A 224,844-nucleotide genomic window follows, 5' to 3' on the forward strand; every position below is an offset into this window, starting at 1 on the left:
CCCTTCGGAGCAGCGAGGGCTGAGCTGGGAGGCAGCCCGGCCGGTCAGAGGGCTCTGGGCAGGGCATTCCCGGGCCGGTCAGAGGGCTCTGGGCAGGGCATTCCCGGACTGAGAGCCGAGGGACCCTGCGCTGGGCTGAGTTGGGAGGCAGCCCGGGCCGGTCAGAGGGCTCTGGGCAGGGCATTCCCGGACCGAGAGCCGAGGGACCCCGCGCTGGCCGGGGCGCTGCTGGAGGAGCAGAGGGGTCCCTGGCACAGGGCAGACAGAGCCTTGTGGCGGTGCCCGGGGGCTGCGGTGAGTGCGCTGCAGCCCCGGGGGTGGCAGAGGCTGCTCTGGAGAGCCCTCCCAGCACCTGCACCCAGCTCGGTGTGAGCGGCTGCCGGCCCGGGGCCGTCCCGTCGCCCCGGGAGAGCTGTGTGTCCTGGGCGGGGCAGGCCGGGCCGGTGGTGCCGGGCCCCGCCGGGCCCCGGGCCTGCCCTGCCCTGCCCTGCCCTGCCCGCAGCCGCCCGGCCCCACAGCCCCGGCAGGAGCCGGGCGCTGCAGGGCTCGGAGCTCAGCCCGTGCCACATTGCACGAAGTTTTGTTGAGTCGGGTTTTTCCCCAGAAGGCTTGGTTCTTTTGAGAACGCTCTGTAAAAAGAAAGAAAGAAAGAAACAAACAACCCCAACCCCCCAAAACCCGCAGTTCATCGTGCATCGAGACCTCGGAACAGACCTCTGTACATTTCAGCAGTTCAAAAGGAGGAGGAGGTAAAAATATAAATTCCTTTCTTTCCTTTCGTATTCTTAATTTTTAAGTCTATCTCGTGATTTGTAGGAAGGGGAAGCAGTGAGGAGGAGAGGCAATTTGCTTTGGTTTTGTTTTCTGTCAGCAGTCCTGATATAAAGACTTTGTCCCATTTAAATTTCCTGGATTTTTTCCCCATTATTTCAATAGGGCTAACTACAAAACCTTTGTACGTGGGTATCTTTGCTTTACCTTTTAAGCATGTATTTAATCAACTCAAATGTTTCCTTAGGCATAGAGATACTATAAAGATTTCTTAGCTAGTACTAATTAAAAGAATCTAAAATAATCAGAAGTTAAAAAAGAATATCTCAGGACATGGTCTCGTATATTTCTGTATCTGAACAGCAATAGAAGAGAATGTCCCCAGGTTCCTAGTCTTTAGTACCAAGGGTTGATTTTGTAAAACGGTTTTTTAAATGGGTTAGAATTTGCTTCTTTAACAAAGTAAATGCATTGTTTCTGTTTGTCATTTTGAAGTGCCATATGGTGGCAGATACTAATCCACAATATGTTGCCACAGTTCTCTCTGATCTCTCTTGAAAAAAACGTAATTACACAAATGGAGACTTGACCTTTTATTCGGATTTAATGGGCTGTTTTCTGGGCACATTTCTAACAAAGAGAATTGCATGAAATGTTATTTTTTAAGTTGGCTATATACATGTTGTCTGGGAAGGGAAAAATCTTCAGGCCAGAATCGGGTTGTTCACAAACTCCCCATTCAGCACGCAGAATAATGACATCTTGATTCTCACAAGGGGGCTCTAGAAATAACTTTGATGTTAAGCAAAACAAAGATTTGAAATGTAAAAACTGTGTTGATATCCCTCTCCTCTGGGCAATGATGCATAAGCAAAGATAGCCCATCTTTGACATGCTCTTCATCCTATGGGAATATCCCCACACAATATTAATAGAGTGGAATGTACCAGATGAAGCTTGGATCTGCATTTTGGTGTTCTTTTCCCTTAAATTTTGTAAGACTTGAAATCTTAGATACTACTGTGACTGCATCCACAAGCTGAGAGCTCATGATTTGCACTCACATCCCCAAACTGCCTGGGCCTCCATCATGATGCATCTCCTGATCAAGAATTATGTTTCAGTCTCTCAGTGACTTAATGTAGTTCTGGTTTTAATATATCAAAATAATCTAAGCTCCTGGTGGGATATATGGGGCAAGTCTAGGTGGACTTCCTGTACATGTCTCATTTTTATTTACTAGAAATGGAAAGGGTTTGTGCCACAGCAGGTTTGTGCAGGCACAAGGTCAGTTGTTTCCTAGAGGAGGTATGTGACCATTGATGTGCCTGCAGCTGGTGCTGATGGGCTGTCACAGGCTGGGGTACACAAAGGTACCACAAAGGACAGCTGCAACACTGCCCATTCCTCTTGACTGGGAACAGGTTCTTTTCCTGCTTGGGAGGAGGGTTTGTAGCCCTGCTTAAAGGTTTTTTGTTCCTGTTTTGGTCACCAAAATGGTTGATAATGTTGACAATGTGTGAACAATAGAACTTAAGGTTCATTATTTTGCATAGTTTCTTTTTGATACGTGCATTACGCTTTTGGTCTGGAGTTTGATAGCCCCCAAAACAGTTTTCTATCTGGAACACAGGATTGCTATCTTAGGATATTTCTGAGATATTTGTTGCTGAAAGTGTGTGTTCCTTGCTACCATTTTGATAAGGCAGGAAAGCAATAGAAGTCCTATCTTTAAAACTTGTCTCATTGGGAAATCTTGAGTTTGTGAGTATGGTGACTGATTATATGCATCACAAAACAAAAATGCATAATTGAACAGCAGCAACTGTCTGAAAATAATCTACTATTTCAAACAGTTGAAGGCTTCAATGTGACAAGTCACCAAGTATTTAAACTCTCTTCCCATCATCAGTCTACATGCTAGCTTGATAAAAGCTGTTAGCTATGAATGCATGAAAGAATCCTTTTTATTACTCCCATGCCCTGCCTTTAAGTATGCCTATAGTCATGTTTGATGGGACACAACAGGCACTAGATCAGATATCATCAGGCCCCCATATAGCTGTTTGATTTATTTTTTTTTTTCCTTGGTATTAAAGGTTTGAAACTTCTGGGAACAAAAAGAAGATTCAGGGTACATTAGGCTTGTCTTTTGACTTTGGTGACTCAAATTTACTTGCATAATTTAACTCAATAATGTTTTGCTTGATAATGTATGTGAACTGGGAAATGAACAAGTAAGAAATCTATATTTTTTTCTGAATTTTATTCCAAATTTACTTATTTCTGTTGAACAAATCTGTCAGTTGTATATCATATATGGGGAAACCCATATATGATGTTTGCTTTGGATTTTACAAAGCAGCGCTCCTCACATCCGAGTTATGAAAAATTAGTACATTCATAATCTGTAATGTATAAGGAATAGTAAGCATCCAACTTGCTGGCTATAGGAATAAAGCCTGGGGGCATATTTAATTGACTCAGAGTCAGACATATTTCTCCTGTGGGCAGAGCGGTAACTTTTCTGAGACACAGAAGTCTCTCTCATTTGTATCTTGTGCCAAGGATCTTTAAGCCTCATGAAAACCTTCCTCTCTGGAGCATTCTTCCTTCCACTACTGTATTTCCTCTTAACAAGGTATTGCTCTTCTGCTGTTAATGTTAATGAGAGTACTAAACTCTCTTCATAAGAAAATGTTTGAATTAATAAAGACAGTGCCTTTGCTATTCAGGATCAGCCTGATTCCTTGTGCAGAGATTTCTATGGACAGTTTTACAGATGCCTGTATTTGGCCTGGCCAGGGGCTCTCTGGAAACTCTACAGTTTCAGGGAGCAGCATAAATACTCTAGTCGGGCTATCTGGGAAAATAACACAGTAAAATTTTTTTCCAGTATATTATCTCAATCTAAAAATGTTGACACCTGAACAGAACAAGTGCTGCTACATTCATTTATAATGAATTAACTAGGCTTGCCTGAGCTTTTGAAGGTTATGTGACTGCATTTATTGATCTCATTTCACTGGTATCAATAAGAGCTGAAGTTTCTTGTTACCCCATAAGGCCATTCATGCCATTGTCTCCCAGATTCATTTGAAGCTTTTTCTTTGATCTAGAAAGCTAAAAAATCTGCATGAGTCCTTAGAAGAAGCTCTGTCTGATATGATTGCTCTGTTTATTGTCAGTGAAGGGACACAAGCCATAGCCCTATTACTAGCTCTGGGAGAAATGAAGTCTGGTTAGCAGTGGATTTGTCCTTAACAGTCTGCATTTCTCCATTGATTTTGCTCCACATTCCCCATGCCCCTTAAAAATCTTCATACACTGTGTCCTCCCTGTGTCCTCCATCTTTTTCCACACTCCCCCCTGCCTCTCTTGCCTATCCCATGTATATTTCCAGAGAGATTTTCTGTTGTGGTAACTGAAGTTAAGGTGGCTTCAGAGCTTCTTCACATACTCTCTACCACCTTTTTTCCTGCCCGGTGGTCCAAAGAAAAGATACTTTGGCTGGTTTAAAGTTATGTGTAGACTTCTGGTCCAGTTAATAAATATGTACCCACTCACTGTTTGCTGCTTCCTCCCTCTGAGCAAACTGAACAAAAAGAGACAATTTAAACTGCTGCTGCCTTTCCTTCATTTAAAGTTCTAGAATGGGCTCTCTCCTATTATCTGGCTGTTGAGCTCCATGAAACTCATGCCTGTATTTGAGACCTTTGTTTTTCTGTGAAATTAGTTTCAAATTACCCAGTGAAATCCCAAGTTACTTAATGAAAGTAGACAGGCATGCAAACAAGCAGTGTGTCTGTGATAACATGAGCTTTGTTTGCATTGGGACATTAGGCTTACGCAAAAATAAGTGGGAAGATGGAGGCAATAATTTATTATTCCAGTGGACACCTTTTCTAACTTTCAGGATCAGTTATAAGGCAGATTGCTGGTTTCCCCTTTGGTCACAGACATGGATGGGCTGAGGGGAGGCAGCAGTGAAGCCGTTGGAGGTTTTATCACATTTTGTGGCTTTTTTTCTCTGTTTGATCGTATGACAGGTGTCAGTCATTTGTTTTTTAAGAGGTTGTCTTGGCACCTGGCGAACTGGAGGTGCCTGTGTTTTATGTATTAGTACTAGAAAAATAAATCAGAGGTAAGAACAGAAGCAAAGTATGCAGGGAGACATTGTGTGGCAGAAAACTATGGGAAGAGATTTGGAGAGGTCTGGATTGCCAGCAGATGGGGAGGAGAGGAAAGAAAAGAGCAGCCTGACCTTTCTGTGGTGCCCTTCTAAGAGGTCAGAGGAATGAAACAATAATGGCAGCCTTCTGTATCAAAAAGGGCAGCAGGAAGAGAAGGGCAGCAGCAGAACTCAGCTACTGCTGTATAGTCGATTAACATTTGCTGCTCACAATCCCATAATTTTTCACTGAGTAGGAGCCAGGATAAAAGCCATCCTCCTCAGTGTCCGTTTCCCAAAGTGAAATCTAATTAGTTAAATGCTTAAAAGTTAATGAAGAATACTCAATGTCAGAAAATATGTTCTAGTGTAAGTGCAGCCCTCTCATGCAAGTGCTGGTGCTGTTGTGAGCTCAGATGATGTAAATAACACCTCAGTGCCAGGGCTGTAACAGGCCATGGAGATGGCCCTTGGCAAAGGGCCAGGACGATGCTATGCAAAAACATCCAGTGATCTCTTTAGGGGCTCAGCTCCAGTGTTAATGAAGGCTCCCCATAGACACATACGTGAAAGGGTCTTGTGGAGTTTGTGTGTCATCCCCATCTGTACTGCAGAATGCTGGACAATAAACCTGAGAAGGTGTTTTATCTGGGCATGTGGGATGCATGCATGCCCTGCTTTGCTTTAGGACTGCTGCTCATACATAGGTGCAATCTAGCTTGAAATACTTCCCCAAGAAATCAAGGGGAAAAAAACCTGAGAATTGTCTGATGAGTTTCAGATATCACTGGAGTTCCTGAGTTGTCCAGCTGCAAGTGCATTTATTTGACAGGTAAATACTTGATGCTTGAATACAGAAGTTGGAATATTACATTTTGAGCGCTCTAATATCTCCAGATGAAAATTTCTGCTGCAGGACTAAAATTCAATATTATGTAATATAATATTTTGCCCCTACATGGTGAAATTTCAGCACATTCATCTCTGGAAGAGTTTCCAGGAATTATTATGCTTCTCCAGGAGATGCATCAGAAAAAAAAAAAAAAAAAGTCTTTGAATCAGACAAAGGAAAACCTGTTAAAAAGAAGTATTGGGTGCAATAGTACCACAGAGAACAAGGCCAGATTGTGTGTGGGAGTACATCAGCATTGCTCCATAGAAGACAAATTGATGATCTGGACTGAATGTTGAGTCCTACAGGGATCTCAGGTAATTTCTTTCTGAGCCTCTGTTCTTCTGTCTGAAAGCTGGTCGATTGCACCTTAACAGAATCTAAGTATTGTAATTTCAAATATGTCCTCTTCTTACAATAAATACTCATGAAAATTAATTTCAAGCTCTGTTTTGTCAAGATCTAAATACAAGTAATATCCAGCTAGGATACAGGCAAAGCACAAAGCCTTTTCTCATTATAGTTATCAGAAACACTCTAAAAAACTACAGTAGGAAAGACATTTTTTGCTATTTTGATCTGTGAGTAATTATATAAAATAGAAGGGTTTATTTTAGAGGAAGCTACAGAATAATAATTCTGTGATTTGAAGAGAAAGGAACAAAAGGTTGTAGTTGGAAAAATGATATTTTTTCTTGAAGAAAAAATGTGAAAGAAAAATCAGCTTCCAGCAAAGGAGCTAGATGTGATTAGAAAAAAGATGTAAAAGTGATCCCTAAAGAGTGAAAAGTAGAAACTGTTCTAAGAGGTGGCTGAAATGTAGTGAAAGAATCAACTACCAGGCCTCTCTGGAGGAGTTAGTCATAGCAAAGTGCTGAGGAAAAATGAGTATACTAGAGACTTGATGTGTAGTAAGTATTCAGGCTCAGATAAATAGTCACATTTCACAGCCTTTGCAAGAGTAGCTCCTGTGAATATTTTAACATTAACCTGGTGGTCACCTGTAAAAGCTGTCACTGTATTTCCTATTCTCTGTACTGGGTTGTTTCGGTTTTTTATTGGCAGCTGTGGTTAGTGTGAATTAATTAGGAATACTTCCTACTTCAAATATGCTTGAGTGGATTTGCCACTATGAGAGAATCATAGGACTGATTTTGATTCAAATTTCATACCTTTTTACTTAAGTAGTGCATGGGAATCAGATCATCTGCTGTGAGGAGGAGTCCAGGAAGGGTTCAATGAGATAACAAAATTCAGATGTTTGCATTTCCCACCAGTCCTTCACCCCAGTGCCAGCTCCTGTATCTCTGAAAGGCTTCCACAGCCATGTTTTGCCAAAAGAAGTGGTCCTGGTGCTGGGCCAGCAGTGAGCAGGGACTGGGGCACATTGTGGAAACTTAAAGCAGCACAGAAGGACCTCCTGCTGCTCTGAGGTGGACTAAATAGGAGCAGGATTAAACCAGGTATGTGGGGTGGCTGCAGATGCTCCTTCATGTCTGATCACCTAGCAATTTTTAGAAGGTACCTGAGGATCAGTAATGCTAGGTCTGTGATTTTGGATGGAAAACCAGTTTGAAAGCTTTCAGAAACCATTGACCAGTTAAAAGATAGGAGATTCCCATTCTCCCTTTTGTGGGTTCTGGAGAAGTATGTAAGTACTGCAGCTGCCTTATGTTAGACTGGTTTTGCTAAGAAAACAAAATTTCTGAACCCATTTCTAGTTTTAAAGATTTTGTCAGGTGTGGTTTTTTTTGTTTTGTTTTTTTTTGTGTGTATGTCTTAATGGCACAGTTTACAAAGACTGGTAGAACACTAGTTACAATCACCTGAAGTTGACAGCATTTCTTCTGCTGTACAGAGAAACTCTGTGGACTTCATTTGGGACTTTTGTCTTGGCCAGTCAAATATTTTGAACAGTTTTTATCATTTGGATGAGATATGAAATTAGGAAAGGAGCAAGTCATTGGCTCAATGTGGCCACTTTTAATTCTTGAAACCAGGTCACTCCCATAAATCAGGTAAATATATTTTATTAGTACCTTTGTTGTTAAGATATTGATATTTCTGTGGCTTGCTCGTGGATTTTTTAGTGAGTATTTAATGTTTGAATGGTGTGAATGGATGTCTAATCACATGGTATTATTCCTGTTCCTTGAGTGGATGCCCACAATGCTTTTAATCAGAAAATGAGTTTTGGTAGAGCCTGTTAGGCAATTACTGCCTAAAAAAAAGAGGAGAGATGGCTCAGCGAAGGGGAAGGGCACAATATTCTGTTTGTGTTCCTGAATATTGCACATGAAATAGCAAGGACTGCCTGCCTACCTCACTGTTAGCTTTTAGTAGCTGTATTTAAGTTATCTTTAGCTTTTTTTCTCTTTGGTGCCCTTCCATGCTCCTCTTAGCCCTACTCTTTACAGGGAATTTCAGAGATGAAGCCATAAATTTTCTGACATGAGGTCTATTTGTGTGTGAATAGACTTAGAGAGGGTCCATGAACATTGAAATGGTCTTCAGAAGGTGAAAGCAAAAAGCCATTTTCCCTTATCCTCACTCTCTGAGGCAGATGAGCACACTCAGAACAGCCATAACAAGGGTATTTCTAAAGTTTTTTAAGAACAGTTGATTAATTCATGAGAGCAGATTCTCAGTTGGTGTAAACTACATATTTCATTCATTAATCTTGCTATGCTGATTTTCACTGAGAACCATCTCCATAATTTTCAGAATATCATCCTACATGTTTCTTGCCCAGAGTGCTGTCTCACAGGATGGTCAGATATTATGACAATGGATGTGGTATAAATAGGCAGAGACAGATCTCTGAAGGGATCATTTTGAAAGAGCCAGATGGCAACAACCACGTTTATTTTTTCCCAGTGTCACAAATATGCTTTGCAGTAGGGTTGTGCTTTTTCATTCCAAATGAACCCAACCAAAACCCCATGTATCTTTTTCCATGTATATTTCAGTTCCTCGGGGAGACATCTATGGGCACAATTATACAAAGTCCAAGCCTCATTTTACTGATTTACCATCCAGGAAATGCAGTGACATAACCAGATTGCTTATAATTGTGGTTTTTTAATTGGCTTCCTGAAACATTAAAAAAGAAACAGTGAAAAGCACAGTTGCTGATATAGGGTCCCATGCATACCACTGCTTTGCATGAATAAGCCTCTGATTAATTCTGAGATCCCTTAAAACACATCTTAGTCATCCTAAAATCTAAACAACTTTTCTGTGTTCAAATTAACATCCACATCACTCACTCAGTACTTTGCTCTTGATATTTCTTCCACTTCTCTGCCATTTTTTTTCCTCTTCTGTCAGGTGGTAGAAGTTCATACCTTCTCCTTGATAATTCTGTGCGTAGGAGACAATAGCTTCCAGATAAATAAAATGAGTTTCTCTTCCCTACCATGTCTATAGCCAGCTGAAAACTTTTCTGTCTGTAGAGGAGGTAACACTATGCTATCCAGAGCAGGTGTTCTTTTGGTACTAAGCAGCACGCTTAAGTCAAAAGACTCATTAACTGAGGTGTGAGCACGCTGTATAAAATTCTGGATTTTTAATCTTCATACCAGACATGGGACCATGTGTGTGCCTTTTCTGCTTTTGCCAAGTTTTTACTAATGATCATTAGGAAGTACAGTTAGATCCAGCATTTTTCAGCCTCAGTCTTCACTGTCTTGTTGAGCATTTTTTACATAACAAGAATTGCTATTTATAATGTTATAATGCAGAAGGGGAGAATTTCCAGAGGGCAGGTTCCCGCTGAAGCATAGCTCCTTTTCAGAGGAGGGAGGAGAAACCCAGGTTCCTTTCACCTGTCCGCCCTTGGTGGTTATTTGCATTGACCCTAAGGTGAGGCTACCCAGCTCACATGCAGGAAGGGCTTTGCTCTCACCCAGTGTCTGCTGTGGGAAATGCCTCTCCCCAATCTGTAAAGTGTTTTGGAGACTGGGATCCTGTGTGGGGTGTTTGCTTCTCCCTTCTCGCTGTGAGTTCACATTCCCCTTTCACGAGGAGCTGCGTGGGCAGCAGAGAGATGCTCAAGCAGCGAGGAAGGTGGCAGAGGAGCCAGAGGGCTCACGGCTGGCAAGGGCAGCCTCAGCCCTCCTGTTCTCAGCCTCAGCCTGAGCTGTGCCCAAGGCACACGACCTGAGCTGGGTGGGAAATGCAGGCTCTAGAGCTGTCTTTGTGCCAGCTCTGTCAGGTGATCACACTACGAGCTACCTGATCTTTCAATGTGTGATACTGGCCTGAATGTGGCAGGCAGTGAACTGGGAAAACACAGGGAAATACATTTTTTATTTTCATACTGTTGTCTGAATGGGGAGACAAGTGATTTGGGGATTTTTTGTGTATTTTTATTTCTGCTCAGGGGAGGTTTAGGGCCATTTTTGATCTGTCTTATGTTTGGGGACAGTAAAATAAAGGAAGCAATAAGCCTCTGTAAATACAATTTTCTGGAGTACAGTGGCAATGATACTGATTAGTGATAAGTGCACTATTGTTCCTTGATATCTCTATGAAGTGGAGGCACAAGTATTTTGCTCCCTGGTGATCACTCACTTGAGGATAACTTTTCGTAGGAATTTATGCTCAGCTGCATTCTGCCCTATTTCCTGGTATTTTTGGTAAATCAAACTAGTGCCTTCAGCACGCTTGCCTTTGTACTTTGAATGGATTATCATTGTAGAGATGACAAATCCTTTATACAAATTTGAAGGATAAAAACTCTGTATGGCTTTTATATTCAAATTTGTTTACAGAATGATATTTGCAGGTAACTCTTTAAGTCACTCTCTTTTTTTCTTTTTATTCTTTTTTAGGTGATGGTGTAGTCAGTAGCTTGTTCTGTGCTTGGAGGTGTATTTATTTTATTATGTCCATTATTCATGATGGTTCTGTACTCATGCTGTGGGAATCTGCTGCATTCATTAAATACCATTTCATAAAATTGATGGACTGTAGCTGGCACAAGTTTATCTATAATATTTTCAAAGAGACTATATCATTTAACCAGCTTGTAAGATAAGTTTATAAGTTTTAAAACATACACAGATTTATTATGCATTTTCTGTTTGCATTGCTCTGTCACCTCCATGATCAAGTCCAAATGCCTCTTGGAGGTAGAATTTCATTCTATTTTGCTGCTGACATGCAGCAAGCCCTCTTTAGGATTTCCTCTGCTGTGTGACATTAAACATTCTTCTGGAAAAATACAAAGCTTCCTATTCTTGTAACTATTGCATTCTAACTTAACTCCTTCTTCTAGTTCTAACAAGAGAAACTTCATTTTCTCTATCAAATACTTGTGATGCAGTTTCAATGCTGCACACTCATGTCTGTATGCAGGCATTGTTTATGGTGTAAAGGTGAATAAACACTACAACACAGAGAAAAGTTACAAAGAATTTTGAGAAGCCTCAGGGTTTCAGTTTTGTATGCACATAAAGGGGAAAATTACTGTTGTTGTTATGATGGTCTAAGAATACAGATAAGGCAAGGTTTTCAGGGAAAAGTAATATATATTATTGTAACAGCTATTACAATTTTTGAGGGGGGAAACCACCCCTTACTTGGCCTTGTGCACCCAAAGCTGGGCTCTTTGTCCTTACTTTGTTCACTTGTATAATAAAGGATATGCCTCTCCATAATGTGTCAAATTCACATTTTTCATAAAAGCTGACCTTGCTTTTGTATTCAGCAAGTACAATTTTCTCATAGCCACCAGCATTTTTTCTTTTTCTGTTGGAAAATGTGCATTATAATAATGAAGTAAAAGGTACATAGCAAGGAGATTGTTATTATAGTGGACAACACAAACATGATGGCTTCTGCACTCAGCGCTGTAAAAGTAAATTGCAGATGGTGGGAAGTGCTGTGGTCTGATTACTTTAATGAGGTAATACATTAGCTTAAAGTATTGAAGGTCAGGAAGTGTAACAGAAACCAGCAACAAGTATCATAATTGATAATCATTAAGAAATTAATTTAGCCAAAGAGAACTATTTCTAAACAAAAGTGAAGAGCAGAGGGCTGTAGACCTGTATGCAATTTTGCAACGACCTTGTCTCTAGGAATGTTTTATTTGCATGTGCCACTCCTCCTACAGACACAGTTACCATTGTTTCTCCTTATGCACATTGGTCACAGAAGTCTGTCCATTAAGAATCAGAAATACAGCAAATGCAGGATCAAAGTAGATTCTTGAACACTGATGGTTAGTAATTTAGTAGTTTGTAAGAATTCTCATTTCATCCAGATTATTTTGTTGGTCAGACTTTTAGATCTAGAAATATGCTCTCGATTCTGTGAGTATACAAATCTACTTGACATTTCACAAATGCTGGAATCTGCTAGGCTGTTCTTTGTTGGGTATGAATTGGTTTTGTTATGCTTTTCATTAAGAGATGTAGGAATATATAAAGCAAAGTACAAGACAATTATAATAGTTTGCTTTGCCCTGATGCACTGGAAGACATGACAGAACCAGAAAGCCTAGCAACTTCAGCTTGTTCCTGGGCTGGTACTGAGGTAATAATCACAAACCATGTTTGGCAAGGCATTTTTTAATCCTTGGGACATTTTTTGCTCAAAGACTTTAGAGCACTAAAAATCTGAAGACAAGAAAATTCTTTTTGATCGATCTTGCTTCACCTTTGATTCTCATTCTGCTTAGCAACCTTGGTCCAAATAGATCCCTCCTGCCTTTTCTTCTTCCAGTTAGTTCTGCTTCCTAGTTGCAATAAAATGGATCTCACTTTTCAGACAGTGAAAACTCAGAGTTTAGGTAGACAAACTGCAGCTTTCAGAGTAAACCACAGGAGAATATCACTTCTTTCCTGTGCAGGTTGCTTTCTGAAGTCTGCTCAAAGACTTTACTGCTTGGAAACTCTCTTTCATTGAGGATGAGACACACAGCTGAGATCCCACAATGACTCTCAAGTTTGTAGTGCTTTACATGGTTTCTCTCTCCTGTCACTGTACGGATGGTTTAGTCCTAAATGGAGCTTGTAATGCAACAAGCCAATGACAAAGCATTTGCCTTTAGCTTTCAGTACACAGCTATCATCTTTCAAAATGGACAAGTCAGAAATACTGATCTCAATGGCAGAGCACTCCTGAATGCTTCCCACAGTAAGCAATGCTTCTACTGAATTTCATTATTTTACTTTAGTGACCCAGCAATAAAGAGAGCTTTAATTACTTCCATTGTAACCTGAAATATGATTTGCCTGTCAACCAGCCTACAGGATTGATGAGTTTATGACAGGTGAAGAGTTTTGCACTGTAAATACTCCACAGTGCTTTCCCATGATTTACAGCTATGTCGTATGTGTATCATATGGTGCTGTTAATTTCTGAACTGATCCTGAGCTGAACTGGAGAAGCTGAGCTTCCATCTCATTAGCCTCTTTTTTTTTTCCTTTTTTATTTCTTATAGCAGTCAAAATAGCAGCACATACAAAACACTGATAAGAAACATTTCAGAAATGCAATGTAGTTATATAGTCAGTTTCCAAAACAGTGTTTTTGAAGACTATATACCTGTTTTTCTTTCCATTTCTTGTCTTCAGTCAAAAGGATGGTGTATTACTGGTTATTTAGTGCATTACTTTTTGTGGTATAATGCTGCTTAGAAAGATCTGCAAGCAGCCTAAATTTGATGGGAATATGCAAATGTCATGCAATACAATAGGCTGTGCTAGGAAGAACACAGACAGTGGATCTCAGTTTTATAACAAGGTAGTTTGTTGTTTTTAATGAGGCCACTGGGCAGAATAAAAAGGGTGTGACTTTTTTTTTTTTCACTCATTGCAAATACATCTCTCTGATCTCCCTTATTCTCTTATCTTTGGATGAGCTAGATTATAATAGGACCCCTCAGAATCCTTTGTATTTTTTGAGCCTTTCATATCTCCTATCTGAGAAATCATCTTTTTTCTTTTATAACAGACTTTCTAACGTAGCTTTCTAGCTGGTCTGTTAAACAGCTTTTTCAGATCTATTCTGTTTGTCCAGTAACTGACAGAACCTGGTCTGTCACATTTCCCAGTAACTCTCCTACAGACTGAAAAGCATCCTGCCTCAGAACTGCACTCATAACTCAGTGTGCAGACATTACCACCTGCTTCCCTATTTCATCACTCGTTGGCAATTACATGACTCATGCATTCAAATCAGGGAGAAACAATTCTCATGAAATTTGAGTTTACCCAAACTTTCCAAACATTTTCTGATGTTTGCAGATGTACTTTAAGTTTGTGAAACTTTGGGAGGCGTGATTTGTTTTTTCTTTTAAACAACAACATCATGGTGCCAGTCCAGTTCTAAAGCACAGATGAATGCAAGTAATGCCCTTGTCTTATAAATAATATAGTCCAGTTGCACTCTCAAAAAATGCAGCCATGCATAGAATTCCCTTTTACTGTCTGGAAAAAAATACAGACAATCATAAAAAATATGTGAGCTAATTATTCATAATTATTTCCCCAAAGTAGTGAGAATTCAGAGGTTTATAATTTATTTCAATTAGGAGTTTGATGCTGTATTCTGGTGACAGGAAATGCTTAACTTCTGATGGACCAAACCTGAGAGAGTCTGTTACATCAGCCATTTGATCTGATGTTTCCCACTCATCATACTGAGTAGCTAATGGCAGGAATATTGTGGATATTCTGCTCAGCCCATTTAAAGCCTTTCTTCACTACCCACTGTGCTTTTCACAGACACACCTTTGGATGTATTTTTAGTCATCTTGACAGAAGTATCTTGCCTTGTATAGTTTCTGTCTTCCAATTTAGTAACACCTACATAGGTGTGCACAAAGCAGCTTGGATCCAAAACACCCCCTTAGTGTCACAGCAGGGATTCACATTTGACCAACCCTGTCCTGCTTCCAGATCTGAGCTGGGATGTCTGTGTGGTGCTGGGCCAGCCTTGGATTGCACTGATTCACACAACTGTATTTCAGTGCACAGTTGCCCCAGCGCAGTAAGTGGAATTCCTTCTGTTTTTTTTTTTTTTAAGAGAATGTTTCTTTGCAAAGAACCTCTTGGGAAAACAGGGCAAATCCTTGGTTAGCAAGCTCTCATACTCTGGTAACATTTAATTTAAAGGTTTTCTGTAGAAAGAGGATACTTGTAGACAGTCTACCACGTAATGAGACCATATTTGGAGCAGACAGATGGAGCTAAATGAACCAGGAAAACCTACAGCTCATTTAAAAAGGTTTGCTGTATCTGGAGAATTTAAAAAAAAAAAAAAGGAAGAAAAGAAAAGGGAAGCTTTATAGCGTCCCTAATGTATTGACTACCCGAATGACAATTTTTAGAATTCAGGAATCAATTATATTAGCACATTCAAGAAGATTAAAAATTACCCAGTCTTGTTTTATCCATTGCTGTAGTCCTTGTATTTTTTAACAGTGACTTTCTGTACTATTTGAAAGATAATCATGCTAGAAAAAGCACACATTGTAAGAAGTTTCAGAAGGTATAAGAGCAAGGGCTTTCTCTCTGAAGGATAATGAGCAGAGGGGCACCCAGATGAATATGTACAGCTTGTAAAGAAAAAAAGCACAAACTCCTCTCAGCAATTTCTGAGGAAAAAGGAAGTTAGCAAGAACGAGAAAATTGATATAAACATACTGTCTGACTCATACAAATGCTGAATACCAGCAATTAAAACATTTAAAAGATGGCACTGCATGTTAATGCTTCTTCAAAGACAGTGTCTATTCTTCTCTAGTCTTGTGTAATATGCATCATCTCTGAGAAGCTGAAAAGTTTGTAGGGAGGTCTTCAAAATACTGTACCTCCTTCTGAATGAATCATTCCTCCCAGAGATAGTTAACTATTGCCATCTCTTTGCCATAAACCAAATGATAGCCTAAACTCAATTGTAATAGCAATGTGGTTTTCTCTAGCATCATTTCAGAGCAGGGAACCTGAGGATATGTTTATTTATTGCTTGGTGAGCAAATATATTCTCAGCAGATGACAACTGAGGATAACATCCTGCTTTAATGGCATTTTTTCATGGTATGTTTTTTTCCACTTTCCTTCATATTCACCTTCTTGTATTTTCTATTTACTGGTTTCTGATGTGCAGATCAACACTAATCAAACAGGCTATGCTTTTAAAGCTCATTCTTAGTCATGCCTGGGTTGAATGTGTGAAAACACCACCTTCCCAGCCAGAGACACCACGGATACACTGCAGTCTAAGGAGAAATCTCATGTTTGAGGTACTAACAAAACAGCCACTCACACACTGCAGGATGTAACTATAATTTGCATGCTGATGCAATGCACTGCCAGTGTAAGTATGGTCTGAAACCTGTAGAGCAGTATCTTGGGGAAGATGAAGGAAACAAGGAAGAAGGGTATGTGGGGAAAGCGACATAATTTATAGCATCACAACATTTTGTCTGGCAGGCATGCTTTAGAAGTGGTGGTGTGAGTACCACTAACTTCAGGGTACGCTTACAGGTAAATATAGTTTCTCTTTCAGGGTGATTATCATACTGTATTTTCTCACTATATCATTCACAAGTCATCTATTAATATAGATATCTATATATTTTAGGAATAAATAAACAGCCTGCATTTCAGAAGTAAATGAGTTCTGACTCTGGACAAGAAATACAGGGTTATGTTTACCTTAGAGCTCCTTAGTGGTCTTTGCTATCTCTAGAACATGTTTCTCCATAGCCTATGTGGTCCCCACTCCTGTTCAGCAACTGACACTTCCTGAGGAAAGTTTGCAGGGAATATGTGTATATGGAACCAGTTCTATGGAGTAACCAAAGCTTGTAACAAAAGTGCCACAGCACAAGGGGGACATTTGGTACACATTAAAAATAGCTTGATTTTCATTTCATGTTGCTTTTAGACAGACATCTATTTAAGTCAGTAGGTCAATCTCCAATTCACCCTTTCATTCTCAAAATTAATTCCCATGCTAGGAAACTAAGCCAAAGCTCAAAGCCACTTTTCCATACCCATGTTCACACACTGGCCTTGGGCCTAATTACCTACTGAGTGATCACTTAGAGCAAACAGGAACATTTTTATGGTCCCTCATAGCAGTTTTTCCACTGCTTTGAGCAGCCATAGCTACATAAAACAGGCAAAGTTAGTCCCAGAACCTGAACCAAATACACACAGATTGCTAATTGTCATGCTGTTTAAGCCAAGATTTTCCCCATTTTTTGTACATATTCATTTCCATGATCTTAGGAAGGTCAGGGCAAAGCCCGTGACAAGAATTTTGTTAGTGCGTAAGGTTTTGATTATTTTGTTCCTGACCTTAAAAAGACATTCATAAGGCATTATGATTTGTGGTTTTTAACTCTATTCCTCAATCAGTTGATCCTATTTACTTTGCCTTTTAAAGTCAAATCTTGGTTTCTTTCTAACCATCTGCACCAAATGACAAAATGTGAGCCCTGACGTCCTTTCTTTGGTTGCACTCTCTGCCATTCCAATTTAAATCCATATTTAAGTTTTGGGCCTTTCTGTGGGAATGGCTGAGAGCTGGTGTGTTTAATAAATCTGTCATGGCACATTAAATGAAGTAGAAAGCTGATCAACACATACTGATTATTAGTTGAGCTTAGGATGTGTGTTTTAAAAACAATTCCATGACCTGGTATGGAGCATTTTACTTCCACAATACTTAACACAGTCACCAGTTAAATCATTGGCCTGGGCAAGGTTGAAATGGCTGTCCTCTGAATTTCTGTCAGATCACTTAATATGTGGACAAATGACACATCCTGTATCTTGTACCAAAACTTTCACCAACTTCCCACCCTTAATTGTTGCCTCTGGCTGTCTAAATGAAGCTGCTTGTAAAAAATGATACACTGCTTCAATCAAACATTTCCCTTCCATACAAGACAATTGAGGCTTTCCTCTACAGTCTTCCTTGTTTCACCTGGAGCACTCCTTACTCCTTTCCATTCCCTTGCACCCTCACTTGGATGTATACAGCTGAAAATTAAGTTAGCCAAATAAATTTTATCTGAATCCCAATGTGGGAATTTTGTAAGGTCTCTAATGGGTCTGGCACCTAATCTGTCTTGGTAAGAGACAACTAATATTTAATATTTCCATTCATGAACAGTAGCTACTTAGACTGCTTAGAGGGTACCTTAAATTTTTGCATGCTATTTATTTTTCATTTCTGCATATTCTTAAACATCTTGCTCTGTCTGTTTGTTGACTGATAAATCTAGCTGTTATAGTCTTGTGTAGACATCATTTATACCTAGAAAAGCATATCTGAAAATACATTACCTTTAAATAGCAGGATCCATCACATCTGAGCTCCCATGTCTGATAGCCAAAAAGCTCCATTTCATTTCAGAAGAAAAATTGCTTCTGTCAAGGTAAACAGAATGCATTATCCCCCCTTAATAACCATTTTTAAGCATGCTTCTGTATTACTTTTTTCACAGCTGTATTGCAATAAGCCTTAGAGTAATTGCCAGTTCTTCTGTCTAATAGGTTCATTATTCTTTTGCCATAATTGCAGCCATTAAACGTCCAATTGTTAAATTTCCACTCCTACATTTACTTAGTGTTACTTTTTATAATGGGCTATGTCATTACAGCACCCCAGTGGCTACAGCTGTTGTTCAAAATGTTTCTAGAAGTCAATGAGACCTGAGATATGTCTGTATTCTTGATTTTTCACAGATTCTCTCCACTGCACTTTGTCATCTTTTTTTAGCTTTTATAAAGATAGCTGCATTTAGATACCCTTTACTGAAAGTTTAAGAACCTGACCTATTCAAGAAGCCATAAAACTATGACTTTAATATTTCTAAAGCACCATTTTTTCACTTTTATGAAATGATTCATATATAACAAGGTGATGGAGCAAAGATTTAACTAAGGGAAATTAACACTTATGGCTTAATAGCTTTTCAAGAGCACTGATTTATCTTTTGTCATGTTAAATTTGTTGGGCTTTTTCTTTGTTGTAAAAGAAGCCTAGCTCCTAGTGTTAGCCACAGTTGTGGTAATAAAACAACCTTTCCAATGCCCCTTGCTTCATTACTTGGCATTTCTAGGCATGTTAATAAGTATGTTAGGGTTTATTTGTTATTTGTGTGAGAGGGACTTCTTGATTTGAAATGTTGCATTTAGACCTAATAACAAAGTTTTATTATAAAAAATAAGTAAAAACCATTAGGAATCCTTTTTTTTTTTTTTTTTGTAAGACACTGTCATCTATCTGGTTTTTGTGTGATATCTGGTCACAATTTGCTTTTTTAAAATAACACTGAAAAATGGCTTTAAGACACCTATATTAACACTTGCATTAGTTTTTGTTGCTGACAAGCATGGAGAAGCTGTCCTGTAAATTGCTGGTAACAACCACTGTCAACCCCAATCAGTTTCCTGGCAAAGCTGATACATGATACCCAATAAGTATTTGTGAGGTTATTCAGCCTCTTTTTAGGATACAACTTCATGTCACTTTAAAACTTTCATAAGCAGTATGTCATTTTTATTACTTAGATTTCATCCTCCTCCATAAGGGGTTGATTAAAACTGCATTTGAAATGTATATCACATAAGGTTTTTTTATAGACCACATTTTCATTCTTAACCTCATTACCAAGCTGTAATTTTTTTCAGTGATTAACCTAAAATTGCAGCATTTCCTATCAGTATATGCAGTATCTCCTATCTTCTCCCTCACACATTATAATAAAAATAATATGATACGGAGTATGATTGATTTATAGAAAAAAATAGATTTTTATATAAATACTTTTAAAGAGAAAGGTTTTTACCATCCAAATTCCTTCCCATATTGTAGAGCATACACTGAAGACAAAAACAGAAAGAAAAGAGGTCACAAGGAAAATCAGCTTGTTATTTTCTGTGTGGAGGTAGACTTTCCACAGAGGAAGGCAAAGAAAAACCTTCTGATTCCTACTTCTAAATTGCAGCTCAAATCTACATCATTATCAAAGGAGAAAGTTGTTACCACATCATGTCTGTGTACATGACATTTATCTGCTTGTTATCATCATGTTTCCAGTGCTGAGGTAGCGGGTAATTAATTCTTTCAGTGCCTGGCACCAGATTGCAGTTATACTAGATATGCCAAGGTGTTGAAGATGCCATTCAGTTGTTCTGTTCTCTTCTGGAGGGGTTCTTTTTGAGCAAAGTAGATGTAGCAAATTTCTACTGCAATTGTCAGCTTTGCAGCTACAGAACAGGCTTTGCTTTCCAGGATCCCTGGATTATAAAATTCAAGGAGATAGAAAGGATGAGAGAAAAAACCCACCAGCTAGTATTTTGGGGAAAAAAATATGATGGGATTAATGTTAATATAAGCAAATAGGTAGTAGAAAATATGTAATTATTTTTTCCCCAGTTTTAGCTCTTTGGGGCACTGGGTAGAAGAAAAACATATTCTTGATTTGAAATCCAAGAGTATCACAGTCAGCAGATTATCAGATTGTGAATTTCAGATGTTTTAACCAGATGTACAATTCACAAGTAAATCACAAGCCATTCTGCAAGCCATAACACTTAGTTAATAAATAGAGCTTGTAATTCACACAGGCTAGAAATAATTCCCATTTACATTTTTCATTAGAGTTGTTAAAAGTATCATCATCTTCTCTCTTTTACCCACCAACCATTATGGCTATAACAGCACAATTGTGCAGAAGTCATCAATTCAACTCAGCAGTGCTATCAAGAGGAGGCTGCAAATGCTGAAACTCTTCCTGGCTGGCTGTGCCGCCTAAAACCTGCCCATGAGCCTTAGGCAATTCCTGTCACCCTGTAGGAGCTGTGGGTAGGCCTGTGAGGCTGGGGGAATAGTCTGCAGCAAAATCTGAAAAGAATGGCAAGGCTTTTGCACAGTTTTTTTCATACATGAGTAAAGTTCAAGTTGTTTAAGGCTCAAGTTCATAGGTGAAATTTTACTGAAAGAGTTAGGATCATCCATAAACTGAATGTGAAGGCAAAGTGCTTCCCAAGGGGAGGAACAGAATGCTGTGTCACTGTTCTGCAGCTTGAGTGCTGGATGGGGACTTGGAATATATCATGATCTCTAAAATGTGCTAGAAGTAATGTCAGGGCTAGGCTGTATTCTGGCCAAGCTCTGTGAAAGTAGGGGGCTGCTCCTCAACTTTCTGGAAAAGGTAAATGGTTTTTTCTTACCAGACAGTGCTGAAGTCAGTGCTGAAAGGCAGAGTTGAGCCTGCTTTTATGGGGGCAAATAAAAGTACACATAGCAGGGATCTGGGAACGTGCTTCTGTGGCATTGATGGATGCCCAACAACATTTTTAAGGCTTAAGGAGCCAAAGAACCTTGAAAAGGTTCCCACTCCCACGGATGCTGCATGGGAGTGGGAGAGAAGTGCATGTGTACAAAGGTGTTGTAATTTGAACGGTAAATTCTATAACAACTCGTGCTTGTTCATCCAACTGAAGTATCTGTGCAGTAAACAGGACCTTTTTTCTGCCTGTTCTGCATGAACTACCATCAACTACATTCCAGATGTAAAAAGTAGTAGTGGAAACAGAAAATATGGAAGAAATGTAGTTTAACTTTCTGTTCCCAAATTGCGGCTCTCGTTCACATTGTATTAATTGCAAACGAGGCCGATCCTTGCATCTTCTAGACTATTAGCTGGGAAGAAAACTTCCTGTGGCTTGGGAGTAGAATGACTTTGATACGGTATCACTGATGTTGACTGTAATCCCCAGTGGATCTGCCCTTTTTTTGTATTGGAGTAATCCCAAAGTCATTATTACAGTGACTTTTTCTGACTGACTCTGCTTTTACTCCTGCTATTGTATTCTTTTCTTTTCTCCCAACAGTACACCAGCATATCAGCTTGAGCTTGAAATAATAATAACATTTTAGATAGTTTATGACACAGCCTTAACCTTCTTTAACAGCAGTTTTATGTATTCAATATTCTGCTGCTCTAGTCGGCTTGCAGGCTTTCAGAAGCGCTGGTCACTAAATAAAATAAAGTTCATATTTATTGCTGTGTGTCATCTAAAAGCAATCACTCAAAACAAGAATTATAATATCTTCTACAGATGAAAATGTTTTTGTGATGGAACTTGGCAAGGCCAATCTGTTATCATGAGGCATGGAGAAGAAAGGCCAATGTTCTTGACTGTTTAGTGAATGCACTTATTTTCTTTCTGCAATTTTCATTATGGCAAATTGTTTGACCTAGCAGAGAGACACCTTCTCAAGGCTGGGATCATATTGTTTTGCTAGCATAATTCCATCACAGTCAACAATGGATATAAATGGAAAAATGAGGCAGAAAGGTACAACGGTATAGAATGATATGTTTTCAGATCAGTAATCAGTGTCTATTTAAAATAAAATAGAAATATATTAAATGATGTGCTTTGACTCTGTTTTATTAAGGTGAAGTGAAGTTTTATTGCTAGTCTCATGATCAAATGAAGGAAAATAGGGGTAGTGAGAGCTATGCACAGGAGAATAAAGCCAAGTAGCTAAAAATCTGCTTTATTAACCTAACAGTTTTTGACATTCTGTAAAGTCATTGAAATGCAATTTTTCATCCAGAGCTAAAAAGTTTCTATGACAGTATTAGTTAAATAAAAGAAGTCCTGGATATTGTGTGCATCTCCATTGCAGGAGACACATATGTTTGATTTTTTAGGACAGTGTAAAGGAATAAAAATGCTAATTTTCCCCATCTAAATTCTAGAGAATAAATAGAAAAATAATAGCTAAAATAGTGAAAATTACTTGCAAAATAGTAACTTCTACAAACAAACGCACTGGTTTTTCCATTACCTTGCCAAGTCAATACAGTGGCATTAAATTGTTCATATTCTTTCTTTGTAAAATGGATTTGTTTCTTTTTTGTTAGATTTTTCAATGTAATGGAAATATCAAGCCTAAGGTCATTCTTTCTTCAATTTTTATTTAGCAAATATTATTTTACAGTATAAACCAGTATGTGAAGGATCATCAGTCCTTAATTTATGCTTTTGCAGCCCAGCACTCACGTGTAGTTACACTGGACCAAATTTAACAATACTGAAGGAGAAAAACAGACATAGGTTGATCTTATGAACTTTTAAAGACGTGAGGTGCTTGCTCATGTCTGTGGTTCCACAGAAGTTAAATTGAATTATGCAAATAAGACCACATGTGTACACGCTGTCAGGTTCCAGTTAATAAATGGTCTTACTCCTCTGTTATTTTCATGAACTATACAAAAAAGATGCTTATGTAGACACTTCCTCAAAAAATATGAATAAAATTTTCTATGAGATGAGCAAAATAACACCATTTAATCTGGCTGTGAATGAAACTGCAAATACAGTGTTTCACTTTCTGAATTTCTGAACTGTTTTAATTACATTATGAATTTATCTCCATATGGTTGCTGAAATGCACTGGAAGTGTAGTTATTAGCCATTTGAATTTATGTTGTGCTGGTTTTTGGTGGGGCCTGATTCTTATGATTATATGAAGTGTCTGACACCTGTTGAGCAATGGAGAGGAGTGTTTAAAAAGATCTGCTGAGATTTGCTCCCTATTTACAGCCTCATAACATGGCCAAAAGCAGGTACAGTTACCTTAGTGCAAATTATCATCAGACCCAGTACTTTCATGCACCTTTATTTTAAATCCTGGCATTGCAGGTATAAGTATGTACCCATGTCATAAGAGAGTGGACGATTCCTAGAAACTTGTGTAATATATGGCAGTGATCTCTGGAGGGAAGAGATCACACACACTCACAAACACCCCCAGGACTGTCTGCAAGCAGCAGTGCCTTTCAGAGCTTAACCAGCAGAGATGCACAAGGCTTATGATAATCTTCAGCAGCTTTTGCCAGCTCTTGCAATACTCCTCAAGCATGTGACTCAAACACACTCACAAACACCCCGGCATCGTGCCCTGCCTCACGTGGCCTTTTGGTCACCGGTGGTTTGGCTTCCTGAGAGGGAGGTGAATCTATTCTTTAGTCTGAGTTTCCTCTGGTGTGCAAGATATGATAAAAAGAGGTCTGCCTTGCCATGTATTAGGTCACGTTCAGACTTAGTTGTAGTTCAGACTACTGCAAGCCAGCTCAGAGAAGTGGGAGGAAATATTGCTGTGCCCGTTCTCTCACATCCTTGCATCAATTTGTTTTTGACTACTCCTGCACTCAGAGGTGGTGGAACATAGAGTGGAAGTTGCAGCCTTGAAGTAGTGAAGACTTAATAAAATAAGGTTATTTTATTTTGTCACTGCTTACCAAGATATTTCTTACAAACCCAAAATTATTATTTTCATTTTACTGATGCTTTTTAGAATGAGGTGAAGGTTTTTTAGTTTGAGACCATGACAAATTCAACTGTTTAACAATCTGTTTTTATAACAGTTTTTCTGGCTGAGCTATGAGTTACAAATCAACTCAATCTTTCTTATTCTCTATTTCATTTTTGAGCTTTATTGATAGTGATGAGTCATATGAAAAAGACTTCACATATGTTAGTCGTTACTGAAATTGTTCATACAGTCAGCAATGACTTGCCATAGCAGTGGATAAAATTTTTTTATGGAAAAATCTCTGAATGGAAGCTCATTGTTGACATACATTACCAAGTGTCTGGCCATGTTTGTCCCCTCTTTTCTTCCAAAATTTTGAGAAGGCTGCTATATCTAATTTACAAAACACTTAACATGGTTGTAAAACTTATATTTAAAAAAGGAAGGGGTTTTATCCATTTTCTGAACACTCCAAATTTAACTAGCTGATATCTGAGATTTACTAAAAAAACCCCCATTTGAGCTACAAGAAGAAAATACTTGTTCGTGTTTTCACTTTGGTTACTTCAACTCTGTTAATTTCAATGGAGTTAACCAACACAAAGATGCTGGTCCTGAAGACATACATAGCCATGGTCTCATGTCATTAGTTCATTACTGATCAGACTACCTGAAGTCCAGATGTTGTCTGTGTGGTTCCTTCTGCATCCTGTTGCTTTAAGACTGGGTAAACAAATAACAAACTGCAGGCTCAACTCAAACAGAGCCCTTACATCAAAGGTGTTTCTCACTTACCTGTTCAAACCATGTCCTCTCCAAGTACACTGCTTAATTGAAGTCGCAGTGAGAACAATCAAGCTGACTGGGTGGTTTTTTCAGTGTTTATTAGGCTTCAAATACTATTAAAATGCCTTTTCCCAAATGTTAGTGAGGGCTCCCTGTCATGTGCAACAGGCATAGCCCAGGTGAGTGCACTGTCTGCTTGCTAACTTGCCATTATAAATTCTACTCTAAAAGCAGTCAGGGTTAGGGAACACTTGACTTATTTTAAACCAGCGTAAACCATCAGTTATTGATAATATTTATGATGTATTTTAAGAGAAAAATTATTATCAAATGGGTTAATTAATTGTGGCACCTCCATATCTTACTTTTTTTGCAGAAATGTATTTATTTTAAGAATCCTAACTAAATTTAAATTGCTGCATACTTCTGACATTCCCAATCCTACACTTTCCAAAATCGGGTTCAATTTTATCTTCTTTATAGGCCTTGAGAATATTTTAGGTGCTGTTTTACCATGCTATGTTATCTTCATGAGGCCTTTTTGCATCATCTAAAATTCTTCAAGACTGAATAGAAACTGTTTTTACAATAGTTTTGTTTCGGGTATATTGACAATTGTGACAGCAAGTGCTTGTGACTGTACAGCACTGGATGATAAAAGGCTTTCTCTGGAAGTTACCATTGGGAGCAGATGAACTGTCAGAGCTTGAGGAGACAGAAGTCACGTCCACACTACTGGTTGCCAATTAGCCAACTTTGAACATGGTCCATTTGTCAGATTTTAGCGAGTGAGCGTTGCTGGTAGCTGGAAGCAAGAGACAGGGAAAGCTATTACTGGAATAACACATGGAAATATTCAGTTGTTCTCTACAAGCTGTAACTTTTGTTTCATCAGCAAGTATGGAAGCAAACCTGGCCAGGCTTCCTGACTAGAAATTGTAGCACAGCTTTCTTTCATCAGATTTTGATAACTTCATCAGAGACAGGTGGCAATCTCTGGATTTTGACATTGTCAATTTTTTATAACTTGATAAAATCTCTGAAAGAGATTAAAAATCTCTGCTGAAATCCTTTTAAAATTTTCTTGGTGCTTTGTGTGAGTATCCTGGGGCACAATATGAATATTAATAATAATATCTAAAGTAATGCTGATCTGTCTGCCAAAACAAAAAAAAAAATTCCATTCTTTATCTCTGGTTTTTTCCACTATTTTCTCTATCAGTGGTAGTTATTGAAGTACAGAAGGAGTCATGTACCTAATATTTGTCTGTGTAAATTTTTTGGGAAAATGTCTGTCAATAAATTGTGTGAGCTTCTACAGAAGTATAACTGAAGCTACTTATTTAAAAATAAATCACAGGATAGTTTTTTTTTTAAAAGTCAATAAATATATATGGACTGCAGTTAAACATACACCATAGGCTGATTTAGGTGTTGAAACTAGATATGAACAGTGTTTTTGAAAAAACACATTGTGGTAGAAACAATGGAAATACTAAGAAGTGACTTCTTTCATAGAAAAAGTGGGTTTATTTGTAGTAGTTGAAAGACTATTACTTTTCTCTTGTTTAACCAATTTTAGACATTCTCTGAGCTTCCTATTTAAGTAAGTCCTACATCAATTACTGAAATCATTGCTTCTTTCACCTAAGGCCAAATCTTGAAGGCAATAAACACTTGCAAATGTTTTACTTTTGGTGAGAGTGGCCCAAGAGGCTGCAACCTGTTAGCCAGGCTAAAATAAAAGTGTTACACATATATTGGCCACAGACTTAGGAAGTTCCTTCTAATATTCTGGTTATGTTTGGTTTTTTGCCTTCATTTTGTAATTTATTATTGCAATCCATTTTATAACTGAAAAACTTCACTTCTTCCTTGCCAAATGTAGATGTTTGTAGATGTTATAATATTCCCTATAGCCTTTCTTTAGCAAATCTTAACAGTTCTTTTAATCCTTCTTCAAATGCATCCTCTCTAATCCACACACACACCCTCAGGTTTTTTTCTGAATTATGGCTAGGTCACTGGCACTTTTGCAGTATTAGAGTGCCAAAATCTGTGTACAGAATTCCATGTGCAGTGTCACCAAAGCCATGGGGAGAAAGATTATCACCTCATTGGGCTGTGATACAATATTTCTATAATACAGAGCCAGTTACTGTTTCAGCTTCTTAGATCTCCACTGTAAGGTTTAATTTACCATGCTTGGCTCTCTCTTTAGACTTTCCAGTGCGTCCTTTCTATGCAATTGCAGTGCATAACAAAGCGTGACATGGATTTTTGGAGGAAGGATTGAATTCTTAATATTTTTACTCATATTTCTAATATTTAAGAGGGTTTTTTTGTATGATTACTCTTTGACTAAAATATAAAACTGGCAAATTGAGTATGAAATTATATGCTGATATATGAAATATATGAAATATTTATTTTCTACTTCCTTTAAATTGTCACTGTTAAAGCATTCTGGCCCCTTGCTTGTGGCAATTTTTGCTTGCTGTTGCTGAAACAGTGGTGACATCTGAAATAATTTCAATACATTTTTAATAAGATTGTGTGAGGGATATTTTGTAAAGTCTGTTGATACATCGAACTCTAATGACAAAATAAGTGCAAACCCAGAAGGATCTTTCCCGTGTCTGGTTTTATGAGCATTTTGCTATTGATTGAGATTGTGAAACAGAGGATAAAAAAAGATATTCAATGTAGATCAGACCAAAAGGTTGGGAGGGTCTGTGAGGGGGAGATTAAAACTGAAAATGGTGATGGAAAAACATTGCCAAATGTTGGATAAACATTCTGAAATCAGTAAGGTGACATCCAATAGAGGCAGATCTCTAGATGGAAACACCAACACACTGTGAATTGATTAACTGTGCAAAATCACTGCAGATAATTATCTGGCCATAAACTGAATAGGAATCATTCCACAAATGTGATGCTGGATGAAAAAGAAAGCAAATGCTGCCATGAAGTGTGGAACAGGAGTGTGATCTAATTACGCCATGATATTTAGTACTGCTGGGGCTCTCCAGGACCACTGTTCTCCACTTGTAATCTCACACTTCAGCGTGTGGACAGTTTGGAGAAAGCTGAAAGAATGCCAGCAAGAACACAAGGCTTAGAAATGAAAGGCTGATAGAATTGATTGCTAAAGAAGCAGCTGAATGTAATAATCACCTGCAAGAAATGTTGTCATGGAAAAGACAATGATATGGGGGTTTATTTCCCTGTTTCTACTGACAATAAAAAGAAAGAAATTGATCTCTTTGAAACACATGTTGTTGTTCTGATGTTAGGAAATCTTTCTGATTTATAAGAAAAGAGTTGGGAACAGACTACATCTGGAAGTTTAGCAAGCTTTTGCAGAGGATTTTGGGAAAAGGAAATTGGCCAACTATTACCTATTCTGTCTCAGAATAAGAACTCCTCTTAAGGCCTTGTCTAGCTCCCTATAGTCATATATTTCTATGCATAATTCTGTTCCTACCTCTTGGAATTAAAGCAATATAAACTGAGTCAGAGAGGACTCACTTAATACAAACTCCTTCTTTTGCAGCTCAGCCAGCCTCAAGATCCCTCTTGCAAATGTTAGTCTAGCTATTTGTAGAAATAAATACCCTGAAGTCAAGTTTCATTGATAACAATAGTTTGTTGAAACTTTCTGGGTTCAGCAAACTTTCCCTGAAGTGAAGGTAAAGATCTGGGGAAAATGTGCCTGTCTCTAGATGAGTCTGCCCTAGGGAAGGGTGGTAAAACTTTGAGCTCCTGAGCCAGGCATAGAGAAATAACAGATTTTCTTTGCTTCTTTCTTTGCTATCCACACCACCTTTCCTTATTTCTCTTTTTTACAGACCAAACTTGAAACGTAAAAGAAAAAAAAAACCCAAACCCACAGTGTGGGCAGCTCAGCTGTGTTTTTGAATTTTAGTAAGGTAATCCTCCTGATTGTTTATTACCTGGTCTAATTTCTCATTAGTGTACTTTTTCTTTTTGATATCTTCAAATATTCTTTTACTCACGGTTTCTTCTTTAACTAAAATTACGTCAATGCATATTCACTTGCTCTTATCTTTGTCCAGCTCTGTTCATTTATATATAATTCTTTCAATTTCCATAACATTCTTGCTGCCCTCCATTCTTTGAGTAGACATTTGAGAAGCTGTACTGGCTGCTTGGCACTTTCCTTCCTTTATCAGCAGAATTATATTGTATGCTGATGCCTTTCAGGAGTCTCAGCATCCTTGAACTTCAATATCTACCACTCTAGGAATCCATTCTTTAGCATGCACCAAAGGATTAATGGGCTCTACCAGGGAGCATCCCTACTATTTTGAATCAGCTTATAGCTTGAAAAATTACAGTAATGAAGGTTAGATCCATATTGAACAGTCTTTGTCTAGAATTTTTACTTTTATGACTCATGAAATTTTCTCTTGTATATCTTAATTTTCAGATTTAAACTCCATTATTTTGCCACCTTGCAAATACAAAGGAGCTATATTCAGGCTTTATACAGCCTTCTATATATATTCAGGAACTATGAACAGTCCTAGAAATTATTACCTGTATATAGAGGTCAGGAGAGAGATACTCCAAAACCACCCTGGAGCTCATTTTAGTTATCACTGTTTTGTTGATATGGGTAATAGGATGCAAGTAAAAGTAGTATGAAGAATTACTCCTTTGGCAACTGCCAAACAGGGAAACTGAACCTCTCTTTGCATTTTCCACACTGTTTCTAAAAGGAAGAGAAACCAGAAAACCAAATGGAGAACCAAGGCTGGTTGTTAATTCACACTGGCCTTCCAAAAGTGTTCAGCCAGCTTGAAGTGTTTCTATAGCTTGAAGAGTTACTATAACCCTCACTGGATCACTCCATTAGTGTTACAGATTTTACCTGAATTCTTCTGTGGCCACCTCTCAACAGTTCTGGAATGTCTCACAGCCATTAAATTTGTGTATCCACACACCATTCCCGCAAAGCCACTGCTATTTCTGCTTTCTTCATAGGAGAAGTTAGTGCCAGGTAAAAGTCATGTTTAAAGTCATAAAGGCTTGCAGCAAATCCCAGGTCTATAGGAACCCTAACATTATATGTTAGCTCAGGTTATTGAGAGAAGAAATACCTGAAGAGTGAATGAAATGAAATAACCTATAAATTATAATTTAAAATATCATAATTGGCCGTGGCCACTACGCATCCTACCTTTCTAGGAGCAGCAAGTGACTTCTGCTAAGTGTAATGAAACTGGAAAATAAAGTTTGACAAAATCAACAGATTCTGAATGTCCTCCTCAAAACACCACCTTTTTAGTACCTGCAGGCCCTTTAATCAAACAATGCCAGTCTGTTCTGCAGAAAACAGGGCATAGCAGTCCCAGCTAATAAAACCTGGGATTTGTTGGTAGCGTAGATGTAGCAGTTTATTACTGAGTCATTTAAAGAGTAAAGTTTTTATTTGTGTGGACAGTTAGGAGAAAGCTAGGGATCTATGAAAGACAGGCAGCAAAAAAGGTGAACCCGTAAGATGCAGAGGTATATGTCATCGGATACTGATGCAGTCACAGGTTGATGCAGGTAAATGGAACTCCTCTACTTTTAATTTAGAATGATTTGATAATATTTCTTATTGGATCTGTGTTTACCATTTTACCATTGTCTGCAAAATTAACACATGTAGTACTTCTGGAAATTGGGATTTTACAGCTATTGCAGCCTTTGCTTGTAAAACTGTAGCCAGAGTTTGAACTTGAAATATGCCCCTTCAACCTTTTAATTTATGGAATATATTAAGCTGTAGAAATGTAAATAGGTGTACAAGGGGAAACCTATTAACTAGATTACATTCTTGATTTGCAAAAGCAAAGGAAGACTGATAAACAGCACAGATATTGCCTGTGCATTGTCTTATGGGAAGATCCATGTGTGTTGGATAAGGGAAGTAATACCCCATCATCCACTCTTTAACCAGCCCTTGAGGAACACGTTCCAGATAACAGAGCCAGAAAAAGCTCTGTAGATGAAAGCAGGAGATACTGGGCACAAACAAAGTCAGTCCATGAGCCATGGCATGCAGTGTTCAGAGAACAAAGCAGAGATTTGAAAATGCAATACAGAAATAAATAAAAAAAGCATATTAAATAGCTGCATGGAGTGAAGTGGACTTGCAATAATAAAAAAAAATTTTGATGTCCTATAAAGCTTCTCTTTCTTCAGATTATCAATTTTGCTCTATTGATAACTATGTAGAAAGAAAAAAGAGCAAGTACTGTCTTTATTGTATACTCTTGGTACGACAGTATGGAAATCTCAGGTGTAGAATTTAAATGAAATATTTAATTAATTTTCTGTGCACTGTAGTGATTCTTGGACCACTCAGGCAAGCCAGACATGAGTGGGTAGTGGGAGTTGCAGATCTGCATTTGCTCTTACATGTTTTACTTGTTCAGTCACCTTTAGTTTTCTTCCTGGGGCCTGATGGGAGCTCCCAGATTTGGGCTCAGGCCACAGAATTACCATGAAAGTGGGCTCATAACAAAGTACTGCAGTTGACTGCTTAGTTACCAGGTGAAGTTGGGATTGATTTGTAGGAAATTTGAACTGTGTCCTACTACAGGAATAAGCAAAGTAAATTACTCATTCCTGTATTGAAGCAGGTAACAACTGTGTAGATTGATACCTTTATTTTCCAAATCTCTTGAGTGAACCCTAAGTCAATCCTACTAAACAGACAGCAAATATTTTAAGATCTGATTAGTGTGTAAGCTGATGGCTTTATAACCTTAAAACCTTTATGACCCATCTCTGCAGGCAGAGAGGGTATGTTTTGGTTTTGTCCTGGATTACAGTCTACACTTGTTAGAGAATGACTGACAGCTTAGAAAATCAAACCAGCTTTTTTTTTTTGGTAGACATATATGTGTGTCTCTGTATATATTTCTATCCACAAAGCCTTAGAATTTTCAAAAGCAACTTGAGCACCATGTGGGTTGGGTCATAAGCAGATTATATTTCAGCAAAATTCTTATTCAGTTTGGCAGAATTAGAAAAGGATGGTGAAGACCTCTCCTTAATCATGAGAATGGTATTTTTCTGTAGCAATTTATGTCCCTGGCTGGTCCACATACAAAATTCTTAGATATATATCCTTTATCTTTCTGCCAGTATCTGAGTCCAGAAAACATCATGGTTGGCACATGAGTAGAACTGAAAGTAATTTTCAAATGCTTTGTTTTAAACTAATTTATCAATATTTAGGAGGCAAAAGTAGCTTCAGCCTGTTAGTGCAGATCGAGGTCTGCTGAAGACTTTCATCGGGCTTGACTCTTAGGCACATCAGTCATCCTTTAGATATAAACACGTCTGCTAAATTGCAGCAAGTAAAATACGTGTATTTGTCCTTGCAGGATAAGGGCTTTGAACTACGGGTGAAACTTTCCAAATTGTTTTGTCACCAAAGACTTTCAAAACTTTACTTCAAGTACCAGAAGTGAATTAATTGACAGCGTATGTTAATTGCAGGAAACTTTGCTCTTTACATAGACCTCAAAAACATCTTAAGTCAATGGGGTAAACAGTGTAGAAGGGATACAAAAATATTGCAGCTGTATGCCATTCTTTAGTCATTTTTAAGCTCATTATTATTGCTTATTTCTAAGTCTCTAGAAATAGGTGTATCCAGTACATCTGCTGATATATCCTGAACCAGAGTCACACAAGGGGCAGGTTGTAATTAGACAGGGGGTGGGGGAATGAGTCTGATGTTCTGCCAGAGCTCATTAAAACAGGTTGTGCACTCCAGTGCTCAGAACTGGTAACAGAACATACTACTGACAGCATAGGGAGGAGAACATGAAATTATTTTTCTAAAAAAATTAGAAAAAAAAATGGAGAAGAAAGGGGAAGTAAAGAAGAGTGAGTCTTCTTTTCAAGGACTGAGATAGTGCTGTTGTGACCATATGTTGGTAAACCAAAATGCAGTTGTATTTTACCATTTATTACCAGGGCAAAGGTTTATTGCTCAAAGGTGCCAGGGCCAGAGTCAGTGTCTGTACTGCCCAGTCTGACTGGCATTTATTTGGCAAGGTGCACAAATTTTTTTGGCAGATCTGGTGGTTGCACTTGCCAATCATGTCCTATACATTCCTGTGCATTTATGTTTGACAGTATAAAAAGATGTGTGTAGTACTGTGAGCTGCCATTTCTTGTTAAAGCTGATGCAGTTCTAGAAAGCATTTCATTTGGGGACAACTTTTATGCATTCTTACTCATCCTTGCTTTCTAATGGCCAGGTTTTGACCCTGAAGGATGCTTTTAATATGTAGATAACAGAGATCACCACTTGTCCCAGCAAGGTCAAACAAAATATGAATTGCTATCTGGCAGCCTTGGCTTTGCTGCGTTTACTTTGGCCAGACAGAATGGACACCCTGCATGGGGTAGCAGAAGAGGGGCGGGGGGGGGAAATGCTGTTGAATGCAGTAATGGACTCATGAAGCTTATTTTGCAAACAAATGTTCTGTAGTTCACAGAAAAGTAAAAAGCAGTGAAGCAGGAGCGTGTACAGCAAAATAGCCTTAGGTGCATTGGTAGCCATTTAAAAAAAAAGGGAAAAGAAAATAAATACTATATAAAATACTAAGATATGGTAAAAATGAGAGCAGATGTAGTCTTGAAATGAAGATTTAGGGTAAGCTGTTTAGTAACCAATTAACAAAATTAATGTAATGAAGCTTTCTTAACTTAATGTAAAAATGCAAGAATATTTCCCTTCTGTTGATTCCCACATAAGAGGAAGCTTTGGCAAGTCTGAAGGTTATTTCAGTCAGAGCATGTCAGGAGGCCAAAGTTCAGCACCTCTTCTGCACAGATCTTGAGAGAGAACATAGGTCCTCAAAGGTCTAACATCATCTGTTAAATACTTCTTTCATAAACTTCTTCTTAGTATAAGATATTATTATTCTGTAAATCCTGTACCAGGTAAAATAGCATTCTCATTTATATAGGGCAGGTGAGAGGATTTATCCCCAGTTTAGCTAGACTGAAGAATTGAACAGAAATTTTGTTACTAAATGGTATCTCCCAGTAAACTAGATTTGTGATTCTTGTTTGAATGCTATTCCAATATCCTATGGAGATATTGTGTCCATACTATATGAACAGTATTACCCCTGTTCATTTCTTATTGATCAGAGATACTAAAGCTCCCTGGATCCAGGCCTGATTTCAGCTGTAATCCTATAAATCTAATGGAAAAGCAAAGCTGATAACTTTTCCTCTGTAGAAATGGGTGAATCCAGACTGAATACCTGCCAACCATTCCTAATCCAAATCATGAACAAATGACCACATATTAACATATCAGTGTAATAATACACAGGATGAGGCAAGGTACTGGCAGAAATGCTAATGAACAATAACCCTTCTTTATTCTGGGAAGAGCAAATAGCAGAATCAGCTCCAAGGCTTGCTTTGGCACCTGCTCTGGACTTGGTGGCCCTAGGTAGATTGACATTTGCTGAGAATCTGGGCTAGAGATGCTCTCCTCTCCACAGTAATTTGGGACTGGACCTTACACACCAAGACAACCATGGAAATCATGTCTTTTTGGAAAGGAAAGTTTTCAGTGCTTCTGCTTCTACTGCTCTAGTGTGTTCTCAGCTGCAGTTATAACTGGTTTTGATCCATATCAATGGTTGGACAAGCTTGGCAAATGCATAGAAAAGTTTTCATTTCAAAATCCAGGGAATAGCAGAGAAAGGTCCTGGAAAAGGAGAATTTTGTGGCTCTGTGGCACATTATAACTGGTGAAATGGAGCAGTCAGCTGTGCTATCAACAGCTCTGGACTATGAGATTTTTGGGATGTATATCAAGACCAAGCTGATAACTTGCTTAAGCCATCATGCAAATTCATAACCTAGAATAACCAAAACCTACAATTATTCTTAATACTAAACATAGAAATTATTGGAAAAGGCTGGGAATATGTTAAGGCCTTTACAATACTTCCTATATTTGCTGCTTTCTTTATGTAGAGTTTCTCTTTGTAGATGTATGAACAGGTGTTAAGATGAACCAGTAAAGAGGTTACAAGAATATTAATTGCTGCTTTGAAGTGTTATCTTTAGGGAAAGTAAATTAAAACATAAACAAAGCAAGTAATAAGTATGCTCCTGAGGCAACAGATAAGACTCACTCAGAGAAGTTTCAACACCAAATGACCAGCATTTTCCTGCCTCTGAGGGAGCAGAAAGGCTCTCCTCTATCACAAGAGACCATTCCTGAAGTCAGGGAGGTATTTAAAGTGGATACCAATTTCTTGTTCTTCTGAAGTGAGAAGTTCAGAGCTTTTACACCAGTTCTTCACCAGAGGACTATCCTTTAATTAGCTGAATCCGCACATGTCTGGCTAAATGGATGCTCTGGCTGTTTTGTACAGTGTATCTGGAGGCCTGGGACACTCTTTGTGTGATAAACTTGTCCAACTGGGTATTTGAGTTTTTTTTACCTGAGTAAACTCCTAGGATGCTTGGTTGCAACTCTGTACCACCTGGAATAGCACTTGCAACCTTGAAGTTTACATGACAGGTGAATGAAGTCTGGATAAAGACAAGAAAATTAATCTTTCTTTGACAAGAATAATTTTGCCACCAAATTCAATGGTACAGAAAAGATTTTTATCCAGTATATACAAATCTGACTCTTTTCTTTTGATCACAGGGCTGTCTTGATATTAGTTGTATGGCGTGACCCATTTGGAATCAAAGTGCTTTTGGGTGTCAGTTATTGTAATTAATTCCCAAGATATATTCCAAGCTCTGGATTGCTTGCTAGGTTTTGGTCCTATTCAGTCATTTTTGTTTCAGTTCTGGGATTTGACATTTCATATTAATAAATGGTGTTTGTGAGACAGTGGGCATTAATATCTGAGTGGACAGGAGCTTTACTGACCCTGACATTTGATGAAGAGCTCATCTGCCTACATAAATCAGCTTGGTTACTGGAAGACTGTGATGTGTTTATTTCTGAACAATAACATAAGGCAAACAGATAGATCAGTAAAGGGAAAGAAAGAACATATCAACAGGAGTCTGAACGGAGACCAAATAGTGATGAGAATGAAACCTTATCTCAGGATGCAGGAGTTGGCATTCCCTGCTGCCAACAGCTTTCACGAGCCAAATAAGAGAGAGAAGTGTTTTATAAAAATTATAAAGAAGTTGGGGGAACCCCTTAGATAACTACCCACCTACATGTAGCTGTCCCTGAAAAACCAAACAGCAGGAATGAAATCCAATAAATGCTTGTTCTTCAGTACAGCCAAATGTCAGCTGTGGGGCTTCAGTGAAATGAACAAGCTCTGTCCTGAGTAAATATATATATGAATAGCTTGGAGCTGCACTATCAAAGAAAAACAGCTGAACAGCGGAACAACAAAACAAAGAAGCTCTGAGGCCTTCCACTGCCTACAGCAATATGCAGTTCAAGATGAATACTCTGCTCATTTCCATTCTAAAACTAAACTCTATCTTCAATGCCATCAATATTATCAGTGTCACTATTGCAACTGCAGCATGAGTCTAATGCAATAGCTATTAATTAGACCATTTTGCCCTCCTCCAACAACAACCCTAGTGCATCAGTTCCTAATGGAGTTTATCTTATTGTATTTTGATTTTTCTCAGAGCAGCCTTTCTGAATTTTAAGTTACTGTGCAGTAATTCAAAGTACAGCAAAGGTTATAGAATACCCTTCATACTTTACCAGCTCATCTGCTTCACAACATTACACACCAGCAGCATAAACAGCCAACTCAATAATGAAGAATGCTGACATAAAAAATAGCACCCTACAATCACACACTCCAACTCTTTTCACGCCTCTCTTGGTGGTCAGCAAGGTGAACAAAATTAGGAATGTCAAAGAGAGAGGGCAAACCAGTTAAAACTTCACTTTCAGAGGTAAGAAGTTCTCATCCTTAAAACATCATCAGCTGTTGCATTTGTTTTGCACCACAGTGGTTATCCTGTATAGTTTCAATACTTCTGGATTAGTGTAAATCTCATTGTTTCTTTTGTCAGCCTATATTTACCATGTTATCTAACTTGCTGGTTGGAGTCTGTCCATTGGTAGATGAAAGAGCAGTAAGTTAATTTGCTTTGTGGGAGCACAGGTTGCTTCCACCTCAGTGCACAGGCAGTGCTGCACATCTGCCTGTAGTGACATCACTGTGCTCCCACCTCCTTTAGTTATTGAGTAGAGATAGGACATGGAATACACACCTTTTCTTACCTACCTCTGTCTCCTCTGGTCCTCTGTGTTTTCACAGTCCCCATCACAAACGGAGCTCAGCTGCTCAGCTTCAGCAAAATCAAAAAATAAAAACTCAGGATACCTTGTGAAAACCCAGCTCCTTCAGGCTGTTGCAGAAATTAGCCACAAAATGTTGTAAAGATTTCCTAACATTTCAACAAACAATCAGCTCCCTTGCCTAATCAGTGGAGATGACAGTTGTTTTGCAGCAATTCATGAAAATGTAAAATATTTGCCTATAATTTTGGAAGGGGACTGTGGGTCTTATTGATCATTGATATTGTAATCCTTGCTGCTGTGGGTGAATTTCTGCTTTCTCTCTCAAGCAAATTATCTAAAGTTTAAGACCTAACCTATCAACCAAGGAAGTTTTGAGATCTATAATCACATATATATACATAGATATACACACATATGTTAGTGTGTATGTTAGAATCATCTGTTCCATGAAATTGCTATTTCCTGACTTTGGATTGGGGTATATTTTGAAGGAAAGCACATTCTGGTCAAATTTCATTTCAGTAATTAGTGAGATATGTGGGCTTGGTTTTTTTTTTTTGGTCTTTTGTTTGGTTTTTTGTTTGTTTGTGGGTTTTTTGTTTTTGTTGGTTTTTTTGGGTTTTTTTTTGTTTGTTTGTTTGTTTTAATGGAAAAGAAACTAAAATGGAACCTAATTTTTTGAAATTACAAAATGCTTTAACTCATATTTGGTTCCAGTTTCTGCTTTTCAGGTTTAACATAACCTGTAAGCCAACATGGAACTAGATTGCAGGCATCTGATCCAGCAGCTTCTATGCAAGCAAACCCCCCACTGACTCCTGCTGACTTAAGGGAAGCATCTTATTGCGACTGATGATGAGTTTGAGTCCTTACAAGTGTGAAGCTTTAGGTCCAAATGTGCTGAGAGGCTTAAAATATCCATGAACAGAAATACAGATATTCAGTGTTGCTGAAATGTCAGAGAAGTTACTCAAAAGTGTCATGATGCAGTTTCCTTATCACTGGCAAGGAAAGAGAACTATAGGGTCTTCCATAATCTTTTTATAAGATCATTGTGGCCTCATCCCTTTAGAACACTTGATACTCTTGGCTCCCTGGAGTGGAACAGGAATGAAGTGAGCATGAGGGACAGTTAGTCCTGAAATCTTTGAATTTGAGATTCAGTGCAAGTTCTGCCTGAGTGATTTATGAGGTAGATGTTAGGGAGGAGACTTTGAGATTTAGCCCTATATGTCTCTCTGGTTCAGACTCACAAGTATTTAAAACTCCATTATTGTTTTAGTAAAGCTGTTTAAGAATTTGCTGAAAACACTGTCTCCCTTGATTCTTAATGTCTACAGGATATTTCTTATGATAAATATTAATAATTTTCAAGGACATGGATGAATGCATTTTTATAATTATCAAAACCCAGACATACTGGTTTAGTGTTTAAAATTAATTATAGTATGGAAACCAGCATTCCATAAGGGAATTATATTAACTCATCAGAATGAGTTCATTTTGCCTTTCAATTTACATTTGTTGAATTTTATTTACTGATTTTGTATTTAACTTCTAAGGACTTACTGAAAACTCAGTTTTTGTAACTAGAGGGCCTTATCCTAAATGTTTGACTTGATGTGTATTTAATTTAGATGACCATGTATTTGAGCTTGCAACAAGTACATAAATACAAAGAACTTCAGAGAACAAGAGTAACTAATTTTCAAAAAGTGCCTTCAGTTGCAACATTCTTTATGGTATGAGAATGGAAGATTAGTATTTAAGCATTTTAGATTGGTTTTCCTTCAGGATTCCTCAGTTTACTATGTTACTGAAAGGCAAAGGTGAGCAAGCACAAATGGCAGTTAGCCAGTGCTCATTTCAGGGCCCACTCTGTTTTAGAGTCTTTAAAGGGTTACTGATGTATAACAAAATGGGACACCATTTTAAGGGCAGTTAAAATGCCTCTCAGCTCTAATGCAATCTACTTTAGAGTTGCCACCCAATCTCCCCAATATTTTGAAGACTGGTTTGCTTCTCTTAGCAAAAATAGCACTGAAAGTGGGCACCCTTGACTAGTCTCCCTCGAAAGTCAGAATTGAGATAGTATTGTGACATTAGTATGCATCCTTGCTCAGAACAGTGTAACTGATGCAATACATTTACAGCAAATTTTAAAATTTCCATCATAGTAAAGAGAAACTGTCATTCAATCTAGTGAAATGCTTTCTCAGCGTCAAAAGATGCTATTACCACAGGACTGGTATCATTTTTCATCTTAAAGAGGATATTAAACAAGCACAGCAAATTCGTGCAGGTGAGCCTACTGTACTAAACATAAAATAAAAGCACGCATTGTTCAGGATTAATTATTTTAATGCTTATACACTTGAGTCAATTGGCCAATAACTTTGCCAATTTGTTAATACCTGTATTTAGGAATAAAATGGATCAATGTAACCTATATTGGTATGTTTCAGTCTGTTTCAATGTTGCCAGAATCAGCACCCTGCAGTCAGGGAAGTATCTGCTGGTCAGCACCTGGTTTGCATAATGTAGTGTTACAAAGATGAAAAAAACAGCCAACATCAGCGGGCAAAAAAAAAAAAGTTCCCCTTTTGAAATGTGAAGGCTAACCTTGTCTAATGATTACAAGATTTATGAACAATTCAATAGCAATAGACTATAAAAGTGATAGGTCAGGCCACGTGTACACAAAGACTAAGCAGCTTTGGGTGAGATAAAAGATAAGGCAAAGATCCAGCTTAGATCCAGAGCTGTATTTTCAAGACAGCCCAGCATGCTGAGCAGTAACATCTTTATACAGAAATACTTAGGTTTGAGTTTAGGAATTTATTTTAATCACACAGATTTGAATAAATAGCCTCTCTTTTCATGGATCTTGTGCTCCAGGCAGAGGGAAGTAAAGATGTTATTTCCCTTTACACCACTTCTTTATTAAGATTCAGAAATGTTATTTCAGTTACATTAGGTATGATCAGGGAGCATCCATTGCATACCATACTTTCTGTGTACCATCTTCAACTTCTAAGTCCTGATTAGCTGGCTTGAAGTGTCAGCAGCTATGGGCAGCTTTAGACCCCATAGATTTCTTTTCTGCTTGTGTGAGGGAAACTGTGCAGATCAGACTTACAATTTTCATAACATTTTGATTGACTTCTGGACTGTCTGTGTTGCCAAGATATTGTTTATCCCTGACACACCCTTCAAGGTACTTCTCACCTTGCGCTGTTTCTGTATTTCCTGCATATACTCTTCCACCCTCCTCTAATCTCTTCCCCTTCCTCTCTCACCCTTCAACTATGTAAAGCTGTGAAGAGAGCAATCTTTCTTCTGAATGTTAGTTAATAATATCCAGACTGTGAAACTAAAACTTACAGTACTGCATTTCTAATTAACCAGAAAGACATGCTGTAATAATATAGCTACAGACAAGGAGCTCTGCTAGCAATCACCCAGTGCTCTGTTGAAAGCAGTTTGCCAAGCAGACCAATCATTAGCCAATTACATCATGAAGCTCTCTATGGAATGGATTTGGTACATACATGGTGGAGCAGATGGTGGGGAAGAGTAGCCAGGGGGAACCTAGTCCAGCTGCTCAATGGCTGGACAAAGAAAAGTTGGAAAAAAAAGAGGGAAAGAAAAGAGCACAAGTGGTTTTAGTTGAAGATGAGGATGGGGGATTTGAGAACGGTTTCTCTTGGGTGTTAGTTGTAGGGGTAATATGTTGGAACAATTAGTACAGGTAATTTGAAAGCACTGCAGTGATCATGGCTCCTGGTTCATGGTTTCTGGTTCAGGTCTGCACAGTTTCTTGTAGGTCCTTGTGCCTTGCTGTCTAGAGAGGCGATACAAAGCAAAAAGGGCTGAGGAAAGGGAACTGCAAACCAGAGTTGGACCATATGCTTAAAACATTTGCTAATAGAGGCTGGCTCAGCTTCTCATGAAATGAGCCTGTGCATAGCCTGTCTTTGTCTTCTGGTGAGAGTGAGGAAAACAGGTTTTTTTTCCAATGCGCATTAGTCTCCCATGTGTCTTGCCAGCTTTTGATAACTGCTAATTGTAATTCAGGAAAGACTGTGGGGCTTCATAACTCTTGGTAGCTAAAAAAGTGCAGGATCAGAGTCAAGTACTGTTCTAAGCCAGTATTTGTGTGAGGTCACTTCCCACCCCATTCTGTTTGAAACTTCTTTCAAGCTGAGATGGGAGAGGTTGCTATTGCAGCAATTCTCGGGTGATGCTGAGAAATAAGAATTCTTGGGTTTGAGAAGTCAAGAAGGTTCAAGTTTCCAAAACAGCCTTCTAATTTTCAGTGCCCAACTTTAGGCTTTGTGGATTTCAATACCTAAGATACTGAATATTCACAGTTAAGAGGTGGCAGCTCGGAGTTGAGTGAGCAACATTCCTTACCTTCGCTACACAACAGTCTTCTGGAAATAGGGATGAAGCCACATATATTTTGTGACGACTAGTTAGTGTGTAGACAACCCTTGAATATGAATAGTGCTTAGGAAAAAAATTTTGATGATCCAAAGAAATCTATGAAGTCAGTTTGATTAAAATGATTGAGCCATCTCTACAAACAACACTGGTACATAATTCCTTCTCTCCTCACTTAGGAAGAAACACTGTCAATGTTTGCTTACTAGCAGGATATTAAAATATATACAAAAAAAAAGAAATTCCAAAAGCACTGACCAAACAAACACAGAAGCATTCCATTAATTCATACTAATATATCATGCTCATTTATTCACTTTTCTACTAAGCTTTGGTTCTTCTTTCCTGTTTGCAAGTTCTTGAACCACATCCCACAGTCCTTCAACGCAGCAGACTGCTCGTGAGCTGGAGCTGATGTGCAGATGGACCCGAGCTCCTCTGCACAGGCTCCAGTCTGGGTGATGTGAGCCAGCTTCATCCCAGAAGGGTTTAGTCAGTGATGTGGTTCTGTGCCTGAGTTAATGTGCCAGAAGAGACGTGCTTTCACATTCCAAGCTCCACATTTTCCAGGCTGATATTGCTTAGAAGCAGAGAAGCTCTCATTTATCAATGGACAGAAACGGAGCCCGCCAAAGTGGAGGAGTCACTGCTGGAGAGTGACTCAGGATTGTGACAGAGATGAAGCGGTAGGAGACTGAGCAGAGGAAGCTCGTACAATGAGCAAGAACAGCTTGTGTCACGTTGCCACCTGTTCCTTTGACATCAGAATTTATGGTCTAAACCATAAATGGCCTAAGGCCTCATTTATTTGAAGTCAGGATAGACTCTACAGAGCTCAGCTTCACATTTCAAGTACCAAGCACATGCAAAACTGAACAAACCTTATGGAATTTGAGGGCTTTTGGTAACAAATAAAATTAGATACCATGCAAAACTATTGTAAATGGAAAGATGTCAAAGTAATCCCATCTAAACTAAAATAAACCATAAAAAAGGGAAAAATTAAGTAAATAGATAAATATGAATGTTTGAGGCCAAATGCCTCAAACTCACCAAGGGTTTCCTTGTTCCCACCAAGGAAATAATCAGATTGCAGTAAAAGTACTGGGGCAAAACTCCAGTTAGTATGTTCCTGGCCCTGTAGTTTATGGGAGAGGACACAAAGATAATCATTGCCTTGAATAAAATATATGTCATGATTGGGAAAAGTACATGATTTTTTGAAGTCCTGTCACTTGAATAAAAACCATGAGGTGGGTAGGGATGACAAAGGCTAGAGAATGTGATAACGTATTATTAGCAATTCAAAGAAAGAAGGGTACAGCTGCTGCAGGAAATGTTGGATCCAGCTCTGCAGCTGAGCTGCATTTGGTCCTCTGCCCTGAAGTGTTAGAAAGAAAAATGAGTGTATGTAGTCATGGATTTGCTCTAATCCATGATTTGAGGATGCCAGTAGACACCCAAGATATCTATCATGGAACAGAGAAGGCTTGTTTTCTGTATTTGTTTAAGAGTGACAAATATCAATAATATGGCAGAAATGTTTAAACAAGGACACAGCACATTGTAAAGGAAAACAATCCATCTGTTTCAGCAGCTGGTTTCAAGCAACCAGTTAGGTATCTCTTGCAGTGAAGAAACTCTCCCAGGTTAGTTCCTACAATACACATTTATCCTGGCTAGAAGAGTTGTCTAGGGTGGTTTGCCTAGGGTGGTTTGCCTAGGGTGATTTGGACACAGGAAATTATTTTATAACTGCTGTACTCTGTACTCTTGGGTAGGTTTAGATTCCATGTCCAATTGCAGTTAACCAAGGAAGCTGCATAAACATGGTCACTGTCTCCATACCTTTCAAATGACTGCACCCCCAGCCGAGATCTCTGGTGTCTGGTAGCAGAGGTCTGTCCCCATCTCGTTCTGCAAACAGCCAGAACCAACAGGCAGCTCACCTGAATGCAGAGATCCTCCTTCCATCTCTGTCAGATTCTTGGGAAACATGAGCACTCAGGACCTCTCAGCACTATGGTGAGCCTCCCAAGACTTTATTTATATATCTGTCTCCGGAGTATGCTGGGTAAACAGAAGACATTTGTACATTGCAAAGGTGGCCACTACATAATTTCAGGAGCGCACACGACTCAAGCATGAAATTGCTGAGCTATGACAGAAGTCACTGACAGCTACTCTCACACGGTACATTAATATTATTGCTCTGAATTAACACATATGCATATATAGTGATATACTATGTGAATAGTAAAGTTGATTCTTCTGAACCTCTAGATAAGAACAGTAGCTATTACCAACATAAGATCTCTATAGCTTGGTCACTGAAGGACTTGACTTGATTCTATGATTGTATCTTTTCAGTTGGATGCCAGTGGATCCCCTTGTTGCCACAGTTTTTGCTCAGCCTGTCATCATAAGCAATGTTTGTGTTTGTGTTAGAAATAGCAGGAGACCTTTCTATTGACTTTCTAATAATACATAAAGAATTGCAAACCAATCCATAATGAGCACTTATTCTTCTTTGCTTCCTTTTTTGCTCTGATGCTTCATGTCTGATATTTGCTTGTTGAGGATTTTTTTTAAGTTTAGAAATTCTGTTGTGTTTAACACTTTGACTTCCTTTTGATGTAGTTTTTCTCTCCAAAGGAACAAACATACGTAGACTGAAAACTGAGCCCTTCAGGATCCTCCTAAGATCTCATATATTACAGCAAAGATACCCCACATTTAAATTTATCCAATCTCTCACCAAATCATAGTAATGATATCTTCAGTTGCTTGGGTCCATGTGTTAAATCTGTGCTTTGTTTATACACAGGATATATGACTTCCTTTTCTTATTTTGGTAGTGAATGGTAAAACAAAATGCCATGAAGGAGCTCCAGGTCATGCCTGTTTTGCTTCCACAACTGGCATTGGGTAAACTCCATCTCAAGCCTCCTGTGCTAATTTCTTAATCTTCAAAGTTTCTGACTTTAGATGAGTAATTCTGAGTGCACTGTATATTCCAGGATATGTCTTGTTTAACTTCTCCAAAAAAGTGATTAGAATGAAGCACAGTGTTTCATGTGTGGTTTTAAAGCAGATGAGTCAGTTCAGTTGAGCTAGACATTGTTTCTGAAACATCCAGCACCTTTATTTAGACTGGGGGGAAACTAAGAAATAAGAAGGAAAAAACCAGCAGATTCAGCAGATCTTATCTCACTATTTCCCCCTCCTGTTTTCATTTGCACTTCCATTTCCATGCAATATTTCATTTCTTTATGCATCTATCACTGTTTGCTTCTGTCAGAAGTTCAAAGGCAGCCTGCTTTCATAAAGGAGAGGCAGTATTGACTGATCTATAATATTGTTTCTACCTTTTTTGACCAATTCTCAATGCATATTTTGAGTTTTGAGAAGCATTTCATGAGTCACTGGGCAGTTTGAAAAATCTATAGTGTAGGCTCATTACTTTGCTGGCTGCTGAATGTTTTCCATTGGTTGTGTTGCAAGGCAAAAATGCAGCACTTTTTCTCAGGAAAAAGAGGTTAAAATTTCATATATGCATAAATAATAAAACAACACATGGAGGTGATATCAGTGTGATGTATTTCATTTTATATATACTTTTGACTGCCCTGCTGTCCATTACTCCACAAAAACTCCCATCATATTCCAACCTCCTTAGCACCTTTAGTCTTGCTTTTCTAGGTAGTCAGTCAAAAAAAGTCTCCCTTCTTTCCTCTGAAATGTGGCACTCCCAGCCATTCTCCCAAATGTCACTGGCTGCAGGCCCAGGACAAACACTGTTCTGTTCTATGCTAGTGATCATGGTTTAAGCTCCAGCCTCATGAGGCTGCAGAAGTGGGAGCTTTACACTTCCAAGTGAGCTCCTTGCCCCAGCAAGCAGAGATGGATAAAATGGCTGTAGGAGTTTATTTCAGTAGAGCCAAGAGGTCCAGCTCCTGGAGACAGATCCAGGGCTTCACAGACCACAGAATATAATGGAAATGACAAAATGATGCAACTTACCAGGAGTCACTTTTAGATTAATTTAAATATTTAGCAAATATTTTGTCGTGTTTCCTACCTATCAAATCTTAGTAACTCATTCTGCATTTCAAAGGCATAAGGATATCAAAGTTGTCCCGATACAGTTAACCTCACCCCTCCAATCTATTTTAAGCACTTCTATCACCAGTATTTTTCTGAAAAACACCTTCATACAGATAGTGTGATGGGAATGTATTTAAGTGCTTTCAGCACTCCTGCAGAGTGACATGCAGAACTCACCTAGAGTTTAACTACTTATATCACACCAGATCCCTTTTCTTCTCACTCTTTTGTGAAGGGTAGTAGATAAACAAAAACTCCCTTTGTCTTATTCTCTTTAAAATTAGGCACAGATCTAAATCAGTTCTCTAAAATATTTTTTCCAGCAAAAGAACCACACTGCCATCAATGAGTCGCAAAATAATTAAACATTTAAGACTGTCTGGGCTTTTGTTCTGAGGAGGTGACAAGGCTGAAGGGTAGCTGCAGCTTCCAGTTTAGAGGCATTCTGTGTACTGACTGCATGTGTAAACACTCTGCCTCTGGCCATGGTGGAAAGGAGACAGGCACAGCAAGATCACACAGGCGGTAGACAATGCACTTAGGGAAAACAACATCTGGATCATCCACAGAAACACCAACCATTGCCCTCATCCCAAATTCCACTGAATATTTCCCCTACCAGTTGCTGAGGTGCACTGGCATGGAGGCTCCTCCACTCGAGTACTCATTGCAGGCCAACCATCATGTGGAAAGTACGTTTATAACTGTGCATTATAGTAAGGTGTAAATGATGCTATATAATCTCTATAGGAACTTCATGAGAAATCAGCCATAGCTTGAAAGGGTTATTTTATATCTATTTAAGGAAATCTCTGAAAGACCAACTGGGCAAAAATGCATTACAAAAAGGTAGTTATTTCATACATCCAGACATCTCAGGGGAAGTTGCTGTTTGAGCGGTTTTATTTAGGAATCAGTGAAAGAACTCTGTTGCTCCAAGTCCATTGTCAGTTTTGAGAGATTTCTCTCTCTGCACCACTACTTCTTTCACAGATATCTCACTCTGCATGGATTTTTATGTTGTCATTAGCATCTTAGGTCCTCCTGAAGCTGCCACAAGCAGATTTTTATTCCATATGGCTATTTTGTCAGCCTGTAGCTTCAAGAAAGATGAAAATGGGAAGGGCAGGTTTGAAGAGGAGACAACCCAGACCATTCCATGTAGACGAAAAGCTCTCCTCAGTCAGATTTGGTTGAAAAGCCCTACTACCACTCTGCCACTTTTTCTCCTGGGCTAGGGAAAACAGCTGTTTATGTTTTAATCTGTCTTTACCCCCAGCTCTAAGGAGGAACAGAAATGCATGGATCGTTCATTATCCCTTGCATATAGAAAATAAATTGGTTGAAGCAGAAAGTCAAATGGACTTCAAGAAGTTTTCTGTATTGACTCATTTCCAAGTTGATTAAATGCTCTTAAGTGCAGCCTATGCTCTTCTCCTTGCAAATCTAGCTATTGGGTATACAGATTCATATTTACATGTATGCAGATTCCAATAGTGTTAAAACCCCCAAACCTCCAGATAGCTAGAACTATTAGTTCATAGGAATTTAAAATTAAATTAAATAGCTGGGCTGTTTTCCAGATGATTTTTAAAGTCCCTGTGCTTACACAAAAACCTCTATAGGATTTACGTTACACTACTGTATTTGTTTCAGTGAGCATTTGACTGCCAAGAATACGGTCTATGACCAAAATGGCAATCTAATTAAATATTTGACAAGCAGAAAGCTGGACATTATTCAAGTCAAGCATTAAATTAGAAAATTTAGTTTGTCTCCTTTATCAGTAGATTTTTAAATCAGCCTATTGTACCAAAACCCGTAAATTTAATGAATTTGGTCAGACATACTGTGTAACAGATGTCTAACATACAGCCAGGAGCCTAAATCATAAAAATGATGCTTCACTTTGGCACTGCAAAATATATATGAAAGACTCAGAAAGGTCAGTCACCAGCAACCTGCTTGCTGGTAGTTGAGAAACAGCACTGTAAAATGTATGAGCTGCCTTCTGTAGTCTCTTATAGGAAGCCTTGGAAAGCCACAGATAACTTGCTTTAATGATTCATCAAGTTGGTCCTTTGTTTCACTAATTTGAGTGTCAAGTGCAACCACATAATAAAGAATTACCAAGACCCGATAAGATTCTTCTTACATTGCTCTGTTTGTCTGAACAACTGGTACTGTTGAAACCAGACCTGCAAACCGCATAAACAGTGAGTGTGTAACTGGTGGCTTCCGTGGAGTGATAAAGCGTGTTTACTGCGTTATCCGCTGGTGAACCACACCTTCATGTTTCTTTTTCCTTTCTTAAAAGGCACTAATTGCAGCATGCTGTGCCCATGCTAGAGATGGCATTTGTTTCACTGTTAGTCCTCCAATGAATTAACAAAGATAAAAAATTGATTTCTATGACAATTCCAGCCTTGAGAAACGTGCTATTGTGACCGTGGTTGAGTTACCCTGTTGATAGTTTTCTCCTTAATATAATTTTTAATACCACATAGCTGTGGGTTACATGTGAAGCCATATATTAGAGCTACTATTTCGATGAGTGGTTTCAAGTGAAATAACTTCATGATTAGGAGATAGATTTTTTTAATGCTGTCAGTCTAGTAACTTCGTAAGAGATCAACCCTAAAAATGGCTTGTGTAGAAGAGGCACATTTATAAACGTGGAATTCCCACAGCAAAAGATATTTGTATCTGGGGTCTGATAAACTTTTCACAACTGAACTGTACACTATTAACACAAAGAAAGAATAAAAAACTTTACAAGGCTGCTTGTAAGAGTGGGAAAATGTCTGCCTTCAGAAACCAGAGAGATGGCATGGGGAGCAAGTCTGTGAGATTTCATTTTTAGGTGAAGAAAGCTTCTGTCAAAAGGGTCTGAAACCGGTTGTTAGAGCTTAGGCAAGATTGTGTGAGGGGATATTGTCAGCACCGCACAAGGAGGTGAGGGCGTCGATTTTTTTACTAACGTGAATTTAAAGTATTGCCTGATCGCTGCCAGCTCCAGGAAAGCCAGGTAGCGGTGGGAGAACGGGAAATTTTCCGCTAGGGAAAAATACAAATAATGTAATGTGAAGGTCGTGCCCCGGTACCACAAGCAGGACAGAGGCCTGGGCAGAGGGAGGGAGGGAAGGAAGGAGCTCCTGCCCCTGCTCCTGCTCGCTCGGGGCCGGAGGGGCGCCGCCCGCCCGGTGCCCGCCCGGTGCCCGCGGCGATCCCGCCGCTGCCGCCCCCCCGCGCCGCGGGCTCGCCAGCGGAGCAGCGCCCGAGCGGAGGCAGAAGTTAAACTTCCACCTGCCCTGAAGTCGCCGCTGCGCCGGCAGCAGGAGGCGGAGGCGGAGGCGGAGGCAGGCGGGGCAGCCGAGGACCCGGCTCTGGCAGGCTCCGAGGGTCCGGCCGAGTGTAATTCCCCCCTAATCCCCGCCACGGCGGCGCTTCCCTGGCCGAGCCATGTCTGCGGCTTCCCCGCCATGCCGAGCCTAGCGGGGAGCGGGAGGACTGGCGGCCGGGAGGCGCACAAAATGAAGACCCTGATGGTAAGTGCATTGTTGGCACGGCTCATCCCGGCTCCGGCGGCGGGGAGGAGAGCAGGGGAGCGGCGCGGAGCGGAGCTGCCCCGGGCACCCTGCACACGCTCCAGCCTTCGTCGGGCTGCATCCCCGCGGCTCTCCGGCATCGCGCGAAGGCGACCGAACCTTCGTGGCGGCGGCCAAGAACTTTCCGCCTGCTTTCTTTTATTCGTGTTGCTCGTGGTTTGGGGGTTTTGTGTGTGTGTGCGTTTTAAGGAGCGTACGGAAAACCGATCTGCCTAAAGGACGAGGCTGGAGGTATCTGGGCGGGGGGAAGCGCTACAGTCCCCAACACTCGTTAAAATGCACGGATGAGATGCCCAAAGGGGGACAGCGGCACGGGAATGAGAGGCGCCGGGTAGCCGGGCGCACGGAGGGGAGAAGAGGCGAGGAAGCAGGGCTGGGGGAGAAGGAGGGAGCCACGGGAGCGGGCTGGCGAGGCGGCAGGAGGAGAACGGAGGGGCTTCCCCAGTTCTCTCCTCGCACTTCTGCAGGGTGTCTGGCGGGTGAAACTTGCGGGTGCGCCGGCGGGGAAGCGGCGCGCCCCGCCGGGCCCCGCGGCGGGGGGAGCCCGCTGAGCCGGCTCTCTCTCTGCCCCCCGCAGCGCCACGGGCTGGCCGTCTGCCTGGCGCTCACCACCATGTGCACCAGCTTGTTGCTCATGTACGGCGGCATCGGCATCGGCGGGGGCCACCCGGAGCCGCGGCGGCGGCAGCAGCAGGTGGCGGCAGTGCCCAGCCGCCCGCCGGAACGCGGCCAGCGCCACCCGGCTCTGCCCGTCGGGGCCGGCCTCCTGGAGGGCTACATCAGCGTCCTGGAGCACAAGGTGAGCCGCCGGCCGCGGGACCGCCCCTCCTTCCCGGCCCCCTCGGGGGGCACCGAGCCCGGAGCTGCCGAGCTCTCCCTCCTGCCCCCGTGAGGTGCCCGGTTCCTCTCGGCAGGGTCGACGTGCCCTGCCTGCCTCGCTGTCGGGGTTGGCTTAAGCGGCCTCCGGGTGCCGTCGCGCCTGGCCCAAGAGCAGGAATTACCGGGGTCGGGAGTCGGGCTTCAGCCTGCGGTTGGGTACTTATGCAGTGCTGCTTCTCTTCTCCCTTGCACAGTAGAAAGGGGGAGGGAAAGATGAAGTGTTTCTAATGATGTATGCTGTAGGTACAGTACAAATGTATGTTTAAGATTGTATTAGTAAGGGTTAAAGGATGAGGTTTATTTACTGGAGGGCAAAGTCAATAGGTAGGTGTTTATTCTTAGCTCATTTTGTCATAGGAGAAAAGAAAAAGGTCTCCTGCACAAATGACCTTTTCATCCCCCCTTCTGGGAAGCAGAAGTTGTCACCCATAGTTTCCATTCTAGAAATTTGGGGCACTTCTTTAATGGTGAGCAAAATGATGTCCCTCCCCTTGACAGAGGAATTACCAGACTGTATTGTCAGACTATAATACTTGTTTACCAGAGATAGGCAGACTAAGCTTTGTTGGCTCACAGGACAGATGTAGTGGCATAAAGTGAACAAGGTGGCACATCTATGCCGAAGAGATACTCAAGCTTCAGTAGTTTTCTTAGGAGGCAGATTCCTCTGCTTTTTGTTTGGTGTTTGGTTTGTTGCTTTCAGTTGGAAATTTCAAGGTCTTCCTCTTCCAAAACCCCAGATATTGTTTAGTGCACACACATCTTGCAGTAAAAATTTACTTAAAAAAATAAACAAAAGGGGTGAGGATTCACAACTTTCTTATGTTTTCACATCAAGACGGACAGCCTTCTGAAAGATATGTTGTCAGACAACTTACTGGGCTCAGTTTGGAGGTACTGTGTGAAGGTACTAGTGACTTTGATATACAGAGGTTTTTATTGTTCCTTCTGGCACAACTTTCTATGCAAGAGTTATCTGTAGGGCTCTTAGCACAGAAAAATAGCACATGATGGTGCCTTGTAGGCTTTATTTGCTTTCTTACATGGTTCTCCTGGAAATTCTCAGATGTAATGCCTATAGAAAAAGCAAGTTTGGCCATGGGCTTCCTACTGTCTGACGTGTACTGTTGTAATTCTTTTGTTCTTCTTGAACATGACTGTATGATAGGTGTAGATAGATGTACACATGGTTGTTTTATCCAGCAGTAATTGAAAAGACATCTGTGGGCTTTTTGGGATGCATGTGTGAGTAGCCTTCTGATTCTGATAATACCTCACACTGGTTTCTCCAGACTCACAAACACCCCTCATTAACAGGCCATACTTAAAATCACTGTTCTGTTATTTTCCAGTGTTTTGTTGTATTTTGGAGAAAGATGATCCTTTGGTTTTTTAATATATTGTAATATGGCCCAAACCCCACAGATACTCTATTTCTGAATTTCATTTCACACAGCTTATGCCTCACAGTAATAATCTCCTAAAGGTTTAATAACTTTTCCACCTAACTTCTGTGGGTCAGAAAGAATACTGTGCTATCCCTGCTGTGTTCCCTGCTTGCTTTGTCTGAATTTAATGCACAAGAGATCATGCAGAGAGCTGTGCCACTGTGGTATACAGAGCAGTGAGGACACTGCATTACCATAAGGGGGCTGAGGAGAAAAGGGTTTTGTCTGTTAATAATGTATTTATTTTTGTAATTTTATTTGATAGTCCATGTACTTGTCACGGATTTACAATCCCAGAATAGACAGGTTTCACCTGTAATAAAAATGGAGAATGCAAAAAATCACAGAAATTCATGGTTTGAAAAAAGAAGGATGCAGGATTTGGGATGGTGAGAGAATGGGGAGAGAGCAAGAACTGAGGAATGGTGAGATGTATTCAGAGAACCTGTGGTTTGAGTGGGACATTGGAAACTGCAGAGAAGACAGCTTGAATAGCAAGTGAAATGAGGGAATTGGGGAAGTTTTAAGGATTGTGAAGAGAGCTGCAGGAAGAGAGCAAGGTGAAATTCTGTAGCTGTGAAAAGGACATGATATTTGAAGAGATGGGGCGATCTGGAAGGAGATGAGAAGTATCTGTTGTTTGAGGACAACAGGCTTGCAAAGGTAAGGCAGGAATGAATTCAGCAATGGTGCATGTTATTTTGATAGCACAGAGGTGATGGTGTGAAATGACAATGAATGGTAGATTTTTCACAGTATGGCTTCCTTAATTTCTATAGAATCTTGGAATTATCTGTCAGGTTGAATGACCTGAAGCTGAATGACCATTATACAAAAATCATCCTTGGTATGTGTTCATGCATGAATGACAGGTAGCAGTAGACTGAATGTCTGGATCATTCTTGTGCTTGTTTCTGGATCCCATAATTTGCTTTAACAGGAAAATCTCCTTTCATGTTCATGGTGTTGTACCCATTCTGGTGCATTTCATGAGAGTAAGTATGCACATATATGTAGGAGCTGTCTGCCAGCTACTGAAGTTAGCGATCCATAATCACAGTGTGAGTATTGACACATGAGCTGTGTAAGTATGTGGTAGTAAAGATGTTTCTCTTCAGGGATAAAATTTAACAATTGTCCTCATTGTAAAATATCATGTATTACAAATGTCTGTCACTACTAGCAATACAGCTCATTTAGTAGTGCCAGATGATCATGTATGGAGACTATTTGCCGGAAAATCTGGGCACTTAGTACTAAGTAACAATGATTTTGAAATATAGCCTGCAATATTATAATTACCAATTATTTTTCTCCTTTTATTTTATATTCAGTAAGAATTGTAGTTCCTCATCCATACTGTCAAGATAAGCAGGCAGTCTCTGAGGATACAGTAAAATATGTCTTTTTTTTTTACTAGGTTGAAGAGGTTTTTTGCATGAGTTTCTAGTCTTTGCTTTCATAGTTCCTGCAAGCCCATTTTTCCATGAGTCAAGCATCAGAGATCAGAACCCCTGTACTTAGCTTTAGTAGCCTTTCACAGTTTATCAGTGCATACTTAATTTTTGTTGAGCTGAATTCTTGGAACAAAAAAAATCAGAAATGCTTTGGATTCAGAGATGCAAGTGGATCCTTGTCATTTCGCCTCTCCATGTCCCAGAGTAACGGCAGTTGACAGACATTGTTGATGGATGTTTGAAATGAATAAATAGTATCTCTTTTTGTTCCCAATAGCTAGATGTTATATCCTAAAAAATGTCACATTTTGAACAGAAAATATGGTTTGCTGGTGGTTGTTATTGAGAGGTCAAGGACTAAAACGAAGGGAAGAAGTGGTGGCTTCTAGTTCAGGGAGCTATTGGCTCCTACAGAGGCACTTTGAGTGTAGCACTGCTTAGCTGCTGCATCTGCTCTGCAGTTAGAAAGGACGAGAGTCCTACACTGTCAAAGTGACATCTTTCATGAATTCTGTGGGTGTTATCCTGAAATTAAAGAGGTTTTGTGACTGGCATTGAGGGAAGCAGAATTATGCTCTTCTGTGGGGAGGCATGGGGATAAGCCTTTCTGTTGATTTATCATAGTGCTAGCAAGAAATTACAATGCTAATATTTTTTAAGCTATTACTGCATACAAATAAGAGAATGTTAATGAAAGTAGGAAACCTAGCACTATTCCAGAACTTGCAAGAAATAAATATTTAACCATTATATTACGATTCTGAAATGAATGTGAGAACATGTCTCTGGATAGTTAAAAGGCTTTTTACGCAGTATTGACTCAACAGTTGGTGCTGCAAATAAAATATGAGTTTGTCATGTATGTAATTGAATAATATTTCAAGCCATCAAGGATTTTGTTTCTTAGAAAATAAAAAAAAAATTAAAATCAATCCTGCAGTCAAAATGTATGATTTATTAGAAATACTTTTAAGTACTTAAAAGCAAATTGAGATCAGCATGATAATTTAAGTGATCACAATGATTTCTTAATTTATGATAATGTGAATTATCATATGCAAAGAAATCTTGATGATCCCTCTAAATTAATGCAGATCAGAGAATAGTGTAGTTAATGAAGTGTTTGAGGAAGAGTCATTCTGCAAATAGTGCTGCTATAGCTCCTTAATCTCTGAGTTGCAAGAAGTTGCTCTTAGGTGAAACTGCTTTTTTTTGGGATAGTAAACTTTGTGCACTTAAAATCAGGTGGGAATCTTGCCATGTTTTACATTATTTTTAGTAATTATTAAGTCAAATGAGTTTGGAATTTTAATTTTTACCTCACTAAACCATTGACAGTTTGGGGCTTGATGGTTTTGGGGGGCTTCACTAAATCAGCCTTCATAACTGAACATAGAGATGAGAAGGAATCAAATTATTTTGAAGGTTTTATTGTTTTTTTAATGAATTTATCACAGAACCATAATGTATCTTACAGCAAAACAGCTTGTCTTGCCTGAGGTGGGATCAAGCCCACAGAGTTAGGTAAACCACGTACTATGATTTTGTTACATGTTCCTATTTGCCCCTGAAATTCTCACCTGCAAAGGAAGGAACACAAACTTCATTATACAATTAAGGATATGATGGAGTTTTTATTATGTAAGAGATCCACAAGGGGGAGACTTTATTCTAGAATAACCTTGTTGGGGCCACTTCCCTCTGTCAGAGACCTGGGCAAGGTGGGAGTCCAAAATGCCCTTTGCTCAGTGCTCTCTTGGCTTCCTGGCTTTTTGTATTTTTAGGACCATAGTTACCTACCACTGATAAACTGTAGGTTTATTTAAATCCTTATAAAGTTGTCATCTTAAAAAAAAATACCATGACAGTCAGGAAATATAACTGAATAACACACAGGGAGCAGAGACAATTGTTTTTCCAGATTTACACAGCTTTTAAATAATGACTGTCCTGTGCTTTACAATTTCTTACTTTTGACTTACTACAGTAGTGTGCTTTTTCAGGCTTACCTTCATTTTGATGATCTTTGTCTAAAATTTTTAGTAGTTTCTGTGTGCACTAGCTGCTCACACAGGGCAATATAGAGCCCAAAGCAATGACAGCAAATTATGGTACATTTTCCTGTTTTCCATGTTGCTTGGCATCTCTGCAAGGAACCAGTAGTTCTAGCATGGCACTGCTTCTACTTAGAATATCTTGAAATATTTTTAAATGTTTACATGTAGGTCTCAGGTGCTGTATTTATTATATGAAAAAGGCTGTGTTCTGTATTTGGACACATCTTTTGTAGAATTCTGACTCCACTGTGTGCTTGAGAGAGAAATGTTAGCTAGGATCATAAGAAAGTAATGTTTTACAGTTAACACTATTGCCTAATTCTTTCTAAAACAAGTGCTGTTAAAGATAAAATCTAAATAGCAGGGGTAGTGTCCAGGCAGAGGTCAGCATCTGTTGCTTAAAAAAATCATCTCAAAAGAGCACAGATACTATTAAATATTGAAATGTCCCTGAAAACTGGAGGATGCTTGGTATGCATCTAGTGCATGATGTTGTAAATGTTCATTTATGTAGCGTGATGGATAAAAACCTACCCAACCACAAACTAGCCGTGTTCTGATAATTTCCTCGTGATTGGGAAGATAAAGGAGTGGCAATCATTGTTGTAATGCTGAAAACAAGAGAAGGTTTTGGAGTTTATACTGGGTGAAGATCTTGCCCTATGTAATTTATGACATTATGTGGTATGGCCTCATTCTTTCATAGAAACTGAAGGAAAAAGTTTATTTCAGAGACTGTTTCACAAGATATTGATGATTTATTTCAGTAAAAACATAAATAATAGGTAGTCAGGTTGACAGTTGATGGAGAATTGTGTTTTAATTTTCTCACATTTTAAAAAAGTCACATCTCACCGCAATATCTGATACCATATATTGGTCATGCTGTGTTATCTTATTGCACTTCTTTTTTTTTTTGACTGATTCTGGATTATATGAATTTTTCAGAAATTATCCTGATTTATGAAAGAAGAGTACATGAAGTTTATGAAGAATGAGTAAATACACTCCTTTTGGTTTTATGAATATCATACACATAATATTTTAATATGTGGGTGCTGTCTGTTTCCCTATCTGCTTACCTGTCTTCTTTTGTGAACATACAAAATTCTTAATTCAGTGGATATGCAGAATACTTTCAGGCAGGGAATTGGTGATACTTTGTCTGCTGGTGAAATTTGTTCAGCTCTCATGCAAAACCCCATAATTTTTTTTTCTCTTCACTTTCAGCATTAATTTCAATGACCACATTTGTATTTTTAGTATGTGTTGAAGTATATTATGTTTGATAACCATTTAAAGTTGCTATATTGTGAACTTCTTTTTCACATGATCTTTCACTGTGAGCATTCTAGGCTATTTTCATCTTCCTGTGAAGACAAAGTGTTCTTTTGAAGGTTCTTAATCCTTGGTGGAAGAAAGTCTGAACTAAATGAGATTTTCAATGACAGGAAATGTAATTTTTGCTCACAGCTGATGGATATCTCTCAATAGAGTTCCTTAAATTCTCCCTTTCTGCTTGTCCTGGGGCATAAGTGGATATTGAGTGGCATCCTAACTATGTGATATCCTCAAAGCAGTAGATTGCAGGTAGTTTCCTTTTCCCAGTGACCTTCCTTAGGACTGTAGCCTGCATTGCTCAGTAACGCTGTGTGCGCTGTCCTTGGTGCTGAGGTGGCACTGATAGGAAGAACCCGGTGCATTAATTGAACTTCTAATTAGGGCAATTATGATCAAATCAGCAGTCGTTTGGTGCTGATATAAGCAGATGTGACAGCACAAAAGCTACTTTGAAGGTGAGGTGAAGCATCATGGTATTTAACCTCACTCTGTTTCACCTCATCCCCACGCAATCTTCATTAGTCATCGCTCTTTCTCTAAGAGTTAAAACCTGAAGTACTAAGACCAGGTTAACCACTAAGGTTTTCTGTCAGCTGGAAAAGCAAGTATTTTCAGTTCAAAAACTGCTGTTAATTGTTCTGTATTGTCAATCCAAAAATAACCAAATGCAGTTAAAAATAGGAGTCACATAGGAAGTGAGGGAACTAGTCAAGGCTGAAGCTTTCTGCCTTCAGAGCATTTGTTTGCAACAGAAGTGCAAAATACAGCTGGGAAGTGGAGCTCTGAGGTGTCCCTTGATAGTCCATATGAAAGACAGAGCTGGGCACTGAGGAACACGTACACATTGCTATAGAGAATCCAGCACATTTGAACTGGGTTAGGCAAATCTGGCAAAACTTTGTGTCTGGGCTGTGTTCAGAGGAAGGAAGAGAAGCACACTGTGTTTATTACTTGCAGTAGTGAATACTGAATCCTTACTGAAACCTTGTGTGACAACTTCAGAAGAAGATTGGGTTATTTTAAAACACAGAGAGGGAAAACTGATACATTTAATAGATTAGTATTTTTTCAGAATGACAGTGTAGTATAAAGTGTTCATTGTTCAAGATAAGGGAACAGTAATGGGTTTATATGGTATACAGGCAGCATAGATCAGGTTTTCTTAATTCAGATTTAATAATATGGACTGTTGTAAGTAACACAGAACAAGAATGTATAAGTGTGTGTCTTGTTGAATACAGCATGTTAGGAATTCTGCAAAAAATTTCCATTACAGAATGGATGGCTTAGTTAGAAATAACCTGGAAGAGGAAAATGTTACCTAATAAACATTCAGTATATTTGGAATATGCATTTTTGTTTAGCAAATAATATATTTTGAATTTAGTATGTTATTAGCATCCTCAGGTGTTGGCATGATGTTAATATTGCAGAAACAAAATTTACTCTGTAAATTTTGTACTGTTAAAATATACGTTGCCCACAGCTATAGCAGGTCATGAAAGTAGATGTAATAACAGCAGAGTATCAGTCTAAGAGCTAGCTCTAAAGAAAAGAAAAATTCTACAGTGCAAATTTGTGCAAATGTACATCTGTACCAAGACTTGTGCCCAGGTATGTTAAAGGAACTCTTGTTATGTTTAAGAAATGGCTGGCTGAGAAACAGGGTACTTGAGACTGCATTCATCACTGTGTATGGGCTGCTTACCAGTTTGCCTGCATGAAGTTAAAACCTTTTCTCCCAGCTTGAGATACCAGGCTGTTTTGCAGGCAGTGACATGAGTTACAGCCAGGCTCATTCTCTTCTAAACTTTCTTGCCTGCATTACTGTTCTCTGTGGATAGACACTTTTGTTCCATTTCAATGAGCTTCACGCTTGTGGCTTGTACAAAACAGCATGTGAGAAAGCACATAACTACAGAATCCTAGAACCCTACCATGGTTTGGCTTGGAAGGGACCTTAGAGATTATTTTGTTTCACTCCTCACCTCACAATGGGCAGGGTCGCTTCCCACTAGACCAGGTTGTTCCGAGCCTTGTAGCACCCGGCCTTGAACACTTCCAGGGATGGGGCAACCACAGCTTCTCTGGGCAGCCTGTGCCAGGGTCTCACCACACTTACAGTGAAGAAGTTTCTCCTATTATCCAGACAACACCTATTCTCTTTCAGTTCAATCCCTTTTGTCATAGGATACAATGTTTTCTGCTTCAGCTCTACTATATTTCATGTATAGTACTCACCAAATGTAATAAAGTGAGGGATGTAATAATCTAAGAGTATGTTTTAAACAACCACAGTTGACACAGCAGACAGGAAGGTAGCACGTGGCTGTGGGCTGATGAAATGATGCAGATTCAAAGTCCGGCAGTGGCTGGATCAGTAAGTCTGCCTGGTGTAGTTTGAGACAGCCTTGTTAGCTTGAAACCAGAATAGTCACGCTGTATCTGAGCAAGTAAATCCTGGTCTTTGGCAGCCACATTTCTTCTGGAGCTGGGCTGGCTCTGCACTGTGCTTTCTGTAGCATTTGGGGTCAAGATAGGTGGAAGCTACATGTGGTGCCTGGGGAATAGTGGTAAAGACACGCCAACAACACATCTGGGCAGTTCTCAAGTGCAGTGCCAAGGACTGAAATTGCATTTACTATTCTACCTGTTCTTTAACTTCTGCCATTCAAATTATGTACACCTTGTATTTGGAGAGACTGAACCTTTGGCCACAGCAAAGGCATGGTTACAAAACGTGGTTTCCAAGACTTGTACATGGTCCTTATGAGAAAGCTTTTGGCCGAGTATATGGAAGCAGTGCTGTCCCAGCTTTATCATCAGTCTTAGTGCAGAGCTCAGAGGCTCACAGAGTATGTGCTGCTGTACAACCTGTGCTATCCCTTCCCTGCTTTCTTAGAGCTCTCAGTGTGACATCTTTGGGTCAGTCCTTCTGACACTTGGCCTCATTTCATCCATGGAGATTAAAATAATGTCACGTGTGCTCCTAAATTTGATTGCTGTCCATTTTAGTCCTAATGCTACTGGAAAAGGGTTAGTTTTACACATCTCAGCGTATTGGTTGACTCTAAAATAGAAACATAAAACCTCAAAATACAGCCAGTGTTCTGAATGCAGCTGCTGAAGCATTGCAGAGTTAGCACTGCCTGTCCTTGCTCAGCTCATCTGCCTGTGCCTGGATAATTGCAGGTGAACTCCTGTTAAAAAAAAAATGATAAAACATTAAATGTTGTATTTAGGTAATTTCTTTCTTAGAGTTTATATTCCATAAAATGGTCATTGTTGATATTATTGCTAACTATCTTAAATACATTTTACAAACAAAATGCCTATAACAAAGTCACTGATATTTCAGTTTTTTCACCCCCTTACGTATTCTCTTTGTAACACTGCTCCAGATTTCTTTCTGTTTTTAATAGTGATTCATGAGCCTGAGGAAGAATGAGACACTTTGTTATAATACTGCTCACATTATCCCTGAGAACTCCCTCGGCCGTGAATGGGACTGTACATAATACCCAGCCCTTCAGTGAGGGTTTGCCCAGTGCCAGCTGACATGATGTCTAAGCATATGTCAGGATGGGATTTTGCCAGCAGACAGGAGCACACTCTGCCCTCCCTTTGAGCTGGTTGGAGATGCACAGGCTCTGCTCTGGCAGCAGAGCCACTGCAGTTTGCCTGTTGCTAAGCCAGAACTAATAAGCTTGACTGAAAGGCAGGGTTTATTGTCCTGGGCTCAGCATACTGGTTGGTGTGGCTTTGTAGGTCTCACATGGAGTTTCTGTGAGTGCTGCACTCAACTCCTGGGCAGTGCTGGAGTGTGGTTGGCTGTGTGGAGCATGCTCAGTATTTGCCTGCATCTCCCAGAAAAAAACTGCTGGTCCATGTCCTGATGGCTTCCCAACTCTCCTTGTTTTCAGCCTCTGCCACACTGCCAGGAATTTTTTGCCTTATATGACTGGAGAATATAACTGAGAGTACTCTTGTCACTTAAGTTCTGGTCATTAGTTTGCCACATGTTTAGTACACTTAACAAAAAAGTACTATTTTTCGTAATTATTTTCTTGTACTGCAGCCTAATATGATAGATGATGTTGTGGATCAGGTTTTCAAAGTTTGAAATGAGACACTAAATTTGGTTCACAGAGCATCTGAGTCACCGCTTAGAACAAAATCTTCTGTTTTCACTGGGCAGATACTTGCTGAAGAAAAGATTTTAATTTCTTTGCTTTACAAAATCATGTTTGAGCATGAAGCTATGTGGTTTTTCTTGCTTGTAACATGCCTATTTCTGTATGTACAGGTTATTTAATTTGTAATGTTTGTGTTTTCCTTTGTCTTTTCTGATATTCTTACCATGTATATATTGCTTTGGAAATATTGACAACTGTATCTTAATTTTGGCCAGTGAAGAATTGTTGCTGATAGGATATTTAGTAATGTCTTCACTAACAAGAGACTGGTTTGCCTTTGAGCCCTAATGTTATTCTTTCCATGTGTAATTATCATATTAATGGATTTCATTTTGATTTAATTTTTATGAATAGCCAAAAGCTCTGGTTTTTACAAGTAGAATCAAAACTAGAGCTGCATTTTTGACTTTTGCTGTATCTGCTTTATGTCTCAGTAGCAGTGCAAAGAAGCAATGAACCTAGTTACAGATATGCTGAATATTCTTTCTCAGGGGTAGTGTTGATGTGTCCCTGATGGTTTAAGGGCATAATTGAGGTACTTTGTGCAGCTGGTACATGTGGAGGAGGGATATCAGGGCCAGGAGGGTATCTTTGCTGTTAATGTGTCTGATTTCTTCCAGCACAGTGAACCCTTTTGATCTGTAGCAGTTTATGTAATACAAAACAGCTTTCAGGGATCTTTAATTATGCCTGTGGACATTTTGAGATGGAAAGTGAAATGAGGCTTTAGAATCACCTTTCACTCCCAGCTGTGCTGATTTGAAACTGGCACAGCTTGTTACCCACCTGTAAGTGTAGGGATCATGCTCCTGCTCTCACGAGAGACCCTGGGTGTGCAGCATCCTGGGCTGCAGTAGAAGGTGTGGGTGGCTCTCAGCCTTTCAGTGCTGTCAGTGCTGCCAGGATGGAAGAGCAATATATCCCATACACAGACATCATATAAACTGTGACAGCATGTATCTTCAGATCAAATTGAGATTTGAGGCACCTCACAGGACCTGCAGACCTGTCTTTGAGGTTTTGTATTGCTAAGGAGCACAGTGAGGCAGCTGCACTAGGAGCACCTGGAATTAGAGTGTATGCTAAACAGAGACTGAGCCACTGTTCTTTGATCAGTGCTCTCAGACAGACTCGTACAGAACAAATTGAGTGATGATATGATGCATCACCTTTATTAGTAGTTCTCAGAAATGGTATTTTTTAATTATGCCACTTTCTAGGTACATTTTTCAGCATGTTATGAAGATGACATAGCATATTTGTAGTGCATAATGTGAAAAAAATGGTTTTAACATGAAAATTAATGTCCTAACATTTGAACTTTTGGGTATGTTGGTTAATTTTCATGGTCTGTAGCAAATAAGAAAAGAAGATTAATTCTTTTTGAAGGTGCAAGAGGTGATCTCATCCATGTTATACTAACTCCAAGGACCTAATAGTTATTTAAGTTCTCAAAACTTCTTAAAATTGAGTGCATTGTTCACAGCAAGTGGATGAAAACCTTGTGACTGAGATCAGAGGTAAAACGAGCTGTAACAGACCAGTGTGTAAGCCAGTTTAGCTGAAATTGAGTCCCTCATGATTGTGAATGATGAGGTTGCATCTGCTTGTCTCTTTTTCTCTTTTTTTTTTAAATGCTTTTTTGTATACCCTTGCAAAGCACTGAGACTGAAATTCAAAACAGAATTAATCTCTAAAAAATAGTTACCCTTGGAAAACAAATAGATCTGTCAAATTATTTTTTGCTTCATATCCCATACTTGACATCAGTAAAACTACTGAAAATTACATTACACTGTGTTTATTAAAGTTGTGCTCCTATGCAGTAATACACATAAGACATCTTATACTGCCTTAAGGATTAAGTTAAGCTCCTTTGTCAAGCCTGTTGGTCTGGCAGGACTGTTAATCTTTAACTGTCAGACTGGTTAGATCCTTCTTTAGACTGAGGCCATGGCTAAGTGCAAAGAAATTAAAACGAATCAACTCCTAGTATTTATGCTTTCATGTTTTTGCACAGAGCAATCAATAAAATGGGAAGCTGGTTTAGACATACATATTTCTATAAGAAGATTGTATTTCAAGCTCTTACTTAGCAGCATCATATTTGCTTTATGTTTATGAAATATTGTGAAATATGAAGACAAAGTTGGCAGTGTTCAAAATATTAAATTCATGAAAGTAAGATATGCACAGGGTGACAGCTCACTGAAAGGAGGACAGAGGATAATTTTGAGAACCTACATTTCCTAGTTAAAACCCCTGAATTATCTACAGTATGTCCATGCTTTATTGTTACCTCAGTAATTATTCTTACATTACAAATTACAACATTAAGTCCCAAAATAGGAAATGTCCTATAATAGCTGCATATTTAGACTTGACAACACTTGAAACAAAACTGTATGAAAAAGAGGGTGAAGCTGGGAGGCAAAGTTAAATTTATTGTGAAAGATTGACATTAACATTTTAGCCCTAAAAGGGTACAAAACTGGTTGTAAGGAATCATAATATTGTGCTATAGGCATCAGAGGTTTGTGTTTCACTGTGAATGTCTATACCACTTAATTAATATTGTTCTTGCTAAAATTTGTGAAGAGGAATTTTTAAATAATTGTATGATAATAGCCAACCAGTGCAATTTGTGCAAATATTCATCAATGAAGTGACACAGATTGTATGTTGAAGCAGTAGGTAAAATATACTGCAAAGCAGCTTTTGAGTGTGATAGGTGCCTAAATTGTGCTTTTCTAATCAGGCTGTATTTTTTTTTAGCAATAGGAAAAGAAGCCCCCAAGACATACAATTTTTTAGGTACTCCTTCAAGTATAGTTTCAAGTGGCTGTTTTTGCATTTTATGGACATATAACCTTCCCATTTTTCTGAAACAAGGGATTTTTTCCATCAAATTATTAAACAATAATGCTTTTTGCTTACATATCACCTTGCTTCTGAGGATCTCCAAGTGCCATTAGAAGCATTACATGGAGACTTCTGCCATCAAGTACAGGAGTATTAATTCCTTATGACATAGGAGGATATTGGAACGAAGAAGTTCAAACCATAGTTTTGATCTTGAGTGTCCGTAGAGGAATTTAATGTATGAGTTTGGGAAGCTCTGGAGTATTTAAAACTGAGGGGATTAAGCCTTGGGACAGGCACACAAGCAATCCCTTTGAGATACCTGACTTTCATGCATGGCTTGCAGGTTAAATTTCAGACCTCATTCTGTGTAGCACTGAAGTTGTATGCAATGGATTGGGAGAGTGGTGCACCTGAAATGGATTTGAGATACCTGCTCTGCTGTCCAGAGCCACCCATCAGGAAACCACTAAAGTGTGCTTTCAGTCCAGCCCTTCTGCTTTTACAGAGCCATGGTGGAGGATGGTTCAGTCCAGGTAACAGGTAAAAAAAGACAGCACAAATTGTGGATTTCAGTTGCAGATCTTGGAAATGGTGTGTAGAGCATTTGAGTTCCTTCTCCAGGAGCTGTTAAAGCGCATCTTTTGAGTTGGAGCTCACAACTCTTTGGAGATTTCCAAAGAACTTTCTGATCTGTTTTATTAATCTGGTTAACTGCTCCAGCTTCATCATAGGTGGCAGCGCTGGATTTCCTGCGAGGTTGCCAGATTTACCTGGCAGACACACAGAAAGAGCAGCTCCTTAAATGCAGATTTGGGTGGTGGCTGACGCAGGCTTTTGTAGACCACACTTCAGGTTTTGGCTTTCATCTTTGGTCAAAGTGTCATCAGCTGTGTCTGACACACTGACATCTCATTCTAAATTAGTACTTGGGCACTTAGAGTAATGCCTTGATTTTTAAAGTGTATTGAGCCACATACACTTGGTGTTCCACTCTGCAGCAGCTCTGGTGGCTTAGGGCTGGTTAACTCTTTAGGCATAAGAGTTGATGTGCAAAGCAAGGCTGCACATCAGTGTTTTGGGCTCTAATAAACTTCAATGAGGCATGCACACACAGGCATTGAGCAGCATAAAATAGGCACCCTCAGGTCTTAGGGAAACACTCTGTTCATCATGCTGGCACCAACTCCTTATTTTACATTAATTTATTATGCTTTGAAATATTTGATGTGTATTTTATGTGCTACTGTATCATGCATTTGGTATTTATTATATGACATTTTATCAAAAATATATTATGTTTAAAAATAAAATATGTGAATTTCATTGATGGGGGAAAGAATCATGATAACACATTTCAGACTTCTTTTTGCATATTCAAATAGTTCCATCTCATTTTAGTTTAAAGCAAAAATAAAATCCTTTCCTGGCTCCAGAAGATGACCAACAAATAGGATGATTTAAAAGATACTTGAATATAAATGTAGCCAGTAATTGACTGATAGTTTTGGCGTATGAAGTCTGTCACACTATGAAACAAGAGTAGTTTGGGAAGAGGAGGAAAGAATCCTGCCATTTACCTGTTAAGATCATCTTTAAGCACAAAGATAGAAGTAGTGTTTAAACTGCCAACTGAGTCCTTAACCTCTCCAGGAGTGCTGATCCAGAGTTTCCTTGGACACTGAGTTGTGGCAGAATCACTTGGGTTGTGACTGTGTCTGATCTAGTAAATTAAAACAGTGGGTCTCTTTAAATTCTGTAGACAGTAAGGGCATCCCCTGTATGCTTGGTCTTTAGATAGTCCTCAGTTTTCTTTACCTAAAATTTGCAAAGTCTGCAGAACAGGTACAGAAATTATAAATACAAGAGTGCAGTTACAAAAGGTTTCAATTATTTTATATATAGCAGTAGTGAGATATGAGCAACTGGGTACAGAAATACAGGATTTGTAAAGTATGACCTTTGAAAAAAATTCAGGTCTTCTTTCAGGCTTAACATTATGCAGCTAAAGATTAAATGACCTCAGTTTTCTTTGCTTTCTATGGATTAGGAATAAATATTTTTCTCTTCCCTTCCAAAGCATGAAAATAAAGATAACACAGTTCTATTCTTCTCATTTAAACTAGGAAAGTTTGAGAAGAGAACTGCGAGTAGTGAATCATGTTACCATGGATAACAAACCTGCAATAAAACCTGCTGTACACCCTTTTCAGAGTGAGATTGTTCAGACCAGGCCATTCTGATTAGACACTGAGATACACAGTGTTCCACAGTGTTATAGCTTAAGGTGAATACATTACTCACAAATGGTGAACCCTGGCAAATCATCCATCAAGTGATGTTGAGACTCTGTCAGGCAAAGCAGACTCAAATAACTTTTTTTAATCTTTTTTATAATCCATCACTTCTTGTTGTGTATCTCCTAACACTCTTATTTTGACAGACGTTCTTGCAACTTTTTTCCCCTTTGTATTTCTTGGGAGAACAAAAGCCTAACCCTGGGTAACTGGGGCCATTCCCCCATGCTCTTTGCAGAGCTGGTGAGAGACACACAAGGTCAGGAAATGCTATGAATGAAATATCATCATTCAAAGAACCCAGCCTTGCTTCTGCTAAACCTCTGTGGAATTCTCCCCTGGAAATCAGTGGAAGCAGGATTAGTGCCCAGGTCTGCAGCCCAATCAATTGTTATTAGCAGAGGCTGCTGGTGCTGTGGGTACAGACTGCAGGATGTTGAGCATGAGCTGCTGATCACCTCTCCCATGCTGGTACAAAGGCATTTTCTGATTCTGCTGTGAACTGTTGCAGTCTATAGATCAATAAATCTGAAGACAGGAAGGGCAAGGGTCAGGCCAACTCTGTCAGGTTCTTACAGATTAGGAAAAAGAGTGTGAGGCTGCAGTCTAGGGCAGCTGAGGGAGCTGAGTTGTTAATTCTGGAGAAAAGGAGGCTCAGTGGACACTACTGCTTCTGAAAGAAGGTTGTAGGCAGGTGAAAGTCGGTCTCTTCTTCCAAGTAATAAATTTCTTTGCTGAAAGGATGGTCAAGCATTGGAATAAACTGCCTGGGGAAGTGGTGGAGTCACCATCCCTGGAAGTGTTCAAAACGCGTGTAAATGTGCTGCTCAGGGACATGGTTCAGCATTGAAGATGACAGTGCTGAGTTAATGGTTGGACCCTTATTGGTCTTTTCCAACCTTAACAATTCTGTGGTTCTGTGATGAGCGACACTGAATCTTTGTCTTCCCTTCTCGAAACTAGCACTGAGCTCAAGTCCCAGCAGTTCCCTGAAAGGCAGGACTTCTTGCATAAACCACGGAGCTTTCTTGATTTATCTTTGTGAACCGGTGCTGTCTTTCAGTTAATGGAACTTTGTAATCAGTGAGCTAAGAGAGATAAAATAAAATGACATAGTTTGCTGCTGGTTAGATGTTAATGTGAGTCCTGAAGGCCTTTTAAATATGTTGTTCTAAGTCTGAGGAAATGAAGAAAAGCTCTTGTATGTATTAAAAAGCCTAGGAAGACAAACAAAATAACATTTAGCTGATGAGATTGAAGGATTTGTCACATGACTTGAAACTGGAGATATGGGTACAGAAACTGTTTATAAGTACAAAACTACAGTGCTTTTGTACACTTTCGTATGCTTTTTTTTTACAAGATTTACTATTTTAAATATGAATCCTGTTTGTAAATATTACTACATTGTAAATGACTTTGGGTTTTGTCCTGTAACTGAGACTGAAAGAGAAATTCAAATAGCAAAGTATTTCTGGAACTGGGCCGTTACTTTGTTCCTTATTGAGAGTTAGAGCAGCTCCATGCCATCTCTAAATTTATTCTCTCCTTTTGGTAATATCATTTGCAATGGTGAACAAAGTGGTTCAATTCTGTACTGTTTCCTGCTGTCTGTACTAATGGCTCAGGAAGAGGTTAGTTTGAAGCCATTTTTTGACACTTCACAATATCTGCCCACTTGAACACTAGTATATAATATTTTTCAAGTATGAAACGTGCTTAGTGTAAAATAGAACCAGGCTAGCTAGTCCTATTTTGGAATCTTTAGATTAAAACCCCAGCCCTTCAAGTGAATCTCTCTGTGTCTGGATGTGCCTCAGATTTCAGAGTGGATGTCCCCAGCCAAGAAAATTCAGGCTCCGCATGATGAAGTGTTAGTTCTTGTGCCACTGGGGAAGAGGAGGTAGAGAAAATCCTGAATAAAGTTAACCTGGGAAGCAGGGATGAGTGAGGGTGTTTTAAGATTTAGCTTTATTTCCCATTATCCTGCTCTGATTTGATTGACAGCAAATTAAGCTAATTTCCCCAAGTCAAGTCCTTTTTGCCCGAGAAGGTAATTGGTGCTCAATCTCTCCCTGTCTTTACCTCAGCCCAGGAGCCTTTTGTTCTATTTTCTCTTCCCTTTTCTGCAGAGGAGGGAAATGATGGAGCAGCTTTGGTGTGCACTTGGTGTGCAGCCAGAGTCAACCCACCACAGATGTTTCCACTTCCAAGTTAAACAATTGTCCTACAAAGTTGCATAACTAAACTGTTTAGGTCTGGCACCAGGTGAAGCATCATAATCCTTGGAAAACTGTTCACAGGGCATCACAACCTGTATTTTCCAAGCAGCTGACTTGTACTTTTTTGTGGAATGATTCAGTGATGTTAATCTTTATTTTACCTTGTGCAGCATATTTAACTGTGAAAGTAGCATGCATTCTTTGGTATTTTATCCAGTGACATCCATGAAATCACCACTTTTGAAGATAGGAGCAAGGGGACACCAGATTCAATATTCTCTCATGGGTAAGGCTTGTGGAAAGATGCATCAGTTGTGCCAGTCCAGATCTGTCTTTGAGAATGGTCCATCTTCTTATTTGCAGTAAAACTGCGTGAGTGGATGGAGTGGGATACACATGGGATTTGTAATTCACCTGTAGTGAAATTGTGATAGATGGTGGATTTGGTTTAACGAAAGGAATGGTTTGTGCTTTGAAGCCCAATGATGGCAATATAAATCAGCTTTTAGTTACATTGTAGCTGTGTTTACCTCAAAGTAATTTTGAGACACCAGTGCTAAAGTGGAACATAGTGTAACATTTGTTGTAAAGTCAGAGAAACTTGCTCCTTGGTCTTCTTTCAGTAAAGGTTAAATCCTGTATTGGAGAACAGTACTTTCAAAATTCCCAATTATACTTCATACATCATCTCAGTGTGATTTTTTTTTAAAAGTTCTTTTTCCTGTGTGTTGTTTTCTCACCTCAATGCAGTTTGTTGCTGTACATTCAAATGAAATACACTGTTAAGATGTATAATACTTGAAACCCTCTGCTCTGAAGTCCAGTGAGACACATTTTCACTTTTACTGGTAGATAGTGATAATGTAAATCTCTAATCTCATTAGTTTATAAAAAACACCCCATAGCACTTGTGTGCTTTAAAAAAGCAGGAGGTAGAAGATACATAATGTAGTTTTTAAGAATTGTAAGGAAAATGTTTCCTTTGCAGTAAAAATACACTTATATGAGTTCAGTATTAATATTTTGGAAGACAAGGGAGTCTTTGATTCTGAAGTTAATATGCTCATGGCCTGCATGAAAAAACTTAGTATTTACATTAGTATGTTTGTGAAGAACTACAGAATGGTCTGTTGATGTATTTTACTATTTGTAATTTACCTTTCTGTCAATATTCTTTTTCTTGTTTTTCTTAACACCCTGAATGAGACAAGCTAGCAACTTTGGTTTTGTTTATGATTATTCTCAGGTGTGTTTTGTTATTCTTGGCAATTACAGAATCTTCATAGACATGTTTATTAAGTAGTGTTATTATTTTATTCATGCCTTTAAATTTGACTGAAATTAATTTATTTGATATTTTGATATAATTGTGTCGTTTGTGTTAGAAGATTAAGCATATGCTATAGAATCTAAATTCCAGTTTCTGGTAAGAAAATTGCTGATGATTTCAGTGTTTGATTTAGATAAAAAAGTTTGATAGGAGACAGACAAGAAGCAAGTGGTAAGAAAATAGTCATGAGATGAACTTCCATGTATTTGTCATTCACCTGAGGAATTTTCTCCTTGTTTGTAGGTCCATCCTATGCTTCTGCATGTCACAAGTCCTTTGTGCTATTCTTAAATGTAATTATCAACTTAAATTTGGTTCTCAGGCTGTTTTGTTGAAAACATGGAAAAAGGCTAAAAGGTCAATCATATTTATCTTAATGCAAATTATTTTCAGTAATTGTATTTTCACTCCTCATTGATTCTAATGGGACGTAAGTGCTCTAAAATCAATATAAAATACAAAGTACTATTTATAGCATTATGAGTTAAAGAGAAATGGCCATTAATATTCATGTGATTTTTGTATGTATTTTACTAGCTGTGCAGTATAATTTATCAGATATGGTACACTGAATCCCATTGAAATCAGTAAGAAATAGATATGTGACTATTCACTGTGCTCACTTACTATAATGTTTTGGTTATTTAGAGCTGCTCAGTGTTTATTGCCAATATTCTGGCCTTTTTTTCCACCTCCTGGGAGGGGATTCTCTGAAATTCAGTGCTTTTTCAAACTATCCACTCAAACACATCCTTCAGTAGTGCATCCTTGGCTGTGTCTTTTGGAATCTTAATGACTAGTACTTCCTTAGGGTTATCTTGGTTTTCATCCTGAATGTCAGGTAGCCTGATGTGGTGAACACAACATTAGGCATTCCAAGTATGTAGCCAGAACTTTGATCTTGTACTTGATTAGAATTTATTAAATGAAAATGTCTTGCATTAGATGCTGATGTCCTGGAGTCAGTACTAAATTCATCACTGACTTCTGTGGGGTGTTTTAAGTAATAAACACTGAAATATATTCTGTCATTCTATTGTTATTCAGGGAAAAAATATTCTTTACTTGGAGACACACAGTCTATTGTCTCAAGGAAGCTGGGAGATACATTTCCTTTTGCTTTGTTTCCCAGGTACTTCCAGTTCTGTAGAATTGAAAGCCATAGTCCTGCTAGCATATAGGCTGTTGAGCTGGTGGTGTAGTTGTAATTGTATCAGTGTTTTGTGTAGTAGTGTATGTGATGGACATGAGAGGTTGTACTGTAGCTCTGCAGTCCTAAAACCAAAGGGTGCTAAAGGACTGAGTTGCTCTAGCTTGAGCTGTAATGGACTGGTACCTGTGGTAGAATTATACCATTATACTCTCCATTTATACTGCAGAGGTATATGCAGGGTGATAGAATTGTAGAATAATTTAGGTTGGAAAATTCCTCTAAGATCTTCAAGTCCCATTGTTAACCCAGCACTGCCAAGTCAGTATACATGTGTGTGTGTGTATATATATATATATACATGTACACACATACATTTAGATATATGTAATGAGATAATATAATTGATTATTGTAATGTGCACACTGGAAACTCTTTTCGTTCCTGGAATATGAGAAGAACTGAAATACAGAGGAACTTATGTCATGAATCTTAACTCTTCAATTGAAAACTTGACTTGTTCATGCACCATCTACTTGCACCTTTTAAGCTGAAATGATTAAACACCTGTCTCCCATCCTATATATTGATTAGCACAAACTCTAGCTTTTTGAAATAATAAAAAAGTGTTTTGTGTTTTGTAGCTTTCCTTCTTTTTGGAGTAAAATTCTATGGGTATTTTAAAAATTATTTTTAAGATTCCAGTTTAAGTTCAACTGCTGTGAGCATGATGTAGTATCATTCATTCTTTGGAACACTTTGCACTGTTGGTCAAATGATTCCTACTGTCTGCTTGAGGCTGGAACTAACACAGTTCATATGCTTTCCTCTGTAAGTCAGATCTTTCACTTTGGGTGTAAGAAAAGTCCTTTTCCGTGTTCTTTTGTGTTCTCTGCAGGATTTCATTGGTGTTTTGCAAGTGTGTCTGAAAAGTTGGTGTGTCTCTGTGTTAACACAGTTCTTGCTAACACAGTTCTCTGTGTTAATATAGTTCTTCTATTTTAAGACAGAAGTGTGATACAGGGTCTGGTTCTTTGCACAGATCTGGGGAACAGTATAATTCAAGCGCTTTTTAATCAACAAGTGTAGTTTCATTACCTCTAATAGCTCATTTACCTACTGTTGGTTTTGTGTTGTAGAAGACCGTGATTGAATTTCTTCCCTGGAGAAGTAGTTTGAAAGTCAGAGCAGCAGCAGTGGCAGCAGCCACAGCCCTCTGTGCTTTTCATCCTGCCAGGTGCTTGTCTGCAGTTCACGCTGTAGTCATCCTGTGTGGGGCTCATCCTGTTTGGGGTTTGTCCTCAGTAGAGTTCATCCTGTGTGGAGTTCGTGCTCCAGCCCCCTCCCTCGGGTGGTTTTCCTCCTGTAAGCACCTCGTGCTGTGTTATCTGGTTTGGTTGTCTGGTAGGTGGAATGAGCTTTTGATCACTGTCCTTTTTTAGCCAGGTTTTGATGTCCGGAAGAAAGCTGATGAATGCTTTTTTTTTCTGATCCTCTCTGAGGAGGTATGTTTAAAGGACCGTGAACTCTGTTCCCACTTACTGAAGAAATTCTCTTTAAAAATTATCTCATGTCAGTATCCATTATATTTTCTAGTACTCTCTTTGAGACTTCTGGATTTTGTCTACTCTATGAACACTACTCTTCATGAAATTTAACATTTTCTTGCCTTTAGCCTTGTCTTTTTTTTTTTTCTACTTTGTACTTCCTGCTTGCTTAGGTAATCTTGTTTCATGTTTTGTTTTACTTCTGCCTTTCAGTTTTCCCAGCCTTCAGTTGTATCTTTGTGCTAAGTACACCTTGGAGGCTTGTGGCACTAATCGGGGCTTATGATGCTTGTTTGCCTATTACATGTAATAAGAATCAATACCTCAGCTTGATTCCACCTAAGACTTCTGTGTCTTTAAACAGGAATTAGGTTTGAGCCCCATAGCTCTGGCTAATGCCAGACATCACATCTGTATTCCAGCTCCTGAGGACAGCTTTCCTGTCCAGGCACAGATGGAGATTTGGAGGACTGTAGCTCCTCCGTGACCACAGTCAAATTACCCGAAACTCAGAGCTCAAAAAAGCCAGGCCTCCCTGGAGTAAATCTAGTCAGGCATCCAGCCTGGAGCTGGGCAGAATTTCTCAATCCTATTTAATTACACAGATCTGTCTTTAAATTGTGTTTCTGCAGGTGCATTTATTTTGTCATAGAAACTCTTAATCCTAAAAAGGAAGGGGTTTAAATTTAAGCATTGAACAAATCTATTTTTAATTACAAACGACACTGTAATACAAATAAAGCTAAATTTGATGCCATGTGCCCAAATCTTCATATTAGTTGCTTATTTAAAGCTAAACTATATGGTCAGTTAATATTTACAGTCAGCTGTAAATATTCTTGGTTATTATGTATCAGTAACTTTTCTGGATAGCTTGTTTGACTACAGTGGTAGATATGCTTTGACAATTATAAACATTTGTTTTTCCTTTGTAGGTGATTGCTGAGAGAACAAAATTTGCCTTTTAAGATCCTAATGAAGTGTCAGGAATAGTCCAGAATACAACAAATTATATAGGAATAGTATAGGAAGTAAAGGAATCCTACAACATATAGGATTTGTTATACTATATAACAAATATAGTATATTTGTTGTATTTTGGACTATAGGAATAGTCCAGAATATAAGAAATTATTTTATCTATTTAATGGATAAATTAATAGCCTGCACTTCTGCAGTTTTTTAATGGACATTCTTAAATAACCTATGGGAGAGACGTAATCCCTTTGAGCATTGCGGTGAGTTGTCCTAAAATGAGGCTGAGGTTTGTTGACTCTAGTTTGTGGAGAAATTATTGATATTGAGTGTACAAAATTACTTTAATATGCAGTAGATTTCCATGTTTGGAGGATCAAAGAAAGCACAAACATGAAAACAAATAGGATTTATTTACTTGTTTTGCTCTAAGATAAGTGGAATCCCAAGTGAAATTAAATTTATTTTAATTATTGATTTAATGTCAAATAACTTGCATGGCAGGAATGTTTCTTCAGTTGTTTTTTAGTGAGTGGAATTGATCTGAATGTGTTGCATATGGTTTATACACTTTGTGTTTACCTGTGAGCCATGTTATAATAATAGTGGGAGGATGATTTTCTTTCATAATTCTCCCATACTGTTCTGTATATAAAGGGATCAGCCTTAAAACTGACTTTGATATCAGTATATCTGGCTTCTTGTAGGGGTGACCTACAAGAAAGCAAAAGCATTTTAAAAGCATTTCAAGGGTTTTTCTGTGGGTTTTTAAAATTTTTTTGATATTTCAAAACCAGATTTTATATTTCATAGGGCATATTTTTTATATTTGTAATTTTTCTTTAACAAAAATCATTTTAGGAAAACCAAGTAACCCTGGTATTGAGAGGAAAATTCCCAGGAAGCTTAGGTTTTGCTTGTTTTTTTAAATGAACAATTTTCAAAACAGAAGTGTTTTTGGAGTATTTTCTGTGAAGAGAATCTGTATTCAAAATGTGACCATCATCAGTATTTTGCTTTTCTTCAAGAGGAATTGGTTAGCAATGATTGTGGTGGGGTATTAGTTTGAGAGGTACAGATGTGTCATTAAGAATTCATTGTGCAAATCATTCATTGCCTTTCACAGTTGTGTTACAATGTTTTAAGTTTGACCATTAAATATATGTAACTGAATATTTACCTACATCTGTAAATATTTCAAGGCCAGGACTCACCTAGCTCCTTCCAAACAGTTCTCCTTGACTCCTAGTGCCTTCACTGTATAATTTCAGATTCTTAAATAAAAATAAACTCCTGAAAATCCAAAACTTATTTTGTAGCCTGTAATGTTCTGTTATGAGCAAGCATCTGATGCAGTAATTCAAGTTCAGTGTTACAGTATGTCAGGTCTTCAGTGAATAATCAGGGCAAGTCACATTTCTCTGTACTAACAAATTGGGTGTTTTCAAATGTTCCATATTTTCAACTTGATAAATGTTTAATGATGACAGCATTTAATTATGTGTTCAAATTCCAAAGATTGTGTTTATCATGAATTATTTACTAGGGTGAAGATTTTATTCAATTTTTTTTTGTTCAGTATGGATTACTTCAGGAAAAAGGACTTAAGAATTGATTTAATGCCTGTTTAATACCTAACTGACTATGACTTTCTGATGCTTCATAAACCCTTTGATGGGGTGGGGGGAGCAGGAGGGAGGGAATGTTTAGTCAAATATTTAATCTTTATTTCCAGATCACAGGATATTCTGAGTTGGAAGGAACCCAAAAGGATCATCAAGTCCAGCTCTTAAGTGCATGGCCCACACAAAAGTTGAACCCTCACCCCATTTTCAGTTTCATGTTGTACCCTGGGATATAAAAATGCATGAGTTTTTGTGCAGTTATGGGAAAAGTGTTTTTGAGAAGGATCAGAATAAAGGACAGTGGTTTTTGGAACAGAGGTCAATTGATACTTTGTGTAAATCAGCATACACTCCATGAATCCTTCAAAGTACAGATTATAGAATGATTTTTTTTTCCCAAGGATGGTTAAATTCTACTTATTACATCTGGTCACATGGGTCAAGCTGGGCTGAACTGCCCTTTCTGTAGTTGTAGATTGCTGTGAGTGGAACAAATTAGTGTTACTTTGGCCAGAGCTGGAAAGAAGTGAGTACTGGGATATTGGTGCGGCAGGGTCCCTGGGGAATTGCAGTGGAGAACCTCTTCTGTTACTGTGTATTTATTTTAAGGCACAAGTGGGGAACCAAGCCTCCATGTGCTGAGAAATTTATAAACATGTAATAAATAGATCAATTGCCAGACCTAAAGAATTTGAGGGCTAAGTCAGATGAAAGACGACAGTAGGTAAGGCAAGAAGTTGCAAGGTAAAGCATAAATTGTTACAGTATATTTGTGTCTGAATTCTGAGAAATTTTTGTGATAAAAGTATTGTAGGAACTGATTATCTCATATTGATACAGTTACATGGTAACTTAAATTATGTAACTGTATCAAAAACTAGGAGGGAAAATGTGAAAAAGAAAGCATCAGAAGATGAAATAAGTAACTGAACTACCTACAAATGTCTACGCTGATTGTTTGTGCCTCTGCAGTGGAAGGTTCCTTCAGTATTGCAGAATGTCCTGAAGGCTCTGAACTCCTGTAACCCAGAGGGATTTGTTTTGGTAGTAGAACACAGGTTCTCAGTATGCGTGTGAGGAGGCATGCCTGTGTGTGTCACTTCTGATTAGGCTGGGTGGGGTAGATAGAATAAAATGTTCTACAGTGTATAAAAATATACTAGATGAGATTATGAACTGCTTACTAGGCTGCAGAGGAAGGTTGAAATACTTCTTTAGAGCACGGATATCAAAGCAACTGTCTGATGCATGTGAAACATCTACTGTGGGGATTACCTCATATATCAGGTGCCTTTTTCAGTTAATGTCTCTATGCCTGTTGCTTTCTCAGATCAGCCATCTTGTGTCCTTGTATTTGGTTGTGATCCATTAAGAACACAAAAGGCCATATTTTTCATACTACTTCAGCATCTGTAGAGGTATCACTTCAGGCACACAGTGAGAGAAGGAGTTTTTGGAGTATGCATTTTAGTGGCATATAAATATTAAAGAATTTTGGGATGATACATCAAATTCTTGAAGTATGTTCTGAAGGAGAAGTTTAATATGTAAAATAAGTTTTGAAAGAGAGATTCAGCCTCATTTGGGTTTGCTGTTGTGACACTGCTCATCAGCTGTGCAACACTGAGGTACTTCAGTGTCTGTCAGACTTGTAATCTGATGAGCTATACTTGGAATAAACCTGAGTTGATGAAACAATCACTGAGCCTTTGGCTCTCTCAGAACTGATTAGTGAAAATCTAGCAGGTCTTTGCTCACGTGACACATAACAGTGCTCTGTGTACCAAGGCTGAACCATGGAGATTTTGCACCGTGCCCGACCATTACTTAATGCTAATAGCTGCTAAGGGCATGGTCGCCTCATTAGAGAGAGCCTACATCCTTGCAAACATTAGAATTGTGATTATGTAAATACTTCAGTATTTGCTGACAGGCTGGGGAGTTTCTTATTGATATTCCAGACAGCTCTGGTCATTTTTCCATAGATATCAGTAGTGCAGTGACTGCTAAATGCAGAGGAATGATTGATTCAAATTTATGCATGTTAATTTTCAAACTTCTGTCTAGACTCCATAAAATTAACCAGTCATCCACAGAGATACAACTGAATTTCAAGGTATTGCTTGCCACAGTCTGACACTGTGCTCACCTGACAGCCACACAAAAAGCAGCGATTGCGTGCTGGTGTACATACCATACCCTGTGTGGAATATACTGTTCATGCATTTGGTGTGTAGAAAATGCACTCAACGTGGTTCAGGGAAACCTTCTATTGGAGAAGGATTTGTACAAACCAATTGATGTGATTACTCACATATATCAGATTATGGGATTGGTCCTGAAGTCTGTGGGTTTATTTGAAAGTCAAGGTTTGTGGCTTTCATTTGCAAACAAGCAAGAATACTACAAAATAAACTGAGGTAGTGTTATACTGAGTGACTTGATCCAAAATCTGTCTAATAATAATTCAGTGAAATTCCAGAATGTCTTTGGCACTCTGCATTAGTATCAAGTAATTATCTCCAGCTAAGATAAAATGAGGGTCAAGACTGGTTCTGGCTCTTAGAGCTGAAGTGTTGCTTGTGTTACTGAACATGTAAATTTAAAACTGCATTAGGAAGAGATGAAAAAAAAATCCTCCAAAATGAATTATGTAGTGTCTTTTTTGAAAGACTGGTCTTGAGTTGTTTTCAGAAGTAAAGGAGGGTTACTGGCAATTAAATCTATATTAGTTGGACAGACACAAACTGCCATAAATTGCTGTTAGTGGAATACTTCTTGTGTTGAGCTCGGTATCTCAAGTTTAAGCCTCTTAACTGGAAAGATCTCATTTCTTATAAAATGATTACACTAGATTTATAATTTGGCATTTTGTGAAAATCATCAAAATTATACATATGGGAGAAAGATCACAGCCTGCTGTCTTATCCTGACATACTTTAGCCTAGTAAAATAGTAAATGATGCCACTTGGTTAGTGTGGCTTGGTGTAGCCCTGCCATCATGGGATCATTGTACTGAGGTCTGACAGGCAATGCCATCTAAATGTTTGGCTGGTACCTCTAAATATTGCAAATACTGTTTGACCTATGTGTCCTTTATCTGATGCCTAATTTCAGATCATTGGATATGAAACTGGTGTTGCTGTGGGTCATGCTGCAGCACAAACAGTTTCAAGGGCTTTCCTGCCCAGCCTTTCCTTCATGACAGGACCTTTCCCCACACATTGTCTTCTTCATGCGTGTTCTCCTCAAAACCTGCAGACACTTTTTGCAGGGGTCACACAGCAGTTCTGCTTTTGCTTTGGAGGAGGGTGTGAACAGCTGTTCCCAGCACTCCTGTGGCCCAGGAGCCCCATTTGAGCCCAGCCTGAGGCCCAGTGACGGTGACACCAACCCTGCAGTAGTGCCAGCCTTCAGCTGTGTCCCAGCCCTGCTCAGCCAGGCCCAGCCTCAGGGTGACGTCCTGGCCTGGCCTCAGCACATCCCTGTCCCCAGGGAGCTGTCCGTGCCCAGGGCTGGGGCTGCCCCAGCTGTTCCATTCCCTGGCTGGAAAGCTGGGGCTGAGCCCTGCCAGCTCCATGGAGAGCCCCCTCCTTCTGCATCCCAGGGTGCCGTTGGACCTCACTGGCGCACGGGTGCCACGGTAGCGTGGTAGGATCAGCACCTTCTAGTTTTAACAGAATTCACTATTTCATGGGTTTAGGACCTTGATTTTACAGTGATATCAGCATATTAGCAGCACTATGGGAAGGGATCAAGCTGTGCAGAACAATATTAATTCTTGAAACAGTTTGAAAATGTACAAAATTCTAATATGAGATTATTTTCTTCACTGAGGAGGGTGCAGCAAGTCTCAGCTGATAGATTGTGTGACTGAGCCAATTTCTTTCCTATGTGAATACATTAACTGTGATGATAACACCCTGAGAAATCCAGAGGGTCACTTCTTCAGAAGTAGTTTGATGAAAATTTGCATTTATTTCTAACAGATTTCTGTGTCTATCTGTTTTAAAGATCTAGGTGTAAATATTTTAAAATCCACATCATGAAATAGGAATAATGGAATTTAACATTTATTGACTGTGACTCTGTGTTAGGTGAATGTATTGGTTGGCTGTCAATCACTACTGTGATTCTCACCTAACTCTATAAATCAGTATTTTTGTGGAGGTTTGTTGGAGTTAATCACTCTTTTATAATGACCCCTGTAAATCCAAATATAAAAATATATTCTCAGTTGTTTATATTCATTTCTTCTAGCACAAGAGAAGTGCTTTAGAGTATGAATTTGCATCAGAATAATTCATAAAGCAGTTTGTTTCAGGGCTGTTTATTCCCTTCCAAGCCCTCTCACAAAGCAGCCACAGTAGAATTATGAATATTGAGGTATTTTTTTGAATCACTTGTACAGTTGTCCCATGGGAGCAACTTGATCCTGGGTAGGGATTTAATAGATCGTGGGTGCAAGTTAGGATTGCAGGAGGCATTGCCAAAGAATGCAGCTGGAGGTAAGAGTGCTCAGTGCTAGGGACAAACAACACAAACTATGACGTGAGTTTCCATGCCACACAGAGTTGGTGAGGACATCCAGGCAAAGTACGACATTATGTATGTTCAACCCAGCACACCAAGCTAAGAGGAGAAAAACCTCATGGAATAGAGTTGGTGCCACAGCAAAACGTTACAAGCAGGTTGGTGCCTGGAATTTATGTGTACTGTATCTACATCTAACCCCAGTAGGGGAAAGTGTAGTATTTTCACAATAAAAATAGCTTTGGTTGTACTCATGAGTTGTGTTGGTATTTCAGAGGAACATGTGTGGTTAGCAGGTAGGATGGTTCTGTCAGTGTGAGTCATTTCAGTTTTTCCAACAGATACTCCTGTCTGAGCAGCTGTCCTGCAGAGGTCTGTTGCTTTGCTTCTCAGACAGCTTTGCCTTGTAAACATTTTGGTTCTTATCAGCCCTGTCGGGAAGCAGACAGTCTGCTGCTCTGTCTATACATTAAATTATATTCTGAAAATGGAAATATTTGGAACACAGATGCTTTGAATAAATATTCAAAGCGGCACAGTGATACAATACAGCAAAAATAATGAAAATGCTAGGCTCAGTGTTGCAAAGTGATAACTCCATTGAAAGCACCTTGTGGAGGTGGGTGTATTTCTGTTTGCTACAATTACACAATGTGGAGAACTGTTAATGGAAAGCCTGTTTGTGGAAACTCTGAGGAGGACATCACTGAGATGCAGAGTTCCCTTTGTGTTCATGATGGCATGCCTTTGATGTACAAACAAAAGACAACTGCTTTTGTCAAATGCATTTTTAATCAAGAACCCCATTTTGTCCTTTTCTGTCAAAGTGTGCTCTCTTTTGTTGGGACTGGTCTACATGCACTTTTCATTCCATTATGTTCACATGCCTAATGGAAATAGTTGTCTTCTGCCATGGGCATAGATGTATAGTGTCAAGATATCTTATCCCAGAGATGTCCTTTATTCTTGCTTTTAAGACTTGCTTATCATGAAACAAACACCTTTCTACCTCTAAGTCTCCATCCACATTAGGACAATTGTACCACTTTAATTACACTTTTATATTTAAATGATATGACTTCTGCACATGCACTGTATTTCATTGAGCACATTGCTTTTGAAGTGTTTTTTTAAGATATCCATCTTATTCCTAACATGTTTGTGTATAATCCTACGTCTCAGTACCAGTAGGCTATTATGTGTATCTAGGTCCCTGATGGTGCATTGTATCCTCAAGTAATTTAGCCCTTTCTCTGTTCATAGTGACATGACTGACCCCTTTGAGGCAATTCCTTAAAAGAAGATAACAGTTTTTTCCCCTGACCTTGACCACCAGGCTGACGTGTTAGCTCTCCTGAGGACACTGTTCTGTTTCCCTCAGGAATGTGAAAAAGTAATTTCCCCAGATAACAGCCAAAAACCCAATTAAGCTTAGATTAAAGAAAAAGAGGATTTATTGGCATTTTATGGAATAGAGAGAGAAAGAAAATAAAAGATAGGAGATATTAAATTGCCCGAAGTAGAGTCACAGACTGTCCAGTTTCTAGCATTACTCTTCAGTTTACTGAAAAATTGGTGGAATTTTAGCTGTTTTTAACCACATAACAGTCCAACATTGTCTCAGTCACAGCCCAAAGCCATGTCTGTCTTTTTCTGTCAGAGCTGGAAAGCCTGTGACACGCTGTCTTTGAAACTCTGTGTGAGGCTGGAAAACCCCCTCAGTGACTTGGTCTCTGAATTTGATGTGAAGGTGTCAGTAGTTACAAAACATGTTTATTTTCCCTGTGGGATGCTAAAAGGGATGCAGATTGAACCAGTACACAAGATTTTAATTTCCGTTTTCCTGGTATGTTGTATTTCAACACATGATTTTTAACACCTTTTGTACAATGTGTTTCACATCTCATTGTGATCTTCCAGAGGATGTATTGTCTTCTCATTATCTATTTGAATGGGACACTAGGTACCTCCTAGTTTGAAACACAAGAACATGAACTATTTGCATATTTTTAATTAACCCTCTCTTTGTATAGATTAAGATTGCCTTTAGTAACTGTCAGATTTCTTGGCCAGTTGAATAAACACCTTCTTGCATGCATTTCAATTACTGCACTATTATATTGCTAATGAGTCTAAGCAACAGTTTCTTGGAGGCAATCTTAATTTAGCAATTTCATTCACATTTTTATACAGGTACGGTGTTCCAGCTATGTAATTAATGGTGCCATCTCAGCTTTAGAGGTAGGTAGAGAATTAAAAATCAGCATGACAAATACATCAGGTATAATTCAAATTGAGAAGCCATGTTATAACTTATTTTCATGCCACAGAGTCCCAAACTGTTCTGTGGTGTACGCACAGAATGTGCATTGTACAGACCATTCTGTCCTCAGAAGGCAGCAGCCAAATGTGCAGTGTTTGACTTGGGAAGGTTTAGTCATGGCCAGAACATGACTGTTGTGAACCAGACATACCATCTTCATCTCTGGGAGCAGATAGGCTTTTAGGACTTTTATGGTCTTGTTGGGAGGGTTTCCTCATGACAAATGGAGTGAGCCTTGCAAGGTGAAAGGTCGAGCTTACCAGTGTTACCAGTATAGACAAATTCTTACCAAAACCAATGTTTATGTGTACAGTTGCAAATTTTGAAGTTTCAGCAGCATACAGAACGTTCTGCAAAGCTGTTTGCTGATGGACAGCTGCAAAAGCAGTGGGATAAGCAGCAGCAGGATGATTTGTAAATCAACCTTAAGTCTTTTGTAGCTGGAGAGAGGAAACGTGATTAGAAACAATTCTCACTATGCTATTAAAACCAGGGCTCAGCTTTTTGGCCAGAGAGTTCAAAGTCAATTTTGGAGCTACTGTATTAGGAAAGCAACCAAAGAAATTCTAGGGTCAAATGTAAAACAGCACCAGGAAGGTCAGAGAGATACATTTGCAAGTCAAAAAGACATTGAAGGGGATCTAATTATAGGCTTAATTGCTGTAGGTAATGACAATTCAAGCTACTATATTTAACATGGCCTGGTAGTATGACTGAGGTCATCCAACAGATGAATCAACAAATCCAAGGCAGATTTTCAGAAAACATTTAGAATAAAAGGGGAAGTCCTAGACCCACTGAAGCCAAGAAGGCTGTTATCAGTGAGCCAGGTTTTCCAGCAGAGCTCAGGTTTCACCCTTAATACAGAAAAGGCTGTGGCTTTGCTTCAATGTGATTATTCATAAATTTCTAGTAATGTATCTGCTTATAATTTTACTGGAGCAATGCCCATGATACTCTGTGGGGTTTAGCGCTGGAAGTTGATCCAGGGAACTGTGATCCCATTACAGACCCATTTCTGGCTTGCGTGGTGACTTTGGCTGAGGAATGTGAGAATTTTTTATGATTATTTGCTCCTTAGTCTCTTCACATCTAAACTGCCAATCTGTCTTCATAAAAGCTTAAACATTTATGAGGAACAGTCCTATTTAAGTGCAGGAACTTTATGCTCAAGGAGGAGACAAACAAGGCCCAGTGAAGACTTGGTGAAGTTAGATGGGTGAAGTTAGTTGCATTTACTGCATTCCTGCTTGTTCATATTTGTAGTTCACAAAAGTGGAAACAATGGGATATTAGTTCATGGTCTATAAAACAAAATCACATTTTTAGTCTTGCATTTCAGTTGGTCTCATTTTTATGAACGTTGCAGTTGTGTTTCACTTGGGATGTATTTGGCTGCTTGACAAAGTGGCTGGAGATTTATAATTCCTTATTAGTAACTCAGGGCTCTAGAGGGAATAGCAGAGTACTTATTTACTTTTCTAGGTCAGACTCATGATGTAGGAGTTTAATGAACTTCTGCTAAACAGGAATTGAAGCAGAATTAGAATCTCAGAGTGCATCTGTCCAATAAGGTCTTATTTTCTATAGGTTTGATATTTTTTACTTGCACAGGGTGGTTTAGGCTTGATTTTCTAAGTAATCAGCCAAGAATATGAGACTGTCATACAGAACTTGGTATTAGGTCAATGCACTGATGTGATTTTGCTCTGAAATTGCATTATGTCAAATAACTGTATTTATGTATCAGTGTTTAGGGCAGTAAGATCCCAGTTCACTTGTGCTGAAAAAGTGTTTGTGATTCGCATTAGCAGCCTGACTATTACTGCAACTTTGATGCCTCTCAGATGTTGTTTGTATCAATAAGGAGGGCACTTTTCTGTAAAGAATGCATTAAAATCTGTCTTCAGGAAGAAAGGTATAGTGTTTCTGCTTCCCTGTTAGTGTGAAGGCAATACAGTGTTTCATATTCTTACAGGAGATAAACACTGGGATTTATGTGGTGGTACAAAATTAATGATGAAGATAAAGATGCACAAAAGGAAGACAAAAGCATATTACATAAGTAGAGTCATGCTTTGCACTGGACTTGTATTGCAGGAAATAACATCTCCTCCTACAACACTCAGAAAAGTCTGTGAAAGTGGGTAAAACAGTAATATATTTGAAGTATTTAAACTGATACTGTCTAAGCCTTAGAGGTGTAACTGTGTATGGACATAAAATACGAAATCTGCTTAGTTTATGTAGTATTAAGTAGATACATGTACATTAGTGTAGGTATAAAAGAGAATATAGTTATCTGGGGGGAAAAAACCCCAAAAAACTTAAATACAAACCAAGAGATGATAGAAAACAATATCTATCTTTATGCTTATTCATAGCTCTGAGGAAACACCTTCCTTCACACTGTCCTAATGCTGATCCTGAAATAAGTTCCTCTGCCCTTTTTTCAAAAATTGATGTTCAAGGTAAACTTTGCAAAAATCCTCTGAGCCCTCAGTTAAACAAGAAGGTCCTCTGTTCTGCCATGGAGAGTGGCCTGCTGGTTAGTGTGCTTACCTACAGTGCAGGAGGCAAACCCTTCATTCTTCCTTGGTCAGATGTGATTTACAATTCTTTCTCAAGGATGCAACCCAAATCTTTAAGCTACAAACTCATGTAGGGGTCAGGCTGCTCTGTACTTCTGGTTGAAGCTGTGCCTGTAGGCACAGAGACCTGAGCAAGGGGGAATGTGAGCTGAGTGCTGGGAAGAGCTGGGTTCAGCCACTCCTCTGTCTGCCTCTTCACCAATGACCATCTCACAGAGAGCTCCTGAAAGCCCTCAGGTGTTGATGAGCTTCTTGAGCCATCAGGCAAGCATGTTGTGCAATCTCTGTTCACCATCTCTTCTCCTTATTCACTCTTTGGCTTATTTCTGCATTAAGTAATGGAAAGGAGTATTGAACTTAAGATGCATTTTCTGCCTTACTCCTCATCAACCAAGTGGCCAACTGGCAGAGAGTTTCAAATCCTGATTACACTCTACAATGTAAGAGAGAAAGCACCTGGCATCCAAATATTGAGTTAGGCTCTAAGAGATATGGGGAAAAACTAGGCTGTAAGAGATACAGCCATTTCATTAAATGAATCTGATGTGGAAGAGAGGGGAAGGGGGGATTTTTTTTTTCCTGAGAATTTCTTGGCTCAAAAGCAATAAACTACCATTATTCTTGTAAAAACCACTTAAGCAGAACTTCAGATAGTAAGATGAAGTTCTTATTTAGTAGTAATCGAGCGAGGCTGTTCTCATGTGACAGCTAAGCAGAGAAGAGGACATAGGAAGCTTTCAAAGCATTATTGGTCAGCCTGATTTTGTAGTTGGTCAGTGGAAGGACTGGTTGTAGTTGCTTGTTTACCACAAAGAAAGGCTAAAGCAGTTGGAAATTCTAGAGCTTTTGAGGGCAGTGCCTTGTCCAAATGGCAGTGGAGGTTGTTGCCTTCTGTAGGATGTCAATAATGGGAATAACAATTTCTGTGCTACTGTTGATGGTGATGGGAGGACATCAGACCCCAGACCTATGGTCAGGAGCCAGGTAGATGCTGAGAGAGGAGAAAAGATGTGATCACAGCCAGGCACAGTTGTTTTAGAGGAGACTGTAATGTAGAATGATTTGTAATGTAAATCTGGCAGAATTTGGCATGATTGAGGGGGTGATGCAGCTTGCTTTGTAAAAAGCATTTCCTTTACTGTATAGCTGAATCTCTGCTAAGATTGCTTTTTCCAAACCTAATATACTTGTTTTGCTGTAACAATGACATATCTCTAGAATAAAAATTGCCTAAGAATGGGAAGGGCTGACTACCGAGGAAGGTTCTCTCTCTTTGGGAGGGGTCAGTAGAGACAATATTATGTGTTAATAGCATTCCTATCCTTTTCATTGATATGGATTTTTTTTTCCCACTAAGATATATGAACTGCCTTGAAAACTGGGTCAGCCTAAATGCTGTCACAAGTGCTCATCACCAAGCATATATTGCTGCATACCTGTCACACTTGGCAGCTGGAACAGATTTCATGAAGAAACCAGGGTAAAAGCTGAAGCTCAGCAGGATTACTGGCTGTGAAGGAATCACCCCTTTGCAGTTTTTCTGGTACAAAACAAAGAAAATGGGTGAAATTATACTTAATAGTGATAAATACAAATAGTATCTGACTTTTTGTATTTAAACTGATATTTTTGTTAGTCAAATTTATTTGCATACATATGGTAAATGCAGTGTAATTCCCATGGTGGATTATTCTTGCTGCTTAAGAGGCTGAATTTATTGACATATCTAGACATGGAAATTTACTGGGAATTGCTTGAAACCCTTTAGGGGTTGAAAGTTCTTTAAATTGAGTCAGTTTCAGTGTAATAATGGGCCTGTTGATAATAAATTAAAATATTGTATATTTTCTGCTCACCAGGGAAGAGCTTTTTAGAAGATGCTCTTTTTTTAATGCCAAAGTGAAGTTACGTGGATGAAATCCATGGTGTCTGCTCATGGCATATCTTTGCTCCAGCAACTCATGATCATGGTTCATCATAGCTTAGGATTTGAGCTGGAGAACACCAGGATCTCATCCTAGAGGGACTGTCCAGCAGTATCAAAGATACTACAAAAATCATCAAAGACTACAATATGCAGCAGTTCTTCTCAGTTGGTGATGCCTGAGTCAAGAAAAGCCTGGTGTAGTTGCTAGAAGGAAGGTTGTGTGCCAAGGTCCAGAAGCGCTGTAATTGCTAGGTTTAAGTCATATAGCAAGTACAAAAGAAATAGAAAAAATTATTTAAGCCATTACAGAAAGCACAGTTGATTTCTATTACATCTTAAAATTCACGTTCATGTTGTCAGTTTTTCATCTGCTTCCTTCATATTTCAAAATTAATTTCAGAATGTTTCAAATGCATTCTTAATTTAACGTCTTCATTTTAGTTGTATCACTGCAATGGCATGTGCATGGCATAGAGATTTTAGCCTAGGAAAAAACCAGTGTATTGGGGAGTGAGCAACTGTGAAAGAAAGAAAAAACACAGAAAAAATAGTGAGTAGGGAAGCTGGGTGCAAAGAAAGTGGCCTGGATTGGAAAGAGATTTCGTTGGTGCCAGCCTGCCTTTGAAAGCTTGCCAAAGTGCATTAGAGAGTTGGAAACAGAGTTTTAAAGGAGAAATTTAATCTCCTTCCTAGAAGACAGCAGAATTTAACTGATGCTGGATAAAGGGGAACCTCCTGTGATGCTGGATGGCTAATTTTCACAGAGAATGTTTAATTCTCTCAGATATTGCGAGATAGCATTTACCACTTTACTAAATAGAAACTGCTGCTTGTGAAAATCTGTTTAGTAAATGTTGTTTTGTAGGGCGTGTTGGCATGTTAGGCAGTCCTGAGGCTTCTTTATCCATTTTGACCTGACCTGCTAAACGACTGCATATTTTCCTTCTTAAGTGAGTCTTAGCTGAATAAAAAACCCTGCCAATACTCAGTAAAAGAATCAGATAAGAAGAGGCATGGTATTAAGATGAATGGTTAACATGGGAAATATTTTTCAATATAGAAGTATTCTACTTCAGTTCTGTTCATTTTATCCGTGCATGTATAGTGCAAAATTATGGTATGAAGGATTCCATACACCCATGTGCAGCAGACTGCATGGTAGCTACCAAATCTTTACTCTGTAAATAATTCACATTTATTGCCAGGTGGAATCAGAATTTTCCAGTCTTGGAGGAGAGTAAAGTCTTGTCAGTCCATCATACTGTCATTATCACTGATGCCTACTAACCAATTCCACAAATGTGAAAGTCTAGATATCCTACCTCTTCTTGGATAAGCTGTTTGATTCCTGGAGCTAATTTGCTCAAGTTGCATCTGTCTTTCTCAGACTTCATGTAGGATTTGCTCTGGGTGAGAAGAACAAAGAGAATACTGGTATTAGTTTGTGCTTTGGGCTAATTTGGAAAGAGTAGAATATTTTATGTTTTTATCCCACATGCTGCTAGTCTTGCTAGTAGGGAGAAAGGAGAGGCATTTTTTTTCTGTGGTACTCACGGTGCTTAATTACTACTCACCAGAGCTAAGCCCTGTAAAAAAAACACAGATAATGTTTTTTTTATTTATTATTTTATTTTGAGTTTGGGGTTTTTTTGTGAGTTTTTTTGTAGTAGATTTTGTTTTGTTGTTGGGTGTTGCTTTTTTTTCATGAAAAGAGGCTGGCCAACTGCCATGAGTAATACAGGAAGGATGCAGTTATTTCTGATGAAGTTTGTCTGTTAAGATTTTGTCTGCCTGTGGGCTTGGGGTTGGTCATTCCAGTCTTTTATTCAGGAGGGATGAACACGTTGTTAAATATTGTGAGATAATATTGGATAATGGGTCTTCAAATAGAATTAAAAGGCATCATTCAGAACATACAAGGGAGGTGTTTCGACATGTGAAATGCACAGAACCAGGTTGCCTCAGACTATATTAATCAGCAAATAGTAAATACATCTGTACATTTCCACAGTAAGAGTTGCCTGCACAGCACTTGCATAGCCTGTACTTCTTAGGTGGTCACTGTTGAAGCAATTCAGGGTGATCAGTCAGACAAACTGCCAGCCCTAGGATGGCACTGGGTATGAGATTTTCTGCCAATTGAAAAACAAAGACCTAGGACAGGGTGCAGAGGAAGCCTTTTGTTGGTACCAAGTTATGGCATTATGCTCTTAACCTGCTGTCAGCCCAGAAGGAAAGGTGAATCTGCTTTCTTTGGGTTGAGATGCCACTACCTGTCAAACCAAAATGTCTTCTGTTTATGCACATTAAAGTGAGCACTGAGCAGCAGCGCGTGTCTTTATTGGGACTTTGCTGTTCTTAAATAGCAAGGGCTAGGATTTGTTACAACATAGCATGGAAAGGAATTAGTCATCCATGAGGTGGAGTAAGATAGGTCTTATCCAGCCTAACTGATTTTGTAATTCTGTGATTTTCCCTTTCACATGGTTTCTTCATTCCTGCCTTGTAAGCCACTAGCCCTTTCCTTCATTTTAGGTGATGCGTTTGCAATTTCAGTTTGTACATTTCCCTATCTGGTTTTGCTCTTCATTGGTATGTAGGAGGGGAATAAATATGAGAATTAGGGGGAAAAGTGGTGGGCACACTCAAAGCCTCAACAAAATGGTTTTGGGAGAAGTGGTGTCTTTATATACGGCTATGAGATCTGGATACTTGGGAATTACATCCATGTGTGTGAACTAAAGTTAGAAATGCCAAAATACTTATAAAGGGTCCAATTTACAAGTCATGTATCATTTTTGCACTGAATAACTGATTTGTGTTTGAAGTTAACACCATTTATGTCTGAAATAGAACAGTAAGTGCAGTGTCCCTGTTTGCTAGCACTTCAGGCTTGGGACTGTAATGTAAAGTATAATGTCAGGCAGTGCCTTGCTGAGCCTAATTTATGGCTTTGGAACAGCTTGTTACACACCCGGTGTGGGACTGGGTGATGGGAGTAAAGAAACCTTTCCATGTGCCCTAACAGCAGATTGCCAGGTCTGCAGAGCTCTGCTGCATCAAAAGTAGATTAAATCTTTATTTAAGAAGCACAAGATGGTGATAGTGCTCTTAAACAGTAGCTGCTATTAAAATGTCAGCGTTGCTGTCAGTCACCACCCAGCACCTGAGTTAACGCTTCTTGCCCTGGTATGAGAGTGGAAAATAGGTTGCTACTTACAGTGAACTGTTGTAAATAGGAGCACAGATCTAATCCTTTTTGGTATGGCTTATTATTCATCTGTAAGATTAAAAATGTATGTTGTATTCCTTCAGGGGTTACAATGACCTCTAGATTTCATGCTCCTGGATTCTAATACTTCTCATGTACTGTTACGTTTTTATTCCGTATTTTGGCAATATCAAGGCTTAGTCACAAATGTGAAAGAAAATGTAAAGTTACAGATAATGTGGTGATTGTCCATTTTCTGAGAACTTAAGGGTTTTGTCTTGTGAGCATTGTGCAAAATGGCAGATATTGATATCTTAGCTAATTATTCAATCAAAGAGTTGGCAGGTCAGTCAGTGGGAACAATGTACAGTGGACTGGAATTGATCACACTTCATTTCCCATCAATTGGCAGAGCAAATGGTAGTTTGGATGATAAGTTAGGATCATTGCCAGTCATTTCTTGGACTCATGCCTTCCATTATTTTTTTTCCTCCAGATGAGACCCCCCCAGACTATTAGATGAAAGTGAATGCCCTCTGATGCTGGTGAATAAAGCAACGCAGAGTTTTTGTAGCCTCTGAGGGACATGAAACTATTTCTGGCTCCATAACTGATGCTGCTGCATAGTCCTATAATCACCTAACCTTATTGAATTTGTCCCCATGTGAAGATTTGATTTCAAATTTTGTAATCATTATACATCATTTATTTTCACATAGATTACAGGTTCATCTGTAAAGTGACACAATTTCACCCAGAGCTCTTTGAATATTCAGCTTTTCACTTTAACTCTTTTTGGATATGGTTCTGACACTTCCAACTTTGGTGATTTACTAGTAATTAGCAGGGTTCCATGACAGATGTATTGTAGCCTTCCAAGGAGTGATGAATCAGATATGTGGCTATGCAGAAATGGTTCCCTAAGACTTTTATTTAATACGGAAACCCAGAGATAGATCCTGTGAATAGCTTTGGTGTGTAAAGCAGGACTTAACCCAGTTAAAACTCTACTTCTAAACCTAAATGTAAAGTTTCAGTTAAAAAAAAATCTTTGCTTAGTTGCTGACTAACCCTGAAAGCACATAAATGAGCTTTGCTGTTCCTCATTTGAATTTCAAGTGAACTGGATGCCTACATTTGTTTTTTTGTATCTGCCAAAATCTTTGCCTGATTCCCATGTAAGGCTGCTCAGGAGCTGAAAATGAGAATTTCTTTCTCCCAAATGCTCTGCCAGGTTTGGCAGGCCCAGCCTGCATTCCCACAGCCACCAATGCCCTTCCACAGCTGGAAGGGACAATGCCATCTACCAGCAGGAGTTGTTTCTTCAGATCGCTCCGGGCTGGAGGGTAGCTCACGCTTGGTGTGGGGATTCTGCACGTGTTCCAGTTTCTGGGGTTGTGTTACTTTGTTCGTGTCACAAAGGTAACATCCTGTTTAGCTTCTGGGATAGAGATTGATTCCTTTGGAAAAGGTGAATGGTCAAAAATAATCTAGTTGTGACAGGCGAAATGTTTTTGCATTAACAAGCTTTCTTTTGAAAATACATTGGTTTTAGTTGCTCTCCCAGGTGTCTGTTGACGCCTAATTGAAAAAAAAAAATCTTATTTCTGATTTGAAACCATCCACATGCTAAATAAATATACAATGAACCAAAGTAAACTGTTTTAATAACTTATTTTTTAATTAAATGCAAATGTAGCATCCTTTGCAGTCTGTTAAAGCAAACATAACCCCCAGCACATTTAGCATGTTAAAAAGAAGATTTTTGCTGTGTTCACAATATTACATTGTAATTAAAAAGGAAACCAGCTAAGCCTTTGGAACCTGTCCCCTTCTCTAAAATGTAATTAATTTCTGTTTAATTATAATAGTAGGGCTGTAGCGTGATTATTATTTTTGAGGGGTAGAAATCCTGCACTGTTAGTTTTTTCTGAGTGAGTGTTTCTGGAAGCAGAACACAGGACAGAAAGGGAAGGATTTGAACCTCACTCCAGCTGTAATTAAGTGCTGACACATCAGTGGAGTTTGGCTGCATTTCTTCCAATGTGGGTTTCCAGGACAGAGGCTCCTCCCGGCTGTGCGGTGCTGTGCTGACAGGAGCGGGGCTTTCTCCTGGGAGGATGCTGTTTTTCTCCTCAGTTGTGCAAATCTGGGCAATGGGCAGGGCTGACACAGTGCAGGCACTGCCGTGCCCAAGGTGAAATACCCCCTTTGTCCACCCTGGTTTTCAGGATGTCAGGTTGCCCTCAGTGGCTGTCCCTTGTCAGTGCTTTGGGCTCTCCTGGGCTCCCGGTGCCTGTGGCTGAGCCAGGATTATGCTCTCGTGCCATCTCCTGGCAGATTGTCCCCCTGTGCCCTGTCCTGTGCAGATGTGTTGGTCACAGTGTGTCAGCCCTGTTTGTCCCTGTGTGCCAGCTGGGTGAGATCAGTGTCAGGGCTGGGGTGGCCTCCAGTAGGTTCTGGGGGCTCGGTGGTGCCAGTGCAGGCACAGGGACACTGCCCAGAGCCCTGCTGAGGCTGCTCCAGGCTGGGGGCTGGCACCTTCACCTGTACAGGGCGTGCACAGCAAGGTGGGCACAACTCAGGGCTCTGAGGGAGTGCCAGGAGTGAGAAGCACCAGGACTGTGGGATGTGGGCAGCAGATTCCCATACAAAAAACTATGGACACTCCAGTGTTTGTCCCTTACAAGAAGACAATATCCTGCCCTCTGTTCTGACAGTTGAAATTGTGGCTCTAGAGAAGGTCTGAGTTTGTAAAAATGTGATGTTCAGATGGGTGAGCATTGTTTGGGACATAGGAAGATGAACTTTCATGTCCAGTGCAGAAAAACTGCTTTAGAATATGCCTATTGCTCTGAGGAAACTGACAGAAGTTCCTTCACCTGAAAGAAGAATCCTGGGCTGCAGCCAGGTGTGGTACAGAGCCCTGAAAAGCAAACATTGGTTACAGAATTTAAAACTTCCTGCTGACAGGTTATCAGTTAGATGTCAAGGCATCAGTAATGGTGACTTTTAAACAATGAAAGACTGAGAGGTACTTTGTAAAAGTATCTGCAATGTAGAACTTCTTGGTTGTGCTGCCGTGTTCTCCTTGTCATTCTTCTATCACCACTACCACTGTTACCCATCTTATCGTAGCAATGTGGGCTGAATTTTATGAGCATTCAGTGTTACTAAAGACAGCAGTGCTGGGTATGTGCATCCACCTATCTTTTCTTTTTGTTCCTGCCTTCTTTTGACTTCTCTTTGCCTCCTGTTCTGATTGTGAAATGGATCCAGGGAGTGATCCTGTGAAATACATTCCATTCCCCAACCCAGGAAGAACTGAGGAGGAATTGTTCAATGCCACTGTCAGGTAAAATGCACTTAAATGACACACACATCACATCCAAGGAGTACAATTTAGGACTAATAATGTAAAATAAAAAGCAGATAAAGTGTATAAAGCACTCAGAAATCCCCTGTGACTCTGGGACTCCACATTGCACCTCTTTGGAGGAAGGTATTGTTTCTGCTGCTGTTCACTAAGAGGTGATTCCTTTTTTCTTGATTTCTGTAGTATCTGTTTTAAACCAACCTCCTGCATTCTCTCTGGCACACCTTCCTACACTTCATATTCCTTGACCAAATGCATCAGGTAGCTGTGATTTTAAGTTTTGTCATTTTGGCAGTTTCAGATCAGTTACACCTTTCAGCAAGGACTATTACTGAAGAGTGTTAACTAAGTGCTTGGGAATCATGCTTGGGGTAAAGCATAAATAAAAGCAGTTGTGTGCCGCAGCCACAAGCCAGTGCCCTAAACATCTGTGAAATACACAGATCCGAAATAGACTTTACTTCTAGCAAGATCAGCCCCTGCTCTTGCCCTGTAATTAGCTGGCTTGCTATCAGCTCTTCCCTGGCTCTGTTTTTTAAGGGCTCCCTCGTCTCATTTGCTCTGCAGCCCAGGGTACCTTTCTCTGGGGAGACCTTCCTTTCTCTCCAGCCAGCCTTTTTCAGTGATTCCTCCAGAGATTCCAGTTAACCTCATCCTTTTCACCCACACAGAACATTCTGTTGTAAACTGAAGAGCGCCTCTTTGGAGCAGCAATGCCATGTTGGCAGACTCTTGTCTGCCAGCTCTTGTCCTTGATTGTCTAATTAACCCTCACTGGCAGGTTCACTTCAGTGCTAAATATTTCCATCTACAAAGTATTTAATTTCACATTAACCTGCATGCAGACAAATAAACTCAATACAAACATCCTGATTGGATAAATGTGTTTATTTTTATCGCCTGGTCAGGACTGTGGTAATAGTGAACAGTTGGAGAGACATATTTTGAATGCTTGAAAACCCCCCAAAACTGAAAGAACTGACCCCTCATTTAAAATGTTTATTTTTCAAATGCAGTTGTCCAAAATCAGTTAAAACTGTAGTGATACATAGTTGCAGATACACAAATGTTTATATGCCTGTCTTCAAGATGTTTTCTTTGCATCTGGTTTTTGTACAAAACGAAATATACAAATACTTTAGCACAAACTTTCTCTCTTCTTCTTTTTACATATGTGCATGGGAGAAATTTGCAGTGTGTTTCTTCAACCTGTCACTCCCAAGTTAAATGGATGTTTTGGCCACTTCAGCTGCCAGTACGTGTTTCCAGCATCTGTCTTTGGTGTCAATATGCCAGTGATTGTGGAGGCTGCCTTGGGATCCTGCTGTGGAGGTGGTACAACTTTGTGTATTGTAGAATCTGATACATCCTCAGAAGAACATTTTAAATTCAGATTCAGTATCTTCTGTGGGGGGAAGAGCTATAAATCTGCTTTCTTTAATTCTGTTTCCTAGTTTCTGGTGTGCTGTTAAGTCAGAGGGACAGAAGTAAGAGGATATAGAGCAGCCTGGTTTACATAAAACAAGCTGATGAAGATTACATGGAGCTACCACATGAGAATGAAAAGACCACGAGGCTGAACATTTTTGACAGATTTTGAAGGAAAGACATTTGAATAAAATTTTTGAACAAAGCCCTTTCAAAAGAATAAGGAGCATTATTTTTTATTTCACTCTACTTCAACCAGGTAGAGAAATACAAGACAAAATACATTTTAGAAAAATTCTCTGTGGGGGCAGTGACTTTCTAATAAGAGATTTGGTCTTATATTTCATTGGCCTGTTCTAGGGACTCTGCATGCTGTGCTGAGTTCTGTTAAAACTGGATACCATTGGAAAGGCTTGCTTTGTCCTTGCAATGCCCATCACATTATTGCCTTGTAGAGATAATACTTGTAGTGAGAGTTGAGATGCATTTGGATGAAACAGATAGTGCCACAGAAAGAGAAAGTGCTTGAATTTGAAAACTTAGGCACAAACTTTAAAGATCAGTGATGCTTGGCTTTAAAGCTGGGTTAGATTAAAAAAGGGACCCTGTGAAGCTTGAAGCTCAAAAAATATTCTGCATCATAGCCATGACAGGTGCAGAGAGAGCATATGAGGGTATACTCACATGAAGTATTTAAACTGGAAAGAACTGCCAAAACATACCAAAGCAAAGCAGAGAAGTTGATGTGAAAACATTCTGAAGCAAAAATCCAAACTGTCCAATATTTTTCCCAAAGATCGTTATAATTTCTGTTTTTCTGACACTTCAGTGATAACAATTTGCATAGTTAAGACACCATGCCTGTGGCTCTGTTTCATTACAGTGCAAGTACTTTAGCTGCAGAACAAAAGTAAAGCAGTTTGATGTAATATGGATGTCTATTTGCACTCCTTTTAAGATAAACATTAGGCAATAACCATTTCTTTAGAGCCTGTGTATTGTTCATATGATACTCTCTCTTGTATAACAGTTCATGTTCATCAACATGATACATTCTTGCCTGATTTTCCAGTTCTGCCTTTCACTGAGGATATTCTTTTCTTTCTCTGATTGCTTTTTCTTCTGAGACCATTACTCTAGTTGATAGCTTCAGGTTATCATTGTATCCTATCTCCCTCTCCAATAAGCCTATGATTGATACTAATCTTCCTCATGGGACACATTTATAGGTTTCAGGATGGAAACTACTCTCTAAATCTTAGCTTTATATGTGCTGACAATTTGCAAGGTTGCACCTGATATTCACTTCAGGTGGCTTAGGGGAAAACATCAGCACCTGGTAATCATGCTTCTAAAATAAGAAGAGAAATGTGCCCCATATACCAAAAGTAACCCCGTTGTTCATCTGTGCTGCTGCTCCTGCTCGTGGATTTCATGTAACTAGAAAGGGCTCAGTTCCTGTAGGTGGTCAATGTCCTGTAACCAAACTCATGCCTTTTCTTTCCAGTGAGAGAAGCCATATTTTAATTACTCTAATGGAAGCTTTGACTAGCAGGCAGTCCCTGAAAAGGAGTTAATGTGCCGGAAAACACTTCACACAAGCAGAAGACTCTTCATTGACTAATGGGCTTAACGGGACTTTTTCTAAGGAAATTGCTCCACTGAAAGCTTTGTGGAGTGCATTTGTTGGGTTTTTTCCCTCTTCATAATATAGCTGCATGTTCTGAAATTTAATTAGATTTAAGGACCGTTTCAAAATAGGATTATTATATTTTTCCTACAGGTTTTGCAGATGCCCCTTAGTAGGGTATCATGGAAAAAAAAGAATTATCAATTCCCTGGCAGAATACAACATAAGGTGCTGTGATCCCTAGTGTGAGGAGTGCATGTGCTAGAGTTTGGCTATTTCAGTGTCTTATCCAGTATCTGAAGGCAGAGTCCAGTTATATAACTATCTCAGAGGAGTCAATGGGAAATGACAATGCTAATGTTTCCACAATATTTGCATATTCAAGCTCCACAGCCCAAGAAACAAAGAGAAGTAATAAGAAATTCAATTGTTTTATCTTTTATCTTTTTATACAGACATGCATTTATCTCTATGAGCAGACTTGCCAGACCTTTTTTGAATTGCAAAGTTGCACTGCAAATGCTTGTTATTCGGATTTGCATAATGATTAGCAATGTTGGGCAAGAGGTATCTCCTAACCCTTTCTGTTTATTTGTGTGATATCAGTCACTGGGATATAGTTTTGAAGGCAGTCAGTGCTTTTAGTTCAGTGGATAATGCAGTTTGTTTTCATGGTAAATTCTCTAATGTTGCAAAAGTGTACTTCAGCAATAATTATAAATGTATTTGCTCAGAGGATTTTTCCCCTCTTTGACATCATTCTGTACCCACATAAGATGCTCTTATCTATCATAATGGCTAAAGAATCAAAATTTATGAAACTTGAGGGGTTAGTCTGAGCTGGCATGCAGAGTGTAGAAATCAAGGTGCACTCCCTCTATGAATACACATGTGAAAATGTCATAGTCCAAGCAAAATAATCTTTTAGATTCAAACTTGGCACCACAAAATCAAAACACAGAGACTTTAAAAGGGCATTTACCTCAGCAAGTTGAACTTGAAAACTCTTCTCATGCTTTTGGTGTTTAAGTTTGGGTTTTTTACTCCAGCTTTTTATAAACAGAAGTGTTACCTACAATATTCCAATATGCATCTGAGTGACTTCTACTGTTCAGAGAAGACTGGCTTGATAGCATCATTTCATAGATGGCACTTGAAAAATAGCAAACTCTTTCAGCTTGTATGTGGTTGGGTTTATTTTGTTGGGTTTTTTGTTTGCTTGTTTTTTTAGTTTGTTTTATTTTGGTTTTTTGTTTATTGTTTGTCTGCTTTTTAATTTTTTATTCCTTTCATAGTATTATGAAAGTACTGTTCCATCAAGATATTACAAACCAAAAATAATCAGGGAACCTGCATTATTTTCACAGGATCATGTCTCCCAGGGTCCTTGCATTGTGGAAATCACTTCTGAAGTGCACAGCTGTGCTTCAGTAATGAGACAGCTTGAGCCCCACAGCTTGCTGCATTGGCTTACAGAACACAAGTTACTTGGCAAATGTGAAGCCTCAGGGTTTCTATTCTACTTTAAGGCAGTTGTTGGGAATCTCTCAAAGAAAAAGAGATTTGGCCTTAGAGTTTGCAGTCTTATAGGGAAAATACTAAAGAAGGAGGCACACTGATAGAAACAATACATGTAGCTTGTCATGGGGGATGACATAATGGCATGAGCAGCTTTACAGTCGAGGCAGTGCAGAATGTCAGGGGCTCACCAGAGCTGGAGCATTCAGCTGTTTGTGACGTGCCAGCAGTGGGCTGGCCGTGGCTGGAGCTCCTGCAGAGCTTGGGATATAGCTGTGACAGGACATTGTCCTCCAAGTCTCAGGAGAGGAGCACTGGGAAGGAGCAGCCAGCCTGGTAGAGCAGTGGTTCCAAGCCCTCAGCTTGTGAGAAACCAAAGAGCTGCTCAAAGCTACAAGAAAGTAAAAAAAATTGAAGCTGCCAGGACAAAATATTGTATCTCTGGCAAAGCCTTAAATATTTAGTGGTTTTGCTGGTGGCTGATGGTGCTGCAATCAAGAGCAAGCCATAAGTAACAAATGGCATTGAACATGGTGTGAACTCAGGGTTCATTAGTATCACGTAGGAAATGTTGATTAAGTTGTGTGCACAAGGCAAGGAACATATAATGCAAATATTGAGGTAACATGAAACTCCTCCCAAAGAAATACCTGTTTTGTAACAAAAAGAGAAAGCAAGGCTGCTCTGGAATAAGGTTGCTTTCTCCTGAACCAGTAAGACAGGCTCTTACAGGGTTATGTGGGCTTTTTCAACCATCAGCATACTGAATTCAACTGAATTAATTCAGTTGAATATGGGAACAGATTTGCTTTCCTGTACATTGGTCTTCTTTGTACCAGTGCTTTTACTTGTGCAGTCAGTTTGGGAGCTGTTGCAGAGAGGCTGTTGGTTCAGTAGTGCAGTTCAGTGGCTGGTTCCTACAGAGAGGAGCAGCTCTGTAGCCCCCAATCCCAGCTCTGGCATGAGAGAGCTGGCCGACAATAGAGGTGTTGCAGTGCGAGAGAAACATTTTGCACTTTGTCTCAAGTGCCTAGTTAAAGATCATCCATCCAAAACAATTTTGGAGATTCTTTAACCTTTAATGGTATCTTTTTTCTCCCAATACACTTTGAAGTCATCTGATATTTCCACATGTATCCATGAGGAATACAGGTGTTCATGAACTGACAGGTGGTCTTTTTCTGCTGAACTCACTAGTGAGCACTGAGTTGTTTGCTGGTTGTTTCTTGTTGTTTTGGTTTGGGTTTATGTGGGGAGGTGGGTCTGCTTGTTTGGTTTGATTTGGTTTTGTTGTTGTTGTGGCCAAGTCATCATTGCCAAGATAAAATACTCTGGCTTTTATTTATAGAACAGAAATTTTTACGCTATTGACAATGGAGCGATTTGAACCCAGGGGTCTTGAAAGTAGGTCATTAAGTACTAAGTATAAGAAAAAGTGTGTTTTACAGTGTCCGTGATTTTACTGGAGAGAGTTGTCTTCTTATCTAAATCTTGGCTTTAAAATCAAGAGACTTCTATAAGCAAAAAATTTTAATTGATTTCATCACAAAGAAAATAATTATATCTGAGAATAACTTATTTTGTATCAGGAAGAACATTTTTCAATTTATTCTTCTTGAGCATTTGAGCATTAAAGTGTCTGAAAATAACATTTTTCGATCATTGGACAATGTAGATTTTAAAGTCAATAACAGAGCAAATTGCCTCAAATTGGAAAATACAGAAACAACCATGGCTTTGTTTTTTGTTTCATTAACCAAATCAGGCATTTGTGATAGAGCAGCAGCACTTCTGGGCTAATCTCTGGGAGTGGGAGTTGCCAGGAGTCAGTTTGGCCTGTGGGAATACTTGTAGCTGTGCTTCCTCAGGGGAACAAAGGTGCTGTTGCAGGGTTTATCCTATGACAGAGTTCCCCTGCTGCCTTCATTCCCTTGGGATAGCCCATCTCTCCTTGAAAAGCACCAGCTGATTCGCCATCTCCTGGGGCTCTACACTGAACTTGTACTGTAACCTCTGTTCTCCCTCTCTCCATGTGTGTCTTGAGATGACGGGAACTGAGAGGTGATTTGGGCAATTTTTTGGACAGTACTTGGCTCATGTGGTGCCCAAGTGCCTGACCTGTGTTGTAGCAGTAGCCATGTGCTCTGCCCTGTCGCAGAGGTGCTGTCCATGGAGTTCAGGTACACATGAACTGTGGCTGCTTATTACGTTTATTATTGGGTATGTTCAATGTCAGCAGCTTTTACATGCATGATATGTTACACTTCAGAGTAATTAACAGGATGCTATAAAACTCGCCTACCTCTCACCCTCTCCCTTTTGAAGCAAGGCTCCTGAAATATAACTCATATTTCATGGGGTTTGCTTTCTTTTCACTTTGCCTTTTTTTTTCCCAAAATATCACTGTAATAATTACTGTAACAGCGTTTTCTGTGGAGTTAATGTTCTTCTGGCTTAATGGCCCCTGGTTATTCTCAGGCCATCAACTTTTTCCAGCTGGTCATCAATCCCAAAGAACTGCCTTGTGCTTCCATTATTATTGCTTAAGTAGATGACATTTCTGGTGCCACTGCTGCCTCCCAGTGAGATGATATTACAGCCAATGGCATTTTCCCCCTCCTTGCTCTCACTGTTGTCAAAGCATTATAAACAGCTGGTGTGAGAATGTTGTGGCTGTTCCCTGTGAATTCCTCTGATAATTTTTAGGTGAGAGTTTTGTAGACTTCAGCTGAAGGAATCTGAGTGAGGCAACTGAAAATGACTTGCCTAGAGCAGCTACAAGGGCTCAGCCCCCATGCATCATTCAGGAAGTGGCTGGGCAATACCTGACTGTACCAGTCTAAAGACTTTTTCCCAGAAGGAACATATTTCAAACAAGATCTGGGACAGATGTTCTGGGGGATGTTAGTGTTCATTAGGTCGCCTCAGACCCCTCCCCAAGTTTCCACAGCTCTGCTCCCTTGTTTCCGTACAATTGATGGATTCTGTGGCAGGCTTTTTTAAAAGAAGCAAGGAAGTTGTAGCTCAGTAGGCCACAAACCAGCAGAGATTGTTTAGGTGAAAATGCCTTGCTATGTGGATATTCAGACATGTGTGAGTTAACATTGGTGCTGACTACATTTCCTTTAACCTCATTAGCACCTTGTCTTGCTTTCCCAAGCATGGTGGTGGAGCAGCTAGTTCACCTTAGAGCCTTTCACTAGGCAATTCATCAAAGTGGCAGATGAAACTTAAAAGGAAAATGCATGTAAATACTACATTAGGAACCTTGGCTTACAAAGGCATGAACATTTTCACCCATACCATTACCTCTGGATTATAGTCCACAGATGTGAAAGGGACTTTGTTTATTGGGGGAGATGGAAATACAAGGCTTACTGGTAGAATCACTGTGCAGATTGTATACTTTTTCTTATTTTTGCTTTAATTAAAAAGCATTAAGCGTTCATGAGCTAGTCTCACAGAAAAAAAGAATCTCAGATTGTAACTGTAACCACTTAATACCTTGAAAATAAAAACTGAGTTATTACAGTAAAACACTCTCATCAAGTACTCAGGGCCAAAGCATTTTCAAACAGGGGCCTGAGATTGTGTCAAACCTACATCATACATCCTTTTCAGCTTTAGAGTTTTAAGCTGTGCCTCACTGCAGACTGATGTAGTCATTGGATTCCTGTATATGAGTAGATCAGAATGATCAAGCAACTGCAGTTCAGTCTCTGTGCCAGGGGTTTATCTGATGTCTTTGTTTTTTGTTAGGCTGGTTTGGGTTTTTTTTCAGGGCGTGGGTGGGCATTGTTGTTTGTTTGCTTTGTTGTCATTGTTTGTTGTTTTTCAAAGACACTAAGATGCACACCAAGTGCGAGATACTATTTCCTGGAGGGGTACCAAGGCACACCCTCAAACAGTCTTGATTTACCTCACAGTTTATTGCATTCTTGTTAGAAAGGAGCACTTTGGGAATACTGTTAACCCTTGCACCTTTTAGTTCTCATGCTGAGCAGTAGATCGTGACATACTCCTCTATAATTGATACCTGTGGTGGTGGCATACTTCAGGAACATGATTTATCATGCATTTTCATTTTCATGAAAGCTCGTTTTACTCTTCTGCTTCCATTAGGTCAGCACTCACTGAACAGGCACCTCCCATTCCATTTTACTGAGTAACTTTCAAACATGACCTGACAAGGTAGCAAAAGTTCAGTGCACTAACTCACTGTCATGTAGAATACTCACAGACATTACTGACCAGTTCTGACTGTTGAACCATAAAGGAGGTACGAGAGCACCACAGTTGTTGTGGCACAACTTGCAAATAGCAAGGAAGCATTGGGCCAGGGTATCAATCTCTTCCTGTAGCAAAATGTCCTGACCCCAGGGTTGAACAGCTACTCATATATGAACTTACGAAGACTTAGAATTTATTATTTCCTGAAAAAAAAATACTGTAATTATAGCTGTTATAGCAAGTGTATGAAGTACAATCCTAAGCAGTTGGGAAGAGTAGAGAGGCTGTTGTTACTTGTGTTTATGAAGCAGCAGTGGAAAGGAGGATTTACACAATGGGCTTAGCTCCACAGAGGAACTCTAAGGGCTGTACATCTACCCCGTATTCCCCCCAAACACGGACAGGTAACGGGTCCCCAGCTACTTGGGGCAGACTGCAGGGAGAGATTTCTGCACATTGCTCTGAGGTTTTTGCTGTGAAATACGGCATGAACGTGTAAAGCACAGCTGTGTAGGGACAGGGAAGATGTCTGCAGCTGACTGTGTGTCTTTGCAGCCGCTGAAGATGCACTGCAGGAGCTGCGCGCTGGTCACCAGCTCCGGGCAGCTCCTGGGGAGCCGGCAGGGCCGCAGGATCGACGAGAGCGAGTGCGTGATCCGCATGAACGACGCGCCCACGCGCGGCTACGGCAACGACGTGGGCAACAAAACCAGCCTGCGAGTCATCGCGCACTCCAGCATCCAGAGGATCCTCCGCAACCGCAACGAACTCTTAAACATGAGCCACGGGGCTGTGTTCATCTTCTGGGGCCCGAGCAGCTACATGAGGAGGGATGGCAAAGGCTTGGTGTACAATAACCTGCAGCTGATGAACCAGATACTGCCTCAGTTAAAAGTGTATATGATTTCTCGCCACAAGATGCTTCAGTTTGATGACCTTTTTAAACGGGAGACTGGAAAAGACAGGTGAGAACTTACATGGGTACATCTAGGGGATGTCACAGAGTAGTAAAATAATGCAGTTTATATATACCAATTTCAGATCTGCTCAGAGGGACAATCCTGCCCATTAAATCCTCTGCCTCGTGAGTTGTAATGTGGCATGACATGCCAAATAACATCACTGATAACATAAGTAAAAAATACGCATCAAAATTATTTGTATGCACTGCCTCATCAGCCTAGAATACCAGAGTCTGCATGTAATGTTTATGGAGTCAAGGAGGCAGGAACTGTTTACATCTCACTTTGGGGTAATATACATTAAAGTTTTTTTCACTGACTCTGAAAAATTAGAATGGATAGGTTATGTTTTCTTATAGAGGAAATGCCACCATTCAGTGAATTATAATAGCTGTTTATTGAATTTAAGCATTTTTGGAACATTGCAGCTGTAAAGCTTCTTGTAAAACAAATAAACATTAGTCATACATTAGGTGCTTCAGAACAGTTCATCTTACATTTGCAACTGGAAAATGGAAAGTTATTATGATAGTTACATCTTTATGAGACTGCTTATGAGACTTGTAGGCTGATCTTCAAATCAAATTTGTAGTAAGTGACCCACTGCAGTACTTGAGTATTTTCACATATAATATTGAAAATGGGCATTCAAACTAAAGACTTCCCAGAACGAAAGACATTTATTTTTAATGAAGTTCTGGTTTTTTACTTATTAAATATGCTGCTGTAAAAAATGGCACAGGGTCCCCACTTAGATACAAATGAAGAGGTAGGTTTATTGTGCAGTAACTCACAGTCAGATGTTCTACCTTACAAATGCAAAACACTCACACCAAAGCTTGAACAGGGATCGATCCTGTCATGGACTCGAGCACAGATCTCATTTTCTGGGCTACATGAGAAAGGCAGAACCAGTGTAAGAGGAAACTGTTGTACCCTCTTAGCTGAAGGCAATGTTTGCTTGGCATTTGCTGCCTTTATCACACCCCACATGGTTTGCTCGCAGAACTCTGTTCAGTTATAGTGATCTGAGTTTGTGGCTGACTCGGGCTCAAACCAGAGCACAGAGTAACTTGGTCAGTTTTGTAACATTAAAGGTTCTTCTCTTCATCTTCCAACTGGTGTATTTAGGTCTCTGCCAGAACAAGAAGGAAGGATAACAAGGGGAGATAGCCTGCCAGTTGTGATGTGTTTGTCTTTTCCAGAGGAAAGCAAAGTGAGAGGTGAATTAAGCATTTGAGCCCTTCAAGAAATGTGCAGAGGGTTATCTGTGTGCTCAGTATTTACAAAGGCATGAAAGTCAACAAAGCTGTAACTGCACTGTAACCTGGCCACCATGAGCCCCAGGGGGAGGCCCTGGACACAAGGAATGCGCACTGCCACCTCCTTTCCTATGGACTATGCTTTTGGTGATCACATGCTGTTCCCAGTTCTGAGGAACAGCTTCCCTTCCTGCTTCACTCTCAGAACTTCTGTTCTGCCATGGGGAGCCAGGGTCCCCTTCCTTCCCTGACACTGCCAGGATCCTGTTCTTTTTTTGACACATGCTGTGCAATTTCAGGCAAGCTGCTCTTTCTGGTTCTGCATCACCCATCCAGAGCCAGAGGCCTGTAGTGAATGTGATGAAAGCATTTCTTTTTCTGCACAGGCACCAGGCTCACGTCCTGAAATATTCTCAAGGCATTTGAGCCATTAATGACATTGTAACAAGTTTAGAGTGAACTCAGTCATGGGCACCCGGAACTCTCAGAGTGAATCAAGGGCACTCAGATGCCAACAAAAGTCAGCCTGAGGAACAGGCCCTGTTGATTCTAATAAACTGCAGGCTCTGCTCTGAATGAACCACTCCTTTAGAGGGCACAGACAGCATACTTGAAGGGCTAAGAAGATTAAAACAGGAGATGAAAATAAATGAATAAGCTGCACAGAAGAAAGGGAAAATGAAAAGAAACATGGATAGGAAATAATTTGTAAGGGAAAAACTTCAGGTACCTGTGGGGGCAGGAGCAGAACATTGTATAGCCCAGAATGCTGCTGTTCCCCATGGGATTTCTGCTGAGCTCTTGACATTAGTGCCTACAAAAAAATAAAGGAGGGAGAGAGAAGCATGACTGCAAGGTTGCAAGAATCAGACTATTAATTTCCATCTTGAAAATGATGAGAAGAAAGGTAATTGGATGATTGTGCTTTTTGGAAAAAATTATTTTGAAATTAAGAAAAACCTTCAGAAAACGTTGCCAGTTAAATAGCATGGTGAAAGACAAAGGCTGCAGAGCAATATATTTGGCATTATAAAGTAACTGTACTTGAAAATAACTTTATAATTGAATAAGGGTACATTAAGAAAATACGATTCAGAACCAATATTATAGTAATTAGATAAAAGCAGCATAAATTAAATAACTGCAGGAAGAGTATTTCCAAAGAGATTATAAATGAGATTCTGGTGGAGCAGAAAGGCCTTTAATTGTAATTTAGTGTGCACTACAGAATTATCAGCACAGTGTTTTAGTTCATCATATAAAAGAATATCTGATAATTTCCCCTAATAAGCACATGACAGTTCTTCATATTCTCTCATTACTGCTGATTAGTTATAAAAATAGTATTCTTTTGTTGGACTCTTGCTCAGATCTTTTAGGAAATGCAAGACACTGTAACCCTGTTTCTGTGTTGCTGTCCTACAGACATGGTATTTAAAGAGGGCAGAGTGGTACTTGAAGGAATTTTTGAATCTTTATTTGAATTTTCAGCTTCTAAGCCAGTTTAGTTATATTCAGTTGTTTTCCTGTTTTTGGAGAACACTAAATGACAGCCTAAGTGTGTGTAAGCAGAAAGAAAGCTAACCTAGAAAATAAAGCAGAGAGCCTAGCTGGGTGTCCTGCCCTGTGCAAAGCTTTGGTCGTGTCTGGCTGCAACTGCTCCCTTGGTTTTGGAATGTAAGTGTTGGGCACCTGGAACAGTGGACTTGTGCAAGCTCCAAAGCACTCTTAGCCTGAACATATTCCTGAATTATCTAGTGATTCAGAGCTCAGAAACTCTCAGGTGGCAGAGAAGCAAAATTTTAGGCTTTTCCCTACCATTCTTTTTCCTAATAATTTTGAGCCAAAAATTCTCACTGTTTTATATTTTTGCTGTGCCTGAAGGCCTCCACTGAGCTTATGACCCAGCTCTGACATTGTGACAAACTGCACCACCCCCTCCAAGCTTCAGTGCACAGTCAGAAAATAACTAAGGCCCCATAATTAGAAATAATGAGATGCTTATAACGTGTCATTCTCCAAATGCTAGCTTAGCTTGAAAGTCTGTGTGTCAGGAGCAGTAAAAACGTGTGTTTTGGGAGTTTAAAAGTTACCAGGTGATCCACTAAGGACAGGACAAATTACCTGGGCTCCTCAGCATCCTCCAGGCATATTTAGTCAAAGAATTCCCTTATGTTTGGAAGTGTCTTTTAAGCAGCTGGCACACACACCACCGCTTTTTTTTCCCCTTGTAGTAGTCTGATTCCCTGAGGAAATGGGAAACCTTGGTACAAGGCATTCCTCAATCTGACAGTGCTCAAAACATCTCCTCCTACTGCCCTGTAGGTGACCTACTTGGAACCAGCTTGTTTAGCATTTGCTTGGAAGCTGTGTGGTGGCTCCTGTCAGCTGAATTAGATGTTAGTGATTGTTGGCACTTGCTTGCAGTGGCTTTCGTGGCCTCAGGTCCCTGCTTCCAAGAGTGTTCCACATCCTGCTATCACTGGGTAAACTGTAAAACATGGCCTTGGAACTTGGGCCAGGTCCTGGGATTCCCTGGTGACTTCTCTGAAGAGAACCTCATGTTTTCTGCTGTGCTTTTTTGGGGGGCTGTGACTTTCACAGGTATCTGACAGATACAGGTGTGGGGGAATGGGATTAATGTAGGTCCTACATTAATATATTCAGGTAGAGTGCCCAGGCCTTCCCAGAGCCTGCACTTGCTCCCCTGGTGCCTCAGCTTTAGTAGGAGATGAAGGGAGAGCCTGTCACTGTGACAGGCTGTCAGCAGGGATCTGAGGACTCTTTAGGCTGCAGATAACACAAGCCTCAACTTCTTCCTGTGGGACTTTCCTAGCTGGGTGAGGAGCCATTAGCGAGAATTCCTGTCTTATTCTTTAATAGCATTTGAAAGGACACCTTTGAGTGAACCTTTGCAGATAAGAACCTGTGATACAGCAAAATTTAAACACAACTTTTAAATCCCTTACATCAGTGAGTAGTTACAGGCTGGTGTCTCCTACTTTGCCTAATTAATACTGGGATCAGTTGAGCTTCTTTTAAAGCCATGTCCCAGCCTGCAGTGAAGGCAGGAGAGGTGCTGCCTTAAGGGCTCCCTGCCAGCGCTGTCATTCCCATTGTCAGGCTCCCCTCGGGCAGGGATGGCATCTGGGGTGGTTCCTAGGATGAAGAGTTCCCAGGCTGGGAGCTTCTAGAAACCAAGTCAAAAGATCAGCTAAATATTAATGTTGCTGTGCCTAAAATTATTTACAGCAAGGAAAGTTCCTGCCCAGATTACTCCACTGACAGGAGGCACCAGAAAAATCATTAAAAGATGGATGAGCAAAGGAGTCTTGGTTGCCCAGTTTTCAAAGCCTTTTACAAGAATGAAGAAAATGCCGAGAAATGGCTTCAGAATGAATGAATGAATAAATAAATAAATAAATAAATCTCGAGAATTATTTGCCAGCTTAGAACTTAATTATGTTTTTGCTTTCAGGAAGATATCCAACACTTGGCTTAGCACGGGCTGGTTCACAATGACTATCGCATTAGAGCTCTGTGACAGGATAAATGTTTATGGCATGGTGCCACCGGATTTCTGCAGGTAGGATTTATTTTAGAACCATTATTAACCAACAAAGTTAATGTTACAGATAAATATCTGAATCTTTTAATCTTTTTCCTCTGAAACAAGTCTTCAGTCCTCTTAAAGCAATTAATGAGATGTCCCATGATCTCATTCTGAAAACAACAAACAGCATTTAATTATGTTATATAAAATATTTTAAAAATTTGTTTGTACTGTGGGAGAATTAATCCATCTTGTTGCTTTCTTTTAGTCTCTGAATATTTATCAGCTAAAAGTAATGCAATAATTGGCATGAAATTAATCTGAAGAAAGAAGTACGGGAAAACATTACTTTTAATTTGTTTTTTGAGTTCCCCCCAAATTAATAGAGGAACAGTGTTTTCTCAGTGACTAGTTTCTAAATTGAACTTTCTGTGCAACTCAAATTAACATTATTGTACCTCTGTCACATGAATGCCATTCCTGCAGCTTCCTAAATGGTGCCCAGGAAACCTGTCCCGTGAATTTGGCCCCAGAGAATCAGTCCTGTGATCCTGTTTTGGGCGTGGCAGGGGCAGGTCACAGGAGGCAGAGGCAGCACAACTGTGCCACTGGAAGCTGCTGTACAAAAAACAGCCTGTGCCCTTTTCCAGCTCCCTTCTGCCTCCAGCCATGCTCAGGACCCAGACTGCAGCTCGTGGTTAAGCTTTTCCCACTGTGGATCAGTGACACAGGGAGAGGCTTCAGAACTTCCAGTGCTAGACCAAAATTACATTAGCCACAAGATACCAGTATGAACACAGACAAATTTGCGTTACATCAGCAATCTTGATGCTGACATGTCTCACCTGCCCACCCAGCAGTAGCCCAGCACTGAGTGGTTCCTGCCCACAGCTGGTGCTGATCCCATTTGTCCTGCTGGGTAACCCAGGAAGAGCTGGAGCCAGTCTGGAACGAGGCCTCAGTGCAGCATTTCATCACCTGCTCACAAACCCCTCTCACCAAGAAGTACTTGCTTCAATTTTCCATTGCAAATGTCATGATCTGTCTCAAGTCTGGTTCATTGGGTAATTCCAGATGCCTTTCAGGGGCAGGGAGGGCAAGGCTGCAGTGCTGGGTCAGTCTCCAAGAATGGGACTGCTTTGACTTTCCTCTGAGCACTTACAAGGATTGTTCAGGAATCTGCATTTGTCTTGGGCACATTGTAGAAATCCCTGAAGAAATCACAACATAAAATGTCAACACTAAACTCCACTTTGTGAGAATTTCTACAAATTATAACAAAATACTGATGATAAATGCTGTGATGTACTGCCAGACTTCATCATGAATTCTCCAAGGAAAATTGCAAACTAGATCAGATATGCCAGACAACAACTACCTTCCCCAGCACAGCATCTCGTTCCTCTGTCATCTCAGTTGGCCAACACATACTACTTCAGTTTCTGTAAGTGGCTTTCTGTCTTACTCCAGAAGTGGCTGTATTCCCATGGCACATGGAAATAATTCTTAAACTGATTATCTAAAAATACAGAAGACAGCATTTTACTGCAAAATAATATGTAATCCTGACTTTTCAGACAAAGTCAGAATAGTTTAGATACATATTTGTAAAAGCCAGCTAAACCCAAACAAACTGTTTTGAGAGAAACTAAAAATGTCACTGAGAGCATATGAAAAGCTTTCATAGAATCAATACACTGAAATCAAGTGGACTTAAATTATAACACAAGAAAGGCTGTAGAGCAGTCCTGTCAGTGAAAGATGTAATTGTTCTTACAGCCTGCATAAAAAACTCTTAACGTAAAGGTACACACACCTGGTTGTAAAAAGGGAAAAGGTCATTTCTTAATCAAAGTAATATGAAATGTCTACTTCAGCTTGATCCCCCAGGGGATGAAGGGGAAAACTCTAGTTGCCATGCCTGGAAGAAGCTGTCCATGAAGATCTGTGAAAGGAGTTTCTTGCCATAAATATAGTTAACTTTCTTAGCTGGCTCTTCACCGAGAAGTTAAACCAGTGCTTTCTTTCAAAGATATAAGACAACAGAACAGAATAGCAGAAAGAAATATTCTGTAATTGTAAGCCATATTTCCTGGTTTTCAGTCAGGCAGAATAAGAATCTACTATTAAAATAAAAAAAATCAAAACAAAAAGTCCCAACAAAACAACTGAAATGTGTGTGTGTGGGTATCCTACTTGCTGTGCAACTAATCATTAAGATTGAAAAAAACCACCAAGAAATCTTATTTCTGTTCAGAATTAGTATCACCAAATTTATAACTTCAGCAGATAGATACCCATTCATTTTTAAGTATTAATTTGTGGAATAAGTAATGAGTGTGGTGATCACTGTCATGGAACTAAATTAGTGTCACATTTGTAACGTGAAGGACACCTCAAAGGTACCAAGAATCTCATGCTGTTGATTCTGCTACAAATTATTAGCTTAAGATCATTAACCAGATTGCTTTGCACGCGTGCAGGAAAAATAGTTAGTGAAGGAGTCTGGAGCAGAGACTAAAAGATTTGTCCCTATTACTTGCAACAAGGTGTTTTAGATTCATTTCTATTTACTTTCACTGGACACTGAGTTTCATAGCCGAACTGGACTTGGTATCCTAATTATTATAAATTTCTAGTACTTTACAGCACAGCTATAAGTTATTTCAAGCCCCTTTGCTTGCTACAGATTTATGCTGTAGTAAGGGTTGATGGCTTGATATTGCTCTCATGCTGTCTTGTGCATTCTGTAATAAGATGAAAGCTTGTGCTTCCATGCACATTGCAAACATTTCTGAATGTTGCAGTGTGCACACCCCTCACTCTTTTGTCCCAAGACAGACAAGCCATCTTGCTGTATTTTTTCCAGTGCCCAGGGATCCAGTCCAAGCCTTTCCAGATGGGAAGCACTTCCCTCTCAGAACTCCCTTTGGCAGCCCTGCATGCACAGCACTCACTCCTCAACTGGGACATGCTGGATTCTCCTCTTGCCTCCCTTCAGCAGCAGCCTGCAAGTGGTGCCCAGATACCACAACAGTTCCTGAAGGCACTGCAGGGCTGCTGCTTCCCTTTGTGGGTGCTCAGCAGCTGGGCTGGGAAGGACAAAACAAGCCTTAGTGAGTTTGTAAGAATTCCAGCCCCGTCTGTGGCATTATGGACAGCAGGGACAGAAAGGCTGGTTCCCTGCAGGTCTCAGGGTACTCCTGTACATAAGGAAAACTCAGGAGGTTAGTGAGATGAACCCTCTTTAACTCTTCTCCTCTTCATGGGCCTTATGGAACTCCCAGAAACTTCAAACTTAATTCTGAGCCTTATTTTAACTAATATGAATAATTTTCGTTCCAGTTATTGAACCAGATAATTTTCCTGTAAGAATCCTCATTTGACTGCCAGGTCATTTTTCACGATAATTCACCTGAAAATTGGTATTTGAAATACTTTAGTGTTTTCTTACCTCTCTCTCTCTCTCCACTTTCAGTTCTTTTAAATCAAATGCAAAGCAGCAGTTGTTGCTGGTTACATTTCCTGGAGCTTATGAGAAGCTGTAAGCTGTATGTGAGCTACTCCTGCTCTTTGGTCCATATGTCTCATCTCATTAGCTTAATAACAAAATGCATACATGGTTTGGAAGACAGGACTAATTATGGAGGTCAGGGAAAGGAGATCCTGGGAATAGAAGGCAAAAGATTATCTAGAAATCTTCATGGTCCTGGCACACCACCTTGCTCATCACTCAACATATAAATGACACTTTACTCACACATCAAAATATGAATTATTTTACTAAGTGTGTCAGTACCTATAGTTTTAGAGGGTTGATTTAGTATGGCTCTTCATTTCTAAGGAAAGAGGCTGACCAGAATGTGGTATGGGGTGGCCTGGTTTCCCTTCCTTTTTTCTTTTGTGTTGTACCTCCAGCTTTTGCTGTAGGTGGATACCATATGTGGGAAAATGTGCACTCAAGTGGCAAACAGTAGCTGACTGAGAGGGGTACAGGCACTTCCACGGGTGCTGTGCTGGCAGGAAGCACAGGATATCTTAGAGAGGAACTTCCAGAGATTCCTCCCAGCTGTGCTATTAATATGCATGCAGAGTCTGACAAAATACTGATTAATGTCCAGTATCAGTCAGTGATAAAACAGCATCTGTTTTAATGTTAATAAATGAGGTGGCAAGCAATTTCCTTATAGAAATTACTCATGCATTTCATTTGCTGATGACACAAGCTAATTGCAGAGTTAGAAGATAACACGGCACAGTTAATTTGGGTTATGGTGTACTCAAGCCAGAATTCAAATCCAAAGCTTACCAGCATGCAATCTGGGGGAATCCAGAACTCCCATAAAATGAGAAGGTCCTCTATTATGTAAATTCCCCTCAGAGTTCCAAATCTAAAAGACAGCTTTTGGAATTCAGCTTTAAAACCTCAGTCAGCTGCAGAATAGTCCTAGAGAGGTCTGTAGCCAGCAGCCCCCATTCCTGCCCTGATCTCAGCCCCAGCTCAGCCAGCAGAGCTGCACACAAGGCCTGAGCCCCACAGGCTGCCTGCACTGAGCTCCTGCCTCACTCACCTGCCCGGCCCTGTGCACCAGGTTGTTCCTGGTGGCATGGTGCACAGGATGCAGTGACCTGGTACAGCCTGCCAGGAGCTAAGGACATCCACTTAGGACACACTGGTGTGCAATGTGGAATCCCTGGCTTCAAAACCACCTTGCCTGGAGGGACCTGCAGCATGAGAGGTCACTTTGCCCGTTAACTGGGGCTGCATTTTTCCCAAGTCTGTTGGACATATGATGTCAACTTTACTAATCCTGACTTTAAAGCAGTAAATTTATACCAAGCAATTCAGGTTGAGGACCTAAGAATAAAATCCAGCTTTAGTGCAAGAAGGAGGAGCAGTCTGAATGAGAGGCAGAGGCCTATTTGTTTAGTAGTTCTTAACAAAAACACATCACATGACAATGTATCCTATTAGATTTATAGTAACCATACAAATTATTCATTTAAGCAACAATAAGAGGTCCAATGTATCAAAAAAGTGAAAAATTAATTTAAGATTGAGTTCTAATAGTTGTAGTTTAGAAATAATAAATTTCTACATGAAGGGCAGCTTTAGATTACAAATACATTTTCTGTAGGTGAGGTGATGAAGGATTTTGTTTCACTCTTATGTATTCCAGTGAGAATATATTTAATAAGTTTAGAATCCATCTTATTCTAGAAATGTAATTTTATTGTTGTTCTGGTCTTGTAAGATTGATCACCATGTTGTGTTACAAGGAAGGCAGACTGATCGAATTAAAACGTTAATCTGAGGCACAAATGGAAAGCAGCAGCAATATCATACATTACTCTGCATATACAATATGGATAATGGCAAAATAAGAAAAATTAGAAAATTGCGTAGGTGACAGAATTACACAGTAAAAATAATGACCAGCACAGACTACTGACAGATTGTGGATGCATTCAATTGAAAGTGACCTTAAATATTAGCTCTTCAAAATGAAAATAATCAACTGTATATTAGAGCTGACAGCCCTGAGTCTGTATCAGATTTCTTGCTCTGTGCTGGGGTCCTGTTCAGCTCAGACTATAACACAGAGCAGCTCCAAGGCTTCACTAAATGCTGATATTGGAAAATTTTCTGCCCCAGCAAAACAGCTGGTAGCAATCAGGGAGAGAGGAATACAATTGGGTAATTCTGTCTGGGACAGCTTGCTCTCTTAGTATTTATGACACAGAGAGAGTGAGTTCCTGTCAGTGCAAAATGCCTGTGCCCTAAGTAAAAAGCCATCATGGGTACAGGTAGAGATTAAAACAAAAGGAGAATGAATTGCTCTGGCTTATTATAATGCAGATGTGCCATTTACAGAATGTTACATGGAAACACTGAGGTCAGAACTGCTAAAATGAACTTTATCCTAAGTATCTAATTGGTGTTTGGCATATCCAGTGTGTCACCACGAGTCACTCATCTCCCACTGGGAAATGTGAATGGGTTCACAAGGTCAGATGGATACTATGTGTGAACTGGTTTAATTTTTAGCTTAGATACATGAAAGCTGCTGTTGTAAAATAAAGAACTCATTCGTGCATCAGATGTTTGATTAAAATGCCAGCACCAGCAGCCTGTAGCACTGACCTGGCGTGCAGACGCTCGCTGAAGCTGTGCTCTCAGAACCTCGCGCAGCATGCTGGGAACGCTCAGCTGAGCTGACGTGACACAGATAACCACCTCCGTCTGTCATCTTCTCTTTCTTCCCAGTTCAGGAAATACCTCTGTGAGACCTTTAACAAATCACAATCTAGATTTAAATCTCTTTTAAGCAGTTTACTTCAAATTTCGTAGTAGTAACACAGCCCTGCAGCACTCTCCCTTGTTTCTGAGCTACTGCTGTCCTTCATTTAGCTGAGAGGAAGAGGATTAAAGGAGAGCAAAAGAAAAAGCAAAGAAAACACCTTTGCCCCATTCTGATGTATTAGATATGCAAGAAAAAACAGCTACATAGTTTAACTGGGAGAAAAAATGGATTTGAGCCCATCAGTTCATTAAAGATAGCATCTTTTCAATCAACAAGAAAGAACATCTTGGGCTTCCATCTATTTTCTTTTTTCCACAGGGATCCTAATCATCTTTCAGTACCTTATCACTACTACGAGCCTCTGGGCCCAGACGAGTGCACAATGTACATTTCCCACGAGCGGGGCCGCAAGGGCAGCCACCACCGCTTCCTCACCGAGAAGCGCGTCTTCGAGAACTGGGCTCGGACATTCGACATCCACTTCTTCCAGCCCGACTGGGAGCCACAGCCGCTCCCTGGAGCCCAGCCCGAGGCCAGCCCGCTGGCCTGAGGCACGGACACACGGACACACAAACCCAGCCACGGCACCTCCCGCAGCAGCAGCCTCTGGGGCTTTGGGCCAGCACAGCAGCCTGAGGAGAAGGGTCCCAGGGTGTGCAGCTGGCACCCGCAGCAGCAGGCAGGAACGGCATGGAGGAGCAGCACACACCCCCAGTACTTGCTGTTAAACTGTATGAACCCAGTCTGTCACCTTTTGGGGCCATCTGACGTCCTGTGTGTGTTTGTGATTCGTGAAACACAACCTGAGTGTCATTAAGGGACTGTTAACTCATTATGGCTTTTTTAAGTACGATGCCACTGAATTTTCATAGTGAAAACTTTCCGTATTTATTTAATGGAGGTTTTTATGCAACCTAGGCCAGTATTTTTCTAATTCACAGTTATGTGGTTATCTTTCATAATCTTTTAAATCCAAAATTAATATTGCTGATGGTTTGAAAGGCCTAGCTTTTTATTTATAAAACTTGTTTGAAATATATAATTCTATATGGCATGTAATTAATATTTGATCAAGAAATGTTGGATTTCTTCTAAGAATTTTGGGCTCTGTTCCAGCCTAAAGCCTTTAACAGCAAGAGTGGTCCCATGTGCAGATCCAGCTCACTTTACATTCTAACATCTTATGTTAATACGAAAATGGTAGTGAAAATTCTGTTTGATATTAATGTGCATTTGCTGCTGTGCTATCGAGCTGCTGTTTTTTAAATAGGGGTGGGAGGAAGGAGGGCAAACAAAATTTATCCACAAAAAACCAAACCCCTCACTGGCCATGGCAGCAGCTTCTCAGCGAAGACAAGCTAAGGCTGGAGGGGTTGTGTTCTATTTTGCCTCTTGTACTCCTGCAAGAGGCTGCCAACCCTCCTGAGGCAACAGACTACGAACCAGGCCACAGCTGCTCAGCACAATGTGACCAAATTTCTGGAATGAAGAAGGTAAACTACCAGTATTACAATACCAGTCATAGGAGCCAGAGAGATCACAGCACTGCACCTGCAAAAATCTCTGCTTTCCACTCTCCCAGGATCATCACTGATCTCAGAGATTCTGGATCACACTGAAGCTGGGATGTGAAAAGTGTTCCATGAGTACAAAATTGTCCTCCTGAGAGGAGCAAAGTTAAACTCTGCTTTTTTTTTCCATGAAGTCCCTGTATGTGCATGGTGAGTCCCTGCAAGACAAAGGGGAAGGACAATGCTCATGCTGTGTATGGAACCTCACAGTGGGAATTACTGGGTTACATGTGGCTTGTGAATAAAGAAGATTTCAGTTACAGTATTACTTTTCCTTTTGCTTCACAAATATCAAATCTCAAATTTTTTTGAAGTAATCAGTAACTATTGCATGAAACATATCTCAGGTGATGAAAGGTGTCTCTCATTAGACAAGTGCAAAAGCTAGAACAAAGATACTACCTTTAAACACCTAAATCCAAGAAGGTGAACCTCAGAGGCGAGACACAGAACTGGACCAAACACTCTCATTTAAACCCCCTTATAACCCCACGGTCTTCCTCTTTCCAAAACTGGATAGCAATAGCTGCAGCTGCCCCACAGATACCCTGATTCTCTGGGGACAAAGTGAACTGTCCTGCAGGGGCCAACTGGTGTCACCTCTGTAACACTGCCTGAACCTGAAGCGCAAGTCTCCAAGAGCCACTGTCCTGCTGCAGTCCTGCCCACTATCAAAAAGTAAGAATCTATAATGTATTTTGCCTTAAAAGCTTTATTTTGGTGTTCTTCCTGGTACACACCACTCAGCTTAAAAACTGAATGCCAAGTGCATGTTACCTTTCTCTTGACAGCTGGTGTTTACCTCTCCTTCTTTCACTGATGGTGTTTTATTCCTTCCACTTGATTTCACAGCATTCTATAAAAAACAGAATGGGTTTTGAACTAATGGCAGTTTGAACATCCCTTTCAACATGTGTACTGGGTGTGTATGCAGCATATATTGCCCCAATTGATGAAACCTGTCAAACTGATTTACAGATTGTTTCTAATGTGACTGCAAGACATGGTACAGATCACAGTAGGTCCTCTGATGCTTCTGTCCCTGTTTTATTACTGATACAATAATAAAAAGCATCTTTTCATTTTAAACTAGAGCTCTTAGTTTTTCCATCAGTCAATGGCTGCAGAATGTGTATGCTATATGTTTAGCTATGTTATTGTTAAAATCAGATAATTTAGAGTACACTGGTCTACTTCTAGTATTCTGTAGAAACACAGAGCATTGCCAGACTGTCTCCAATACTGCTCAGTGTCAAGTAGATATGGGGAAGCATTAACAATATGAAGAAACATGGAATAAACTGTAAGGACACTAAATCTCCTAAGAGAGCCAAGCTAAGCATTGTAACTCATTCCTTGTTCAGTTTCTGTTAATAGCTCTGTGTTCTTTCTACCCTCATACACATATTTTAAACAAAACAAACCCAAACTCACTTTAGTCTCATCAACCTCCTGTGAAGTTTCAGCAAGGTCCCCCATCTAATTACAAAAATTACGAAGGAGTATTTTCTAAGTCACACCTGTATATATAAAAAGGAATTTGATGAAGCCAAGGAGACAGCAAGTTTTAAATAGATCACACAGATTTACAAGGAACATAAATTGAGTCCAAAAAGCACAAGTTATAAGAATGCAGAAGAAATGAAAATAACTGTTAAAGCACTGCAATTTTAATTAACAAATCACTGATGTATTTATAAATGCAAAATTTTTGAACTACAGAATCCTGCTGCATTTCAGCCTGATGTAAGGTTTTATGGCCTAGTTATAAACCAAACAGATTTATGACAGAAAATTCTGTCAGCCTAGGGATAAGTAGTACAAACTAGGCATTGGCTGCCATTCTCTGCTTTACGCTGTCATCTCACACTCTTCACTATAATTTGATTGATTCATGATCTGCAGCGCATCATTTCACATATTAAAAGCTGTTGCAAAACAGTGTTTACAGATAGCAGCAATTCCAAGATCTATGTTAGTTTAGTTCTGAACTCCTTACATACCTTTAGGCTTTTACACTTGCCTTTGTCAGGAGGTATTTTTCATCTTGAAGAACTGTAGCTCTTACACCATGATATGTGCAACTGGAATTGAGAATGATAAAACATCTCTGCAACCAAGAACAAAAATTACCACAGCTGCTTTGTGTTCTGTTGGCTCAATGCTGACAGCACCATGGTACAAAGCAAAACTGTGACGTACATGGAGAAACCTTCCACCCAAAGTGCTACAGACCTCACAAAGTTAAGACTTTATTCTTCATAAGGAAACTGAGGTTAAGAAATTAAGACCAAGTTACAGCCTTGGAACAAGATTTGGGAGAGATTGGGGGCTGCTGACTGGCAATCCTGGTTCCATCCAGCAGAACACACAGTGGTACTGCCATGTGCATTCACACAGGGCAGGAAACTAATAAAATCCTTCTGGAGCTGCTTCCCTGCTGCATTTTCCAGGCAGATTTCAAAGGAAACTAAGTGATTTTTACCCAAAATACCTCTAAGGCTGCAAGGTAACAGTAAGATAAAAATAGCTGGAAAAGCACTGGGCAATGGGGTGAGGGGAATCTAAACAGTAAGGAGTGAAATGTGCCTTGTGCCATCTAGATTTATTCCCCTGGAATATGAAGATCAAACTCAGGCTGGAGCTGACAGAGAGGAATGTCCTGGCTCAATAGCAGTGGCTGTCATGCACAGATTTCTTTGTAGTATTCTGTAAGCTGAACATAAGTGCCACAAAAACTCTTCAAAAAATGCTGATAATAATTTCTGTAATGAAAGTTAATTATTTAATCTGATGCAAGGAGACACAATTTCTAATTCAATTTAAAACATAGCTTAGAGGTTAAAAAAAAAACCAGTTGAACAAAGAGTACTTGTAAGGCAGCAAAAGGTACGGCAAAACAAAAGGAAGTACAGAAACCTTAGAGGTACCAATACTTCTGTCTTCCCTGGACTACCAGTTCATACTGAGCCCTTTGAACTTCCAGCTGCCTGCTGCAAAGACACATCTTGCATATAAAAAACATACAATTTTGTAAGAAAAAAAAATTAAGGACAATGTTGTTTAATAAAAAACTAGGAAATATTCTTTTAAAAAACTCTAGGAAATAGGAAAGGGCAAATGTCTAAGGTGGTGTGAAATTTCTCTGTGCTGAAGCAGAACAATATAAAATTCAAAGACTCTTTTATAAAATCAGTGTCAAATGGCACTGCTTATGTTAAATACCCTTAAAACCACTAGACTGTTAAATGTTTTTCATACTGAAAATTACACCAAAACATGAAATGTCAAATGATACCCTTTGACCACCATGTGGGTGGAGATTCAGCGTCACAGCAGAAGCAAAGCTGGAGATTTCACCTGGGCCAGCTGTGGAAGAGACTCCAGGGCAAAGGCAGAGTGGAACCAGGCCCTGAACCAGAATCCCCTGGGTGCTGAGCCCCCTCCAGGGGGCCAGTGGAGAGCACAGGGCTGCACTGCACTGCCAGGAGGAGGGGACACTCCCTTTGTCCTGCCTGGCATTGAAGGCCAGGCCACACCAGAGAAGCTGCACAGAGATCACAGTGTCCCTATCTGCTATGGAGTGCTCTGACCAGGAGTTGTCAGGAAAACAAAACAGACAGGAAAATTACAGACAACCCCAGCAATCCAGACAAACAGATGGAAACCTGTGAGAACAAAATCAGGAGTCATAAAGAAGACAGACTGGCTAGGATGTAATGCAGCTTTTGTAAGCAAACCCCTGCCTTGCAAATCTGTTCAGTGTTCTTCAAGGTTCCCTGAAGCAAGGGGACAAAGAGATCCAAGTGATGGATCAACTTGGAATTCGACAACTAGGTTTGCAAAAGACTTCCAAAGAAGTTACAGTAAACACAGAAAAAAAAAAAGAAAAATCCTCACCCTATGGAATCTTTCTGAACATAGGAAAATAAGGCTAAGAGGATACAGCATCATCTTAAGGGTACAAGCAGACTTCCACAGGAAAAATGTCACAATATATTCTCCTCTATTTTTCTGTGCTATTTCCGTGGTAGCTACCATAGGCCATTCCTAGATGCAGGGCACAGGAGCTAGACTGCATTTAAATAAATAGATAGATAAAAAATATGCAAAAATGTATCCAGTGCACATCACCTTGTACACTAAAGCCCAGTTCCAGCCTTGCCATACTCTCCATGGGAGATCGAACATAGGAACTAAATTCTCATTTTACTGACAGCAATGCCAAAGCATCCAGCGCAGATGGAGAGCAAGACTGCACCCTTTTTAGCAGACACAGAAAGTCATCTTAGTAATTTTATTTCTGAGAACAGGTTTGTCTTCTTTAGGACATCTCTAGTGCTATTTAAATCTGCCAGTTTCTTTATACAACCCAGACAGGTGTTAAGATGACATGAGTAACTTTTAGGACACTGGCTGCTTCCTGAAGTACAGGGAAGATAAATGGAGTAATTCATATGTGGCAAGGTATAAAGTTTTAGGACTTTGCTGAGTTAACTTTGGCTGTCAGGTCAGTTGGAGCCTATTATGATCCAAACATAGAGCATGGTAAGTGTCTGTTCATAGCAAAACAAAGGAAATTCTGAAGGGAACCATTTGGTGTGGCTTTGTTTAAGGGAAGATCTTAGATTAGGTTTATATTTTAACACAAGGGCAAAAGAAGTGAACAGATTTATAGCCTATGAGGATATGCTTCCCCATTGCATCCTGGCTGCACACAAGGCCAAAACTGAAAGTGGTTACTGATATTCAGAGGGACTGCCCATTTGTGTTGGAGAAAATTGGAACATCCCCACAACACCATTATTATTTTTTTACTGGCTGTACATGTGTAGATGTGTATTACATGAAACACTGAAAAGCTCTTCCTCATCCCTCCACTGCAAATGATGCTGCAGAGAAGGAGCAGACTGAAGAAATCAGCAACAACAGCAAGTGTAGAAAGCCTTCTATAGATATAAAAAAATATAAATACAGGGACCACTCCAGAAAAGGGCATGTAAAGGAACTGCACAAAATATAAATATACATTGCAATGATACACTGATGACCCCAGAGATCCTATCTGCCATTCCATGTGCATTATAAAGACCAAGGGAGGTAAGGGGACCCTAAAATCATCACAATTTGAGCCACAATATTTTCAGCTACAAACTTAACCTGAACAGGAAAACTAGTACAGAAAAAGTAACTTAATGAAAATCAAACATGATCTAATTTTTAGTGACACTCTTTGCTAGTAAATGTCAAAGCACTTAACAAAGGAAATAAGTACCATTATATTGAGGCTGGATATCAAGGACTGAGCCTCAAATACTCAACAGCATGCAGAGCCAGTGGGCCTAGTCAGATATTTAATATAAAAGCATTATTCCAGTAAGTCACACCAAGAAAGGAAATCTGTTTGCTATTCCAGATTAATCAGTTTTGTCACAGGGACTGGTATGACATGCCATGAATCTCCTAAATAAACCACAGCCTGGTGGCCTGGTCTCTGCTGAGCTGTCACCAAAGCCATGTCAACAGCAATGTGAAAAATGCTGTTACACTGTCCAAACAGTTTGCTTCTTGTGGGGCTTGTTTTGTTCAAGGGATTGTTATAAACAACATCACCAAAATAATTTAGGCAAGTACAATTTGCATATCTATTAAGCCTGTTGGCCAAAGCAACCAAACCAGCTCAGTACTGGCCAAGGCTTCGGTGTTATTCTCACATAGACCTGAAAAGAAAGAAAGGCAAAAAAGTTAAATCTATAATCTGCATGGGGAAGAAAACATGGCACAATCAAACATTAATAGATATACATCATTGAATGGAAACATTATATATTATCAATTTAATCACTAAATCAGGCAGAAATCCTCATTAGGAGAGAAAAAGTAACTCAGTCTTAACTTGCAAATGAAATGAGTTCTAAGAAATGCTTATTTCAGACTATGTTATGCAGCCTATGCAAGTTTTCATTACAAAACACAGACACTTTCAAGATACATTTCCTGAAAGCTTTTTATTTTTAAAAGTTCACAGAAAGAGGGAAAGCAGAAATAAATTCAAGTCATATAATCTTCTATGAGAAACTTTCTCCAGTTTTTTTAATTCGCCTTTCACCACTTAAGAAATGCAAAAAACTATTACACTCATTATGGTACAGAAGTGCTGAAGTGATAGTTAAAAAGAATTTTTGTGGCATGTGTGATTCATTTGTGGAATACTGAGCAGAAACTTCTGCAGGACAACTATTGGTACTGAGCCCCAACTTTCCTCTTGGCTGCAGCCTGAATTTGATCTTCACATGGTTGAGAAGACACTTTCATTATATACACTGCTTTTTTCTGCAGTTCATAACTTTATGGATAAATTAGTCTCTTGGGTGAAATATCTTATGCTTGTCTCAATCCAAAGGTTAATTAGTCTGGAAGCATGATAAAATTCTACCAGGTCACACAGAGCTCTGTAACAGAGCTGAAGATCTGTACATGAGGACACTGATCTTTCTTGTCCCCACCCTCGTCGCACACTGCACCATAAACAGAGGCTGTCTTCTCTCCAGATACCACAGACTCTCTGAAATGCACCATTCTCACTTTGTGGATTGCCTTCCACTTCATCTGGTTTATCAAGTCCAAATAATCCTGACCACATAAAAGCTTTTGACTTCACAATACAAAGATGGATGAAATCTTCACTATTTACCAGAAAGTAGCAGCATCTCACTTCCTCAGCTATACTGAAAGGATAATTAGGGAAGCTTTCAGATCAGAAACTTCCTTTTTATTCTTTCCTTCTCAGAATCCATCAGAGAAGAGAAAGCAGTGGTTCTGTAACATGGAAAAACCCCTTAGTGACATGCTGACAGGATTGCCAGATTGCCGACTTCTGCCCTGCCTCAGCTGGTCTTCCAGTCCCTCTCACAGGACTACAGTGCAAGACCTCTCTGTCCTTATCACTGCACAAATCCTCTCCACCCAGGATAAATTCACAGCTGAACCTGGCCTTGGCCCCTTTGCAAATCACTGATTTATTGCAACTCAGCCCTGCTCCAGCATGCAATGATGCCCCTCTGAGAGCAGACTGGACCACAAATTCCATTTACTTCCGTGGATGTGGTAGCTGAGAATAAAAATCCCTGACTCTGAAACAAGACTGAAATGGGCTCAGTGTGCAGGCACTCAGCAAGAGAATTAGACCCAGACTGCATTTGCTTTTCTGTAATCAATAACAGATACCAGCTTTCAGGAGAAAAAACCAACCGAAAGAAAAAACCCGTGCACTCTCTAGAAGAGACACAGCATCACTAATGATGTTTGTAAGGATACCTGTGAACAGTCTCTGGTATTGGCTTATGCCAAGAGAACAGCATTTCATCAGAACAGTCATTAAACATGAAAATACTCTGCTGGCATAGACCAAGAAATGCTGATTATGTTCCACCCCCCAGGTTTCTTTCTCCACTCATTTTTTGTAGGAACCTCACTTTTCAGTCTGTAAGAGAAGCACAGCTTGGTCACACATTGTGTCAGCCTTTGGGCCTGGTCACAGGCACTCCAAGGGACAGGAGAGCACCTGGATGTGAGTACAACCCTACTGGGGACCTACTTTTTCTTCATTCAGTAATAATGATGCATTTTATGATGTGATCCTGAAAGAGAGCTGAAAAACTGAAATGACCAATGTCTATTTTTACGAGTGTTCTAAACAATATCTTAAAACCCCATTGCAGGACCTGCCAGTGCAGTTCCACAGCACAGGGTGCAGACAGGAATACGCTGAGTTTTGCAGGCATGGGCATGCTTAGTTCACAGACCTATCCATGCAGAGTCACACAATGCTGAAATTCAATTCTGCTCAAAAGGTTCCCATGCAAAGAAGCATCAGGAAACTGCCACCTGGTTTGTCTACTGGATTCCATCAGAAAGATCACCTGTGCACCTTGGAGGAAGCATCCATACTGCAAAGCACACTTGGCCTGCAGAACACAAATGGTTTGTGACTGAAGGTGACATGGCTGGCTCCCAGAGGCCACATTCCAAACAGAGCTTGAAGGCCTCCAGGGGAAAATGAAAAGGTTACTAACTTTAAATAAAAAATAAATATACAACACACATTTACAGACAATTCTGTGACATTCTTGTACTTGCTTTCAGACTGCAACTGTTCAAGGAACAAAAGCTATCACAGTATAGAAAATTCTGTCTCATAGTAGCATAGGCAACTTTATGGTGTCTCAGAATGATCCATTTCAACTCCTCACTTCTGTGCATACAAAAATGTTAAAAATGCCTGAAGCAGAGTTTGCTGCATTCCAGTCAAACTGTTGTTCTCACTTCAATTTAATCACCTTCACATGCATACTTACTGAGTGCCTCTATTCATAAATTGCATTTTAATAACCCACCTAATTGCCTCCTTTTCCCTAAGCAGGTAAGCTTTTAAAAAGACAGAATCTTTGGTATCTACTGCTACTGGCAAAATTCAGCAGAGTTCTGTAGATGTTTCTACCACTTCCTGCAAAAGGTGGCTGAAAGAGGGAAAGAGAAAAATTGAATAAGGCCTGAGGAGTCCAAATAAGTGTTAGTGCAAATGAAGCAGGGCACAAAGCTCTATCAACTTGACTTTGTATACTTTTTAAAGTGTGGCAAAACTTGCCTATAAAATAAATATTTGATTAAAATATTTACTACAATTGAAAAAGAGTTTGATTAGGAAAGGAAAGCTAAGCAAATCCTCTAAGGAATTCTGCAGGATTCATTTCTATACTTTTCTACATGGTCTGTGCACAGCAGATTTTACTTGACTGTTGTATTAGAAATTGCTCAGGGGAAAAAAAAAAGGTTTTTTGATTTTATGAAAAATCACCATTATATCAGATTTTGGATATGAAGTCATTGTTTTTGAAGGACATTATCCAAAAAAACAACCCCCAAACCCAATACACTGTGAATACAGCCAGACATCCAGCACCAGGAATGCTACTCAGACCCATCCCACAGAGTGTTTCTCTTTCCCTTTAAGTGGCATTGTTGTTAGCAGGGATGATCTGTGCACCAGTTTCATAAAAGTTTCTGATCAGCACGCTGAGAAGACAAGTCCAGTATTATCTACTCCACTTTAGGAATGCTTTAGGTTTAATCCCTACTCCTAGGCCTTAAGCCCCTGCTACTGAAAACAATCCCAGCTCTTCATCAAGAAGTGCCACAAAGAGGTGGGGTAGGCAAATGTTTACCTTCCCATAATGGATCATTTTGTACCTTCAACATCTCCAAGCCTAGAAAATCTTTGGAAATAAAAAACCAAGGCTTTAGTTCTTGAGCTGCACCACACTGCTGTTTTCTCTGTTCTCTGCAAGCCTCAGTGGCTTCTCCACACCCTCCCAGGCTCACACAGCTCTGACAGTTCATCTCCTCTCACCCGAGGCTGGGATGCCACAATCAAGCTGGAAGAGAAAAAAAAGGACAGAAATGTTTATGCACTCAGATTTGTATGTGCTATGCAATAGGAAATGCTCAGAACCATAGTCTAAGAAAAATATACCAACTCTGATACTGTGTGTGATTATAGATAATTCCTAATAACTTTAGAGATATGTGTCTAGTACTTACACCATGACTGCATCAGGTAAGCTTTATTTCGGTTAAGGTAGAGAACAAGTTCCAAAAGCACGGGGCAAAAGCTTCTCCTCACTGACTGATGCGTTTCTACACATGCACAGATTTGCTCTTCTCTTCACAAATATCACTGTATTATACAGACAAAACCCTTCTAGCATACATTCATCAGTAAATGTCCAGGAAGAACAAATCAATATGCCAAACCAGAATTTACAAAACACAGGCAACAAAGCACATTTTCTAGGGGCTCAGAAACTACAGAATACAATGGTACACTTTATAATGTTCTTCATCCCGATGTCAGAGCTGATTTTCTTCGGTGCAAAATCCAGTGCACTGAAAATTCTGAAAGCATCCAAGTCCATATTATATGCAGTGAAAATACAACACCTGTGAAGGGTTTCTAATGGACATGGTGAAGTCCTTTCATGATTTTTTGGCCTTCTTTTTAAGTAGATTCAGCAAGGTCATAATTTTTGTTTCACTTTCACCAACTCATAGAATTCTAGACTCAAAACTGCCTAAGGTGAAGGGACTGATCTAAGCGTCTTATTTAACAGGGGAAAAAAGTAATTTTAAAAAATGAATATATTCCAGAGTATTTTTATTTTTGTGAAGAAATCTTTCAATATGCCATGCCAAAGTCTGCAAAGTGGGTTAAGTTTTTATTGACAGAATGACATCTTAAATAATCTTCTCCACAATGTCCAGTTCTTTAGTAAGAGGTGACTTCTTCTAAGATTTACTTCAAACTATGGTGTAAAGAATTTGCCCATTTACAATCCAGAAGCAACCACAGAAATCCTGTTACTGGGTTTAGGTCCTGCCCTTTTTTAAGTTTAACCAAAAAGAAAATATGCTCAGAAAAGCATTAAAATATGTTTAAATCAAGACAAAGTGAAATAACAGTAACACTAAAACCACTTTTTAGAATCTTTTCAGAGAAGAGATGGCTTCAAAAGAGCCTTTAGAAGCGAGATGTCAACACAGTGTTTCAACACAACCATAATCCACATGCAGAGAACACAGGAGATACCCAGGAACACAAAGTATCTTGTTTGCTCCAGTTCAGAAGACATGTTTCATGTGCTTGATTCCATATGTTTTGAAGAAAACCATGATGATCAATGCCCAGAGTCCTAAAATAAATCCTCCAGGTGGATGCCAGTCCTTTTGTTTTGGTTTCTGGAAAAAAAAAAGAAAAAACATAAAGAAAAAAAAATTTGTACTTACTTCTCACAATGAGAAGTGCACTGTGTTTATCAACTGCAAAAATATAATCCTTGCAGTAGAACAATACCAATAAGCTGTATTTCTTCCTGAAGTAGAAGCATCTTTGTGATGGATGGGGAGGCTAATGGGAGGCAAGTTGCCACTCAAGCAGGGAGGGTAAGTACCACAAAAAGGCCACTGGAACTGTGCCTGAGACACCACTTTGCCTGCGTGTATTGGTGTTGTGGGACATGTTCCAACTCATTTGTTTTGACAGATTTTCTTGTATTTGGTCTCAGGTTAATACAAGAGAAGAATTCTTTAAGTATGAAAAACAGTTCCTGCAAGTGAAAATGTGAAAGAGAAAAGAGAGTGGTTTTTTTCCACTACCTGTTTTCTACAGCTGCTTTTGTACTCAGAATTATGTGAATAAACAGGTATCTGACCACATAACAAGTGAAGACTCATCATTACAGCAATATCATAAAACAAAATAGGATTGTTTACAATGTCAATCACATTTCCCAGGGGCCTCATTGAGTCTAACTGCCTTTCCCTAATGTAGAAATACATTCTGCAATTCAAACTTTTGTCCCCCTTCAATAGATTTTTCATCTTCAGTAAAAGCCATACACTGCAATCGAAGGCCTTTTCTGTCTCACATGTAGCAGCTAGACAAGGTAAATTTGCCTGTCTTCTTCCTTCCCTTACAAAACCAAAAATTCAGATACTCCACAGCCAGAGAATAGAGCAATGGATTGTAGAAGGTAAGAGCTGCCATGTACCCCAAGATCTGTCTCTGGGGCTAAAAATAAGGTGACTATATGAATGCAGAATTTTAGTTAAGACTATCATGACAAAAATACCAGAATTATAGTATTTAGAAGTGTAACAGTCTCTCAGGGTTGTGCCTGCTCTTGCCCTCAGCAGGTATGTTTTACAGATCTCCCAGGCAGACAGGGATGATTTACTATTACGATAATAAATACTGAAGCTCTTCCTGAGATTTTTATTCCTGCCTTGCTGAAAGATTTGCACCATTTTGTCCTTGTGCAGAATGGGACACAAGGGGCACAGACCATTTTGGTTTTGTTGCATTTAAGTCAAATTTAAAATTCTCTTTCTGCCAAGTGAATAACTGTTACAAAAGATGTTGCTGTTTTAATTTCAGCATCAATCCACTCAGAGAAGCTTGCTGTTCTCTGCTAAATGTACCAGGGAGGCTGGTGAACTTTAATGAAAGAAGAAACGGTTTGCAGTGTCTGTTCTTTCAAAACAGCTTTCCTATCAACACAAAAACAATGTTTGTTGACTGCTCAGCTCCCACTTTATAAACCACACATTCTTAGCTTTAGGATTTTTCTGTAAGTGCTGCGATTTCTGCTGTGCCTGCAATTAAAAAGTAGAACAAATAGTTATATCACCTGAGACACCCAAAGAACTCGGCAGTCTGAAATATTAATGATTTTACTCTGATACAGGAATCACAGAACCAGCATTATAATTTACATCAACCACAACAAAGCCAAAGATGTGAGCAGAGCAGGTGTCTCTGTATGCAAAGCACTGAACTCCCTGAGCAGCTGCAGCGTGTGCTGTTGGTGATCTGCCACCTCGCTGGTATTCACAACTCCACATCTCCACACAAACATCTCTGAAAATCAACTCTGCCTGCTCAAAAGGCTGCCAGCACACACCTCGCTTCTGACACTAACAGCACATGACACTTCTCCACACAAAGGGACTTTCTTGTTTAAATCTTCCTAATTAACCTGTAACTTCGTATGCATATTGCAGTGCCTGTTCCATCAATCTCTTTGTACTATCAATCTTTCCCTTCTTGGATCTCAGACAAGTATCTTACCACAAAGTGGCACCTGACCCTTCAAGACAAATGACTTCAATTTGCAGCCAGTGACACTAAAAGCCTCTCTTTCCTATTTTGTATAGAACACGTAATTTAATTTCTTTAAAGAATTTATATGAATAAATATTTATAAGGTGATCTATGAGTATGGTTTTACATTTTGTCATGTCTTGTACTGAAATCTCCATGGAATTGTGCAAGGGAAGAGAGGCCAGTGCAGCAGTGGCTCCGCACTGGGAAATCAAGGACATATATATAGTCACTTTAAAGTCAGGAGATGCAATGTTAAAATGTAAAGCATTAAAACCATGAAGGCATGATGAAAATTATATGAGGCTGTACAAGAGCTACATACTCAGTAATCTTAAAAATAAATTATCCTAATAAGAAAGATTTACAGACCCAGAAAATTAAATATACACGTAAATATTATACCACAATAAAAGGGCAAAAATATTCAACTGTGTTGAATATCTGTAAGTCAATATCTCTAAATGGTTAATTGAGCACAAAATCATACTGAAATAGGCCAATATTTTCCATGAGGACACCAAAACCTTATGAATATCTAAAATAGGATTAAACAGATTCACATTTAAATCCACAAAGTATACCTGCAAGAGCTGAAATACCTAATTTCGTTTAAATTAGCTTGCTCATAGATTCCCAAGAGAGTTCACCACTAAATTAAAATATAATTAGTTGTCAAACTAACAAGTTCATCTTTCTAAAATCCTAACAAATACAACACAGAAAGCATCAATAACAAAACTCTGCCTAGGTGGGCACGTCAGCTCAGCAGCAAGGAGTGCTGGAGTTCCCTTACAAAAAGCTGCTTTTGGCACCTCTGCATGGCCCCATCTGCATGGGACAGGGAGCCACTGCTCCCATGCCCTGTGCCAGCCAGCTGTGCTCGTCACATGAGTTATGGGGTATGGAATATGGGTTATGGGATATGGGGTATGGAGTATGGGATATGGGGTACAGGATGGGATGAATGCTCTCCCAGAAACACACGAGTGCCTCACCCATACTGCTGCAGAAGCTGCTGTGGCTGTTTTGTGTAGGCAAAAGGGGAAGAGTCACAGAGATTTCTCTTAATGGGAAAGACTATTATAGTAAGAAAGAATTCACTTTAACAGCAAACGAAAATCCCTTTTAGAACCACATAGTGGAAAAAGTTTAGAAAAGCCAGAATTTCTTTCTATGCTTATACCAGTTCTGTGGCCACAAGCCTAGATAAACTATCTCTTTATATCAATTTTAGGATTCATCAGGTAGCATTAATGTAAGTAAATTTTTTCACAGATTACAAAAAAAAGTCAGTAGTTCTCCTATGACAATTGCCTAGTTCAGAGTCTTATTTCAGCAGATTTCTGTGAGATTCAGGCAATTTTTACAGGTTAGGCATTTTCTTACTTGCAAGAAAATGCTAAGTGGACCAAAACCATGTTAAATGTCATAGTATTTTGATCTGCAATTTATTATCTATCACTATTATGTTTCAAACTGATGTGAGAATGTGTACTACAGACTGGTTGCACTACCTACAGATTACACAAAACTTATTCCTATTTGGGACTGCTCTGGAGGAACAGAGGCAACTTTTTGCTCAAGTTATTCTGAATTTCATTGTAGTACCCACCAGTAGGAACTGCCTCTGTAACCGACATATTTAGGTATTGTGATTCACACAACACAATGCCATTCCAAACACCCTCGTTATTCCCACAATAATAGCAGTAATGCATAGGTGAAATTCAGTTCAGAATGGTACAGTCTGTCATGAACAAATACATTTAGCAGCTTAAGGACGAGTCATTATGGAATTGCTGGAGATTCCAAATTAAAAAGACAGGTAGCTAAGCAACAGCAAGCTTCCTCCTGTGAACAGTTTTTTGCTGTACACTCTCTAGTTCTGGTAGACTCATTATCCTGTGGAATTTAAAACCAGTTAACAGAGAGTTGCTCCAAGTACTGTAATTAAGGAGAGGATAAAACAGTGTATTTTCAAACTGGATGGGTCTATAGGGACCTGAATGGAAAGGATCCAAGACTTTCAATGAAGGTGTTTCATAAAACATGCAATACATGTTACTCCAATTAAAATGAACTTTATGAAAAAAATAATTTTAAAAAGCTGAAGTGTTAATTACAGGAAGAATGGTTTAATTTTAAAATGTTACATCACAACAAAAATGAGATTTAAAACATCACATATTAATATTTCACATGGACAACACTGTCTAAAACTTATCTACAAGGATAAATTCAAGTGTTTTCCACACTGGAAGACTGTTGGATTATAATATCCAACAGTCTTCCAACAGAACTCTGTCTTAATGTTCTCAATAAGCCCAAAAATATTGGTACAGTAAATATTGGTACTTTGGGTTAAACTCACAATCCACATCTGAATAGCTGAAGCACAGAAAGCCGAGCAAACAGACGGGAATTAAGTAATTACCAAATGAAACAGGGATACACAAATTCTTCAATCTCCTCCAGTACCTTTTTCCAAACAGAGCTTTAGGAAAGGGTGCAAATGCTTAGAAATTAATGTGCACATCATCCTTGTTGCAGGGGATGTTCTCCCCAACCTGAAGCAGATGGTGTGTGTTTGTAGCAGGAGTGCAAAATACCCTGTGCAACTGCACAAAAAGAACACATCAGAAGCACTAGGTGCCAGCGAGTCCATTAAAGTGGCAGCTATTGGATTTCAAATTAATCCCTGCTTAATTCTCACTGCACTTCCAGCACTGAGTGTCCTAGACCCAGTTTTGGCCTATTTATTGCAGCACATGGGGTATAAAACATCCCAGGGTTCTGGGGCTGCCTGGCAGACAGCAGCAGCTACAGCCAGGAGAGAGGTTCTGCACATCCTCTGAGGGCTTCTCCACCTGCCCTACTCCTGGGGACAGCAAGCAGGGAAGTGAAACACACTTGTTTGTGCAGTGCTTGCACTCATTGGGGTGAATTTCATGTATTTTGGAGGGGTGAATTTCCAAATTTTCTTTTTGGTCATTCTCCATTTAAATGAATGGGTTTTTTTCTTCCACTGCATACCAAAGGTTTTCTTTCTTGTTCATCAAGCTACCAAATTTTATGTGATGCTCTGTTGTAAAGACCAGTATAGAAATCTGAAAAAAAGATCCATGTATCAAAACAGGTCTTTGAAATTTAAGGTGAACCTCAAATCCAAAACTGGAACAATCCACTGGCTTCTCACCTCAGAAAACTGATTTCAAACTGAAGGAAATTCCTTTGAAAAGCTAAATTCTGCTATACAGTGCACTGTGCCAAGAGCACGCTATGTATTTCCTAGAGGCACTCCAACAACTCAGGTTTATTTGCAATTTGGAATTTCAAACTGGGTAATCCTTTCAATTCTTACGATAAAGCACACAACAAAGTTTATTTCTAGAATGAATTTATATGTATCACAAGCAAATCACAGCATAAATTATGTCCTCAAAGCTTTCAGTGAAAGTCTGCACTTCTAATTTGTTGGGTACAGTTTGAATTTTGGGGTCCTCACAGGGGACTGGGGGAAATCAAATAACTCCAGCCACCAAGTAATAGTTTAATCCTTTCTGTGCCCACAGCAGGATTAAAGTCATAAGAGAACTCCAGCATCAACGGTGCCTGTTAATCTGCACAACAATTTAAAATACTTTTGTCTAATCTCTGGGTTTGTATTTATTAACCACACTACCATGATTACTGATATCTCCAATATTAATAAAATAATGAAAGAAGTTCATTCATCAACAACAAAAACTCACAAAGGGTACAGGAAGAAACAGCAGCTAAACTAAATTAACATCAATACCAACAACTGCATTTTAACATTTACTTTGTATAATCATTGTAATAGGAACAATACTGTTATGATAGCTTTACTTTTTCATTTCCTTCTAAAATTCATAATCTAGAAGGGCTTTTTAAAAATGAGCCTCTACTTATTACTGCCTACTTTCAGATTTATCTCAGCATTTCACAGCACTGTAAAGTGCTTTTTAGTGGTTTAACAATTATTCCCTAATCTTCCAACCTGTGATACAATACATAATATACAACTTCTAATCAAAGGGAGCCTTGCCAGCACCTGGGAGCCAGGGCAGTTGAATTCCCAGACAAGTCATTGCTCAGCTGAGTGATGCCCACCCAGCAAACACAACAGGGATTGTGGGGGACACACCAGGGGGACTCCAAACGCAGGTGTGTGGTTTGCTACACCCAGAAAGAACACCCAGAGACCATTCCTACCTGTCCTCAACAGCCTGGCACAGGGCTGAGCTCTCACCTGCTCTGCTGACATTGAGCTGCATACTGGAATTCAAAAATGCTTTAGAGAGGAGATGAGAGAAGTCAGATTAGGTTGTATTTAGGAAAAAAAAAGGTGCAACTGCCTCTGTTTAAGGTATGCTAAGCAAATTGTTCTTTATATTTTAATCAAATTCCTACCCGTATATGAAGCCATGATCATGATTTTCCACAAAAGGCCACCTAAGTCAACAGCAAATATATGAGTTACATTTGCAAACACAAAAGTTCACACCAACTGAAGCATGCAAAAATACCAGATGAGAAGTTTAATTAAGTAGACTTGGTATTCAAAACTCAGTTACCACTACTTAGAAAAGCATGTTCCTTTTTAAATACATTTATATTTAATTAATTTAAACAAGAGGAGGATTATTAGTAAAAACAAGACTAAAGACAAGAAGTCAGTGCTCAGTGTCACGCCACAAATGGAAAGGTAAACTCCTTGAGGTCCTTACAATGGATGGAGTCAGAAAATGACAAAAACACACACTAGTGAGGCAGACCTCAGCAGAGAGAAACCTCCAAAAATCATCAGATATAAAAGCAAGTCCCTGCCACTGAAACTCTGGGTTAAGCAGACGGAGACAGCAGAGAGCCAAGGAGGCAAAGGCTGCTAGAGGGACAAGAATATTTTGTATTCACAGAAATACCCTGGTGTAAATAGGGCCAAGCTATTCCCGGAGTGTAGGAGAACAGATTGAGAACAACCTCGCCCCTGGTGAGCTGCACTGTAACAGCCTTGTCCTAAACAGGTCACAGCTATGTCCAGCCACGATGGGTGTTACAAAGAGTGGGTTGGCTGCTAGGAGGAAGAGTCTGCTGGCTGTGCTGTGAGGAGGAAGGATCAGGCAGTTGTGCAAGGGACAGGAAGGAGTCAAGTGGTCTGTGCCAAGAAACAAGTGAAGTGTCCCATCCCTAACCAGGTCTGCAGCCACATCAGAGCACTGTTCTTCCAAGAGCATGCACTGCTCACCATCCCCTGCGAAAAGATTATCTCTGTCTTCTTCTGTGCAGGCCTTGTTCACACAAATGCAACATTGCACTGCCAGTGGCAGAGCCAACCTCTCAGCTCTGCAGAGCCAAGGCCCCCACACAGGGCACATGCACTCATGGGCTCCCACCTATTTCATCTGGGATCATTATTCCAAGTAGCAGCCTCATCCAGCCCAGCCTTTCTGAGGAGCACAGCCCTCCTACACCCTCCTAGGAACTGTGACTTGGATTTCCCTTAGCATCTCTCTGAACCACAAGGTGAGTCCACTCAAATGCTTTTAAATCAATTTTTCTAAGGAAGGTTTTACTCCTACTCTTATAAAATTAATTGTATGCTTAGAACTTCCATGATGAAGTGTCATTCTGAGTATTCACATTCAATCAAAGTTTTTTTTTTCTGTTTATATAGAGAAACCATGAAGTTAATAAATTATTATGCTGTTTCTTTCAAAGTAGTAGTGATGGTTCCAATCACACTTCTGTGTCTGCACGTCCCATAAGTATCTATTCATTTACTGCCAGGTGACAGGCTGCATTAACAACAGATGTTAGACTGCATTAGTTCTCATACTGAGTATGCCACATTGAGTACAAGATCTAATCAAATACTTCAACAGCTACATTTGAAATCCTTATACACATAGTTTTTAATGTCCATTTCTCAAATCTCTACAGCTATAATTTAAAATGTTCTCCATTACCCTAAGCCCTGTGCTGCATTATATGCATGTGCAGTAAAGCTTCACCTTTTCTAGCTCCAGCTTGCACAACTTGAAACAGCATTACAAAAGGCAGGCATGACAAAATGAATGGAGGGAGAAGCAGGGCTGAGGCAAAAGATGCCTTCACACTTATAAGACCAAGAACAAGAATGGCTGTACTTTTACCGCATTTCATTTTCATTTTCAGGGACAAACCAGTGAGTAACAGCTGGTGACAGGCCGGTTTGTTCCCCACCACCACCCAGCTTTTACAGGTGATTCTGTATTCACTAGTTTTGTACTCATAAGCCAAACAAGTGTTCTTACCCAAGTTTACATTGTATGTACTCTCTTATGGGAAAAGGAGAAAGACTTGCTCTGAAATATCAACCCAATACTTTAGGGTTCCCTAGCTGCTATAGAAAACAAATCATAAAACATGGACATGGCAGTCATACAGGCACTTATTTAGTGGCTGCACATAATTACACCTCCACAAAAAAGCCATTTCTGTTACACTCAGTATGTCAAAGGACAAGGAGTCCCAGAGAGAAGATCCATTCCTGCAGAGTTTTTGTAGGCATTAAGAAAGAACAGCAGATTTATGGTATTATAAATAATCATTGTTCGCACGTGACATTCGCATGACACAGCTCATCAGTCAAATGCTATGTGGGGCTCACAGAGAGCATCTTCCTGGAAGAATGAATGAGTGCAGCTAAGGACATACCCTCCCAACACCCTCACAGACCACCACATGTGACAGGTACAGAATCAACAGCTTCCAAAAGGGTCTTTAAAAAGGATGAAACCACACATGGTTTTATCTAGGGGCAAACCAGTTGCAGCTTTCCTGCCTCCATCTACACTAACCACAGGTTACGGCTCTACTGTCCAGCTGTCATTCAGTCCCCTCTAAGCACCACTCATCACCCATTTGTCAGCCATGTATTTGTAGATGGGCTTTCATGTTAAGCACTCCAGAAAAGAATTAAATCACTGGCTAATTCACAGGAACGCCCACCATGACAGAAGGAATCACTTGCACAAGGCTCAATCACAACCGCATGCAAAGAATTTCCACTGGAACCACAATGCAGGATGCTGTCTTGACTGTCCAACAGTATAAACACAACTGCTCCATTACCAGAGTCTTCATTCATTTACCTCTTCCATTCATTCTTCAAATGGAAATTATTTCATCAAATTTCAACCCTCTGAATTATTTAGGAAAACAATTCTAGACAGAGCACTAGAGAGCAGCCTGCCAATATCTCTGTCTGTGGCCATTCATCAGTCCTGTCAAGAGCTCGTGAGTTACATTTCTGTGCTCCTCACAGCATGCTACTGGAGAGTAAACAAAACATAATTAACTTAACACAAAAAAATCACCAATAACACCTAGGATTACATGGTTAAGTGGGATAAATGTGTGAATATATTTGGAGCTAACAGTGCCTTCCCCTGAGGAAAAGTGTTCAGAAAGGTATTTGCTGTCACAGCACCACAAAATATATCAAGATTAATAACATTTATATTTTTCTTTATCAATGTGAGCTTATTGGTAACACCTACTTTTTATGCTGCATAAGCTCAGAAGAAATACAGTGGATAAAAGAAAAAAAATCTAACAAAAGTCCTACTGCTAATTTTACTACTCACTGGAATACCATTTAAATAAACACTGTCTATCAGGGAAGCTTTCATGTGTAAACAATAAAAAGGTAATGATTAATAAGCACTGTACAAGGTTACGTGAGAAATGAAAATGTTACACAACACTGAACAGACACCAGAAAATGGAATTAAATCTCGCATCTTGGACAATGTATTATAAAATACTTCAGTAATGTGTTTGATACAGGAAGGTCCCCATCCAGCATATATATAGTGATAGGTAACACAAACTGGGTCAAAAATTTAGTCTTACACTCAAATTACACATGTGCCTATACAAACACCAATACTGTGCAACATCAAGCAATGCAGTAAGAATAAAGACCACTAAATACATTTCCCTTTGCCTAAAGACCTTACAGCATTCTCTCCTTTCCTCTACCCAAAACACACCCATGCTCACACTTGGCTGTGTTATTCCTGCCGTTTTATTCCAGGGACACAAATACAACCCATCAGAAAGCAGAGATCTCAGTTAACAGCCACAGTGGCTGCTGAGCCTCCTCTCCAGGCTCATCTCACCAAAACTTTTAGTCAGGTAATTCCCAAACACAGCTTTGGGGAGAGAAGGGCTAAGGAGCAATCAGATCCCTCTAAGGTTCATGAAGAGACATTGCAAGTGGGTTTTGACAGAAGCCATTCAGCAGCACCTGGAAAGTGCTGAAGCAAAATGTGCCTCGCACCTGCAATACAGCAAATCTCTGTCCTTTCACCAGTTTCTACTGCACACAAGGCCAGAAAAAATCTGGCCAAACAAGCTGGGTGTAACTTGGGGGTGCCAAAGGCAGCATCTTCATAGCCCAAACAGGCTTCTGCAGAAAAATCAGCTGCAAGCTAGGAAAGGGGCCCCTTTCTCTGCATATAAAAACCAGTGTCTCACTAACCAATGACCACCATGGAGCATTGCTTACTTTACATCTGCCAGTAAATCTTATTCCAAATGCAAAGCCTGGTCCAAAGACTTCTCCTATGGAACAGCAAAGCTGATCACCAAAATAAAAGTAACTCTGGAACAGTATTTCTGCTGTTAATACTGTATCTAATAAAAGAAAAAGAGATTTGATTTACCATTAAAAGGATTTAATAAATCAGTCTTCTGTTACCTAGAGAAGTCCTAAAATTTATTCTAGGTCAACCATAAATTTTGAATTACTACAGCACAGCAATTTATTGGTTGTTCTGATATAGACAAGATTTATATTTTTTTAATTTAAGAAAGATTAAAAAAATAAATGTAGCAGTAGCTCTTCATTCCACAATATCTTCAGCTTTTACTATACATCAAAAGACAATGAATAAAGTAATTTCTTTTAAACGTAGACTTGTAGTGCTACTGTTCACAATAATAATAATAATAATAGTAATAAACATTATAGTCTCTACAACCCTGTAATTCTACTGCTAGGAATTATGTCTTCTCACTAAGGTTTTTGTGGCTTAATTGTCTTCATGTAATATTGATATCTGGTACTTGGATGTAATTAAGAATAGGGGAACCATTCTTAGAGTACTATTCCAATCCATTAGGTAAATTTTCTCACTATGATATGAAAATTTTCATCTACTTAATTAGCACACCTACTTCTTCCATGCCTAAGTGCACCTAAGCTGTGTTTTGATGGCCCAAGGAAAGGAAAAAGAATCCACAACACATCAATTATGCTTCCACTCAGTTGTACAACTATTTTAAAATGTGTGAACAGTTAAGACAAAATTGAAAAATTACCATAATAGGCTTTTGACACTTCCCTGCTTAAGCAAAAATTAATTCTAACTCCCTGTTTTTATGCAAAGCCTTTATAATTTCTCTAATCTCAAGTTCCCACGAGAGAGAACACAATTCTTTCAACTACAAGTATGTGAGGCTTGGCATCTTCTCTTTTTAGTTACGCAGTTTATTTGATGGAAGTCTAAACTGCTAAGCCTCCCTTTGTGCTTAATATAAGCCATCCTCAGTGGAAATACAAGTTAATTTAAGTAAAATGAAGTTTTAGGAAGGATGCATTCTCTTGTGCAGAAAGCCTCACTAAATCAAAACTTTTTTAAATGCAGCATCTGTTTCCTGAATTGCTCTAGAACCTGTAATAAAATAAACTAAAAAGAAGAAAAAATTTTAAAAGATATTTTTACATATAAAACATCATAAACATAAAATCAGACAAATGAAGCAGCTTACCTCTCATTTTACTGTGTTTTGCAGCCTCACCTTGTATTGTACATGAAGACACTCTTGCAACACAATGAATTAGCATGTTTCAAGCATCATCTGTTTTATTAATGGGTCACTATTATTAAAACCTACTGCTTGTGCATCAGCTGTACTGTATTGCTGGGATACAGTGCCATACACACTAAGCTCTGTAGACCACATCCTAAATTCACAGTTATTCCACAGCCCTGCTTAGCCCTGAAACACACCTGAAGCATTTGTACATCACACACTTTGCTTCAGCAAAAGTCAGGGGTCTATTCTGATGCCTACAAACCTATTAAGGTCACAGATGGCTTGTGCAGTTCTTTAGTCTGTTCCCATGAGAGGCAGAGGTTTATTATTTGCATACCATTATGTACTGAAAAACCTATTCAGTTATCCCCACTGGAGACAACTCACCTCCCTGCCCTAAATAGCATTCACTTTTCCAATATTCGAAGGAACAGCAAGTAAATGGGACCCAGTGCAGACAAATCCAAAAAGGCTCAGAATATCTAAGCATTTCAACTTACAAATAACAAATGTGAATGAATGCAGACCAATATATCACATAAAAATATAATGGAAGCAAGGAATGATGAAAAAAGTGAATTATATGCTTAAGAGAGGACTAAAATGTTGAGAGCGAAAATGGCTGAAGAGATAATTTTAGGAAAAAAGCTGACATTAGCCAAGCTTATTATGACCACAAGAGAGCAAAGAGTCTCAAAGCACAGAACTCACTTAAAAATAGCCTCCCTACATTTGCAGTGACAGCAGCAGTTCTAATATCATCTGCCCCAAACAAAGTGAGACAGCTATTGATGTTTTACCTATAGCAGGGTGCAACAGCTGCCATGTTGTCAGTAACTGAGACCCATGGGACCTGTACATGTTGGTCCTTCAGTACCAGCTGCAGTACTGTGAATATTTGCTGTAATCACAAATATGTTCTTACATGCCCTAATTGTCCTGCTCAGTTTTATTCCCCCCATAATTACGATGTTTTGAATAAACACCTCCCAGCATCTGCTCAAACCCTTTTTCTACTTATCCTTCCTGATGTCAATACAGTCACAAAGAAGGGAGAATATATATAAAGTATTTGTGTGCTTTGTGCAGAAAGTCAGAAGAGATTAACATAATGGTCCTTTACAGCCTTAGTCTGCAAATCAGAACCTCGCTGTTAACCTTGGTTTGCTTTTTGCCAACCTGCTATGTGAAGTTTACTTCAAGCTCTAAGCATTTCTGAACCTGTCTGTTTCTGTAAAGCTCCGAGCACAGATAAAGCACAATAGAAACAGGAACCATCGCCTTGAAATCATGGTTGTGAGCAGATCCTGAAGAACAACAAAAGGGGATCATGGCACAATCAGTCCCATGCCAAAACAAAGACACAGAAACATCAATAGTGCCTATTGAAAGGCTTGTGCACACAGGATCTTCAAACACGTGGCTGCTTCAGCTGACAAGAAGCAAATCAATTTTTTGAATATAAGGAATATAATAATAATTTTTTGAGTCCATGGCTATACCGTTAGTACCAACCCTTGAAATGCAGTTATTTGAAGTTCAGATGAGTAAACCCCAGAGATCTACAGCACTCTATAAAGCCTGTCATGTTACAGTCATTTCCTGAACATCTTCCTTCATTTTACATCTTAAATAGTGCTTATTAAAGAGAAACGGTTACAGGAATTACCTCTTAAAGAAGCTGCAAATCCAGTGCAGCACCTCTAACAATTATAGCTACCATAGAGCCAGGGTATCTTTTCATATATTTTTAATAGTACATCTGACAATTCTATATGCTGGTGGGTATGAAACTGATGTCTCATAATCCACAAAATGGATGAGGCTACAGTCACATATAAAGCCTCATATTAGCAGTATTCTCAAGGGCAAACTGAGCACTCCCATGATATGCACAAAAGCCTCAAATTTATTTCCATTTTAACTTTCCACAGTAACAGCTATTTTTACTCTCATCTGCTCATGAACAATATAAACAAAAACTGTCAGGAATACAAGTACATTTTATCAGTTTTAGGTGATACTACATATCCTAGTTGGCTTTAGAAATTCCGTAGTCACATACCCAGCCAGGATGAAAAATGCCCTTTTTTTTCAAGCAGTGCTTTGCACCATTGCTGTGCTTAATGAGCACAGGACTCCACCAGCACTGGTGAGAGTGAAGTGTGGCCACTTGAGGGGCAGCCCCTTAAATTGCTCCAAGCTGTCTGTCAAACTGATCTCCCATCCTGTGCCAAAGAAGAATGGAGATAAAATGCCAATCTGTACATGTCAGAGTTTCACAGGCTCAGAAAGAGAAAAGAAACATGACCTCTGAAAACTGAGAGATGAGAGTTAAAACTTCTTTGTCCAAACTGCAGGATCTGGACAGCCTAAAACATTTTGAAAACACTGCATCAGTTGCCTGCTACTGCATCTCCCTGAAGAGGAGACTGGTTTTGAGTGAGAGCACGGCCTGGGGGTTGCTGTCACCTTGCTGGGAGCCATTTCTGTGAAGAGGGGATAAAGTCACATTCCAAGATGTGACAGCAGAGACTGGATTCTACTGATGCCCAGAGCTCATAATGTACATACACATCAAAGAGAACATATTGAGAAGTGCTCAATGAACTGTTCTTAATAGTGTGTAAGAGGAAAACAGGCCATTCTTTAAAATACTCTTTGGTTTCATGTTTTAAAAATGCAAGGAAGGACATAAAGTTGCATGTTTTAATGCATAAACAGAGAAGAATGGGTGGAGTATGCATGCAACAGTTCTGGTAAGAAGAAGCTACCAAACACCATCTCAAATGTCTCTGGGATGCTGGAACAGGTAAAATTTCCCCTTCTTGGCTTACAGAAAATGTTCAATGTGGCATTTCTAGTATGAAACAGTTAAAAACAAGAACCACACAACTGACTGTTCAGGTTCCTCATGCAAGATACCTTCCAATGCATTTAGTTATCCAATCCATTGTATTCAGCTATAATTGAAAAAATCTAATACTACATTCAGTTCCCCTGTAATGCTTGGTCAGCAACAAAAAACACTCACGGTTCTTTTCTGGCTCTGCTGAGCAGTGCTGTGTACAGACAAAGGAAGTGCTCCCCATGCATTAATACTTTGGCACTCCAGCCATACAGAAACAAAGGTCCCCATAATTGCTGCTAAATTTTTAAGATTTGGGGGGCAGCATTTGAAAGAAAAATAATTCTCAGATAGTTATCTTTATTCTGTCTTGAAGACTAAGAAGAGATTCTATGTAATATTTCAACAACAAAGAGATAAACCAGCAGAACTTCCCCTGTGGTTGAGAAACAGTAAAATAATGGTCCTGTATAGGCAGAGAGTGATCACCCACAAGAGCCCTTTAATGGGAAGATGGAAGAGAAGAGACTGTTTTACTACATCTCTGTTTCCAAGAAGGAAGATCATGGTCAGATGAAAAACAACAAAACAGAAGCAGCCCTGTCTTGTCAGTAAAAGCAAATGATCGGTAATTAGTGCTAACTCCACATCATGGTATTCTGTGATTGGAAAAAAACTGATGAGAAAAACAACAGCAAATTTTAAAAATTAGGTTGTCTCTATTTTACAAAAATAATTTATGCTGTACTCAGATAAACTGTATTTCAGGAATGTTATGAAGTTTCATGTGGCTAATGAGCTATGTAATTTCTGAAGAAGAAAAGAAGAGAGACAACCTTACTGTTTGTGTTGACTACTGGATTACCTTTGAAGGTCTTGAGTACCTGTCTCTGCAGTAGTTCACTAGATTAAAAAAAAAGCCTGAAAAATCTCTGGTTTAATGATATGCCAGTAAAAGATCTGTACCATTTTAACCAAGTCAAGATTGTGTTTGGTGATTTCTTGCAGTGAGTCAGAGAAACGGGACTGTGCCATTCTTAATATATTACATGACTCATACACATAGCAAGATTCTGCATCTCAACTTTTTGAATCAAACTTAGGATTAGAAGAAATCTTAGGGAGTGAACTTCAAAGCACCTATATGCACCAAGTAGCACAAGGTGTTGGCAGGAATAGGAATACCTCTGCTGCTCTATGACATATTTGGTTTGGTTGGCAAATGCAGTAATAGTTCTTTTTCTTCTGATCCTTTTTAGCACCAAGTTTTCTACTAGATAGCATTCAATTTAAAGAAAGCTCAAAAGATTTAAGGAATTCCTAACTTATGCAGCAGTAACAGAAGTTAAGTCTATATATTGTTTGCAATTTAGGGAAAAAGCAAGTTCCTATGTGCTGGATGACATCCAGTCACGATTCCACTTGAGACCACTTCCATTATAGTTATAAAATGTAGCCAAATCACCTCTGGGTTAAACAATTCACAAACATATGTTTAATACAGAAAAGAAATGGAAAAACCCCAAACATAGCAGACACATTAATTTCTAACTCCAATACATCCCAAGTGCCCTAGATGAAAAAAGGTTCAGCAGAAGGGGTACAGCACACCTGGGTTTAGCTCTGCATAGAATGCCTGAGCCCCAAAAACCACTTCAGGTGAGCTGGTGAGGAAGAGCACACAACACATTTCCATTATGTGCATCAGAAACAGCTTTTCTCACCTGTAGTCTGGACCACACAGGTGAGAGCCCCGGCAGGACAGGCTGCTGCTCTCCACTCACTCCAAAATGGCCACAAGAAGGGGCCATGGCAAGGGGACAACACTTGTCTTCAGCACGTTGCTCAGCACTGCAGAGGCAAAGCCTGACCAGGCAGGTGTCCTAGGGCAGGCTGAGATGTCACAAGGCTTGTTGGTGGGAAGCCAAGCGATGTATTTTGTTAAAATAAAACTGGACTCTGAAGTCAGTGTACTTTTTAATATTTGGTATGAAAAATTCAATTTTCAATCATCCTGACAAAATCCATTTTTGACAAAGAAAAGCATCCCTGCCTAGGCAGACCTGTGTCTGTGCTAGCAGGTGCTGCAGAACCTGGACCTTTTGGTGAAAGGCTGTATTTTATCTCTGACATCCTTCAGCTGAATACCATGACCAGAGTTCTAAAAAGCAAGCTATGCTTCAAAGTTATTTTAAAACACAGCTACATGAATGGTTTTTCAAAGAATGTATAAATAGCTGTGTCTAAAACTTTGCACATCAAACCTGAGACATGAAAGTATTACAAGTTGTTTTTGAACCTCTTAGCCTGTAAAGACACAGTAAAATTCAAGTATCATTTATCAAAGTACTTTAAAATTTTTAATAAATTAATATTCATAAACAAAACCTCCTGTCTGCATGAAAAATAAAAATAAAAATCTGGGTTATTGTTGTGCTATTAAACACCTTGCATACTTAGCCAAAGTACTGAACACTAATGGCTTTATAAAACATTTATAGGAACAAAGACTCCACCATCAGGACAGAAGCAGACTGGGAGTGAGGGGAACTCCCTAACTGTATAAAACACCAAAGAGCAGCTACAAGGCAATGGGCAAGGAGCTGAATTTTAAAGTTGTGTTTCAAGAGTGTCTCACCATGTGATGGGTTCCTTTTCATATTGAATGTTTCACACAGATCGTAAACCACTTTAATGTTTGTGAAAATATTTTAAGTCTGAGAGCTAAAATTGTTGTGTTATAGATAATAAAAAGATACTTCAAAAAAAAAATCCATACAACATAGTGTGTTCTATTTTCTTAAAACTGTTTCACCAATTTCTGGCAAATGCCGCCGAAGAAAACCTCTGTCAATTAAATCAGCATGAAACCAGAATAACAACAAAAAATGCAATAAACTAACCACCCTCTACAACGTGAAAATGAGGCCCTGAGAATCAACAAAAAATTGATCTTCAAAGCAAAAGGATTTTTTCTAGGGGAAGGGTGGGGTGGGTAATGGCTGCGAACTTGTCACAGAAGCACAGAAATGATGGAAACAACGGCCTTCCTGCAAGAATTACTGCAGAACTGCAACCCTGCAGGATCCTTTGATGGCCATCAGGCTGTGCATTTTTAACTCTGGAGATGCCCCTCCCATCATCTTTCATAAATTTCCTGTTTAATTTCCCTATGGTGACTGCAGCCAACACCCTCAGAGCAGTTCCCCCTCACTCCCCGAGGCTGGAGCGAGCCAAGCTCCCGGTGATCCACCAGATCCTGGAACAGAGACATCTCCTCCAAGGGTCAGCACAGCTTCCCAGCAGCTCCTGCAATTCCTGAAGGCATTTGCCACTGAGCCTTCTCATGGACAGGCAACACAAAAACACAGGTTAAAACTTCTACAAACCGAACCAACTTATCTCCAAAAGGATACTCTATCTAATTGAATGGATATTACATGTAACATTCCCCCCATGAAAAAAATACCTAAGGAACTCCTTATTTTTAAGTAAATCTGCAACTGTAAACCATGTCAGATTTCAAGTAAATTGTGCAATTTCCACTATAGGCTGCAAGTCACTTTCCTGAAATATCATCCTGGTTTAACAGCATGTACATTTATCTGCTTAATGGTTTGAAATGGACTAAAATAAGTATGCAAGTTGATTGTGGTCTGAATTTGCTGTTTCATTTTGTTTTCAATTATAATACCATCAGGATATCTGGTGTTTATCTGCTGAAATGTGCCTTTCATCAATAAAACATTCTTCCATCAGTAAGACATCTATAACAATTTAAGTCTCTTCAATATCCTAAATCCTGATTAGGCCAAATATGTTAACACACAGTGACATTCCAAGCACAAGCACTGGCACTGAAGTTAGGTACTTTTATTAAAATGATTTGCTGAACTGCAAGGCCAGCAATGAATATAATTTATGATAAATGGAAACAATCTTCTCAAATGCAGTTTGCCCTGTTCTTCCACCAGACCTGTTTTGACTAAAGACAAGTGCAGAATTAAAATAATTGTTCCTTTTTCTCCTCTTTCTAGTTTGGGTTTTGGTTTGGGGTTTTTTTTTGGCCTTATTCTAAGTAGCACAAACTTACTGTAAGTAGCAGCATTGTATGCATGGCTGTACAGAGAGAATCTCATTAAAAAGGCTGTCTCATGTGGGCATTACTCTGAAAGTTCTACTTTTACAAGTTTATATTAATGACTGCATTCCTTTACCAAACACTAGAGACTTTTTATTTCAGTTAAAAGCACAAGGAGTATTTTAGTAGCATTTAGGAGAATAAATTTATCCAATTTTAAAGTTGGATAGTAGTAGTGGCTATGTTGGCTAAAATGTATAATTAAAATGTACTTTATACATTACATTAATTTAGGATACCTGTCCACCACTGTGAAATTTTAATGCATATTTATGCTATAAGTACACAGTACTGATGCTGTTACGTATGTCTAGAGTTTCTATGTATCCATGTGGATACAGCATCATAAAACACCACAAATACTATTCACTGTTTTTACTCTTGTCACTTTTTGGTTTCTTATAATTTCCTTCTTTATTCTTAGAGCAAAAAAATCCTTTTTCATATAAACAAGGCCCCCGCACAACTTGTCCCAGTTGTGCCAGGTCCCTCAGCAGAAGGGTACAAGGGGTTCTCAGCAGAGCTAATTCAGCACCATGCTGGTGCAGTGATGCTCAGTGGTGGCAGCTCAGCCAGGGCATCGGCCTCACACACACCAGGGCACGGTGCCAAACTCCTGTCCCCACAGCTAAAAAATGTTCCTTTATTTGGCTTCTCTGCATCCAAGACATTCACAGTTCTGCTGGGTCTGTTCTGCTGCCTTGTGCAGACCCCAGCTCTGTACTACTGGCAAGTTCAGCAAACAGATAAGAGCAGATAAACCCAGCTTTTTGCCTTTGCACAGCACAATACTCTATTGCACTGTAACACACAGTGGCCAAATGAACACTCTGTGCTTATTACCCACCTAATGCTGTAAAAATATTGCTATGACATTTGGTCTGCTTGACCATTTTAAAGGTTAATTCTGTTTCCTATTTGAGCTTTTCCTCTAGGTGAGCCATTCCATGCACTTTCTATTTACTGATTCCAAACAACCCCCAAACTGTTTCATTGCTCACTCTCACTGTTAAGAACATATTGACTGGCTGCCTGCTCTGCTGTTTAATTCATTTATGCTGAGAGTCAGGCATGAAGACAGAATTTTAAATGTGACATTTGCAGGCTGTTGGGTCATTTGAAGCTCTGACAACACCAGGGAGTTCCTGACATACAAACTGGTCCTGATTTCCAATCTTCCATGTTCTGAACACATCAGAAATTCTTCCCAAAGGTGCAGATTTCAGCCAAAAGTTTTAAAATCCCTTGTGCTTACAACTTGCAGGAAAGGCTTGTACACTTTAAGGTTTTAAAATAAAGCTTATGTTTCCTTTAAGGTAAAACCAGCACTGCCTGCAGCATGAGACTCAACGCTTTAAAACACTTATTGACAAATGTATATGGGAAGATCTATGATAAAAATTAATACACAAAAAGTTGTTTACCAAATTCTATTAAGGGACTGAGTGGACTTTTATTTGATCCTGTTGATCTTGAAGCATTTAAAAACAGCTGAGTCTCAAACCACAGCTTTATCTAACATTGCCTATCTGACTTAGTGCTACTCTGACCACTACCAACTCCCAGTTTTCAGTCTGGAAATTCTTCTTATCTCAAGGCAGTGAACGGACCGCACCATTTTGCCTCCCAACATGAACTGTCATTATCTTCCCCAAATTTCAGGTCAATTTTTCAGAGCATACTTGATTACCTGGAAGATTCCATACAGCCAAGATACCATTAGGAAAACAGTAATGTGACCTGTTTAGCCCTGACTTAAGAAAACTGTAATTACTTATCCCTGAAGCGGAATTCACATCTATAAAGTTTAACAATTATTTATTTTATTTTGAGAAAATTCCAAATGACTGCAACAGAATAGGTCATTTAGCCTTCCTTTAAGGCATCCCCAAGATGGGGAATGCTAAGTCTCCCCAGTCATGTTTGACACAAGTTTTGTGTCCTGTTTGCCATAAGCTTTTCACACAACAGGCAGAGCTCTCTGTGGCTGACAGCAAAGAATGAGGAGACACCTGAATGCAGACTGGGTACCTGATCTACCCAGCAGGGTGGATGGAAAACCAGGCCTTGAACTCTGAGATAAGAGCAAGAAGGGAATGAATATAGAATCTTCTGCACAGAAAAGATCTCTTCTTCCTCCTTGCCATGAATTGGGGGAGACATGTTACAATAAAAACTTGAATTCCAGCTCGTATGTCCACATCATCCCTCATTTGTTTACTTAAATCAATAGCACAGTATTGCATTTAAATAAAGACAATGTTAGAAGGCACAATCTAGGAAAAATAGAAACCTTTTTTTTTAATTGTGCAAAACAAAAAGCAAACAAAAAAAACCCTGCTCAAAGCAGAAAGTATGATGATACTGCTATAGTTAGAAATAAAATGGTGCTAATTCAGAATTGTATTAGGAGGAAAGATTGTTTTCCCTGCTCAACTCATCATGACAATTATTCCATGATAATGACTCCATACTTTGGCTGCCTTTTCAGGAAGGGGAATATGATTTAGGTCAAGATGCAAATTGAGAGAAATTAATGGATTTTTTTCTTTTCTATCAGCAGACACACAACAATTTTGACAAGGAGCTCTGAAGTGTTAACCATGTCATACAGCAAGCATCTTTTTGTTGCCATGTTCAGAATGAGACTTTTATAATTTAATAGTTGTCATCTGAACAAGAGTATCCTGTTTATACATACTTCCAGCATGAGGACATTAATTCTGTGTGACCTAGAAAAGCAGTTTAAGTATTACAGATGTTCTTTATTTTCAAAGGAATTTTTAAAATAGAAAGACTTACCTGGTGTATTATTTGAGCTACAGGAAGTTGTTCAGCATATTTTAGTGGCTCTGTTGCCAACTCCTCCTCTGGAAACCTAGGAAGAAAGGAAGTTCATGTTTGTCAAAGTTAGTACAATGTTTACCAAATTAAATTAATGAAATTAAGTGTTTCAGGATACTGTTTTGCTTAAGGATGAAGAATATGTGTATTTTGTGACAATAATGGAATGTATTTCTTATGAAGTTGAGTAAACAGAAATGTTCATAACATTGTGCATTTTTTCCCTGACATAAAGCACAAATTTAGCAGCAGAAACCTAAGAAAACCTTTAAATTTCATTTTAGGTGAACAAGGACTGGTGAAACCTGGATTGAAATCCCCATGGAAAAAAGTCTTATGCATTTACAGAGCAGATTCAGCACTGTTAACAATACAAGCTTCTTCACTCAATCCTGCCAACATAATTCAAATATGACCATCTCAAAAGGCAGGAGGGATTATTCACCATTTCCCATTTTTGCTGCAAGTGCACAGCAGTGTTTAGATGTGGTAGTAGTTCAACACCACAAATATTCAGTCATTTGCCAGTACAGTAGTGTGTAGTCCTGGTTATCAAAAAGCCAAAAAGTTAGTGTGGAAAAAAAATAGAGTGAATACTTCCCAAGAATATATATCATAACCCTTTAAACTTCGAATAAACTGTGGTGGCAGCTGAAGAATTGGAATCCATAAGCAGTGTCTTAAAAGAATATTTACATGGTAGTAGATAATATGAAAGCATGTTTTAAACCCTTCAACCATGCTGCTTTCATCTACTGGAGCTGCACAGCATGTGTTACATTTTCAAAGTATCACTCAAGTTTTTCATCAGCCATTCCTCTATTTTTCTGAAGACTTCTGAATATAGGAATTTGAGCACTATGACAAGAAGTGAAGGGAAAAAAGATCCTGAAAAAACAAGGTCCTTCTCTAAGCTGATGTAGAATATTTTCCAACAAAAACTGTGGCCAAGACATTATTTTTCAGGCTCAAACCTTATACCTATTCTAGTCAAAAAGGATCCATACCTGCTGGGTTAATTGACCTGCAGACCAGCTGCCAGGTAAGAGTCAGAAACTCCAGGTTTAGTGTCTGCACTGGGAGTCAACAGGCTGTGGAAAAACAGAGGACAAAGTGCACATCTCTCCCCTTTCCCACTACTGAATTTCTGCTGTGGTTTGAAAGGCTTTAAGCTCAAATAAGAGTCTGAATATCCAGAAATTTGTAATGAACAGAGTATGAAAGTCTTACTGTATAAGAAATTTAAAAGCAGAGAACAAAAGAAACACAGCAATATTTCAAAGATCATAGTGACAGCCTGCCCAGAACCGTTTAATGTGCTTAAGACAAATTAAATAAGCAGGCTCTGAACTGCTGAAGCTGGTCTACAGATAGAGCTCATTTACTGATATGGTTTTTAGAGTTTTGGGATTATTATGACAATGATGAATTAATACTTTTAACATGAAATACACTGCTGTTGTAGTCCAGTGCAACCATCAGAGCTTAGAGGGGGCTCAGCAACTCCACCACAGAGTACAGAAGAAGTCTTTCCACTCAATTCCTCCCTACTTTCTGTCATTGGTCCTGATTAGCAAACACACCACAGTCAGTGTGAATTGGAGATTACTTCTGTTCTGCTGGGAGCCTGTCAGCTGACACAACACCTTGATTTATGGATACCAGCTACCTAAGCCCATCTTTTAGTCATAGTTCTAGATATGAAACAACTGTACACAAAACACAATATTCATCAATATCTTGAATACTTATCTCTACAGTTTTTACAGGGACACTGCAAATATGGGGAAATAAAAAAAAAAAGAGTTTCTCAATTCCCAAAATTAAAACACTTGAAGCTGAAAGTAACAGCTAAAATTACTATAAATGAATTTTATCAGAAATGCAAAAAAAAAAAAAAAAGAGCTTGTCTGTCTGTTGTGTCAAGGACCTTGTACATTTGGCAGTTTTTCTTTGTAGATGAAATCAGCATTCCCTTGCATTGTCAAACACACTCCTTGTCAACTGCAAGAAAAAAAGACTTTCCTTCAAATTACAAAGGATTAAAAAAGATAAAGAAAAACTATCAAGATAATTTTAAGCCTTAGGAAGCTTAACTAAAAAAAAAAAAGAGGAAGGGGAGAGTAGTATAAACATGCATTTTGAAGTAATTAGATTTAAATTGAAATTACGCTGATAGGAGCCTTTCAACATCAAGAAAAGACATTTTATTTTTTTCTAATTTACTTTCTGAAAAAAAAAAACAAGCCACTTGAACTACACTATATTTTATATGTAAATGAATTATAAAATATAGATTAGGTAGGTGGACATTCTAATGTATTTAAATAAACATCTACATTTATATACCCACACTTTAAAATGTTTACACACACACACATGTGTTTTGGAAGAGAAGTTCAGAACTGTTTTCTCAAATTTTTTGCTGTAATGCCATGGACTTTTTGTATATGTGTTTAGTGATGTACTAACTATCAAGTCTACAAAAGACTTTTGGTTCTTCTCTCCTGCAGATAAGCCTAAAATCCCCTGCACGTGGGAACAAAGGGTGTGTTTTAACCAGTCATTTCTGTAAGAACTGAGACAGCTCAGGGCCAGTAAGATCAAACCCCATGATCCAGCTCACAAATGGATGAATTCTCTCCCCCAAAGCAGGGGCTGCATCCCCAACTGGCTGCTCCGGGCAGGTGCTGAACCACTCACAGCCATTCTCCAGCTGGGGAGAGCCACACTGGTGCCAGGGGCCACACTGACAGCGACACTGAGGTGGCTGCAGGACAGGATGCCAGCCGGGCTCACAAGCACAGCTGCAGCCTCACCAGTCTTTGAGGAGGTCAGCTTGGTTACCTTGCTCAGTTGTGCCATGGATCAAAGAAAGCCCATCAGGACGGTCTGTACCCAGCAGAAAGAAACCTGCTGCAAAACTGCTCCTTCATTTCAGCCCTAGGAATAGCAGCCCACCAGCACTCCTAGACTGGCAGAATGACCTGCAAAAGGCAGTCCTCTAAAGAAGAGCATAAGGGATAGAAAGGCCTAGTGGGGAGAAACAGGTCAACACAGAAGAGGATGTTCTACTTCCTCCTCTTTTGCAGGGTGGAGGAGGAGAACACGTCAGGATAAAGATCATCTCCCATACAATTCTTCTGACCTTGCCTCTCTCTTTCACAGAAGGACACAAGCAAATTGGTTACTCCCTCCAGAGATAATTTCCAGATGCCTGGGGATGCATTCCCTTTTGCTCAGAACTAGTTATGTCAGGAAAAAAATCCAAATACAAAAACCATCTCAGCTGATGGAATTTGTGCTCAAATCACATGTGGCAATTTGAGGCTGTAATTCCACTAAATTAGTTGGCCTCACTGTGTTTAGTTCATTCATATTTGACACTTAAACCTTTATAAAATTAAGGACTAATTTGTTGTAATACAGTTTTCTTTGTACGTTTAATTTCTTTCAAAACAATTATATTACAGAAACAAAGGCAGTTTTTCATGAATTAATTTTCCAGTAAGAAACAGTCCTTTCTGTCTCAATTGAGCATGACAGCAGAGTGCTGCCAACAGTGGCAAAGCAAGCTAACACAGTGGTGTACCAGCATATACAGCATCATGCCTGACAGCTGGTAATGCAAAGCATAAGGAGATCTTGATTTTCAGGGAGAAGAGTAGAAAGAATTGTAAAATCAGAAGAGAAGTGGGAAGCAGTAAGAGATAGCAGAAGAGGAGGATCTTGAAAAATTCAATTTAAAAGCTATTTTTATACTGCCACTCTGAGTGCTCTTAGATGAAGGAAAGTGAGCATGAAACAGAAACTGTGGAAAGTGAATCTAAATCCAGTAAAATGTGTCAAGATATTTGGTGAAATATCTTATTTGCTATTTATATTTGTATGCTAGCTCTTAAGGGAGACAGTCAACGTGTGCTAAAGAAAAATAAATTCCGAGCATGAGGAGGTGGCACATTCTCCCACAACTGCAAACACAGCCCATGGTCTTCTACACAGAATAGCTACAGTGGCTTTAGGGCAGAGATGTATTTTATCTTCTGCAAGTATTACAAAAATACAGGGGGGGAAAAGTACAACATGTGATCACTAACTGGTTTGGTCATGGCAGAAATGGGCTGTTAAGACATTTAAGGGACAGAAAAGTCTAGGTAACATAAAACCTGGCTCTCTGGGTTAATATAAACATTCACTAATATAACAAGCAGCACGACCAAGGCTAGTATTTCTTCCTTCTTATATGTTCTCTAGACTTGATGGCTCAGAAAGGTCACAGAATTTCACACCTATGACCCATATACAGGTAATAATGCACCTCCTTTGAAATTCCTGTTCTTTGATGGTAAGTCCTAATAAGGAATCAACTCTTTTGGAAGCTATCCAAACTGGAAGTCAGGGTGTGAACAGGGTACAAAGGGCTATCAGAGACAAAAAATGCATGAGAAGAAGGGGTTTGGGGATCACCATCTTTCTTTTCTGCAGACACAATTTGTACTACTTGAGTGCTGCCTGGCTTGTTTGAGACATGACTTCTGAGTAATGTGAATGAAAATGCTGGAATGGGCTGTGCTCCTTGTAGAAGCAGCTCTGAGCAGAAACATTGCAACTGCTTGGACAGTCAGCACGAGCCCGAGGGATGCAAATAACACAGCAGCGCCTAAACCTGATACCCAAGACTGAAAGGCTGAAATTATTAATCTAAACCTGTGTATAGCACTGATAGCTTTATTGACTGTAAATACAGGAACACACTTGCATCTGGCAATAAAAAGAAAACAAAATACCAGAGCTTTATGCACCACATCAGAAAAAGTTATTAGCTTTCCTATTAAAGAGAGGCTGAAATGGGCTATGTCGGGTTTGAGTGAATAGTTTTTAAAATTGGCCATTGAGAAATTTATCTACCATATCCATAGTACAGAAGATTAAGAATTAGACCTTGGACTGATGCCAGGTACTTGATCTATCTGTTAAATCCTAACTTCATACATATTTAAGAATTGAGTATGTTTAAACAACAGAAGCACTAAGATACATGGAAAACACCAGTGCTTGAAAAGGTGAGATCATGCTTAACTCTGGACTCAAGAGTGCGCTCATCAATGCTTTTCTCATCTTTATAAGAGAATGCCAGATTTATCTACAAGAATGTTTACCACATGGATAGTCACAAAGAAGAGAAGCAAATACTTGAGAGCATCATCATTCCAGGGACCTTCCTCACAACGTCTCCTTCCTGGCACAGTTTTTAAGTTAAAGGGTCGAAACTCAGTGTACATTTTCTTGCTGCAACCTTTGCTCAGGTCAGTGTGGATGTCTCCCTCTAAAGACCTAAAATGCAAACAACTTCCTTCACCCCACCCTAGTCCTGGGCTTTGGAATGCTGGGCAGCTGGAGGCTGGCCTTGGGGGACCTTGTAGGGCTGTCTCACAACAGTAACACTCATCTGTGCCCTTCACTGCTGTGCAGTCTGAACACCTTTGGATGGGAAAACCACTGCTGCACAGCCAAAGATGAGGAGAGGAGGGAGCTGTGGTGGAAATGTACAGGCATTTCACAGGCACAGCCAAGATTCTCTTCCACAAATGCTGTGGCTTCCACTCAGTAATGCTTGCAAATGGCAGACTATCAAAGACAGCTTCAAAGGAAGATTGCACAAAAATGAACAATAGAATATAAAGATAAAGGAAAAAAATAAATTGACAGTGAAAATATCTTTGATGTGATGAAAAACTAAATCAGTGTTAGACAAAATCAGTTTTATAATTTTTTGAAGAAGGATGCTACTGACTTGCATTGTGAAATAAAATTAACCACTTCAGCTTGCTGGCCTTTACAGAGAGACATTCCTGTGGAATAAAGTAGCAAAACATCTTGCAGTTCAGAAATACAAAATACTTTCTGTAATCTGCTCATTTCTTTTTAAATAAATGTGAAAGATTTTGACCCAAACTAGTCACACATACTTATTTCTGGAGTTTAAAAAATACCTGAAGTCTGTGAATACACAGCACTTTCTCTTGGACCTGATCACAAAAAGGTCTGCTGGTGTTCCCAGAGTCTGCCAGACATGAATTCATAAACTGAATAAAAACTGACTGCAACAAATGTTTCCTCTGTCTTTTTGTGATCCACACAATTTCCTATGTGAAGAATTTCAGGTGATTAACCTTTGTCAAGCCACATATTCTTAGCCATATTAAGATCCTAAAAAGAGGCAATAGAAATCTATACTGTGTTTTAACACAGGCTGACCAGTATTGTCTCTCTCCTCTTTTCTAGCCAATGACTTCTGCCAAAAAATGTTGCTGAAGGGATTCTCTGTTCTGCCTGCTCCAGAATTTTTATTCTGAGGCAAGACAGAGGGAAGGAATTAAAAAGAATATTAGCTTAAGTAAGCAGAACTGACTTTCCTGCTACTGGAAACCACATGACCTATAGGGCTTCATTTTGTTATCTCAACTATTCCACATTTTAGGTAAATTAGAAAATCTCTTTTGAATTAATTTAAAACTTCCACACGATGATGCTGCTGAAGCACAAAATGCTAATCAAAAGTTGGAGATAAAAAGACTAAGTCTCTCCTCTATCACTGAAAATCACCATTTGAGTCCACAGCTGAAAGTAGGTGCTCATGGTTTAATGCTAATTCATTCTCACAACAGGCAGGTTTTGTGGGGGGAAAAAAGAATACAAGCATCAAATTTCCCAGTCTTGGGCCATGTTTATAAAGACAAGTCCAGCAATATCAGAGGAGCTTCTACTGATCCTTCAAACCACTCAAAACAGAACACTGCCCACTTCACTGAGCAAATGTTTAACCCAGTTTGAAGTGTGTATGTGTTGTCCTTAAGAACCAGGGCTGCAAATTTGCCCCTTGAATCCACTCCCTCCTAATTGCATGGGGAATGTTTCCAAGAGTGGTTAAAAACCACACAGGTTATTAATTATCGCTCTGTGTCTGGAAACCTATGACTGAATTTCACAGTGATCTCAAAGAACAAAGAACTCTCCCATGCCACCACATCACACATCCAGTTTAAATACTGCTACCAGCACATGTTGGAATTATACTTTCAGCTGGATAAAGCACACTTGTTCATTTTTCACAACTGAAAGTTTATCCACAGTGCCTGATCTTTATGTAGACCAATTCAACACCACCTGCCAGTGCACTGCAAGTCAGGAAAATCAGTAGGAAGATGTTTTTAAATCAAAGAATTAACCTGGGAACAAGCCAGGATAGCAGTTCCATTATTTAGTGGCCCCAATTAGTCTTTATAGCAAAGTTGATTTTGTGTTTAATACTACTGTTCCTTCCTGCACATATTCAAACTAAACAACGTATCTGTATTGGTTTGTATTGTTACACTTTTCAACAATCACCTTCTAAAAACCCCATAATACACGTACTTTAAGTCCCAATATTTCTACACCTACAGAATATATTTATATTTTTCAGTTCAAGAGTCACATAATGTACAATCCAGCTATAATTTCTCATGAGACTGCTTAGTTCAGTACACAAATCCGTCAATGTAGCATTGTTCTCTGCTTCTTCTCTACCCAAAACCATCCTCAGACCTTTTGCCTTACCCCCTTCATTTCAAGCTTCCCATTTTGCTTTTTTGACCCTTTACTCCAGTCCATCGAGGGAGGTAACCACAGAGAATTACAGAAGTTTTGTTTCTAAGGTACTTTCAGAGATCATCCAGTTCAGCCTCCCAACACGAGGTCAGCTCAGCCACAGCTTTGCCCACCTGAATCTTCACAACCTCCACAACCTCTCTCTACTAACTCACCCCTCTTTGCAAACATTTCTGCGCATGCACAACCTGAACCTCCCAAGCCACAACCTACAGCCAAGATCTCTTGCTACACAAGAAGAGTTTACCTTAACCACCTCTGTGACTGCATTCCAAACAGCTGCAGCCTGCTATTACATTTCTGCCTTTAAAGGGCAAGCAAGCCCAAATCCCTCAAGCAGCTCTCTCACTGCATGTGTGCCCTCAGCCCTGACCATCTTGGCAACCTCTCTCAAAATCTTTATTGAAGGGGAAGGCCAAACGCCAAACACAGTTTCAGGTAGGGCTTCAGCAGTATCAAAGAGAAATTATAACAGTATTGCTCAATCTGCTGATCAGACTCCTCGTGGAGCTCAGAAGGCAGCTTGTCCTTTTATTGATGGTGATGGCACTGGTGGCCATCAGCACCTCCAGGTCCTTCACAGCAGGGCTGCTGATCCTCCTGCCAGATCCCAGGCCCTGTGGATAAGACATTACAAGGGAAGGCACCAGCTGTCTGTCTACAAGGGTATAAAGGAGCATACACTGGTACCAGTCATAGAGACAGATTTTCTTAAAACATGCTATACCCTAGGTGCTCAGAAAATTAATCATAAAAATTACAGTTTTGGGCTTTTGAGAAATGGTTTACTGTGCAATCATGTCTCTCCTGAATACTAGATGTTGCTTTTGATCTTTTTTGCTACAACATGATCAGTAACACATTTCCATAATGCACAAAACCAAGATACACCAAGAGCTGCAGAACACTACACTACAAAATTTAATCAACTGTTTTCCCCTTTTTCACCAGTGCTGTTCTTCTCTGTAGCCAACTCTAAGGGTTCTAAGAGTGGCCACAGCAGATAGAATTGAGTAGCACTCCAGTCAGCCAGCAATAAATGCTTTTTTGCTCCTGTCAATGCATGTACCTATGTAACAATATATTGCTAACCACTTTAGAAGGGCTTTGCCTCAAAGAAAGCTGCATAGAATGTATGTAGCTCTTAAGCTTTTTATCAGTCCTTTTTTCATCTCTGGGACCATGATTTTCTTTTATTTATAGATGACTTGTGCCCTACTTTTGTCTGCATTCTGGTTTCTTTGTTCTTGTTAATGGCAGATGAAACCTCCAGTTCACATACAAACACTTAGACATTATATTCTCTGAGGCCAAGGTATTGCAGGTTACTGAATCTGCTGATGTTGAAGAATCTATTGATGTTTGATTCCTTAAAGCAGCCATCCTTTTTCTTCATATTAGTATTTTATGGTCTGCCTTTCTGTCCTCACTTATTTCACAGTATTAGAACCAAAAAAGGACTTGTCTCCTGTCCATCACAGACTGCTGTATACTAACCAGAGTGTTCTATATGAAGTTCAGTACTTTACAAACTTTATAGCCTTTAAGCCCATACAATTTAAGTAATCCCAGGAACAAAAGCAGAAGCAGCAAATCATACTTATCCTGGGTCAAGCACATGGCATGCCACTTGCCAGCCTCCCAAACGGGCACACAAACTTGGGAACTTCCCTGCCTATCCAGGTAAGCCACTAGGTCTGAGGCCTGAGGGACAGAAAGAGGGACTTTATACCCTTGTGTTCAATTCAGTGCTGTACTAACTCCAGTATCTGTCAGCTATATCTACACAAGACACTTATCTGGATTTGCAAGCTATTCCTAGCCGCAAAGCCAAGCAATAGGCTGGAGAAGCCAAACCTCCAATATTCACAGGTCGTTTCTAATCCAAATACTTGACACAAAATCTGGCATCTCAGACACCTGCCAAGTCCAGATTTGTGATTACCTCGCCCCTCTTGCTGGGAAGGGACAGATTCAGTAGATCAGAGCGTGCCACAGGCTATCAGCACCCTTTCTCTCTGCAGTCTCCCAGGGACAAGAAGAGACAAACAGCTCTGAGGGCTACAGGCATGTCCCTCCCATTCCTTTCTTCTCAGTTACCTTAAATTCTCTGTACAGATTTAATTGTCTTACTGCAAGAGTAAAGAGATAAAACCATTTTAGTAGGGAATATTTATTTACAAAGTTTGCTTTTATTTACATATCAATTCTGCAGCATGGTAAATGCCAAGCAATGTTTAAGCAATCATCAAAGACTGTCTTTATAATGCAATAAAGCAAAAGCTACTTCCATGAAATTTAAGTTCCTAAAAAATTAATTAGCACATTTTTCAACAACATCTATATGGGTTGGACCCAGCTGACAGTAAAAATATGTTAGTAGAACTATTACACTAAAAAAATGTCAAATGAAGACTAGTATTAGATATTTTTGAAAATGGGATTTAAACTTTTAAAATTAAACCTTCAGTATTCACTCATGCCCAAACTTAAGCTGACCATGACTTTCTAAGACTGCCTTACAACAGTGGAGTACATACAACAAATGGGTTCACCTGGCTTTACTTTCAAAAATAAAACAAAAAAACCCAGCAAGTTCACTCTTTTGTCAGAGGATTATTCCATGTTGCTTCTTTTTAAACAAATGCAAGGGTTTACACAAAAATTATTTATAACTTCAACTAAGATTGGAGGCCTAGTATTTTTAACCTAATCTCAGTCTTTATCTCATTCTTATAGTCTGTCCTTCCATTATTTATAAGTCATTTTCTGCAAACATTTATAATCTACAGAACATCGCATCGGTAAATCTAAATGTTAAATGTATCTTATCAGTAGATACCAGCACCAAGAGGCTGTGTAAAGCAGAAATGATCACAATGCCAATCTGTCACTCAGTGTTTAGAATTTCAGCCTCTCAGTGCATCTTATGTTATGTAGAAGAACAAACTCTCCAGTGCTTTTGCAAGGTCTTTCACAATCCCAAACATACATATATGTGTGTGTGTGTTGCTGTGTGTGTAGACATGTATACATAAAACGGAACTTTGAAACTAAGACAAAATTAAAAGTTCATTTAGCAGAGATAATGAAGCCAGATTTCTCTTCTGATACCTTCAGATGGAATAAGTAGCAGTTAGAGAAACAATGGAACAACTCCAATTACAAGTAATATGCTTAAAAAAAACCCCTCCAAATTGAGAGAAGTACAAACAGGCCAGAGCCAAAAGATTTCATTCTAAAGAATGTTACATGCTACATTATCAAATATATGAAACCTATTAAAGAGTTTATATTCTGTCTTGCACCTTTTAACTTCATGTTTTACGTGTTTCATGGAGAACAAACTTCCTTTTTAAATCACCCATTTTCTCTCATATTTTCATGAATGTTCAATGTACCTGCCACCAAAACTGTTAGAGTGCTCTGAATGAGAACACCATGGTGTAAGCTGTGCATATGCAGATGTTCATTGCTCAGCTACAGTGGATCCTCACTCACAAGTGGCACTCCCACACGCTACTCCAATATAAGTAACATATAAGCAACCAAAACCATTGGCACTGGATTTTTGTACAGCAGGAATATCAAAGTATTTTAAGAGACATACCACAAGGCCCTTCTACTTGCATCATCATATAGATCAGCTCTGGGTTTGGAGTTAGTAATAGCCAAAAGTGCATGATGGCAATTGAGTACGCTGGTCCTCTGCCCAAGGAAACTAAGGAAAAAAGTATTTTCTTTCTGCATTTTAAGACTGGTATCTCTGTTGCAATTTTTCCATGTGCACACTGTAGAGGCTATACAGTACAACAGAACCTTACTGCAAAAATCATAGAGTATGTTTGTGGTTAGTGCATATATTCTTTATGGCTGCTGGTCAACTGAGATTTCATGGGCATGAGCTTTTTATACTTTAGTGTCTTATTTCCTAGAAAAAGAAACCCAGCAAAAAACCCCTATTAAAACACCAACCCCATACCACGCATTTGTCAACACTGGGATGAATGCGGCAAACACACCCATCCCAGCTGAGGAATACCTAAGTCACTCTGAAATGAAAAATTTCCATTTCAGTAAATACACTACACAGTAATACATTGAACTTTCACTAGAGAGCTGCTCAGTGTCTGCAGCTCTGTCTCATCCCAGAGTCCTGCCCTGCAAGGCCATGATGCGGTACTGAGCGACGCACTGTGCTCCCAGGGCGGGTGCAGGCCGGCACACAGACACCAGGGCAAGTGGCAGCAGGAAAGGGACAGCTCTGCTGGGCTGGTGGCCGAGCAGGAACAGCACTGACTGCCTGCAGCACCTGCAGCACCAACTGCCTGCAGCACCTGCAGCACCCACTGACTGCAGCACTCACTGACCTGCCCTTCCGCACCGCTGCCTTCCCGCAAGAGCTGCAGCCTGCAGTCTACAGGGAAGCCATACAAACTCTGCTAAAACATGATTACTGACTAGAACATGAGAGTGCTGATGGCTCTCCACAGGCAGAAATTCCTGGGGTCTTCCACTTATCTCAAGAAAGTGAGGTTTCTTGTTAGTCAAAAACTTTTGCTACTGATCTTATGGCTATAAAAATATGTTGACCACGTATGGGCCACTGCACCTTCAGTAAAACCACCACTGCACAAAAGGTCTTTTCCATGGAGAGCAGAGGATATTGAAAGATTGTACAGACTGAATTTAAGACAATGGCATAGCCAAGCACAACATGAACTGGTAAGGTTATATTATAGTCACTTCAGGAGTACAATGAAGGTCTGGAATTTAGTTTTGTGGTTTTCTGTTTGTTTTTTTCTAAATAAAACATAACAGAACTACTGATCTCTTTGACATACACATTAACCCTTACAGACTAACCACATACATGATATGTCAAAATTATTTTCTACTGGAACCTTATTCACTCCACTGTAAATTGACAGTACCTTACTGTAACTTACTTTTTGAAATCTTTTCTTTGAACAAACAAATAGTTTGGACTGTATGTACACAGTAGAGCTATAAAGGTAAGCAAACCCAAAGGGAAACAAAGGATAAACTGCATAGGATAAACTGCAACAAGAGAGAACCTGAGGGGGAATACTCTAAGTAGATGCCAAGCTTGGAAATGCCTCAGTCAGCTCGTAGGAAGGCTGTTATGTGGACAAGACCAGGATAAGACAGCATTACAACTACTGTACAAAACCACAAATGAAAAAAACCCAAGTAAACAATCAAATAATATATTTTAGTTTGGTGAAAGACACCCTTTCCCCAAGTTTATTCATCTGGAGAAAAGTATTTTGCAAGGTGGTTTATTTACTTGCACCACCTAGTGGGGTTTAGTTTCATCTACCAAAATAGTCAGAGGTCAGTCAGTTGTGTTCCTACCTCATGATGTTAGTGACAGACTGCATTTTCTCACAATATAATGTTTCAAGCCTCCACAACCCATTAATAGCACTACACTGCTAAGTTCCCACACGTCTGTAAAAACACAGCATAACAAATGCAAGACAACAATACCTATTTTGCTTGTATTAAGTTCTGCAGCAACTTAAAAGAGATGTCACAGAAAACTGTTTCATAAAGTGGTGTTTATGAGTTTCAAACTCAAAGCACATGTCAACAGTACCTTGTCAAAGCATACCATACATTAACTCCAGAGTCTGAACACATTGTTAGGTGGTAACAAGGCCACACACTGAGATTTGGAAGACTTCTGCAGGACTTTTGAATCAAGCCCTTGGAAGAGGCAGGCACACAGTGCAAAGGGTTCTGCCTGCAGGAATGAGGGCTCATCAGACAGCAGCAACCCCTTGTGACATAGCCCAGATGCAGCAGAGCAAGCACCTCCACTGCCTCTGTCCTGGCTCCAGGGTGTTCCACCACACTTTGTGCTCCTTACCTGGCTGCTTTATAATTCTCTGCCCCAGCACAAAACTACTACATGAAGTCCAGCTACACTGGAAAAATTTATAAAGTCAAACCCCAGCCTGATAATAGACAGGAATTAATTAAATATGCCATGTAAGGCTTGTATTGAAACACTAAAATGATCTTGTCCAGAATGCATCCTTTTCCTGATTATTCCTAGGGAAGAACTCACATACTGGAGTGAGAAGTCTGTTGCATTTGATCTGGAGCAGAAGTCATGCTATAAAGTCACTACAGAACATTTTTAGATGAGGAAACTAAACAAGAGATCAGTGCCAAAATGCCTCTAGATCTTTCATGTGAATTTTGCAGAGAAGAGACCTTAAGCATTTACAGAAATTCACACCACCTTTCTTTCTCACAAAATTCATAATTTCATTATTTCAACTTAATCCGTTTCAGTTCTCACTTCCATACAAATGTGTATTTGAAACTCTAACAACAGCAGAGGAGAAAAAAAATGCTGTACCCACTTTACAATACGGAACTTATCACAAATGTTTCATTTGGATGCACAGGAAGACTTTGGGGAACTATGCAAGAATTTTTACCCTTCTATAAACTCCCACATGAGACCAGAGGAGAGTAAAATACTTTTGTTTCACAGTGGTTTATAAAATAACCAAAATCTGTTTGTTCAGAAACAATGCCTTTCTTTCCAAAAGAAACAGATGCCAGTAAGAACTGCTGTGAGTGCACGCAAAGCCCCAGGCTACAGCTCTGTCTAGGACAGTTAAGTACCATCTCCTACTACTCAGAATCATCTTCTAACAATGGGAGAGGATAACTCTGCTGCAGCCAAGCACGCAACAACAGTCCTTTGAAGAGAAGGCAAGAATTGAATCAGACTGTATTATAAAGAAAGGATAAAGTGTTTGTTGTTTTCCTTTTCATTCTCAAATTTCAAGATTGTTTCAAATCCTTATATGAAGGAGTTTTTCAGGACAGAATATTGAAGTGATTTTTTCATAGTTTTCTTATCTGGTCATGGTTCCAACATGGGCCATTTTGCTCTATGAGGACTAAGATCAAATTTAAGACAACAGCTACGTAGTCATTGGGAAAGAAAAGATGCTGGCCATTTTATCCCATGAACATTTGATGCTCACCCATATAAAATCAAATCCTACACAACTATGAAGCAATACGTAGGCAAAACACCAGACTTCTTACTCAATACCACTGCACTGCAGAATGCTGACTCCGTTCAGAAAGACAAAAAAGACAAAAGAAGTATGAAAGCTCAGCCTTTAAGTTAATTACTGCTATCCCCTAAACATATCAATGTAGCTGTTTCCTGAAATATTTGTCCATGAATTTTAAAGCTGCCTTTGCTACTCCTGTCCTGAAGAGCAGTGCTATGTGACCAAGAAGAACTCACACTAGTGTCACTGTGGGACCACATTTATTAGTAGGACTTTTGGTCATGTTTGTACCATAAAGGACATTTTCAGAGCCCACTCTTCTGCACAGATTAAGACTGCAGTTGCTCAGAAAACCATTTGTAAAAAAAAAAAGGTAAGAAAAAAACCCCAACAAACAATAACTCATAAAACTTTCAATCATTTTAAACCAAATTCACAAAAGTATCTCCTTAAGAGGGTCTAATGGGGCTAAACACTAAAACTTTATCAACAGTGGTCCTGTTTTTAAATAAAGACAAGCTGCTGCTTATCAGGGATTTCTAAGATAAAAGCTGAGCAGTAATCATATTTGCCTTAAATTTCGGTTTTATTTTTAATGCTTTATGAAATGGCCCTCATATTTTCTGTTACATTTCTGCTCTTTTTACTCAGCTATTTTCTAATGCACTGGTGGTTGCCATGGTAACTTTGGCTTTTTTCCCCTCAATGTTCATGCAGGTTTTCATCAAACCCAATGACTTTTTTTTTAATCTTATCTGCTCTATAACAATAGTTCTTTGACTAAGGTCCTGGATACTGTACCAGATGAGAATCCTGGTATTTCACAAGAGCAAATGAAAAAATGCTAAGTTTTGCTAAATTCTGAAAACTAGCAATTAAAGTGGGAGTTTTTAGAGGGTTGGTTTGTTTGTTTTTAAATGTCTGAGTACATTTCTTTCTTTCTTTTAATCTGCATATTGTGCAGGTAAAAGAAAAAGCCAATTTTTAAAAATAGGAATGCTTGAGGAACAGAAGACTTTGTGGAAACTTTTTGAAAGAAAAGTAATCACTGCTGTTTCACACAGACTAAGAAGGACACAACTAAACTAAATGAGAACTGTGTCATTTACTGCATTTCCACTATGGATTAACACCAGTCCAAATCTTCCTGTCACAGAAAAAATACTTCTGGCCACTTTAATCCAGTATTTCTTAAGATCAGCACAGAGTCTGTTACCAAGTTAATCTGTAACCTACAGGAAACAAACTGCATATGCCAACAAATAGATGACATATATGCAAAGGTTTGAGCCATTTCCAAACACTCTTCCCTAAGATTCTAGTTTAAATCTATTTTTCCAAGAATATTTAAATTTAGGGATAAATTTTTCAATGTGGATTTGGTCTTAAAGGTTTGCTTTCCCTTGTATTAATGCAAAGGAGATGCATTCTTGGTATTTTCTACAGGACAAGGTTATTTTTTTCTGCTCCAGATAGGAATAACCTTTCAGGAGAATTTACCATTTACTCACCAAAGGTAACACACACAGCCATTCAATCAGACTGAGCTGATTAAACGGCACAAAATTAAATGAACATACAGAACTGAACATTCAAAAAAATAAGTCCACATCAAAGTTTTGGCAACAAAGAGATTAACTACTTCACTCACTAAACAAGGTCCAAAAGTAGCATTACTGGACTAAACTTTTACTCCAAGATAATTACCTGAACCTGGCCCCTGACTTGTAATGTTTACAGGCAGGGCTGTGCTGGAGACAGTTTGATCCAGTTCAGCAGAGTGGGCTATTGAAATAACCCTTGCTGAAATTAATTACCTTTAATGGTGCCATTTTCTTGAGCAGTATCAAAAACACGAGCAAAAAGAAAAAGCTAAGAAAATTACTGCTCCACAGAATTTTGTATTACTTTCTTTGGGGATGGGTTGCGTTCAATATCCATTTACCTTGACAGTTATAATTCACCTTTTGTCTTTTATTATGATTATGCAAATTTACCTTAATTTCAGGTTTTATAATCAGAAGAAAACTATTTTTTAAATTTGAGTATATTAATAACATGCATATTGCTCTTATTTCTGGTTATATTGATTTCCTGATTCCCTCCTTTCCTAGTAACTTTTTTCAATTCTGTATGTAAGAAGCATGCCTAAAAATTACACTTCTATTTTACAAGGACAGGTGAAAATAAATAATCTACAATTTGCTTCACTTCATTTCAGCAATTTTGTTTCTATTCAAATTTCTGGTGAAGTTAACTTTATTACATAATTATTCTTTTTACAATTCTAATTACATTTAACAAAATAATCTGATTACTAGATGAGCACAGTAGGCATAAAAGGCATTAATACATTAATTATTCCCTGTTTCAATTTGCATCACCCTAGTTTTACTGAGACTTGTTTGTTACCATGTGCAGACTGCATATTCATTTGGTACATTAAAGATGGTTGAATTTCCTCAGTAGGTGGGATCTCCTTTCCAATGTATTTGTACCAGCCACAATTTTTACAGCTTTCTCTTATGCTCACAGCAAGATACAGGCAATAGTCACACAGCAATTAGGTCTCTTCCATAGCTGCATTTTATGATATAATTACCAAGATGTAAAATGAGCTTCCCTTCCCCCCACTTTTTCTTTCCAGTATCTCATAATGGACTTCATTTTACATCCAGAGAAAGCAGAAAGAAACAGTTAGAAACCAGTTAGAAACAATTGCCTAGACTATCTAAAAACTCAACTAAATACCTCCTCGGCGATGTACAACCATAAATAAATACCACATCAAACTACTAATCACTATTATTCTAAGACATCTCTTGCATCTATTATTTTCCTCCATAAAACTCACATAAATGTACACAAAATTCAATGCAGTGATAATGATAATATTTTAAGAACTGCACTGTAATTTTAAATGTTTTATATTTACTATTATCTGAACGTAAGAACAGTCATAATACGGCACAGAATTACGAACTGGCTGATGCATACTCTCCCACAGTGTTAAAGAAATAATTATGTTTGCACAAAACCTCAATAGTGCAATATAATAAGAATTTTCTGACTAGAATGGAATCCCTCTGTTTGCAGAATATGTACAGCTACATAGAAAAACTACTTTTTTTTCTCCCACACTCCACCACCACCTGGAAATGAGTCCTCATCCATGACCTTTCCATAGCTTCCAGTGTTGCTGGAAGCATCCCCAAGAATGACAACTGGAGAAGCTGTTTTCATGACAGAGCTGCTCGTTAGTAACTGAACAGACACATCACATCAATACAACCATTATTACTATAAAATATTTAGAGTGACTGATGTAAACCATCTTTGAGTCTATGGCATGAGAAGCCTCCCCGCCACAGCTAGCTAATATTTTCTCTCTGTCCTTCCTAAATTACTTTATAACCCACAGATTAATAAAGAGCCTAATATTTTTCAGTAGTGCCATAAGATTTGCAAACCACATAGAAATATTCTAATTTAAGGACAGTTTTCTATCTAACCACATTTTTTGCGTGCACATAGTTTCCAGTTTTAAAACATTACAGCAGAGTGCAGATTTATCCATTTTAAAGATATGCCATATATTTTTATGGAGACATCCATAAGCATCTAATAAGACAGAAGTCAGCTCAGAATATTTTGTAATAAAGTACCTGTTAGTAAAAACTATATCAGAGGGAAACCACACACAAAGGAAAAAGGAACTAGGGCACTCCATTTGACAGCTGAGGAAGAAACAGAGGTTACGTCCTCTATGGCTGAGATTTAGAGCAGTTTCACTTAGTGGCTGTTCTGCTCCAATTCCCCAGCTAAAATTTAGACCTACAGCAAGAAGTCTTCATTCCTATTTTATTCTAGCAGGAAATCATGGTTCAGACTCTTAAGCAACCAACAGAAAAAAAATACTAGCCAGTGGGGAACTATGAAGCTTAAATATTATGTTACAGTTAAATTGAGATAAACCTAGGAGCAACTACAGGGTTCACTATATTCTCCCAAACTAAAAAGAGTTATATATTGTTAACTATTCACTATTAACTATTGTAACTTTTGTCCTACTATTTCAAACAAAAAAATACTACTGAAATTTTAGAGCATGTCTATGGAAACTTGTCTCACTTGCAGAGAACACAGGACCAAGAATCATCTAGGAACACAAGTAACTCTTTCTGATTTTTAGCTCACTCAAATTATTTAATACAACTATAATATTATATGCATTACCCCACCTGCCAATTTTAAATAACTACTGTGGAACAGGAGGAGAAACATACTCTTATCTATCCTTTCACACAGTTTACACTTAGGTACACTTTCTGATGGCATAGAAGATCTGACCATTCCTATCCTTCAGGGCACTGTGCTGCTTGGGATGAAATTCAGATAGATAATCTGCAAGCCAGATTTGCCCCCAGTTTTGGAAAGCTTCTGCCAGCAGAACAGTGGCCCTGGACAGCAGTTCCAGGAAGGCAGCCATGGGGAGAACATCTTGGCACCCAGCAGCCCCAGCCTCCCGTCCCTCTGAGAGCTCAGGTGGGGTGTGAGCAAACTGCACAGTGAGCGGTGCTGCTCAGCCAGACAGCCCAGCCACAGCCCAGCTCTGCCCCTCTGCCACGGAGTCCTCAGAGAGGAGCACCCAGAGCATCTGCTCTCTCCTTGTAGTGCAGCCCCTTCCCCTCCCAGCAAGGCAGCAGACCTGCCATGACAGCAGAGTGCAAGTGCAAGAGGCGAGCAGAGCGCCCGGGAACCGCCACCATGTCTGGGAGATGCAGTTCAGTGCCTGCTCCGACTGCCACCTCGGCTTTCCCAAGCAGGATAAATGCACCCAGCTTTGGCTTAAGAACATTCAGTGTCCCAGGACAGCAAACCCACTTTCAATAATGGTTAACTTGATGAGGGTACTCAGACTGCTGATGTTAAATATGAATTCAAACGTTTTTCAGAATGAGAGAGAACCCACTTCTACAAAGCACCATCTACATTCTGAATCTGTATGAATCCAAGCATCTGTCATTTATCACTGACTGCTGAAAACCCAACAGTCTGATGAACATTTTTTAAACATTGAGATACAAAACATACAAAGAATGAAAGCATAACATCAATTTAAAGATTATCATCTGTTGAAGATTAATCCGAAAGATTAGCAGAGCTTTTCCTTATCCTTCAATCAGTGTCTAAAATTATACCAATATACCAGTATTATTCAGTCTCTTCCTCTGCATCTGGTCCCTCCAGAATTGATTTTTTGGTATGTTTTTCACATAGCAATTACACAGAGAATTACATAGAAAGTAACACTGTAAAATTAAAATCCAGCAACAGAAGGCAGGAGGAAGGTGCAACATTTTTAATTGTTTCAGTTTCTGATAAACCATTCCCTTAGTAGTGGAGTAAACTGGTATAACAGCTACACTTCAGCAACTTTTTTTAACTAGTAGGAAGAGAAATTTAAATGGCTATTATATAATTCAAGGAATTTATGCTAAAGCGATTTTGAATACCAATGCTCAACAATTATTCTTCCCTTCCCTACAGGAAAGGAGATTCTAGCTTCCATTGTGGTCTTGCCTTCTCTTGGGAACTAGTGGACTGAACTATTTTTGTCTCAACACTTGGCTGGGGTGGGAAGAAGACACATTCTCCCTCTCCAAACTTGCTTCTAAATTCTCATTCCTGCCTGCCACCAAAATGCTACTCAAGTAATGCAGTGCTCTCACTAATTTCATGTCGTATGTACAAAGTGAAAGGGGAATCCCCTAAACAATCTTGTGGTTTCAATCTACATATTTTGGGAGCCCACTGATTTGAACCATTCCTGCATCCATAAGAAACACATATATATTTTGGTTAGATAAAAATATAGTAATTTCAGTTTGCAATAAATACTAGTGCTACATTAGAGAATATGAACACATCTTCACACACACAGAGTAGCAACTCCCAATTCATTTTGTGAAAGAGAAATCCTGCCTGTCTTTATGTTCCAAATTAGCTCTGATCCCTAGACAGATGACTAAGGGGGCTTCAACCTTTTCAGTTCTTTTTCAGTATCATATAAACTTGTGCCCAGTTTAACTGGCAGAGCAGAGGTTGGCTGTCACCATCCAGTAGAAGCTGAGCATCCAGAGTTGCCATGCCAGGAATCTCCAAATAGTAAACTGAGCCAAACGAATTAAGATTACTAGGATTCAAAAGATACAACATATCCAACCCCTGAACAGGTGTTCTCCAGCCCCCTAGGTATCCTGCTTTCATCCTTTCTTTTCTTGTTCCACTTCAGGGGATACAGAAGACTTTATTGTGCTTCATTACTTCTTGTTTGTTTCTCCTGCTATTTACCAACAACAAACTCTTCATGCAATCAGTCTTCTGCCTGCAAAAATGTTGAATAAATCCCATTTTGCAGTAAATTCTTTGTTTACAGTATTACTATTTTATCTTGAAAGATCAATCTCACCTCAAAGTTAATATTTTGCCATCCTACAAATTTTATAAAATAATCTTAACAGTAGCTGGGGCACTTCAGTAGATGTATTCAGCATCTGTTTCTATAGATTTCTGATACTCTTGACCAAACACATAAAACAATCTCATTTTATAAAGTAATACTAAACAGTGCTCAGCAAGCCATCTGTAAATCCAGTGCTTTATGTGATCAGAATTGCCTTTTGTAATCACCTCTAGTTTTCTTTCCATCCTTTGATGCAATTGTGACTTTCTTGCTCCCCTGATATCAGAAATTTGCACTGGTCTATTCAAAGAGTTAGCTGGATGGAAAAGAGATGCCTGGCAATAATACAATGTTGGTTTTTTTTTGGAGTTCAGCTCTTCTTTCACAACTTACATTTCACTCTTTGCTACAGAACTAGGTCTCAGTATGGCCACTGAGCAGCACAACCTCCCAGAGTGTAGCAGGGCCTTCAGAAACAAGCAGGGACACATCTCAATCTTCCAGACCATCGTGCAGCTCACCAAAACCAACAACAGGGCTTCAGGGACTTGCATTTCAGTAATCAGTGTAGGAGCTCCATGATGAGAGCTTTGGTCCAGCCAATGCCTGACTTGAGAGAGGTCCCTCCTACTGAGAGGGCCGGAAGGTGTAAACAAGATCAGTTTATGGTCTTTTAAGCGTTGTTATATAAATATATTGCAAAGGCACTTCCCTCCACAGCCCCTTTCCTTCCACACCTTTGGGCAACACATGAATTTTCAGAGGCAAAAATTTCTGACCATCTAGAAGGTCATCCCTCAGGTGCTCAAAAAAATCAAGGGTAAGCTTTTTGACAATATGAAAACCAGCAAAGACTAAAATCATTTGCATATGGCTTAATACCATATTTTTAAAAAGCAGTAATGCTGCTTGAGCCTTGGAAATTTAATAGTTATGTGCACAGATTAATTTCTAGGGCATAACAAATGTTGATGTGAGCTTGGCCTCTGAATTCAAAGACCTAAGAGTTCCACAGTCACTGCTTCCAGATGCCTGCTTCTCTTCACCCCTGTTTTTTCACTCTGATAGAAGTCACACAAGAAGGGTATCCTAACAAACATCAACAGCAGCTCTGGTACTTCTGACAGGAAGCAAATAATAGTAATACAGTTTTATTGAAATTCCCATGTTATCTCACAGTGCTGAAAACATGCCAAAATTACATGAAAATATTTCCTGGTCAGACTTATGCCAAATATTACAGCTGTTTTCATGGTCTTCTTCAGCAGCAACATAGAGCACACAGCTACACAAATACCACTAGAAACAGACATTAATTTTTATTTAGCACCTGGGCAGCAAAGCAAGAAGATCAAGCCAGGACCTCCATATAAATAGCACTAGAAAGAATAACAAGCACTTCAGGAGACTGCAATTATAAAGCAGCCTGCTCAACTGCAAAAATAATAGCAGGTAAAGATCACACAGGGGGAAGAGATGAAGAATAAATAGTGAAACAAAACAAGAATTTTACACTGGAAAGGTATAAAAAGGAGTGGATAAAGGAAAACAAAATAAAAACCCTACATGAAATATCCTCTGATATTTAGATATTCTCAAGCTGTCTAGATGTTAAAATCTACTAGATATACTTAAGATCTCCCACTAAATCTGCCATGCAACAATTTTAGACTGCCTAACACATGTGCCTAAGTCAACTGGCATATCAAAGTCACTTGTGAAGAATATAAAGGTACTGAAGTTGATTCAAAAGCTGAATCCAATAAAATACTGCCACTGATTTGCATGTGCTTCATGGTACCTCTACAGACCAAGAGGTTTCTTTGCCTATTAAAATTATACCTAGAAATAACTAACCATATATAGGTTCAACAAAGCAGTATTGTACTGAAAATGTGAAATTATAGAAGCACAACAGTTGAATGTTTCTGATAGCAAAAACGGAGGATCACACACAGAACAAAAATTTGGAGGAAGAGGGGAAAAATCACCAAAGTAAGTCTGAGTCAAGAGCTATAGTTTTGAAACAAAACCTTTTTTTTATTACCAAAAAAAAAGCCCAATATCTGTCAAAATGCATGGTCAAAAATCCTTTCAAATGAACAAAAAATAAATTGTTCAAAGCGGCTTTTAAAAATACTTTGCTAAACAGGGACTGTAATTACCAAGCATAGCACTTTAGTGGATTTAAAATCTTCCCAACACAATTTATACTTGCAGTTCCTTTTGATATTGTCAGTCATCCTTATTTATTTTAAACCAACATTATACTAGTGAGATCGTGCCCTCCTATATATTTTTTCCTTCTACAGTCTTCATAATAATTTCATTTGTATTATCTTGAGAAGTTCTTTTACACTAGCAGGTATAGGAGCGTGTGTATATATGTCTATGAATATATTGACTTATCTTTATGCAAGCAAAGAAACCCCAAATATATTTACAAAATACTTTAGGAAATCCAGCAATAATATTTAACAGCAAGTATTGGCTCACCCATCTTCTTTGATTACTTGTAGGCTATTCAAAAGCACATGGATTAAAAAATCCAAACTTACCACTAGAACAGAATAAACCTGTAAGACATTAGAGGAAAATACAGTATGTGTGTAGCTGATTAGTGTTCTTCATGGGAAAAATTGGAAAAATTATGAAACCCATCTGAAGATGTTTGTGGTCTTAGAAATAACAGCTTCTTATTCCCACTGGGAATTCAACTCTGATGTGTAGAGACCTGCTAAATTCTAAGGGTTTTTTACTATTTTTACATTACTCTGAAACTGAAACACGTTACATCTCTATCAGGTTGGGACAGTAGGAAAATAAGATAAAAAGCCTCTCATTATCCCGTTGAATTTTCACCGAACAAGGACTGGTACTCCCCGTTTCCACACCCGCCTGATTCCGAAGGGATCCCGCAGAGCAGGGCGTGGGGCGGGCACGGCGGGGCCCTCCCGGTTACGGTCACTGTCCCGTCCTGGCCCTGGTTACAGTCACTGCCACAGCCATCCAGTCCCGGTCACTGTCACAGCCGCGGTCACTGTCCCAGCCCAGGTCGCGGTGACAGTCACTGTCCCAGTCCCAGCCCCGGTCCTGGTTACGGTCCCGGTCCTGCTCACTGTCCCTGTCCCAGCCTCGCCCGCCGCGCTCCCGCTCCGGCGCGATGGCGCCACCTGCCGGCGCCGGCCGGGAGCGGCCGCGGGTCCGCCCGGCGCTGCCCGCCCCGCGGAGCGCGGGACCCCCGGCAGGAACCGGGACCTGTCCGGCAACGCGAGCGGGCAGAATTAGTCCTAAAAGTGACTTATGAAACGTGAAAGAACTACACATTTGTGTGACGGGGATCTCGGAACAAACCCGACATTCTTATCTTAAGAAAGCCCTCTGAGCTGAGCAGCATATACTTGCCAAATAAACAAATTACCCTATTGGTTCATAAAGAGGATTCCCCAAGGCTTCAGGACCACACAACAACAGCTTTAATTATTAAGCACATCAAATTGAAAATAGGTGGTGGAAAAGAAGAAAGGACAGGAAAGAGACACCAACACACAGAGAAAAAATAGATTGAGAGAACATTAGCTAGTAATATTCTGCAAATGAACCAATTACTCATAATTGGCCTGTTACAAGCATCCCTCCTAACCAAGTGACCAATTTAGTATTTTTAGGAAAACAGTCACTGCCAGTAGTGAAGAATCACAATTCTTCATAACAGAAGCATTAAATACAAAGCTTAATTCTCAAAAGCAATGAAATTAGGATGGTTTTATATGATGCTGTTATTAATTCACTCCTTACTACCCTCAAGGGAAATATTCATCCCAATTTTTGACAACACTTTCTGCTGATACAGGTCTTTTCCTCATGACAAGAACTGAAAAGGAAAAAGCGTTCCAACTGGCTGTAGAGTTACAATCCAAGTTGAAAGACACACTCCTAATTTATTGGATCTTCCAAAACCTGCAAGGCTCCTCCTCCAAAGAAGCAGGATTTCTTCTACTCCTTAATGCTGACTTTTTGCACTTGCATGGGGATTGAGACAAAACATAACCACATCTGAAGCCTCAGAACCCCCTAGACTGTCAGATTTTCTGCTAAAATTGGCAGCTATAGATCCTGTCAGGACTGAGGCAGCTGCAGAACAAGCCCTTTGAAGTGAGCACAGCTTAGACTGAACCAGCTATGAAGAAAGGAAACAGCAGAGGAACCTTCTCTTTATTTTTTAAAGCTTTTACTCGCAAATATTCACCTACCACTACGTGGCTAGAAAGAAAGCCTCTTCTCTGGTTAATTAGTAGTTGTTCTCTGTATGAGTCTCAACCCAAGCCAGAGGAAACTTCAAAGGCCTCACTCATCAAATGTCACGGCACGAGCTCCACGTGAAGCTGCCAGTTCTGATCTGGCTGCACAGCTACGGCTCACGCTGGGCCGGGGAGCGGAGCTGTACAACCAAGTAATTGCTAAGCAATTGTGTAACAAAAGAACAAACTTCCATTGAAAAGATTTGGCAAAGTCACAGCAGTGGGCAAGATGAGAACTTGAACAGTCTGCCAGCAGTACAGTCCTGCTACATGCCTCACATGACAGCATCTTCTTTACCCATAATCTGTGTAATCAGTGGTTTACCTCTTTTGTTCATTTGGCTTTTAATGTCCTTATCTGCACCTGTGACACCTGCAGCTTTAAAACAAACAAATCAGATCTAACACAGACTACTTAAGACTGTGTCAGAGCTGAGGGCCAGATTTCATTTTCTGGTTATGCTCTGTAACACAAATATTCTGTAGCATTCTACTGCCACCAGTATGTAAAAGGAGAAGAAAAAAGGTATCAAGCTAACATTGAGGGGAGAATAAAACACAGGACATTATTCATAAAGGAATGGAGCCTCGAGACTTCATCAAATATTAAACCAATAACATCTTCACACTCAGTAACCAATGTAATATAAATTTTGATGTACTAGTAGTATATATTTCTGATCTATCAGATACCTCTTGGTCAATAAATCTTACAAACTCTTAAGGGCCCAAGTTCAATTCTCTATTACTTTCTTCTGCTTCATCAGGGCTTTTAAAACAGTGTTGGGCATAAACAAGATTAGTGATTAGTCATAACTATTTTGGAAGGATTATTTCACTTTTAATAAGCTTGGTTGAGTTCTCTCCCAATAAAACAAAAAAGAATAAACCAGGCTGTGAGAGCCCCATCCTCCCCCAGCTGTTTTACCTCACAGTGTCAACAGCCACTGCATTCCCAAAAGGCGCAGAACAGTTTAACTGACACTGAAAGGGTTAAGAATAAGCACTCATATTCTTTCATTCAGGAGACATTCTTACATTATTTTGGGACAATTAGTGGTAGCACCTATTCAAAAATCATGTAATTTGTGTTCTGCCTTCTCAACACCCTCAGAAATAGGTGTGTGTAATGTTCAAAACATTCTTTTAAAAAACAGAGTAACTAGTTCTTGTAGATCAAATGTTCCACAACTGCATTTTTAAAAGGCATTAACATTTACATTTAATGAATTCACTTCAAGATGGAATTTGTTGTAATTCTTAAATTTCTTGTAGCTAACCCTAGCTGTCATATCAAGAGGTGCTGACCTCAGAATTCTGCTTAAGGAATTTACTAAGCACTCCAAATCACTGTCTGCTAGAGCTATACAACAATTCTTCAGTACTTTTTTAACCAATTCCATACATTGTCCTTCATTAAAAACATGTTGTTTATAAACTCTTTCCAAATGGTAACAAGACACTGAGAACTTAAGTACTTTTTTAGAAAATTGTATAAAGGAGAACTATTAAACCAGACATTAAACCAGCATGCCCCCAGCCCTTCCAATTTCACAGACCTAAGTGGATTGCCATGATAATATAATACAGCTTTCATTAAATATCAGAAAATTTCACAAGGATAATATTCCTCTCTGTGCACGAATGCCCGTTTCTCAACATGCTTCCATGTGTGCAGTGCATTAGCATCAGGCACCAAAAACCTCTCCATTACTGACACCAAACTAACACACACCAAAAAAAAGCTGAAAATTCCAGCCAGTCATTTCCTGTTTCAGAATGGTAAAGTCCTTCAAAATCTATTTCTCCTTCCAATTGTCCACAAATTAGAAACCCACATAGGTGAGTTTTCATCATGGTTTTTGACTTGCAATGTCAAATATCTTTTACTTGCCAAGATTTTTTTTATTCTTCAGTGAAAAAAACAATTTAATGCCACTAAGTACTGTTCTATACTAAGGAATCACAAAACTAGCTTAAGATTTATATGGTATGTACTAATGCATATGATCCAGATATAAATACAATATGAAAGTAAATATGAAATACACTAAAGCTTGCAGGATATTTATAATGACGAGTACCAGAGTTAGTTACCTTGAAAATAAATAAAACTGCTATCCACTGGCTTGAGCAGCAGTGAACAACAAGGCAGACAAGAATTTACATAAATTTATCTGTTGAAAAGTATTTAGTCCCTGATATAACACAGTATTTCAATCCTTTGTTTCCCCTCCTCCAGTATCATCAAGCACAAGAGACGTGACAGAAATGGAAGTACAATGCTAAATAAACCCTACAGAACAAGCACATCTTCCTTTACATCTTCCCAATAGGTGGCAACAGAATCCCAAAAATACAAAGAAGTTTATATACTTCTTTCTTCATCCACAAAGTAATGGAAGCCCTGTTACGACTTCAGTCAATGAACTTGCACCAGTAATTTTAATCAAATGAATCGCTGCATCTCAGCAAGAGAAATTCTCAGGACAGAATAATGTCAAAGGCCAGAGAATTCAGAGAACTGAAACAAAGCATTTATTAAAAAGCTCATTGTTATCAAACACCTAACCTGATGGCTTATACTCAGAGCTTATCTGGGAGGGGCAAACTACCACAAGCAGGAATTGCAGTAACAAAATAGTTGAGCACTAAAGAAGAAACATTAAGAAAGAAAATTCTCAACTACTTCTGTTGTTGTTGACATCCACACCTTGGTCTTAAGCATCATTCATTTACAAGGGTTGGGAAAGGAGTGGGCACATTTAAACAAAGTTTTCAGCTGACAATTTTGTGACAGTTGGAGGTCCATATTAACTCCCTGATTCCTTGTAAGAAATGACAGGAAGTCAGAGTTTTTTTTCCTTGGCAGCTAAACAACTACTTTGTTTTTGTGACACAAAGCTGTAGAAATCAGGTGTAAATAATGCCCACTTACTTGCTTTCCAGGCCAGGCACATCCCGGTCCAGGGAAAGCGTCTCTGCGGTGATCTCCACCTTCCTGACGCTGCCGAAGAAATCCGTGATCAGAACGTTCTGAGGGTCTCGCTGGAACAGGTCCGTCCGGTGCCCAGGGGTGGAAACACACAAGCTTTTTGGACAGACCTGAAACTGGAAACCAAAAGGGACAATCACATCCTGTCCCTCATCCAACACTCTCTACGTACACCTTCCAGAATGAAACAACTGTTAACAAGATAAATAATACATATAACTTGCAATGATTTCAGTATAAGCTTCATAGATGAAAAAAATGGTTGAAAAAATGTATTAGAATGCATACACATCTTGATTAAGCATTTCTGAAAACCTTTTTCCTTACAATAATGCCACTGGAGTTTAAAAATGCTCCTGTGAAAGCCAACCATCAATTACATCTAACTGATAAATGCACAAATATATTGCTGAATATGGATGCAGCAATGCTGCTATAATCTTCCAGAAGTCACAACTGGGCATAAATTCTTCATATTTACCAAAAGGAGGCATGTAAAATTAAACAAGCTTTGATAAGTAGCTATGTTGAAGGCTTCATAAAAAAGCAAAAATTTACATTTTGATCAGGAAAAAAATATCCAATGGTCTTGTTTCTAATTTATAGCTCACAAATTAATGCATAGCATTTTCAAATACCAAAAGTGCTTTGTTTACATTAAGTTCACAAACATTCTGTGACACCTACAAACCTTATTATTTATTTTATCCATGTATTTTGTCTACATATCAGATCCCCTATATCCCACACACGCTGCAACACCTGAAAGACAAAATCAGCACTAACAAAAGCAGAAGGAACAGTGACAGATTTGTTGCTGCATTTAGAACACCTGGCAAGACAGAATGTCTATTAAGTAACAGGCCTGTTATGTACCCAGCAGACACTGAAGGCAATACAAATGCATGTTGGACACAAAGCCATTTTGCACCAGTCCTACCACACTTGCCGCAACACAGATCACCTGGAAACAGGGCAGGTTATGTGAGCCCTTGACATTCCAGCCACACAGAATGTTCTACACAAAAGATTTAGCATAGAGGACTAAGAATGTCACTCTCCACATGGGTGCTCATCTTTCTTAATCTTACATTTTCCAAGTGATTTTCACAAACAGGTCCATCAACCACAGGAACTAGAGCTCATATATCTAAATTACATCATGGGTCAGCTCTTACAAGGTTGCATCCTTATGACAAAACCACATGTCCTAATCAGTTCAATGCAAATATAACTTGAAATTATCCCAGATTATGACTGACAAAAACCTGTGAGTTTCAGGTCATACTTCCCAGCAGAAATACTGCGCTCAGCCTGACACAAAAGGCACAGGCTTTTGTTGCTCATTCTCTCTGGACAACAGAGTCTTATGTTACAAAAAGTTTCCCAGAGAGGGAGCAATCTATCTGGCTTTTCTTCATAGAGGACAGATTCTACCTCCCCATTCCTCCCTTCTGCTCTACTCCAGTTTCTCTTTTATCCCTTTTTAGCCCAAGCCTGTAAGCCTTTGGCATTAGGCTGCTTGTCCAGGGACACCTCAGCTCACTTTCACCTTTACCTGAAGCAGACAAGCACACATATACACTCAGCTCTTATTGTAAAGATTCCCAACTCTCTTGTTGGCTGCTATCACAGAGCTGCAAAAGAAAAGATGGGGCAAATCATTCCCTTGTTATCCTCCCTGTGGTGAAAATGAACTAGACTCATCAGCATCATGCTTCCCATACAAAAGCCATTTGTTAATGCACAAACTCGCTACAGTTCTCATTTTCACCAAAACCCTATCAATTTTCTCCAGCTTTGCTCCAATTAAGGACACAAACATAAAAACTAAGTCTCTGAACTAAACCATAAAAAGTAAGCACTTGTTTTAATCCCACTATTTGAAGCATAAATTATGCTACAGTTATACAAGTCTCTCACCAAGGTTTTGAGTATGAATGTCCTAAAAAACTGCATCAGCACTGGCAGTGGGAAATTGATACTGCACCCAACTAATTCTAACCTGTCCTGCAACAGTTTACTACCACAACATATTGATATGAATTTGAACAAAAATATGAAGCGGCAGTGAGAAGAAAACTTCAGTGTTAAAAACCATCCACTATCACTCTGAGAAAGGACTGCAAACCAATTATACCACAGCAGACTAACACTAATAACCAAGGTCTTCTGACAAAAAAGGAAAAGGCAAACACTGGCTAAGTTAAGCACACGGTTTCCTATATTAAATTTTCCAAATTTTTAATTTTTTTTTTAACAGAGCTAAAGAACTCCCCCAACTTTGTTATCTTAACTTTTCTAACAACCATTTAGTTATTATATGATAAATGCCACCTCATTTAGAAATTTATTTGAATCTTATTTTAAAAGTTTAAATGTACAACATTTCAATGCACAAATGTACAAATTTCAATGTAGTCTTTATTTTCAGGGAATTGTGATCAAACCTATAGTCAGTCATTTGCACAGCTTTATGCTATCCCTTAGCAACACAGATGGAGCAGGTGGGAAGTAGGTGGAGTGGATTATGAAAAATGATGTATCATTCTTTGCAGGAATGCAATATCCAAATCCTAGGTGCATGTGAAGAGAAGCTGTTTCAAGAGTGGTTAGAGAAAAGAAAAGAGGTAACAGGATAAAAGAGGTGTAACAAATACACAGTACTTCAAAAAGAGAAGACATTAGACATATCAGAAGATCAAACAACTGAAGATCATTTAATTTTAAAGCTAAGTAATAAGCACTGTAAGTTACCCTGATCTTGGAAAGCATTAATTTAAACTTAAAAAATCAGAGCTGGAGAGCTGGATAGAGCACCTCCAGTGCCAGAGTACCTCCTGCAACTGCTGGCAAAAAAAACCAGGTTTGTATCTTTACCATGGACTAACCAGATGTCATTTTGGAACTCTTAGATGAAACCCTGAAAAGCACCAACCCAAAGTCAAGTGGTCACATTTGTTGAAATGTGTGCAGATTACAGCTCAGTACCTGATCACACAATGGTCTGGGTTGGAAGAGACCTTAAAGATCACCAAGTTCCACTTTCCTGCCAGGGGCAGGGACACCTGCCACTAGACCAGGCCTTGAAGTCCCATCCAACCTGGCCTTGAACAGATCATCACAAATCACAATATATTTGTGTCCCTTCTCTTCCACTCTCCGAGCATCCAGCAGCAGATCAATGCATAAGATGACTTACATGATGTAAGGAATTTACCTGCTCTTCCTGAATATTTGGCATATAAGCAAAAACACAGTTAGGTATCTTCTCTGAAGAGCTCAAAAAGTACTTGGCCAGCTAACAAACTTCTACACTTTTCACAATAATCAGATTAACATCCTCCTGGCCAGCCCACCTATACCACTTCCCAGAGTGTCTTACACAGTAAAAAGCACTGTCCCTTTTTATTACCTTTTATTATTAACACACATTAATTTTCTGTTTACAGTGAAATTTGAATGAACAGGCTAGTCAAAGATACTTAATCAATAAAGAACTTGAATGTTTTTCTTTATCAAGATTTATTTTAAACTTACCTGTATCCCATAATTAGAAGGTATTATATTATAGGACAGAATTTCATTCCCATAAAAATAAGTAAAAGAACCTTGAGTCTTAGCCATTGAATCAATTCTGTATCAACATAAAATCTGCCAAGTGTGGGCTGTTTAGAGAGAATTCTAGCACACATGTAGCAGTCAGGCTAACACCATCCTCTGTAGACAGAGGGTGGCATAAAACTTTTGAGCAGCTGCTCCTTTTACAGAAACGAATCTATGACAATGTGTCCTGTAAGTGGTAGCTCTTAGATTCCTGACGTGGCACAGCAGGATTTACTGCTACAAGGTACCAAAGTAAAACACATTTCTACAAAGAAACTAGCATTGGAACATGTATTAAGGGTTAATAGAACAAATAAAATATGGTTACTTTTTATGTCATCTCACCAGCGTATATATCTTACTGCTAGAGAGGCATTTTCATAAATTTTGTCATATGTTACCCGGTTAGATTCTTTTTTTCCTTCTGCTTCATACCTGAAATCTACAGTAATGTTTGCATCAGCTATAATTAAGTTCAAACACTGATGGATTTGTACCTGTCTTGCTCTGGAATCTAAGCAAATATACAGATAAATTAGTCTCTGCAGGCATTTGTGACTGCACTGTTAGAATTTTAACTGTTTAATCACATGATGTTGTTTTGCAAAACAACATCAATGCCTGCTTTTCCACATCTGCAAAGTGTCTGCTATCCTGGTTTTAGAAGCTTCCTGCTAAAATATTTCACATGCAAATGCTTCATTTCATTGATACGAATATCTAATGAATACTTTATTATTTTTTTCAGTGAAAATACAAAATCTGGCTAATTTTGGTTATTTTTTTCTGGAGCCAGCAAAGCACTTTCAAATGAGGACAATCTTTGAAGTGTTACACAACTACATTTAACAATAGCAAAAAAACCCTCCTTCCAAAGCTGCTTCCGAGAGAAACAGCAGGAGCATAAAAAGCATTTGAAGAACCCTACAGACAAAACAGATTAGTTTTGGAACTATTAAAGTCATTAGCATGTTCATGAATGTTGAGTATTCTACTTACTAGGTCATTCATATTTGTCTGACTGGCTGGATGGATTTCTTCCAAGAACTCTAACACATAGAAGGTGTATCTGTCCATGAGATGAACACCAATCCCCAGGTCAGGCTGATGCTTTAAAAACAACACACAGCAGTTATTGGGCATTTGCAGGACAAAACTCAGCATTCAGGAAAAGGAACAGACTGTAACAGCATATTGCAAAAGTTAAGCTTAATTTTGTTTGTTCTTAGGCAAATTATGCAAAGAAAATGGCTAGCTGTGAAAAAACCTACTGCTGATAGGCTGAACAATGCAGTTTATCTATAAATTGTATCCTGGTAAGATCTATGTTTCCCAAAAGGCAGGGAACCCGTTCTTAATGGTCCAGCATGGATCTGTGGACTTTGAAAAGAGGGCTGGGAGAGCCAGTGTACCTTACAGCAGTGCATGGGTTCAGGTAAACCTGACCAGCTGCTTTTGGTCTGGCTGGGATCTCTCCTATGGCTCCTTCTGTAATTCAGCTGGGATATAATTACAGCAGGTCAAGGTTAGCATTTTTTTTTTTTTTTTATATCAAGTTTAGTAAGTCCTAGATTGAATACTCCTCACATTCATCTCTCAGGAGTCTTCCCACAAGATTCTTTGCTATCCCTAGACAATGCATAAACTGGCCAGCAAGCATAGAAATCCTTCATTAGCCTGGTTCTTTGGGACAGCACACTTACAAGTTTTGTCAAACTCCCACAAAATACCTTCTACATTCAGCAATAAGAATAAGGGAAATCTTTAGTTAAAAGTCAGCAGAATTGCGCTTCTAATTAAGGCATTCTGAAAATTGTCTTCAGGATCACATAAATCTACTTACTGATAAAGAATCTTCTCCTACTTGGCTGCTAGCCAAGGCCATTATATTGGGTGAATAAAATCGTTCATACATGGATGCTCCTTGACAAGTATCAATAATAAACAACAATTCATTGTACCTGAAAGAAAGAAAACAGCCTCCTTACTCATTTCCACTTAAACACCATATACATACTTTGCTTTTTAGTTACCAGGGTAGCTGCTCAGAACCTCAGGAACAGGGAGCTCACCCTGATCAGTTTTAAAATGTGAGTTTGCCCAGAGAAATGCCTTTGAGCAGCTCTAACTGCAGGAAGCTGAAAGCAAAAACTAAAACTCTGCTCTCTGAATGCAAACTCTCAGACAATTTTACGGACAACCAACAGTATCACTGCTGCAGGTAAGCAAGGCCTACCAGTAAGACATACTTAAGAGTATGTTCAGGATATTCAATATTCAATGTCTACATAATGCTTATTTCTTACCTCCTTTTCTGCCACATTTGTTCAAAGGCATCAGCAAGCTCTACATTTGTGATTTCTTCAGAATCCTGAAATTTTAGGAAGCCATTTCCACCATGGCCTGATAAAAATCAGAAGTTAGGCAAGGATGTAGGTTAAAGGAAGATATACAGCCTTGTTGATAATTTTTCTAAAACAAGGTAAACACAATTCTCTTTCTACAGAGACAGTCCAACAAAACAAAATATTGGTACAGTAAAAAAAATACACATACACCATTTCAACTGGAAACTATACTGGCTTGGTACTGCTTTACAGGCATTTTTTCTTAATTAGAACGACATGCTAAAACCAGAAAAAAAATCTTTTGGTTGATCCTTTTGTGCATTTGGACTACTGCTGCTTTCAACAAACCCATCCAACTGAGCAAGCATCAATAGATCATACAAAGAAACCTGCAATCACCTGTCATATATATTAAAATATTGCTTCTGTCATCAGAAAGAAGACGTTTTGATCGTGGTGTGCTTGGTGGGATTCTTCCTGTTAAAACACGCAAGAAATTTTCCACAGTAACCTATGAATAGAAGCATAAAGTCATTTTCTAAAGATAAAAATATTGATCAGCCATAGGCTGGGTTACAGAAATTAAACAACGGAACACTAAAATACGCAGCGTATCTAACCAGACATAGTATGGCATGGTATAAACTGCATAAACATTTTCTGTGTAAGATTTTACTTCAGGTTAAGAATCATGTGGTACTTTTTATTATACTCCATTAACACCAGCTTGTTGCTTAATTATGTCCAATAAATCTACCACCATTATTAAATACAATTTTAAAGTACATTTCCATTGATCTAAAAACCTGTCAGCATATAGCTTCATTGTGCCAAAGCTGCTCCTGTACTCACAAAATGCTCCAACATTAGTGTGTGTTACCATGGAAAAACAAAAGTTTAAATTCCCTCTGCAACTCAGGAAAGAAAAAACAAGATCAATTCAGTTACATAAGTCTGAGTGATCAGATGAGATCCATCTGAGTGGTGACACCACTTCCCTTTTTAAATACACGTGCACAGCTCAAATGCCAGCAACAAATGCATACCCAGGAAAAAACATGAGAAAAAGAACGTAGCTCCATTCCAGTTCTGCGTCTTCACTTCTTTGTATAAAGCTTCAGAGAAACAAAATATCTACTATATACTTAAATACAATCCAATAAACCTTTGGCAATAATTCTACAGCACTATTGAACCAAGAAACTGGTGTGTATTTTGTCTCAACTGGTGAAGACACTGCCTTGTGTGAAGGAATATTACATGAAAAGAAAGGTGACAGAATGCAGATTTTTATACAGTAATTGCTTTGCAGTAATGATTAAGTTATGGCTTTTGTTTTATTTTAGGAGCATATGCTTAAGATTAGGAATTGAAGTACATCCTCCTAATAAACAATTCACTTGCACACCAAAATTTTCACAGTAATTTTTGTGTTGCCAAGATAAGACACTGAGCAGTCATTTCCAGAGAAATTTCAGTAATGTGATTCTATTCCATTATTTAAAATAGACACACTAAACATGATTCTAGTATAAAGAACTTCAAATACAAACTCAAATATCAAGGAGGGGAGGGCCATGTATTTTAGACTCGTCAGCTGGTAATAAAAGCCCAGCCCAAAACCAGTAACATGAACAGAAAGACTTTCTCAGACTTCATAGATGCTGCATAAATCTTTAACACTACAAAAATAAAGGCTCAGTGTTTTAATTAAAGCAGTTACCTCATAGCTTCTGTAATCCACTTCCACATCATCTCCATAGACATTTAGCTCCATGTTTTTATGACTAAACACAGTAGCAGGTTTGGGATTTCTGGGATTACATGCCATATCATCTGCCAGCATCAAGACAATGTGACTGTGAAAAGTAAGAAAAAAATATTTCAGGCATTCTGCTTTCACATAACAGTCAAACAGAAATTAGAACAACACTCTTCAACAATTACAACAATAGCTTGAATCATTAAAAAGATTCCTGGAATTGCAAGTGAAACTTTGCATACTTATGAGCATCCTCAGTATCACGAAGATGTCACCCACAGAAATGCAGCTGGCTCTCATTTATCCACAGGACTAAGTCAGGCCAAAGATGAGCAGGAGAGTATTTGACATCAGCAACTCTAGTACAAAGGCTTGCGTGGACCTGGGGGGCCAGAGCTCTTAATGAAATAATTCAGAAATTTTTAAAGGGCACTAAAACCAACCAACTCCAAGAATCATGATAAATGTTTATTTTTTTGATGTAATTTTGAGGTTTGTTGGGAATTTTTGGTTGTTTTTTTTTTTTGTCTTGTCAGTATTTTGAAAGAAGTCTTACAGCAAAGACAGAAAAACACATAAAGGAAGTTTGCCTAAGGAAAAACCATGTTCAAATCCACATAAAAATTGCTGTAAAGGCTAAATAAACAGGCTATCTCTCGCTGTCTCTTTAGGTCTTCTCCAATGTCTTGGAGAGTATTCTTGTCTGTAGTCTAAAGCATTGTTGGCTTTTTGAGATATTAATTCCAGATCTTTAGATATGGATAAGCAATGGATCTTGCTACTGAACACAGAAATCTCAGTCACACCATAGTTCTTGCAGTATTTCTAAAACTCACACTAATTTTGACTTTAATGGCAAAGACGGATGCAAAGAAGATGAAAGTTCTCAGGTAAGGGCAGGATTGATGACAGAATTTCTGAGGCAGTGCCAAGGGCACCTGTGCTTCAAAGGCTGCACAGGAGAGAGGACAGAATATGCATTTTGCAGTGATGAAGCAGGCCACACTTCTTCAGGCAGACATGCTGGAGAAACTACCAGCCCTCTAAACTACCATTAAAAACCAGGACCACAAGGAATTCTATAGGAGCCTATGGTACATATAGGTTATTACACAATGGATGCTGGTGCCTTAAATTCACTTCCACAGTTCTGATAGAAGTGAATTACATTCTGAAAGAGCTGGAAGGAGCTGTGCCAACACCAATAGAACTCTGAGTAGGAACACAAGGATACTTTAGAACCTTCCTATTCCCTTTGTCAAAGAGATACTGATCTAACCCTTGTGTATCACCAGGGAAACACAACTTGTACAGACAAAAAACTGGTTTGTCAAATAAAATCATGCAAAACGGATTTTTTCAAGGCAACTGTCAATATACAGGAGTCTCTCCTATAGTTCAGAGCCTTTAAAGACTCAACGTAGTTACAGATGTGGAAGTCTTACATCTTAGTACAGTCACAGTTACCAACATCTCCACACTAAAAGAAAATTAAAGTACAGCAAGACTCACCTCTCACAGTAGTACTGCCTTTGCTTAGGGCATTTAACAGTTTTCACATTACTTTCACCGATTTGGTAAGTGGTACATTTTAGTGGCTAGATCTAATTAGCCTGTTCCAAATGGAAATTTTATTATGCAATTTGCTGCTTTTCCTTTGGAACAATATTGCTGCATTTTTCATCACATTCATGTGTATGCATTCTTCCTTTTTACTTTTATCCAGTTAAACTGGGAAGAAAAATGTATTTCCATACTGATTCAGATAGCATGAGAACTATAGTAGCCCATTTGCAAGAACTGGATTCACCAAGATTCCCTCACCTATCAGGAATGCCCAGCCTCTTGACACTTCTGTACACTGAAAGAGTATTTGCCACATGACGATAATTAAACCAGAATCGAGATGTACACACCTTGAAACAGAAAAAAAACCACATTAAATAGTGTAAAGATACAAACTGTCCTGTCCCATTGCATCAGAACAACGTAATTACAGGAATATTTTAAAAATAGTAACAATTCAGAAAGAATATAGTAACACCAAGAAAATCATGATATAAGTTATGCAAATCTTAGTTGTCCCAAAGCAAAAAATTCTGAAAATAAAAGTTAAAAAAAAAAGTTCCTAGCATACTGACTCAAGATAAAATTGTCATAAACCCTTACTAAATATAGAAGGTGGCACTTTGGGGAATAATCCAGCAACAGCAAGTAGATAAAATAGTTTTTTTCATTTGCTTTCTCCTTATCAAATGGAAGAGAGATCAAAGGAAGAGTTCTCATCTCAATAGCAATCCCATTCTGGGAGCATTCTTCCACAGAGGCACAAGTGAATTAATTCATGCAGAAGCCACACACAGGGGAAAATGCACTGAGTACATTTGCATTTATGGAGTCAAAGTGAGAGCAAAGTGAGCTCTAACCAATACAAATACAAATGAATCTGGATACAAATTCTACTTTTTAGAGTTTAATTTCTACTGTTCTAATAGGCAAGCGGTCATTCCCTTTACTTACACACTCCCTAAATCAGGTTCTGATTCAGACATTCCAAAAGCTTCTAGAAGAGGTGACTTTAAAACCACAACAACAGAGATGCAGGAAAAATCATTTAGATAGTTTTTTAATTTTCCAGCTCTAAATGTAGAGCTGTAAGTCAACTACATAGCATCTCTTTCTCTACTCTTTCCACAATAAGAACTGAGTTGTAGCTTAAGTAATAATAACATTCAGCCTGAAAGGATCCCCTTGTGTATCTATTACCCTGTCAGTTAGGAATTCCAAAAACCCCACAGGAATCAGTCCATGGGGACATTTGCCTTTCAGCAAGACTTAATGCTCTGAAAACAAACTGTGTCCAATTTAGCTGAGACATTTCAAGGCACTATCACCTGCATCCTGCCTCCAGTACCTCCCTTAGAACACAGTGGAAAGTGTCTAAGCTTTAAATATAGTTTTCCACACTGCAGCACATTAATTCAAGCTATTGATGAGGTGGGACTGCAGTTTGATCCCAGGTTTGAAGTGCCTGACAGCAGTAACCTCTCCCTGGTTTGCTGCTTAAAATATTAGTAGCAACTGTTACAAAACTCAACGACGGACCACTGAGAAAATAAAACCAGCAGAAAATCTGTTCAGCACAGACAGTATAGGTCCTTGGACCTAATTTTCCACCTTCTTTATGTGTTTTTATAGGTACTAATAAAAGCATCTATTAATAGTATTAAAATAGTATGTTATGTTTTAATAGTTTCAAGTTTGTACATTGTAAAATATAAAAGTTATTTCTTCAATTAGTTACTGTTAACTTTCCTTTTATATTGCTCAGTTTTAGTATCTGGAAAACAAACAGCTGCTACTGAGTAATTACAATAGTGTTCTGAAACAAATTAGTCATTAAGACCTGAATTGTGATTAAGAACCAATTGTGCAGCATGATTCAAAGCTAATAAAAGTTACATGGCAAAGAAAAAAGAAAGGGTACAAACAGTCGGTCTAAACACTGTATTGCCTCAACTGATTTTATTCCCAGTCTGTTATCACAAGTTAACAGATTGAATAAGAACAAAAATGATACAAATTCTACCTTTCTGCTCAAAGACACCAGACTTCCCTGGTATCAGAATTACACCTTTTTTTCAATATGCAGTATGCTAATTTAACTATTTTAATGCTTTCAGAACTTTTGTTTTATGAATTCGGCCGTGTAGCTAGACATGCTGAATGCTTGAAATTCGGTCATATTGAAAAGACAATTTCATTATAGTGTAATGAATTTGCAGGCACAATTTCAAATTTATTTATTTCCAAATGTTTATCTTTCCATTTCTTTCAAATGAGCATGACTCTTGAATGACTGTTGCAATTGCAGCTCCTGATGAAAAACTGTCAACATTATTGGAGGAAAACAACCTGGACCATGCTTACCAAAACTGCCCAGTTATTCGTATGTCCACTTCTAAAAAACTGCTCTGCTTGATCCTGAAAGATGAAAAAAAATAGATTTTTCAGCAATAGGAAAGAAATGACCACTCATCGTTTTGTTATTTCCACAATGGTGTTCAACGCACATGCTTACCACACATTAACACTGAATAGACCTTAGAAAAGCTAGAAGAAAGGTGTTTTTCTTAACATTTGCACATTTCATGTTAACGCTCCAAATCTTTCCCTGAAACTTGCTACAGAACAAAGAGGAACTATTGGTCACTTGCACCTTAGCTAAAAAAGCCCACACACCTCTATGCCAAAGGACACTCCAAGAACAAAATCATGTGATTTTTTGACCTACAGTTTCATCCTTAATGAGAAGAGAGCCTAGGATTCAACTCAATTCAATTTTCAAAAGCAAGTAAGAGAATCTGCAGTTTGAACCCACTTTAAATCCAAGGTGGTTACATTTATCTTCCAAAATCGGGATCTATGACAGCAACCTTCTGTATAATCTGTGTTCTCCACGGTGCCCACTTTCTTTTGCAGATAAGAGACCCCTTTCTCCTTAACAGAGAGCATAAATGAGGACACAACAAGGGGCTAAGACTTCAGAGAGGTAAGGGAACAAGTCTGTCATGGGGCAGGAACCCAAATCTGCTGACTCTTAAATCAGACTCCATTAACTCTGAGGAGTTCTGGGATGATGCTCGTGGTCTTACACAAAACACACGGTAACAGAAATAGTGTTGTACTTCAAGCAGCAAACAACCTGCAGTTTAATTAGTCATCCAGAGATTGTAAGAATATTTCTACTGTTTAGGGTGTGGGGGTTGTTTGGTCCTAGTTGCAATTAATTTCAAGCATAACTACTTGTTAATAACGCAGAATTCAAAACCAAACAACACTCCAGATGCAGCGTGGGCACAGTGCATTAAGCTAATTGCTGAAACATGAAAATACTCCCACCTGACAAACCCACGGGCACCTGCCGTGTGCAAGCGGGCACCGGGGAGCCCGGGCCGCTCCTCCGCCCTGGGAGCGCCCGCGCCCGGCCCGGGACACACCGGACTGGGCCCGCCGGCTCCGGCAAGGGCCATCAGACACCCAATACAAGTTACAGAGCGTGGCAGGGAGAAAGTGAATTTCAGACACCCGCAAGAGGATGAAAAGTCTGAGGGTTTGTAACTTTCAGCAGTTTGAACAAGGCACCGGCGCCGCGGTTCCGCCCACGGGGCAGCGCCGGGAGGCTCCGCCCGCCGGGAGGCAGCGCTGGGGACTGCGGCTCGGTATCGGTGCCCATCGTACCGACAGGGTCCCTCCTGCGTGCCGCCAGCGCCTCCGGACAGCTCCGCGGGCAGCCCACGGGCGCGCTCCGAGCCCGCCGAGGGGCGGCGATGGGGACGCGGCAGCACCGAGCCCCAGGCGCCGCCCGCCCGCCCTGCCGCCCGCTCTCAGGCCCCGCCGCGGCTCCCCAGCCCCGTACCTGGAGGCCGCCGGGCAGCGCCGCGCCGCAGCAGCCCAGCAGCAGCAGCGCGGCGGCGGCGGTGCGGGCTCGGCCGGCACCGGGCACGAGCCGCCATCTCAGCCCGCCTCCTGCGCGGCCCGGCCGCGGCTGCCGGAAGGGGGGCGGCGGCCTGTGCGCAAGTTCCGCGGGCGGGAGCGCCGCCGGCCCCGGGCCGTGCCCTGCCTGCCCCGCCGGCCCGGCGCCTCGGGAGCGGGCCCTGGTCACGCGCTGAGCTGTGCCGACTTTCCCGGCCTCCCGGGCTGGCAGGACAGAGGCGGTAATGGCAGCCGGTCTGGCGTTGCCTTGGGCACCCGAGTTCGCCGTGGCTCCGTCGTGAGCTGGGGCTGGAAAACACCGGCCGCGCATCTCGCCTTCGGCTTGGCCCTTCCTCTCAGCCGCCTTCCAAGAATTCCGTGAAATCCTGGGCTCTAAGAGGGCAGGACGTGGCGAGCTGTGAGCCGACGGTGTCATCAGGTTTTGGTGGCCGCAGGGCTGCCTTGGAGAGTGGAGGGGATGGCTCGGGAGAGGGACCACCTTTGGCAAGGGAGGGAGTGGGATCTAAAGGTAGATTTTTATTTTTCATGAAGCCTTGCTATAGCTTTGCCTGTAGTGTATTCATCCCTCAGACCTGATGCATCATCAATTTTTTTTTCAATGTATTGAACCACTTGGTATGATTCTTTTATTTCCACTATCTCATCTTGTCACTGCTTTGTTCAATTGCCTGACGCCTTCCATTAGTGAAGATGCAGAATCTGCCCTGAACCATGGAAGCTATATCTTGCTCCATGTACTTGTCACCAGTAATGACTTTCTCAGACAGGAGCACATTTCCATGTATTAATGTTGGGATTTCAATAGCATCACGTTTGCTGTTTGAAAGCATCACTGGTTTCCTTGACAAAAATAATCATCTGTTACTAGATGGTACTTACTCCCTTCAGAACACCATAGCCACCAGCTCCTGTTGTGCCTGAACCCTTCTCCTGTGTGAGCCCCTTGTGAACCTACTGAGAAGTGCTGTGGTTGTCAATGTCTCTTGGTGCCTGCTTGTAAGCGGCACTGTTTGTCTTCTTCTTCCAGAAAGCTAAATGAATTTAGGGCCAAACTTAAGCTTTTTTCTTGCCCCTTCAAATGCTTCCACTTAGGTCTCTTGGTCATTCTCAGATGTGGTCATGATGTGTCAGTAACTCTAAAGGATAGACAAGGATAATACTAAAGGATCTCTCCAAGCATGTATTCATGCAGTTTGGTAAACTGATGAGTTGATTTCATGTGCCTCGACTCAGATAGCACCTCATTGCCTTTCTGTTCCCATGTGGAGTTGGCCAGGAAACATGTGACAGAAGGTCTGAGCCTGTGACTGAACTTCTTTCAGTTAAGCTTACTTCCTTGCTCTTTGCACTTATTACAAATATTCATCCTTTGGTAACATCCTTTTCACACAGAAATAGTGTCAGCAGCTGTGTCCTGATGATGCTTCTTTGAACCAGACATAAGTCCTGATGTTCATACCATGTGAAAAGTTATGTCAGATATGGCCAAAAGGTGACTTTTGGCTTACCAAGAAACATTCTTGACGTGAGAAGTAATGAACGTCTTTTCTGTGAATAAAATTTAAAATCATCCTGTTTGCTTACAAACTCCTGAACTTCTTGAATTTTGTATCAGAGGTGAACTAACTTTTTCATTCTCTGGAATGCTAGACTTTATAGTTTTAATAGCATTCTTTAAAGGTCACTGTGTATGATTTGCTACTTAAGAAAATAAACTGAAAAAGTGGAAAAAACCCTCGAGTGGCATTGGAATGATATAAACACGGGTTAAAAACCATAGCAAATTTTCCTTACATGAAAGATCACTTGTATTTCTCGTGGTTACATGTAGTTGGGTTTGCAATCACTAGGAAGGCTCAGCTGGCTCCTGATGCAAAAGCTCTAAACATAGCTGCATACATAGCTGATACATAGCTGCAAACTCCCAGTTCTTGTGTCCCCTGGTGTCATCTGCAGTGCGTGAGCAATGTTTGGATCAGCTGCAGCCACACCGCAGGGGCTGCTCTTTCTTTGTGGGTGTTCAGGTCCTGTTGCTGCCTTTCCATCCCAGGGCAGAGGCAGCACTGAGTTAAGGCAAGCTCAGTTGCACAAGCTCTTTGGAATATGCCAAAAGAATGGCCATTACTCCCTCTGATTAATATTCTGTGTAACACAGTGCATCACCTTCTTAGGTCTGTTTCTGGTTTGCCTTCTGAATTCCCTTAGCCTGTTTGAGTGTCTTTTCTAATGGATCTAATTCTCCTTCTACTTCTGGCTCTTATTTCTTTATAGGCTCAATCTTTCTGGACTTTGGTATTCATCAGACACGTATGAGTGTGCCAGTGCTTCAGGCATTATTCCTGGAGGTGGTATCACTTCTCTTTTTTTTTCTCCAGTGAGACAGTACCAACAGCTTTGTCTGATTTTTTTCATCTTTATTCCCTTAGGCAGCTCTCAGTACATACTTCCATGCCTGTACAGGATTTTTTTTTTTTTTTGTCTAGAAGAAAAGCTCTATGCTGTCTGCTCCTGTTTCTTCGTTCTGCTTTGTTTCTGTGCTAATAACAGTACTTTTCATGCTCTGAGTGTCTTTACTTTGACCTTTGCCACAATGTGTCTTGTACTTCATGGTGAGTAATTAGAAAGGACACCAAATGTGTATTCCAAACTTATTTGTAATTAAAACAATTGTTTTAAAAGCTGCTGTAACTGCAGCTGGTATTCACATTGCTGCACATCTTGGTGCCCTTCCAGATTCTTTCCTCCTCCAGCAGGTTGCTCAGGCCCTAATCCTCTAATCTATACCCTCTAGAAATTGCCCTTTATGAACCATCTGTCAGCTTGTTCCTGTCCAGCATGGAGCAAAAAAGCCTTGCCTTCTACTGAAGAGGAGCAAAATCCCAAGTGTAACCCCATAAACTCCTAAAACAGGGATTTATTATACTAGAGTTCGCCTGACACTTTCTGATCATGAAATTGGTTTTTTTCTGTACCAAAAATACCAATTAAATATCCGTAATTTTGTTGGCATTAACCTTGATTGTATTACTTATTTGTATCACAGTGCAACTCTTCCTTCTTCTATACTCTTCATCACTGTTCTCTATCTGCTTTCCTGTTTGTTTTAGACTTGCATGTACTGTCTGATAATTGTCTCCTGTGTAAGAGAAAAAATCTGTCTTTGGCTGTATTTGTTGTGCTTCCAAATAAAAATTAAAATAAGCTCTTGCAATGACATAAGTCAACAAGAGTGATTCTTAAGGAATCGTCAATAATAGCTGAACTGTACTATCCCACTTAAAAATGCAGATTTAGTGCTTTCTTCCTTTTGACTGTCAATATAATAGATTTTAAAAATGCCAAAACAAGTCTACTGTAGCTGATAAAATGGCAACAGTAATTAAATTATTGATTGATCTCACTCATTTGGGTTTTTTCCTCCTTCTGTTACTGGAAGGCTGTCTTGACTAAAGAATGTTCATACTTTGAAAAGATTTACAATAGCAAATTAATACTGATAAAAAGTAGGCAAAATTAATGTAGTGAGAGTAATAGATACAGAACTTCCAAAGGAAAATTATTTTTAAAAAGCCTTGTTTTTAATTTTACTGAGCTGAAACAGTTATACTGAAGGGTGTTTGTCAATAGATTCTCTTTGTACTCTGGCCAAACACAGTAGACCGTACATTTCTGTTCAACCATAGCATCAAGTGGCTTAACTCCACACTGGAATCAAACTAGACAGTATTTGTTACTGTTATTTACAAAGTGGGATTATAACAATAATGTTTTACAGGCCTTCTGAGGTCAGAATAGAACACAGGCAAAAACCTTGAAGCCTACAATGAAATTCAGTTGACATTTGTTCTTAATGAATTAACCATCTACCTTGTCATCAGTTCTGTTCTGTCATTAGTGATGTAAATATTACCAGGCATTGAATTTCCATACTGTTGAATTGTGAAATAAACCAGTTTTTCATCTTCAGAAGACATGAAGTTACCAAGCATTCCAGCAATTTATTCTGTTGGTAAAAAAAGGTAAAATATGATAAAAGAAAACATAGAAAAACAGTGGCAGCTCATTGAGATAGTTAATTAGGTCACATTTAGTCTTTGTGCACCTGTATTTTTCTCAATAGATAAAGCTGAAAATATTTTCTCAAATCATTATTAAAAGGGCAAAATTGGGAAAAAGATAGCAGTAAACCTCCTCAATGTATTATTTATTTAAAACATTATTTAAAATTACCCTCCCCATTGTATTTTTTTCATTGGTATTTCAAAAGTGTTCATTCTCAAATAGAAAATTCATGGGCTTTTTAATTAGAAACAAGATAAGAATCTTAATTAAATTGCCCTAAATACAGCTAAATTTAGAACCAGTTTTACCTTTGGCTTCAAGCAGTGGATAGAACATTGTGTGGTTTAGAATCGTTAAGAAGCCATCACTTTTATCCCACTGCCATTTCTGACATCTGTATGATAAATCTCTCCTGAGTGCTGAATACACCAATACCTGAGTGTCTCAGCAAAGTCCTCCCTGTAGGGATTGAGCTGAAGTGGCCTCAGCTCTGCTGGTTAAATTAAATAAAGGGCAGTGTTGCTGATAGACTCATTTTAGCTCCCAAACCAATACTTAAAGCTATTGTGTGTACTCAAACTGGTCTTCAGCCTGCAATCTAAATATAATCTTTTGTCTTTCAAGTAATTGTCTAATTTGCAAGCAAGGGGTTTTGTATTCCATTGAGGACTACTCATCAGCTATATGAGAAAACCAACAAAACATCTGCAAGAAAGGCTGAATGCACATCAGCTTTACCTGGAAAAAGTTAGTATTATGAAAATCTTATTAGAAATAAGATCTACAGTGAGCCCTGAGTCAACTTTATAAGAGGTTACTCATACTCCAAGTACAATAACATTGATTAAAGTTAAACATTTGTACAGTGACTGAAACTGAATCCAGTATATTGCCAGGAAAGGTTATGCAGATCAATGTGTGATGGGTACTGAAATGTCATTAAACCTGACTAGTGGAAGAGTGAGTTGAGAAGCAAAATTTAAGACCAATCCAAAATTAGGCCGTTAAGAAGGAATTTAAAGAAATATTCTCAATGAAATGAATAACTTAATATTTTAAAATGTAAATAGACATTGTTGTTCTTCTTAATGTTTATCCAGGAGATTTGAGGAAGAGCAGATTGAAACAGCCCAACAAATTTTTAGACAAAACTTTACTTGTAGTTTTAGGAGCAGCTACTAAAGAGCGGATCAGCAAACCTTAATAATTTCTCACTCTACTCAAAGTGTGTAAAGCAGAGAGATCATTTTCTTCCCTCTTTAGCTTCATTTACCAGGGTTGTGTAAAAGCTGCTGTGGATGAGGTGGAAAGTGCTCATGCTGAACTAAGCATAAGAGTATCCTTCAATAAACTGCAAGTTCTAACTCCATGCTCTTGGAAATTAAAAGTATCTGTTTCTGTGAGCTCATTTACCAGAAACTCTTCCCAAGTACAAATGCCAGAATGACTTCATAAATTGAAATCATAGTGCTTGGCAGCCAGATTTTGCTGTGATTTATAAAAATGAAGTCTTTTTGAATTTCTTTCTGCACAGGTCAGTAAAAAGCCTTTTCATCATGACGATGCTGGCACTCAGTGCAAGGTGGAATTTTACTTTAAAAATTAAATGAACTGTTACTGAGCAGAAAGTCTGGGAAAAAATCAACATATTCAGCAAGAAAGTAAATCAGTGACTTGTCAACCCACCAAATATTTCCTTTCTTAAAAGCCAGATTGTGTGGCCTAAGTTAATGATAGTGTGCAAACTGAGAACTCCCCACACAAGAATGCACTGTTGTAAAATCTATGAAAGTTTTTCTATATTGTTTTGCAACTCATGAATGAAGAATTCAAGCCCCTTGTTTTCACCTGTCTTTTATCTTTGTGCTGTGGAGTGTATCCTGACGAGATTTTTCTAATTGAAAGAGAACATAAAGAAAAAGACCTGGTGATAATTGGAATTACCAATACATGAGTATGTGCCTGTCATTTCTATGTATCTGTCCTGTGACCTGAACTAGTTGGTTTTGCTGCTAAATATCTGTATTACATGAAAATGTAAAAGCTACATTTACTGCAGTTAATGACCTCTTACATTTTAAGGTAGGCATTTGAATTTACTTGTTCATTCAAGGTGATTGATTTTTACATGGAGAAAAGACACCCATCAGTCAATCAGCTTCAATTAATCAGTGCCTTAATGGATGCATTTGCAAAAGTATTATCTCAGCAAAAATCACCTTCTTGCACTTGAACTCTCTTAGTTATCAAGGATTTCCTTAAACAAAATTTCTCTCATTATAATATTATGTAAATGCTTAAAAACACCCTTGGATTTTAGCTGCATGTGTTTATTAAATATATATCTCAATAAACAATTATACATCTCTTTGTCATGTACAGAAATATAAGGATTCCAGATCTAAATTTCACAAACAGAACAAATTAAGACTATTCCTTTCAGAAGAGTTACATCAAAATTATTATATGAGATCAAGGGTACATAACTTTCCTTGCTACTTAGCTTTAGAGTGAAGATGGTAATCATTTGACATTGTTAAATGTAAAAATAATTACTGCTTTTTAGCTGTACAGCACCTCTTACGGAAAGATCTCAAGGCAGTCAGTGTTAATTTCATGTCATCTCAAACCTGGATACTTCAAATACTACTCAAAAATTTGGAGTATTGCTAATTTGTATTCATTTTTGCTTTCGTCTGATTCTGTTTGCCTGCATATTTCCACAGGATTAGGAAAACAGTTTAATTTTTTTAATTGCTATATATTACCATGTTGTAAGAAGCATTTTTAATCCAGATTCTTTTCCATGGATTGATTTTTGTCCCATAGGAGACTGAACATATTTTGCCTTCTTTATATCCTCATCTAGGAACCAGAAGAGTATGAACTATCTTTTCCATTTCCTTCAGTAATTCTATGTCTAGTTATGATGGTCTAAAATTGCCATATTTGTTTTCAAATCCTTTTGTGAAATAAATTATTCTTCATTCATTATGCTATTTATCGCCTGTGAATTCTTGAGACAAAATATATTTTCTCTCTTGTAGGAGATCCTCATATGTTCATAAATCAAAAATTTATTTTGGAAAGGAAGTATGTCTCTGTGTGTATTGGTACTATTAAATGGTAAAACCAGGATATTTTTTCCAGAAATTGCTCATATTTCAATAAAAGAAGTCAGCTAGGAAGGCTGTACATTCTATCTCTGCAGGTCATGTTTCACTTTTCCCTAGCCCAGAGGCTGATAGAGTAAGGTTCCAGTAGAAAGCCAGTAATCAATAATTTTCAATCAATGTATATAGAAAAATGTCAGCTACACTACAGGGTAATTCAAAAAACTATTTCCAAAACTGATTTAGGGGTGATTTAGCTGTATATTGTAAAGAAAGGAGTAATTTAAGGGTTCTTCAAATATTCAGCTCTTGTCCAAACAATACCAACTCAGCTGTAAGCCAATGACCTCTTTGTCAAATACACAAGAGTTAAAATAAGTTTGGTTTGTTTTTTTTTTAATTCCTGAACATTTTTTAATAAATTAGAAAAGCACAGCCACTGAGTTTCTCATTTGTACATTTTATATGTCATTTTATAGCAACCTGCCTCTGCTGCTAAGGAGTTCATATAGGAGCAGAACTTTGTCAGTTCTCCTGAAAGCAGTGATCCTTAATTAACTTCTCCTGAACCCTGCCTTGTGTCATGACAGCCAAGGTGGATTTGCTTTCCACAGCACAATTGCCTAATCCCTAACTAGGTATTTATAAGGCAGAGCCAAGGGTCCTGTGCAGCCCTGCACTTCAACAACTATTTCATTTTATTGGGTAGCATGACAAGAAAAAGAAAGGTCTTGGTGATTCAACAAGTGCTGAGGATTATTAATAATTTCCAGTGTTATAAACTACATGGTGTTAGGTTCTATCAAATACTAAGTTATAATCCTTTCTTCCATTTAGCCAAAAGTTTCACCCCATGCCAAGTTGAACCTGAGTTCAAGTTCAGCCCTCATGTGATAGTTCCATCGACAGTTATCTTTGCTAATAAGCCATCTGGCAGGGTGTCAGCTTCTATGGGAAGCAGGTGTTTGATCCAATTCTCATTTGTTATACTGTCAAGAAAGCATTCACTGAAGTTGGTGACTAAATTCAGGCAATGTTCTTGTATGTCAGCAGAAAGGCAGGATGAATTTCAAATTAATATTAAAACATTTCTATGGTTAAAACATTTGCCAGTTTCTCTCACGTCTCTCAACTCGGCCTATTGTATCTTCAGGTCCAATTTCTTTATCTTGCCTACATTCTATGTTCTGATTTGTATCTAATTATTACATAATGTGCATATTTTAATCTCTAGGTGCTGCATTCTATTCATTGCAATGCAAGAACAAGAAGTTAAGGGGATGAGTTCAAGAACATTAGATCATTAAAAAATGACTTAGGCAAAATTAAAATCCTCCCCCCCACCCCAAATGTGTTCCTTACAGTAGAATTCAGAGTTGTGAGCCAATACCTGACAAAGCTACAGCCTTTCTGTGTCTAGAAAAGAAAGTTTGGAAGGTCATTCCTCACTTTATTATGGAATATAAAATACAAAGAGAGCTTTAGCTCTAGGAAAACTAACAGGGAGAAGTAAACACCAGTGACTTACCAACATTTTGACAGCTACTGCTCTGTGCTGAATACTGGATACACACTGAATATGAAAATAGGAAACTTTTTTTACCAGAATGCTACAGTTATCGCCATGGCCACTTTTGAAAACAGAACATGCCAACATTATTCCATTGTGAATCCTAATTATAAAAAATTGTGATGTTGTGAAACAAGATTTCTTTTTTCCTTAAGATTTATTTTATTCTTTGGAATACATGTACCATCATGTATCTGACCAAAATTAATGGTCCTCATTTTTGAGTAGAGAAAAAAAAATCTGCGCTTATAAATGCCTTTCATACAAGCAAATAGCCCATCCAGGAATCCTTCTTGACCCTAGGTAAGAACAAATTACATCAAATGTAATTATACTTTTTTCCTTTGACTTAACATCACAATGTTTTGAGCCACTGTAAAGATATAAACATCAAAAAATGTTGAAGTTTTCTCAGTGTGAGCAATTCCTGAAATCATTATGTGACTTTTCTAAGCCCTTCATACAGGAAGTTGGTATTACTTGGAATTCATTTAGCTAAAAAAGAAATAGTCAAGATGCTTATCTTTTCAAGAGCTGTACTTTGTGAAAGATGATTTTCAAGTAGGGAAGATTTTCACTGTATGACTGAATAACAAGTTATAGAAATAATGTTGGATGGCACTAGTCCATTTAACCACTGAAATAAAACCCAAATGCCAAGTAACAGGAACTTGTACTTTCTAACAATCTTGAGCTCCTCAGTGTTCCCAAGATGAGGTCTGTAGCTGTGCTTGAATTCTTTTCTATTCCCACAACCACCACCCACAAGTCGTTATTCAGTTCAAGCCTGTTTTATTGACTGAATTTTGCTGTGTTTTTTTGTGTTTTGTTTTGGTGTTTTTTTCCTACAGCTACACAAATTCCCTTAGCTCATAAAGAATAAACTAGATGAACAGAAATTATTAACAGGGGACAGTGCATAGATTAGAAGTGTGGTTGGATCCTTAGGACTTTATTGGACAAAAACCATACCACATTTGTAAGTTTTTGAAAAATCAGTATCCACAGATTTGGAGTATTTATTAATCAGTTACTGAAAAATGGTAATTTTATTTATGAAATAATCCTCCCAAAGAGCAATTTCTGTAACACTGTCGGGAGAGGGGGAGATCCAGTTTAACTGACATAAAATAAAAGCAAAAACATCAAGAGGCTGTAATGGATCAGACAGAAGGTCTGTGTAAGTGCTCAATCTGTGTTCTCTCCAGTAGTAAGCAACTGTCTTAGGGACAAGGAAAACCTCTAGAGGACCTCCTGCTTTTCATCTCTCAGAGATTTAAGGACTTTCTGAGGTAATAACCTTGAATTTATTAAGTTACATAATGCTGTACACTATCCTCATACTATCTAATTATTATAAGCCAAATCAAGGATAAAAAATACAAAAATATGCATTAAAATTGGGAATTATTTAAGAAATGTTAACAACACAGAAAAAAACAGCAATTTGCCTTGAAAATAAAGATATATAAGAATAAGAAAAACTTCTATTGTAAATACTAGAAGCTGCAAGAAAGATACGTGACAGATTTAAGAACAGCTAAACAATAAGAAGGGAAACAAAATTACATCTAAACCAATAGTCAGAGGGGCGCAACAGCATTTAAAATAGCAGCTTTTCTGAAGAAAGAAAGAAAACAATCCTTACAACATTTGTGCCATATCCTTTCATAGATTTATCAAAAGTGATTGAAAGGCTTCACTACATATTTCAGTTCTGTATATAAATGATCAGATGATGTAACTATACCATAGCATGATAATGAAACATTCTCCATTAGAGCTGTAGTCAAGTAAATTTTATAAATAGTAGTCACTAAAAATAACTTTTGGATAAGTTGTATCAGAGTTTTAAAACAGCTGGAAAGGACAGGAAAGGGAAAAACTGGAAAGGGACTCTAAGAACTCTTGAAATACTTACATTCTGGGAATATGCTAGACCACTACTTTATAAGGGTGGTGGTATAGGGAATTATAGCCCTGGCCATCTAACATGGAACTTAGTGAAAAAACATAACTGGTAAGAACATACTGGAATATAGCTTATATGAAATTTAATGAATGCCTGACAATGCTGGCTTCTGAAATAAAGATCATCTCAGATCTGTACACAAATACTTGCTCAAGAAAGTTCCTTTTGGCTGATGAAAAAAAAAAGGTGCTGATCTGATGCCATTTACTTACTGCTGCAGGATATTTTCTTTAAAAAAACCTGAGTGAATCAAAATTAATGTGTATATATATTTAATGATTAATTGACTGGCCTCAAAAGTGAAGTGTGAATGGGAAATACTGACTTTCTGTTTTGGTCCCTTAGGAACTATGGTTTGGCCACGTGCTGTATAATATTTGCAGTGATTACAAAAACCGAAGAAAACCACTGGTACCAGTGGCAGGGAGCAAAGACTGGGGCAGTGGGATCTCCCAGAGGGGACAGCTCAGTGGCACTGAGCAGGATGATTTCTTGGTAAACTGGGTGCAAGCAAATATAGGAAGTCATACATCAAAAATAAAGTGCAGGCGCTGATGCTCCAGCAAAGGAACCTGGGAGAGAAAACAGTGGAAAGGAGAGCTGCTGGGAATCTGCCAGGTACCCAGCTCAGGGTGAGCCCTGTTGCAACACCACAGCAGGGCACAAATTCAGTCTGTCAGCGGGAAAACAACAGAATGAGGGCACTGAGGGTGTCACAGGCAGGCTGGAAGAGCAGAACAATGTGTCCTGTTTGATGCCTCTACATCCCACTCAAGATGCATGTAGATAAATTGGACAGTTCAGGGAAAGGTCACAAGAATGATTATTTAGCTATTTCATTTATCATAACAAATATGGACTTGATCATAGCATTTCTTTAAAATGTTTTTTTCTCAGCAGATTGAAATATGCATCCTCAAACTCTTAAATGGCATTAACTTCTTTCTTCCCTTCCGTGTTCTATTCATCTTGGTGTACTCAAAATTTACATAAAATGTTAATTCTGGGGCTTACCGAAATCTAGATCCAGAAATCAGGTTTTTCTTGGTTGATTTTTCACTACTTTTCAATTGGTGATACACTTCACTTAAGTAACATGTTCAGGTACCAGTAGAAAAGAGAATAAATGTCTATCAGAGTAGAAAAGAAAAAATGGTGTATCAGAGTAGAAAAGAAAGGTGGGGGAAACATGAGGTTAAAAAAAACCAGTTAATACAGTAGCAAAAGGGTTTGGAAAGGGATTTCTCCTAAAAATTAAAATATCATTTGAGCGATCTTGGATTAATTTATACCACACTAACTGCAATATGGGGCTGCAAGTAAGTTCCAAATTTACATTAAAATGCATACCATTTCTGGATCAGAAGCATATAATTCAGCATGTTCTATTAAAAAGGCTGCACATAATTGGTTTACTTACAGAATCTACAAATTCAAGCTGTCCGCATATCAGCCTGTATAAGCACATTAATCCAAGGATGTTGGTTCTGATTTAATAAAGATGTCTAGCAGAGCAGCAACTGGTGTGACAGAACCAGCCACTAGTGCTTGAACAGGCACTAGACAAAAAAATAGTTTATAAAATACTGGGGTATTCTGAAGTGATTTTTGAAAACACAGAACCTAATTATGGTTTGACTGAAGGCTATGGGTGTTGTGTAATTGGTTTAACCAAGAAGAATAGAAGGCCCAGAACACTACGTCCCAGCTGATCCCTGAAAATACTGATTCATCTTAGTGCAGCTTCATGTGGCTTCTGGAGGAAACAAGAAGAATGAGAATGGAATCTGCCAAATGCTATAAGATCCATAGGAAGTTTTCTAGATAAATTTTCAGAAATGTTATCATTTTGATAGCAAAATTTTATTCTTTCTATTGTATCTTCTTGCCCTCCACAAAAGGTAGGAAATAACCAGTGATCCTTGTGCCTTACCCAGTACCCTAAAGAGCTGCCTGCACCTTCGGGAATGGGCAGTGCCCTGGAGCTCAAATGCATTCCCATTCCTTTGAGCATTTTTACATCCTATGTTACTTTCTAAGGCGGTAAGACCACTTCACTCCCACCTGCACTCTTGATCAGACACTTACCCAACAAAGAGCTCACCTTCGAACAGCTCCCTTTATCTTACCTGCACAACAAATAACCCAGCTTTTTGTGCGCCTTTGGCTCATCTCTGCTTAATCCTTCACTGCCAATGTTCTTCAGAGCCTTTGAGAAGCTTCCACCTGCGACCCTGCTTCAATAAGGGGATTCTTCTTGACAGCAAACGCATAAAACATTGCTTCTACAAGGAGGAACTGTATTATTAGATCCAAAAATATCCTTTCCAGATACATTTCACACCTTCAGTCTGATAGATTTCCTAATGGCTGTATTTGTTCTGAGGTGGTAATTTCTGCAACACAGAATTTGATTTTGTGCAACAAAACAACATTTTGAACAATAATGAAGATGTGCATAATAATAATGCATAATTTTATAGCAGGAGAGTTATTTCTGTTATTTTATTTTCTGTTAGCATTATCTAACTGAGCAAAATGCCTGGAAGCCTACAGTAAAAAAAAAAGCCAAGTAGGGCAACACTTTACACAAACATATTTCACATTCCTGAGGAAGATGCTATGGAAAACATATGAAAGGAAATATTTTTCTCTTGCCAAACCAGGACATTGGATGAGATACTAATTTACCCATAAATGCTGAGTATATAAAAATATATATTCTGAAAGCCTATAAATGGAATTTATCCAAGACAATGATAAATACAGATAAATTTTTTGTTGTATCAAGAAACAAACAAAAAAAAGTTACACCCACAAAATGCCAAAAACACAGCTCTGTGTTCCCAAATAGAATGCCATCTTCTATTACCCCTCCTTAGCAAAGACCTCATTTTAAGAAAATATCTATTTAATTTAATTCCATCTTCCTTTTGTCAACCTTCATTTAAGGTAATTTAAAAGCAATTATGTCTCATATCTTTTTATTAGGACATTGGAGCCTACTCATTTTACTCAATAAAAATTACGGCAATGTGCTTTTCAATGAATTTACATTTGGATGGATTAAAATTTTAGCAGAAGAAAGTAGGGTTAAAACCACATCCAGATTTTATGGGAGGATGAGAAAAACTGCAGAATGCTGATTAAACCCTTCAGTGAAGACCAAAGTCTTACTTGAACATATGAGAAGTGTCAATTCAGTGACTCCATCTTCTCTAAGTAGACACCAATGGATTGATAGAAACTGGAGCTGGAAAGGCTCTGAAGCCAAACTGCAGAGACACTTCAGCTATGGTCTTCCAGCAGCTTTGCACTGAAACACGTTTGCCCAGAGAGTTTTGTGAGCCCCAAGCCTGTAAGTGTCCAAGGCCAGGTTGGATGGAGCCCTGAGCAGCCTCATCTTTCGAGCGGCATCCCTGCCCATGGCAGGGGGTCAGAACAAGATGATCTCTAAAGCCCCTTCCAACCCAAACCATTCTATGATTCTGTGGGCCATCCATCAGTCAGTTGCTGTGAAGGGATGTCAGTTGCTGCCCTTTACGTGGTAGTTGCTGGGAATATTTGGATGACCTGGAAAACCAAACAGTCCAATTTGTCATTAGAAGATCATGGGACTGCCTTCTGGGCAGAATTTAGCAGTTCATGGAATGAACAAGGACTGGATGCTTCTCTGGGAGAAAAAAAAGAAAAAGCTGCATAAAAAGCTGGAGGCTGGGGTGAGGAAAACAAGGGGAGTTCAACTACAGAAACAGCAAAACAAGGAACATGGTTGCAGCTGAGAGGGAGAAGCTTGTCAAACTGATATTGATCCACAAATCATATACAACGGGGAGAAGCTTCTTAAAAGACACTGGAGAAGACCTATCCATTTTCCTATCTGTCTGAAAAATAGGGATGTACATACAGAAAGCAGTTGTTCAGTGTTGTTTATAAGCTTGCAGTTATGTAACCTGTTTGTGTTAGGGTGTGCCTCAGCACAAATACAAGGATATTCTATTAAAGTTAAAAACTATTTGGAAAATCAGACTTGATATAGGACACTTTAGCAACCGAAATACTCTACTCTGACTTCCAGTGTGCCACAGAGTTACCACAGAAGCTACCCCCTACTTAACACCTCCCAGAGTACATCTAGAATGATGCACCTGGTTTTGGGCTCCCCAGTAGAAGAGAGATGTTAACAAACTGGAATGAATTTGATCCCTGTACAGACCATTCACTTACAAGTTGAACTCAATATATTCTGTGATTCTGAGTTGAGTGGACAGCCAAGATGGTTAAGGGATGGAGAGCACTTGTTCTTGAAGATGAGCAGAGGGAGCTGGGCTTGTTCAGCCTTGTGGCAGGCTTAGAGGTACATAATAGCAGCTCTCCAAGGCTGGACAGGAGATCGCCATGAAAGTGGAGCCGGGCTCTTCACAATGGTGGGCAAGGAACAAAATGAGACATGGGAGGTGATAACTGAATAGGAGAAAACCCTTCTTCATGTCGAGGCCAGACCAGCATGGGTTGTCCAGAAAGGCTCTGCAGTTGCCACCCTTGGAAGGTTTTGCAAGATGAGACGGAATAAAGCCCTGGGGCAACCTGGTCTGACCTCTAGAGCTGTCCTTGCCTTGAACAGAAGGCGAGACCAGAGATCATTTCAGATCTCTTCCTGTGACTCGCCGATCACAGATGCTCATGACTGATCGTAGTTCGTGGCTTTTTGCCAGCCCAAAGTGTATGAAACGTCTCGCTCCTCGAGACGCCCGAACAGCGTGCCAAGGGCAGGGACCGCGTTACAGCGGGAGGCTCCCAGCACCCCTGCGCTCCCCGGTGCCCAGCCCTTGCCGCCGCCGCTCCCCGCGCAGCCGGCGGAGCGGGTCCGCTCGCTGCCGGGGCAGCCTGCCCGCGGCTCGGCGCCAGGCACAGCCCCCGACCGCCTCCGCTCGGCGCCTCACCGCAGGCACCCCCCGAAACTTTCCCCGGCAGCCTGCGCACGCTCTCGCTCCCCGCCGGGGGAAAACGTGCTCTCTCTCGCTCCCTCCGAGCAGCGGGCACGGGAGGCGGGCGGCTGCCTCCCTCCTGCCTCCCTCCGCCCGCGGAAGCCTCGCCGAGGCTCCCGCATTGCACCGCCGCGCCGAGCCCAGCGCGGGGCTCGGGCTGCCCACCCGCCCCGCCGGCGCCCCCGGCCCCGGTGGCGGAATGAGCGCCGGCGAGGCGAAGGAGTATCTGGCCCGCAGGGAGATCCCGCAGCTTTTCGAGGTAGGCGAGGCGCAGGGGGGAGGCGTTTTCCTCCCCGTCGGGGGATGCTCCGCGCTGGGACCCCGCGGCGGGCAGGGCTGAAGGTGGCTGGAAGGACGGAGCAGCCGGAGGCTCGCGTAGCCTGCGCGGGGAGCGCAGCCCGGGCCGGTGGGCGCTGGCGCCGCGGGGCCGGGGCCGGGGGCCGGGGCCGGGGCAGCGCTGCCCGCCGCCCCCCGCGGAGCCCCCGCGGCCGCGCCCCTCCGCCCGCCGCGGCCGCCGCCCGCCCTCCGCCGCCGGCGGGCAGCGAACTTGGGTATCCGCCGGGCAAAGGAGCGCCGAGGAATGCGGGCGAGGGGCATCTTTCAGCGGTAGGGGGGAACAAAAGAGCCGCAAATGTTTAGTGAGGTGTTGTTTAGCTCCCCACAAGTTACCTGCTGCTAATGGCCGATAATTACTTCTCTGTGCAATGTGGATTTTTTCCCTCCCGGATCAGACATCCTGTCATCTGTATATAACATGCACACATAGGTATTTTCCCTTGCCTGTGCTGAATCTAGACGTCTTTCTATATATTTTGAAAATTGCAGGACACGGCGAATGCGAATGTTTTAATTACACAGAATGTGAATGGTTTAACAACAGATGCAGACAAAACTGGTTTTCTGTTGAAGCTCAAAGCTTGAGCTACTGATTTTAAATAATTGGTGCATATCTTCTGCAAAAATACACTGTTAGTTGCTGTGATCTGTTAAGTACTCTAGTAAGGGCATGGATACATAGAAATTGTATCGTATTTTATAAGCTCAAATGTGTGTAAATATCAATTATTGTATAAACTGTAGATAGCAACTGATCAAATCCTGAATTGGCATTATTTATGTTTAGTATTAATACCAACTATGACCCTCAAGTTTATTCACACAAAAATTAGGAAAAGCAAAAAGAACAGAAATCATCCAGAAAGACATGCATTGTTAAGGGAAGGTTGGATGCAGCAGTCTCGTGGAGAGGTGAGATGATGACTTATGTATCACTTTGTCAAGGAAATGTGTCAGAAGAGGGCCTGGCAGTCTTTCTTTCACACCCCCCACAATGCTCATGAGCATGATGAGTGAAGAATTAATACTGTAGAAAGGGGATTGCTAATGGCTTGAAATCTGTGATCAATTAAATCAGAAAACACCTATGAATTTTGGGGTTGTGGGGTATTTTTCCAGATCTGAACAAGGTGATATTTGAGTATTTCTATGGTTTTTCAAAATCCTCTTTTCATTGCTTGTGTAAGTGTTGACAAGAATATGGATGAGATACTTGTGGGTGCAGTGGTCTTTAGGAAAAAATACATTTTAGTGATGTCAAAGACTACAAAGGATATGTAAATTTTGGGGCTCTCTAGCTTGCACATTGCTCTGTGTATACTTGCCAGCGACAGTTCTAAGAAAAATGTAGAGGAATTTTTTGGTATTTTCGGGTTTTATTTTAGTGCAAACAAACACTATAAAGACATAGCCATGAGCTTCCTTTGCTAGTAATTTTTATGACACTGGCAAACCAAAATAATTTGATTTTTTGCACACCTCACTTTTACACATTGAATTGCAACAGAGAGTCTGAATATGAAGGAATGTGGCATTTCTGTGCACAAAGTAAAAGACAAAGTAAAGGTGCTTGGTCTTCCCTGGCATCTATCATTACAGTCTGTGTTTCTGATCTTACATTTCAGAGTCTGTTGAATGGATTAATGTGTTACAAACCTGATGACCCAATTGAATATTTGGAAAGCTGTTTGCAGAAAGTAAAAGAGCTTGGAGGTCCAGAAAAAGTGAAATGGGACACTTTTGTCAGCCCAGAAAAGAAGACCCTGCCTCCACTCAATGGAGGACAGTCCCGGAGGTCTTTTTTCAGGAATGGTAATGTATTAAATTTTAAAATTATTCTGTTTCTTCAACTATGTATGGGTTTACATCCACAACTGAATTATTTTATACTTCTATAGCAGATTATGCCTCATTCTGATTATCTGTAGGCAAAGGAGTCAAGATTTCTGTTTTCTTGCTTTTTGGCACTTGTTTTTCTCCTGCCGTAATGGATGCTAGGCAGGAGAGGAAATTGTGATCACTTTCCAGCCAAATGATAGATGTTTGCTGAGTAAATGTTTAACACATCAGTGGAGGGATTTTTTGTATCCTACCGAAAACATTTGCAAAGATGGGGCAGATATGACACAGTGAACTTGGCTTGTGTTTTCAGTCAGTCCTTATGGATGACATACACACCAACTTCAGTGCAGTTACATTACGTGCTTTTCTATTTTACATTGGAGCTGTATGCTAATTTACTAAATAAAATATAAATTATAAACTCTTAGAAAAAAGTGCATCTCATAAAATCTAAGCAGATGTCATACCAATACCTGTAATTATTTTATTTGTAATGTTAAAAAAGAGTAATTAGCTTGTCTTTCAGTTGCCATAGTTATTTTTCCTTGCCATCCAACATTTCATGAAGATAATCAGCAAGAATACTGTCTCTATCTCTGTGTACAACATGTATCACTAAAAGCGTCCTGCTTAATAGTAGAGGCTATCTGCACAATATAAAGCTTTTCTTCTCAGAGGCCCCTGCTGAACTCTGGGTGCTACAGGCAGATGTTCATAGAAAACCTGATGTGCTTGAAAACATACACCAGAGAAAACTGACTCTGGGTGGTTGTGATTTAATAAATTGGTTATTTAGAGGCCAAAAATATAGCAACAGCAAACACAATGTAAAATTATGATATATTTATTCTTTATGTATGATACTTATTTAAATCTGTGTACAGAACAGATTTTGAGTTTTCTGCCTATTTCCACAATTCCCAGTTTATCTTACTATTTTACAGTGATGCCTGATAACTCTAACTTCCCCTACCGACGCTACGACCGGCTGCCTCCAATCCAACAGTTCTCCATAGAAAGTGACACTGACCTTTCTGAAACGGCTGAGCTAATTGAGGAGTACGATGTGTTTGACCCTGCAAGACCTCGACCAAAAATTATTCTTGTCATAGGTATGAAGGCAGTCATTTTGACAAGATTTTGTCACTTCTGCTTTGCCTTTTGATTTGTACTGCAAATACATTGAATGCTTATATGAATTTAAATACATTTTTTCCATCTGCCATAGCAAGTGGTGCAGGTCAATTAAGAGTGTGAAATTGTTAGTGCTGGACATGGCATTCCCACTGTAAGAATTTTAGGGGTCACAGCAAGCACCTGCACTCGTGCTCTGTAAACTGGATGCCTCTTAGCAGCTGGAGAGCTCATGATTTTCTTATGAGCACATCTGCCAGTTTGATCTCATCTTATCTAAACCTGGTTCATGCATTTCAAGGCAGCAGCACCATGTGAAAAAAGTGTTCTTCCAAATCATGCTCGAGATTGAGCTAAAACACTCAGACATACTCAAAGCTGATCACAAAAATGGGATATTCTAAAATATTGTGTAAACCAGCTCAAAAAGGTAATAGAGAACTATTGTCCTCTATACTTAGACCCTTGTCAAATGATTGGTATGCTCAGTTGGAGTGACACTGTCACTAGTTCATTGCATTGGTAAATTAATCCTCAGGCCCATTTGGCGAATGAATCCTGTTCCAGCTTCACAGAGAGTGAGCACTCAGTTCACATTAGTTAATTGTGCTCTCTCCCAGAGGTCTCTCTTGTGAGCTGTTTAGTGTTCTTTCTAAGCAGCTCATACTTTCCAGCCTCAGACAAGCATAGGTTATTAAAAAATAGCTGCAGGTTAAGTGTAAATCAATATTTTTTTCTCTTCATGAATTTAAGTTCTTTGCATCAGTTTCCTTATCAGCTAGGTAGTTGTCTTTAGAAATGTTACCACCAGGCCTAATTATCTGATTCTCTGGATGGCTTAAAGAGTTACAGCACAGGTGCCCAGTGATGGAGAATTACATTTTTAGTGTATAAAGCTTTATTCATAATAAAGAGAGATACTGCTTCCATAACAGAGAATATATGTAGTATAATAAAAGGGAACAGAAATGTCTTCTCTGTACTACAGAATGGAAACTCTAGGAGCAGCATGTCCTCTAGGCTCTGCATCCAGCAGCTCTCAGAAACAAGACATTGGAATAGATTGGAAACAGAAGACCAGGCATTTTTTAAGTATCTGTGGTACACCAAGGCAATTGCTCAAGGCATTTGAATTTTCTTAATCTTTTGTTTCAGGGTTACAGATTTCAATATGCAAATCTGTCTATGTATTGCTGAAATGTGAAGATTGCAATTAGGTGGAGAAATAACACATACCTTTCTTTCATCTTAATTAATTAGCTACCCTTCCTTTTCATAAAGGAGAATAACTGGCTCCTTTTCAGTGATCACAGAAGGCTCTTAATGCATTGAAATCTATGTAGCTCAATTGCAGGAGAGTGATGAATGAAGGTTTGATTTAAGTGAGATAAAGAGAGATTGGCTTTCACCTCTGGAACTGAGTGCGGGTGTATTTGAAGTGAAATCCTTGAACACCAGCATGCAGTGAACAGACCATGGATTTTACAGAGCTTTTCTTTTCTCCCATTTATATAGGGAACGTTGTAAACATTCCACAAAGGCTATTTCAGGTTTATATTCCCACTGAGTTTCTCTGAATCTATTACAGTGTGATCTGATAGAAACACAATACTCTATGTAGCTTAGAAGCTATTGTCCATTTTTGTACAGTATCAAGGCAATTTCTCCCAAATTCAACTTTCTATTGAGAAAGCGCATAAAAACACATGTTGGAAAAAGTAACTGAATAAAAGAGAAAAAAAAGTATACCGTTCATTTCAAGAGATATTGGACACAAAAAATGTGTTGCATATTTTCAGTTTGCATCTAATGCCAACAAAAAAAAAATCAGTGAAGTAATGTATTTCTGTCTAATTAGAGATAACTAATCATCCTGCCTTGCTCAGGTGGTGCTGGTCCCAGTCACCATTAGGGACAGAAATGAAGTTAAGGACCTGTCTGTCTTCTGCTTCACATATTCGATGAACTTTTCTTTATTAATGCATTAGCTCAAGATCTTTTTAATGCTTCCATAAAGGTTTTTACAACTTCTTTGCTTTATGAAATCTGTCATCCTTATAATGAACCAGGTAGCTCCAGGGCTGAAGAGAATCACTTACAAAGGTGGGCACTTTGTTCTTTTTCTGGGTTTGCAGAAGAAACCTCTGGTGAAAGAAAAAGCTTTAAAGCTACATAGTGAGCATATGACTGGATTTCAGAAAAATCAGATGGAACCAGCCAGGAGGGCACTCATCTGAATCAATGGAAAAATTAAGTTTCTAAGGCATTATAACACTAGTGAATGAGATTGTGTTTAAAAATGTGCTTCCTAATATACTTTTAAGAAACAAATTTGTACTGTTAGTATAGCTTGAATTTAGAGATCTTAAAATATTAATTATCTGGTGTCATTAGCACCTTAGTTGAGTATGTTTTTAAGCTGCACTTTCTTCAATATATTACTTAATATTAAAAGAATACACCTTCCTTTGAGATCAAGGTGTAAGGGCTAGATCAAATAAAGTGCTGTCAGCAGGCAGCTGCCTATTGATTTGTTAAATCTAGTCCACAGTCAGATTTTAAAGGAAGAAGTATTTTCAGAAATTTTACTCTTAGTTGAATTAATTCTGAATTTACAATAATAGATGCAAAGTTGAAGTAATGAACAAAATTAGATTAAAACAATTGCTTTAATAACACTTTTGGGCACACAAATCTTTACTTGAAACCTGTTAGGAAACATAATTTTAGATGCAACAAGTGTTCCCTAGTCTAGACATCTTCTAGAAATATGTAAAATAATCATATTTTGCTTGAGTAACCTACCTCAGAATAAGTAAAAAGAATAAAAAATGAAAGGGATTTGATTTTTCTTTCTTGTGAACAGCTTGTCAGTGATTTATCAAAGAGTCAGGAATAGATACATAGTATGATAAATTATAATCTGCTGTGGGGAGTAATTTTGTCCTATCACTTCTCCCTTATTTTGTTACCTGAATGTTTCCCCTCAGATTGTAAACAGATAATACCATCCTGATATTATGTGTTTGGATTGATTTGGATTATGTGTTTGGGATGTGTTTGGATTGATAGAAGCAAAATGTGTTAGAAGTTTATGAATATTAAACCAAACACTTTATTAGCTATTTTCTGATTGCAATTCAGATTGAAAGTACAGAAGTGCTGAGCTACACTTTGTTTTGTTTTGTTTTGTTTTTTGGTTTCTCTTTACTGGCAAAGCAAAGCTCTCCCTAACAGAAGTGTGACGTCTATCTACTTGTTTCAAACATGGTTTTTTTTAGCTATTTTATACTATTACAGACTGATGTTTTATCAGGTATCAGTTCTGGTTTTCTGCCACCTTTTGTATCTGTGTTGGAGCACGAGCACTATTTTCCTTGTTTCCAATTTTTAAATTTTCTGCACATTGCCTATGTTTTGCATTTTTATTGTTGCTGGGTGCAACATGTCTTTCCAAACTTGTAAGGTTCAGTGAAATGCATTTTTCATGGGGAAGGCTGAGCATGAAAGGGAGCAGGGGGAACTAGAGCAGAAGTGCTTTATAGCCACTTCAGTGGAGAAGATGAGAGAAGATGATTCCTACTGTATCAGATGCTTGTGTACCTACAGAAGGAGAACATTCTTTATTCTAAGAGGATAGATAGCTAAGCTGTCTATGAGAGAGTCCAAGCTGAAAAAACTAAGCCCATATAGATCACCTGGAATTACTGAAATGGAAGAATAGCTGTAGAACCTAAGTAGCTGTAATCTGCTGAAAGAAGAGAGAAACTTATGTCTTTTTACAACAGAAACACCAAGTGAACTGAATGAAAGAAAAGATTTTTCAGTTGTGATCTTACTATATAAGATACAGTTTTTCTTTCATTTTGTACATGTATGTTTTATGAACCTCTGTAGCTGTGTTGTCTAGTTGGATGTTACAGATAAATGCTTGTAGAAACACCGTTTAAACCAATTGGATAATGAAAAAACTGGTTTTTTTCCCCAGGGCATAACTAAACTGTGGGCAGGGTATGGGAACATGATAACAACAGGCGCAATTCTCTGTGCACTCTTGAAATGCCTCCTGGTCTTTGTTCCAAAGGGCAGATGCAGCATCAGCATCACAGCATTGGGGCACAGAGAGCTCCAGGCCACTGCTGGTGACACTAAAAGCTGTGTGACAGTGATATTGGGGTGCAGCTTGGAGCCTGGTTACAGAGACTGCCCTAAGCATACGTGTACAAATGCTGTAAAGCTTCTCCTGCAGCCAGAACTGTATTTGTTATAAAAATGCTTAAAAGCTATCTATGGCAATAATACAGATAATAAAAAAAGAGTTACATGATTACTAACAAGAAGCTCAGTGTATTCAGATTTACTTTCATTGCATTGCTGTATTTTTTAAATTAATAAAAAAGTATATTTTTAATAAATCTTGATTCTTTTTCTGTTGAAATAAAATTCAGTGTTCTCACAAAGAATCCCCAAAACTATAGCTACTTAGGATTGGTATTATTATCAAAACATATGGTTTTGGTTTGCTTTGTTATACTCTTTAGTATGATACATTTTTCTACACATAAATATTTATTTTTATAAAAACAATTTCCTAGTTTTAAATATTGAATTCCAGATTTTCTGCTTGTCACATCATAACATGTCCTTTTAGTTCAGACATGTTCTGATTGTTTTACATGCATTCTTGCTGCTGCTGTCCAGCTCACCTTTCCTGCAGCTTCCCCTGCTATGTAACATAGCTGTTTTCAGTGATTTTGATACCCTTTCTGCCTGGGCTGTATATATTGAAGGGTCTCTTTATTCTTCAAGTTGTCTAGCAAGCTGAACCTAATTTCTTCTCTGTCAGATGCTTCAAGCATCAATACCAAAAGCTGGTATTGCATGGTTCAATAAAAGTCCTTACACCAAATCACTATGGAAACATCTCAGATGATTTTTTTTTTAAAATAAGGAAACCTCAGAAGCTCTTGCAAACATATTTAGGAGCAGATTTTATTAGTTCCATTTCATGACTAGTTCATTGATTTAATTGGCTTATTTAACCAAGTATGATTCTTTCTGACATGAATGCACTTCAGACTATCTGGCTCTGTCTCTGGATTCATAGAGCTTAAGAAGGAAATAGTTAATTTGTCTGCTCCTCTACTGTGGATCAAGAAAAACTCCATTCCAGGAATGGAGGTCAACCTCCAACAGGACTTATTTTTATTTTGGAAGTGGATTTGTATTCTTTTAGAAAATTTCACTTTACAAACTGTTATGTTTATGATCCAATAGATAAGACACATAGTTGGTCACAGGTCATGCCACTGTGAGGTTTACTCTAATAATGCTTGGTAAATTGGTGCCAATAGAAAAGATTTCGCCTGTGATGGGGTACTTCTGATGAAAGGTTAATTTAATGTTTTGCTTATGATTCACACTAGGTGGCCCAGGAAGTGGTAAAGGGACACAGAGTCTGAAAATAGCAGAACGTTATGGATTTAACTACATATCAGTTGGTGAATTGTTAAGGAAGAAAATCCACAGCACAAGCAGCAATAGAAAATGGAGCCTAATTGCCAAAATAATTACTACTGGAGAACTGGCTCCTCAGGTACAGTGTTTCCTATGTTCATATTTACTTTCAAGGGTTAATACATCTTGTAGTAATGTGCACCATCAAGAAACGTTCCTTTATGATATTAAATAACTAATTTATTTTCTCTGTGAAAGGAAACAACCATCACTGAGATAAAGCAGAGATTAATGCAGATCCCTGATGAAGAGGGGATAGTGATTGATGGATTTCCCAGAGATGTTGCCCAGGCAATCTCCTTTGAGGACCAAGTAAGAGATTGTTTTTATTCTTAAAATAACTTACACATCTCTACAACAGTTAAATTTGTTGAAATAATTGGTCAGATTCCAAGAAAAAGCATTGCTCTTGAAATCTTTGCATAATTACAGGTTGACAAAAGATTTATGTTATGTTATGTCCTGTTGTCTGAAGACAAACTATTTTGTAAAAAGACAATGTGCTAATATAACCAAGAATCCAAGACTTTTGTCTTATAATGAAAGTCCTCTCAAGATGAAGAAGAAAAACACATGAAATCTAATAGTGAGTATTTTCTGTATCTTAATGATTTTGAAAGTGGAAAAATATTATATTTCCATATCTATTTGTTCAACATAATCTCCATTTAGAGAAACATACTTAAAGCAATGCATGTCTTCACAGTGTTTTTAGTGTCAAGTCTATTACAGGGCATTGAAAAGATGAATTTAAAAAAGGCTAAAACTACCCATGCTTTGCAAGCTTTTGTAAACCAGAAAGTGTGCTTTTTTTAAGAAAATAAGATCATTGTGGTTATTCTAAACTACAATTCCAAGGTTTAGTCAGCTAAAACTGTATTCCTGAGTACTATTGACATGTTGTTTTCACGTGTGTATTTTAAACTAATCTAAAACTACTTTAATTCGGTGGAAAAACAAACAGTTGATGTCATTTTCTGATCAAGTGCTGCTAACATAACAGTTATGGTCACAAGAAGAGGTTGCAGTTTCAGAGCTAAATTCTTAGAGTGCCTACAAGCAGAATGTTTCAAAGTCTTTCGCAATTGCTGGTCTACTGCTGTTTCTGTACTTAGAATTCTTAGTGGCATTACCAAGGCAGAAGTAACAAAACAAAGCAGCTAATGAGGCATTTCATTAATGCGCTTTATAAGGTATTATTCTGGGCAAAATTTAGAAAACTGAATTGAGGAAATTAAAGGAAACAGACAAAATAGTTATTACAGGAAATAGCAGTTACTGCCAGCTCTATCGCCTTATAATTAACAAAAGGGAAGATTGACTGTTTTAGAAGTTAAACAGCAGAAATGTAGACTTAATGATCATTTCCTTGTGTCATTTTTTTTTTGTCCAGTGTGATAGTATTAAGAGCATTTCTTGGTGGCATAATTTTATGCTGATGTTGTTTTTGATGAAAGAATGGGGGATATGAAACTGGAGGAAGTGAGAGGAATTAAGTATCCTAGACTCAAATTAAGGAAAGGAAAACCAGTTAAATAACACTTGATTATAGTCACAAAGAGTTCCTTCATTTTCAGTCAGTTGGGATTTGTAAATCAGACTCCTCAAAGCCTGATTCTACCTGAAAAATAAACCACTAAGTCTTTCAAAAAGTCCAGGAGCACTTCATATAGGAACACCTTTCAATCTTACCTGTTCTAAAAAAGTACAGGAAAGAAGGAATTCCAGGCCTTTTACAGGAGCATAGGCTGTCTGTTCAGACTCCCCTATTTCCATCTTTCTTTGCAGTTGACCTGTAATATGAACACATGTGAGGCCATGGAAATAAATGTACAAAAGCTATATGTATTTCAACATTCAATCCTATATCAACATCTCCAGTGAGATATATTCAGTGCTTTATCTTGGATTTATATTTTAAAGAAATAAAATATACTTGTTGCTTTAAAATTCTCAGTTTAGTAAGCCCTGATGCTACACACCTTGGTCAGAAGGTTTTGTGTTAAGGAAAAGGGGCTATCAGCAGTTATGGTACTGATCATCCTTCACAGGCTCACAGTCACCCATGGCATGTCAGGTAATTTATGTGAAGCATGCAAACATTTTCCAGGCACTCAGAGGTTCCTCAATAGGAAGTGCAATTGAGTTGTGGAGAATTCAGTAATTAACTGTTGTGATAATTTGTCTAGGTCTGCAATTAGAGATAGTAGGGAGTTTTCCACAGCCGAGAAATGTTACAGCTTTCTTTCTAGCACTGTGTAGAAGGATTGTTCTCATTAGCCAAAAGTGACAAAGTGAGAAATAATGTGTTGAAATTTCAGCAAAGAAAATTTTGATTAACTAGTAAGACAATTTTAATTAGATCTACTAAGCAATGGAACATCCTTTGAAGAAAATGGTGAAATCCCACAAAATGCAAATTGCACCTGTGCCACATTCTTACAAAGACATTCCCTGTAGAACACTGAGATCTGTTGATAAGAAGTTTTGAAAAAGAATTAATTCTAATTTCTATCACTAGCTTTGTCATCAGCAAATACTTATTCCTGCAGATGGTCCTTTTGAGACCATTATGTCTCAAATGCTTATGTACCTGAAAACAGCAGAAAAATTTATGTGACACATATGAATTCTTTACCATTGTTTACACAAACGCAAACTCCAAGAATATAGGTAGTAATACCAAAAATGAATTGTGGGGGGTAGCAGAAGAAGAAAAGGACAGCTGAGGTGCCTGGTTTCTCTTGAAAGCACATGTAGAATGTAACTCTGCTATGTTTGCAGTCTTCTTTAAAGAAACAAATAATTTATGCAAAATTACTTCCTTCAGTCTTATGGCTCACAGAGCTGTTACTAAAACTTGACATTGGGCTTTCATAATCTCTTCATCTTGTGGAAAAATCAAATGAATACATGTATGTCTGAGCTGTAGTTACAGAACCTGTCCTGTATAACATTCTGTTATAGAAATGCATCATGATAACAAACTGCTTGTTAAACTTCGCTTGCAATTGCTCTTGGTACTACCAGGACATTTTTATCCCTTTGACTAATCCAGAAGCTGAACTTTTCTCTGGGAAAAAATGTTATTTTTAGTAAACTAGTCAAAGCAAACCAACTTATGCTAACATTCCCATACATAGGTATAGCTAAAAGATGATGATTTCTTCCTTATTATGTTGCCAGACTCTCATGTGGACAGTAAGTTCTCAACATGTTGCTAGGCAGAATTGTATTAAAACACGTTGCATCTCAGTGACTAAAGTGCCTAAAATAAAGCAATGTATCATTTGCAGCACACACAGTATTTCTCTTTCTGTTCAGATCTAGAAACCAGAAGTAACAAACACTGCTTCCATGCAGTAATGTCAGTCTGGAATAAGTGCATTAGAAAGCACTTTACACATCAGAGGAATTTTATATTTGAATTTAAGCTTTTCTCTCCTTCTTTTCAACTGAATTTTGTTAATAATACTGTTCCTGTCATCCACGTTTTTTGAGCAGCAAAGAAGTTTTTAAGACAGCATCAATGATGTTTTCAGAGTTTCAGCAGTGCTCACCAGCCAGCAGCACATTGGCCATTGTGGTCACTTACACCAGCTCCATTTCTGAATGCTCAGCTGCTCATTGCAGCCTTCCTGCAGCCTGGAAGAACTCAGCCGTGAGCACTGCAGTATTCTTTAAGTTTATCTCAGTTTTCTTTGAACTTTTTAACCAAGTTGAAGTCCTGTATTTTTCTCTTTGAGTTTAATAAGTAAATTCCTCTTATTGGAAGTCTGGGATTGTTGCCAAGTCCTGACCCTCTCATTTCTTATTTCCAAAGAGCAGAGTTGATACTGCCAATACTTTTGATAGGGGTACTTTTAATAAAGCTGTGAAGTTCCAAGCAGTCACAGTTGTAGGGAAAAAAATAACACATGAATTTTAATGTCTTAAAAACAAGCAGGACTTCCATTTTATATATTCCTTTTAAATATATGATAATTTCTATATTTTTCTCAGTTTGAACTCCTTCTGCATAGCAGTGCAGATTTAATACTGATGTATTTAGACTTTGAGCCTAGGCATAAAGCTATCCTAACCCACAAATTTCATAGGTATCCATGATCTCTGCTGAGTGCAAATAGCGGAAAGGTGTTTAGGTTTCAAGGACACACTTGAAAATGCCAAGAAGAAAATGGTTTATTTACCATTAACCTGTCATCTTGAAATTCAGCGAGTCACCTGTGGTTCCAGCATGCTGAAGCATGTTAAATATCTTCTGTCCTGCAATGCTGCAATAAAATGCCTCTGACTGGTGTATTGAACTCCAATGGCTTGTCAAGAAATTGCAGTTTGACTTTCTGTGTAATCTCTCGCATGGTTTTTATCCTTCCCGGGAGAAACAATTAACTGTATTTTACAGTTAATTTCAATTATTGCTTTGGTTTGTTTTTTTCCACTACTTCCAGTCATTCATATGTAGCTTCCTTCTTTGTTAGTATCAATAGAGTAAGTACAGATGTAGTTTGCTTAATATATACTCACTGTAATTTTTGTTAATAGCGAAATAAATGTAGAACAGGTATTAGAACCAATGGATGTTCATTAATGAATGTAATTCAATTGCTTGATAAAAGAGGAAATCTATTTTTGTAGAAATTATTTTAAAAAAATGTTTTGTCTTATATGGCCACGGTGACAAGACTATATTTGAGTAAAATCTTAATTTAAATAATAAACAGAGGCAATAAATTTTATTAGATTCTTTGTTTAAAATGCTCTTAGGAATATTCATAAATGCATATACCTCCAGTGAATACCTGCTCATCTTGGCTGTGATCTGAGTTAATTTATAAGTCTCAGGTATATTCTTTAGGAAAATTATTACAAGAATAAGTCTGGTAAAGTGGAAGTAAGTGTGTAGGTGACACAATATAGGATGGTGAGAAATGCCTGGGGACTCTCAGAGGCTGAGGAGAGCAGTCCTGTTCCTCCCAGGCTGACACTTAGACCTCCAGGCAGAAGCGATGCCCGCAGTGCCCTCCAGGTTTGACGCAGGTGTGTGTGGCAGCTGCCTGAGGCTCTGACTGCCAAGCTCCAGCTCTGCAAAGAGCTTCTCACAAAAAACCTGCTGTTCCTGGCCAAGAGTGTGGCCTCCAGAGCAACCAGGGAGGTGGATGCAACCTTGCTGAAAAGCTTCTTAAGGGGAAAGGACCTGGTTTTTTGCAATAGGTTTTTGTTCTGGTAAAGATATTTTTTCTGTATCATGGTAAATGTGTCATCTTTATTCCTTCTCCCCCTAAACTTCTATCTCCATTTTCCCTGATCTCTGCTTCACTGATCCAGGTACAATCCCCTACTGAATACGTACCCAGAGGTCTGCTTCACAGTCCTTTCTTAGTATCACTAGCATTTGTGTTAACAGATAGGGATTTTTATTAGTTAGCTGCCTGACACAGGTGGAAAGCTGAATCACTTGTTCCCAAAGACACCAGTCGGCCTAATTACATACTCTAGGCAATTTGCTGGAAACTTATTTTCTGAGCAGTATGAATATGGTTCAAAAGAAGCTACCAGAAACAGATTCTATCAGCAGGATTCATTATTTGACAACATGATTCATGATTTTGCATTTCTAAACCAGGAAAAAACTATGCAAATGGTCTAACAACCCAGCAAAGATGGAACTATAAAAAGCAAATAAGTAATTACAAGGGAGAGCACACATACAAAGGACATAAACCAGCTTGCTAGTAACCTTTACCAACAAGAATAAAATGCACTGTTAAATTAATGGCAATTGTTCATGAGCTGTCAGTTTTCTCAGGAGTATCCAGTAGAACATACCAGGAATTAAGAAACAGAGTATTTTCATCTTTTGCCTAACAAGGAATAATGAGAGAGAGTGTAATCATCTAATTTCTAGCAAACAACCACACTATTCTCACTAACAAGAGGAGATGTAGAAAATATCCCCAGAGAAAAGAGAGCATCTTTCCACTTATACTGCTTAATGTCAATAACGCCATCAACTTGCATAGAATTACTCTCAATTTACTCCTGGTTCCAGTTTAGGAAGGAGATTCAGACTCAAAGAGAGTAGGATTTACTTACTAGTAAATATGATTCTAAAAAATGAGAGGATGTACCCACCAGTTTTATTCTGAGTTGATGCCATATGCTCTTCATCTCATTTAAAATGAATAACTAGAAACCTGTCTGTTCCCATAGGCAAAGATTCTCCCTTCAGCAGAGTTCCAGTTAGTAAGTAGTCAAATTCCCTTCCCTGAGCCCCACAGTGCTACCTCACATGCATTGCTGGACATGAATAAAACCCTCTGCCTTGAGCACAGGATGTGTGTACTGGGGGAAATCAGCATGAAGGAACCCAACTCTTCTGTCTGTGTTGGTTCTGTACAACTTTTCTACAAGCTGAGTCTCAGAACAAAACTTATTCCCCAGCCATAACACTCAACAACAGTTGTGAGTTTGAAAAATGGGTTTATTTTCAAGTGAGTCATAAAACCCCTTCTCTTTTCTTAGAAAAAAAGCAATTTATACTCATATTTACATAGAAGAATAGATATGTTTCTAGAGAAGTAATCCCAGATGTCCATATATTCACTCTACTCTGTTACATTGCAGCTAGAAGTATTTATAAGCATGTCTTGCAGGCAGATACAGTTGAGGTAAGTGGAAGCAAAGTGGTTCATGAGAACAGGAGTGAAATATCAATAGCATTTCAAGGGTGTATCCTGAAATGCATGTAATGTAAATGTACATGTAATGTAATGTAAATGTACGTAAATGCATGTAGGAGAAATAATAACATTAAGTGCCATTAGGTCTGTATGCCTACGTATACAGGACAGATGTTACCCTTTTGCGCACCTTGTGTTTCTTACATGGTTTTCAACTGCTTCCTGATGATAAAGATGCATATTCTGCAGGTAAAAGTTGAATTCATAGAGACATCTTGTAATCAGATTCTGTTTTGACATCCTACCTCAAATATGCTTGAATTACTTTTTTTTACACTTCAAAAAAATCTTTTTGATAATACTTCATTTGAAACTAGGTTTCTTGAACTGCGAATTTTAAAGCATTGTTTTCATTGACATTTTATTTCTGTGAATGAAGTGTATTTCAGATTAAAAAATGCACAGTGTCAGAAAAAAGGTAATCTTAGTACCTGTGATAGTGTCTTTTGTATTATTGCTGTTGTAAAAAAATAGAGAACAACAACAGTACTCAAATTCTGTAGATAACATTCCATTTTCAAAAGCAAAAGGAGATAATTAAGCCTAATTAATGAATTGTCCAAGTCATACCTTGTTACTATCTTCAATGTACAATTAGAAAAAAAAAAGAAAGAAATTAAGCCCAGTGTGCCCAGGGTGTGTTTTCCTGTTTTCTTAAACAGTAAGTGACTTCTGCAGCCAGTGCAGTTTGTGGGAACTAAAAGCAGACTGGAGAGAACTTGCACACCTGATGGAGCCATGGTGGCACTCAGATCCTTCCCTTCCTGTGGGACGTTTCTTTAGAGAACTGAGATTGATTGTGATAAGCTGCAGTCTCATGTTTGTGCGAGACAGAAGGAGACCCTCTTCCTTCAGGCCGATAATTTCATGAGTGGTCTCTTTATCTTAGGTACTCCCTGTAAGATTTGATGCTGTATGTGAAGTCTTGCGGTGCACAAAAGCTCCAGCCCTGCACTTGGGGAGGTCTGGTATCACTTCACAGCCGGGGTGGGTGCTGTCCTGAAGCGCTGAGCATTGAAAGTGAGGCCAGCTATGGCTTCAAACATCGGAAGATTTCTTGCCATCTTCCTGCCACTATTATTAGGATACACAGAAATTGAAATTCTGAATAAAATTACTCACTTGTATGAAATCCTTTTGTCCTCCACTTTACTAGATCCTTGATTGCCAGTTGTAATTTCTGAATCCCTGTGTAATGTGTGTTAGGAAGCTTCAATCAGCTGGATATCCACACAGGGAGTTGAGATGTCTCTGTGCTCAGTCTGCTGCAAGGTACATCAGCCATTCCCTTTCATCAGACAGGGTTCCATAACTAACAGGCTTTGAAATCTGTAGCATTTTCTTTCAGAACCTGTCTGTGTCATAATTTGGTTTTTTTAGTACTGTATGCTTTTTGAATTTCTAAATTCCTCCTTATTTTTCTATTACTAGTGAAGCAACCTTAATTTAACCAAGCTACTTTTAATAATGTCCATATTGCATGAAAGTCTAACACAGAAACTTATTTCACAGAGTTTCATGTGAATAATTATGTGCCTCAAAGCTATTCTATAGCAGTAAAATTAACTTTCATAATTAATTCATTCCATGAACAGAATAACTCTGTTTACGATAATCTGAAAAGGGAAGGGAAAGTTACCCTTGTTTTGTTGACGTTGAGGTGTATGTGATAGAAGTAGGAGAGAGCTTCTTTCCCACTGGGAATTATTTTAAAAAAACAGGTTATAAGGTTAATTGTTTCAAAATCTAATAGATACTCATAAATAATTACCAGAACTATTGCCTTTGTAGTTTGTGTGCTCATGTCTCCAATCATCTACAATGTGCGTAAAAAATAATTTGATTTTCATTTAAATCCTATTTAATTTTCTGTAATGATAAAGAGGCCACCATCTTTCTTGATAGTGCTGCTTTTCAGACTGTCCTTTACTGTTTGAATATGGCTCTGCTTTTTCACCACTTTCAGCTTCCTCACATCCATATGCTACTCTGTCAGCAGCCTCATTTGTAAAGGCTAATGACCACCACCTAAGGCTGGAGAAGTTGTATTGGTTTCTTTTGACTTCCTAAGAACCTTTTTGTACTCAGCTTCACAGTAAAAAAGGCCAGACCATACTTCATGTTGTATTCTCTCAAATGACAGAAACCTAGCTTAGGTGGGATTGTTTTTTAAACTTAATTACTAGTTTTCCAGATTGTCCACATAGGAAGTTTTGACTATTCAGGCTAGAAATATGATTGTCTTGATGCAATTTAACATCCCTGGGTAGAGAGACCAAGGCAGAGAGAGCATTCAGAATATTAATTGGTTTGTTCTGGCCCTCAATAACAATATATTATAACAACTATATAATTAACATAAAGATATAAATCAGTTATTATTTACACTGTAGCAATTAGAATACATGTAGATATTTTTGTGATACTGGTGTATAGCTCAAATTTGACTTTCAAATTTACATTGCATCAAGATGAACAAAGACAACATTATTCTGTAGATAGAAAACTTAATGAGAAAAATATCTGTTTAACAGTCTTGAGCATCCACCATTGTTTGCATTGTAACAAAATTATGTCATTTCAAGAATAGGAAGCCACTGGTTTTTTAGTTTAAAATTAGAGTATGAACTTTTTTCTTCGGGTAAGTAAAAACAGCAGAAATGACTTTGTGCTTGTATGTGAGAAAAAATAAATCCTTTCTAATCTGTAATCAGATAAAAACTTGAACTGTTTGTTTTCATCTTAAATGCTTCTTACAGAGAATTCTAATATGTTTTAAAAGACAGCACTAAGCTAGTGAAAACTTCAAGGAGATGTAGATGTCTTTGGAAATGACAGATGGAGGAAAGAACAAAATCAGATGTTATGAATAAAGTCTATATACATTTATAGCCATATTGTAAAAATCCTGCAAGTTCGGGTGTCTTAGATGGAATATTAGGAAAAATTGCTTTATGGAAAGAATTGTCAAGCATTGGAACAGGTAAATGATTGAGTCACCATCCTTGGAAGTATTTAACAGATGTGTGGAGATTTCTGAGGATAGTGGAGGTTTCTGTTTTTTCACCATAGGTACTAAGTAGCAGTGACCTCCAAAGATTGCCTGTGAACATTTAGCCGTATTCCTAAGAAAGCGCGTCCATCACTGCTTTCCCCACATCAAGTACCAGAGATAGCTCTTCTTTAAATGTTTGATAGCAGCTTATAAAGAAGATTTAACTAGGAAAGAGCTAGAGTTCAAAAATTTTTCTTTATTTCATTGCTGCAAGGCTTTACTTCCTGAACCACAGTGCAGGGATGGGTGTGACACATACCAGTGCTCACCACACAGACCGAAAAGGACAGGGGAAATTAAAACCCTTCTGGCTGTCCCACCCAACCTCTTGAAAAGTGCACTGAAGCTTTAGAGAGATTTAGAGAAATAGATAAAGTGTTATAAGAAACTGTGGCTCTTGGAACAGGTCTGTTTTTACCTGGTTCTTACCATCAGTTAGCTTCACAGTGGCTGCTGGATTTTAAATACTACCTTACTTAAAGAGTTTCCAGATGGAAACCATGCATCCATTTTCCTGCAGAGTATGAGACATCTATATTTTGCTCTTTCAAAAAAATTTTAGGTAGGGGAGACTTCTGGTGATGCAGATGATAAACATAGCGTAGAGAAGGTTTTTTGCTGTGAAGTAAAATTTTTTCATTAAACTTTTTCCTTACATATCAGGTGAAACAAGTTGACTAACCTCCACATCAGATCAACAAGCCCCTCCTTAAACTTACAAACTTTCCGTAATAAAACCAACAGAAAATTAATGACTACATCAAGTTCTAACTTACTCAAATGTAACATATCTGAGCCTCAGATAATAATGGAATTGCTGAGTCCTGTAGTGCTGAATAATCAACTTAATCAGACTTCTTGAATTACTCTTTCCACAGATCTGCACCCCAGATTTGGTGGTGTTTCTGGCATGTTCCAGTCAAAGGCTGAAAGAAAGGTTACTGAAGCGTGCAGAGCAGCAAGGGAGACCTGATGATAACCTGAAAGCCACTCAAAGAAGACTAATGAATTTCAAGCAGAATGCAATCCCACTGGTTAAATATTTCCAGGAAAAAGGGCTGATTATCACAGTAAGTCCTTTAGTGTATATCTCCAAAACCTTAATTGTTGTGGCTGTACTTGGATTCTTGTAGCTTTTGCTTTAAGACAGGCTAGACGAG

At 39.1% G+C, this 224,844-nt stretch overlaps 3 protein-coding genes across 7 annotated transcripts in view; 2 read left to right on the plus strand and 1 right to left on the minus strand.

Annotated features, from left to right (window-relative positions):
* Window positions 1-534: 534 nt before the first annotated feature.
* Window positions 535-114,330, plus strand: ST6GALNAC5 (ST6 N-acetylgalactosaminide alpha-2,6-sialyltransferase 5). 4 transcript variants are annotated; one of them, XM_030953486.1, is made up of 5 exons: window positions 535-749; window positions 49,984-50,205; window positions 102,116-102,525; window positions 107,263-107,370; window positions 113,961-114,330. In XM_030953486.1, the coding sequence occupies exons 2-5, from the start codon at window positions 50,020-50,022 to the stop codon at window positions 114,190-114,192; spliced, it is 936 nt and encodes a 311-aa protein (XP_030809346.1). In that variant the 5' UTR covers window positions 535-749; window positions 49,984-50,019; the 3' UTR covers window positions 114,193-114,330. The 4 variants fall into 4 exon arrangements, with proteins under 4 accessions (XP_030809346.1, XP_030809344.1, XP_030809347.1 ...); XM_030953484.1 differs by lacking the exon at window positions 535-749 and adding an exon at window positions 49,159-49,346; XM_030953485.1 differs by lacking the exon at window positions 535-749 and adding an exon at window positions 49,507-49,637.
* Window positions 114,331-124,821: 10,491 nt separating this feature from the next.
* Window positions 124,822-189,662, minus strand: PIGK (phosphatidylinositol glycan anchor biosynthesis class K). The gene is made up of 11 exons (XM_030953569.1): window positions 189,276-189,662; window positions 187,787-187,840; window positions 185,681-185,772; window positions 183,818-183,953; window positions 182,494-182,605; window positions 182,053-182,149; window positions 181,590-181,707; window positions 180,746-180,856; window positions 176,084-176,256; window positions 147,617-147,692; window positions 124,822-126,007 (listed from the first exon to the last, which is right to left on the minus strand). Exons 1-11 carry the CDS (start codon window positions 189,660-189,662, stop codon window positions 125,891-125,893), a joined length of 1,473 nt encoding a protein of 490 aa, XP_030809429.1. The 3' UTR covers window positions 124,822-125,890.
* AK5 (adenylate kinase 5) overlaps window positions 189,478-224,844 on the plus strand; it is a 98,369-nt gene continuing 63,002 nt past the window's right edge. Inside the window, exons 1-6 of one of the 2 annotated variants that reach the window (XM_030953965.1) lie at window positions 189,478-189,573; window positions 207,019-207,205; window positions 208,180-208,347; window positions 213,796-213,965; window positions 214,085-214,198; window positions 224,563-224,754. In XM_030953965.1, the coding sequence (XP_030809825.1) occupies window positions 207,037-207,205; window positions 208,180-208,347; window positions 213,796-213,965; window positions 214,085-214,198; window positions 224,563-224,754 (813 nt within the window). In that variant the 5' untranslated portion in view covers window positions 189,478-189,573; window positions 207,019-207,036. Of the gene's footprint in view, window positions 189,574-205,007; window positions 205,317-207,018; window positions 207,206-208,179; window positions 208,348-213,795; window positions 213,966-214,084; window positions 214,199-224,562; window positions 224,755-224,844 lie in introns of those variants that run through there. The other variant, XM_030953964.1, reaches the window with a different exon arrangement.

The sequence above is a fragment of the Camarhynchus parvulus genome, chromosome 8 (genome assembly GCF_901933205.1).
Source record: "Camarhynchus parvulus chromosome 8, STF_HiC, whole genome shotgun sequence".
Taxonomy (NCBI): domain Eukaryota; kingdom Metazoa; phylum Chordata; class Aves; order Passeriformes; family Thraupidae; genus Camarhynchus; species Camarhynchus parvulus.

Coding starts and splice junctions, on each gene's coding strand:
- PIGK (XM_030953569.1), bottom strand. CDS start 189,662: ATGCGCGGCCGGTGTTTTCCAGCCCCAGCTCACGACGGAGCCACGGCG. Junction 182,150..182,493: donor TATTTTAATATATATGACAG/GTGATTGCAGGT, acceptor GATTTTTATCAG/GCCATGGTGGAAATGGCTTC. Junction 181,708..182,052: donor CAAATGTGGCAGAAAAGGAG/GTAAGAAATAAG, acceptor TCTTTCTTTCAG/GTACAATGAATTGTTGTTTA.
- ST6GALNAC5 (XM_030953484.1), top strand. CDS start 49,281: ATGCCGAGCCTAGCGGGGAGCGGGAGGACTGGCGGCCGGGAGGCGCAC. Junction 102,526..107,262: donor CGGGAGACTGGAAAAGACAG/GTGAGAACTTAC, acceptor TTTTGCTTTCAG/GAAGATATCCAACACTTGGC. Junction 107,371..113,960: donor GTGCCACCGGATTTCTGCAG/GTAGGATTTATT, acceptor TTTTTTCCACAG/GGATCCTAATCATCTTTCAG.